Here is a 288,358-nt window from a genome sequence, read left to right as displayed (position 1 = left end):
TGGAAAACCTAAATGCCCCTACTAACAATCTTGTGGTGAGGACAACAAAAAATCTCTAGCGAACAACAAGGCTCTAAAGTTGGGAACGAAGGAAAAAGGGGTTGTTACTTGCAAGGATCTTTGGGAGTTGAAAGACAGGTGCAATGTTGTGGAGGAGGGCTTCACCCTCTTCTCAAAGTTCACCCTTAAGGTGACTTATGCGACTGCCACCACTCTCTAGCTGTTGGTCAATGCGTCAGAGGAGAGCCTAAAGAAGGAGGACTCAAAGCTTCCATATAGCTTCCTTGTTAAAGACTGGGCCAAGGTGCTCCTGCCTAGAAAAAGAAAGAAAAAAGATATCAGTTAGTGGCCTCTTGGTGTCTAGTGTGTCTTGGTACTCTGCTGGTTTTCACTATCCATCCTTTGGTGATGGTTTTATTATTATTTTAAAATGTTGAACTTAGTTCTTGGCTATAGGTGGTACGATGCAATAACCACCTATATGCATTTTGATAAAGTGTTAAACTCTACTGGTTCTAAGGGTAGGATCTCTAGTACTTTTAATTACAATTATTTTGTTACTTATGTTTTTGATGTAAATCTTTAAGGGTGTGTGTGTGGTTGTCTATTGGTTGTTAGTTGGCTTTTTGCTGGTTATGCCACCGATGTTGTAAAAGGGCTAGCCCCCTAGTTTTGGTTTCTTTTATATCAAAAATAATTATTAAAATTTATTTTTAAAAAATAGGTTTAGAATAACAATTACTCATCTTTTATTCACATTTCAGAGGCAACAAAAAATTCATTTTATTGCTAAAATGAAACTAATTGAATAGTATACAAGGATTAGGATTTAATATGATTTACTATTAAATTAATGTATGTATTTATTTTTAATTAAGTCGATAGGCTTTATGTGGGAGCTTTGCTTCCGATTTTTTTTTTTAACGAAAGAGTTGTAAGACATTTTTCTAATAGTTTGTTTTCTAGCTTTTTGGTAGTTTCTTTTCCAGAAGTCTTTACTCTTTTTTTGAATGAAAATTAGCAAAAATCATTTTTAAATAGTTAACTTTTCTTATATATATATATATATATATTGAAAACTAGAAAAAAAATCGAAACTTTCAAATCAAATATCACAATAAATTAAAAATAAAATTTTATAATAGAAAATATAAATACAACTATATGGATATCAAATCCATTATCTTATTATTTTGGCAAATTGTCTAGAATTTTAAGATTTTTTTGAGAGCTAGATTATCAAGCAATAGAGATATATAGGAATTCTTGTAAGCTATTTTTCCCTTTGTTTTTCATTATTTTCTTCTTCTATCTCATTTGCACTTTAATATCAAAGCCAAATGCTAAAGGAAATCACCTTTGACAGATTTCTTCTGGAAGAAAATTAAGTGTAGTAGTGTTGTTTGGAAATCTATGCAAACTGTGAATGGTCCTTGGTTAGATTGTGGGCGTTCTTCATTGATTGCTCTATTTTAATTGTTGATGCTATTGTGAATAGTTTTTCCCTCAAATATGTTATGTATCTATATGCATTTGATTGTTAATTTGAAGTTTTTATTAGACTTTGGTCATTCTCATTACTGAGTTCACAATTTTTCCCTATAAAATATTATGCACATGTATCCATTTCATTGATAATTTGAATTTTTTATTAGATTTGGTTGTTTGATCTTCTGTTCCATAAAAAAATGTGATTTCATTTCGTGATGCTAAAATATTTTGAAATTTAATAACAATTATCAAAGTTATGAATATTATTGAATCCCATTGATTTAGTTAATACAAGAATTTAAATTGGAAGTTTCTAGTTTCAATTTTAGGCATGATGGCTAATTTTAAGATGGATACTTTAAAAAGTATCAATTAAATAGAATCATTATTTTAAGATATTTAAAAAAAAAAAGAAAAAAAAGAAGAAGAAGAAGAATTTAAAGTTGTTTTCAAATAAATAAAATTTACTCTCATATTCTATGTTATGAAATACTTTTTAAATTGATTTTTTTTGCAAGTATATGTTTTGATTAATTTTTTATTTTATTTTAGTTGTTTAATAAAGTCATTATTTTTTAAAATTTGTTTTGTCATTTATACATTTATTTTGATTTTAATCTTTCAATTACTCATACAAATTTTAGTTTTTACATATGAGTTCAATTTTTTTTAGAGATTCATATTATTTTAGAGTTTCTTTTTGATACTTTTAGATTATTTAATTTTTTTTTAAATTTTATTCTTTTAAAATTTTATCTTCTATACAACTAACAAATAAATTTTAATTTAAATATTCTTTTTTTTATATCTATATAAAATCACATCAACATTTCATGACTTGTTTAAATTTATTTAATTATATTTAATGTTTCCTTTTTTATGTTTCACCTTTTTAAAGAAGTTATAAAGTTTAATAATTTTGTAAGAATTTAAGATAGAATATCTTTTTTAAGAGATTCATATTATTTTAGAGTTTCTTTTGGTACTTTTAGTTACATTTTTTTTTAAATTTATTTTTATTATTTCTATATTATAATTGGTAGTTGTTAAAACATATTTATTTAGAAAATTAGATTTAGAAAGTGGAAAATAAAAATAGAGTTTGAAAGTAAAAATAATAGAAAATAAAACTAGATTATAAAGTAAAAAGAGGAAAGAATAATAAAGCTGGTTTCATTTTAATATATTGTCCAATCAAAATAATCTTACTATATATTATTTAAGAATATCTAAAATATTCTAATTTTATCATTTTACAATATTATATTACTTAATATTTTAATATGTTGTTTGTTGTTGTTTTTCTTGTATGCTATTTTATTGTTATTATAAAAAACAATACAAGATTTGATTAAATGATAGTTTTTATATTTTATTTTATTAATTTTAAGTCTATGCATGATTTAAAGATTGTCCCTAAATCTATTATTTTTTATTTGTTAAATTATTATAATTATAATGTAATTTAAATAATATTTTTAGATGATCTTGATTGATGTGTAAAAAGTGTTATATTGGAGTTATGTGGAAAATTAATCAAGAGATGAAAAATTAATTGATGCTTCATTTAACATTATGATTTAAACTATTGTTGTTGTTTATTAGTGAATTTTTGTGATTGGTAAATTTGGTGTTGGTTGACTGTAAAATTATTATCTTTTGTGATGGTGCTTATAGATTTAATGATAATTTAAAGATGTTGACTAAATTTTTTGTTTTTTTTTTGTTTTTTGTTTTTTTTGAATGATAAATCTAAAGAAGTTATTTTAAAGATTGAATGATATTTTTAAAGAAGTCTTGAAGATAAGATAATCTTACTTTCATACCAAAATCGTTCTTATTTTTTAGTAGACCAAATTCAATCACACAACAATTTACAAATCTCAATTGTTTTTAAAAGGTGATGATTCGTTTTGTAACATATTTTGTAAGTTTAAAAGAATTAATTAAATTAAACTACAAATAAGTTTATTTTGAAATTGAATTTGATCAAATTATATAATTAACATATTTATATTTTATCAAATCTATTAAAGAAAATCAAGAAATATCAATTTTGAAAACTGAAATGTGAAATTGTAAAAGTAAAGAAAAACCAAATTCAAATTTATGTCCAATTGAATATCACACATATTTGAACTAATAGATTATCTGAGTTGTAGTTCTAACATGTCACCTATGTTAAATGTTTATTTAGAGAATAATTTCACCATCTTTCACATGTTCTATCTTAGTACTGAATTCTCTCTATAATTGATTATTCGTACAATTATATAGACGTATATCCTTACCCTTTTAATTATATCGGTTCACTTTTAAAGAACTCAACTAAGATCATTAATAATACAATGCAAGAAATTTGGTATTAAAAAAATTAAAATACCAATTTTGTTGATTAAAATTAAATATTTATAAATAGTACTTTTATTATTATTATTAAAAAATCATATAGAGTATTGTAGTTCAATAGATACTTTCACTCTAAAAGATTAATACAAAGATTTTCTTTCTTCTTTTTTAATCTTATAATGAAATAAAATATAGAATGTAGGCTAATCCATAGTACAATGCTAGTTAATTATATATAATTTAATATAAGTATAAAGTTTGATTTAATTCTCTAAAGTTACACTTAATTATTTTAACATTGATTTAACTTCTCTACATAAATATGAAATAAAATATATTAAAATTTAGAAAACCTTATTAATTTTGCTTCATTCTGAGCTTTACTTTCATTTGAATTAAAAAGATTTTCTTTAGGTGAGAGTTAAATTAAGATTTATTATTAGAGTTACTTTTAGTTTTATTCAGTATTTAATTTTATTTGATAAAAGCAAAAGCTAATATTATTTATTTTATATGCAAATTTCATTTATGATTAATATTATTATTAAATTGTACTAAATGAAGATTACAATGTCAATGTTGTTTGGTACTCTTCTTATGATGTTGATGTTTGGAAAAAATACTTTGATATCTTGTGGAAGAATTCTGTTGAGCCTAAAATTAGATGCTTGAGATGGTTAGTCATGCTGGACAAGCTACCTATTAAGAGAGATTTATCTAATTCTGATTTTTGTAATTTATGCAGAGTTCCTGAAATTGGTAGACATATTCTTTTAGATTGTACTTTTGCTAAAGAAATATGGAGAATGTTTGGCATTGTTTATCCTATTGATGTTAATATTCTTCATATTATCACTGGTCATATTAATGGTCTTCCTAAAGATACCAATTTATTTTGGAATATATTGTCATCTAACATTCTCTGGCAGATCTGGAAATGCAGGAATGAGGAAAGATACCAAGGTAAGCCAAGGGACCTTACTGAATTTTTTCGAAAGCTCACTTATTTTAAAATTTCTTTGCAGGTGCAAGCTACTATGCTGATCGAGCGAGACAAGATGAGACGGTTCCTTCATGATGGGCATGCTGCTTTTAAGCATGGATACCAATGGCGTAGAACCTTGGATGATCTGCAAGCTTTTGAGCAAGCTTGCATTGTGCTAAATAGAGAAATCCGTAAGAAAGTGAATGCTAGAAAGGATGATTTATTCAAGCTGATGCAGATTCAAGAACGTAAAAGCGTCGTTTGGATGGAGGGTCCCTTAGGTTGGACTACCTAGGTGGTCAATTACTATAATGTTCTTAGTTAGCTAGTCTTTCTCCTCTTTTTGTTATGTTGTACAACTGAATCTATTCTTCCTTAGTGAGGCTTGGCCTCCTTGTTGATTTTTGTGGTGGTACTTTGGTTGCTTTTTTTGTTCTGAAACTCTTATATCTAATAGAAAAAAGATTACAAATAATTTTTTTTATGTATTTTATTCATTTACAATGACAATTAATAAAACTTATGACAAAAATCGAGATTTAATTTTTTTTATAATAATAATTCTAACTTTTACATGCAAATCATTTATATAAACTTTGCCTTCTATTCCTATAATATTTTGCAGTGCAAATGAGCTATTATTCTAAAATCTACACTACAAAACAAATTTTCATTCTATTTCTTTTTCTTTTTGCATAGAAAATATTAGAATTTTAAAGTATTAAATTTTGATTTAAATACTTGAATTTATTAAGGAACTTTGATTAAATTTATAAAGATGTTTTATATTTAAAACTATATAATGACAACAAACAAAAGGACTTATGGGTGAAATATTTCTCCATTTCAATCTATAATTTTAAAATAGAACAAATTATTTTTTCTATTTATTAAAATAAAAGAAAAAAAAATGAAAAGAAGATAAAAAAAGTAATATATACATAATATAAAAAAATTTCATAAATTCTAAGAGTTGGAATGACACAAAGTTTAAACTATATATATAATTTTTTACTCCAATATTTAAGTTGCTTAGACAATATTACTCTTAGAAAATTTCTTTACTTTGATAGAAAATGAGAAAATATATGCTAAATAGAGTTTGAATTAAAAAGATTTACTTTAAGTGAGAATTAAATTTAGGTTTATTGTTAGAGTTAATATTTATTTTTATTTAAGATTTAATTTTAGTTGTTAAAATCAAATGCTATTACTTTTTTATTTTATGTACAAATCTCCTTTTCAATAATTAATATTATGATTAAATTGTGGTAAATGAAGACTTAAAATAAAAAGTTTATTTTATTTTTTTCATTTAGAATAATAATTACTAAAATTTATTTTAAAAAATTAGGTTTAAAAATATTTTACTCCACTTTTGACTTTTAGATGCAGATCATTTATATAAACTTTACATTCTATTCGTTTAATATTTTGCATGCAAATAAGTTATTATTCTAAAATCTATTTTGTTTATTGTTTTTTAATGGAGGTCATACACAAATAAGTTTTAAAGTATTAAATTTTGAATTTATTTGATGAGGTAACTCTAAATTTACATAAATATTTTATATTTAAAACTATATAATTACAACAAACAAAGGTCTTATGGGTCAAATATTTCTCCATTTTAATCTATAATTTTAAATATTTTTCTTAATTCATTAAAATAAAACATAAAAAACAAAACTTCAATCTATGAAAAGTGATATGTACATAATATTAAAATATTCATAAATCTGAGAGTTAGAATGGCTTATGGTTTAAATTATATAAAGTTTTTATGCTTTGAAATCCAAATTCAAGGAAATTGCTTAGATAATATTGATAGGAAAGTAAATTTCTTTTCTTTGATAGAAAATCCAAAACAGATATGATTAAAAAGAGTAATAATATTCATACAAACAATCAAATTAGATGTGATATTTTAAAAAGAAATATCATATGAGAAAAAATGTCTAGAACTTTAAGATGTAAAAGTGGGCTTTGTAGGTAACAATGAAAGTCTTTTATTCTCAATTTACACTAATTTGGAGTACCTTGAATTCAAACAAATAGAAAAATACAAGATCGTTTTTCTTGCAATTCCATTTCTAATTTAAATAGGTGTAAAATAGATTGTAGAAAACACAAGCAAAGCATTAAGGTATAACAACACAAGGAAATGATGAAGCATTCAAAGGAAAATAAACTAAATTGCATCCACTTACAACCATTTATTTTAAGAATAGAACATCAACTATTACCAACAAATGAAATGATAATCAAGAGAAATTTGTATCTTTCCTTCTTTCAAAAATCTTTCAATAGCTCATTTGTAGAAAGAAAGACACATTTTTAAACAAATGCAAAGTAAAAATAAGAAATTTTTTTAAAGTAATTTTAGAAACAACTAAATTTTCTTATTTTAATATCTTATCTACTACTTATAGTTTTAAAAAATTGTAAAGAAAATATTATATATTTTTCAAAAAAGCACGGTGAAGATTAATCTAAATTCCACAATTTTAGCAGATGTATATGGAAAGAGTGATCTTCATCAAAAAAAAAAAATCTTACAACTTTTCCGACACAAGATGCATTTCAGACACAAAACCTATCGTCTTAATAAAAATACAGAATTTTTTAAAAAAGTTATTTTAGAAACAACAAAATTCATATAAAATTTTGTTATTTTAATATCTTATTCACTACTTACAATTTTTACGAAGTATAAAAAGAATATTATAGTTTTAAAAAAAATGCTGAAATTAATCTAAATTCCACAATTCAAACTAATGGCTTAATAAATAAAATCGTTCAATTAGTACAAAATCAAATTATTATGTAATGCTTCAAGAGTATTTATGCCAGCGATAATGGTTGGTTTCAATTCTAAAATGCACATTTTGTAAGTTTCATGGAGTGACTTAAATTTTTGAGCTTTTCAAGCTTTGCACCCTTATCTTGTTTGTTAGTTAGGAATTAACAATCTTAAAGGTTATTTGGCTTCATGAACTTTATTAAAAACATTTGTTCTGTTCATTTAAAATGTCACGAGAATTTAAAGAATAATTTTAATGAGAAGTGCAAAAATTGCTTACCATTTGAAGAAATTCATGTGTTGATTAAAAAATATCTTAAAGAACTGTATGAAAATGTTTAGGTGAAGAAATAGATGAAATCCATCATATGCCATATAAGAACTAAATATTCTCAACAAATAACTTTTTTTAAGTAGTTAATGTCAATATTATATTAACAAGATTGTCTTCATGAAATTAAGAATTTTGAATTTAAATATTTTTGTAAATGATTAGCTGAAAAAGCATTCTCTTATAATACATTTAAAAAAAAAAAAAAAAAATCAATCATTTTGTACGTTAATAATTTAATTAAATGAACATCTTAACTTTATAAATAAATTCAAATCTTTTGATACATAATATTATCCATTACATATATTACCAATCAAAAAAATTATCCATTACATATACTAATAAATAATAAATGCACACAAATGTTTTTTCAATAAAATTTGCAACTTTCTTTACAAGAAAAACTATAATAAAAAAATAATAGATTTTGCAAAAAGAGGGGTAAAAATTTATTAAGACAGAGAGGAATACAACAAGGAGAGCTCAACAAGGAGCTCGATCCTGAGCAACAAGATCATCAAATTCTTGCACCATCTCAAAGGACAGTTGCCTCCTATCCCTAATATTCCAACCCGGATCATATGACTAGATGCCCATTTGGCTAAACAATCAGCAGTTCTATTCCATTCACAAGGAATATACGTGAACCTAATGAACTGGAAAGAGGAAGAGAAGAAAAGAATCTTCTTAACAACAGTGGCCAGCTGCCAACTAACATCCTCAAGCTCTTGCGAAGAAAGCATGTTTACCACCACCTGGGAATCAGACTTACAAATAATCTTACTCCATCCCCGCAAGCAACACTGTTCCACAACATATAAAATAGCCTAAGCTTCCATGAGATTGTTAGTATAATCACCCTTATGAACTGAGAAGAAAAATTTAACATCCCCAGAACTACAAGCCACTTCGCCAATACCAGCCGGACCAGGATTCCCACGGGAAGAACCATCAATGTTAATTTTCAGAACTCCACAGGGAGGAGGAGTCCAGTGCCCATCCCGGTTAACCCGACCCTTCCTCTGATGGTGAAGCTACCTGGACATAGAAAGAAACCTATGAGCTGCAGCCCCATCCTGCAGATGAAAATTGAGGCGATTATAGATAGCAAGATCAACCGGATCCATACCCCCATCAAGCTCACACTTCACAAGAATAGTTTCCTGAAGAGAATGTGATATTTTCCACCAAAGATGCAAAACACCAAGCCGAACATCTTGGAATATGCGACGATTCCTCTCCAACCAGTTATGCCAAAGCATGAAAGATGGGCCAGCAATCCAAGCAGCATGGAGAAAAGAAGACTTGGAGGGAGCAGTACCCAAGCGGGCCCAGAACTCAGGCAAAGAGGAAGCATGCCGACAAGAGAAACCCCAAGTGCTCCACCAAAGGTGCCATATCTAAGTAGAATAGGAGCAATGGAAGAACAGATGGGAGACAGACTCCTCTCCATTACCACACAAAACACAATAAGAGGGGCCCTGAAATCCACGTTTACAAAGATTATCCCAGGTAAGACAACGGTTGTGAGCCACTAGCCACATGAAAAAATTGCACTTGGACCAAGAAACTTTATGCCAAACTTGCTTCCACCAAGGGACCTCAGCATCCCCAAATAATTGTCTAGTTATCTCCTGATACCCAGCAGAGACATGATATTTACCAGACAAGGTACCGCCCCAAGCCAAAACATCTGGACCAAGCAAAGAAGAACACTCTCTAGAGGCCAGAATTTGAGAAAGCTCCTAACGATCCATGTCTGTACCTCCAGGAGGCCAATCAGAAGAATGCTTCCATCTGTAACCAACAACAAGTCCCAATTGATAAGGAGTCTTGTAATGAGCCACTTTATCCCATCCAGCGGCAAGAAAAGAGTCACAAAGAGGCTAAAGATGAGGGTATATGGATAAAATGGAAGGGAATCCATCCCAAGCATCTGACCAAAACAAAGCCTAAGAACCTCCTTTACATATCCAAAACAGACCCCTCTTTACCAACATCGCACCTGTCTTCAAAGTATGCCAAACCATTGAGCCACGACCTTCAAGAGGAAGTGCATAAATAGAGCAAGGATCAACACCATGAAAATATTTATGAGTGATAATACAAGCCCAAAGTTGATGTTGTCCAGAGCACCATCACCAATAAAGTTTAGCAGCCAAAGCTTGACTACTCAATAGAGCAGATCAAAGACCAAGACCACCCTCCTTTTTAGGCCTACAAACAGTTTCCCAATTAACCAAGCTCCATTTAGTACTACGCAAATTACCACTCCAAAGGAATTGTTGAGAAAGAGCATCAAACTCCTTGAGAAAGTAAATAGGTGCAGCGTGAACCATGCTTCGATAAGTAGGAAGAGCTTGGATAACAGCTTGAAGAAGAGTAACCTGGGCAGCAGTAGAAAGCCATCTATGAGTCCAATGATTTACCTTATCCTGAAGCTTGGTAATCAAATTTTGCTAGAAGAGACGTGGCTGCCTGGAAATAGCAATAGGGATGCCAAGATAAGTCAAAGGAAGTGATCCTATCTGAAACCGTAGGATACCAACAATCCTGTGCTGAATAGAATCAAGAGTGTTAAAAAAGTAAATGGAAGATTTGTGCTCATTAACTTTCTGGCCTGAAGCTGCCAAATAAACGTCCAAAGCATGTCGAAAGGCTTCAACTTCCTTGATCCTAGCAAGACCAACAAGAGCAGAATCATCAACAAATTGAAGATGGGAAAGAGAAGGTAAGCCATTACCCCACCGCCAACCTTGAATAGAATTCTGGGACACCTGATGCTTAATGAATCTGCCCAAGCCTTCAGCCATGATGATGAATAGATATGGGGAGAGAGGGTCACCCTGGCGAAGGCCTCTAGAAGCACCAAATAGTTGAGAAGGTTGACCATTAATAAGAACAGAAAAAGAGGCAGAAGTAACACAACTCATAATCCAACTCACCCAGTCAGAGCTAAATCCAAAAGAAAGAAGAATACTCCTTAGGAAGCTCCATTTAACTCTATCGTAGGCCTTAGCCATATCCAACTTAACAAACATGGCTCTCTCCCTTGAAGTAGCCATAGAGTGAATAGCCTCAGTAGCAATAACCACCCCATCCAAAATTTGTCTGCCAGCAACACAACCACCTTGTTCTTCTGAGATAATAATGGGAAGCCACCTTTTCAATCTCTCAGCAATCAACTTAGTAATAACTTTGTAAACCACATTACATAAGGCAATTGGTCTAAAAAACTCCAATTAATTAGCACCCTCTCTATTAGGAATAAGAGTCAAGAATGTAGAGTTCAAAGCTTGAAGCATCTGCTTGCTAGCATAGGATTCTTTAACCACCTCCAACAAATCATGATTAATGATGTCCCAAAATTCCTGAAAGAATTCATCTGGAAAGCCATCAGGACCAGGAGCCTTCCCCTTAGGCATGCCAAAGACCACCTCCTCCAGCTCTTCCAAAGAAATAGGACGCATGAGATAATCATTCATTTCCTGAGTGATAAGGGAAGGAATACAGGACAAAATAAGATTTTCTTCATTATCAGCAGGAGGAGAGTCCTCAGAGAAGAGGGTAGAAAAGTACCAAATAGCCTCCTGGAACAAAGCTGGCAAGGAATTCAGTTGGATACCTTGAGATTTAACCAAAGAAGAGATAGTGCTCTGATTCCAGCGAGATTGCACTGTTTTATGGAAAAAGGCAGTGTTACGATCACCTTCCTGGAGCTAATCAACTCTAGCCTTTTGCTTCCAAAAAATTTCCTCTCGAAGTTCCCATTCTTCTAGAGCTCTAGAAGCAAGGGATTTAACCTTGCCAAGAGCCTCTGAGAAACCTCGATCTCTAATTTCCCTTGTGATGACATCAAGATCTTCTTGAGCAAGCCTCTTCATAAAGTGAAGGTTCCCAAAGCATTCCCTATTCCATATCTTGAGCTGCCTTTTAACATATTGAAGCCTTTTAGAAAATGAGAACATTGTAGTACCATATGCAGGAGCACCATCTTTCCACAAACAGAAAACACAATCATGAAGAGAGGAGTCCCGAAGCCACATCAACTGGAACTTAAAAGGAGGATGCTTCGGAACATAAGCCCCTATAGCAGAAAATTTGATTGGCCAATGATCTAAACCCCTCCAATCAAGGATTTCTGAAGAGATAGTAAAGGTGCCACTAACCCAGAAGCAAGAAACAAGAAATCTATCCAGACGTTTTGAGATAGCAGCAACACCAGTCCTGCGATTATTCCAGGTATAGAGACCATTAGAAGGCTTAACATCAGAGAGATGCAAAAGAGATATATGTTGCCGAAGAAGAGCAGAAGAAGGCCCCAATCTAGCCAAACCACCATGCTTCTCCTCCATACTTAAAACTGAATTGAAGTCCCCTGCTAACACCCAAGGATGACAAGGATGACAATTTCTAACATATTGAATATGTTCCCAAAGTTCCTCCTTTCCCACAAGATCAACAAGTGCATACACATTAGTAACCATGATTACCTCTCCTGAGTCTAGAGCAGAAGCTACCATAGAGAGAGCTAAGCGAGAAGACATCCAGCCAAGAGGAGAATTTTTTGAGGATCCCAAAATATAGCTAAACCACCCGCACTCCCTGTTGCCCCAACACACTGGCATTGGCCATGAGACCAAATACTAGAGGCATGTTGGACCATAGACTCCACAGAGAGCTTAGTCTCTTGGATACAAAAAACATCAGGGCTATGATCAACCACCAAGTTATGAATAGCCTTTTGTCTAGGGATGCTATTCAACCCCCTTACATTCCATGAGAGAATAATCATCATTGGGTAGAATTGGGAAAATGAGAATCCAAAGGTTTCACTGAACCAGACTCAATCAATATATCTCCTGTGAGTTTAATCTTCTCTTGGTCTGTTTTGTGCCCACTCCTTAGAGGAGGAGTAGAAGAAGCCCGCTTAAAGGGTCGAGACATCAACCCCAAGGGGAGAGGAGATCCCTTGCCCTTACCTGATGGTAGCACATCCTTAACCAAGTCAGCTAAAACAACATCATTATCTTCCAATACTGCAGGAGTCACTAGAGCCTCTTTCACAGGAGCTACAGGGACCTCACAGTTCATTAGGTTCACGTATATTCCTCGTGAATGGAATAGAACTGCTGATTGTTTAGCCAAATGGGCATCTAGTCATGATCCGGGTTGGAATATTAGGGATAGGAGGCAATTGTCCTTTGAGATGGTGCAAGAATTTGATGATCTTGGTGCTTAGGATCGAGCTCCTTGTTGAGCTCTCCTTGTTGTATTCCTTTCTGTCTTAATAAATTTTTACCCCTCTTTTTGCAAAAAAAATCTTTCAATAGCTCATTTGTAGAAAGAAAGACACATTTCTAAACAAATGCAAAGTAAAAATAAGGAATTTTTTAAAGTAATTTTAGAAACAATTAAATTTTCTTATTTTAATATCTTATCTACTACTTATAGTTTTAAAAAATTGTAAAGAGAATATTATATTTTTTTTCAAAAAAGCACGGTGAGGATTAATCTAAATTCCACAATTTTAGCAGACGTATATGAAAAGAGTGACCTTCATCAAAAAAGAATCTTACAACTTTTCCGACACAAGATGCATTTCCGACACAAAACCTATCGTCTTAATAAAAATACAGAATTTTTAAAAAAAATTATTTTAGAAACAACAAAATTCATATAAAATTTTGTTATTTTAATATCTTATTCACTACTTACAATTTTTACAAAGTGTAAAAAGAATATTATATTTTTTAAAAAAATGCTGAGATTAATCTAAATTCCACAATTCAAACTAATGGCTTAATAAATAAAATCTAAATTCCACAATTCAAACTAATGGCTTAATAAATAAAATCGTTCAATTAGTACAAAATCAAATTATTATGTAATGCTTCAAGAGTATTTATGCCAACGATAATGGTTGGTTTCAATTCTAAAATGCACATTTTTTAAGTTTCATGGAGTGACTTAAATTTTTGAGCTTTTCAAGCTTTGCACCCTTATCTTGTTTGTTAGTTAGGAATTAACAATCTTAAAGGGTATTTGGCCTCATGAACTTTATTAAAAACATTTGTTCTGTTCATTTAAAATGTCACAAGAATTTAAAGAATAATTTTAATGAGAGGTGCAAAAATTGCTTACCATTTGAAGAAATTCATGTGTTGATTAAAAAATATCACAAATAACTGTATGAAAATGTTTAGGTAAAGAAATAGATGAAATCCATCATATGCCATATAAGAACTAAATATTCTCAACAAATAACTTTTTTAAAGTAGTTAATGTCAATATTATATTAACAAGATTGTCTTCATGAAATTAAGAATTTTGAATTTAAATATTTTTGTAAATGATTAGCTGAAAAAACATTCTCTTATAATACATTTAAAAATAAAAAAATAAAAAAAATCAATCATTTTATACGTTAATAATTTAATGAAATGAACATCTTAACTTTATAAATAAATTTCATTCTCTTATAATACATTTAAAAATAAAAAAATAAAAAAAATCAATCATTTTATACGTTTAATGAAATGAACATCTTAACTTTATAAATAAATTCAAATCTTTTGATACATAATATTATCCATTAGATATATTACCAATAAAAAAATTATCCATTACATATACTAATAAATAATAAATGCACACAAATGTTTTTTCAATAAAATTTGCAACTTTCTTTACAAGAAAAACTATAATAAAAAAACAATAGATTTAGATTGGCTAAAAGAAGAACAATTATTCACTCCTTAGAAAATAAAAGAAAAAGTTGTAGATGTATAATTGTTATATGATAAAAAAAAAAAAAGTATTCTAAATGTATAATTTTAAAATTATTCTAATCATTTAGTGTAATTAAGTATTTAAAAATGTACTTAAGATCTAAGTATCATAATTTTGAAAATTCTAAAATCAATATGTAAAAATGTACATAATACATATTATTATGAATTTTTATAGAAATAAGTTACAATTTAAAATAAAATTAGATTAAAAAGTTTATAAATGTCTGTGTTTTCAAATTTCTTCATTTTACAAGGGTCATTTTTTTATGAATGTTAATGCAATTGTAGTTTAATTTTAATATCTTTTATATATTCCATAATTATTGTTTTGTCACAATGAAGAAATTTTAATTTGTAATTATATATATTTTTAATCTTTTTATAACTTTCTTAATTCTCCTTAACTCTTCTATGTCGCAATGAAGATATCAAGGGCTTTGCTACTTTAGGGGTTCATTATTGGAAGAATGTTCTATAAAATAATAAATTTCTTATATTGACTTATTTATCACATATGGAAAATAGTAACCCTTCTATACAAACTTATCTCTTATATTAAATCATTTAATTGTGTTTTAAAGCCTATAATAGAATTGGTCTTTTTTGAGGTCTACAAATAGCTTGCAAGCATCAAAACTCTTTGATTTTTGTGAGTCGAGACTTCCTAATTGAATGGGAAAATCTCTATGGTCAGAATTCACTCCCTACTTGAAGACAACCTCTCCAACTTTATGTCAAATAATAACTATTCTCCTCCACAAACCTACCTAACTCCTATATAAAACTAATAACTTATGAGCAACATAACCATTTATTTTATTATGAATAAAGCTTACTACTAATTGAATAAGACAATTGCAAAGCTCACAATCCACTCCTCCTCAGTTTCATTCTTCTTGCCACCCAACTTTATACCCAACTTTATTATTAGTTATATACTTTTGTTGGAAGAAAACCATATTATTGTTGCTTGTTCTTGACACATTTGTCTTACCCTAAAATCTCAATTGTGATTCCATTTGGCCTCTTTAAAATAAAGTACCATGTACTAATGTCTTCGCAAAATTAAAAAAATATATTAAACCACGAAACAAACTCCACATAAAATGTACGTGAAATTCCAAGCGCGGCGCGCAGCGATAGCCACTATCAACGCCTGTTGTCGGGGTGCGAAAGGGATAAGCAAAAACGAACGAATCGTGGCCCAGCAGAAGCCACGGTCCTCTCATGTGACCGTGGGCGAGGCCAAGTTCCCAACTATAATAGCGCCACTTTAGCTGAGAACACGTGTTGCTATCCGACGGCTCCATAAAGCCAAGCAGTACGTTGCACAGCTGTAGAAGGTACCCCGTGGCACCCTTGGAAAGGGGTCATGGGACACGTAGAGGAAAACGATTGGCTGTGATTTTAACCAATCGGTGGTACCTACTTTCACGTGGAAGCAGCACTGGGCTTTATTAAGGCGTTGACACGTACGAAAGTACCAGCCAATGGGAGCTCGTTTTGAAACTGAACGTCGCCATCACTACCGAGCTTGTTTCCTTCCGAATCAGCCACGTGTCCCCGGGTGAGTTTTTGACCAACTAATCCCAAACTTCAGCTTACTTGCTAATCTACCAAGTTCCTTTATTGGCCGTATATACGGTGGGGGCGTATACTTGTACGGCGAATAAGTATAGGGTGTAGTCATATACGGGGAAATTAGAGGAGGCATTATTGAGGGGGAAATGGAAAGAAGAGGTGACACGAGGCAGTTGAAGGTTGGAAGAGAGATGGACAAGTTGAAGGACGCAGGTAACACGTAGCAGGATTGTAAACAGGTGGTGGTCTCTCATGGCCGTAACATCTTTTTATGAGTGGGTCTTGTTTAAATCTTGTTTATTAGCCACCTCTTTTGCCAAAGATTTCAGATTCTTCGCTTTCTTTGAGGGATGATCTGGTTTTTTTTTCCTGCGAGGATTGGTTTGTGAGGGAGGCATTGTTAGGTTTGCGGAGGTTTGAAGGTGAGGAAAATATTTAGGTTTAAAAGCTTTGTTTTTGTTGTGTTTGCAGAGGCTGATGCGTTGTTAGATTTACGGAGGTTTGAAGGTGAGGAGGAGGAGAAATCTTTGAAGCTTTGTTTTTGTGTTTACGGAAGCTATGGTGGTGATTAGGATGCATTGTTAGATTTGCAGAGGGTTGAATGTAGGAAGCTTTCTCTAATTTGAGAGAAAAGAGCTTCTTTTTGAAGGTAAGAAGATAATTTGTGAGAATAGAGCTTTGTTTGTCAGTTTACAGAAGCGCCTTTGCTGATAAATTGGATTCCTAGTTAGATTTGCGTAGCGTTGAAAGTGAGGAGGAGAAGTCTTTAGAGCTTTGTTTATCTGTTTGCGGAAGCGGTGATGCTGAGTAGAATGATGCGTTGTTAGATTTGTAGAGGTTTGAAAGTGAGGGGGAGGAAAAATCTTTAAAGCTTTTGTTTATCTGTTTACGGAAGCTATGATGATGAATAGGATTGATTTAGGAGAGTGCTGCCTTGCCCGATACGGCACGGCGGCGCCGTATTTTGCCTCCAAGACGGATCAGATAATGTCGAGGTACAGGCCGATTGCGCCTAAGCCTGCGGCTCAGAGCGCTGGCGAGGTGGTCGAGAAGGTTCTGCAACAGGCGCCAGGGGAGAGCGGCAAGGTTCGAACCTGTAACAGGAGCCGAAAGAGGACCTTTGATGCGATTAATGGCGGTTTCGCGGTTTCTGCTTCTCCGCGAGGGCAAAAGCGCGCCGCTAGAGCTCGATGTCATGTCTCTGAAGCTCCGGATCATAATAATCCCGCTTCCGTTCCAATTTCTAGCGTCTGTCACAGCCATAGCCACAGTTACAGCCACAGCCATGGCCACTGCCCGCAGTCGGACACGAGCGAGGAAGGAATTTCGACTCTTTGTGAGATTTCCGACTCTGCTGGTACAAATAACGGTGCCGTAAGCTTGAATTTTGGCCTTCGGCCGCTGGCTTACTCGTGTATAAATTTTGAAGCCCTGAAGAACAAAGAAGCGGAGGCTCCTCCGCCGGAGAAGGATGCGGCATTCATGGAGCGCGCGGCGGCGAGCGCTTCGCCGGCTGTGAATCTTCAAGGGTTAATTTCGTCGGAAATGCGCGGCCGTGCCCTAGATCAAGCTCCATTTCCTTCGCACCGTCAAAAGGCGGACTTCGTGACGCTTCCTTTGCTTCCAAACTGCAAAGCTTCGTCCACCACCTCCAGTACCGAAAGCGGCGTCATTCAGTCGCCATTAGAGGACGAGGAGCTCAGCCTTTGCGAAAAGACAACCCTCAGAAGCCGCTGCCCGGACATTTCCGCAGTGGATCAGTTATATTCCGCTTGCTCCGACCCCCTGATTTTGACAGACGATTCATATTCCCGTAGGATCATATGGTACAACCCCGCATACAATCGGCTGCTTTCGCTTTCCGCCTCGGATCTCGGCCTGTTTAAGCCCTTGGCCGCTTTCAACCTCGACGGAAAGTTCTCGACGGGGATCCTGTGGGGTTTGGGAAGCAAATTCTCCAGTCCGGCTCAGCACAGACAGGCAGCAAATTCTAGGGTGATAATGCCGCAGCCTTTGCGGCCTGTCGGATCCAGCGTTGTGGTGGAGTGCATAACGGATACTCATTTGCAGGAAGAAATGAGCATGATGAGCATGGATGAAGTTGAAGAACAGCTCGAATCCAAGACCTCGCCTTGCCTCATTTCGGACTCGCAGAAGACGGTGCGCTGGGCAAATTCTGCCTACAAGCAAATGGTCGGGCAGCCGGAGTGCTCATGGCTGGAGAAGGAGAGCAACAAGGTTGTCAGGATCCAAGGTAAAATTCTGCTCCTTTGCAGCCTGCAATTGCCACAAAGCGTTTCAGCTTTTTCCTGCCGCGTCAAAATTCAGTGGAACAACGCCGGTGACAAGACCTCCATTACAGTTCCATGCGATGTGTTCAGATTCAATGGCAATGGCCATTCCTTAGCATGGCATTTCGATATACAGGCAGCTCTGTGTCTCTGAAAATTCTCTTCTTTCTGCATTTCTATCTTGTTGTAAATAAACAAATCTCTGGCATAAACTTATATTTTTTGGCTGCTCCTGATGGTTGGGGTTTAGCAAAGTGTAATTACAAGCCCGGCCTGGCTCGATTTTGCTTATTTTCCTGTACATCTTTTGCAGATAATGAATTTACAGAGATCGATTATATTGAGAAAGAACTATCTTGATATACTTCTTTTTCCTGTAGAAAAGCTTGCAGATAAATGAACTATGAAATTTGGATTTTGTGTAAGATTTTTTCTCTTCTTGTGTTTGTAAAACCTGTGATTGTTCTTGATTTCTTTGTAAAATCTGTGAGTGTTCTTGAATTTCTGTTTTGAAATCTTCACAATAAATTGGAAATTTTATTTACGGACGTTTAGGCGAGGGGATCGAGGCCCTAGCTCCATTGCATTCTTCCTGATTTGGCGCAAAACATTTGGAATATTTAATGGCTGCAAAAGAGGAAGATTACGGGCAGAAACTTGTTTTTTAATCCTTGATGTACAGATATAGGTGCCAAATGGGGTATTGTGAAGATCCCACGATATCACTGATTTTTTTGTACCAAAAGCATTTTGGCGCACCATTCTATGGCCACGATTAGCCAGCATGATGTATGTACTTTATGTAAGTACTTTATGAGAGAGATTAATTTTAGTACTGTATATAAGTAGTCACCAAATCTAAAAGCATTACTAATTAATATTCCTGCCTTGGCAGGAACTAATAATAGTAATAATATTATATGGTTGCTTTCTTTCCTTGTAACTATGAAAAAGTCCACATTCAGGATGCAGTTAAGGGGAAGGTCAATGAAGGGTTCACAATGCGTGAGAATGGTGAATGGTGCGAACATGATGGAAAAGCTTATTAGGTGTAATAATGAAAAAGCTTATTATGGGTTATAAAGGAAAGCAAAGGGCTTATTATGGGTTATAAGGGAAAGCAAAGGAGATAGGTAGACAATAGATGTGAGCAGGCCTGGAGATTGGTAGACAATAGGCCTGTCATATAAATTTTTTTATGACGGTTGAATCATTTTGGTACCTCTCATTTTACGTTCTTTTTTTTAATATGAATAATTTAATAAATTATTTTTAAATTTTATTAATTTTTCACTATAATTTCTAACATATTAAATATTAAAAAAAACTCAAAAGTACACCATCTAATATTCCAATCTATTAGGAAAAAAACTCAATATTAAAAAAAACTCAAAAGTACACCATCTAATATTCCAATCTATTAGGAAAAAAACTCAATTAAAATTAAAAGTAAACATTTCATTACTATGTTACCATCATTATGAAAATGATTTAGCCACACAAATTTTTTTAGGGATTCCATTCAAAATTTTATTTTAACTGGAATTTTTTTCTTCTCTTGATTAGAAATATTTTACCTATCTTCAATTTCATCATTAAAACTAAACCTTTCCCCAGTTTGATTTGTTTGTTCATTTAAATCTTCTGAAGAAGTTCCAAAAATTTCTTTGAAAGTTTCTTTCAAATTTTTATTGTGAGATTGTTCATCCTGATTTAGTAATGAAATACAAAAAACTTCTGAATCTTTTTTTCCAGGCCACCTTACATTTCTCCAATAGTTGCTTGTTTCCTTCTCTTTGAAGACATTTTTTATATATCTGCAAAAATAAATATAACATTAGTAATTATGTATGAAAATAAGAGTTATGAAAACTACATACAATTTACCTTATGTGATTCAACATAGGAATTTTGAAAACTACATAAATTTATCTTATGTGATTTAATTGATGAAGAAAAATTTTAAAGCTACAAATAAAACATAAATACAATTGTTTGAGAAAAAATAATGTTTTTGGTGATATGATTCTATAGATACAAATTGGAATAAGTATAATTTAGTAACAAAAGAAATCTCATATTTACAACAAAGTTATAATTTTTTCAAATTTGTTTTTAAAACAATAATAAAAAATAAGTACAAGTCAATCATATATAAACAAATCACGGATGTTTCTAAATTAATATAAGAAAATGTTAACACATAGAAGATTTAATTTATAAGATTAAAAATATAAAATCATAAAAATATTAAAGAAACTTGACAACTTTCTAAAATTAATATATTTAATTTTAAAAATGTTAAATCAATATAAATATTAACAAGTTTTTAAAATCGAATGCTTTATAAAAAAATTCTAAAATAATAATAATTACAAATTACAATGAATTAAGCTAAAAATATAGAAATAGATATATATAATTAATAATATAAAATATGTAAACAATTAAATCACAGTATTATTTATTAGTAAGTTGAGTTTCTAAAATTCATATATTTTAGATTCTAAATTACTATTAATATACAAAATATATATTATATATTAATTAAAATATCTTATATTTTATTATGCATATATTACATATATTTTAATATAATGTTATATCTATATTTGTAAGTGAAGTATTATATTATTCTTATAAGGGATTTTGATGGTTTATTAAGAAATCTAATTGTCAAATTTACGGTTTTAAAAAATTTAGCCTGTCAATGTGTATGGTCTTTAAAAAAATTAGCCTATCATATACGGTTAAAATATCAAAAAATGACCAATACGACCATCAATTTCCAGGCCTGGATGTGAGATATAATAAGGGAGGAAAGGAGATTGGTAGACAATAGATGTGAGATTGGTGGCTGATGGGAATGGGAAGGGAAATGAGATTGGTGGACAAAAGATGTGAAATTGGTAGATGATGGAAACATGATGAAAAAGTTCATATAGATGATGGGAGCATGATGAAAAATAAGCTTACTTGGAGGTTGTAAGGGAAAGGAGATTGATGGGAGCATGATGAAAAATAAGCTTAATAAAAGCTTATTTGGAGGTTGTAAGGGAAAGGAGATTGGATCACAAAATAGATGTGATAGGGAAAAGGAGATTGAAAGACAAATAGATGTGAGATTTGGTATATGAAAAAGTTAATTTGCCTTATAGGGTAAGCTCGTAATTGTAGACTAGGCTAAGCTTATATTGTAGAGTAGTTCCATTGTTTTAAGGAGATTGGTGGATGAATGATGGGAGCTTAATGTGAAAGTCTATTTGTAGGTTTTATTTAAAGAAAAAGAAAGGCAAAGCTTTTAATTGTAAACTAGTTCACGTCCTCTTAGGTTACCTTGGGTGTGAGTTTGGGTGTGAGTATGGTAGTGTGAGAGTGGTAGATGGTGATAACATAATGAAAAAAAGAAAAGAAATTGGTTTAGTTGTAAACCAAGGCTAAGCTAGTTCACATTCTCTTTGGTTACCTTGGGTGTGAGTGTGGTAGTGTTAGATGGTGAGAAAATGAAAAAAGCATTTGTAGGTTGCAATTCTTCTTAGTGTGGTAGTGTGAGAGTGTAGTGTGGTAAGTGGTGAGAAAATTAAAAAGCATAATTATTGCTTGCAATTAAGAGGAAGGTTAATCAAAGGTTTAGGTTTCAGTTTTATGTCTTGTATGTGAGTTCAAATGTCTTAGGTTGAGATTTTAGTTGTATATAGGTTCACAATGTCTTAGAACTTAGTAGATGCAAGGGTTAAGCATTTAGTTGTATACAGGTCTCCAAGTATCTTAGAACTTAGTAGATGCAAGGGAAGTATCTTAGAACTTAATAGATGCAAGGGTTAAGCTTTTAGTTGTGTACAGGTCTCCAAGTATCATTGGATTACAAAAATAAATAAATTTATAGCTAAAATGAATTAGTTGAGGTGGCAAGGTTTCACAAAATAACTTGTTTCTTGACTAAAAATCACAATGAGACTTACATTTTGTATCTAATATGAGAATAATTTAAAGATAGAATTACTTGATTAAAAATCACAATGAGACTTACATTTTGTATATAATATGAGAATATTTTAAAGATAGAGAAGCTAAATAGACTAACTAAATGAATTACTTGATTAAAAATCACAATGAGACTATTAGTCCCTTAAATTACTGGGTTCAAACAACATGACAATTTCTTCATTTCTTGCCTATAATTGAATCCTTCAATCCTTAATCTTTTTTGATACAATCATAAGATTTGTAGACTCCAATTTTTTTTGTATATGAATGATGAGAACATGAGATGAAAAGCTTATTTGTTGGTTGCAATTTAAGAAAAGATGAAGCTTTTGCTAAAAATTGGTTTACATTGCATTGGGCAATTGTAGGTGTGAGTGGTATAGAAACAACATATTGGCAAGTTGTGATTAAGGAAAAAGAAAAAGAAATTAGTTGCATGACAAGAACGTCTTAGGTTTGATTTTAATAAATAGGGGCCTTAAAGGGGATTGAGAAGAAATAGGTTTTTTTTTTTAATAGCAATGGGGTGGTTAAAGTTGAATGCCATTTTCATCTTAGAGTGGGCAATTAAGAGCTTCACTTATGTATTAGTTTAATTAATTATTATAAATGTCAAATCATTTTTGAATCATGTTTGTCTAAATGTTGAATTATATTTTGGTACTTTAAATATATTCTTTGATTTTAATTCATTATAATTAAAGTTGAATTATATTTGACATACTCTAATGGTGTTTGAGCTCTTGGTCAACGTAGATCATGCGTTTGACTACAATTAAAATGTTTGAGCTCTTGTCCAATGTAGATCGCGTGTTTGATTATAATTAAAATGTTTGATCTCCTACAATAAATTTTAAGAGAGTTAATTAGCCTACTCTCTTCAAATAAGGTGGCGCTCTATTGAACAACTTAATTAAAAAGTGATGTTTTTGCTTTCTTAATGTAGATCATGCATTTGATTATAATTAAAATGTTTGCCTACTCTCTTCAAATAAGGTGGTGCTCTATTGTACAACTTAATTAGAAAGTGATGTTTTTGGCTTTCTTTTTCAAATAAGATGATTAGATTGTTAATTTTAACAATACATTATTTTTAAATTTATTTAACTATCATAAACTTAATTTTAATTCTTCTATAGTAAACTTTGAAAAACAAACTTATAAATGTACTTGTGTCTTCAAATAAGACAATTAAATTACTAGATGATTAGATTGTTTACTAATTTTTATTGTTAAGTGTGTAATCACAACTTTATGATTAATTTCAACCCCCCATCTATTAATGAACAATTATTCTATTCCTAAAGTTATATGCTTGTATATTTTTAAATCTATTTATGAAAACAAAAATCCCCTTTTTCAATTGGCTAATGACTATTTTGCTAGGGAGAAAATTCAATTTTCTCCAACAAAAATACAAATATTTTCTAACAACTTTATCATGCATTAATTAATTCATTAATTACAACTTTATCTTTTCCACATTTGTCACATGTTCATTAGATTTTAAAAAAAATAATATTGTTATCTTCCACAACAAAAATAATGTCTAATCAATGTTAATTATCACAATTTTTAATTTTGAAAATAGTTTTAAAAAATGTTAATATATTTTAAATTATTTTCAAAATTAGTTTTATATAAGTCAATAATTAAATTATTAAATTTGATTTTTTATTATAATATGCTATTGCTATTAAGAGTTGTATTGCTTTATATATATAAACTTTAGTATATATTAATAAATTAAAAATAAATAAATAAATTTCTAAATTTAACTTATGTAATAAAATTCTAAAAATCTTAAATCTCTTGGTTAAAAATATATTAATTCAAATCTAATGATTTTACAATGCATTACATAAAGTTCTATATTTTTAGACAATGCTAGTCGCCACATTATTCTATAAAACAAAAATTAAAAATATTAATTAAAAAACAAAATTAAAATTGTTAAAATTTATAACTTCTCTTTTCAAAAAAAATATTGTAGGTCTTTAAACATTGTATGTCTTTGACTATCACATCCATATGGTCTAAAGATTAAATGATTTTTTATTCTATTATTAAAATACAATCATTAACTGCAAGGCTCAAGCTCTATTGGTAAATTTTGAGAGAGTTAATTAGCTTACTCTCTTCAAATAAGGAAGTGCTATATTGCACAACTTAATTAGAAAATGATGTTTTTTGCTTTCTTTTTCAAATAATATGATTAGATTATTAATTTTAACAATACATTATTTTTTATATTTATTTAACTATCATAAACTTAATTTTAAATCTTCTATTGTAAATTTTGAAAAACAAACTTATAATTATGCTTGTGTTCAAAGAAGACAATTATATTACTAGATGATTTGATTGCGTACTAATTATTATTAAGTGTCTAATCACTGCATTAATTTCAATTAATTATTATTAACATTTATCTTCTCTTATAAACTTTGATTCAATAAATATTAATTCATATTCTTATTATTTGATTCTATCAAATCTTTTATATTAAATTATTCACTCTAACATGCATCTATGCTCTCTTGGCCCCACTACTACTTTTTGACGAACTAGAGCTAATGGAAATGTTTATTTTTGTAGAAGGCACGTCAACTATTTATGGAAATAGAAGGCACATCAACTATTTATGGAAAATAAATGTTTAACGATTACACATAATTTAATCAATATAATTTATACATTATTTTAGATAAAAGATTTTGAGATAACCGTGTTTCAAATATTTATTGGAATTAGTAAAATATTGTGTTTTTAGATAGTTATTGAAAAAACATGTTGTTTTATATTTACTCAAATCTATCTATTGAATTAAAGGAAATTAATTGATAGTTTTTAGAGTTAGGCTAGACGATCTAATATATGTAGATCTTAATTTATAATTTTTTAATTGAAGATATTTCAAATGACTAAATTTTTTTATACAATAGTGTATTTTAAGTATCTTATTTAAAAAATATAGCATTTCAAGTCTATATGATCAAATATGATTTCTCGCACCTTTTTAACGAAATGGTTCTAAAAAGTGATAAGATCAATAGGTGTGCACTAAGTAATGTTTAATGGTGCAAATGTAACATGAAATTTTTTATTAAAAAAATAGAGGTCTTTTTAAAGGATAACCACTAGGGGAAAACACTCATCAAACATCTAGGCTAACTTTGTAGACTTAGAACTGTTAAATTGTTAGTCAGATTTTGCCAAATTTTTTGGTATATCTCCATAGGTGAGTGAAGTGCTTAAAGATACGGTTTCAACTTTTGGGTATTCGCATATCCCTCTATAGGGATTGTGGAGCACAAAGTGGTCCAAAAGTGTCATTTCAAAATGTTCATTTGATACTCACTATGTTTATACACCAACAATCACTCACTCAAAAATACTAGTACTTGTGGCTAAATGCCCAATTAGTCTTTATGAAATGTCCCAATAATGATGCACATTTGGGCCAATCACCAACCAAAAAAGTTAAAAAAGGATTGACTCTCAGTACACATGTGATTGGTTATTAGTGCATGTGCTTTCATTTTTTGGACTGCAATTGGGGGTATTTATGATAAAAGTAACAACGATTATTGGACCACCTATCGGTAAAGGGTATTTCTTCCTAGTATGACATTTTTAATGCACTACTATACGGTCTATTTTGTCTACCTAATATAACATATATTGGTACCCATATTGCCCATTGGTCCTTCTTCCCTAGTAAAAATTTAAAAAATATTTTGAGAGTTCATTTTATGTTGTTAAAAGTTTTTGTAATCAAAGTTAAATGGATTTGTAAAGATTTGATTTTCTTTAACTAGCTAACAAAAACATATAAGCTTATGATTATCTCTCTTGCGAATGGATAGTCAAAATATATTCTAAATATTTCATAGGAATTGAGAAAAATAAATCAATAATGAGACAAAAAAACTTTGTTTTGGAAATAATAAAGTTGAATATATTTGTGTTTCATTTAATGTCAAATGATCAAAGATTTGATTTTTGTAGTTACTCTGATTGTCAACTATGTGCATATGAATATCCTTTAAATAGTTGCAAACACCCTAACAATGTTGTATTCAAAAAATATTCTAGCATTTTGTTGTGAATGGTAAATTGACAATGAAAATGTAATTTTGTGTTGGAAAATATGTAGTAAATGTATTCACATCCCATTAAATATTTGATATTCTTGGTAACTTCGATTTTTTTTAATAGTTAACGGGTCGAACCCTAGATTATTTATTATTTATTGAGATTAATTATTACTATTATGTGTTAAGCTCGAGTAGATTCAAACCCAAGACCTCTCACATGAGAGGCTCACTATTTACCATTTGTGTTGTAGGCCCTTGCCTTGGCAACTTCCAATTAATATGTATGGACCTATTACTATTTATCAAATAATCATGATAACCCTTGTGAACCAATACAATAGGTAAGCTACTAATTCAAACTAATGATCTAACTTTACTTTCAAGAACATCAACCAAATAACTAATGTAACAAACAAACTTAATTCACCAATCAATCACAACACATGACACATAACACGATCATTGATGGAAAAACCCTACATTAAAACCTTGTGTTTCTTGTTGCTCCTTTCACTTTGCATCTTGTTTTATGCTTTGTTGATCACATATATCTCCTCTATGTTATTTCTGACCCTTATTTCTTATTTCTTCCCATTTGTCCCCCCTTTTGTCAGCAATGACTAACGTAACTCATAACCTTAAAAACACTTCCTTCAAATATTTCTTGGCTCTCCCCATTGATTCCTCTGATAACTTCTTCAAGTATGGCGGTGTTAATAAATTTTCATGTAAATTTGCTAGCAGTTCCTCCATTGAGTCTAAAGTATTCATATCGGGTAGACTAAATAGTATTTTTGCATTCCTAACACTTTTTTGCATTTTCTCCAGTGTAGGGTTTAAGTAGGATTGTAGCTCCAATAATATAGTTATCCTCTTTTCTTCTTCAGATTGCATATTCTTTATCTTCTAAGTAATCATCTTTACCTTTGAGTTAAATTCCAATGTTGAGCTTAAAACTGGATCAAATTGGTCAATAAATGAATCAATTTTATTTTGAGCTATACTCTTGCACTTCTCTAGATCATCGGTAAATTCTGATAGTTTTGATATTTTGAGTATCAATCATCCAACTTCCTTTAGTATGTTGTTTTCTTCATTAACCTATTTTGATAAATTTTGTCTATTGTTTATTGTCTTCAAGAATTTTTACTTTCCTCTCAAAATTATCTTTTGCCATTTTTCTTTGATCACATCAAGTATATCGATCAACTGATCATCCTTCTATCATAAGAAATCTTGAGAATATACTTTCTATTAAGGGGGAAATGTGAACCAAGGAGATACATTGTAAGTTCACCATATAACCACACTTACACAACTCAAAGAGGGAGTCAAGGAAATTGATCCTTTCAATCCAAATTCTAAAAGATTAGATCTAGGAAGATTAGTTCTAGATAAATGAGAAAGGAGCACCAATGCAAGCTAGATCTAGGTGAGTGGGAATAGGTGAAAAGATACAAAAGTCCTTGAAAACCCTTGATTATAATGAGAGCTAGGGAAAAATATGCAAATGAAATAAGTAGATATGGTAAAGTAAAAAAGAAGATAGAGGACCCACATTTTAGATCTAATTGTATGCTTGTTGTGCTATCCAAAACTAATAAACAATGTCAGATCTGGGTCTGAAATGCTAAAATCTACAAAATCCAAAATCGTTGTTGTGATCTTCTATGAAATATGAAAAATCTTGAAATGCTGAAATATGCAAATGAAATAAGTAGATATGATAAACTGACAAGGAAAATAGAGGACACACCTTTTAGATCTGATTTTATGCTTGTTGTGCTACCCAAAACTAATAAACAATGTCAGATCTGGGCCTGAAATGCTAAAATCTACAAAATCCAAAATTGTTCGGTGATCTTCTATGAAATATGAAAAATCTAGAAATGCTGAAATATGAAAATGAATAAGTAGATATGATAAAATGACAAAGAAAATAGAGGACACACCTTTTAGATTTGATTTTATGCTTGTTGTGCTATCCAAAAATGATAACTAATGTTAGATATGGGCCTAATATGCTAAAATATACAAAATCCAAAAATCATTTGGTAATCTAACAAGGACGACTTCTAGCTACAAGGGTGACCTCTATGGCCTTGTTTGAAAAGGGTGGCCTATGCGGCCTTGAAAGAATGTATCAGATGTTGATTTTGATTTCACAATTTTGAAGAAAGCTGAAAAGAGTATTTGAATTTGCATCATGTTCACCAATCTAAGATCTGAAACCTACAATAGAAAAAGGGTTTGTGTTTTTGATGTGGGGTTTTCCTTGGTAAAACCCTAGTTTATGAACTAAACTTGTATTGAAATAATTGAAATGCAAAAATATGAAGTAAAATGTACGAATTTTCCTTACAATAACAAGATCTCTTGAATCGAATGCAATGGCTCTCTTTACCAGTCTACTTGGATCAAGCATGTGGATGAATGGATGTGGAAGATTAAACAAAGGACCTTGAATGAATTGAGGGAGATCTTAAAGATAAACTCCTTAAGTTTCTTGAATGCTTGAATCCTTAATCTTCAATGGAGGAATTTGCTTGAAGGATGCTTGGAAATTTGAATGATTGAGTGATATTACATGGGAGTGTTTGATCTGTGTATGCATGATTCGAGATGGTAGATGAGAAATGGAGCAAAGGGAGGGGTTTAGAAAGGGCTTAGAATTGACTAACTCCCAGATGTTGACCTACCTAGAAATTAACACCCTAGAATAATCTAGACATGTGACTCGAGAAAGGGACCAAAAATGGAACCCAAATAGGGGTACATTGCATCCCTAATCGGCTCAATAAGGGTGCATTGCATCCTTGATTAGGAAGGGACACACTATGCTTTTGTCAACTAGGGCCCATAACCTTTAAGATTGACCCAGGGTCCTGAAATAGATCCTAGATCCCAAAATTCAGGTGCAAAACTTAGGATACAGTCATTTAAGTATGGATAAGATATTATGAGTGATTGGATGAAGGAAGGAGAGGACTTAGGTGGTTAGATTACCTTGATCTTTACACCATGAAAATAGAAGATCTAAAGAGTATCAATTAATTCTTACCCCAATTTCAACTAGGAGAAATGAGAAGAAAAAGGAAGAAAAAAAGAGAGATGTAAGGAGATGGTGATCTCACATTAAATAGGTGATAATCTTTCATTAAATTGGAATAATTTTAATTTAATATGGTATACTATCTAATCGTGTTCTAATAGGTAGATTCTTGTTTACCTTTTATCATTATGATTTTTCATCATACATGTTACTTGTAGAAATATCATTGAATATCTTCTTATGATCCCTTCTCTAGATTCATGCTTGCTTGCATCTTAAAATGGTATCACTTCCATGTTAAGAGTGTTTAGCCCTTCGAGTAAGTGGTTTGGGGTCATGTCAAGTGCCTTGAATAGGACTTTGCATGGATCTAGTTATTTCCCCCTAGTATGCTTCTCTCTCTCTCTCTCTCTCTCTCTCTCTCTCTCTCTCTCTCTCTCTCTCTCTCTCTCTCTCTATTTCTAGCCTATTTCTGATAAATTTCTCTGTGAAATTAAGGACTTTGAATTTTTGGGTCAAGGATGACCTGAAGGGTCAAGGTCAACCTCAAACCTAACCTAGGTCAATAATGACCTCGACCTTGACCTAGGGTAGGGTCGACCTCATCCTTGACCCGAGGTCCAATTTTCAAGTTTTGGGAGTTTCAAGATATTGGACTTCAAAAAGTTTCATTTCCCACTTTTGGGTTGGTTGTTTTGAGTTTCAGAATAGTAGACTCTTAAATTGCATTTAATCTAGGTCCATTTCTAGGGGTTAAGGTTAAATGGGATCTAATGCTCTCGTGTCGGCCTTCTCTAGAAGTATGTGCCCTAGATCTCTATATAAGAAAGCCTTCTTCTCTCATTTTGACATCTACTATCTATAAAGTTTACATACACAATCCATGAACAACTACTTACTAGGAGAAACTACCTACTTTTCATAAGGAGATATTATATCGGATGATCCATTATCAAGCATTCAAGTTTTCCATCGAAGATCAAGGATTGAAGCAGTCAAGCCTTTGAAGGGATTTGGTTCAAACATTCAAGATTTATCATTCAAACCCTATATCTAACCATCATGGTGGTGTGATCTTCCTTCAAGATCCTTTTCTCTTCTTCACGATCAATTCATTCTTCTCTCAACATGGATTCTAAGCATACAATCATGGAGGTATCGATTTACATTTATAGTTTTGATTTACATTGTTGGGTCCAAGATTTCATATCAATATACTTGTTTACATTTCAAATACAATTGCATATCTATTGAGAATCATAGCTTCATTGTTAGATTTACTTCTACTACTTGCTAGCATTCATTGTTAGATTTACTTCTACTACTTGCTAGCATTCTTTATTTCAATTCCATTATTAAGGTTGATTCCAAGTTGGGGTTTGACCAAGGAAAACTCCTCATCCAAAAAAAAACCCTTTTTCTTGCAAATACATGTGTGGAAAAATGAATTAAAGTGCAGAGTTGGATACCCTTTTTTCCGAACTTGTGAGATCCGTGAATAGAAATTTTGTTAGAGTAATGCAATTTAGGGTTGAGGGGTACAATTTTTCCCTAGGGTAAGATTGTGCCCCTTTATTTGGGTCAAGGTCGAGCTACCTTCAAAAGGACAAATTTTTTTTATGGATTTTCTCTATCTGGACATTTCCAGTCAAGAATAAGTTGTAGAATTCCCCAAAATTGTGTATAGACATTAGAAACTAGCATTTTCCAGATTCACCCTATTTTAAGGTTAGTATTTATCTACTATTCATTTCAGATTTCAAGCACATAATTTTCCATAGCAAGATTATAGGATCTCCTCCTTTGTATTCTCCATTGCATGATCCATTTGTGTATTAATCACTTCTTTATGGTTGATCAATTTGGATCATTCCTTTTGAAAATTTGGGTTGAGGATAGGTCCTATTTTCTTCCTATTCATTTTGGTGAACCCGACACGCTTACCCTCTTTTATTTTGTGGAATTGGATGCCCTATTGTGTTTCACAGTGTTAAATCTCATATTTGTTAGGTCTTTTCTTGCATTAAGTTTAGATTTAGTTTATGCTTTTGCATTTTAAAATTAAAAAATACAAAAAAAGATCTATATATTCAATAAAAATACAAAAACATTTCTTGCATTTCATTTACTATGAAGATTATGAAGATGCTTTGGTGTGTGGTTATGTTCCTCATTACCCTTCTTTTAGCATCTCTTTACCATAATTATGATGTTTATGAGAGTATCATTCATTTTATTATGTTCATGATCTTTCATTTTATTCTCGCTTATGCTTTTGTGAATTTAACCGATACTAGTCTTCCTACATTCAAAACTTTCATTAAAGATTCATATGGTAGACTTAGTATTCTTTTGGATTATGTGAAGGATTTGATAGATGATACACCATCTCTTAATCTTCTTAATCTGAATCTTATTATTCCTAATCCGATGCCTAATTCTCCATCTGTTAATCCTTTCTCTTCTCATACTTATGATGGAATTCAAGCTATAGTTCAGGATGCAAATGTGCAAGATTTCTTTGATTTACCTTCTCCTCTAATTCATGATGCTATTAAAGGAAAGGGTGAAGATACTTCTTTCAAACCTATTATTCCAGCTTTTACAACCTTTACTTATGAGTATGATAAACAATCACCTCATGTAGAAGCTTTACATGATATGTACACTACAAGATATAATAGGATAACTAAACAAGGTTATAAAGGTTTAGGGCTTAGAGTTAATGAACATGGTATTAAGTATCCAATTCATATACCCTCTAAATTGGATTTTCATGGTGTTGGTTGTTTGAAATCTCAAGTTAAGGAAGGTGATATTAATCACCATCCTTCTCTTCATGAACTTCTCCCTGCACCTACTTTGGATAACTCTGATATTTGTCAAGAGGTGGCTAAACAAGTGTATGTTGAATTAATGAATTTCAAAAAAGAAATCTTTAAACCTATACTGAAAGATTCCTTATCCAAGTAGAAATATCCTTTTCATTATCATAATACACATGTACTTGCTGATTGTAGACATTTCAAAGTTTATGTTCATGAAAGAGCTACTTTAGCAATTATATCTCACTGTTGTGTAGTTTAACAATTCCTTCATAATTTTGATATAGGAGATTCCCCTCCTTCTGATATAATAATGATCTCTTCTCCTCTTGTCTCTAGACTGAGAGGAAAGAGGTGTATTTTCATCTAGCCTCCTAGGATCCATTAGGCCTTTTATTTGGTTTAATTGATATTCTTTCTTCCTATTTTCTATTATGCTTTGTTCAAGATATCTTTTCTAAGACATTTGTTTTGGAAAGGTATCCATTGTCTTTCTCCTTGGGGAGAAAAGTTCTTCCTTATTTCTTTTTGTCTAGGGAACTACTTTCCATAGGTTAGTGGTACTTATTTATATTGTAATATTATTTCTTCATACTAACAAATGTTTTGACTATGGATAATATTTTTATATAAGAGGTTGTTGTCCTTGGTCATCACATCTTCTCTATGTTGCAAATTATGTTCTTTATAAACTCCTACCCTTGCTTTGGTGTTAGATTTGTTTTCATCATCTGAAAAATTCATTTTCCTCTTCTTTATAGGAGGCTCGGTGATTGAATTTTTGTTTCTATTTGGTTTATCTTTGAAAGATGACATTTTATCTAAAAGTACTCCTCTATGATGGGGGTCTTGTTGATAAAATATCTTTCTTTGAGGATCCTAAATCCATAAGTGACATATCCTTTTCACAATTATCTATGCTCTTGGATGTAGGGATCAATATCCCTCGTTAAGAATATGGTATAGATTATTGTTAAACATGCTATCTCCTTGCCTTGTGAAATAGGTATCCTCTTCCTCTTCCTTATCATATCTAGTAGACAACCACGATAAGGAGGTGGGCATATATAGGGTCTCCCTTGTACTATAGTTTTTAATTTATATGCTAAATCTCAGAAGGTATCACACATAAGTTGCTAAATCCTGAAGAGACACCCATTTTCCAAATGAATCTCTTCTGAGCGGTGTAGGCTCGCGTAGAGATGCATCTCCGGTGCATTAGACACCTACTATTCGCAATCCCAAAGATTCTCTACGTAACATGGTGCATGCAGTGGGCATGTGTACCAGTAGCCCCTCCCTACTATGGGAATGGGCTATGGGGCATGTTACATTTTTTTAAATGCTAAATCCTCTGAAGGTAATGCACATAAGTTGCTAAAACCTAAAGAGATACACATTTTTAAATTTTTAATATGCTAAATATTTCAAAGGTAACACACATAAGTTGCTAAATCCTAAGGAGACACACATTTCATATTCAAAGTGACATAAGAAGGTGGATCTATAGGTATTCCAGAAGCCATCAGAAGACACATTACAATTGCAAGCACAAATTTTGGGTGAACTATCAGGTTTGGCCACTTGTTTGTCTCTCCCTCTCTCTCTTGGTGATTCATGGTAAGGTGGGCATCTTACTGGGTGAGGTAATCACTTTTCTTTCTTTCTTTTTGCTTTCATGTTAGTAGGAATAGATCATGAAGCTATGTTATTTATAGTGTTGCTCTTGTCTTTCTTATGTAATCATTTATGTTTTTATGATATATTTCCAAATATGATATTAGTATGAGAAATATCTCTTAGCAAGGTTTCTTGTGCTAGTTGATTTGGGTTTGTTTAGTACTAACCCTTTTTTTGATTCGATTTTCTTTTTTCTTTTCGCACCCTTGTGCATGTATGTTGAGCTAGAATCCTTAACCTAGGGGCTTGTGCCCTTAGCTAAGTGTTATTTTATCTCATTATGAATCCACTTGGATCTCTTCTTTCTTCTCCTTTACCAAGAGTTTGCATCGAGTCCATACTCTTGCTAAAGTGGCGCTAAATGTATCATATTAAAATGGAAGCACTTCTATGTTAATATTTTTTAGCCCTTAGAGTAAGTGGTTTGGGGTCATGTTAAGAACTTTGAATAGGTCTTTGCATGGATCTGGCTTTTTCCCCCTATTTTTCTTCTCTCTCTCTCTCTCTCTCTCTCTCTCTCTCTCTCTATTTCCAACCTATTTTTGACAACTTTCTCTACGAGACTTTGACTTTTTGGGTCAAGAATGACTTGAAGGGTCAAGGTCAACCTCAACCTTGATCTAGGTCAACGATGACCTCAAACTTGAACTTGGGAAGTGTCAACCTCGTCCGTGACCCCAGGTCTAATTTTTAAGTTCTAGGAGTTTTGGGATATCAGGCTTCAGAAAGTTTCATTTTCCCAGTTCTAGGTCAGGTGTTTTGGGTTTCAAAATAGTAGACTCTTAAATTGCATTTAATCTAGGTTCATTTCAAGGGTTTCAATACTAGTGATTATTACTAGACTTATCTCCTCATGAATGTTTTGCCTTAACCTATTAAAGTAATAGGAAATATTCTCCTTATTAGCTTCTACATGACCTATCCTAGTGAGGACTTGGTAGAACTCCATTTTATATTCTTGGACATATTTTCATGTGTTCTTTAACCCTTGCATCTTCTTAAACAAATCAAGCTCATAGTAGATGGAAATGAAGTATCTCTTTAATTTATCCACCACCCAATCTCATCTTGTTATGTTTTCCTTTCCTCTTTGATTCCTATCCACCCGTATGCCACACAATTTTTGCATGACCCTTAATTTGATATTCACAAACTTAATCTTCTTAGTACCTTCTATATAGTCATACTCGAGTTACTCCTTTATAGCATTGATCCAATCAATCAACTCTTTTAAGTTAAGGTTTCTATAAAATGTGAACACTTTAATTTTTGGTCTTTTTAATTTTTTTTTGGAAATAACCTTCAAAAGTCTATTAGCCTCTAGATTCCCATCCTCTTCTTGAACTTCTTCAACCTATCCCTCTTCTTCATATTCTTCCTCACTTTCATCTCTTGCTTGAATATCAACCCCTCTTCGTAGTTGTTCTTATAAGGATTTCACTTACCTTTGGAGGGATATTCAATCCTCTTCTATAATAATATAGATCATCCATGATGATTCCTTTGTGGAGGGATTTTAGACTTATCTCACGACCCACAACCATAGTTCTAGTGCAAACTGCCTCATAGTCGATGTTTGTCTACACACTCAGGAACTCCTACTTTGATACCACTTGATGAGGGCATGGATTGAGATACAAATGAACACAATAGAAAAGGAAATTTCTATTATCTAAAATGAGAATCTATTATATCCATTACAATCCAAACAAGCCCAACTATATGCCCTATGGGCTACAAAGTTATCAGATTCTAGAGAAAAACCCTTCTCACAACACCTTCTTGTAAAACTTCCCAAAAATTTCATTTCCACCACCATGATGGGCCTTAAATGGCTTATTTTAGTTTTTGAGCCAAGAATAAAATTTACATATTGAACTTTGGCAGTTGGGAACCAAAATAGAGGATTTGAAATTCAAATTAGAAGTAGGTGTAAAAAATAGAAAGTTCTAGAAAAGTGGTCCTACTTTTGAGAAGTGTAACTTTTGATCTAGGAATTTGATTGACAATTTGTTTACATCATCAAAAAGATTGTTAAGTTCTATATAATGATATGGAATTCCTATGAATGCCTTCAATTTTTTAAGGGTGTATGAGGCCATTTAGTACCAAAAATATGATTTCAAATGGTTTTCAAGATGTCTTCAAAGACTTAAAATTGTAATAACTTTCGAACGATAAATTATTCCATGGTTCTTTTTCTAGAGTGCTTAAATTTTTGATTACCACTTTTTCATAAACTCAAACCCTTTAATTCCTCATAATTATGTCCCTCCAATAAAATAGATCATTTTTCATATATTTCCACATTGACTTGAATTTTTGAAAATTGACCCAAAAATGTAGTAGTGGAAATATGAGAATTGGAATCTCTATTTTGTCTAAATGGATATCCATAAATACAAAAATGTCAAACATAGACTGTCACTAGACATATGTTTGGGTGATGTAGGATTTCCCTAACACTATTGGATGCTCATGCATCAATGCCTTACTTTTATAATTTCTCATGGCTTGTACTAGAGAGGACCCCCTTTTTAAAATCTCTTGTGATATTCTCATATCTCTTACATTGACAATGTTTATTGGTGTTTATAGAGAGAGTGTTGTATTATATGAAATCAATTGGCTAGAACCATTTATTTTTTAATGAGACAAGGAAAAATGGATTTTATGGTCACCAAAATATCCATGTATGATAAAATTAAACATAAAATTATATCTAACACTCCTAATTATCTTTCTACATTAGTTTCATGATAAAGAATTTTAGTATGGTGTTATTTTACTTCAACTAATAACCTTTAGATATTAATGGTATATTGGTCCAACATAACATGAAGCAAGATTAGTAATCTGTAAAGTTTTTTGAATGGAGTTTATTCTCATACTTTTTAGAATTAAATGTTCTCTATATGGTAGAATCCATCAAACCACATTTCGTACCATGATGATTTCATGTCCAAGGCCTTTTAAGTAAATCCAATCTTATTTTCTCTCTCTTTATTTTACTTTATTTCCATGTTCTAATATTTTTTGTGGTTTTTGAACTTATCTAACTGAATATAGGGACAACCACCTTAAAAACTCCCTCATTTCTAGTTTGGTGGGTATGAGGTTTTCAATAAAGTGTGAAATTATGATAAGTATTAGCTTTGGTTCATATAAATTTTAGTTATATAGATTTTGGTTCATTGCATTACATGTCATAGTAAGGACCATTAAAATTCTTTCCAAAAGGTTGAGTGTAGACTTTGCAAGATCAACATTGAAATCTAGGTCAAAAGGTTGCAAATTTGGCTTCTACAATATTTGGGACTTTATTTCCTTACAAGAAGAGTGTAGAAAATCCAAACATGAGAGGAAAGATGATTAATTAATTATAATATATATTTTAATTATGTAGTGTGATGGATAAGAGGGAAATTTTAAAGGTTTTGAAAAATGTGAATCCTTTTCATTCACCAATTAGATCAAGGTGCATTGTAAGGGTGAAAAAATGTAAGAAGGTGAATGAGAAGGTGGTAAGGAAACTTTTAGAGGAGACCAAGAGGGAAAAAAATGTTTTTCCACTATAGATATATTCTTTTTTATTCTATGGAAGTAGGTACATACTCATAAAAGACTTCTAATGATTTTTGTGTCTTGTTATCTTTGTGAACAACAATGTTGAAATGGGAAAGAGATGCATCAAGAAATAGGTTGTTAGGGAAAACTATTTGTCTATACATGGTGGAATTAGATAAGATGTGATAGAAAATAAAACATTTTTTTGGAGTTGAGGCTGATCAGGTGATGCAGGAGCATCCTAGGTTCTCTTGTTATCTTGCTCATCTTCATTCATTTTGTCAGTTGTTGTCAAGTTACAATTGTTTTCAAGTTGCAATTTTTGCCAAGATCCGGTATTTTTGATCTCTAGTATTGACCAAGTTCATATGTTGGTAGATCTTTTGTGTTGGCCAAGTTCCTTCATGTGTCAAGTTGGCCTGTGGTTTCTTCTAATATTCGGTTCCTTCTGTGATCGAGTTTTCCTTTGATTGGTTCTTAGTGAGAATTTACTTGTTTATTTAGCTTGTGTTGTGAATTTTATTTAAGGATAATGCATTGGGATATGTGTAGACCTTTATGAGGTCAACCTTCTCTTATGTAAAGATCTAAAGTCTTCTGTAAGCCATCTTGGAAAGTATAAGTAGCAAGTTTAGTTTAGAAGTTAGTGACAACAAAGAGAAAGCATAAGAATTTTAGAAGTTAGCAAGCTAGAATCAGGATATCTGATCACAACTATATCATGTTGGATGCATTTTGATGTATATCTAATCATTTCATTGGTCGTAACCTAAAGGCCTCACATTCGGGCATGTTTTCTGATATTATGATGAATCAATAAAAGGCATTGGTTGTTTCTCTCTCCTTGGTGTTGTTCTCTATGTGTTTCTTCTATTGTGTTTACTTAGTGTGGTGTTCAAATAGTTAGGTGTTCCTTTGGCCATAATTCTTCATCCATCCTTGCGTCAGGTGGTATCAGAGCAAGTTTGTTCATGAGATTGGATTATTTGAATCCCTAGATCTTGGTTGTAGGATGGCAGATCTAAGGATCTGACATATAACTTGTAGAGGGATACGATCTTACATGAACCTATTTGTCAAGATGGTTCGAGGAACAATAAATGTTGATATTGCCATGATGGACATGTTTAGACAAATTGCAACTAGATTAGATGTTGTGGAAATAGCCTAGAGGAGATGACTGCATCTTGATGATGTGAGTCATGATAAAGTAGTAGCACCAAACCCTAATCTTGAGCTTAAAGAAGATCAAGATGAGGAAATATTGCTAAGACTTTTGTCCAAGGCACATTTGAAGCCTCATGTTGAAGTTGTTCCTTATGATGGAAGATTGGATACCAATATTGTGTTGGATAGGATCTCTAGTATTGAAAAGTTCTTTGAGTTTGAAGGTACTTCTGATAATAAGAAGGTGAAAATTGTATTCACTAGGTTGAAAGGTCATGCCTCATTGTGGTGGGATAATTTATAAACTGAGAGACAGAGAAGAGGAAAATAAAAGATCACAACTAGGTTGAAAATGGTGAACAGGGTGAAGAAGAAGTTCCTTCATGTTGATTACCAAGTTAGCTTGTTGAGAAAGATGCAAAATTCAGGACAAAAGGACATTACTGTGAAGAAATACACTGAGGAATTCTACATATTGGACATCAGATCTGGACATATTGATGATGAGGTAGACAAAGTTGCAAGGTACCTAAATGGATTGAGATTTGGAATTCAAGATGAAATATTTTTTGTAAAATTGGACAGTGTGGAAGAAACATATCAATATACCTTAAAAGTGGAGGAGACCTTGATAAAGAAGCTTCATCAAAGACAAAGAGGTAGAGGTAGTAGATTTCATAGAGGCAAAGGTAGATCTTATGGAGATGGTACTAGACCTGATGATGCAAGTAATGAGCGGGTAAACCAATAGGATATCCTAAATATCCCTTATTAGGACCTACTCAAGGCTAGGGTAGTGGTGATTGGTCTTTTCCACACACCAAATTCACCTTCACAATCTTATCCCTATCTTTCAAGTAGCCTGAAGCCTTCAAAAAGGAAACCAAACTTCCCCACACCTCACTCCCTTGCACCCTCTAGGATCTCATACTCTAAGACACCTCTAGGTATCCTTATCCACCCTTTCACCAAGTTTCATATCCCTCTGAAAGGTTTTGGGCTTCTTCCTAACCCAAATCCACGAGTTGCACTAGGAGGCCTAATAGGGGCTCTTTCCCAGTAGCCTTGCTCCATCCAAATAACACCAAACTCCAAGAACATCCAAACAAATCTCCACAAAATTTTTAGAATCCTTCATAACATTAGATGACCTAACTAATTTCAAAACATGAGCTCTGGGTTGCCTCTCTTGACCCATGAACCTTCAAGCCCTAGCTTATAGGCTTTTTAGGCTTACAAACACTATTTGTGTTTCTAAGCTCCCAAACCTAAAACCCACATAAAATTTTCTTCTACCATCACCATTGACATCTCATTGACATCTCTATACCTTTCTATTCACCAAATATCAAGCCTCCATGACCTATTCCCTATCCTTTGCAACAAAATCTCTAGTTGTCAGCATGTCAAGTAGTCTAATTGCTTAACCTCAAATGTTGATAGAATAGCCCAAGTAGGTGGGTGACAATAAAATATGAACCAAGAATTCTATACATTGATAAATAGGTGTTTTCACCATGGGTATTAGGAGAGAGGAACGATTTTCATTCAAACCCTAACTGCAAGATAGGGTAAACAACAAGTCTAAATAAAATAAAATAAAAGACAACTCTATTCTACATGACCATCCCAAGTTATTAAATTAACCAATGAGTTAAAACATGACTTTCTAAAATCTTAACAAAAACTTACTATAATTCTACAAGTAGATTTAGAAAAATATCCACTGACTGTACATGATTTCTCAGTAAAAATACTTGTTATTGAATTCAAATTCTGTACAACACTTTCTCAACCCCTTCATAGGTTCAAGATATTCAATATATAGGTCAAACCACTTGAACTTAAAAATTCCTTCCTTCAAGTTTGACCCAAACAATAAATTGACTATTGGCCTTCCATTTTGCAAGAAAAATAGTAATGGTTGAGTGACAAAAGATAGTAGAGGTTGAGTGATAGCAGAAGATGATAGTGGTAGCCGAATACCAATAGAAATTGAAAATTTTCTTAGTGAGTAAAAGGAAAGTGTTGTAGACGATATACCTAATGGTTTATCGCCAGTAAGAAGTACAATTCATTGTATGGATCCGATTCATGGAGCAAGTTTTCCAAAAAAAGAACCATATAGATTGACAACTACTAAGTATAAAGAACTTAATAAACAAGTGTAGGAGTTTTTATTAAAAGGGTTGATTTGAGAATGCCTGAGTCCATGTGTTGTACCTATTGTATTGGCACCTAAGAAAATGGAGAATGGAGAATGTGTATTGATTCCAAAGGTATTAACAAAATAATAATGAAATATAGGTTTCCCTAGTCGAGGATGGATGACATAGTGGATAGATTGATTAGAGAAAAATACTTTACCAAGATTTATTTGAAGAGTGGCTATCATCATATCAGAATTAGAGAAGGTGATGAACAAAATACTTCTTTCAAAACAAAAGATGGTTTTTATGAATGGTTGGTTATGCCTTTTGGTTTGACTAATGCATTGAGTACTTTCATTAGGTTGATGAATGAAGTTCTAAAGAGATTCTTGTGTAAGTTTGTAATTGTATACTTGGATGATATTTTGATATTCAATAAGACTAAGGAAGAACATATTGATCATATTAGGAAAATTTTGTAGAGGCTAAAAGAGGAGAAGTTGTTGATTAATTTAAAGAAGTGTTCATTTATGAAATACGATATTATGTATTTGGGATTTGTGATTTCATCTGATGGTTTGGAGATGGACCCTGAGAAATATAAGGCAATATTGGAGTGGCCTACACCTGAGAATATGGGATAGGTAAGATTATTTCATGGTGTGGCTAGTTTCTACAGAAAGTTCATTAGAAATTTCAATTTTGTTTGTAATGTTATGACTAAGACTATGAGAGCAGATAAAAAGGATTTCAAGTGGACACATGGAGTTGACAAGAGTTTTGAGACTTTGAAATAAAAGGTTTTTGAGTTACTCATATTAGCTTTTCCTAATTTCAATAAGGCATTTTAAGTTGAGTGTGATGCAAGTGAAAGTGCAATAGGAGTTGTGTTGATTTAAGAAGGTAAACATGTTGTATTTTTAGTGAGAAGTTGAATGACGCTAAGAGGAAATATTTTGTGTATGGTCAAGAATTATATGCTATTTTTCAAGCTTTGAAGAAGTGGAGACAATATATGACTCCTAAAGAGTTTGTGTTGTATACTGATCATAAAGCTTTATAGTACTTGAGAAGTCAACATAAGTTGAATAAAAAACATATGAAGTGGGTTGAATACTTGTAGAGTTTCACATTTGTAATAAAGAATACAAGTGGAGTCACTAATCGACTTGCAAATGCATTGAGAAGAAGATGTTCTTTATTGACCAAGATGAAGATTGAATTTCTCTGCTTTGATGAGATAAAGGAGTTGTATGATATTGATCTTGATTTTTCTGAGGCATGGAGAGAATGAAAAGCACCAAATTTATCGGATCAACCGAGTAAGTATGATGAGTATTTTATCCCAAGAAGGTATATTGTTTAGAGAGATTTAGTTGTGTATACCAAGAAGTTTTATGATAATTAATTTTGTTAAGGAAAAGCATTGTGGTAGATTGGCTAGACACTTTGGAATTGATAAAACATTAAGTTTGCTTAAAGACATGTATTATTGGCCATAGATGCATAAGGATGTTCAAAAATTTGTAACCAACTGTGGAATTTGTAAAGTTGCAAAAGGAGTAATCAGAATACTGGATTGTCTACACCTATTAATGTTCCTAAAAAAGCTTCAAGTGACATTAGTATGGATTTTGTTCTTGGATTACCTAAGACAACAAGAGGGTATGATTCCATATTTGTTGTTGTGCATAGATTGTCTAAGATGACACATTTCATACAATGTAATAAGACATATGATGTAGTGCATGTTGTAGAGCTTTTCTTCAAAGAGGTTGTTAGATTGTATGGATTGTCAAGGAGCATTATCTCTGACCGAGACAAGTTTTTTGATTATTTCTAAAAGACTTTGTGGAAGAGGACGATGAATAGAAAGAAAATAGAAACCCTCAACCCTAATTTCCAAAAGGAATTATCCAAATTGATTAAGCACAAGCTAATGTTCAATGCAAAAGTAGATCAAGTGATAGAGAAAAAGGGTGAAAAGAGGTTCAATTTGGTCTTCTTTCTATTTTGAGGGGAGTATGTGCTTAAATCTTGAAATAGATAAAAGAAAAATACTGACCTTGAATTTGGAAAATGTTGATTTCTGATGTCTGTGTATAGTTTTGGGGAATTTTGCAACCTATTCTGGGCTAGAAATGTCGAGACGAAGAAAACCTTAAATCTGTTATCTTTTTGAAGGGATGTCGACCTTGACCATATTGGAGAGGCACAATCTTACCCTAGGGCACAATTGTACCCCAAAAAGTTGACCTTGACCTACACTACTTTGACAAATTTTTTTGTTTGCGGATCTCACAAGTTCGATGAAAAGGGTATCCAAATATGTTTTCCAATTTGTTGTTCCACATCTGTATTTGCAAGAAAAATGGTTTATTTGTTAGATGGGGGATTTGCCTTAGTCAAACCCCAATCTGGAATCAACCTTAATAATGGAATTGAAATAGAGAATGCTAGCAAGTAGTAGAAGTAAATCTAACAATGCAACTATGATACTCAATAGATATGCAATTGTATTTGAAATGTAATCAAGTATATTGATATGAAAGCTTGAACATAACATTAGCAAATGTAAATCAAAACCTCCATGATTGTATGCTTAGAATCCACCTTGAAAGAAGTACAAATAGATGTTGAAGATGAACAAAGGATTTTGAAGGAAGATTACACCACCATGATGGCTAGATCTAAGGCTTTGAATGATGAATCTTGAATGCTTGAACCAAATCCCTTCAAAGGCTTGAATGCTTTAATCCTTGATCTTCAAGGGAGAACTTAAATTCTTCAATGATAGAATGCTTGATTGATCTTGAAAAGTAGGTAATTTCTCATAGTTAGTGGTCATTTGTGTGTGATAGATCCTTTATGTCAAAGTGAGGGAAGAAGGGTTCCTTATATAGAGACTTGGGGCATAAATTCCTAGAGAAGGTCGACATGGGAGCATTAAATCCCATTATACCTAAACCCCTTGGAATGGACCTAGATTAAATGTAATTTAAGAGTCTACCATTTTGAAACCCGAAACAACCAACCCATAAGTGGGTAAAGAAACTTTCTAAATCCCAAGATCCCAAAACTTTCAAAAATTGAAAATGGGATCTGGGGTCAGGGAAGAGGTCATCCTTAACCTGGGTTAGGATTGAGGTCTTCCTTGACCTACATTAGGGTTGAGGTCGACCATGACCTAGAAGGTCATCCTTGACCTAGAGGCTAAAGTCCTCAGTTTCACAGAGTAGTTTATTAGAAATAGGTTAGAAATAAAGAGAGAAAAACATAATAGGGCGAAAACATCCAAATCTATGCAAAGACCCATTCAAGGCACTTGACATGACCCCATACCACTTACTCAAAGGGCTAAACACTCTTAATATGGAAGTGCTTCCATTTTAAGATGCTATATTAAGCCCCCACTTTAGTAAGAGTATGGATTCAATGCAAACTCTTGCTAAAGGAAGAGAAGAAAGAAGCGGTCCAAGTGGATTCATAAAGAGATAAAAGAACACTTAACTAAGGACATAAGCCCCTAGGCTAAGGATTCTAATTCAACATACATGCACAAAAGTGAAAAAATAAAACCAAAAGAGCAACATAAAAGGGTTAGTACAAACAAACCCAAATCAACTAGCACAAGAAACCTTGCTAAGAAATACTTCCCACACTAATATCAAATTTGGAAAGCTATCATAAGAACATAAGTGATTACATAAGAAAGACAAGAGAAACACTATAAGTAACATAGCTTCATGATCTAGTCCTACTAGCATGAAAGCAAAAAAGAAAGAAAGGAAAAAGTGATTACCTCACCCAGTAAGATGCCCACCTTACCATGAATCACCAAAAGAGAGGGCGAGCCAAACAGGTGGCCAAACTTGATAGTTCACCCATAAAATTTGCTTGAAATTGTAAATATGTCTTCTAATAGCTTCAAGAATATTCATAGATCCACCTTCTTGTATCACTACGAATATGAAATGCATGTCTTCTTAGGATTTAGCAACTTATGTGGGTTACCTTCGAAAGATTTAGCATATTAAAATTTTGAAAAATGCGTATCTCTTCAAGATTTAGAAACTTATGTGTGTTACCTCCCAAGATTTAGCAATGCTTGTCTCTTTAGGATTTAGCAACTTATGTGTGTTACCTTCAGAGGATTTAGCATATATAAGAAAAATTAGAAAAATGCATGTCTCTTCAAGATTTAGCAATTTATGTTTATACCTTCTTACCTTCCAGGATTTAGCATATAAAATTAAAACTATAGTACAAGGGAGACCCTATATATGCCCCCTTCCTTATTGTGGATGTCTACTAGACATGATAAGGAAGAGGAAGAGGATACCTACTTCACAAGGCAAGGAGATAGTCTATTTAACAACAATGTATACTATATTCTTAATGATGGATATTGATCCCTACATCCAAGAACATAGATAATCATGAAAAGGATATGGATCCTCAAAGAAAGAGATCTTATCAATAAGATACCCATCATAGAGGAGTGTTTTTAGATAAAATACCATCTTTCAAAGATAAACCAAGTAGGAACAAAGATTCAATCACCAAGCCCTCTACAAGAAAGAGGAAAATGAATCTTTGGAATGAGGAAAACAACTCTAACACCAAAACAAGGGTAAGAGTTTATAAAGAACTAAATTTGTAACATAAAGAATAGGTGATGACCTAGGACAACAACATCTTATAAAAATAGTATCTAGAGTCAAAACTTCAGTCAATATGAAGAAATAATATTATAATATAAATAAGTACCACTAAGTTAAGGAAAACAATTCCCTAGAAAAAGAGAAAGAAGGAAGAACCTTGTCCTCTAGGAAGGAAGACAAGGGATACCTTTGAAAAATAAATGTCATAGAAAAGATATCTTGAATAGATTCTATGGATGATTACATACATAATACAAAAACCATAGAGAGATAGAATAGAAAGAATATCGATGAAGCTCAAGGCACAAAATATGCTAAAAGCCTAATGGATCCTAAGAGACTAGATGAAAATACACCTCTTTCTCCCAAGTCTAGAGACAAGAGGAAAAGAAATCTATATTATATCAGAAGGAGTGGAATCCCCTATATCAAAATTATGAAGGAATTGTAAAACTGCATGAGAGTGAGATATAATTCCTAAAGCAACTCGTTCACAAACATACAATTTGAAATGTCTACAATCAACAAGTAAGTGCATGTTACAATAATGAAAAGGACATTTGTACTTGAATAAAGCGTCTTTTGGCATAGGTTTAAAGATTTCTTTTTTGGAATTCATTAATTCAACATATAATTGTTTAGCCACCTCTTGACAAATATCAGAGTTATGCAAGGTAGGTGTAGGGCGAAGCTCATGAAGTGGAGGATGATGATTAACATCACCTTCCTTAACTTGAGATTTTGAAAAACTAAAACCATGCAAATCTAGTTTAGAGGGTATATGAACGGGGTACTTACTACCATGCTCATTAACTCCAAGCCCTAAACCTTTATAACCTTGTTTAGTGATCATTGTATATCCTATAGTGTACATATCATGTAAAGCTTCTACAAGAGGTGATTTTTTATCATACTCATGAGTAAAAATTACCTTTATTTGCAAGAAAAATGGTTTGTTTGTTGGATGGGGGGTTTGCCTTAGTCAAACCCCAGTTTGGAATCAACCTTAATTATGAAATTGAAATAGAGAATGCTAGCAAGTAGTAGAAGTAAATCTAACAATGAAGCTATGATACTCGATAGATATACAATTGTATTTGAAATGTAAACAATTATATTGATATGAAAGCTTGAACATAACATGAACAAATGTAAATCAAAACCTCCATAATTGTATGCTTAGAATCCACCTTGAAAGAAGTATGAATAGATCTTGAAGATGAACAAAGGATTTTGAAGGAAGATCACACCACCTTGATGGCTAGATCTAGGGTTTTGAATGATGAATCTTGAATGCTTGAACGAAATCCCTTCAAAGGCTTGAATGCTTTAATACTTGATCTTCAATGGAAAACTTAAATGCTTGAATGATAGAATGCTTGCTTGATCTTGAAAAGTAGGTAGTTGCTCATTGATAGTGGTCACTCATGTGTGATAGATCCTTTATGTCAAAATGAGGGAAGAAGGCTTCCTTATATAGAGATCTAGGGCACAAACTCCTAGAGAAGGCTGACATGGGAGTATTAAATCCCATTTAACCTAAACGCCTAGGAATGGACCTAGATTAAATGTAATTTAAGAGTCTACCACTCTGAAACCTGAAATAGTTGACCCAAAAGTGGGAAGAGAAACTTTTCGGAGCTTGAGATCCTAAAACTTTTAGAAATTGAAAATAGGACCTAGGTTCAGGGATGAGTTCGACCTTGCCCTAGGTTAGGGTTGAGGTCATCCTTGACCTAGGTCAACCTTGACCCAAAGGTTGTCCTTGACCTAGAGGCCAAATTCCCCAGTTTCACAAAGCATTTTATCATAAATAGGTTGGAAATAAAGAGAGAGAAATAGAACAGGGGGAAAACATCCAAATCCATGCAAAGACCCATTCAAGGTGCTTAACATGACCCCAGGGCACTTACTCAGAGGGCTAAATGCTCTTAACATGGAAGCCCTTCCATTTTAACATGATACAGATGGACACTAAGTTGAAGTTTAGTTCCACATTCCATCCACATATATATGGATATAAAGAGGTTGTGAATAGAATCTTGGGTAATTTGTTGAGATGTTTATTTGGAGATAAGCCGAGTAACTAGGATATGGTATTGGCACAAGTTGAGTTTGCATATAATAATTCTGTGAATATGAGTATTAGGAAGACACTTTTTTAGATTGTTACTAGAATGCAACCTAGAGGTATATTATATTTGAGGGATATTGTTGGTGAAGAGAAGACAAGTGTTGAAGGGGAAGTATTTGTTGATGTTATGAAGTCTTTACATGGGGAAGTGAAGTTGAGGTTGGAACAAAGTAATCAAAAGTTTAAGGAAAATGCAGGCAAGTCTAGAAGATACCATGTTTTTGAAGTTGGTGATGAGGTGATGGCTCATTTTAAAAGAGGTAGATTTCCTTTTGGAACATTGGAACATACAATAAGCTGAAAATGAAGAAGCTTGATCCTTGTAGAATCTTGAGAAAATTTGACAGTGGTAATTCTTATGAATTTGAGTTACCTAATGACATTGATATATATCCTATATTCAATGTTGTTGATTTATATGAGTATCATGAATCAAAAGATGAAGTTGTGGAACCATGTGATTATCCTCAGAAGTTGATTGAAGAGATTGATCAAGTATTGGATCAAAGAGTTGGTAAGAGCACAAGAGGACAATATTACTATGAATATTTGGTGAAGTGGAAGAACAAACCATTTCAAGATGTTGCATGGATTTCTCAATCTATGTTTGATTCAACTCGGGTTGTGATGCCTTCATGATTCAAGAGAATCATTTCTTTCAACCTTGGTTATTTGCTGCAAGAGCATCCATGGTTATCTTGATATCATGTTCATCTCTGTTCATTTTATTAGTTGTTGCCGAGTTGCAAATATTGTCGAGTTATAGTTATTTTCAAGTTGCAATTGTTGTTGAGCACCAATTTTGTTGAGCTCAAATATCGATCGAGTTCCTATGTTGGATGAGCTTCTATGTTCTCTGAGTTCCTTCATGTGTCGAGTTGGCTTGGTGGTGTCTTTTGACACTCAATTCCTTCTATGACTAAGTTAGTGAGAGATGACTTGTTTATTTAGTTTGTATTGTGAATTTAATGTAAGGATTGTGCATTGCGATATGTGCATAACATCATGAGGTTAACCTTCTCTAATGTAAACATCTAGAATCTTATGTAAGACATTTTGGAAAGTATAAGTAGTGAGTCTAGTTTTAAAGTTAGTGGTGATGAAGAGAAAGTAGAAGAATTGTAGAATTTAGTGAGCTAGAATCAAGATATTTGATCATGTTGGATACATTTTGATGTATATCTGATCATTGTATTGGTTGTAACCCAAAAGGCCTCACAACCAAGCATGTTTGTTGATATTATGATGAATCAATAAAAGGCATTGGTTGTTTCTCTCGCTCCTTGGTGTTGTTCTTTGTGTTTTGCTTATGTTGTGTTTACTCAACATGGTGTTTGGATAGTTAGTTGTGCCTTTAACCCTAATTCTCCATCCATCCTTACGTCATTAGGAAATTTAAGGTCTTTTGAGACAACATTATTGAAATGTGTAAATGGACCACAATGTTGTAAATCTTCTTTCTTGAAGGGAATGTTTATATCTACCTTGGGGCCCTTGGATTTTTTGTCGTTGCTTTTTACAATGAGAAATACCAAAATAAAGCCTTGTGTGAGTACTAATAGTCTAGGAGGATAAATATATGATGTTGTTGAAACCTTGGTGCTTGGTTTCTAGTTTGTCACTTAATCTTTTGATAAGATACCTTTTGTATAAGATTCTCTAACCTACCATTTCAATTTTTGTTTGAATCTTGTTTAGATGTCATTGGTAATACCTACATAAGTTTCTAGGATTGGATATGAACTCCCTTTACTTTCTTCACACTACATATGCCCATATTCTTGTTAATGTGGACATGAATAAAACTCCTCAATATATTTATGTTTGAAATATATAAATTATAATTGGTTACAACCTATTTATTATAGAGGTATCCCATTTATATTGTAAACCTTCTTTTAGTACCGAAGTTTGAAACTTTGAAAATAAACCCTATGAAATGAATCCCTAAATTGTCCTAGTGTTTTGGTTGGTTTTTATTGTGAGTGATACCCTTGTAAAGCTTAATGTGCAAAAGACGAAGCATCCCCGATCTTGTGTTAAACTTGAACTTTGAACCATCATGTTCAAGTTCAAGTTCGAGGTTCAGAAGTTCCAATGCATGATTCAGGTTGGTTGGTTCCCGGTTCAAGTTAGAGTTCCCAAGTGCAGACTTGACTCAACATGGTACTATTCAAGGTTCAAGGTTCAAAGTTAAGAATTTGAAATACAGATCTTGAAGCACAAGTCTACTAGTGGTTCAATTCTTTTTAGCTTGAATTTGGATTTGGTTTAGTGCGAATAATTTGGGAAGCTGAGTTCTAGATTCCAATCTTGAAACCTAAAGAGGCCTTGCCATAATTTTGGCACTTAAGTGATGATTATCACAAAGAATTATATGGAGATTTATGCCCCATTGTTCTCAATTCGAAGCTTGATATTGTATCAATAAGATGCAACTAACTCATATATAAAAATTATTAATTATATGAAAGCATCTTGAGAATCTATGGAAGTTTTTTCAAAATACATTGTAGTACAAGGTACAGTTAAGAATCTACTTGGAGAACACTATGTTTTCAAAATTGATACGCAAGTGCCAACATTGAATAGTAGTCTAGAGTGAAAGTGTATTGAGCTATAAGAAGTTTAGACTCCACAATCTAGTGGGTCATAACCTCCATTCCTAGATACGAGCTAATTCTACCAAACTATTTTAATAAAATTGGTTGAGTCTAATATAATGGTACTTGATCGTCAATCATGCTTGATGTAGAGAGCACAAAAAAAGTGGATTCCTCAATATCCCTTACACACTACACCAAAAGATGAATCTAGTCTTCCTCTTTCTAAGGATGATTTATAGGGTCTTCAAAGTAAACCCCTAAACAACTCTAACTTATGGCAAGACATCCCAACAACTTGGCTAAGACTTGAAGTTTGATACACCTTTTGGCTTTAGGACCCAAATCCCTCAAATTGTTGTTTTAATGGAAACTCACCCTAAGCCTCTCACTAACTCTCCCTATCATTGGGATGATGTTTTAGGCACTCAAATATGATGTTCCAATAGTTGGTTTGATCCCCAAATTCACACAATGCTCCAAACGCAATTTGGGCTATTAGGACAATTAGGCCTCCCTAATTGGTTTTTCCTATTTAACTTCAAAAACCACCAAAAGACTAACCCAAAAAATCATCTTTTTAGATACCCTTTTTAGTATTACTTATGATTCCAAGAGATCAAGAATTAACTATACTCCATCATCCCCTAACCCTTACCTTGTACACAGACCTAGTAGGCCTAATTAGGCTTAGTTTCCAAAGAAAGTATAGGCAAATGGGTGCATAGGATCAAACTAACTCCTTCGATATGTTTCCCCATACTAATTCACACTATCTACCAGATTTCATGTCCTACTGACATGATTTTCTCCTTCAAATGCTTGATGGCACATTTTCTAGTGTTAAATAAATAGAGATACTTGTCCTAGGGCTAACTAGTAAAAACATCAAAACATAGAATCTAACCTCCAACCTTTAGAATATATTAGAAAATATTCCAAAATTTCTTTCCCCAAATGGCCGTTGAATTCCATTTGTGGAAATGCAAGTTAGGCCCTCATCTTGGTTGCACACCCTAGAAATGAGGGTTTCTAATGTTGCTTGCACAAAAACTAAAATAACTTTAGCTAGAGATGTCACCCAGACTTGAAATAAAATGAAATGGTTTATTAGTTCATCCCCATATCCAAATATGTAAATTTATCTGGTTTTCCAATTTGTACAATTGTAGGAAACAACAAATTTGATGGTAAAACTCTATTTTTATTGCTCTCCAATGTCTCAAATCATCACAAAACTTCATCTCTGACCTATGAGATATCAAATATGCTTAAATAGACCTTCCCTAATAGTCATAATAGACCAAGGCCATTCACAACCAAAATTTGAAAAGTTGCATCAAAATTACAACTTTTCATTTATGCAAAATTGACGACTTTTACACTTTTCCACCTAATTGCTTCTTAAGACATTTTGATCAGTTAGTACAAGTTTGAAATGAATCAATATGAAACTAATAGTTTAATTCTAACCAAATAGATAAGAAATGTTTGAAATCCTATGGTGACTCAAGGAATCCCATGGTTTATAATGCACCAATGAATACCTTAGCCTAAAATTTTGGATTTTCAAATCAAGTAGCCTATTTTCCTAATATTTCTAATCTCCTATGACCTTATGTAAGACCCCACCAAGGGACCCAAAATAAATGACCTAAAGTTTTACTAAGTTTGCCAACAATTTTTTTTTGAAACAAGAAGAATAACATACACATCAAACACATAGTAGCAGAAGCAATAACATACAATCATCTAACACATACATAACAGGTTACATTCCTTAAGGATCCCATGACTTTGAATTACATATAAATCTAATCTAATACTAAGTCTAACAACTACCACATACACAAGAAAGAATAATCAAAAAGTTCAATGTCCATATTATACATTTGTTCTGAATGCCTCATGGCAAATTAATTCGAAATGGTCAATCATCCACTGTACATGTCACAGGGTATGAAAAGCTAAAAGAATATACATATGTAAAAATAGAAATACATCATTCTCCTCGAATCCATGATAAAAAGTATAGTTAAAATAAATGAAACCATCCACCATACATGATACATCCATCCAACATAAAAGATATAAACATCCAACATGAAATATAACTAAGTGCGTGGTTCCTCCCAATTATCAATAGCATCATTAGACCATTGTGGGCCCTAGCCATCCCCCATGCATAACATCCCAAGCTACTAATCATATCGTCGGTATTATAGTAATAGGGATGTCACTCCTAAACATACTACAACATAAGCATAAGGACATCTAACATGCTAATAATCAATATAAATGCATCAATAAATAACATCACCTAATCATGATAAACAAGCATCCCAAGAAGCTCCAACCATGGTGACTACATATGGATCTCAATGTTAAGAGTGAAAAAGCACTACCACCTGACTGTGTGGAACCTAAATGGCCCACTCCCACCGCGTTGAGGAGATAGTCTCAAGTCCCAAGTATGATATCAAATCACATAACACAAATACTCTCTAGGTCCAAGAAATCCTAAAAGTATACTAACTCAAGGGTTCCAACACATAGATCGACATCTCGACCTAGAGGCAAACAAGACACGTAGGAAACCTACTATGTAAGCGGATAAGTTTCATTGCATGAATCATGTAGGAGTTACCTTGGCAGTTAGCTTAGGACTCCAAGGTCCCTAGTGATCCCTATGCAGCCACTAGTATCCTCTTGTACTGACGAGACATAATACAGAATGCAAGGTCGTAAACAAGCGTTCTCTCTACTCCCATCCTAGTCTGTACTAGCACTCGAGGCATGGGCAAGAACATACAATTATCTTATTAGGTTCATTTTAATCTCCATTTAGTGTAATATTTTCACTTATTAAAACAACTTTCAATGAGTTCCCTTGGCAACCACTTAGGGCCCCGTTCCCCATTGCAAGCCACTTCTTGACACTACATGCAGATAACCTACCCTAGGCTCATAAAAGCACAAATCAAAGAATCAACTCAAACCTATATAAGCGAATGAAAATCATCAAAAGATAATCCACAATTATCACATCAGTTCTCCACGAGCAATTGAAAAACATCAAATGATAATCATAATAATCACAATAGTTCTCTACAAGCAACTGAAGGCATCAATGATAAATCATAATATCCAACAGTTCTCAATGAGCAACCGAAAAGTATCCCATAATAAATCACAATACCCCTCGGTTCTCAACGAGCAACCATAAAGTATCCCAAAATAATATTGATCGAAGACTCCAAAATGGTCAAGTCAAACATGTCACAACATGACATCATCAAGAACAAATCATTCAAAACACCTAAATCCTCTCAAAGCGACTGGAAAGTAAATAAAATATAATTGATCGATGACTCAAAAATGGTTAAGTCAGGTATCTCATATACATACACCTCAGCTTCACACAAGAAGATTGGAAAGCAATAACAACAATAAATAAATCACCTCATAGAGCATACTTAATCACATTACCATGGTTGGGTTAAAAAGATCGAGATCAACATCATAACAACACAATCACATAACCCTCGAGCCTCTGGTAACAACCTAATCTGGTCAACATCTAATTAACCCCAAACCCAAAACACAGACAATACACAAATAACATATCAGTTTTACTGTTTGATTTGATTTTGAAAACACAAAGTTAGGTTAAATGTAGGGTTTGAGTTTTTGTTTTAGAATATGATTGAAGGAAAAGATTTTCAATTTACCCTTCTAGTTAACCCATTCATCTCTTCAAAAAAATTACCCTCCCATAATAATTTAAATCAATTTCTAAAAATAATCAGGTGATAATTGTATATATATTTATCCATTGATTTAAGGTAAAATAATTTTGTCAATAATAATCAATGAAATTATCCATAATTTCATTAATTAAAAATTAACTAATTTCAATTGCATTAATGTTTAAATTAAAAAATAATAATAAAACATATATTATTAAATAATAAAGAAGTAATAATAATTTTTTATTAATAAATATTATTAATAAAATAATAATTATCAATAATACTACATCTTATTAATATTCTTAATAACTATTAATTAAATTTCATAATGACCAAATTAATACTTAACTAAAACTTATTATAAAATTGTTAATAATTAATATAAAAACAATTAATAAAACTTTATAATATTAATTTTGTTTTTTGATGAATAGTCATGTTCTATTAAAAAATATACTTAGAATACAATTCAGAAAAAAGCGGCCGGGGGATACAAGATCACCCCGCGAGAGAGTTCAAGCAGCCTAAGCCGGAACTAAACACACGACACCAGCCGGAAAAAGAAAATATTCATCCAAAAAATAAAATAAAATAAACCTATAACATATAACATATTATTTATAATAATAAAACTTTAAACACACACAAATGTTTTAATAGGCCGCCGGCTTAATAGTTCAGCTGTGTGGCCCACTGGCCCCGCACCCCTATCACAGGATACTACGATTATGCAATACATGCACGCGTAAGGTTGCCGATTAAAAAGATAAGTGGGGGGTGAATGAAACCCCTCCCACATAAATAATATTTTATATATTTTTTAATATTAATTTTTTTTTAAAACAACCCCCACCCCCACTTCATAATTTAATATATGTTACTTAGTTTTTTTTTTTAATATAAATTTTATTAGATTGCTTCAACCACCCTCCCATATGTAAACTATTTTTTTTTTTAAAAATTGATATTAATTAAATTAAATTTATTAAATCTTATCAATTATAAAATTTAAATAAACAGATCCTCAATTAAATATAATAATTTATATATACATATTTAAACAAAATAAAACTTAAATCAATTCCCCTCGCAAGCCTAGAAATATGTATTTTAAAATTTAATTTATTTAAATTGTGATAAAATAGTACTCCCATAACCATTACACACACACACACACACACACACACACACATATAAAAGCCTGATAGAAAAATTACGTTTAACCATTCCAATTTTCACTTTAAACTTTTCTTTTAAATCTCAAACCCTCCTTGGTTTTAACTACGTTTTATCCTTTACCTATGAATGGGGTTTCAAATTGATTTTTTTTTTCTTACAATCTTATTATACAGATGAGACACAATACACATATCATAAGATTCAGACAAGAGAGCGAAAGAATCATACAACTAATTCATCCCAACAAACATGAAGAAGACAGGATTATCTAAATAACATAATTTTAATTGAGTGAACAAAACTCAAGAACCTACCTGGTTTTGATGCTAAAATTGCAATGCCCAAAAGATTCGCGAGAGAATTTGCTTCTATCCAAGAACTTCTGTCTAACAATTTTTCCAAAATTTTCCTTCCAAAATTTGCGTCCAAAATCGTCTCCCTAAAAAATGAACCCTTACATTGTGATAAGGAGTTCTCTCCTTAAATCGGGGCACTAATTGTGCATTCACCCGGGAGAACTCCGTGCTAAGACCCGAACTCTAAATTAACTTTTATTAATCTTTCCTTCATCTTTTCATGCACGTTAAATGAATTATTAAATTACTTTATTTAATTTTCCACTTAACTTCGCTTTCAATTATTATATTACTTTTCAATCTCATGCATACTTTAATAAAATATCTTAGTTAAGTTCACATGTTTTATCTTTTTAATTAATTTCTTATATTTTAAATTCATGCACGCATCATGCGAACTTACAACTTTTTAATAAATTAATGTGTTCTCACTTTTAAATTTATTTTAGAAACTTAATTGATAAAATATTTATTAACTTAAATAATAATGCTATTTAGCATTTATTTATAAATGAACTCTAAATATATTATTATTAAATTAAATGAATATTATCACGTTCTAAATTTATTCTTATAACTTTTATCTTCGAATTCAATTCTTTTTATTTAATTAATTTATCAATTAATTATATATTAAAATATCATAATAATTTTTTATTAAATTAAATCATAAATTAATCTTTTAATTAGACTTAATTAATAGAAAATACACCAAAGACTCATAAAGTAAAATACAAAAACCCATCATAGAAAACCACATACAAAATCAAGCTAAAAGGTTATAATCACAAATTAACGTCATTTGACGCATTCAGAGGGTACTTGACTCAGATACTTGTCCTAGTTTTCAATTAGGACAAATGGCTTAAAGGGTTGGGATTTGGACCCAAGAATTTGTCTCCCCTCTCTTACCATTGAGATAATGAGATAGGGTTCGTTCATCCTGGCAATTCAAGGAAGTCGATACCTGGTACCTGCAACTTGCATAAAATTCACACATGTACAAACACAATATATATACTAAGCTAAACAAGCAATGGCAAGACATGGTGCATCATGTAGATCCCATCTAGCAGGTGACTACGAATCCCTTCGTTAACCACATTAGACATGCCATACATAAAGAAAATAAATATACACACCATACACATGCAGTAAGGGGTAAGTATCCATGAGAAAGCACATAATAATCCATTTGACTAATCATCATTAGTAACTGAAAACACTAAATAATCATCATGCATACATGAAATGTAGGGTACCAAGTAATCTCATTATAAAATCAACTGAATGTAAAACAATATCTGATAATCTCTAAGCAATGCTACTAATCATCAAACATGAAATTGGCCTAAAAGAGTTCGAAAATGATAATAGAAATGCAAACTAGGGGCACGCACTACACCTTATAGAGAAGTTTCTCCTATTATTGCTTGGGTGAAATAGACAATACTTCCCTGGTCAAAAGAAACTCAAGTCTCTTGAGTTAGAATTTCTGCAACTTTGTACCCTGGTTTCAAAATATCCTTCTCAATCATCCATATTGCATCTATTGTTGGTTGATCCTTCTACTTGATCAAGTAATCATAGTGTGTGGCTTTCCTAGTCTTCTTGTTTATCCTCTTGGTAAGGATGCATTCAATCTTTGGTGTCTCCTTGGGAACAACTTGCATCGATTGTTCATCAGATTGATTTGTAGCTTGTTGAAATCTAATTGAAAAGATCATTGTTAAGAGAGATTATTGAAAGAAGGAGATTGTTGAAGAAGACTATGTGTTTCAATCATTGTTTTGTCACTGATGTCAATCCTGCTATTTTTTGGTAAGACAACTACTTATAAGATTCAAGTACTATCACTTAGTTGATTGATGAAGATGATTTGATCAATAACAAGTAACAATAGCACCTAGAGAAAAGGTTAATGAAGTATAAGGATCAATTAACATAGTGATGACATGATGTATTGATAATCTACTTAAGGTTGCAAAATGTTGGCTACACTTAGAAAGTTTAGAAGAACAAGTTAAACAAAGTTTGTCTTCCAAGCTTGACCAAGTGGACAATAGGTGTCGAGCAAGGTCATGCAAGCCAAGAAGAAAGTTAGTTGGAGCTGAGTGAAAGAAAATTCTAGTGGATGTTGAGCAAGACAGTTGATGCCAAGTAAAGTTTAGTTGATGTCGAGTTTCAATAAATTTTAGTTGATGCCGAGTGATTTTATAGTTGATGTCGAGCAACCAGTATGTGCCAAGCATCAAAAGATTGATAATGCCAAGCTGGTGCATTATGTTAAAGATCAAAGATTCATTGAATCTAATCTGACAAGTTTGTTTTCTTGAAACTTGTAAACCAGGAGGAAGATAAGGTTGATGAACTGGTGGCATAGAACTTTATGTAAACTATTTTCAGGCGAGTTCTAATGGATTCTAGGAGATATTTTTAAAAAATACAAGATATGGGGTAGATACATTGTATCCTACCTAATCCATCCAACACCCTAAATTGGACGATGAAAAATGAGCAGGAAAATATTCCAATTTCCTATTTATAGGAATGTCTGGTCATGAAGCAAAAATTTGTCATATGCAAGAACCCATGGAGGAGAAGGAGTTAAGGGTTTTGCTTCATCAAGTGACCCAAGAGAAGAGTTTGCAATGGAATGTTAAGCAAGAAAGCTTAAGGAGATGGATGCTTGAAGGATGAACAAGTTATCAGAGTTGCAAAGTATGAAGGCGAAGTAGAATTAAGGACTGAACAAAGATCTAAAATCTGCAAGAAAAGTTGTAATTTATATTAGATCAAAGCTCTACAGTTACTCTTTAACAATTGTATCAGTCTAGGGTAAATCCTTTGGATTAAGGTTGACCTAACAGTCATTTGTAAATCCTTTAATTGGGTGGCATTCCAAGTGAATGGCCTAAAGTCCTCTAACAAGGCTCACTTCTAATAGGGTGTTTGAAATCCCTTAATCGGGTCACATTTAACAATGTCTATTGTAACCTTTAACAGGGTTGCCCTTTCATAGGGCATCACTTCAGAAGAGTGAAAAGGAGTAGCATGTTATTGGTGATTTTTCTCAAATTAGGTTTCCACATAAATCATTCTATCAAATGTGCTAATGAATCTATTGTGTTTCATGCTTTACATTTTTGCAAGTTGATTTGATAGTAACATACAAGTTTTGGTAATTGCTTAGTGGATGCATGCATGGGTATGAATGTTTTACGGGTTCACTAAGTTGTGAAAAGTTTTATTTATACATTTGGACCTTGGATAACTAATTCACCCCCACCCCCCTCTTAGTTATTCTAAAGTATTCTAACACAACTTTCATCACTTCTTCCAAGTCACATTTGTAAGGAAAGATGTCTGGTACATTGAAGAATAGAGATAGACCAATATCAAGAGGCAAGTCTATCTTATAGGCATTATTTCCACACTTGTGTATTATTCTGAAAGGTCCAATCTTCTTCATCACGAGCTTTGTGTATTTCTCCTTTGGAAGTAATTCCTTCTTGAGGTGAATCATCACCATATCTCCAATTTACAGTTGGATTTCTCTCTTCTTCTTACTTTCTTGTTCTTTGTATTTGATTGATGTATGTTTCAAGCTATCTTGCACCTGCTGGTCGATATCTCTCATCACCTCTACAAAGTCCTCTGCTTGTGCACTTTTCTTTTGTATTTCCTTCAAATCTCTGAGTTCAAGAACACCTCTTGGGTGTCTCCCATTGACTATTTGAAATGGGGTCATCCTTTTACTCCTATTAATTGAATCATTATAAGAGAATTTTGCCTATGCCAAAAAGCTATCCCAACTTGTGTCGTGTTTCTTTGTCAAACACCTTAGGAGGTTTCCAAGAGACCTATTTTTTACCTTAATTTTCACATCAGACTGAGGATGGTAGGCTGATGACACACACAAATTTGTGCCAAGCTTCCTCCATGATGTTCTCCAAAAGTGTCCAAGAAACTTTAGATCCCTATCTAATATGATGGATAATGGAAATCCATGTAACCTGAAAACTTCCTTAAAGAATAACCCTGCAATGTATGATGCATCATGTGTTGTCTTACAAGGAATAAGTGAGCCATTTTAGATAATCTATCTACAACCACATAAATACTATTAAAACCAAATTTGGTCCTAGGCAAGCCTAATAAAAAATCCATGCTTATTGAATCCCAAGGTTTATTAGGAATAGGAAGTGGAGTATACAACCTTGCATTTGAAGTGTGACCTTTGGCCTTTTGATGAATTAAGAAACTCTCCACATACTTCCTTACATCTATTTGTAACTTGGGGCAAAAGTAATGTCTCCTTACTTGTTCCAATATTTTTTCTATTGCAAAATCTCCTTCCATGCTCCCACAATGCTTTTCTTTTATGACATTCTTCCTTACTAAACCTTTTATAATGCATAGTTGGCTCCCTTTAAAGAGTATCCCTTCCTGCAACACATATTCTGCAAATTCACTATGATACTTGTCTGATTGTTTAACACACACCTTATAAGCTTCTCCAAATTCTTCATCCTCTTGATACATGTCATTGATGGAATGAATGTCATCTTTGATCAATTTAATTTCTTGCACCATTAGATTCCTCCTGCTCAAGGTATCGACAAACTTGTTTGAGGTCCCCTTCATGTGCTTGATGATGAAGGTATAGGATTGGAGAAATTTTACCCACTAGATATGCCTTCTATTCAATGTCTCCTATATTTTCAAGAAACTCAAAGCATGATTGTCAGTAAAAATGATAAATCTTTAGGCAATAGGTAATGCCTCCAATTTCTTAGAGATTGTACCATGGCACACATCTCAAGATCATAAATAGAGTACTTTTGTTTGGACTCATTAAGTTTTTCAGTGAAGAAGGTAGTAGGTCTCCCTTCTTGACTTAGGACTCCACCAATAGCCCTCTTGCTTGCATCACACTCAACTGTGAAAATTAGGTAGTACTAATATTGGTTGTTGTGCAACTCTAGTCTTGAGATATTCAAAGGCTCTATCTGCTTCATTAGTCCACACAAAATTGCATTTTCTTCCCCCTTTTATGATGTAGGAGAATCTTGGGTGTAAGAGCAATCTTGCATCACTCAACAATATTTTATTTTTCAGTTTTTTCTATTTTAATAAGGACTGGTAGATAGGGTGGTTACCTTTTATAGAACTTGCTATTTTTAGTAAGTTTGTCATATTAGCACAGAATGTTCTCATTTTCTATAGGAAGATTCATTTTCGAGTTATAAGCCTACCATAAAAAACTCATTGCTCAAGCTTAAGCATCGAAGAAGTTATTGCAGATTTTCGGTGGACAAATTTGTAGAAAAATCTTTAGGCTCACTGTTGGAGGCCTTAGAGTGCCCAGATGAGGTCTAAAATCTCGACAAAAGGGTGCTTGCATTGTTTCAAGTTTGTAGATCAGGAGCTAGCATTTCTGAAAAGTGGTTATAATAGCCAATTGGAGCAACAGTTTGAGAGTTATGGCCTTCCAAAGTTGGGCTACCCAAAATATCTAAAATAATTGTCAAAGATGTATTTGGCCTACTCTTCATGTATTGTTAGGGTTTGTTGGCCCTAGGTATTAAGTTTCAATGTCTAGAACCTTCTCGAGTGGCATAAAATTGCCTATTTAAGAAAGGCTCGAACATTGTCTAGGACAACTCTGGTTGGTAGGTCACAGCTTAGTCTTGCAGATTATTGTAATGAAGGCACCCATGCGGGTTAGCATTTTGTACTTGTGAATTCTATAATTTTGTATTTGTTGCATAAATAAGAAGTCCATATTTTGTTCTCACATTTGTTGTTGTTTCTTTGTTTCTGTTTTCACCCTTCATCAAGTGGTATTAGAGTTCTTGAGTGTGTGGACATATCACCAATTGTGAGGTATTTTACACCAAGACCATGGTTGGGTTGAGCATGTGGATAGATCACCAATTGTGGGGTAGTTTGCACTAGGGTTTCAATTGAAGTGCAAAAATGCCTCTACGAAGAGAGTGTGGCAAAAGACTTCTAGGTGTTACAACTGAGGGTTTCCTAGCCCTCCAAAGACAAATGCAAGCATTGGAAGAAAAAATGCACAGAGGAATAAATCTTCCCATAAGAGATGAAAGCGAGGATGAGGACGAAGTAGAAGAAAATGTCGAAGTAGAGGCAATTCTAAACCCAGAAGAAGAGAGGCTTTGAAGGGCCATCTCCAAGATTGGAAAAAGACCTAAGTTTGAGGTTCCTACATTTTCAGGAAATCTTAATCTAGAGGAGCTGATCGATTAGATCAATGAACTAGAGGAGTACATTGAGTATGGAGATATTGAGGATCTTGATAGGGTCAAGTTTACGAAGGCAAAATTGAAGGGACATGCAAAGATTTGGTAGTAGGAGGTTCAGTTAGAGCGAAATAGAAAGGGAAAGGACAAGATCACTAGATGGGAATGGATGGTAGCTAAATTGAAGAAAAAATTCATTCACATGGATTATGAGTTTGATCTATTGAAGAAAATGCAAGGGTTGAAGCAAATAGGAAAATTTGTTCAAGGGTATACCAAAGAGTTATATAGATTTCTCATTAGAATCGGCCACACAGAAGCCGATAAGTAGAAAGTGGCCTGTTATCTTTATGGGTTAAGGCCAAGCATTCAGGACGAGCTGAGTCTAGTTTGAATGAACAGTTTTGAGAAGGCATACCAGTTTTTCCTAAGAGTCGAGGAGAAACTAAGCAAGAAGTTTGATAACAAGAATAGTGGAAGAGGTCATGATGGAAGATTTGGCAGACAATCTTATGGTGGCCATAATGATGATCAGAAGAACAAGGATGAGGCTAGAAGTAGTAGTCAGAACCAAAGGAAAAACAATTCCAATCGTTTCCATGATCAGAACAATAGAGATAAGAGAGGAAGAGGCAGAGGACAATGATTTGGATGAGAAGGCTTCTGTGGGAAATGTTTTCATTGCAAAGAAGAAGGGCATAGAGCATTTGAATGTACCCAATGCCAAGGAAGGATAGATCGAAGAACAAAAGGTCAGGCCAAAGTTACTGAAAGAGGAGAAGTCCTAGATAACAAAAGAGTCTTGTTGAGTGGTGAGAATGAACCTAATCAAAGGAGTTTGTTTCACACAAGGTGTAGATGTGAAGATAAGTGTTGTGATGTGATCATTGATGGTGGAAGTACTAACAATATGGTGTCAGACATTATGGCCACCAAGTTGAATCTGAAGAGATAGAAACACCCACATCCATACCATATTGCTTAGGTGCAAGATGACCACAAGGTCATGGTCAATGAGCAGTTCTCAGTGAAGTTCAAGATTGGAAGCTATCAGGATGAGGTACTATGTGATATCATACTTATGGACATATGTTGTATGTTGTTGGGTAGGCCATGGCAGTTTGACAGACATATTGTACACGATGGGCAAGAAAATATCTACACTCCAACCAAGGATGGAGTGAAACATAAGTTGAAACCATTGAAGGATAAAGAAGAAAATGTATGTAGCACTTTCATGAGGCTCATGAATGAGGTGTTAAAGGAGTTTTTGGGTAAGTTTGTTATTTTTTACTTAGATGATATTTTGATCTTTAGTAAGACATTGGAGGAGCATTTGATCCACATTCACAAGGTGTTTGATAAGTAGAGGGAAGAAAAGTTGCTGATAAACTTGAAGAAGTGCAGTTTTGTAAAGGAGTTGGTGTACCTGAGATTTCTAGTCTTAGTAGAAGGTTTGAAAAAGGACCTAGAGAAAGTGAAGGCTATCCTTAAATGGCCTACTCCAAAGAGTGCGATAGAGGTAAGATCTTTTCATGGACTACCTAATTTTTACAAAAAGTTCATAAGAGGTTTTAGCAGTATTTGTGAACCCTTGACTGAAACAATGATAGGGGATAGGAAAGAGTTTAAGTGGACTGTAGGAGTAGATAAGAGTTTTAATCTGTTGAAATAAAAAGTTACTGAGCAAACTATTTTGGCGCTTCTTGATTTTAACAAGGTGTTTCAAGTAGACTGTGATGCTAGTGGTATTGCAATAGGAGTTGTTATGAGCAAAGAAGGTAGACCTATTGCTTATTTTAGTAAGAAATTGAATGATGCAAAAAGAAAATATTCTATTTATGATCAGGAATTTTATGCTAGTTCAAGGATTGAAGAAGTGGAGACACTATCTTCTTCTTAATGAGTTTGTTTTGTATATTGATCATCAAGCTTTTCAATATTTAAATAGTCAAGGAAAATTGAACCAAAGGCATTTGAAGTGGGTTGAGTTTTTGCAGAGTTATACATTTGTTCTGAAACACAAGAGTGGGAAGTCTAACAAAGTTGCAGATGCTCTTAGTAGAAGACATATTTTGCTGACAGAAATGCAGATAGAGGTGGTCAGATTCAAGGAACTCAGTACTTTGTATCCAGATGATCTTGATTTTGGTGAACCTTGGAAGGCTTGTATAGAACCTATTACACTTGACAAGACAAAGTGGTTGGATTTCATGATATGAGATAGTATGTTGTTCAAAGGAAGCTAGTTGTGCATTCCGAGAAGTTCAATGAGAGAGAATCTCATCAAGGAGAAGCATAGTGGAGGATTGGCTAGACATTTTGGCTGAGATAAAACCATAGCTTTGGTTGCTGAGAATTATTGCTAGCCATAGTTGTAGAAAGATGTGAACAAGTTTGTACATAGTTTCAAAGTATGTCAGATGGTGAAAGGAGTGAAGCAGAATACAGGGTTGTATTAGCCATTACCTGTACCAGAGAAGCTATGGGAGGATGTCAACATGAATTTTTTTCTTGGATTACCAAGGACTTAGCGTGGGTATGATTCAATTTTTGTGGTGGTTGACAGGTTTTCAAAGATGGCATATTTTATTCCTTGTAAGAAGACTAGTGATGTTGTTCATGTAGCAAAGTTGTTTTTCAGAGAAGCGGTGAGATTACATGGTCTTCCAAAGAGTATAGTTTCAGATCGAGATACCAAATTTGTTGGGTATTTCTAGCATATATTATGGAAGAAGTTGAAGACATATTTGAAGTTTAGTTCATCACATCATCCACAGACTGATGGACAGACATAACTTGTGAATCGTAGTTTGGGAAACTTGCTAAGATGTTTGGTTGGAGACAAGCCAAAAGGATGGGATCTGATTTTACCACTGGCAAAATTTTCATATAATAATTCTGTCAACTGGTAAATCACCATTCTAGATTGTATATGGGAGTAGTCCTAGAAATGCCTTTGAATTGAGGTAGTTGGATAAAGGAGAGAGAAGTAGTGCTGAAGCAAAAGAATTTGTTGAACACTTGAAGAACATCCATGAGGAGGTGAGGAAGCACATCATAAAGAAGAATACATAGTATAAGGCTAACGCATATGTGAAAAGGAGGTATAAGGAATTTTAGATTGGAGATGAAGTCATGGTTCATTTGAGGAAGGAGCATTTTCCAGTGGGTACATATAATAAGCTGAAGGTGAAGAAGTTTGGACCGTAGAAGAAAGTAAAAAGGCATGATTCAGGAAATGTGTATGAAGTGGAGTTGCCTGTTGAATTCAATATTTCACCAATATTTAACATTTTAGATTTGACATAGTATTATGAAGAAGGTGATGGAGATGAAGTTTCCGAAGCACATGGAGTATTCCAGCAACTCGTTTGGCTACAAAGGAGATTGAGGAGATACTAGATAGTCGTGTTGGTAAAAGTACCAGGAATAGAGCTTATGAGGAATACCTGGTCAAATGGAAAGGGAGGTCAATAGAGGATTCATCATGGCTAGCAAGGGAGGAGGTTAACTGTCTTGGTTTTCCTTTGAACAACTCAGACGTGGTGGGTCACTTCTCAAATTCCCCCAGGTGCCTAATGCAGGAGCATCTTGGGTGTAAGAGAAATCTTGCATCACTCAAAAATATTTTATTTTCCATCTTTTCTATTTTAATAAGGACTAGTAGACAGGGTGGTTACTATTTATGGGAACTTGCCATTTTTAGTAGGTTTGTCGTATGAGCTCAAAATGTTCTCATTTTCTATAGGAAGGTTCATTTTATTTATAAGCCTACCATAAAAATCTCATTTCTCAAGCTTAAGCATCGAAGAAGTTATTGTAGATTTTTAGTGGAAAAATTTGCAAACAAATCTTTAGGCTTACCATTGGAGGCCTTAGAATACGTGAAATAGAACTTATGAGGAATACCTTGTCAAATGGAAAGGGAGGTTAGTAGAGGATTCATCATGGCTAGCAAGGGAGGAGGTTAACCATCTTGGTTTTCCTTTGAACACCTGAGACGTGATGGGGTCACTTCTCAAAATCTTGCAAGTGTCTAATGCAAGAGCATCCTGGGTGTAAGAGCAATCTTGCATCACTCAAAAATATTTTATTTTCTGTCTTTTCTATTTTAATAAGGACTAGTAGACAAGGTGGTCACTATTTATGAGAACTTGCTATTTTTAGTAGGTTTTTCATATGAGCTCAAAATGTTCTCATTTTCTACAGGAAGGTTCATTTTATTTATAAGCCTACCATAAAAAATCTCATTTCTCAAGCTTAAGCATCAAAGAAGTTATTGCAGATTTTCGGTGGAAAAATTTGCAAAAAAATCTTCAAGCTCACCATTGGAGGCCTTAGAGTACCCATATGAGGTCCAAAAACTCGATGGAAGGGCGCTTGCATTGTTCCAAGCCTATAGATTAGGAGCTGGCATTTAAGAAAAGTGGTTATAATAGCCAATCGGAGCACCAACAAAGAGTTATGGCCTTTTGAAGTTAGGCTACTCGAAATATCTAAAATAATTGTCAAAGATGTACTTGATTGACTCTTTATGTATTGTTAGGGTTTCTTGGCCCTAGGTATTAAGTTTCAATGTCTAGAACCTTCCCAAGTGACATAAAATTACTTATTTAAGAAAGGCCCGAACATTGTCTAAGACAACTTTGGGTGATAGTTCGTACCTTAGTCTTGCAGATTACTACAATGAAGGTGCCCATGTGGGTTAGCATTTTGTACTTGTGAATTATGTAATTCCACATTTGCGGCGTAAATAAGAAGTCCATATTTTGTTCTCGCATTTGTTGTTGTTTCTTTGTTTTTATTTTCACCCTTCATTATTATATGGTGTCAATCATAGGGACACAAACATCACTAAAATTTCTCATAAAATTCCTATAAAAATTGGACATTCCATGAAAACTCTTTACCTCAAAGGCGGTCCTAGGTGTGAGCCAGTTGAGTATGGCCTCCACCTTTTCAAGATCCATCTTAAGGTTGTTGAGAGAGATCACAAAACTCAAGAATACCAATTCAGCCTGCAAAAATACACATTTTTCCAAATTTGTCTTCAAATTCTCCTCATAGAACTTCTTCAAAGCTTGATCCAAATACAACAAGTGTTCATCTTTGCTACTGCTAAAAATCAATATTTAATCTAGATATACGACAACAAACTTGTTAGTAAAAGGCTTCCAAACCTCATTCATCAATCTCATGAACATGCTAGGGGCATTGGAAAGTCCAAATGACATCAATAGCCATTCATAAAGTTCCTCAGTGGTTTTAAATGTTGTTTTCCACTCATCCCCCTCTCTTATCCTTATCTAATGATATCCACTCTTTAGGTCCACCTTTGAGTAGTATTTGGCTCCTCCCAGGCATTCCAACAAGTCTTTAATCCTAGGGATGTGGAATCTGTACCTAATTGTAATTCTTTTCATAACCCTAGAGTCAATGAAAAGCCTCCATGTGCCCTCCTTCTTTGGTGCTAAGACTATGGGGACTGCACAAGGACTAATACTTTTTCTTATGAATCCTTTGGTCAGCAATTCCTCTATCTGTCTTGCTATCTCCTTAGGTTGTTCTTGAGTCATTTTATATGTTTCTTTTTTGGGAAGTGTGGCTCCTATTATGAGGTCTATGCAATGGCTAATCTCCCTATGTTGTGGCAAAGTCTCAGGCCTACTATATGCAACCAATCCCTCATACTAATCCAAAATCTCCTTTACTTCCTTAGGTCCAACATTTTTGCCTTGTAAACTATCCATGCCTTTATTCACTATCTTCATCTTTGGCCTGGCAATTAGTTCAAAGCATGGGGTGTCTTTCCCTTTAATGGTCTGCATAAACTCCTTCTCTCCTACCAACATGACAGTTCCCTTGACTAGTTTTTCATTTACTTCCTTAGGCAGAGGTTTCATGGTGTACTTCACTCCTTTTTTATATGATACACATTGGTTTCTCCCTCATGTCTAGCTTTCACATCATATTTCCAAGGCCTCCCTAATAGGAGATGGCATGCATCCATTTCATAAATATCACAAAGCACTTTGTCTTTGCACTCTCCTAAATTGAATTCTATCCAAACTTGTTCATTCACCAAGGTGTGTTTATCCCTTTTTAACCATGTGGCCCTATAAGGGTATGAATGAGGTATTCTCTGCAACTTCAACTTATCAACCATCTCTATGGAAGCAATATTGCCAATTGAACTAGACCCTACATACCTCTCCATTCACCTTGCATGTTGTTTTGAACAATGTCTTCCTTTGGGGTGGTTCCTTTGCTATAGTTGTCTTCAACGAGGTCCTCTACATCATCAAATGCTCTCCATGCTCTGGGTCTGCTTGTTTGGTCATGGTAGTATGGTAAGAAGTCTCACTACCATACCCATCCTCTTGAGTCAATTGTACCCTCCTTTCTCCTCCTTGCTTGTTTGGACCAAGCTTTATAGGGCACCCAAAAGATTGATGTCCAATTCTGGATTGTTGTTAAAACACTTACTAGTGAAGACACTTGGTCCTCTTCCCCCAAATCTTCCTCCATGGTTTGATCTTCTTCCTCTAAACCCTCCTCTCTAACTAGATTCTCCCCCTTGTTCAGATTTAGTGTTCTCATCTGTTGCCTTGTAGGAAGTCCCATTGCCACTGAACCTCCCTCTTCCTTTTGACTATTGCTCTCTCACCTTCTTTGCTTTTCTTCTACCCTTAGTGTCATTTGATAGCACTTATGCATAGTATCTAGTCCAAACAGACTGATTTATTCTTGAATGCTATATTTCAACCCATTCTGATACCTTTCCAACTTCTTCTCGTCACTTTCATTAATCTTTGGTCTGGGGGTCAACTTGTCGAATTCCTCAGTGTAAGCACTCACATCCAAATTCTTTTCCCTTAGGTTCTGAACCTTTTTTATGTAGGAACACTTCATAGTCCTTAGGCCCAAATTGCCTTTTGATTTCCATTTTCATCCTTTTCCATGTGGAAATAGAATTCTGATGCAGAGCCTCACCTTGGAAAACTTAGGAGGAAATGAATCACTCAACTAAATCTGCATAAAGGGGTTCACACACCTTCAAGATCGATAATTCTACTTAATCCAAATTGGATCTATTTGATTCTCTTAATATAGACTAATATGCAGACATGTGATAGGATCCCATTTAACCTCCTGTAGAAACATTAATTTTCCTACATAAACTTAATGGAAACTGGTTAGACTCCTCTATGGTGCATGAACCCCTTAATGCAAACTTAGTTGAGTGATTCATTTCCTCCTAAATTTTCCAAGGTGAGGTTGTGCGTCATTTTTGGTGTGCTGTAAAAGCATGCTATGATAAATGACATGGTGAAATTTTCTACAGGAACAAACAACAATGAAACAATACTTCAAAATTGTGTGACAGGAAGATATAAAAAAAGATGATTCTATAGAGAGTTGCAGAAACTAGGAAGGAAGTTGATGTCATGTTCTAGTGTGTTTGTTAGTAGGATTAAAATTTATGTGTTTGTAATAAAGTCCTACGATGTGGTGGCATAAATGGAGTAGTGATTCTATAAGCTCTCCAATTACAACCACTTAGGACATAGTTACTTTTATTTTTGATTGAGTAAGTTTTCTTTCTAAGTGTGTGTGCATGTGTTTGAAATAATTAAGCTAGCTAAATAATCAATGACTATAAGAAGCTCCAAATAGCTAGAAGAGTTGGTGACAGATTCTGATTTTTTACGAATCCTTCATGATTTGAAAAATGGCTTTGTTTTCTCATTTTTGTGTTGGTGTTTTATCTTCCCAGTCACTGAGATGGGAAAGTATGAAAAACATATTTTGTAATTGAATAGACGGATTGGACACAATAGAAAGAATAAGAAGAAGAGGAAGAAGCCCCAACCAATGAAGAGGACAGAGTATATGAACATGAGAGGCCATTCATTAGAGCTTTGAAAGATTTGGGAGGAAAATCCACTAAGTTACCCATGTTTATAGGAAAGAAGGATGTTTAATCAGTTTTGGAATGGATTGAAGCTTTAGAGAATTTCTTTGAATGTGAGAAGACTTCACAATCGCAGTAAGTCAAGGTGGCTAAGTCTAGCATGAAGGAAGAAACCCTTACATGGTGGAATTTCCTACAAGAAGGAGTAAAAGCAGACAAGATGAAAATTTTTTCATAGAAGAAGATGGCTTATATGGTGAAAGAGACTTATCTTGCTGAAGACTATGAAGTATGGTTACACCACAAGAGGTAGAATCTCAAACAAAGAGATATGGACATCTGCACTTATATAGAGGAATTCCAAAAATTGAGTCTGAGATCAAAATTTTTAGAACTCAAGAGTGTCAAGGTAGCAAGATACCTAAATGGTTTAAGAATGAACATACAAGAGGAATTGTGGCTATTGAGTCCCAACATAGTAGCTAAATGTTGCCAACTAGATTTGAAAGTGGAAGAGAAGACTAATAGAAGACAAGAGAATAGCAATAGGAGTAGAGGAAGAGGCACATTTAGAGGAAGAAGCCCAAATTTTCAGCCACAACCAGAGACACATAATGAAATAACAAGGTTTGATAATTTTAGAGGAAGTTTTAGAGATAGGAGACCAAATTTCAAAGGAAGAAAACCAAGAAGAACAAATGGAACAATGAGATATTATAGTTGTAACCAAGAAGAATGAATGGGATAATGAGATGTTATAATTGTAACCAAGAAGGTCACATGGCACATAAATATCCAACAAAAACAATCTCTAATATTGATGGAGAAAGGAGAATAAACCTTGCACAAGAGGCTCATTCCAAAACTTATGGTTATCCAGAAAGATGAGAAGCCCTTATGATGGGAAGAACACTTCTGAAGATGCCTATAAAATCAGAACACTGCAGAAAAAATCTACTTGTAAGTCTGGAGGAAAAGTTTGCAAGGTATTGGTAGAGTCTAGTTCCACAAAAAAAATTGTAGCTCTTGAAATGGTGGAGAAGTTAAAATTACCAAGAACACCTCATCTGTATCCTTATAAAGTGTGCTAGCTAAATAAAGGACAATAGACAATTGTGGAAGAACAAGCTTAGGTTGAATTTCGGATTGGAGCATACAATGATAGATTGTTGTTTGACATTGTCAATATGGATGCATGTCACTTACTTTTTGGTAGGCCATGGTAATACAATCTCAAGGCACAACATGATGGAGTAAAGAACACATGAACGATTACAAAGAATGGAAAGGTCATTGGACTAATACCTCTAACCGAACCAAGCCAAGAAGAAGCAAAGCTATTAAAGCTAAGATCATGGTAATGGGTAAGAAATAATTTCTAAAGGAAGTTAAAGGAAAGAAGTGTCCACTCTTTGCATTGATTCCCATACTAAAAGATAAATTAAAGGATAATGTTGAAAATCAAATTGAGGAAGCAAATCCAGATATGAAAAGTTTGAACTTGAAGGTGGAAGTGGTAGAAAAGAAGACATGAAAGGTAGTGGAAGAAGTTAAACCAATTCTAGACAAGTACAATGAAATTATAGTTGATGGAAAGCCAAGAAGTCTCCTACCTATACAAGAAATCAGTCATTGCATTGATCTCATACTAGGTTCAACATTACTTAACAAGGTTGCATACAAGCTAACTCCACAACAGAATGAAGAAATGGAAAGGTAAATTGAAGAATTACTTGAAGCCAGTTTGATTGGAAAGAGTCTAAGCCCATGTGTGGTAGTTGTAGTCCTAGCACCTAAGAAAGAGGGAGCATGGAGGCTTTGCACAGTTTTGAGAGCATTGAACAAAATCACAATAAGGTACAAAATTCCAACATCTTGGATAGAAGATTTACTTGATTGTTTGGTTAAAGCAAGATGCTTTTAAAAAATTGATTTAAAAAGTGGATACAATCAAATAAGAATTAGGCCATGAGATTAATGGAAAACAATGTTCAAAACAAATGTGGGATTATATGAGTGGAAGGTAATGCCATCGGGATTGTCTAATGCTCCTAGTAAATTTATGAGACTCATGAATGAAGTTCTCAAAGATGTTGCAGGAAATTTTGTGATAGTGTATTTAGATGATATTTAGTTTTCAGCAACACAAAGGAGGAGCATTCAATACATCTAGACTTGGTGTTAAGGTGGCTACAAGAAGAAAAGTTGATGATTAATTTGGAGAAATGCACTTTCATGGAAGAAGAGCTAATGTATCTTGGATTCGTAATCTGAAAAGGAACACTCAAGATGGATCAAGATAAGGTAAGTGCAAATCTTTCTTGGCCAGTTCCTAGGACTATTGCAGCAGTTAGAAGCTTTCATGGTTTAGCCACTTTCTACATAAAGTTTATTAGGAATTTTAGCTTGATTTGTGCACCAATTTTGAATACTATAAAAGGAGGACAAAAATGTAAATTTTTTTTGGACAACAGAAGCTAATGAAGCCTTTTAAATTCTTAAGAAGAAAGTAGCTCGACAACCAGTCCTCACATTTCCTAATTTTAGTAAAGTCTTTCAAATAGAATGTGATGCAACCAACATAGCAATAGGTGTACTTAGTCAAGAGGGTAGACTGTTATGTTTCCAGAGATCATTACAAATATAGTTGCATTGACATCCTGGTATATGCTTTTCAAATGACATCAGTCTCCTCTTATATGTATTGCAAATGAAACATGGAGAGACATTTCTCCTCATGAGACATGTCTATCCATTATAATTATAAAATAAAAAATATATATAATATCACACACACACACACACACACACACACACACACACACACACACACACACACACGTCTCATAGGTTTAACTGACTCAAGCTACCAAACATTAACACTTCCTCTTAGCTAGGGAGGATAAACATATGACCATATATTACCTCAATGTAATATATAGATATTGGGAGTACTGGCCTTCTAAATGTCGAGTAGCGAGATATTCACCAAGTATTGTTAGTAATGGCCTTAAGAATGTCAACTCATTTGATATTCACCAAGTACTCTGTGTAATGGCCTCTTGAACATTGATTTGCATAACATTCACCATGTACTCAAAATGTTCATAAGGTATGTGTACATGCATTCTCATAATGCTTACCATATGAACATCCACATGCAAAGTATAATCTATCATGATCTACATAGACATTGTAAGATATCCATCATAACAGATTAAGTTATTGAAAGATCATCACCTTTCAATAACTTCTACAAATACGAGTGATGATCATTTGGAAGTCATCACTTCCTCATGATGTACACAGGGGGTAGGCCCATTAAAACCATGTAGTGACACACATGGACTTTTAGACTTCCTCTCAATATCAATCTTCATAACTACTCATCCAATTTTACCTTTAAAGAGGTTTCAAACTCCCTCTAAGTCTGAAATCAATGTCCCTTTTCCTACAATAGTATTCTTGGAAGAAAAGTTCAAGGAAAATAGCTCTTATAATTCTATAGTATCATTTGGATAAAATATAAATAATATCTAATTGAAATGTATAATTTGAACATATACATATATTCAATTTTCCATATATATACTTTATATCTATATTTTTCAACAGATTATTCCACATACAATAATCTAAGGTAACTACAAAAATAAATAAGGGTAGTACTGAAGATAACAAAATGCTTATCTCATAAGTCATCATCAGTGTCATCCCATGCCTATACATGATTTGTACTAAGCTCTTATTGCTCCTTTTAAGAAGCACCGTAAGTGTCATTTAGTATAATATATATATCTGCCACCCTTTTAATATGATTTTCCTTCCTTTTCATATATTTCAGGATCCTATTATAATGGAGTTCCTTTCACTCATTTTTCTCAAAACTCCCACTCGTCAGCACCATCATGCATATATACTCTACTTACTAACTTCGGACTTAGAAATGTTTTATATACCCTCATGGCATCCATGTCAAATGTTAGTGGTAATGTGTTTCTCATTTTTTGTGAATGGAAGCTTGAATGTTGTGCCAATGCTATTGATAGCATTGTGAGATTTGATTTCTAATTTACTATGAATGCTTGATGCTCGGATCAAACCATGCACAAGGTTTGAGATGAAAGATCTGATCTCTACTCTAGTTGTACCTTTGAAGGTATCCCCATATTGGTAGGTGATAACCATGTTTTGCTACTTTAACGATGATGAACAATCAACATATTTCCCCTCTTATTTCATGTATGCGATGTTTCTTTTATATACTCTTTGAAATATGTATAGAATTTTTCCTATGCAATAAATGGGGTGGCCCAAAATTAGTTCATCCTTTTTTCTACTTGACCTTTAATTTATTATTTCTTCCATCCGATTTGATGCTTTTACTATCCTCTATACTCCATCGCAGAGTCTGGCCCCACTTGCTATACTTGACTGGAGGCACCTTGTCTTGCGTGGATGTCTTACGTGCCAGATGGTTGGTTTGATATGCGCATATTTGGGGTTTTCTTTTGGGGTTCCAAATTGTGAACCCACACCCTGCTACATAATTGTGGACTCACTTCCCTTCATGTAACTATGCATTGGCACACTCGATCTGTATGTTGACTATTGGCTGGCCTAGTTTCACCTACCTACTAGTTTTTCTTTACTCTCAAGCACCAAAAACGTAGATGCTCAATCTGAAGTTATAGTCATTTATGTTGATTATTCCCTAAAACTCATATATAACGATCTTCATGTGAATATTGGTCTTTGCATTCTTCGTTTGTAGCTTGGCTCTGATACAATGTTATGTTTCCAGAGATCACTGCAAATGTAGTTGCATTACCATCTTGGTATATACTTTTCAAATGCATCAATCTCCTCTTATATGTATTGCAAATGACACATGGAGAGACATGTCTCCTCATGAGACATGTCTATCCATTATAGTTATAAAATAACACATACATACATACATACATACACACACACACACACACACACACATATATATACTAGTCTCATAGGTTTAACCAATTGAAGCTACCAAACATTAACATAGACCTATAGCTTTCTTTAGTGAGAAACTCAATGAAGCTAAACAAAAATATTCTTCATATGATTTGGAAATGTATACCCTTGTCCAATCCCTTAAGAAATGGAGAGACTATTTGTTGCCAAAATAATTCATTGCATACACTAAAAACTAGGCCCTAAGTTTCATAAACAGTCAAGAGAAACTAAATCATAGACATATGAAATGGGTGGAGACATTGCAAGCTTTTACTTTTTCGATAAAGCATAAAAAGGGAGTTTCAAATAAGGTTGTTGATGATTTAAGTAGAAGAGCTTTGGCCACATCACAAATTGAGTTGGAAACTACAAGAGTTTCAAATTTGAAAGATATATATGATAATGATGTTAATTTCAAAGAAATTTATCAATCATGTACTAACCTAGATGAGAGGTACAATCATCAATATGCTGGTTTTCTTATTCAAGAACAGTTACTATTCAAAGGAGGACAACTTTGCATACTAAAATGCTAAATGAGAGATAACATCATACAACAGAAACGTGGTGGAGCATTATTTGGTCACTTTGGACTAGATAAGACTCTAGAGTTGGTTCGTAGACATTAATTTTGGCCAAAGTTACAGAAAGATATGAGAAAATTTGTAGAAGAATGCACCATTTGTCATAAAATAAAAGGGAAAAGTACTAATGTTGGATTATAGCATCCCCTACCCATTTCTTGAAGACCGTGGGAAAGCATCAGTGTGGATTTTGTTATGGGATTACCGAAAACCTAAAAAAGGTATGATAGTGTTTTTGTTGTGCTAGACTGGTTTAGTAAAATGGCACATTTCCTACCATGCAAATCTATTAAAGATGCTTCATATATAATAGATCTCTTCTTCAAAGAGATAGTTTGAATTTATGGATTACCATTGAATATTGTATCAGATAGAGATGGAAGATTTGTAGGTCATTTTTGGAGGACCCTTTGAAAGAAACTTGGCACCAACCTATCTTTCTCATTCGCTTATCATCCACAAATAGATGGCCAAATGGAATTTGTTAATAGATCTTTGGGAAACTTGTTAATATGCCTTACAAAACAATATGGAGAAAAATGGGATTCTATACTCACTCAAGCTAAATTCTCATACAATGACACAATGAATAGAAGTACAATAAAATATCCATTTCAAATTGTGTATAGTACACACCCAAGAGAAATTCTTGAGCTTAGAGAACTTCCAAACACTTTTCTTAGTAGTTCACATGGTGAAGAATTTGTTGAAGCTATTAAGGAGGTCCAAGATCAAGTCAAGTTACAGCTACAAAATTCAAATCAAAAGTAAAAAGAATTTTTTGATTATAAAAGAATACAAGTATAGTTCAATGTTGGTGATTTAGTGTGGGCATATCTGAAGAAAGAGAGACTACCTCAAACCAAGCATACTAAATTATTACAAGAAGGTTGGTCCTTGTCAAATCTTAGCAAAGTATGGACACAATGCATACAAGATTCAGTTACCTCTACAAATTGGCATCTCACCCATATTTAATTTTTGTGATCTCACATCATATAAAGGTTAGAAATACAACCAACACAAGAGGATTCCATAACAAAAAAATTGTAGCAAATACCCAAACCAGGATCACCCCAACTAGAGAAGATACTAGATACAAAATAAAGAAGACTCAAAGGAGACAATATACACAGTACTTAGTCAAATGGAAGAATAGACCTGAAATAGAAGCTATTTGGATGGATGAGACACAAATCAACAAGCATGGTTCATCACTACACCTTATCTCAAGTGGACTTGAGATTCGTTCCATAGGGAAGTATTTTGCAGTAGCAAACCAGACAGGTTATGCTACAGTAACTAACATGGTGAAATATGCTACAAGATCAAACAACGAAAACAATACTTCAAAATTGTGTAACAGGAAGATATAACAAAGATGATGCTACAGGAAGTTGCAAAAACTAGGAAGGAAGTTGATGTCAAGTTTTACTATGTTTGTTAGTAGGATTAAATTTTTTGTATTTGCAATAAAGTCCTATGGTGTGGTGGCATAAATAGAGTGGTGATTCTATAAGTTCTCCAATTATAGCTAGTTAGGATAGAGTTAATTTCATTTTTCATTTGAGTCATTTTTCTTTCTAAGTGTGTGTGTGTGTGTGTTTGAAATAATGAAGCCAACTAAATAATTGATGGCTACAGGAAGCTCCAAATAGCTGGAGGAGTTGACGGCAGATTCTAATTTCTAACTGATCCTTCATGATTTGAAAAATAGTTTTTGTTTTCTCATTTTTGTGTTGGTGTTTCATCTTCCTAGACACTAAGATGGGAAAGTATGAAAAGGGAGATTCTGTAACTGAATAGAGGGATTGGGCATGACAGAAAGGATATAAAGAATTTGGAGTTTCCTCTAATTTTTTTGTGAGATTTTCGCGTTGGATGTTTTTACTTTCTATTTTCTTTTCTAAACCAAAAAATTGGTTTCTGAGAGCACGTCAATGACATATTTGTAAGAATAACAAAGTATTAGTTTGGATTTGAACCCAAATTAAGTTTTCTAGTTTTGAAATTTGTGACAGGAAACTTGATTTTCTGAGTTGTTGAATGTAACTTCATGCTATTTTAAGGGTCGTGCCAATACAAGAGAGTCTTTTAGGCTCTCTGTGTTATATTTTCTAGGATTGTAGGGGATTATGTATTATATGTTTATGTTTTCTTGTGTGTTTACTTTTTCAATTGTTTCTGTCTATGTCCATGTGGAAGGAAATTCATGATCACGGTGAATATCTTCATGTATTCACTGATGTGTTGAAATCACATAGTTGATATGTGACAATGGTAAAATTTGGTTCACATAAGGGATTTGCAAATATTGCTAATGTTTGGAAATTTCTTGATCAATGGTTTGTCTGTTAGCGAGCTCCAAAACCACACCTGTAGTAAGGTTGTATAGGTTCAAAAATGGATTAATATGGTCTGATAGTCAATTTTTGATTGGTTCGGTTCCAAATTTTACTTTCAGAGGTGTCTAAAATTGTATATGTATTTCAATTGCAACATAGAGGAGTCTGGTCGATTTCCATTAAGTCTGTGAGGAAAACTAATGTTTCTGCAGGAGGTCGAATTGGCTCTTGTCGTATGTCTGCATATTAGTCAGTATTAAGAGAATAAGATAGATCCAATCTGGGTTAAGTAGAATTATCGATCCTAAAGGTGCATGAAGCCCTTGATGCAGACTTAGTTGAGTGATTCATTTTCTCGTAAGTTTTCCAAGGTGAGGCTCTACATCAGATTCTTCTCCTTGTCTATTCTTTCACTTTGCAAGAAATTCCACCAACTCAAGGTAGGGCCTTTGAGTTTTGACTTGGAAAACTTCACCTTTTGGTTCTATGCCACTTCTTCACATTCAAAATAGATTTCTATGGCCTCTAGCCAATCCATGCATTCTTCTGGATTCATCTTCCCATGAAACATAAGTAGTTCCACTTTGGCCTCTCTCCTTCCTAGTTTTCCAAGGGCTTCAATGAAACTCATGTTCTCTAAGTAACCCATCTTTGTTGGTTCCTCCTCAGGTTCCACCTCTTTTTCTGATTCGTCAACATCTCTACCAATACCTCTCATATCCTCCAACTTCTTGATCTTTTCTTCCATCTTCCTGGTCTTGGTCATGTGCTCCTTCATGATCTTGGCCAACTTAGCATTAGTGACCCTTGAAGGCATCTCCTCCCCAACATCTTCGCTTTCATCTATCATCCTTGTCTTCTCCTAAGACCTTTGCTTCTCTGATACCACCTGATGCATAAAGCACATCAAGAAAAGTGGATTCCTCAATATCCCTTACCCACTACTCCAAAAGAGGACTCTAGTCTTCCTCTTGCTAAGGATGATTTCTAGGGTCTTCAAAGTAAACCCCTAAACAACTCTAACTTACCTGAAGACTTTCCAACAACTTGGCTAAGATTTGAAGTTTGATACACCTTTTGGCTTTAGGACCCAAATCCCTCAAATTGTTGTTTTGATGGAAAATTGCCCCAAGCCTCTCACTAACTCTCCCTATCACTTGGGATGATGTTTTAGGCACTCAAATAGGATGTTCCAATAGTTTTTTTGATTCCCAACTTCACACAATGCTCCAAACCCAATTTGGGCTAGTAGGACAATTAGGCCTCCCTAATTGGTTTTTCCTACTTAACCTCAAAAACCACCAAAAGACTGACCCAAAAAATCACCTTTTCATATACCATTTTTAGTCTTACTTCTAATTCCAAGAGATCAAGACTTGAATCTACTCTAGCATTCCCCAACCCTTACCTTGTACGCAGACCTAATATGCCTAATTAGGCTTGGTTTGCAAAGAAAGTATAGGAAAATGGGTTAATAGGATCTAACTAACCCCTTGGATATGTTCCTAACACTAATTCACACTATCTAACATATTTCATGTCCTATTAACATGATTTGCTCCTTCAAATGCTTGATGTTGCATTTTCTAGTGTCAAATACATAGAGATATTTGACCCAGGACTGACTAGTAAAATTAGAAAACCATAGAATCTGACCTCCAACCTTTGGATTCTATTAGTACACATTCCCAAATTTCTTTCCCCAAATGGCCATTGAAATCCATTGGTGGAAATGCAAGCTAAGCCCTCATCTTGGTTGCACGCCCTAGAAATGAGGGATTCTAATGCTGCTTGCACAAAAACAGAAATAACTTTAGTCAGAGATGTCACCTAGACTTCAAATGAAATGCAATGGTTTACTAGTTCATCCCCCTATCCAACCATGTAAATTGATCTGGTTTTCCAAAGTGTACACAACCATACAATCATAGGAAACAACAAATTTGATGGTGAAACTCTATTTGTATTGCTCTCCAATGTCTCAAATCATCACAAATCTTCATCTCTAATCTGAGAGATGTCAAATATGCATAATTAGGCCTTCTCCAATAGTCATAATAGACCAAGGCCATTTACAATTAAAATTTGAAAATGTTCCATCCAAATTGTAACTTTTCATTTATGCAAAATTGACAACTTTTACACTTTTCCACTTAATTGCTTCTGTAGACATTTTGATCGGTTAGGACAAGTTTGAAATGACTTTATATGACCCTAACACCTTTATTCTAACCAAATAGATAATAAATTTTTGAAATCTTATGGTGAATCAAGGAAACCCATGGTTTATAATGCATTAATGGATACCTTAGCCTTACAATTTTGGATTTTCAAACCAAGTAGCCTATTTCCTAATATTTCTAATCTCCTATGATCTCATAGAGAAGTTTCTCATTTTATTGCTTGGATGCTCTACACCAATGATCATCAAACACAATACATCAAGGAGGCCATTCCATTTCATGATGCTAAGTTTCAATCCTTACAACTAATATCCAAGATAATGAAGGCTAAGGTATTTCAATTTCTACGAAGCCAATCAACATGGTAATTGTGTCCAATCTGGATGTTTGAACAAATCACAGAGCCTTAGAGCCTATTTTCACAATAGTTTTGGTAAAAGAAAAGGTGAATTTTTCGTCTGCACAAATTCAAATGTGAGACCCCAACATCGATGATCATGTAATCATTGGGTTCGACTAGAATTACATAGTACAAGATGCTTGATTGTATCGATAAGCTCAAATCCATGTCACGACACAACAAGAATGCTTGGATGAAATCGGGTCTGTGTAGTTGGTACCATGAAGAAATAAAGTCATCATGTCCAATTAGGCTCATCAATCCATAATATTACGCAGCTTTATTGGCATATAGCACGTAATAGTAACCATGGACAGGCACCAAATATTTGACAAATTGTCAATATAGTATTAAGTGTCCATTGCATGATAATAGATTGGCACATGAAGGTCTTCATTCAAGCAATGAAGCAAGCAAAATGTTCAAATTCTTTCGGTTCCAAAGTCGATGCAAGGGAAATACATCAAGCTATTTAACCAGATGACAATGCATGAGAAATCAAAGGCAAAATACTCAATGGTCAAGAAACCATTGATCTTGAAAGTGTTATTAAGAATGTGTGGGATCAATCCATTATTGTCATTAATCATAGTCCCACAATAGTTGGAGAAATTAAAGAATGTAGATGATAAAGGGAGCATTGAGGATACAGTTGAAGCTCATCATTTTGTTACCATTAAACTCAATAATGACTGTGACAAGGTTTCAATGAAGGTATCCATAGATTCATTGCTCAAATGCCTCCATATTGGATTTGTAAATTAAAAGGAGAACCTGATATACGTCGTTAGGGTAGAAAAATATAACTATTTAACCAAAATATTGATGCCCAATAAGAAAGGCCCACATTCTTAGTCACCGTAAGGCTTAAGTAAATTTCAATAGGCTTCCAACAACTAGTAGAACCTGTATTATGGGAATGAGGGGAATGTGGTGACTCGTGCAATACACATGGATATAACCACTACAGGTGTGTTATCTTTGCATTTGAGGAGAATGGAAACATTCATCTATTGATGACATAAATTTAATAATGTTATAATGTTGTAAAGAATCCAGGGATAAGAGTAAGAGTTACTGGGAAAGACATGAAAAATAAAGGAAAGATTAATTAATTATCAATCTTTCCAAGATTCAATTATAAAACTCAATGTCAGACCTGTGAAACTATTAATGGCTCAATATTGGAGAAGTTAAAGGTTTTTTTCCTTTTTCTAGCAAGTTGTGAGGCTGTAAGGAAAGGAGCATATATTATGTTTGTAACAAATAAATAGCGGGAGATTATTTATTTTTATGCAAAAGTTGATTGTAATCACGGGGACAGAACAAGTGTATGGTTTCTTTTGTTTTGTTTTTAAAATGAAGAGAAGTTTATATTTATCATATCTTGTGTTCTGAATATATCTTTCTTGGATTGATACTGATCATGTGGTCATGTCTTTCATGTTTTGGATGCAGTCCTGTGGTCATTTTTAGTTTGCCAAATAAAATAACGTTTTCTTTCATTTTCTCTACAATGTAAAAGGGGATTGAACAAATGGTCTTGTGGCTATTTGTTGGTCTTTTTTTGTTTATTCTAATGTATAAATCTAGCAACCGCATTCATTTCATGTTTATGAATGAATGTTAGAAAACCTTTGCGTCTTTAGGTTAAAGATATACGTTTTTATTTAATTCATTGCAAATATTTCTATGAGGGGGTTTTACCTCTCAATTCAGAGGAGAGTTATCAATCATTGATAACTTGTCCTACTGTTAGTAGCTTTTTGTTCTTCCATTCGAACGTTTGGAGTCATACTTTTTAATTATTTTCGAAGGACAAATTTGTTTACTAACATATAAGTAGGTTTTTATTTTATACAAACCATGTGAATGCATATTGTGCCAAGATGAAAAATAACAGACAAGAAACTTAAGGGAAGGAGGCAAACCCCATATCTATCTGGTGGAAGTAGAAAGCCCTAAATCACCATATATTGTTAAGGGAATCCTTTTCTCAATATAGTTTGGTTATGGATAAATAGATCCCTTTTAAATTTGGTGGTTTCGATAGGAATAGTAAAAATAAAAAAGATAGCGGTGTTTTTGATATAGCTACTATTTGATTTAACTATGTATTTTTTGAGTTGCACACATTTACCCATGGTTTATGAGTAGTGATTCACAATAAATCATCTCAAGATAATGAATGGAGAAACTATATCTCATTGGATCTACGATATTCTCGTAGGGATAAAGCATTAGTTATTCTAGGGATGTCACACATTTTAGTATTATTGACTAGGCTTAACCTTATAGGAAACTGCATGGTTAAGCATAACTGAGTTAGAATATCAATATTGATGACCTCCTAGGAAGTCATGTTGCTTCATCCCTATGAGCACCACCTAGGTTCAATGAGTGTTAAGTTTTTTATTCATTCTCATGAGATATAGGTTACTGTAAACAACTGCTTATGAAACATAGGTCAAGGAGTTTCATTCAAAACTACATTGTTGAATCCTAATAAAAATATCATAATTTGATTTGTCATTTAAAATACTTCATACTTATCAATTGATGAGATACAAGGGGTCTGTAATTAATGGTTAATAAGGCATAATAGTTATTCAAGGTTTTACAAATGGGGATTCAAATAAGTAGGCTTAATCTTGGAGGCGAATCAATGGTTAATTGTACCTGATTTGGTGCAATACTAGGATGGATGATCTCTTGGGAAGGCCCAATGCTTTTCTCCTATAAGCATCACTTATATGAAGTGAGTTTTTAGTGTTCACTTCAATCTCATGAGAGATGGGTTTTTGTTAACCACTACTCACAAAACATGGGTTAATTAGCTTAACTCAAAAGATACACTATTGAATCTTGATACCAATATTAAAACTTGACTTTGTAACATCCTATAAAAGTTAGCACTCATTATTGGAAGCTTTATTTGGACCCATAATATCATATTTTGGTGATTCAAAATTTTTAATGTTGGTTATGCTTGAACCTAGAAACATGTCCTTTCTCCCCCAAATTATTTTCAACAATATTGGCACCCCCTTTGAATTCCAACCCATTTCCTATAATACAAAACATCAATGGTGTAATGTCCCAAGTAATTGGGGCTCAAATTTTGCCCAAGGTGTGATGCTAGGGTATTAGTGAGAGTTTTGATTTGTGGTAAGTATAGATAATTTCTAAACCCCAAACTAATAGATTAAATTGTTAAAACACTTTATCTTTCCTCATTTTTCATATCATAACTATATTCAAACATTTTCAATCAAGATATCAATATTTCCAAGCAATTGACGCTTTGGATTCAAGATTTGATGGAAAACATCCAAGATCAAGATATCCAAATCTCCAATTCTTCAAGATCTTCCAAGTGATGTCTCTCTTTCTCTCTCGTTTATTGCAAACAATTTTCAAGCTATATGTATTCAATATTTAGGAGTGGCATTCATAGATTTTTGAAATTTTGAGGGAATACTTGATTATACATCACATTACAAGTTCACATATTTGGATCTCAAGCACCTTCATGGGTATGAGCAATTTCTACATCTATTTATGAGGATTTATGTAAGGCATATCTAAAAAAATTGTTTCTACATACTATCCTTTATGCAATTCCTTTCCACGATTATCAAGGTTTATTACTAAATAGGGGTTTGAAAAGAGTAAACACCTTTGGACAACCATTTTTCCATTTTTATGTCTACAGAAATAGGTTATAGAGCTACTTGATCAAGATCATAAGGATCATACACAATTGAAAAGACCCAATAAAATTTAGTTTAAGTTTATAGGTAAAAGATGTCGCTAACATTATATCCTTGGATACATAATAAATTTTAACATATACCCTACATTTTCAGCCCATATTTCACCCACATGTGAGGTCTAAACTCTAGTTTTTGTTCAAGTACTTTTATGCTAACCCTATATATGTATCAACCTATTATTTATAGTTTTCAATAACTTGACTAAATAATCTCCTTCATAAAATTAATACATCATTTTAGTTTCTTTCCTTTTGTTAGATCTAGGACTCCCTTGTCCTAAATTTGGGCTTTCACCCTTTCAAATCCAAGACCAGGCTTGTTGTTTGTACTTCTTTGGTTTTCAAGAAAAAAAAAAAGATTTGTAGTAATGGTCATTAACTCCTCTTTATAGTCATTAAAAATCACTAAATTCATCTCCAAGTTCTTCTTTGATGTCTTTAGCCTTATGTAAGCTACCCATAAGTTCATTTCACTCATTTGATAGCTTGTAGCATTCCTTAATTTTTCTTTTAGATTTTGACTCATGATATCTTCATTTTGATTCCTTTCTTGAAATTTCCTTAGAGAATCTCATTGTCATTAATTCTGTTACATTTTTCAATATTTTGTTTTATTTCTTAAACCTTTCACATTCTTCAGTTTTATCCTTTAATTCTTAATTTATTTGGACATCATCTAAGCTCTCAAATTCCTATTGCAGTTTGTCTTTACATAATTGTCTCCTCCTCTGTCTAGATTTATTAAATTTTCCTTTTAGCAATTCAACATGATTCAACATGATTATTTTCTCTGGCTTCAATTCTCTAACTTCACCTCTAGCGATATCTAGGTTTTCCAAAGCAACAACAAGTTGTTCACCCTGTAATCATATGATTTTGGTCTATTTAACTATGTGCCCCTATTTTGAAATAATTAAATTGAATTAATTTTAGACCTTATCATCCATAAAAATCAACTTTGCATAGTTAAATCAGTCAATAATATTCAAATCCATCGTACCCTAAAGTTTGATCACTAAACTCTATTATTCATTTAATTAAAATAACACCCATCTTTTAATTAAATAAAATTCCCACTTAATCTGCACAGATCAATCGATTTCTAAATTAAAAAAATTAAAGAAAATAAACTCCACTCAAAGTGCACATACCTTCTGTAAACTTCTAAAAAATTGAGAGCACACAAATTAAGAATGGATACATCTCCACTATTGTTTAGTTTTGTATCTTGACCATTCATGTAATTTTCTCAAGTCTATAAATTCAAGCCTCTACCTTAGTTCAAAGGATCCTCACTTTTAGATATTATTATGCTCTCACTTTAGTTTTTTTAGATTTTAGCATATCATCTTTGTTTAATACATTAAGCTTGTTGCATTTCATGTTAGCTTAAATTGCCTAGATTAATTATAATGGTTGAAAATCTAACTCATTTTATAGTGTAGCTTTTAATTCTAGCTTAGATTTTCATTTGCATATTGAAGTTCTTGAGGGTTTTGCATGCCTATTGCATTATTCCTCTTTAAATCTTCCATTCCATAGTGTGCCTTGTGAAGTCTCATTGTTAGATTCTAAGAGGATGGGCACATGGATTTCATGCATTGTGGATAGGAAGCTATAAGCCAACTTTAAGGTTCCACTTTCTATCTATTTAGATTCATTTTAATCTTAGAAATAATAATTTATAGAATTGTTAGTAATTTAAATTAAATAACCATATCTTAGTAATACATACTTTGGTGCCCATTGTAGGGCTAGAACCAATTTCTACCTTCATAGTTTTGAGTTTTTATTTTCTATTTCTGACACACAAGTATGGAGTATCATATGACACAACTTTGGACAACATGCGATGAACTTTGTACATAGTTTATCGCATTCCTTTTGGAGATTTATCATCTACTTCATAGGGTTGTATCATATTTATTTTGGTCTTTTATCACCTATGCATGCTTTATTATATGGCCTTATAAAACTTATCGCACGATAATCTTGTGAAGGATTCTTGCTTTCTATTGTATTGAGCTAAAAATAGAGGTTTTTTTTGCTTCCTAGTTACATCTTTTTTTAGTTTGGAATGGACTACATTGTGTGTGTCTTGAGTGAAGTGACTTGATAGGAGAGTATGCTCTTCTCCTTTTAGAAGAATTAGAAATCCTAACTCTTATCACCTGGCTCATTTTCTTATGTTTGCCTTTAGAGGGTCTACCGCTTGAGAGAAAAAATTCTCAAGAATGAGCCAAGTGAGAAAACATTAATGAAAACAATTACACCTTACTATAATCAACATAATTCCTTGAGACCAAAGTCTTGGAAGACACACGAGCTTTATCTATGTAATCATTGACATGATCAATCCATGGATGTATTGATTATTGTGTAGAGCAACACTGCTCTCAATCTTGCTTGCAAGATTGCACACTTTCAGATGTTGGTAAGGATGAGAGATCTTAATCATGTTTACAAGACTACACAAGGGTTGGTGATGAATGAAATGTTTTACTAGACACTTTTAGATAGTTTTTCCATTTGGTTTACCTCTATAAGAAACATAACTTTGTAGGAGGGAAAATAATTTCTCTTGAACATTACTCAAAATAGGTATCCTCCTGGATTCTTGAAGATAAGCATGAAACTAGCCAATAATGCAAGGTAACCTTTAAACATGTTGTATTTAGTCCTTGAAAATAGAAAAAGTATGCACACCCTCTAGGGAGTGAAACATTTGTGTGAGCTACACAAATACACATATGGAAAAGATTTTGTTTCCTCGGCCATTTTCTTTATAGGGATAAAGTTTGTTTTTTATTTGCTTTTCTATATCCCCTTATCAGTATCATCTTTATTGTGTCTTCAAACATTAGGGTTCTAGTAAAAAAAAAAAGAGGGAAACTGACATATGAGCCTAGATTACATCACATCCATCTTGTCTTCTTATTAGCATTGTATAAATTGGTTGATTACATCCATGGTTTTATAAACTTGCAAACACACTACCTTTAGAAGTGAGTAAACTATTTTTGTCTGGTGTGGGTATTATGAAAACTATCTTCCACTTGCAATATTGTTGTTAAACTATCATAAATTATCCAAAAGATCAAAACAACAAACAAACATGATCCCTTGATCAGAATTATGCAAATTGTACCTCTTCTGATTATTTTATTGCACACACTAGAGAACTTAATCATACAATGCAACAAATCTTACTATTGTATTGCACCTAGTACTGCGCTGTGTCATTTTCTTTTTGGCAATTTATCACACAATACAAAATTTTATCGTACTCATTGATATTTATTGCATCCAGTACATAGTTGCATCGCATGAACCAACTCTCTATCAAAAACATTTCCACATATCCCAAACTATAAAAATGATTTCTAATGACTTGATCTTTTTGGTACTTTCTCATCTAGTTTGTTCTAGCAGGTTTGGAGTCACCTTTTATTGAAAATAAAAATTGATTCTATTGATTATGATTCTTGATTAGTTAGTTGCATCACTTGTCTCCAGTTTACATTCAAATTATTGCATCCCTTACTGATTCACAAGTGTCAAACATTAGGCATTCAAGCCTAATCTTAGACACCTCATAGCAAGGCATCTCACTTTATCTCATCAAATAGACAAGTGTGTACCTTATCTACTAGACAAAGAAGTCAGGAAAATCTAGCTACCTATTAGATTTTGACCCACTCTTCATGCCAATACAAACTAGGAGTTAAAGGATCCAAAGAGGAAAGTCATTAATTGCAGACAGTTTCTCTATTGATGTTGTTGTATCTTGGTTTCTTAATGCCTTAGTTAGATCTCTTTTTGAATCTAATTCCACATCAAAATCAAAGTCATTTTTGTCCTCAAGTTCACTAATGGAAAACAATGCTAATAAAACTATGGATAGCCTTCTTTAAAGGTGTAAGTAGACAAATGCCATCAAAGAGAAGAAGAACTAAATGCCTATGGACAAAAAGAATCTCAACATGCATCCCAACACGTCACAACATGTTGATTCATCTTTTTATAGTGACAAGGAACCCATCAATGAAGATATTCTTTGGTTTCAATAGGATAAGATGACAAAAAAACTTATGAGCATCACTTGAGGAATGAAATATGTAATGTACTTTCATATGTGTGATTGACGTATATGTGTATATTGTTTCCACATTGTTGCTTTCATGTTGTTTAAACTTCAAAAAAAATTAGTCCAGAAAACATTGTAACATGTTTAGGGTTATTTTGCTTAGGTTCCCAAGTGAGGCATTAAAAAAAGATAGGGCATTAAGTTCAATGATAGAGTATATATATGGGCACTTTTTAGATTTATGTGACCTTCTCTCTCAACTTAAAAGTGTGAAAGTTTGCCCAAAGAAATATATAGTCAGACCAAAAAGATTCAAATATTCATTACAAATATCCTATGTTACAAGCCATCCTTAGCACCTTCTACAACTTGGAGTTGTTGGTGGTAGTTTCATCTTAATATTTTTATCTATTATTTAATATTTTGTAAAGTTTTTTTAAGGTCTTTTTAATTTATTTATTTCTTACACCATGATAGGTTACTTAAGCTCAATTCAAATCACACAATTGTGAATGTGCAAAAGATTGTGTAGTTATGAACACCTTTGGAGTGTACAAAGGATATAACAAACAAAAGAGCTCAAAAAGTCAACACAAACATTCTAAATGAGTGTTGGTCTCTCACAAAATATTTTTTAAATTGTATTTCGCCCAATATGTGCATGATTAGGCATGCAAATATAGTTCAACCATGTTTAAATGATATTTATGATAACATTAACACCATGATTTTAAAAAGAAAAAAAAAACATAATAAAACCCAAAGAGCATAAACAAAAAATAGAAGCATTTTACCAAAAACAATGTACAAAAGTTCATTGTTAGAAAAAGATGGCCATGTTCTTGCATCTCCTAACAATTATATTTTTCATAATATGTTATGGCTAAAAATAGTATGTTTATCAGAGACAACGACACAAATATAGCTTGAATGAGATTTCTAATGGCATGTATCCATGATAGACACAAATTATTAAAAAACCCTAGCATTATACAAGCAAGTGTATAGAATTATTGTTGAATGTTGGAATAAGATGACCATACTCTCATATCTCCTAACAATTGTATTTTCCATAATATATTATGACTAAAAATGTTTTATTTGTCAGAGACAATGACACTATATAAAACTAACACGGTTCTTTTTGGGTATGGAATTATGTTCATGGGAATATTCTTAACTATAAATATACAAATTGTAATTTTTTGAATTTGACTATCACATATCTTTAAAAATCATTATGACAATGCTCTTCGAGTTGCTAATTAATGGTGATACTTTTATGGCCAAACCTTTGTTTAGTGCTCTCTAAGTTGTTCATAAAAAGTGATACCTTTATGGCCAAGTCTTTGTTTAATTGCAATATCTTGCAATAAAAATCAATCTCAAAGTATGCATCTTTTTATTTAAGTGTTTTCTTTTTAAGGGGTTATATATTATAGTTTTAATAGTAAATATTATATGTATATTCGATAGGTTGCAAGTTCTTGAACTCAACAAAATTAGAGTATATAAACTTTGATCTCCTTAGTTAAACATAACTAATTAGACAAAAAACAAATTGAGGATTCGATATTTGTGCAAGCCAATAGGCATCGCTTTGTATAAGATGATTAGAGTGAAGTGATGACAAGAAAAATGGAGATAAAACTCCTAATTGTGTTGACTTAAATCTATTGTTTCAAGGCTTGCATAGGTCTTTGTTGGTGAGGCCAATCCAACATGCTTCTCATCATTAAAGACACCTGGTAGAGTGAAGAGATGACAATAAAATTTGAGATGTGACTCCTAAATTTGTTGACCTATATCTGTTGTTGCAGAGCATGCTAAGGCCTTTGTTGTTGAGGCCATTTCTACAAATGACGTGTAGTGAAAGTGGCCCAAAATAGATTGTTGTTCAAATTAAATTGAACAAAATGTTGTGCATCATACTCAATGAAAACATTCAAGAAGCCTATGGGACAACAAATAAACAAAAAAACCAAAGAAGAAGAACAACAACTATGAAAAGTTGCAACAAGCAGATAAGAGTTGGGACCCCTACAATCCCCACTTGAAACATACCAAGCCTAGAACATGTAGGTGTATCACCCAAAGCTCAAGCATGAGTTTGGATAGTTATTTATGAAGATCATTCTCCTTGTAGCAAAAATCCAAGAGACACTGGAATCCACATTCTCAAAGTAAAGGGAAGCAATGTACCCGTACTAGGACCAACAAAACAGAAGATTTTTAGTTTAGTCATTGTTCCTATTTTTCATATATACATATATGGGGCCCCAATGTGGGATTCTCATCTTGTATCCATGTCAAAGTACATGAATTCATAAAATCATTTCCAAATTCAAACTCAAATTATCTTGAATGGAAGCAATACTTTCTTATGTGTTGCCAAATTTTGATCTTCCTCTCAAAGTGTTAATCTGAACATAGTTCATTGCATGTGTGATTGAGTTTTTGTCTACGTTCCCTTCTCATCAAGCATCCACCTGGTTTGTGTTTTGAGATTTTTCGGGTTTTTCATTGCTCTAATTGGTTTGGAAAGTGAATTAAAGAACTATTCAGATACCTTCAAATTTCATGATTTGGGTGACCTACACAAAAGACTCAATTCCCAACCCATTCACCCAATCATCCAAAAACAGGAGAGAAGATTAATTGAAGCTATCGAGTTCCCCATGGTTGTGCAAGCGCCAAAACTAGTGAAGGAATGTATCGAAAGATACAACCTAGAGACAAAACATATATTGTTACCTAATAAGTCGATCCTTCTCTTTGTAAACAAAGAATTGATGCATTCTGCATTCGACATCCTAGTAAAAGAAGAATATTGCGACATCAACTTTTCCACCTCTGCATCGATGTTCAATGAGAAGAAGACTCTAAAGAGAGAGGACATGCAAAGAACTTGGTTTCAAACAACGCGTTCCAAAAAGAGTAAGATGCCAAGGACTTTTTTTGGAACCAATTTGAAGAGAAAAATTGTTGACATCTTGGCATTGTTGCTAAGGTTAAAAGAAAGAGAGATCTTAGATTTCATCAAGCATCATTTCTACTTAGTCCATGCCATTTGTGTTGAGGGATTGCAAATTGAATGGGCTCAAATTAAATGTGAAGAGCTTGCCTCTTAGCTAAATTCGACCAAGGCATTCGAAAAGTTCTATATGTCATCATGTTCGATATATGCCTTAACTGCACATCATCTGTTGCCTAGTCTTCCTAGTATTGAAGACTATGATGAGAACACTAGGGTGTGAATTCTATCCTCACCTATAGTTGCAGAGGAGCTTTGAAAAATATGTAAAGGTTAATGACACCTTTACAATGAGCTTGTGTCAGAAATTGCAAGGGTGCCCTGAGTGAAGGTTTTCACCAGAGGCTATATTGGCAATAAGCCAGTTCGAATGTTGTTTCATTCGATTCCCATCCTTCTCCTACCTAAGGATTGGTGCATTTGATGGTTTCCTAATAAGGTTCCCTAGGTACCCCAAGGACAATGTTGTTCTTATTGAGTTGTGTAGGCAAATACTAGAGGTGAACACCTTGTGTTCCAATGTAAAGAAGATAGTTGGGATTCCCTTTCCAATAGTGGTAGGACCTTACTCTTGTGCTTCTAGATTTGATGCTCGGAATCTAGTTAAAGCCTTTGAGAGCAAAATTAATTTGATTAATTATGAGGTAATAAGGCCCCAGTGTGACCCAATGAATTTTGTAAAGGATCATCTGAAGCTTGGATACGCTCATAGGCATGTCTCGGATATTGACGACTATTGGATCAAATGTCACGATGAATACAAGGCTAGGGAGAGGTATTGGTTCAAGTTAACAATAAATGAAATTAAATTGTATAATGACACTTGATGTTTCCGATCTTGTAGATGATAGCTCCTACGTGCATCCCTCAACCTATGAGCAAGTCGAAAACTCCCATTGTGTCAACTTTGCCTGAAGGTCCTGTTGTCAACACAATGGAAGTTCTGATGCGTGGAATCACCAAAAGGATGGACAAGTGGATAGAATGGATAAGAGCAAGAAAGTAAAGAACTAGAACTGCAAGTTCTACTGGTGGAGTAGCTTCTGGGATAGCCCAATCAATTGCCGCTACATCCACGGTTGTTGCTACAGCAACATTAGTTGGACCAGCACAATCTATTGGTGGAGGAGATCAACCTCTTGAAAAGAATGTTCAAATCAACCCAACATGTGGGGGAGGATCGCTGCCAGACATGAGCAAGGTAGGGGAAAAAGAGAAAGACAAGGAAAGAGAAAAGGTAAAGGCGAAATCAATGGCTAAGCCCTATTCCCTTGTGCCCATCATCAACCTTTGTGGTGATAATAATCCTCTAGATGGTCAAGAACAGGAGGCATCCCAGCAAGGTGATACTCTAGCCCTCTCTGTTACTAAAGCCACTTCTTTCCCTGTTGCCAGCCAAAGCAACATAACCCCTCTAGTTGTTAGGAAGTTGTTTGATCTTACGACTATGCAATCTACACTCAATGTCCTTTCAACCAAGTCTTGGTTGGAAGAGACTATTGATCGAAAAAAGAGGTGTGAGGAGGCTTCTCCATCTAAGGACCCCATCGTGCAACCAACTTCAGCTCAGCCAACATCAAAGAAGGCAAAGAAATAATAGACTATAGTAGCATTGGCCACAGATTCCTCTACTGGTCATGCTAGTAGAAATTGCAAAACCTCAAAAGGAGGTAAATTTTCATGAGCTAACTACTGATGATTTTCGAGTCAAAACGGTTGACATAGGCATCCTAGTGCATGATTATATGGTCAACATTTGGAAATCAACCAATGAAAAGATTGAGGATAAACTTGAAGAATTCAGATCAGAAAAAGAAGTCCTCAAAGCTTCTAATGAGGAATTGATGAACTACATCAGAGTTGCATTAGGAAGCACATCTACAAGCAAATTTGACCCAAGTGTAGAGGAGAACAAGAATTTGCTACTAAAACTACAGCAGGGGAGACAATTTGGTCAAATTGCTCGTGCCTGGATTGATCAAATGAAGGTCCAAGGTCCCCTCTCGTTGAGAACCTTGGAAACCTATTATTAGATACCGACAAATTAAGAAAAGCAGTGTCCAATCATCAAACCTCAATGCACAAAGCATCAGAGAGCCTAATAGAGCAATTGGCCTTATTGAAGGAGGTGATTGATATGAATACTAATGTGGTTGTGACCCACAAAATTCTCAAAACAAGACAAGAACCATTGCTTCATTGGAAGCAATCACTAGAATTCAACGTTGAGAGCTCAGTGAGGTTTGAAAATGAGGTGACGGATGTATATGACTTGGTGCAGAAAGTCATGGACAAAATATTCTAACATCTAAAGGTTATGCATACTGAATCATATGTCACCGATAATGGTCGATAGACATCGAACGAATGAAATCTAAGTTCCTAGCCTTCGTTGAAGAGGCTATTGATCCATTGAGCTTCCAGGTGTCAAAGATCTTGGAACTTCCAGCTGCAGAGTTTCTTCTGAAGCGTACAATGAAGAAGCTCCAATAAAAAATCTCCAAAGTTGAGGAACTGACAGAAATGCATGATTATTGGATTATGAGCTGATAACATCCTCATTCCAAGTGTTCATGAGCTGAAAAGTGTAACCGATGCAATGAAAGCATACAAAGAAAAGGTCATAACTCCAAAGAAACACTGAAGCTCTGACATTGGAATTATACTCTCCCTACAAAATGTGACAAGTGTCACCTCTTCTCTCTCTCCCACCTTTCTAATATTGTAGCCATATTTAGCATTCTCCTCATAAGCTGAAGTTTTGTAACAGATAATAGCGAATCAATTCTATTTTTAGATTGATTCAAAGATGTTCTATGGAGTATTCATGAAATGTAACTAGCCATTTCTAAGAGGGCCTATAAATGTAAGCTCTTGATGAGTAAATAAGATCGGCAAAATTCGGATTTGGAAAAACCCCTATAGCTGGAATACTTTGTGTGACTCTGCATCCTTATTTTAATTATGTCATTCATGTTAGTCTAGTTTTAGTTTTTGCATGTTAGTGGGATGAAATGTGTTGTTAATAAAACTTGGGAGTTGATGAGCTGGGTTTCCTTTCCTCCTCATCAGTGGATGTAAACTTTATTTCCATTATTTACAACATTATCTAATTCCTTCTGCAATTTAACTTCTTAGGCATCTTCATGGCTACATATGAAGTTTGGGATTTGTTAATAAAAGCTACTCAGTACGAAACAAGTTGCCATTGTGAAAACTCAGTAACTAAGCAAATCAAGGCATTGCTAAGTTGATTATCCCTTTTTCTTCATGTGTAATATGCATTGTTAGTTAATCTTGCAGTGTCGCATCTTCCATTTAGTAGATTAAGTAAGCTCCATTTAGATACTAAAGGAACTTAAGGTGACTCAAATGCAATCATAGTTGTTTCAATTCAGGGGTCCTTGATAGAATACCTACACTGACCCATTTTGTTGCTAACAACTTTGTCTTTCACCATATTGGGTAAATTAAGAGTCAAGGCATAAACCAAATCTAAGAAGACAAACTGTTAACCAACATTATGTATAAATAAAAATGAAAATGATGATTGAGTAAACACTTCATTCCAATGATGTACTAGAAGGACACTAGCAAATTAACGAGAAAACCTTTGCACAATAATTATTTGTATCTCATACTAAAATTTTCTCAGCAGCAAACTTTTCGGTGTGACCAAAAGGTCACTTCTTTGATTTAAAAGAAAACTGCTGGATAATTATTTGTTTTCATCGTCAAAAAAATTTCAATGAACAATTAGTATAGTGTGACCAAAATGTCTGTTGCTGCCAAATAAAATGGCAGAGGAAGAATTAAACATGGAATATTTCCTGTGTTTAGTAAAACTTATTTATCTATTACAACGAAATGAAAGAATCAGTGAACAAGCTGACGTCATTTCTCTGCCCATTCAACCGTCGAAAACCATTTATGAGGTAGCCTTCAGATAACGCTATGGGCAGCAAATACAAACAAAATCTCCAATACATTTGATTTCAAAAAAATAAGAATGGGCACATAAAATGGGATTGATTGATCAAAAAGAATGATGCTTAATTCCTAAATTTTATTTCAGGGAACTTCCAAACCCCTCAAGGGACGGAAACAGAATTGAGCTATAACTACACGAGGAAAAATCAACAAAAATCATGATATTGTACAAATGCTTATGTTTGGGAACTATCCATCTGGCACATGCATTCAGGACATCTAGGGTGTCTGTAAATGCTCCTTGCAATTGGACGAACCTGCACCCTTTTACTTTCCCTAACAGTCTTTCTGACTCTTTCTTGAAACTCATTCCATTCTATGGTAGTGTTTTTGGAGAAAATGCCAGCTAATCGTTTCTTGTTGGGTCGTATAGTAGGTAAGCGTCCACCACCGTAATAGGTCCGAAAACCAGACACTAGTGATGAAAGTTGACTGCCCGAGTCTGTCATGGCAAATGCATCAGCAGCAGCACAACCAATGAAGTCAAGTGCTGCCAACTGCACCCACAAAATTTCATATTTGTCACTCTTTTTTCAATGTAACACGGAATTTGTATTTAAATCTTGGAAAAATATGAATTAGACTAAGGCATAATTGTGTAGAGATTGCCAATCCATTAAAATCCAGAATTAAAAAGAGAAATTGAAACCCAACAATTCATATTGTCTAGATAATGCAGTAGAACAAAATAGCTTAGCTACTAGATCTAAAAGTGGTTCTTACAAACCATTGTCAGAAAAACTAGCAGAAGATTATCTAAATGGAATGAATGTCATATATTCATAATAGTTCTAGCACATCCATGAGGCCTAGTTTCCTGTTGGCATGCTAAAACAGCCATATCAATTGTAATAATTGCATGTCCTAGTTAAATATTAGCATAAGAGTGCTATATTGGAGATTAAATGATTTTTCATTATGGATAATATGTGCATATAAACAATGTACCTTGTAGATAAGTTAGGAACCAAAAACTTAACTGGAGCTATTGTCGTAAAATAGGAAGGGATCATGTGCCTATATCATGCATCCTATTAGAGTGCAAGTGAGGATTTTAGAGTACCTCATAGCAATAAATATCAACTATAGTAGAGCAAACAGAACAAGGTAGCACTGACATTTTAGCTGCACCCTTGCTCAACATGGGCAAGGTGGCCTTCATGAATGTATATATTTTTGTTTGATCCTCTGTTGTCTATGGCACATGCATGTAGCTCTTGAATAATATAAGTACGAGGTTTATTCTTTGCCTAAAATCTTACTCCTTTGAATCCTTTGAGCACCCTGGGAAAGCTGCTACTTTGGGGTTGATTTATGATTGATTTTTTACGTGCTACTCCAGCTCTGCAAATACAAAGAGGCTACAATTTTGGGTTTAATTACCAGAAACACATCTAATGCTACAAATGGCTATGTAGGTTTCAAATGTAGAAAATCAATTGTTTATTTTGAATTGTGGGTTTTTAGCTTCAAGGGTGCCACCTTCAGTTTTTGTTTGAGATTCTCTTTATCACACACCACACACAAGTATTATGTTCTTATATTTATTAATGTTTTTTATTTTTGACAAGTAGATTGTGATGCATGCAATCTTGTTATGTATTGTTTCTGTAATTGCATACGTTGCATGTGCATATAAGAGATCATCCACAAAAATTGCAAATATTCTGATGCTCATACATTGTCACGGATATGTTTTCAAAGACAAAATTTGGCTAAGGTGTGAGACATTGTATTCAAGGGATAATATTGACACAGTTTTCAATAATTCATGTAAAGCTCACGATTACTTTTCATGCATATGTTGAATATGTGAGCACTTGACAGATGGGAGGCGCCACCTAAGGATTACCAATACAGTGCCTTGCATTTCACAGATCATTATGCTAGTGTGGCAGCTCCATCCTCTATATTTAGAAATGGAGTTGAATAACACTTGCTGAACGGCATATTTATGGCATGTTAATAATAGCATGAAGGCATAAACAAAACTCACAAACGAGATAAAAGGAAGCTTGCTGTCAAGGGCAGTTGATGCTATCATAGGACATCTCATTGTTTTAGCACAGATTTATAGAGAAAATAATTAAAAATATGCTCCAATGGTTTGACGAGCATGGCTGTAATGCTATATGAAGTGCAAAATACCAAATGTGGTTAGAGAAGGTGCAAAGATTGTAATGCAAAGTATGGTTTTAGAGATAGTGATTACATCGGGAAGAAACGTATGCAAAGCCAGTGCATCACCATAGTCTTTTATTTTTGAGGTATTTTAGCTTACAAACTTTACCCACACACCATAGTTGTGCCAAAGCGGAAACTCTCTTCAGATTCATCCTACTATAATGAGTAAGATAGAATTGCTGGCACAGAAGTCTACATGGAACAATGGTGTTTACTAATCAAATGCATATCAATATTATTGCTTGAGGTGAAGATGGTTCCAACAACAAAAGAATCAATATATGTGCAAAGAGGAGCACTCAACATAGAATGCTAGTTGACTGGACAAAATTAAAGACAGGGTAGTAGCAACACAACCTATTGCTGTTCCCTGACAATTTATTTTAATATGTTCTAGTACTTATGCATCTGGTATAAGGGTTGTAATATGGCTTACAGGAATAATCCCCTGTTTTGAAATTAATGATGGCAGCAGTGAATTTTCGGAGTAAATGCGTACAGAAATTTTAGTTTGCACATTTATTTTTTGGTAGATCCTTACCTGATTGCCAAATTTTATGGATATATAGTTCATGGCAACACAGGCTTAGCCCCTCTCCATTATTATTCATCCATTGTTGGAAAACATATGAATGGGCATGTGTTCACTATCAAAGATCACTTCCTGCAATAAAGGGGAAAACATGCACTGCATATCTGAGCAGTTATGACTGGTGTACCAGAGAGATAGAATGGTGAGTGTTGGCAATAGAAAGCGGAATACTGATGCAGTATAAGGCAACCATGCCTATTATTGAACTTCTTCTTATCAAGTGATATTGTACATTTAGGGTTTTAATAAGATTGAGAGTGCATCTGAGAAACATTTAGCAATAGATGTCACGAAGTGAAAAAATATGGAAAATTGGTTTCAGGGAAAAAGAACTAGTAATGTAATTAATAGTGGAGTGATGGAAAATTGGTCTTGGGGAAAAAAATTTGTAATGTAATGGAGTGATAAGAATAAAAGTATTTTGATTAATTATATTTGTATCCATGGTACCAAAATACCAATAATTATTTAAATATGGACACCATTTAGACTTTGCATGCAAATGAATATCATTTTTGTCAATGATTTACTTATGTTGCTGACTCCAATTTAGTATTTGATTACCGACAGGTTCTTTGGCCAATCATTTATTTCTGTTGCTGCATCCAATTTTTTGAAAGATGACATGATTACCTGATGGGAAAGATAAATATATAACTCATGATTATTGTTTGAGCTTTCAAGCGTCATATGTTGTAGACTGATCACCCCTGCCACCATAGCCTTGATATTGGAGCTGCTCTCATCTTGTCAATAGTTATGCCAATCTTTCAGGATCTCCTATATCATGTGCAGATGCAATATACACATTGACTGTGTGATTTGACCTATGATAGAGACAGAATTTTATTGATTTCCAGAAACAAATTGGATGCAATTTGCCAAGGTCTCTCCTATTAGGCATGGGTTGGTTAAGTGTAGACAGGCTGCAGAGATATTTCCAAAGCATGTATATCATAAGGTACATCCACAATCCACATGGCAGAGAATAATGGTAGATGCAGAAATTTGATTGGTAACTTGCACACTTTTTAATGACATGTTATCTTGTGTACTTGAAGATGCTCCACAAGCTAGCAAGAATAGACAGAGGTTCATAGCAGTGGATTATGGAGATTGTTCCATAGTGCAAGCGGTGTGGATGGTGGGATCACCATACATATTGATTGGATGGGCCACATTTACAACTGTTGTTCTTACACACTTGTAAAACACAAATGGTTACCATATTCTTGGTGGGATGGATCAAGTACTATATAAACAGAGACAGTGTGGTTTACAGGACTTTTTATTCTATTTATTTGATGGACTATCAGGGCTGCAAAGCAGGTATGATAGAAGTTAGAACCGAGAATTTAAGATATATCCAAATGTTGAGATGCCTAATTACAGATTGGTATCCCCGCTTCGTTGAGATTGGTCAATTTTTTTATCTGAGGGGACACCTTAAGCAGGTATAGGGTTGCACCACGTGATTCAGTTTGCAGGTGCATATTCAGAGTACGTGTCGCCTTTCGCATGTCATTTTTGCGGGCTTCAGCTTGTTGGCAAGTGTAATGCATATCAAGGACATAGTGCACAGAGTTGATGCTTTAATACGCTGCACGAGAAATAATTCATACGTGCATTGTTCTTCTCAATTACTTTAATGATGCTTCTAATGTTCTCAAATCTATCTCAAGAGTATATATGCATTGTTGGACTATGTTTTTCTTTCTGTGGTTCGATCTCTTGTGATATTGGCCTTCTACAGAATTCAATCTTATCATATGTGATGTATTTCAATTTTGTCATTAAGCAACATCAGGAGCTGTTTCACATTTCCATCGAAGGTGCTATCGTGACTGTGAATACTATTCATTGCTCTTTATTTCGGAGGCTATGTATTTTATTGAAAGTGAACCAGATTCCTTGCATATATGTCAATATGCCCAGTTTTATAGAAGTCGTGTGCAAGTTTCATCTAGCTACATACATTAAATATGACTTCTAGATATGTGTCATCGGTTTCTTTCATGATCAGTTATGATTATGATTTTGTATTTATTCTCAGATCGGGAGTTGGATGAATCTCTTTGTATCTCTTTCTTAATGTCAAATGGCTTTATATTTATGGTCCACATTGTTTATTTGTTTGCGATGAAGTGGAATTGTTTTCACACATTAACTGCTGACAGTTCATAATAGCATAATGGATGCATCTCCTTGTATTAGCTCATCAATTGCTATTCATGCGACATTTTTAGCATCCATTGCATACACTGTGCCGGTGAGTAAAACAGACTGCGTGATTATTCTGGCAGAACAGTGTAGGGCAGCAGCGTATGAGAAAATTATCAATCTCAGTGACTGTAGAAGGTATTCATATCTAAAAACAGTTGACGGTTCATTATGAAACCGTGTCTCTCCTTGTATTCCTTGGAAAGGGGTATCATCCAAGTTTAGTATTGGCTGGAAAAGCCACGCGTAGTGAGATCATTGTATCGTGATTCTGGTAAAGTATCGCAGGTGACTAGTGCATACTTTGTGTCTAAAGAATGTGATTTTTCTGCTACAGAAAGCACTGCACTTGATGGAGATTTATGTATGATCTGTAAATGATTAATTTGATTATGTAAGTCATTCTCTGTGAGAGACATATCTATGAGATACTTGCAGTTCTGTAGATATCTGTGAGATACTTGCAGTTCTGTATGATCTGCATATGCATGATAAAAGTGATTGAACTGTGAATAAGGCTTATTAATTGTTTTTGTGTCAAGCATTTAATAAAAGATCTATCTTCTGTGGAGCTGGGTTTTGTACCCTCTAGCGGAAGGTTTTCCCACAATAATCTATTTGTGTCATCTGTTATTGTGTTCTGTTCTTTACATTCTTGCATCTTGATTCAAATTGAACACACGGTAGTATGGATACATAATAAAAAGAAAATGTGATATGTTAAATGCTGACACTTGCCAAAGCATCCAACATATGAGAGTGGCATGCTTGCACGGGGCTAGCATAAAGCACTTAGAGACACATGTGTGAAAGCAATATAGCTTGAAAGAGATAGGAGAATGTTATTGTCGAGGAGAAAAAGTCAAAAGCCACAGTGGTGTTACATTATGTTATCTTGGCACCAAGTCTTCACCTGGAGTTGTGCAAGATTTCATATCCAGGTGTTCTGAGGACATAAAACAACTAAGATGGGGTTGGTTGTTTTCTATAAGATCTTATATAGATTGTTATCAAAGTATCATTACAAATTAGTATAGGATTAACATATTAGAAATTAAATTATATGTATACATGGATAACATGTGCACATAAGCAATGTATCTTGTGGATAACTTCAGGAAAAAATGCTTAACTAGATTTAATATTTTAAAATAGGAAGGCGATGTACCTATACAAGCATGTTCCCTATACCTCTTTAAGAGACATTTGGAAAGTGATTTTAGCACCTCACTTTGGATGTAGCAATGTATCTTGTGGATAACTTCAGGAAAAAATGCTTAACTAGATTTAATATTTTAAAATAGGAGGGCGTTATCTATACAAGCATGTTCCCTATACCTCTTCAAGAGACACTTGGAAAGTGATTTTAGCACCTCACTTTGGATGTTGCAAATCCAAAATGCATCCAGCACTATATAAAACTAAAGGAAACTTGATTTTGTGAGCATTTATCTTAGGAGTAACATAAATCAAGAATGAAACTAGTGGCTGGGAAATTGAACATTTGGATCTTACCATGAACCGAGTGATGAATGTGTCTACTTGACTAAAACTAAACATGTATGATATACACAATATACTCATATTTGTACATTTTGTTGCCCGTTATACTTTATTGATTTCTTGACATGTGGAACAGGTGGGTGACATAATAGTTAATACATTGGAATATAAATTGTTGCATAACCTCAATTCATCACAAAAAGAGTTAGCATACAGTTATCTACACAGAAACTCTATTACCTGAGATGAAAAATTTGCAAATGGTCGTATTTCCTCTGACGATAATAGATCTTCTTTAGTGACAAGGTTAGGGTACAGACTAGTCAAAGCAACCATCCTTGATTGTCCTCCATATATATGAGCTCCTGCAAGATAAATGTGTGTTCCACGCTTGAAACCAATTGCAGCAAGCATAAGAACAGCTTCTTCTGGTGTCAAAGGGCATCTACCCATGGATCTCAAAGCTTCAGCAGAAGGTATTCTGCATCAATCAGAAAAGACTGGCTTGTTGTGAATAACAAAACTATAACAAGTAGAAGTGAACCATTCCCTTTCACATTTCAAACTAAGCAAAATCTTATAAATCATGTCAATCCTAAAGGCAATCTTGTCTAACAAATGTAAAAGTACAAGCAATCTCTAACACAAGCCTACAAAACCTTGAACAGGTTCCACTCGCCAGTCCAATACACAAAGATAGAAGAAGACATCTTACTTAATACTCTTCTTGTACATCGTTAGTGTGGGAAAATGAATATCCCTGTATGCTTGTAACTCCTTTCTCTCCATATCTTCCCCTCCAAACTCACACATGGAGTAGGCTGCCATATCAATTTCAAATCTTAGATGCAAAGCCAAATACTTGGTAGAGCTTAAAGATATATCATTCCCATCTTTAACATGTTTATCATGTAAAGATTCCCCCATCAACTGTTGATCTAAAGGGCCCCATCTTTGACTATGTCCGCGCATTCTCTGAACCAATATTGCTCCAGTTTCTTGAATTTTAGGAATGAATTTTAAAGCATGAAAATTGCATCTGCATCGTAATCTCTGCAAGACAACAGAAATGGTTCTTTCAATAACAAAATTTGAAAAAAGAAAAAAAGAAAACATGGACATTGAACAAAAGGAAGAGAAATTATGTAGCAAGGAACAATACTGGGGCTTGACAAAAAGAGCAATAATATGGTTTGACCACCCAAATAATTTACAAATCAATTTTTTGATGTATAAAAAGTATAACTGATAATTTTAATCCATAAAGAAAAATGAAGACAGTTTCCAGCTATAAGAAGCTGTGCACTTTTGAGCTAAAGTGGCAGTTACCTTTTGGTGATTAGAAATTCTCAACCCAATGTTCAAGTAGTGTATTGGAAGATTTGAAAGGTTTGACAAAAAGTATTCTTACGTAGGAATATAAGAAAGCAAGGAACCAGATTGCTGACACATAATGACAACCCACATAAGCCTGGAACTCTTTGAGAAGGCACAGGTAAAATGGACTGAGATTGTTTAATATTATTCACAAAATAATGGTTGAGTAAGATTGCCCTCCAAAAGCATCTAAATCCCAAGATATCGCTGACGATATTATTTTTGTGATAATAGGTTATGCTGACACAACAAAGAGAAAGCTCCAAATACAATTAGGTGAGAAAAAAGAATTGCATTTCCTTTTATCGAAAGGTCATTTGTGCTTTCATAAAAGGTGTGAGAGGATGAGAAGAGTAGCAAAAATGTCTAATATGATATTCACCAATGTTTTGATGCACGCATCATTTGCTATTGGGGTTATGTCAGATTTGTTATGTGCCAAAAAAAATTATGACTTCTAGTATTAGCAGAAATACAAAAATAAAAAAAACTTGTTCTACCATGCTTGATAAGAAAAGTAACAAGAGAACCACATATAACAAACATTTTGAATCAGTTTCCTATATATATATGAGAGATTGCAAATGATTCTGTTTATTTCTATTCAAAAATAGACTAGCTAGTACTTGAAACCAAGGCATCTCAAGTAAAGGTCTGCATGCTATTCCAACTTAGCTCCAGTCATTTCAGTTTGAAATTGCAAGTTGAACCTTCTGTAAAGCTATATACGAAATTCTAAATCCAAATTAAATATGAAACATTCTTCAACGAAAATCCATCATAGGATAGACTGTTACTTCTGGCATATATTAATACATAGAATGATAGAATCTCAAAACACTTTCTCACAATGTGTAGCAAGAAAAGGCTAAAGCTCAGCTTCATACCGAATCTATGAAAGATTTTTTATTTATAAATTTTGATGTAACTCAAGCATCATTACTTACAATAGAACCAAACTTATGGATATACATATTAATAACTGTTAAGTTTTATCAGATTTATTCCAAAACTAGATAAATGAAAAATTTCTGATACCATATCTAAGAAATTATTTTGATTTAAATCTTACTTCACTTTACCTCTCTGAAAATTCAACTAACTACTGACTGTACTTCGTAGTTTATAACTTGATATCACTTTCAATATTAATAGGACTGCCGTGACTGAACAAAATACTTTTAGACTGTCTTTTATGTGTAACGGTGTTTACTTCCTTGCCCAATGTCTGCATATTTATATTGGTGGAATGATTGTGGAGTCATGCCCACAATGGAGCAGGACTCCACGTTCTCAATAATTACCACCATTGTTACCTTGGTTGATATGAACATAAAAATCATTACCATCGATGATTATGCAGACGATACAAACACAAACTCAGTAATTAATCAAATTAATATTTGATAATGATTATGATAATAGATACACACACACACACACACATATATACAGACAGACAGATAGATAGATAGATAGATAGATTTCTTATATTAATTTCTTCAGAATTACATAAGTAATTATACTTAAATCTCTCCATTTGAATATATATTATATATATGTCTTTAAGTAATATATAGATAAACAATCATTCTTCATTATACCTCATATATAATTAATATATATCTTCAATAATTTGCCTTGTGTGATTTTATCCGACAGAAGCTACAAATCATCAACACTCCCTCTTAGCTAGGGAGGATAAAAGTGTATCAATCACAAAGTGAAAGAGATATGACATAAATGTGATATCAGATTAGAAATCATTGTTCACAGATATCTTGTATTTGGAAATATCCACAATAATGATATCAGGCCTACTCATATCAAGTCTCGTGATATTTACCAAGTACTCAGAGTAATGGCCTTAGAATATTAAGTCTCGTGACATTCACCAAGTACTCAAAATGCTCATAAGGTATGTGTACACGTATCACTCATTGATACTTACCATAGGGGCTTTATAATCATGGTTTGTTCATGGATATTAATCCCCCGTGATATATCTATACAATACAATTTATAGATATCTATTTGCAGATATCTATCTCTCAGTTGTCATAGATCTACAAGATACAACCTATCATGATCTACTTAGATATCAGTCATATGATATCCATCATGATAGAAGATTAAGTTTTTGTACCATCACCTTCCAACAACTTCTCAAAATACAAGTGATAGTCATTTAGAAGTCGTCACTTCTTCATGATGTACACATGGTTAAAGGAATCATGAAATAACACTCATCATAAAATGGTAGTATTTTATTAGTACAATAATCAAGGATGTTGAGACTCATTCTTGGTATTTACAACCATACCAAGTTTATCTCTGATGTATTCCACCTTCGTTTTCACAAGATATTTGGTTAAGATGGTTTTTGTCCGGTTTTCTATACTGACATACTTCAGCTCGACTACATTCTTCTCCATCATGTCCCTGATGTAGTGATATGGTATCTTAAAGTGTTTAGACCTGTTATGAAATACTAGGTTCAAGGAGAATTTTATGCAACTTTGGTTGTCACAATGGACGATGGTAGGTTTCAATGATTTCCCAAATAATCCAACTGCAAGTTTTCTCAACTATACTACTTCTCATGCTCCCATAGATACTGCAATATACTATGCTTCTCTGGAGCTCTCTGTCATTGATGATTGCTTTCTATTGAACCGAGATGTCATACTTGATCCTAAACTGAAGCAATATCCTAACATGCTTTTTCAACCGACAAAATTTCCAGCCTAGTCTGAATCAATGTACTCATACATGTTAACATCTACATCTTTGTATCTTATACCATATCTGATCATACGACGGAGATACCATAATATGTGTTCAGTTGCTATTAAGTGTAGTTGCTTTGGTTCACAAATGAATTGACTAAGTGCATTCACTGCATAACAAATATCTTGAGTCTCCCTCTGAATCTCAAGAGAGGAATCCTTTTAAGGATCTTTATCATTTATTTCATTTTCATCTTTGGATCTTTTAACTGCAATATTCCATCTCTGCTTAGTTCAATATGTCTTTGTCCAGGGATGTAAATTCTGTAAGCTTTAGAAGTTTCACTATACCTAACAAGAATTCTCTTCTTCTTCGTAAAAAGCTCTAATTTAGATCTTGTCTTTAGGAATGTGAATGTAAACTGGGCGGCCAAATATTCTTAGGTGACTTATGTTTGGTTTTATTCCAGTGGATGCTTCTTCTAGGTTTTTGTTTTCTAGATGAGAGTGTGGGGATCTATTTTGAATGTATATGGTAGTACTTCAGCACAAAGGTAAGTTTTTAAGATTTGAACATGCATTATGGCTTTAGCAGCTTTAATAATGGTTTTCTTTCATTCTGCAACTTCATTTTGTTGAGGATTGTAAAGAATAGTGAACTCCCCCTCAATTCGAGTATTTCACAAAAAAAATTGAGATATTTTTAAAGTGTATTCCCTCTCATTGCTAGCTCTAGAGTTTTGATCTTCTTCCCTGATATGTTTTCTACAAGAACCTTAAGTTCTTTACACCTTATAAGAATTTCTTCAGATTCTTTACATTTTAGAAAGTAAATCCTAGTCTTCCTAGAGTAGTCATCTACAAAGATAATATGATACAAAAATTCTCCTATGGAGGGAACAAACATAGGTCCACATAAATCAGAATGAACAAGCTCTAGTACAATTTTAGATTTACTTTCACTATTGTGAAAAGTGTTTTTAGGTATTCATCTATAATGCACACCCTTTACATGTCCCTTCATGATCAGTTTTGAGTTTAGGTAGTCCTGTTACCATCCTCTCTAAAGAGGGTAAGCCAAATTTCACTTGCATTAGTTGACTCGTGGATTAATGTTGAAGAGGGAGAAGTACATAGCTCATACAGGCATCCATGCCATATTCCAATAGTATGAGCATTCTTGATATTTGAGTTATTAGGCCAAGCTAATACTTTTCCTTCCATGAAGGTGATTCAATATCCCTTGTCTTCAAGTGCAGAAATGGAAACTAAATTTCTATTGATCCCAGGTACATATAGTACTCCTGTGAGTTCGAGTGAGATGTCTGATTTAAGGTTGATAGTGCAGGTCCCAATTCCCTTTACTGGATAATTTGTATCATCTCCAGTAGTCACTTCACCGTCATAATCTTCTTCTATAGAATCTAGATGTTCTTTGAAACCTGTTATGTGCCGGAAAGCCCCACTGTTTAGTCACCCAAGTGATTAGTCTGTTTGAAACTTAATTCAGTAGGGCGAAGTAGAATACAAGTTTCTCTGAATCCATATCATTGTTAGTTCCTAAGTCACAAGGTCCGCGTTCGAGTTCGAGTTCGACAACTATGAAGTTCGGATAAAGTTCGGCAAGGGAAAAAAAATTTTTAAAAATTCGACAATAGATGCACCTTATATAATTTTCAAAAATATATAAATATATAACGTTGATTCCTAACTCTGGAGGGTTTGCAACATTGTACAAATAATTATAGATTGGGCTTTTTTTTAGTTTTCTTTGCTAATAAAGAAAATTAAAATAAAAGAATAATGCATTTTTATCTTATCTTTACTAATAAACTAAAGCTGTGAATACTACAGAATTAAAAATATTAATAAACTAATATAATAATAAATAAATTAATAATCATAAATAAACATATAAAATATCAATACTTTACTGATAATAAATAAATACATAAATATTCATAAAACATACACAGAATATAAATATTTTTCTATGATAAATATTAAATGCATATAGATACAAATATTTTACAATTCATAAAAAAATAATAAACATAACATTTATTATTATAATCTTATTAAACTTTTAAACCTAAACAAATAAATAAAATTGTTATTCTAGTGGAGACCGTCGGCTGAGATGGTTGTCGCAGATGAAGTGTTTTGGCAAAGCTTACACGCACAGGTCTGTAAGAACAGAGCAAAGCAGATGTAGACGAATGCAGAGTAAAGCAGATGCAAACAAAAATGGAGTGGAAGAACGACAGGAGGCTGGAGCAGGAAAATGTGATCTGACATGAGCTTCAGACACGACCCTCCAATGGTGCCAAACACAATCTTTCGACCCTCCAATGGCGCCAAAAACACAATCTTTCTATCTATGATTTTTTCACCCCAACTGAGCTTCAGATATGCAAATGGAGGGCATTGTTTTAGAAGTTGTTTTTGCCAAGAAATACAAAACCCGCTTCATATGAATATTATAACAAATTTAGACGAATTTTTTCTATTGTTTATGGGTTCGCCGAATTTTGAACCTCAAGCCGAGAATTCGGTGAACCCTGTGACTAAGGTTAATTCCTTACCATCAGAGATATGACCAATTGTCAAGAGTTGATATCTCAATTCCGTTATTCTCATCAAGTATGAGGTGATAGTTTGTCCCTGATTCATCTATGAGAGAGTTGATTCTTAAGAGCAACAAGTCTACTAGTATTATTGATCTCAAACATATCTTCTAGAGCTTTGAACATAGCATATGTTGAGTCTAGTTTTATGATAATAGGCAGTATGTGGTCTTTCACTCCATCTACCAATTATTTCATTGCTTTGGTGTTGTCCTTTTCCCATTGACTCATTTCATTTTTTGCATTAGATTCAAGGACAGCATTTTCCACAATTGTTTCTAACTTATGCTGTTTTAATGTTAGCATCATTCGTAATTTCCAAGCTTCAAAATTTGAAGCACCTTCAAGTCTGTCCTCAAGTCTAATTCTACTCACCAAATTGATGAATGTAAAATTACCTCCAAAATAATATGATAATTTCCAATTTTCCTCAAATAAAAATATCTTATTTTATCTTTTCTCAACTAGGCTTATGATAAAATTTTAAGTTTTATTATAACTGACAAATTTTTGATACTATATCTGACAAATTATTCTGATTTAAATCTTACTTAACTTTATCTCTCTGAAAATTCAACTAAGTACTGACTGTATGTTGTAGTTTATAACTTGATATCACTTTCAATATTAATAAGACTGTCATGGCTGAACAAAACACTTTTAAGGCTATTTTTATGTGTTATGGTGTTTACTTCCTCGCCAGATGTCTGCATATTTATATTAGTGGAATGACTGTGGAGTCATATCCACGAAGGAGCACGACTCCCAAATACATGGAGTCATGATCCTTCGTGGACATGACTCCACATTATCAATAATCACTACCATCGTTACCTTGGTCAATACAAACATAACAATCATTACCAATGATGATAATGCAGATGTTACAAACACAAACTCTGTAACTAATCAAATTATATTTGATAATGATCATAATAGTATATGTGTGTGTCTGTGTTATATATATATATATATATATTTTTTTTTTTTTTTTCTTTTCTTATATCATTTTTATATTAATTTCTTCAGAATTACATAAGTAATTATATTTAAATTTCTCCATTTAAATATATATATCATATATGTATTTAAGTAATATATAAATAAAGAATCATTCTTCATTATACCTCATATATATTTAATATATATCTTCTAATTTGCCTCGTATGGTTTAATCTGACTGAAGCTACAGATTATCAACACTCCCTCTTAGCTAGGGAGGATAAAAGTACATCAATCACAAAGAGAAAGAGATATCACCTCAATGTAATATCAGATTATATGGCAATGTTCACAGATATTTTGTATTTGTAAATATACACCATAATGATATCATCTCATGATATCAAGAGTAATGGCCTACTAATATTAAGTCTCGTGATATTTACCAAGTACTCAGAGTTATGCCCTATGAATATCAAGTCTCGTGATATTCACCAAGTACTGAAAATGCCCATAAGGTATGTGCACACGTAAATTTCTTCTCCAGTTAGCAATTGATTCAGCAGTCCAAACAGCCCACAATCATTAGGGAAATCCAAGCAGCGGGAACAATCTAATAAACACATGGTCCACAAGGATGACACAACTGGTGGATTTACAATTGACAGTTGACACAATCAAGTGATTTCCAATTTATGTTTTATATTTTAAAGAGGCAATTCACAATTTGTCCCTGTTATCTGCCAAATATGGCAGAGTATTATGCCAGGTATGGAAGTAGTTATATGCCAGACGCAGAGAGGTGCTTGTGCCAAGTATGGAAGCTATAGATATAAATTGTATGCCAATACAACCAAAACACTACAGTAATAATTGAAACATACACATCACATAGAGATGGCAAAAAATCTAACTTTATTGATTGTACCAAGGAATTACATTACCAAAATACCAATGTTCCAATATTACCATACCATTGCAATTCCCAATTGACCCTGCATATACCGCTCTTGTTGGTTACGAGAACCAACCGTTGTGACTCTTGGTACATGTGCTTTCCTAACAACTATATTAAATACCTTAACTACTTTATTATGGCCTAGATTATCCCCCCCCCACCCCAAAGAAGTTGTCTTCTAGAGGACTAACAAAACAGTAGACTAATGAGACGGGTAAGAAGACGTCCCTAGAGTAATGGATGCTGAGTTGTGTCAGTTGTTGCCTCGGAAGCTTCACATCTCTTTCTGTCATGAGTAGTTTAATTCGCGCTCCTTGTAAAAGCCTGAGTGCATCCTTCCTGTCTTTTTCTACTGCTGTCAGCTTCTTTGTATGCATGACCCTTTCCTATTCTAGCTTAGTCTCTAGTTTTTCTACTTGCTCTCTGAAAATGATCCGCTCCCCTTCAGTCTTTGTCAGTTCCAAGTTTACTTTCTGTAATTCCATAAAGGTGTATCTAAAACTCTCCTCCATCTGAGATAGAATGGTAATGATGGTAATGAGGGCCCATGTGTTGAATTTTGTGGATTGTCTTTTGCAAATGTAATAACACAGTCATTGTATCGGTGTGTTCTAATTGCAGATTAGAATGTTATATAAATATTTGTAGAAGAGACATGTCTCTTTGATAACTTATAAATTAATCATTAATTAAACAATATTAATATAACATACATACATACATACATATATACATATATAAGTAGATATATATTAGTGTTTGTCTAATTGATGATAAACCAATGACCATAGAGGGATTATCTCTAGGTCAATTCAATCCAACAGAAGCTACAACCTTAACACTCCCTCTTAGCTAGTGAGGATTGTTATAGAACACTTTACGCTCTCAAGCATATAAAGAGGTATCATCTCAATATGATATTCTTGGAATCGCATATTAAAGGATATCAACATATATATCCATCAACTTAGATGTTAGCTTTCAATATTATCTGAAGCATGATTCAACAAGAAATATCAATCATCTGATATTCATCATACTTATATTCTCTTGATATGTTCACTAGCATCATGACCATGACGTGTACCAAAGGAATATGTTATATCCTAGAGGGATATGGGTTATCTGATCTCTAGCACACTTTGGGACAACAACTGAATGCAATCAATCAAATAACAAACATGATCTTAGGCACATCAACTTAATGTAGTCTCCATTGTGACAAGTGCCATGGTCTCTGACACCTTCCAGGACAACAATTTAATGTAGTCTATCATGACAATAAAATAAGAACTCAAGAACAACAAATGTAGTATCATGATCTCTGGCACATTCTGAAACAGCAACTTAATGCAATCTATCATGATAAGTTCGTTATCATGATCTTCATCACATTCTAGGACAACTTAATGTAGTCCATCATGATAACAAGTCAAGCCATTGTTAAGATCGTCACCTTACAATAGCGACCTCACAACACAAACATCAATGAAAGATTGTCACCTCTCATGATGCTTTCCAAAAAAATCATGTGTAAACTCACATGATATCCACCTTGAACCATGTCAGAGGGTAGATCCACCATAGCTTCCCCTATAGGGTGGAACAAGGGCTTTCACCTTAGACTTCTCTCTCACAGAGAAGAATGCATTACAAGGAATTTCACCTCAAAATTCTCCCTCTGAATAAAGATCCTAGGAAGTTAGATCCTCTAGCTACTCCCTTATTCTTCGTCCAAGGATGCCTATGATAAACTATAAGAGGATAAGCCCATCAAAATCATGCAGTCACACACATGTATTTTTAGACTCCCTTTGAATATCAATCTTATGAGCTCCTACATTGCCTTTGAAGAAGTGTAAGACTCCCTCTTAATATAGAATGATACTCATAATCTCAATCATCAAGGATATTCACTTTAGAAGCCTTACTTTGTCCACCTGATCATCAGATAACTAATGAATTCTAGATCGCATTATCTTTGGAGCTATTATTATAAGATTGAGTTTGCACAATATTTGGTAGCATGTGTAAAGTATCAACCTTCCTTTCCTGAAAGAACATCCTTAGACATAAAGGAAAAGATCAAGACAAATAACTCTTGTAGTATGTATAGAATTATAAATAGGAAAGAGACTACAATGAGTAGATAAATGTAAAAAAATAAGAATACTTATATGCGCATGAAGGTTCAAAAATTGCCTTCTTAGATAATTTGAGAATGGAACATCTCCCCTCTAAAGATGGTTCAAGTAAGAATGGAACATTGACAATTATTATGTGAAATCCCCACTCATTCTTATATTGTTTGAACAATTTTGTATTAGCCTTCTTTCTACTTTAATAGATCGCATAACCTTAGTCTATTTGCAATATGGGAAACTTCATCAGATGATCTATATCTCATATGATAATCGATATTTTGAATGATAATCATCATTGCTTGGAAAACAGGCAGATTCGGTTTATTACATCACTACTTCTAAATGCTTGATGATTATATTTCTTACTATGTAGGACTGAGGTATCATGATGTTTTCCTTCATAGATACTTTGGATGCATATTGCAGTATCCAATCAATGGATTTGGATATAGCATATTAATATAGGCATCTCATGATTTTCCCATGATATATGACCACTCCTCTTTGGATATGATGCCACTTTAATGTCCCTTTCCACTCTTCCCAAAAGTTAATTATTTTTCCCTTATAATTTTTTGCCAAACTGTTGTCATGAAAGTGTAATTGCAATCTCAATTTAAAGAATTGATGAAAACTGTCAACTCGTTGTTGCTTTGCTAAGGATATATATGACATACACTTAGCATAAAATAAGTAAAGATATTTTGAAACCATTTCTATCCACAACTATTAATAGCAATTATATTGAACAAAGATTTGCCTTAAAAAGCCAGATACTTTAATGAAATCACTTGCAGCTAGGGTTGTTGCAAATTCATTTCTGACCCCATTATCATATACAATATCATACTCTGTTCATTTGTGTGTGAAGAAAGCCAACTCCGATCATTCAAATTTTGACCCATAAGGATTAGATATTCTGTGTATCTTGACGAGAGGTCGACCTTTAATAATAGCACCAACACAGGAGCCTTACATTATATCTGAAACTAGACGTCTGAGTAACTCACAACATTAACTGAGCCTTGGTAATAAACACCATTTGAAATAGTTTGAACTGCAAAATTTGATACTTGAGCAGGAGTTGTATATTGATACTTTATCTATCCTCAAAAACCCAACAAAGATCTCACTACACTTCATAAACTTGATCTTATAAATATTTGACTTGTTTGCTGACCGTATTGTGCTTAGGTGTAAGTACTCATTGGAAACCTCTGTAGTAATATAAACTCAATGTTTTGATCTCTGTAAGAGATCGTTGATTGATAAGTCACAATGTATATGTATATTCAATCACTGCAAATGGCAAGAAACTATGTATAAATGACTGCAGATAAATCTTGTGATATATTGGTCGAGTTCCACATTGACATTGCAATCAACTGGAGACTGGGAAACATTCGATCTTTCATTTTCACAGATTTTTGGTCTCTATTAATCTGCTATATTACTTTCGTCTTCTATGTCATTATTTCTCAACATATTTGATACTCCCACTTTCTTACCTCCCTTATTCGATAGCTTTATGTTTAATACTCTCTTTCCTTCCACGATGCTTGGCTAGACTATGTCAGCAATGTTGGTTATCGCTCCTTGATGGTCGATATCCATTCGTTGTACATCTTGGATAATGTTTTCCGAACTCCTTTATTACACCACCATTATGGAGTGTGGAGTCCATATTACTATGTACCCCTTTCCTTCTTCCTAAACCGCTTGATCGATGTCCCAATAATCCTCCTCCAATGCTCGATATGAAATCCCGCAAACTATTCTTCACTCTCTGACAAAGGTAATGGGAAACGATTATGTTGGACTACTGTATGACATTGGATATCAACAATGATCTCCAAATAGATGTGTGCGCTACTACGTATGGTGTCTTGGATTACCCATCATCCTTTCCTTCCATTGGTTGCTATTATCACAATATGCATTGCAAAGAATATGGAATATATTTTGCATGTATTGGCCGCTCTTGAGCTACACTGTCGATTATATATTATATTCTAACAATGCTTATTTTATAAGTGAATAATAAAGATTCATTCTGTCATTCAATACTACAATTCTCAAAGTCTCTTTCCATTGTTAATTCCTTTTATAATCAAATAACATAGTTCCTTTATATAATTTAATGCTGAATTTAGGGTTTTGGTGATTTAAAAACAACTGCTAAAATATCTTAGTCGAATATGAATTCTTTAGAATCCCTTTTAAGGTGTCAATCATTGATTCCTTCCAGTAATACCGAACATGAGTATTGCTTCTTCCATTCATTATTGGTGTACTTAATGAATGGTCGCTAGCATAGTTATGGGACTCGGACTCACCTCTGACTCGAAAAGTCAAAATCTGACTCGGCCTCAGACTCGGCAAGGACTCAGAAAATCGAAAAACTCATGAAATTCAAAGATTTTTTCATGCATCATTTAGTCAATTAACATCAAATACACAATAATTGAGATAAATAGAAGCTACTTAACACTCATACACAATTTTGCATAGATCACATAAGTATAACAACGAATTTCTGAAGGAAAAAAGCTAAATAACATAATATAAAGTTAAACATAGTGTCATTGTCAAATGTCTACAATATATGAAATCCATGGAATCAAAAGTTGAAAACATATATCAAAATATCAGCTAGAGTGTAGAAGACTAAGGTTCATAGTAGCCTATGCCCTCCTACGAATACGTCTAAGATAAGTCATGGAAGACTTGGATATTGACAAATATGTTCGTTACAACTTATGTGCGCATTGTAGACAACAACAGGGCTCTCGACTATGTCTATCAATTTGCTTGGTGAAACACAACCTTTAATGGTAAAGTCTTTTAATAACAATTATAGTTGGCTTACAAATTTTTGCCAAGAAAATGATCAAGGACATAGCCGACAATACATATACAAGTAAGTCTAAAAGTTTATAAATTTATGTACAACACTAGAGAGTTCTAAGTTCTAACACATAAGTCTTAAAAATAAAAATAAAACTCATATACATCATTATAGAATTCTAACACAAATATATGTAAATCAGAAAATATTTGTACAACATTACTGAACTCTACAATGCTGAAAGCGACTTCTTAATAATGAAACCCAGATAGTAACCAACATTGGCAATGAGCCTTCAATTTGGGCAGCTATCCTTCATTTTGAGATGCACGCTATTCGACTGTGTAATTTGCTATAACCTAGTTAACGACATTTGAAGATTTAAACATTAAATTTCCTATAATATTCAAGATTTTCAGACATAAATTTGAAGATTTAAGATTTAAGATTCAATCCTTAATAAATTCCTGACATACCACAACATCATTTTCAGAATTAATATACACTGCAAAAAAAAATTTCAGAAGTCCTAGGCTCGGGACTCGGCGAGTCCACGTGGACTCTGCCAGGACTCGGCCGAGTCCGAGTCTAGAGGCCATTTGCCTCGGAAAGGCTGCCTCTGCCTTGGACTCGCAGAGTCCTACTCGGACTCACAGAGTCTCGTAACATTGTTCGCTAGTATTCACCTTGTCCAAGGACACACAACCAAATTGTAAGGTCCTTCTATCTGCAGTTATCTTTTTCCTTAATGCGTCTACAACTGATGCCTAAACCCTTCTTGTTTCCTCCTCTGTATATCTTTTCTTTCCGTTGAATGATAACCAGTAATATAATGGTCCCTCTGTGCTATTCTTCCTGTCTTAGAGAATGCTACGATTCACATCAAAATAATGATATCTTCTTGTGAATATCCTGCTGTCATTTTAACCATAGTTTAAAAAATCTGCGATATATCGCTAAAATCGCAATATAATGCAAGTTGAACATTCAAACGGTTTAAACGCTGCATTAAACGGCAATGATTTTTCCTACAAATCACGGCCGTTTTTTGGACATTTTTTTGTGGTAAATGACAAATTTGGCCAGTTAATATTGTTGACAAAGCAGTCAACGGGAAACAACAAAATATTAGTGCTGAAGCAAATTATAACCCCAACAAATCTGATGTATGTTTTGGCACTGAAGTTTTGGTTTCATGTACACATCATCTGATAACTACACAAAATAAAAGATTTGTTTATGACCTTGTTTTATCGGGCACACACCCAGGCTGATTGATATCTTGTTTTATCGAGCACACACCCAGGCAGGTTAATACCTTGTTTTATCGAGCACACACACAGGCAGGTTAATACCTTGTTTTATCGAGCACACACCCAGGCAGGTTAATACCTTGTTTTATCGAGCACACACGCAGGCAGGTCGATTACAAGCAAAGCAGAACCCGATTATTTTCAAGTTTGGAATCATGTGGAAGACAATCTTAATATTCATTTCTTATGGCTGCAGAGTAAGACAAAACAAAGTATAGTTTTAAGGAACGATTAGAAGCAATCTTTCAAATAGACATCTTAGGAATTTACAGTTCAATGTAAGTATCTTTTAACAAGATTGTAATATAAAGTTTGGGAATATATTTTAGAAATATTAGTCAAATAAATGTAAACATAAATTGTGATTCTTATGTAAATGTGCTTAAATAAAATGGTTTGTAAAATACAAATATATTTATTAATACATTTACTACTATATTTTAGTATCTTTGCAAATTACAGAAATTGTAAATGTATTTATATATGGAAAGTATATGTAAGTGTATCACTAATTTAGTATTTGATAGGTTCATAATTTAGTATTTTAATACTATTGTATAATACTAATTGTATTTAATAAAAAATAAATTAATTATCATTAGTATTTTGATTCATCAAATAAATTTTATGTAGAAGACAAATGTATATACTAATTATATATAAATAAAATACAAATAAAAAACAAACTGATTGATTTAAGATAAAATAAAATACTAAGAATGAATTTAACTCAAAACCTTGATTAATATATGATAAAAATCTCAATTAGTATATGTTCTACAAATTTGGTATTATATTTTTGTGGTTTCTAAGAATTTTTTTAGAAATTATATATTTTCAAATGGATAATAGTGTCGATTTATTGCAGATATTTTCACCGAGTTTTTGCTGATTCCGAGTTTTCCAAAAAATTTGGGCCAGCCGAGATATTGCCGATACCGAGTTTTTAAACTATGAATTTAACTCAAGATTGATGTATGATTGCAGAGATAAGCAAATAATAAGACTATTCTTCCACCAAGCATATGATGACAGTCACAATGATATTCACTGAATCGCTATAATAGTGGGTCAACTTTAATATATTTGGAACTGATATTTTATTCCAACCAAGCCTTCACAAGATGTCATTACGTTGGATATAATGCTTTTGTAACTTGTATCTTTTAAGAACAAAATGCCTGTACTATTATTATCATTGCATCTCATCTTTTCAGTTGTTTGGAACATATGTTAAGGGTTTGAATCAGTTGATGATAATGGCCACAAAAGACAGTGAATCTAATAGATCTGTCATTGGGTAGTCAATAACAATTTTAGAATTTTGGGCAGCTCTAGAAATGATACTCTCATCGGTGGCTCCTCCCCTACTTACAAACACTTCTTACATTTGCAACCTGGCTCTAATACCATGTTGAATTTTGTGGTTCATCTTTTGCAAGTGTAATAACACTGTCACTGTATCGGTGTGTTCCAATTACAGATTAGAATGTTATATATATATATATATATATATATATATATATATATATATATATATATATATATAAAACGAAGAGACATGTCTCTTTCATAATTTATATATTATATATAATAATATATAATATATAAAGAAGTAGATATATATAGTGTTTGTCTAATCGATGATTAACCAATAACCATAGAGGGATTATCTAGGACAATTCAATTCAACAGAAGCTACAACCTTAATAGCATGTGCCTATATGATCTGTGGTCCTTGCCAATCATGAGTCTGCTCTACCATCTCCTCAATACGGCATCCTTGCTCTGTAAATATTCTTTTGAACTCAGTGTGGCATCCTTCATAAAGTGCAGGAGGGATTCACCTACCCAAACTACTGTTGTATGTCATCCTACTTAGCTTCTCTCCTTAATTTGTGTGTGGCCCTAGTCATGGCTTCAATTTCAACCAAGAATTGATGAGTGCATTTCTCAAATTGTGTTGGTCGTGTAGTCACTCCTCCCATGTGCTAACTTTCACCTTTCATTCCTATAGACTCCATTTGTAGGTCCATATTTTGATGTTCACCCAACAGGTTTAGAAAAGTTTCCCCCATTAAGGTTGGGCTGGTAAGGGTATATCCTCTACTCCCAATTGCAACTTGGTGAGTAGGGTGTCTGCCTCTATATCCATGGTGCCAAGGCCTTGTTGTCCCTGTCACCCTTCCGTATCCACAGTAGGCGTAAGTGTTGGAGGAGTGCTCAATTGTGGCGTGGGCGTAGGTGCCAAGGTTGTTGGGCTCGTAGGAACTCCTGTAGGCGCCACCACAATGCAATTGGTTGTGCAATCTCAATTCCCTATGTCGTGATAGTGCATATTGTGTGAGCAGCACCCTTTGTAGTTCTAAGATTCACAACTTTAGTATTTGGGATTCTTTTCACAGTGACTAAGTGGGCCATTGGTGAAATCTAAGAGACCCATACTTTCTCAAGAGCCCTCTCTTTATTAGTCGATAGATGCAAAGCTCCCGAAGGGCCGTAGGGTCGGCCATAGAATTGATAGGCAATCATATGACCCAGCAAGATAGAACTATCGATGCTCCCTAGAAATCTGCCCGCCTACTAAAGATGCTAATCTAGTTTCCCTTGCCTACACAACCTGTTTTCCAGCCATTTAGATATTAGGGGTCGCCTTTGCACTTAGCAAATAGTAGGCCCGCTATTGGCATGATGTTAGTTGCTCCGGCCTATTTTGTAGGGTAGTGATTCTATACTTAACATGCCCACCCTGCAACACAATAGAAGGTGCAAAGCCTATTCTTGTTGATCCCCAATCTGGAAGGATTTGTCTCCCCATGTTGTTGTCACCAACTGTGGATACTTATCTTACTCCACCAACTGTCTGGACTACATTTTGTTCTCTATTGTTTCTACTTTCCGCACAATCTCCCTGGCTTGTCTCCTCACCTATGCGGATGGCTTTTGTACGGGATCCTGCATGCGTATGGGTTGTTGTACAGATGTGTTTTTCCTCCTGCTGTCTCCCACTCATTTGGCTTCCCTTCTCGTATGACCAGACTTCGTACAGCCAGACTCTATATGGCCAGTCTCCGTATGACTGGTCTCCATACAACCACCTTTTGTACCATCAGCCCTGTGTTCTCCAACATCCTCGATCTCTTCTTTAGTGCCGAGAAGTGCTCCTTGCACCACTTCGATATCTTCAGAACTTTCCTCACTTATATTCCTGCTGGTGCAGATTTCTTCTCCTTCATACCGACTAGATTCTTCCTCAGTTGAAGTTCCCTAAGTCTCCTCTTTGCCACTGTCCTCTTCTTCCTGTGTGTTGTACGATTCTTCCTCTTGTGTATTTTGAGTTGCAGCCGATAGGTCTTGTTTGAGACTTTCTTGTGTGGCTCTGAATCTCCTCCTACTGCCATAGTATATAAATGGAGCCTATAGAACATAGCTGGTTTATATGGTTCTACTCTTGGTACATGTGCTTTCCTAACAGCTATATTAAATACCTTAATTACTTTATTATGGCCTACAGTCCTACATCTCCATATACAATAACTTTAACAATGGACATAGTGTGAGCCTTTATTCAAGCCATCAAAACCTTTTGTTATGTGCTCTTTGAAATGGTGCATTGTTTGTCAAGATGAAGATGATTTCAAAGGGTCCCTATGTTGTTTGGAGTCTAATATTATTCATAGGTATCATCTATTGAAATGTGGTGTGAATTGCTTGTAGGCCCAAATAAATTCCTCTACAAAAGCAAACGAAGGGCCATTCTACGACAAAGAAAATCAGGCTAATTATCTCAAGAGTAAATGAGAGATTTTCGAGGTTTAAGTACTTGTCTGATTATAATGTTGTTCAACTTAAAGACGATATTGACAGATTAAGAGAAAACAAAATTATTTTGCAGATTTGATCTTTACCATATGGTGATCACATTAAGTATCAGCCTGTAATGATGGAATCAATGTCCTCAACAACTTCTTAGAACAGTGGCAAAGGGGACCAAAAGAAGATATATTGCTACTCTTGTTCACAAGCAAGGCATTGTACGAAGGATTTATGCAGAAGGTAAAAATATAATATAAGGTACCATTGGATTTCTTCTTTGTCCATAAAGAGAAGCTGTTATGGGATCCAATCATCTCTTGGAGGTCATGGGATGAATTTTTGGTCTGAATTGAGGACATTTAGAACATGAACAGGTTCTCAAGGGCATGATGAACACAAAGATGCAGCAAATATTATCCTCAGCTAGGGATGATGATGATCTTAAGCGCTTTAACATGTGCAGTCTCAATTGGAGAAGCTTATCCACCTTCAAATTGATTCTAACATGTGTGATACCCATCTCAATAAACAAACACACATGCTGCAATGTCCCCATTATGGGATATTTCTAAATTTTTGCCCTAAAATGGCAATTCCAATTTAGAGTGATAACTACGTTATATCATAAATATAAATTTATCTCTAAAAATGGAATTTTATTATGATATTCAATTTGATAACTCTGAGAATAATTTTGAAAAAAAAATCCTTATCTTGATTTTCTGCTGTCATTGCTGATTTCAGGATTTCAGGATTCATTGTAATCTTGACGCAATGTACCCTTTTTGGGGATTACCCTCTATTCTACCCACCAATGGATAAGAATGCTAAAAGCTGCAATATATTTTGATCTCTGATTCTGATCACTATAATGTATGGGTCTTCTCTTATGAGCACTGATGCTTTCAATTTCTTTCCCTGATGGTTCAATGCATCCTTGATGAATAGATCTAACCGTGAGCATATGCTAATTGCTTTAATGCAAGGCCTAGCTTATATCTACTTATATATGTCCACCTCAGATCTGGTCTAAGTTTGACTTCAGTGGCCATAGTTATTGATGAAGATTGCTTTCTCTTATATTATGATGGTCACTGCTTCTTTCTTTCATCATTATTTCTGATTTTGGTTTATCTCTATTATGTCTACTCTTATTCATTGTATAGGTCTGCTATCATCTATTAAACCTGTTTATATTTCTGCTAATGAATTGATAAATATTCCTTGTGCATTTCAAATGAGTTGATTTCTCCTTTATATCTTCAATAGTGAGGAGTCGCATCTCGTCATCATGGCTGCCCTTTGCAATGATGACAAACTTTCACCATTACCACGAATTGGAACAGTCACGTGCTAATCCTAAATAACTCTGATAATATAACTGATCTGGACTGCAGATCATACAGATCTAGCAAAGCATTGATATCCTTAGTAAAGGATTTAACCTATTAAATACCTTATAGTATTAACCTAACCGGTGTACTTGGAGCATTTATTAATGTTCCAATAGCATAGTTATTGTTAGTATATTTACTAACTAAATTGTTCATTCATGAGACGCCAATCTGGGCAACATACTCTTTGGTTTGTGTAGGGCCGACCTAGGAAGAGTCATGTCCTTTCTTAGGACATGTCTCTTGGGTGCCTTATAAATATGAGATAGGAATGTGGATGGACAAACAAGTTCAAAGAAGTCTGTTCCTTTAGCATTCTCTGCCTCATTCAAATTACTTGCAGAATTTTATATATATATATATATATATATATATATATATATATATATATATATATATATATATATATATATAGTTGCAGAATTATACATCATTAGAAGGATACTGCTTATACTGGTTGGTGTTGAGAAGATCATCTTCAGCAAAGACAAGACTTCATATCAGATTTGGTCGTTCAGAATTTGTACAAACTTTACATGGTATCAGAGCTCTGGTAGTCGAACCTAGGCTCTACAAATTGGCAATCAGATTTAAAATATCTAGCAACTCCTTATACCTTCAATGGCAAGCACAATCAGACCCGAAGATAGGTTTGATGGAAAAGGACACTTCGGCGCTTGAAAATTCAGAATTATGATGATTCTTGAAGACAATGATGTAATACAGTTTGTTGATAAAGAATCCAAGCGACCTGATGTTGATCCTCATAAAACTATAAGGATTAAAGGAAACAAGAAAGCCATGCAAATCATATTAGATGGAGTCAAAAATGATATAGTACCTATGCTCATGAAACATTAGAGATCATTTCATATTATTAATGCATTATTAAATGCATATGAGGTTAACAATGCGACTAGAACCCTTGCACTAAAAAGGCAACTAAATCATATATAGATACGGATGGGAGAAACTATGAACTCATACATCCTAAGGGTGGCTAGTCTAAGAGACGAACATGCAAGTATAGGGACCATAATTGAAGACAAGGAACTAACACTTATGGCTATAGATGGGTTACCAAATTCATGGGAAACATTCTGACAAGGAGTAAATGCTAGAGACAATCTTCCAAACTTTAATAGACTTAAAGGAGATTGCCTGCAAGAAGGATCTAGGAAACTTAAGAAAGGAGGAAAATTGAAAATTGAAGACAAAGAACTTCATGTTCTCAACACAAATTCCTATAAAGGTAAGAAGCACTTCAAGAAGAAGGGAAATCAAAGAAATGACAAACCTAAGAAAGATTTATCCAAAATAAAATGTGAAAAATGTGAAAAATCTGGACACTATAGATCTAATTGCCCTGAGAGTACAAAGCAGCAAGTAAATTGTACAAACGATACCAGAAAAGAAGAAAACTATGATCTTGAGAATCGTGTATTGTATTCTGCACTATCAAATGAAGTATCAAGCAAAGCATGGGTAATTGATAGTGGGTCGTCTGGACACATTACAGGATACAAAGAAGTACTAGATTCTATATCAGATGAAGTTGATGGCGAAGTTACCATCCGTGATAATTACTCTCATTCAATCTAAGGAATTGGGAATTGCACCTTGAAACTAATGTCAAGTATTTCTCTACATCTAAAAAGAGTACTCTATGTACCAGGAATAAAGAGGAATATAATCTCTGTTACAACACTTGAAGATGATGGACATAATGTTGCATTCATGGACGGTAAAGTAATGATCTGGTCTAAGAACTCTTCATTAAGAAATCAAAGATGATTGGTCAAATGAAGGGATTCTTGTATGAACTAAATACAAAACCTAGTCAACCTATTCAAGCCTTAATTCATGAAGCTGCTGATATAAACGAAATATGGCACAGAAGGTTAGGACATCTAAATTTCAAAACCTTATCAACTATGGAGAAGATAGTTACCAATTTACCTAAGTTGATTAAAGATCATTCGAGCATATGCAAAGGATGCGCTCTGGGTAAGTGTTACAAGATTCAAGAAGAGTTGGCAGATTAACGGATTTCCGGATGATTGATTGATTAACAGAGGAACAAATGTGTTCCTTATAAAGAATTACAAGGACGTTGTTTCTAAAAGAAACAACGTAGACTAAAGACGGAATTAGAAACAAAACTAGAGACAGGATAGGAAACATTCCTATCTGGACTGAAGAAAAAAGAGACGAGATAGGAAACATTCCTATCTAGACTGAAAGACGGACTACAGACAAGTAGTTGACTATTATAGAAAGTATAAGATATTATCTTAATACCCTCCCTTAATGGTCAACGTACGGATGTCGGAACACTCTGTGATAATTGAGACCCTCCTTGGATCTACAGAATGCTGAAACCAAGAAGCTTTGCCAGAAAAGTGCTATAACAGATTACAAAACTTCGTTTTTGTGGAAAAAACGGTAAAACTCAGAATCTCACGCAACCTTGCGTATTACAGACAACATGAAATGATTTTTGAGGAGAAAATCAACAAACCCAGAATCTCACACAACCTTGCGTATTACAAACAACTTGAAATGATTTTTGAGGAGAAAATCAACAAACCCAGAATCTCACGCAACCTTGCGTATTACAAACAACTTGAAATGATTTTTGAGGAGAAAATCAACAAACCCAGAATCTCACGCAACCTTGCATATTACAGACAACTTGAAATGATTTTTGAGGAGAAAATCAACAAACCCAAAATCTCATAAACAAATTCAGAAGGCAAAAAATGCAGTTTCGCCTTGATCAGGACCCGGAGAAGTCGGACGCTGCGTAACACCCAGAACAAGTTGATCGGTGTTTTGATATTCGAAGATTGCGATGATGCGCTGCTTCCAGGTTCCATAATTGCGACCATTGAATTTGGAATTATGCTCGAGCAGAATATTTGTCACAGATGCCATGGCACATTTTTTAATGAAAATCTGTGAAAATCTGTGAGGCACGTTCTTCGAGGCAAAAATACGAAAGACCCAGAAGAATCAAAGAATGACCCAGAAAGCTCGAAAAACCCAAAAAGAATCTGCTGTCGTTTTTTGGATCTGCTGGCTCAAAAATTGAGGCAGCCAGAAAAAACGGACAACCCAATTGAGTTCTCGAAAAACCCACCAAGAATTTGCAAACAAAATATTTTTTCGACCCCAAAAATTAGGGTTTCGAAAAAAAAGGCCCTAGCTGAAAAAAGCTTGAAAAAACTTCAGATTTCTTGATAAAAAATGGCAAATTTTTCTTCAAGGATCGATGTGCATGGACGAATAGAGCTAGAGTGTGCTGAACAAACACAGGCAGACCCGAGTTCGGGAATTTCTCTAGGCTGAAAACCCTAAGCGGGTTTTAGAGAAATTCAACAGAAAAAATTTTGAAAAAATTTAAACAAATAATTTCACGAAGAAATTATAAATTTTTTCGGAAAAATTCAAGTAATAGCTCTGATACCATGTTACAAGATTCAAGAAGAGTTGGCAGATTAACGGATTTCCGGATGATTGATTGATTAACAAAGGAACAAATGTGTTCCTTATAAAGAATTACAAGGACGTTGTTTCTAAAAGAAACAACGTAGACTGAAGATGGAATTAGAAACAAAACTAGAGGCAGGATAGGAAACATTCCTATCTGGACTGAAGAAAAAAGAGACGAGATAGGAAACATTCCTATCTAGACTGAAAGACGGACTACAGACAAGTAGTTGACTATTATAGAAAGTATAAGATATTATCTTAATAGTAAGAACACCAAAAGTCCATTTCATGATAGCACTAGAAGAACTAACAATGTTTTGGAATTAATCCACTCATATTTATGTGGACCTATGTATGTTCCTTCTCTTGGAGGATTCTGGTACTATATACTTTTTATAGATGACTTCTCTAGGAAAACTTGGATTTACTTCTTAAAATGTAAAAAATCAGAAGAAATCCTTAGGAGATTTAAAGAATTCAAAACCTTAACTGAAAACTTATTAGGATATAAAATTAAAACTCTTAGGACTGATAATGGAGGGGAATATATGTTAGAGTTGTTTAAAGAGTTTTGTAAAGCAGTAGGAATTAAGAGGGAGTATAATGTTCCTTATAACCCATAGCAAAACGGGGTAGCAGAAAGGAAGAATAGAACAATTATAGAAGTAGCAAGAGCTATGATATTTGATCAAAATTTAGAATATTATCTATGGGCAGAAGCCTTTTGTACTACTGTCTAAATTCAAAATAGAAGTCCTCACTCCCACCTTAGAGATAAAACTCCTGAAGAAGTCTTTACTAACGTTAAACCTAATATAAGCCACTTTAAGATTTTTGGGTGCCCAGTATATATACAAGTTCCAAAAGAAAAAAGAACTAAATTAGAACCCTCCAGGAGGAAAGGTATTTTTGTCAGGTATAGTGAAACATCTAAAGCATATAGGATTTTCATATCTGGTCAGCAAAACATTGAATTTAGCAGGGATGTAATATTTGAATAAGATTTAACATTCAAAAGAGCCCTAAGTTCTAAAGTTCCCTCTCCCTTACCTAGTTATGAACAAAATATTGAATCTGAGTTTCAAATGGGGAACATTGAAGAAATTGAAGATGAAATTCAAAATCTTAATCTTGAGGAAAATCAAAATCCAAAGAAAAGACCACTTTGGGCCATTAAGACTGTAGAGAAAGCACAAGACTTCGCTGCACCATCTAGAACCTTCAGAGAAAGCAAAAGACCCAAAAGATTTTCTAGTTATGTAGCAAACATGAGTGATTTATCTAAATCGGAACCAACAAATGTTTCAGATGCTATTAAACATACAGTTTGGAAGGATGCTGTGACGCAAGAATACCAATCCATTATTAAGAATGATGTTTGGGAAATTGTTCCAAGACTCGAAAGAAAATCAATTGTTTCTTTTAAGTGGATATTTAAAATTAAGCATGCTACTAACGGTAGCATTGAAAAATATAAAGCTAGATTCGTAGCCAGAGGTTTCTCTTAGAAGGAGGGAATGATTATGAAGAAACCTTTGCTCTAGTTGCCAGATACACCTTTGTAAGAGCAGTCCTAACTATTGCAGCATCAAAGGGATGGAAAGTACATCAGATGGATGTAAAAAAACCATTTCTGAATGGAAAAATTACAGAAGAGGTATATTTGGAACAACCTGAAGGATTTGAAACTCATAACCCTAAAGTTTTTGTTTGCAGACTCAAGAAACCTCTCTATGGGCTTAAATAGGCTCCAAGGGCATGGTATGAAAGAATTGATAAGTATCTAACCAGTTTAGGATTTTCCAAGAATGAAGCTGATCCAAATCTCTATTATAAAAAGGATAAAGATGATATGATAATATTGATACTATATGTTGATGATTTACTAATAACGGGTGATAATCATCTCATAGATCAATGCAAGAAAGATCTAATCAGAGAATTTGAAATGAAAGATTTAGGACTCCTTCATTACTTCCTAGGATTAGAGTATGGCAGAATTACGACAGCATCATACTTAATCAAGGAAAGTATACATTAGACATCTTTTAGACATTTGGAATGTGGAACTGCAGGCCTATGTCTTCTCCAATGGAGACTAATCTACATAAACTTAAGGAAGCAGCAGCAAAATCACCCTCCATAGATTCTACTCTACAGACAGATGATTGAGTCTCTTATGTACTTGGTAAATACAAGACCTAATGTTTGCTATATTGTTAATGCTTTAAGTCAGTTTATGTGTGAGCAAAAGAAAATTCACCTAGTTGTAGTCAAACTCATTATGAGATACTTACAAGGCACTCTTAAACTTGGGCTCAAGTATGAGAAAGTTGACTTGGACTTACATGGGTACACAAATTTAGATTGGGCTGGAAGTGTTATTGATAGGAAAAGCACTTCAAGATATTGTTTCAGTTTAAGCTCAGTGATGATATCTTGGATATGCAGAAAGCAAACATCAATAGCATAGAGTTCCACAGAAGCTGAATACATTGCTGCAACAATGGCCTCTGGGGAGGCAGTTTGGCTTATAAAGTTACTTGTGGGATTATTTGGTCAACCCATGAATCCTACTAATATTATTCATTGTAATAATCAGAGTTCCATCAAGCTTTCTATGAATCCAGTTTTCCATGATAGATGATAGGTCCAAGCATATTGAAATTCCTTACAGGATAGGGGGAGCCGTAGATGTACTTGCACCATGAACTATGGAGGAGGCTTTGGAAAAAGCTGTCTGACAAGAATTTAAGGTTAAAAAGGATGATTTTATTCAGGACAATAAGAGAAAAACCATCTGGAAACCGGAAGGCATTGAATCTAGACCACCAAGAAAAAAGTTTAGGGACTATAAGAACAACAAGCCTGAGAACAAAAGCAGTGGAAATAAAGACATCAAAGGAAATTATCATGCAAACAAAAGTGACAGGAATAATGAGAAAGGAGGACCACCGGGGGGTTGTTATATTTGCGGAGGGAACCATTATAAGAAGCAATGTCCTAACTTCATTCAGCCACAACGCCCATCTTTGCCACAACAGCAACAGGTTTTTCAACAAAGAATTCACGTAGCCTTGGATAACGAACAGGTGGAATAGCAAATAGGTCCCATTGAAACACTGGGTAAGATTTACAGAAACCCTGTGACTATACTCATTGATACTAGAGCAACAGAATGTTTTATTTCACCTAGACTGTTAAGTAGATTTCCAAAAAGCACTGGTTTAATGGCAAAACCATGGACAGTCGAATATGCAAACCAGTCAAGGGCCAAGGTAGAGCAATGCCTATTTGAAGCTCAAGTTGATTTTACTAACTTCTCTATAGAACTAAATTTATATGTAGCTCCACTAGAATCTTATGACATTATCATTGGAATAAATTGGCTTAGTGAACATAAAGCTAAGGTAGATTGTCTTGCCAAAACCATCAATTGTGTGAATGATAGAGGTAGACCCACAAGCATTTCAGGGATCAAACATGAAATTAGAGCCCAGCAGATATCAGCAATGCAACTTAAGAGATATGGAAGGAAAGGCTATGAAATATTCGCAGTAAGGGTTGAAGATACAAGAGAAACCACTTATGGGGATGATTATATTTATGAAGATGGAGAAATTAAGCAAAAACTAAAAGAATCATTCGAAGAAAAATATCCCTATTTGAAGAACTATCAAGATGTATTTCCTGAGGAACTCCCTGGCTTCCCCCTTCCTGGAAATTTGATTTTACCATAGATTTGATACCAAGAGCAGAACCAGTATCCAAAGCCCCATACAGGATGACCACCACAGAGCTAATGGAATTGCAGATTCAACTGCAGGATATGTTGGATAAGAAGATGATTCGACCTAGTGTCTCACCGTGGGGAGCTCCTGTGTTATTTGTAAGAAAGAAGGATGAAACCATGAGGCCATGTATAGATTACAAAATGCTTAATAAAGTCACCATCAAAAATCAGTACCCATTACCCAAGATAGATGATCTCTTCGATCAAATGAAGGGTGTGACTGTGTTTTCAAAAATTGACTTAAGATCACGATACCATCAAATGTCAATTAAAGAAGAGGACATACACAAAACTGCTTTCAGAACTAGATATGGACATTATGAGTTTATGGTGCTGCTATTTGGATTAACTAATGCCCCCGCGGCCTTCATGAACTTAATGAACAACATATTTCAAGATTGTCTGGACAAATTTGTGTTGGTTTTTATAGATGATATTCTAATATATTCCAAAAATGAAGAACATCAGAGACACTTAGAAATAGTATTACAAAGACTTAGAGAAAATAAATTATATGGAAAATTTATCAAAACGTGCTTTTTATCATAAAGAAATTCAGTACCTAGGGCATATTATTTCAGCGCAGCATATAGCAGTAGATCCAGCTAAGATTAAAGCAATTAAAGAATGGCCCATACCTAGAAACGTATTTGAAGTCAGGCGCTTCATGGGATTAGCCGGATTTTACAGAAAATTTGTCAAGAACATCTCTAGGATAGCCTATACAACCATATCACTTCAAAGGAAGGGAAAGAAATTTTTTTGGGCAGAGAAATGTCAGTCAGCTTTTGAGTTTCTAAAAGAAAAATTGACTACTTCACCTATCTTAAGGGTATCTGATCCGCAAAAACCATTTGTGGTAATTACTAATGGTTCAGGTGAAGGATTAGAGGGTGTATTAATGCAAGAAGAGCAAGTCATTACTTATGAGTCTAGGAAGCTGAAAAATTACAAACAAAATTACGCACCTCATGCTCTGGAATTAGCAGCCATAGTACATGCTTTGCAAATGTGGAGGCATTATCTAATTGGAACCTTTTGAACTTCGATCCAACCATCAAAGTTTAAAATATATTTTCACTCAGCAAAACTGGAATGCTAGACAGAGATGGTTAGAATTTTTAGTAGATTATGAATTTGACATAAGCTACATTAAAGGGAAAGAAAATAAGTTGGCTGATACCTTAAATAGGAGAAGACATATTTCAGCAATGACCAAGGTAAACTTTCAATCGAAGGACCAGATTTTACAACATTTGGAGCATGACGAGTTTTATGCAGAAATCAGCATGGCACTTATTAGAGATCCGCAAGACCCCAAATATTCAGATTTTAACCTAGAAGAAGATGGATTGTTGAGATATCACCATAGAATTTATGTACCCAATCATTCTGAGCTACGAAGATTAATTTTAGGTGAGTATCACTCAGCCCCATATTCAAGACGCCTGGGAGTAACGAAAATGTTATTTGACATAAAACCCTTATACTTTTGGAGGGGAATGAAAAGAGAGATGATTGAGTTTGTAGCAAGTTGTTTAGAGTGTCAGAGAGTGAAAGCACAACATCAATACCCAACAAGATTGTTGCACCCAAATGAGGTACCTGAATAGAAGTGGCAAGTAATATCCATGGACTTTGTACAAGGGTTGCCCATGACTCAGAATCAACATAACACTATTTTGGTCGTAGTTGATAGGTTGACTAAGGTTGCACACTTTATTCTAGGGAATTTATTCGATGGAGCACTTGAGATAGCCCATAAGTTTATAAAAGAGATTTTCAGATTACACGGGATTCTAGAGAAAATTATTTCAAATAGGCATACTAGGATAACTTCCAAATTTTGGCAAACACTGTTTTCAGCCTTGGTTACTAAACTAAATATAAGTTCAGCTTATCATCCTGAAACAGATGGTCAAACAGAGCGAGTGAATCAGGTATTAGAGGACCTTCTAAGGCTTTATTGCATGGATCGACAGTATCAATGGGAAATGTACTTATCTTTGGTCAAATTTGCATATAATAACTCATACCAGTCTTCAATTAAGATGGCTCCTTTTGAGGCCTTGTATGGCTGTAAATGTAGAACCCCAATACGCTGGAATCGATTTGAAGACAAGGTTATTGTTGGACCAGAAATGCTTCAAGAGATGGAAGAGCAAGTACTTCAAATTCGCCAGAGGTTGAAGGAAGCAAATGATTGGCAAAAAAGTTATGCTGATTCTAAAAGAACACCCAGAGAATTCGCAGTAGGGGACAAGGTGTTACTGAGAGTTAAGCCTCAAAAGAGTACTATTAAGTTTGGTAAGAATGCTAAATTGGCTCCCAAAAATGTAGGACCTTTTGAAGTTTTGGAGGTTGTTAACCCAGTGGCCTACATGATTGCTTTACCACCAGTTCTTGCCAGGATGCATAACGTCTTCCATGTGTCTTACCTTAAGAAGTTTGTTAGTCAGCATGAGCACATGATTGATTGGAAATTGTTGCAAGTGCGAGAGCCAGGAGTGGTAGAAGTAAAACCACTCAGAATACTCAAGGTACGTAAGCTGGGCTTATGAAATCGAGAGGTAACTCAATGCAAGGTCCAATGGGACCAGTATTCAGAAGATAATGCCACATGGGAAGATTATCATGATATTTATCAGAAATATCCCTATCTTTTCACAGAAATTCAAAACTGAATATTTCATTTCTTTTATTTGTTAAATACAAATTGATACTATTTCATCATGGACGATGAAAAACCTAAGGGGGTGGGTATGTTACATCCCAATTTTTGCCCTATAAATTTTTTAACTATTTATAGCCATTGAACCCAATTTATTTCTTCATGTGAATTTGTATCAGTTAATTATAGCCGTTATTTTAATATGTTAAGTTATAGTCGTTTCCTTCATGTTCATGTGAAATCGAATCAATTAATTATAGCTGTTGTTTTAATATGTTAAGTTATAGCCGTTTCCTTCATGTTCATATGAAGTTGAGTCAGTTAAATCTAGCCGTTGCGTTAATTTATTTATGATCATGTGAAATGGAGTTAATTCTAGCCGTTGATTATACATGATGAATAAATCAGTTATTATGATGAAATTCCTAACAGTCACTTGACGATTTTATTTAACAAACTATGAAATTTGAATTGATGTCTTGGCGAGAATGTTGTTTAAATGTTCACAGGATGAAGACCGAAGAGAGAGGGGAAGCATTACGAAACGAGGTCATCGAAAGGGGATGGTCATACGGTTCAGTCATCAGGAATGACAGGTTTGAACTAAAGACTGCCCTGGCAAGGTTATTAGAACATGGCAATTTATTTCATAGTGGAACCGCATGAGCTATAAGTAAAAACAATATAAATATTAAAAAATAAACAAAGTTCTTACCTTAAGAAATTATTAAATAATATTATTATTTTAATATTATTTATTCTCTCAATTAAGATCATAGATAAATAATTATAAAGTGGCATCATTACATTAAAATCATTAATCATACCACCTTACAACTACGTACCTATAATCTCAAAAAAGAAGATAAGATAATATAAATTATATAAATTATTTAATTAAACTCTTCATCTCCTTTCTTTCTAGATTTTTCCTCCTTTTCTTTATTTGTTTTTAAACCGATTGAGTAAAGAATTTATATTTGATCTTGTAACCGATGGAAGCCGAATAGACAAGCTCACATCTATATTATAGGAATTTCAAAAGTAACTCAGCACCTTGTTTATTATTTTCAAGCCTTGGCGTTCCTTATTACTTTCAGCCCTGCGAATCATATTATCTTTTTGTTAAAACCTTCAACCAAGTTCCAAAATCAGTCGCAGGGGAAGCAGTGATTAAGGAGTATACGGCTAGGATATTGCTGCCGGTTGGAGAAATCTCTCAAGAACCCGAGCTACACCTTCACAGGGATAAGTCACATAAGCCAACTTTTAGAATCACACAAAAGAACTGATTTCATTCCTTCTCTTTATTTTGGATTTAATTATGCATTCTTTCTTGTAGGTAGACATATAGAATTTTACATACGTCTTGGGAATTATTATGTCTTTTGAATCATCAAACTGTATATATGACCCATCGAATTTCATTACCAATTGGTCTTTTCATTTCCAAATTTGTCTAATCATTTGTAGAATGACTTGATTCTTGTTGTGACCAAAAACCAGAAGCAGATATCCATAGTAATTATTTTCCAATAACAAAATCATTATTAACTGTTGTAGATCAGTCAATCTCTTTAGTCTTAATTGCTATTCAAATCAAATAATTGGATTGATATCTGAATGGACAATCACTCTGAATTTTTCTTGAGGATTTTATTTCTTGGTAGCATTTACTATAAGATTTGGAAATAGTAACCAAAACAGAGATGAGTTACATAAAACAGAGTACCAAGGAATTCACCAGGCTGAGAGCCAAAATAAGGTGAATAAGGTACAATACAAATCAAAAAAGGTTAATTGTTCAGGCACCAAGGAGTCACTGGCCTGATGGCCTGATTATGGTGAGGAGGTGTTGATGAGCCTGTGAAAAAGAAAAGCAAGAAAGAAATCAGTAGCCTATACATTCATACATAAACAAACTAATATATATTAGCTCATGCAAGTTCCACTTCTGAAATAAGTTGTCAAGCTGAGTGGTGAAGATCGGGTTATAAACCCACATTTCGAAATCCTTGGTCAGGGTGGTAAATTAGGCAAACTTGCCAGAACAATTGATCTTTTTGTTGTCCTGACACTTCAGTTAATCCGCCAGATATCTGTTGGGACCTCAACCCACCTGAATACTCTGATGGTTGGATCAATGAACATCCCAAGCTCAACCTCGGGGTAGGGAGGGTTGTTCTATTAAATTAAAACCTGTGGGGATAAGTAAAAAGGTCTGCGGTTGGGAGGTTAAGCCAATGTTAATGCTTCTCCTCTCACCAAAGCCAGAGCTTGGACAATCTATTAAGGAAGCCTCACTCAAATCTGAATGCTCTTATCAAATCTATAAGTTTAGTATTTCTTTTCTAGTTATTAGTCATTTTCTTAAAGATAGATGTTAAGATTAGAACGTAGATATCTCCGTTGATCTTTCATTTCAAATCAGTAGATAGCTTAGAGTTAGACAAGAATTTATTTATCTTCTGAACAAATAATTTACCAGTTAATGTTATCAATGTAATTCTTGATAGATTAGCAATGCAATTTGGAATTATTTTCAGTTTAAACCGTTAATGGAAAAACCCTTGTCATGTGAATATGAAATAGAATTGGTTAGTTTAATAATGAAATTTAGTTAGTATGAAACTGGCTGTTACAATAACCTGTAATGATCCTCCAAAATTGTCTTTCTAAAAGACAATATAATAAATATATATATCATATTTATTATATTATATCAGTGTCAATTTTATGAACTGATACGTTATAATTAAAATATAATGTTTGGAGAATAAATAATAATAGCTAATAATAAACTATTCTTAATTAATGAGTCAGTTCCGTGTATTCCACGAGAATGGCAACTATTCCACGGGAGTGGCAACTAAATACAACTCTTCTAAGCCTATTTGGCGAAGACAAACAGCAGGATGGAAATTGAGTCGTTTTGATCTTCAAGTGAAATGAAATGATTTTACTAACGTCCACAAGACCAAAGGTCTATGGGACCAGAAAAAGGGGATCCACTAAATATCCTGCTGGGATTTTTCCAGGCTGTCCCTTCTTTTGTGGAGTTGCATTAGGAAGGCGGCCACCTTGTGAAGTTTGGGTCCCTCAAAAAGCTCTTGTATACTGTCCACTTGTATCATGTCCATGAATTGGATCTGGATGTCTTCGTATGTTGTACACTCCTTGAAATAGTGTCATTTCATCTCCACCGCGCCCTCGTTACAAAACCTACAAATTCTCTCGTCCCACCTTTCTTTAGGGATCTTCCATTTGCCAGTTCCACACCTCAAGTGATGTGAACCAGACCTCAGTTGAGCTATCAGGATTCTTGCCTTTCCTCTGATGTCGGCTCCTAGGTATTCTTCGTCACCGTGCTCGCAAGTGTGGTTAAATTCGCTGACATAGTAAGCCATTTTTCTACCAATCTGATTTGTCCACATGGCAGTCCAATTTTTTTCTAATACCCACTTTTTTATCTCTATGTTGGTTTCCGGGCACTCTTTATAATCAATGTTCCATTTGTTGAGCCATTTATTATTTTGTTTCTCTCCTTTTGTCAGACCAAGGCTGACCTAGTGGAGAAACACCAAGTTGGATTGTTGGCACACAGTTGGTGCACGTGGAAATTCCCAGATTTTTGAGTGCCGCAGGAGAATAAACGGATATTATACCTTATAGTGGAGAAGATAAACTCTGACGGAAACTGAGGGTAACAGAAGTTCGGTGATGGGTATTCAACATAGGAGAGTTTGTTTTTTTATGGCACCTATTGAAGAATCAAATCCAAACTCTGTTGGAGCACTGAGGAGTAAAAGTATTATCTGCATCTGAAGAAATTGAAGTGCCAATATTCTTTGTCTTATACGGCAAAGTGGAAGTCAGTCATAGAAGGAGATGGGATTTACATCCACGTGAATGGTGTAAATACAGATTGTCCGGCATATGCATAGCACAGGGGCATATTAAATTCATTGTGACTGTATACTGAGTGTTGGAAGACAGTAGAAATCTACACCGAAACTAATCGAACAGAGTCCTAGTTGATTCGAATCAATATCTCTGCAAAGAAGAATCTTGGATGGCAGCATGATCCAGTTGGGATGAGTAGCATCAATATCTCTGTACAGGTGCATTATATTTAAAACTTTGTAAGAGTTTAATGAAGAAATCAAATTGCCAGTAGACAAATGAATATCTCTGCACTTTGCATCCTTCCTATAGTTGCAGTAATTTGGAAAGAAATTGTTTGCCAGTAAGCTAGTTTGACATTGCCAAACAAAGGGAGTGAAATTTTAAATTTGAATCAAATCAATTACTAAATTATTCTCTGCAAACAACAAAGATCATATTGTTTGCCTTCAGCAAAATACTTGGAATTTTACATAACCTTTGCCTTTTGAGGGGGTTTATTCCTTGTTTTATTCTTATTCCTTATTTTCTTTTCCATGAATTCTTCTTTGATTATGCATTCCCTTTTCTCTTCCTTCCTTTTTCCCCTTTCAAATGAAATTCTCATTTCACTTTTTAATATTTTATATCTCGTGTTTGAAGGAGACATAACCTTTTGTTTCATGCCTTTTGACCCATCTTAACTAAATTAAATTATATTATATTTTAACTTCATTATTTTTAATTTTTTATTTAATTTTATCTTGTATTCTCTTATATTTTAATTTTATTATTATGTCATATTTTAAAAAGAGGACATCAGTCCCAAAATTGCTTATCCTTCAAGCAATAATTGATTGATCATGGAATCCCATTCGTAATCTACCTTCCGTTGTGCAGCTTTGATATTATCGCATATCTTTTCTCCCTTATTTTGAATGTCGGAACTTTACAAGTTCTCTCATCTTCCAAAAAAAGAACAAGGCCATCTCGGTGGTGCTTATTATATTTATAAAAACCAATCTTTGCATGATAGTGTGACTAAAAATTATTTCATATCTTTTGGTTCACTCTAGTTATTCGCATATTCTAGATAAAGCAATCAAAAATCAAACCAACCACGAAGCATACACTAGAAAACACAAAGAATACACATGAAAGCACGAGGACACAAAGTAGACACGTGAATATATCCAGACACAACATACACACGTAAACATGGAGCATACACATGAAAATATGCAAACATAATTCACTTGGTCCACAAGAAGTAGGAACTTCCAATGAGGATCAAATCCATCTCTTGGGGTAACCAATCCACAAGAGGCAGGAATGTCCAACCAAAACCAAATCCATCTCTTTGAACAACCAATCCACAAGAGGTAGGAATGTCCAACTAGGATGAGATCCATCTCTTGGAGTAATCAATCCACAGGAGGCAAAAATGTCCATCCAAGATAAGATCCATCTCATGGAGTAATCAATCCACAAGAGGCAAGAACGTTCAACCAAGACCAGATCCATCTCTTGGAGTAATCAATCCACAAGAGGCAGGAACATCCAACATGGACCAGAACCATGTCTTGGAGTAACTAATCCATAAGTGTTAGGAACACCCAACTAAAATCAGATCCATCTCCATGTCCCTGGCAAGACTGTGGCCCAATGGTGGCTCCACTGGGGACGTGGGAATGTCATGGCCCATCTCTAGTGCGTCAGGGAAAAAGGACAAGGATGCGTCACCGTGTTACTATGCTAAGGACCCTTCAATCTCTTAAATAAAAGATATATTATATAAAAATGTCAAATTTTGGAAAGAAAAACAACTCCCAACATGATAACTTCAACACTCCCTCTTAAGCTAGGGAGGTAACTTTCTAGATTTCTGTATTCGCTTCTGGGTGTGATTGTGTATGATGTTAAAAAAACATACACAATCACACCCAGAAGCGAATACAGAATTTTATGGATTGTGGAAATCTGTTACAATTAACTTTCTAGATATTCATGTAAAGAAATCTCTCAAAATGACACTCACAATAGCTACATTCATTTGTGAAGAAAAAAATATATCATGGAGTCACTAAACATGATGTTAACCATAGGTACTCTCATGTCTGAAATAAGCACAAGCTCTCATCACGGATTCACTCAAAGATGATGTTGTCATGGACTCTCTCAACATGACATCCACTATGGCTACTCCCATGAGTGGAAAGGGTAACAAGGACTTTCACCTTAAATTTCTCTGTCTTAGAGAAAAATGCATTATATGGGCTTTCACCTCAAATTTCTCTATCTCAGAGAAAAATGCATTACAAGGGCTTTCATCTTAAATTTCTCCCTCTCAAAGAAAAATGCATTACAAGGGCTTTCACCTCAAAATTCTTCTTCTCTAAGGAAAACGTATTACAAGGGCTTTCACCTCAAATTTCTTCCTCCCACAGAAAAATGCAGTCAAGTTATAGTTGACTCCAACGACAAGCAAGGAGCTTTCAAAGCCACACTGCTTCATGAGCTTGCTGATCCTTTGCAAAGGACTAAATCTCAAGCTATCAACTCATGCCTTGAATTCTCAAAATTTTACTCTCTCAAAATGTTATTTCCTCTGCTTGAAAGAGCTTGTCACAAGTCAATCTAAATAGGTTCTTCTTCGAGAAGATATCTTCAGTTATGTGCCACAAACTCAGCCCTATGACAAAAAGTTGTGCCTTCATTCTTCAACCCGCAACTTCCTCACAAGATGCATCAACCTCTTCCTCCCTTGAATGCAATCTCTCATCATCCTTATGCTCCTCTATCTATCCTAGAAGCATTTTAAAGAGAAACTATAAGTTCATAAAATCAAACTATCCTGAAGAGAAATATACAAATCAATGCTAAAAGCATACATGATTAACTATTCTTGGTATTATTGTATGAGTTATACATGATCATTATTCAAGGTACAAACTTAATAGACTTATCTTTGCATATTTCTCAGTGGTTTTGACACCATCTTCTATTGATTCTTGAATGGCCTTACTGCTCTGTTACCTGTTAACTCCTATGCACAAGACATAGGCATCAAATATCACTCTTTTCCAACGGATGTTATAGAGGCACTGCAAGTTGTCATTTCAAGAAGCCTCCGCTCTTCACCATGCACCTACCAGTGATACACCTTAGAACATTTTAGCAAATAATTCTTCAAGACTGAAGTGTGGAACTTTCATCAAAGGAAAACTCTACAAGAGTGTTCATATGTTATTTTCAGCTACAAATCGACTCTTAACTCTTCTCACGACTTCAGAAAGGGAACCTAACATGAAGCGGCTAATCCGAGAAGGCCTATTAATGAAGGAAATAACCTAGGCAGTCGAATACGATGAAGTCGTTTCAATAAATGACAAACATCATAAACTTTATTGCAGGAAATCCAAAAAGAGATTCATGGCAAAGAACTCCTAAGTCGATTTCTTGTATTCTTCAGAAAATTATACGTCACTGGGCATTCACGCCTCGTATTAAATCTTTGGACAATATAAAATATATAAAAAGTATAGTTCACAACAAAGCTCACGGAAATGATATGAAATAAAAGTATTGATATCTCAAATGTTTGAGCACAAATATTTATTCAAACAACCAAACTGCAAGACTTTATTGTTTCATCACTAATGTTCCAGCCAACAATAGGAAAATCACAGATATATATCAATTGACCTTCAATTTTATATTGGCCATATGTTGCACAGCAAACCTTTCACTCTTAATTGTTTGACCATAAGTGGAACAGTTCAAAATATTAATTTGGTTCCCATATATAATGAAATAATCAAATAAATAAGCCTGTAAAGCCATACTTCAATATCAATCTTTGGACACTATTATAATCACTTTTGTATATGCTGCAAAGCTGCTTCAGGATGCTTGATTGATATAAACCTCGATCAAGCCGCATTAAAGCCAAAATTAATCATATTTTATTACTTGTCAATCTGAAGTTAAATAACAATCACAAATATTGAAAGAGCTGCCAAAGCAAGGACAATGATTCTGATAGAAAAATTAAATCTTAAACAACACAAATACTTTCTTGATGAGACAATTCTGAAATCTTTATAATTTAGTTTTCAAATAAAACTTCACCAAATTTGCAAAATAATTTTAATAGTGAAACCTGTGTTAGCTTCACCTCCCAATAGAGACTGAGAGTTTTCATCCAAATCTCCTGCTCTAAGCGTTTCCATCCTCAGATGCTTCACTCCTTACGGAATTGAATCCCATATAAATTTTCATAAACATCTGAATATGATTGAATAATCCTTATTTGCTACTACCCAACCTCGCTCTCATACTATGTTAACGTTTTGACCAGAAATGATGATAAACAGCAAAAACAAAATAATTTACACTAAGACACAAAAAATTAACTTGGGAAAACCCTTCAACCTGAGGGAGAAAAACCCAGCCACGGAAAAAATCTTTTTATTGATGAATAAGTAGAAGTCTGAAATACAAGATGCCCAAACACCAGGCTCAAACTGAAGTAATATTCAGAACACGAGACATCAATCAGTATCACATATGAATAATATAAAAATGCTTTGACTCTTCCTTGTCTTGCAGCTACAAAGTGAAGACCCTTTGTTGTCATGACCCTTCATTGTCTTGTCCAGTCAAAGTAAGGAGTCTTAGGGACCCTTAGATGTCTTCAATAAAAGATAGATTATATACATATTTCAAATTTAGGAAAGAACACAAGATATCAATTTGTATCACATACGAATTCCTCTGAATGATATATAAAATTGTTTTGACTCTTCATCGTCTTACAGTTACAAAGTGAAGACCCTTCATTGTCTTGACTCTTCAATGTCTTGCCTGTTCAAAGTAAGGAGTCTAAGGACCCTTCGTGTCTTCAATAAAAGATAGATTATATAAATATTTCAAATTTAGGAAAGGAAGATAGCCCCTGATGCTATAACTTCAACTCTTCCTTGATTCCACCTTCCATTTTCTCTTCCTTTCCCCCCTCTTTCAAATGAAATTCTCTTCCCACTTTTTATATCTCATGTTTGAAGTAAACACAATTTTTAGTTTCATGCCTTTTGACCCCTTCCTTAACTGAATTTGATAATGTTATATTTAATTTTATTAGTGTATATTATTTTATTAATGTTAACGTTTATATTTTTACATTTTAATTTTATGACTATTTATTATTAAATCCTAATTCAACAAGGGGACACCACACAAGCTTAGACAAATTCTTACCTTCTCTAAAATCAGAGGAAGTCCTTAGAATAGTAAACCTTTTTGATACGTGCACCTATGAGAGAAGGAACCTATAGATAGAGTAGAAGGCCAAGAGAATTAAGAGTTGAAAAGAGTACCAAAGCCACTGTGAAAAATATTAGGGAAGAAGATGTTGAGCTAACATTGTGACTATCTTCCACGAGACACATCTAGAGAAGCCTAAAAAAATTATACTAGAGCTCCAGAAAGCGAGAATCATTATCAACACATGAAAGTCACATAAAGAATTTTGCCTTGAGGAGACACCCAGCAAACAAAATCCATTCAGGAAGGTTCCCACATAAAGCAGAGCCTCAGATATTTCTCATAGCCTCTCTTATTTAGTAGTTGTTTATGGCATCAGCTTTCCATCTTAGTTGGTCACTGCCCACAATATAAAAGTCCTCAGACCAGAACAGACCTTCTAGGACTTGTGTAGCCTCTGAAAAGATGTTCAATTTATCCTTAAGTTAAATCAATGACTGAATCATGATAAATTCAGACTCAGTGACATGACAGAAATCAAAAAATCCATAGCCATGTTAGGTATCACAGCCTCCTCAGAGACATTCAATTTATCCCAGAGTTCAATTAATGGGCAGCTCCTGATTGAGTCAAATACATCGGTAACTTGTGAAAAATACAATGCTTTACCTATTATAGAGATTGCAGCCTTGCTAACTTAAGGAGAGCAGCTCAGATGATCAAAAAGCCCAAACCACTGTACAAGAAGAAGCAGGAGTGTGCAAGTCCCCACTTTCCAATCACAATTAAAACAGTCCCCACTACACTACTACAAGTGAATGATTTCCACATTTTGAAGTCCTTGGGAAGCGTTGTAGCTGAAATAGTTAATCATGAAATATATAGATATACTATACAAATATCTTGGAATAGAGCATTCTATTTTTAGCTGAGAATACTTAAAAGAAGCACCAGACAACCATAGCAAAAAAGGCCCGATTAAACACTTTCAATTGATAAAATCAGATTCCCCCGCCCAATAAGGTTTGCAAACTTTGTCGCATCTCATCAAGGGAAGCTCCATGAGCATTGAATATGATTTATTTGAAAAACTCAGGATAAAAGAGCCACCGTGCACAGAAGTCAGTAAGGAATAGGACTATAGTTAAAAGTGAAACTGTTTAAGACAACAATAACAAAAGGTTAAGAAATTGGTGATGCTTTATATTCAGAAGCAATCTAGAGTTAGTTCAGTTTGTACCACTTGAAAATTTGGAAGTGCACAATAGAGATTATACAAATCATCAACAGGCTAATCATGTTTTTTGTTTACAGTTCAAATTCTCTAAGAACAATATTTTTTTTAAATATATGACTGCGTCTACAAAACATACATGCTTGTAACTTATTACATACCTGCAATTCGAATGGTATTGGATCAAAGGCCAAGCGGTTACCAAAACCCAGAAAGTGAACTACCCTATTTTGCAGAAGAAGAGGAAGAATATGTGTAAGATAAAAACTTGGTTTTGCCTCCTTCATGATGTCCATGTCAGTTACCTGATCAAACACAGCATCTGTCAGAGCAAATAATCTTATTTTACAAGTTCCAAAATTTAAACAATAGTGAAAGTCAAAAAACAGAATCAGAAAGAGGATATTACAAGGCTACCAATTGCCTCAATGTCCAATGACTGCAACTCCAAGGGAAGCTCTCTCACAATATTTACATCGAACTTGAGGTAATTTATGAAATACTCCTCCTGATATATGTCTCCAAACTGGCTGCATACCAATTCAAGATGAGATACAAAGCTGAAAACTGTTAATTTGGCATTAAACTAATACCATGCAGTCCTGAATATTTACAGTAAAATGGTAAAATACTTGAATAAAATAAGCCAGCAACCAAGCATACAAAACAAATTTCTGGGTTTCAATGGCCCACTATATTAATTAAATTTATGTACTTTTCCATTCTTTACATAGAAAAATTCTATTTGTGCAGAAAATGCCAATAAGTTTTAAAATGTCGATTCACGTCCCTCTGGGCTCATTACCATATTGCATTTTTAATTGAATACCTCACAGATTATATGCATATAAATTCCAACACATGCAATATAAAAATAACTGATATCATAGTTGGAGAGCATGGACTCAGCTATAACTTCGTAGACCCAAACATTTTAATAACTCACAATTTATATATATAAATATTTTAAAATATTCTTCAAAACACACATTACTAAATTTGTTGAGCATGTTACTAATTTCAAGCCTAGACAAATCAAAACTAGAATTTGGTACATACCATAGACCCAAAAACTAGTTAAAGTTTATATGAGTTATAATGCCACTTTCACTAACCATGTCATATGCAGAAATCACTCCAACTACAGAGATTTTTGGCAAGTTGTGCAACAATAACATGTAACGAGGCACATTCAAGCATTATATGCCAATTCCTTGTCACTCCCTCATTGTAATTAAGTTTCATTTGACAGATTCCAATAATTTATAGGGAATCGGGAATGTGCAGTTGTGTACCTCATGGGAGCTGGGGAGAACACCCCAGCAATGAAAATCACATTTTAATTGCAAGGAAGAACAAATAAGTTAAAAGATTTTGGATGGGTTTTTTATACAAAATTCGTGCTTGTTTGCATTTATTCACGAGTTCTGTAGGAAAAACATCACCACAAGTTTTCCAGAAACTTGTTGGTGAGTTTTGGGCAAGTAACTCGCCTAGCATTTTGACTTGGTAGTACTCACAAATCATACAAAAACTCGCCATCTTTTCATCTATGGCTGACATAATAATCTAACTCTACCTATATACAATTATATTAGACACATGAAATGTTGCTTATAAACTTGAATTGACATTTAAGCCTTGTTATTTTATTCTTCTATCCAAACAATATTTTTTAATAACATCTTCAGATAAAAAGGTGAATAAATATCGGTAAAGCATAAGAATAACAAATTCAAATCAAGCCAAACAATGATAAGGCTTTAGGATGAACAATCTAACAGTTTTGATATAAAATTAAGACAAATTTTTAAGTTGAGGTCACATACCAAAAGAGAAATTTCATCAGAGTGTAAACATAAAAGCATTGGAGTTTTTGTCCAATATGAAGATAGGAATGCATAATTTGCTGCTCGACTTTTATCAGTCTTCTTCAAACTACAGATATTTACAAAATAAGTAAATGGCTGTTCTGTGATAAAAGTGATAAACAAAATAAGATAGGACATGAGAGAAATCATCATATAGACAGTGACAAAAGCTTTTCCAAGAAACACTGTTAGATCCAGTGACCACTTTCCCCAACTAAGAGTCCATGCTTCAGTAGCTTGATATGGCAGAAAGCAGTAAATGTAGTGGTTCACACCAAATCTTTGTTCTTCAATCTGGTCTAGTTGGTGGAGACCAGAACCCTTCCTTTTTTATGTGGATATTGTATAGTCTCTCGCTTGTATCAGGTACACATACCTGCATCTAATGAGTCTCTGTAGAGAATGTCCTCTTTGACTACAATACAATGTTGCTGATATTGAAAGGGAGGGCCAAAGACCCTTTATATAGGGAAGCTTTTATAACAAAAGTTCCACCTGCTAATATCTCTCACTTGAAATGAGAAGGTATACAAGCGAAAGGAGCACTATAGTTTGAAAATTGGGTAGTCTAATGACAGTTCAGCATTGAGGGTGTGATGAAAGGTGGTGAGTTGAAAATTCATGGGATGAAAATCATTATTCAGTTAAATTGTTGGCCCACTGGTGTTGGGATCTTGGAGCCAAACGAGGAAGGGGGAGCTTAAATTGAGAGGTCATTTGAGTGGTGAACATCCACTTTGGACCAAGGAACACGTATTGCAGAATTAGAATTTCCGACAAATTCACTCTCAAGGCTGCAAATCGGCTAATGTCTTGGATATATTTCTTGGAAATTGTGGCCTCGGCACTGCTAAGTTACAGTAAATATTTCAAATCAATTTGATTTCGGCTGACTGTTATTGCAAAAATATTATTCTAGGACTTCTTCGCAACAAGAACTAGCAAAAAAAGAAGAAAAAGAATAGGAAAGCAACGTAGAATAAAAAGAACAAGAGAAAGAACAAAAGCAAGAACAAGAACAAGCTGAAAGAAAGAAAGAAAAAAACAAAAGGAGAAGAAGAAAAGAGGAAAAAATAGCATTGAGAACAATGCTTTTGTAAAGAGGGGGTAAATGTTATCTCCCCAACTGTGGAGTGAGTGTTGGGTTATGATACTCAGATTTTGGCTGTTAGAACTCCTATTACAATCTTATTTAGTTATTTAAGTTGACCTAAGGACTATACATTGTTATCTAAGTCAGCCTAGGTGATATCATTGGCACAAGTGTGGTATATTTAGGAGGTATTGGTTAGTTATTATCATCATGTTGAGTAATGTGTTCTTGTTAAAGACTACTGGAGTATATTAGAATATTATAATGTTTCTTTAATGGTCATCTTCGTTAATCTATAGTTTATTAGGTAGTTTCTATTTCCGTTTTTAGTTCACGATTGTTTCTTTTAAAAACATCATCTTTGTAAATCTACTAAGTTACCGGATTCGCTCTTGAAGGGGCAAAATCGAAATTTGATTCACATGAAATCAAATTCGGTCCTGGTTCGATTCAAATTCGCAGTTTTCCTGTTAAATTCCCTGTGGGTCCTTCATTTCGCACCCTGGACGAATTTGATCGAATTTCGAGCAAATTTTGGAGTCCAAAAAAGAACCCGGATGGAATGACAGCGAATTTCGGGCGAATCTGGGCATACAGTGAAAAAGGTGAAAAAACGTTTGACTTTTTAATCATTTAAAAACGCGTTTTACTTTATTCTAGTCGATTTTACCATCTAATATTTACACGAAGCCCTAAAACGACGTCGTCAACCATATTCGGCGTTCAGACTTCTTTATGCCGCGGCTTGTTTTTGGGTTTGTTTTATACGGCGGTGTTCAGACTTCAAATTTTCTTCTCCAACTCCAGCGATAAAAAAAGAGGTAGATCTTTAAAAGAATTTGCACTACTCCGGATCCCTATTAACAACCAATCAATTGTTTTGCACGAATGAAAATAGTAGGATGAGATGAAACCAGGTCAAGCTCTCTCGGCTTTGTTTGATTGTGATTAATTTAGATTTTATTTAATAGGATGTTACTATTAATATGTCGATTTGTGCCTGTAATTGTTATGTGGTGAGAAGATTAGAGAAAAATATTTCCCAACACAACCTTGTATCAATTTTAACTTTTAAGTACTATATTAATCCTGCAAGCATGTGCTGAGCTGGCCTTGGTATCATTCAATAGCAGGTAGATTTAAAGAAAATGTGCTTAATCGTCTAAAGTTAAATTTAAAATTTAAAATGTGTGGGGTATCACTGAGTGGTGAAGTGATCAAATGTCATTAACAAGGTCTGAGTTCAATTCCCATATGGAAACTGCCAAAACAAGCTCCATACATTGCATACAATAATGGCCCAACAAAATCATGTGCCAAACACAGTAGAATGGGACCCTTTCTAAACCCCCAAATATGAGAACTGCAATTCCTTAGTGTCGAATTACCCTTGGCAAAGATAAAATTACAACTCTATAGAAAATTTCAAAATTATATTATGACTATTGAATAACTTCTAACTTCTTATAAATTGTTCCTAGTTTTTAAATTTTCATTGTGAACTTACTGATATCTATTACAGTTTAGTTTGAGTGGATAAATGAGTTTCCCCCATATTTAATTTTTTGTTTTATGTATTGACATATTGTGTAATTTTTAAATTTTTGTGTAGATTCTATCATGGCTGGAAGTGATTCGGTTGGCAATAATCCCCACTTCAAAATCAACAGATGTTCCCCACTTTGGAAACATGTGCAAATGATTCGATCAATGCCGGGTGGAGGAGGTTACGTGTGGATTTGTAGCCATTGCAAGGAGGAATTTAGCAGCTCTTATAGTAGAGTAAAAGCACATTTGTGCTTTATTCCTCAAAAAGGCATCAAATTTTGCACCGGAAAGCCAAGACTAAACGGGATACTACCTAAAACCTTTCTTCCAAATCACATCGTAAACAAATATATTCAAGAGCAGAAGCAAGCAGAGGAAGCTGCTGGGAGGGCAAATGCTTCACATCCGTTGGAAAGTGGTAGGCCTCTAAAGAAAGGGAAAACATCATCTATGTCTTCAACTACCACTCCTAGTGAGCCAGCTGCAGAGGGCCATCCATTCGTGCGTCCTCCTCAACAACAGATTGTAAGTAAAACAATGGCGGGACCCTTGGAATCATCATTCCAAAATGAAGCTAGAGACATTGCTGATCAAGCCATAGCCAGATGTGTTTATGCAAATGGATTGTCATTTAATGTTGTTCGCTCGCCGTATTGGCAATACATGGTGAGGGCCATTAATGTGGCTCCAAGCGGGTTCAAAGGCCCTGGGTATGAGAAGGTACGCACCACTTTATTGGATAATGAGGTGGCCCATGTAGAGAATGCCATGCTGCCCATCAAGGATGCATGGGTCGAAACAGGTGTGACAATAGTATCAGATGGATGGAAAGATGCAAGGAACAGTCCTTTGGTGAATGTTCTTGCAGTGTCTACAAGAGGTGCAATGTTTCTAAAAGCAGTGGATTGTGAAGGAGAGGTAAAGGATGGTCCTTTCATTGCAAACATTCTCATCCAAGCTATCGAACAAGTTGGCCCTTAGAATGTTGTTCAAGTAATAACCGACAATGCGAAGAATTGTAGGGTTGTTGGCTTATTGGTTGAGGAGCGGTATGAACACATTTTTTGGATACCTTGTGCAGTGCACTCACTCAACCTAATGCTGAAAAAAATTGGCACTAAGATTGAGAGGATAAAAAAAATGTATGAAGAGGCACAAGAGATCCAAATGTTTGTCACGAACCACCATATGACACAGGCTATATTCAAACAATTCTCGAAATTGGAGCTCTTGAAGGTAAGTTGAATTGTTTAAAATTTAAACATGTTTTATAAATCTAGCCACTTTAGTAAACTTTCTATGTTTTCAAATTTTTAATCTATTACTATTTTGATTTTAAAATAGGTTGCTGAGACCCGCTTTGCCTCCAACACCATTGTTTTGAGGCGCCTTATCAAGGTTAAAGACACGTTGACTAGAATGGTAACTAGTCCTAATTGGACCATATGGAGGCAATCTAATAGTGATAGAGCAACTGCCATAAGGGGATTGATACTAAATGAATCTTGGTGGAATCGTGCTGAGTACCTTCTGAAGATCACAGAGCCTATATTGAGCATGATCCGATACACTGACATGGATAGGCCTTGCTTGGGTGAGGTATATGATGGCATTGACTCTATGATTGAGGACATTAAAAATATTGTAAATGAGAAAGAGCAAGATCCTGAAGAAAAGTTCTTCAAGGAGCTACAATTAATCATGATAGAGAGATGGAACAAAATGACTACCCCTTTGCATCTACTTGCCTTTGTATTGAGCCCCAGGTTCTATAGCCAATCGGTCCTCAAGGGGAGTACCACTAGAGTTCCCCCATACAGAGATCCTGAAGTTGCTCAAGGGTACAAGGCAGCCCTTCGAAGACTCTTTCCTCAGCACCTACGACCTGCAGTGAGGTCTGAATTTATGAGTTTTGCGAGCATCAATGATTGTGGTATTGAGGCTCTTGAAGACAAGAACAATGCTAATGCTCATAAATGGTGGTACTACCACGGTCAAAAATACCAACACTTGCAGCCCATTGCCATCAAAATTTTATCACAGGTTGGTTTTTTAAATTTTAATCTTAACATTCTAATTACTAGTTTCTTGTTGGTAAATACTAAATATTCAAAACTCTAATCTCTAGTTTATTGTTGGTAAATTTGCAAATCTTGATAGGTTACTAGTTCATCATCATCTGAGAGGAATTGGAGCACATACTCCTTCATCCACTCGATAAAACGCAACCGACTAAACTCCAAGAAAGCAGATAACTTGGTGTTTGTGCATTCAAACTTGAGGCTCACAACTCACAAAGAGAATATGTACAAAAAGGGGGAGGTAAAACAATGAGATGTCGAACCAGAGGCCACAGAGTTGGAAGTCCACTTTGATGCACTTGCGATTGAAGATGGCGATCCTGAGATGCATAGTAGTACTGATGGAGACGATCTTGAGGCTACGGCTAAGACTACGGTTGAGTCTGCTAATGCTAGTGGCACTAATTGTGCTTCTAATCAGCAACTACCTAATGATGATGAATTCTTCAATGATTTTTGATGATACATTGATATTTGTCATTTGATCACATATGAGCCTATGACTGATTATTGATTAAGTGATTAGTAATGTTGATATTGTGGTTTTAAAAACTAAAGTTTTGAACTGAAACATTCATATAGTATTATGGTGGTATATTTTGACATTTTGTCATGCCAATCGAACAAATCATTATTATATGTGGTGGTTGAATTTGCTAAATTGCTTTAGATTAGCATAGTGGTGTATGAACTGGTATGCTGCAACATATTTTTACATATATATTTTTTATTTTATTTTTTAAAAATTCTTGTACGGACGAACCCAAAAAGAACCCGAACCCAGCCCAAAATTTTTTGATCGAATTTCGAACCCGAATGTCGAACCCGCATCCGAACCAGAATCTGAACCGGCAACTTAGTAAATCTATATAAGGAGTTTTATCTCCTTTGTTTAATACAACTACAGAAACATCAATTTACCATAACAAAGTATTAGAGCAAGTCGATGGGATTTCATAAAATTTGGTGGATTTTATAAGAAATATTCGAGCCTCTTTTGATCTAGATGTTTTTCCAGAAATTTGCTTTTCAATTTTTAAAAATAAATATTGTTAGAGATATTTCATGAAACCTTTGTGGTTCGTCTTTGAGGATTTTTGGGAAATCACAAAGATGGTTTAGGGTTTTGATCCTGCAATTTCTTAGTTGCAACAAAAGTCAGCGATTTTTTAGGGTTGCATGTACTTGCATGTTTGTTGCATGTGCTGGTTTACCATGCGAAATCTCATGTTTTCCCACTCTTAAAAATTTCTTATGGGTTTTCATAAATTTTTCCCTTCAAAATTTTTTGATCAATTTACAAATTTTTCCCTTAAAAAATTTTCTGATGGATTTTCATAATTTTTTACCTCGAAAAATTTCTAATTTTGTAATTCGCAAACTTGCGCGGAATTCCTTTGAGGAAAAAGTTATGTAGTGGGTTTTACTGATTTTTTGTAAAAATCAGGAAGCTTTTGTATTCTCAGGTTTTGATTGATTTTTCACCTCAAAACTCATGCTGAGTTTTGATCGATTTTTCACCTCGAAAATAGTGTTCGGTTTTTCTGGTTTTTCTCTTTAAAAAGTATGCCTTTTGGCAATATGTTTTGGGGCATCTTATTCATCTGCAAAGTTTAGAGGGTTTTTTGCAGTGTATTTTCAAGCCCACATATTCTATCTAGGTTTTTCGAGCTCATTTCCGAGTGTCTCTTTAAATTTTTTTGGGTTTTTCGTCAATTTTGTTAAGAAGATTAGCTTCAAGGAAATTGAAGCAAAATTACGTATACATATTCTTATATATATCTGATGATAAATCAATTTATTAATCTGATTATACATATATCTATATTTATATGTGTGTGTGTGTACAGATTTATTTATATTATATATATATATATATATATATATATATATATATATATATATATATATATATATATATATATATATATATATATATATATATATATATATATATATATATATATATATTCATCCTTCTAAATACCGATCAGAGCTATTGATAAAGTGGCCGATCAAGTTGTTTATATATGCGATTATATTCCTTGTATTATGTACACCGATCATGTTTCATATACCATATTAAACAAATATATTATAAATGAAACGGTGTGATTATTAGGTGTATGACTCAATAAAGTCTAAAGCAACTATTATGTAGCATTAGACATCCGATCATGTTTTAAAAGGATATAAATTTATATTTGTATTGAGGTGTGGTTGCGTAGGGTCACAACACTACGTAAACACACAGATATATATATATATATATATATATATATATATATATATATATATATATATATATATATATATATATATATATATATATATATATATATATATATTTATATTTATATATTTATTTATTTATATTTATTGTATGCAATTGTGAATTCTAAAAATATATCAATTACAAGGCATTACATTCTTAGGCATATTCAGATCTGCACACACACACACACACACATGCTTAAATAAATCAGAAGTTGCATATTCAAGAAGATCTGAAATCTTCACATAAGATTTATTATTTCAATACAAGTCTCCACCAATAAACGATCTTAAAAGTTTACATGGTATCAGAGCCTAAATTGGTAGAGAGACCTTCAAATTCAAAATCTTGAAACAAAAATATGTCAAACAATGTGAGAGTAGAGGACAGACTTGAAGGAGCAGCAAACTTCTTCTCATGGAAAATACGAATTATTACAATTCTCGAAGAATTAGAACTAGAATCTTTTATTGAATCAGATATCTCAATGCCTGAAGATGAGACGGAATAAGCCACTTGGAAAAGATGAAAAATAAAGCTAGAAAAATCTTTGTAGATTCCATAAAAGATCATATTCCCCCATCCATCTCAAATCTAAAGAAAGCATTCGAAGTTTTCAAGACAATTAAGGATACATTTGAAATCAACAATTCAAGCAAATTGATTACATTAAAAAATAAACTGATGAATACTAAAATGATAAAAGGAGAATCAATTTCATCCTACTTCGGAAAAATTTCCGAGATAAAAAATCATCTATCTTCTATTGGAAGCGAAGTAGAAGACCAAGAACTATCTATAATAGCACTAAGGGGATTACCCATGCCTTGGGAGGCATTCATCCAAGTTGTCAACAGACCTTCAATACCAATGTTTGATCAACTAAGAATGAGTGCACATCAAAAGAATCAATACTAATCTCTAAAGGGATTATCTCAAATCAAGAGGGATAAAATCAAGCTCTCTTCTCAATATCTAACATCAAAGGAAAAAAGAGGAAATTCAAAGGAATGAAATATGACAAAAGGAAAGAGAATAATAATAACTACAAAAGAAATGACTTCTCCAAAGTTGAGTGTTATAAATGTGAGAAACTTGTACATACCTTTAGAAATTGTCCAGAAAAAGAAAAAATCTTAGCTTCTTTAGCCAAAACAAAGAAGGATGAAAATCTATTATTCTACTCTGCCTTATCAAGTGAAATCAATTCCAACGAAAATGTGTGGATAATAGATAGTGGTGCTTCTCGACATATAATAAAATTCAGAGATAAATTTGAAACATTTGGAAATTATCTTACTGAAGGAGTCACCATTGGAGACAACTCCACCTATCCAATTAAAAGAATTGGGACCTGTTCTATACAACTAAGGACTAGGGTCACACTAAAATTAAAAGATGTTCTCTTTGTACCAGGCATAAAAAGAAATCTAGTTTCAAATTCTAGACTAGCTGATGAAGGGTTTCAAGTCATTTTCAACGAAGACAAAGTTTTATACTGGCCTAAAAACTCTAATCTAAAAAATGCAATCACCATAGGGACTAGAGATGGAATCCTATATAAACTATGCAACATTCAAAAGTAAGCTCTCAACCACGAAGTGACAAATTCTAATGAAGTATGGCATAGAAGACTCGGACATATTGGATTTAGTTCACTTTCAAATGTAGAGAAAATCACCACTGGAACACCGAGCCTCAGTTCAAAACATATAGGCATCTGTAAAGAATGTGCTCTAGGAAAGAACATTAAAAGACCTTTTCCTCCTAGTGAACACAAGTCTAAATTAGTTTTGGAATTAGTTCACTCTGACCTATGTGGACCTATGACAACACGTTCTCTAGGAGGTTACTCTTACTACATAATATTCGTTGATGATTTCTCTAGAAAAACTTGGATCTATTTTTTAAAAGTCAAATAATCAAATGAGATTCTATCAAATTTCAAGAATTCAAAGAGATTGTGGAAAACCAAATTTCAAAAAGAATTAAAACCCTGAGATCAGACAATGGGGGAGAACATACTTTTGAAAATTTCAAAGCTTTTTGCACATCTATTGGGATTAGGAGAGAGTATAAAGTATCTTATGATCCTCAACAAAATGGGGTGGCAGAAAGGAAAAATAGAACCATCGTTGAAGCAGCAAAAGCCATGCTTCATGATCAAAAGCTACACTTCTCTTTTTGGGCAGAGGCTACCAATACTGTAGTATACATTCAAAACAGGTGTTCACACTCAATACTAGAAAACATAACACTGGAAGAAAGTTTTACAGGAACTAAACCTGAGTCATTTTAGAATTTTTGGTTGCCTTGTTTATATTCACATACCTAAAGAAAAAATAACCAAGTTAGAACCATCTAGGAAGAAAGGGATATTTGTTGGATACAGTGAAAACTCTAAAGATTATAGAGTTTATGTACCTGGACAAAGATCACTTGAAGTAAGCAGAGATGTCATATTTGAAAAACACACTACTTTAAAACTATCTACAAGTACAGAAGATGAGCCCATCACAGACTTAGATGAAAATCTACAAACTGAAATTCAAAGAGAGAACATATTAGAAGAAAATGAACCATTACCAAATATAGAGAATAGAGACATCACTAACATCAAGAAAAGGCCATAATGGGCAAGGAAAATGATTGAAGAAAATAATGTTGAGCCAGATGAAATATACAGGGAAAGCAAGAAAACCAGAAACAAATCTAGTTATACTACTTTAGTAATTGAGCTTAATAAACCTGAACCGTCAACTGTTGAAGAAGCCCTAACTTGTCAAGCTTGGAAAGATGCTATGGTTGAGGAATATCAATCCATATTACAAATGATGTTTGGGATATTGTAGCTAGACCTAAAGAAAAATCAGTTGTTTCATTAAAATGGTTATACAAAATCAAATATGCTTCTGACAACAGTATTGAAAAGCATAAAGCAAGGTTAGTTGCTCGAGGGTTCTCCCAGAAGGTAGTTATTGATTATGAGGAAACTTTTGCTCCAGCTGCTCGCTACACTTCCATGAGCACAATTATTGCAATTGCAGAATCCAAAGGCTAGAAGATACATCAAATGGATGTCAAGACCGCGTTCCTAAATGGTGTCATAAATGAAGAAGTATATATTGAACAACCTGAAGGTTTTTCTATAAAAGATGAAGATAAATATGTATGTAAACTCAATAAAGCTCTCTATGGCCTCAAACAAGCACCTCGAGCTTGGTATGAAAGGATAGATATGTTAGTTTGTGGTGACTGATCAAGGAAGTAATATACATACTTCATAATCATTTATTCATTAACTTATGGCTAATTTATTCGTTAATTATTTGGCTATTAATTATTCGTCAATTTATGCCCGACATGATGTAACTAATTTTAACCCTAAAGCAGCAAAAATACTTGTATAAAAGGGCTTAGGGTTAGGGATTGTTTCATAAGGTGTGATGCGAAAATTGGTTCTTGCAGTGGTATTGAGTTGTAAAGGATTACGGATTGTAATCAGGTTGTAATCACTAGATCGTAATAATATTGGACTTGTTGTTTGGTGAGCATAGCCCAGGGATTGGGTGAACCACGTTAAATCTTGGTGTCTTGTATTCTTTTCTATGTGATCTATTATTTTCTGATATTGCTTGCATTTGCATCTAATTGTTATTTCTGTCTGAGATTTTATCCTAACAAGTGGTATCAGAGCTTAGCTGTTTTTTCAGTTATCCTCTGCAAGAAAGTCTCACGGTTGAGTAGGAGTGATGGCAGACGAGGGTAAGCTAAGGGTTGACAAGTTTAATGGGTAGAACTTTCAATTATGGAAGATGCAAATGGAGGACTATATCTATCGAAAGGATTTATGGAAGTCATTGGAAGGAAAACCTGAAAACCAAGGAACTATGACAAATGAGGAATGGGAGATTTTAAACAGAAAGGATATTTAACATTACAAAAGCAAAAACGACAGAAGAGTGGATAGAAACCTAGCGAAATTGTATGAAAAGCCCTCCGCTTCAAATAAGGTATTTCTCATGAAGCGTTTATTTAATATGAAAATGGCAAAAAGTGGATCTGTTGCAGATCACTTTTAAGTTTAATACTATCACTAGTCAGTTATCTTCTGTGGGTATTAATTTTGATGAAGAAATTAGGGCTTTCTTGATTTTGTGTTCTTTGCCTGAAAGTTGGAATGGCTTGGTAATGGCTGTGACTAATTCTATTTCCGGATCTAATACCCTAAAACATGATGATGTGATCAGTGTTATTTTGAATGAGGAAATTCGTAGGAAATCCTTAGGTGAATCTACATCAGGAAGTGCATTGAATGCACAAAGCAGAGGCAAAACGACTAAGAGAGGAAACAATTCTCGAAATCGTGGGAAATCAAGAGGAAAATCAAAGGGGAAGAGGTCTCAATCGAGAGGATCGAACGACTGCTAGTACTATGGGAAACTAGGGCATAAAAAGAAATAATGTTGGACTCGAAAGAAAAATGAAAGAGAAAAGCAAGATGGAGAATGGGAGGCAAATGTGGTGAGTAACAAATCTGAAGAAGATGTTTTGCTTCTTTCTTTAGAAAGTGTTGATGATTCATGGGTTTTAGATTCTGATATTTCATTTCATGCTACATCTCATAGAGGTTATTTCATTGATTATGTCCAAGGGGATTTTGGGCTTGTTTATTTGGGGGATAATGAGCCATGTCAGATTGTTGGAAAAGGAAAAGTTAAGATTAAGTTGCAAAATGGGAATCATTGGCTACTACATGAGGTAAGACATGTTCCAAGGCTGGGTAGATATTTAATTTCAGTAGGGCAACTCGATGATGATGGTTGTGTAGTTACTTTTCATGATAAAAATTGGAAGGTTTCAAAAGGTTCCCTTGTAGTAGCAAAAGGTGTGAAAGTAGGCACTTTATATCTTTGTACAAATCATATTGTTCCTTCTACTTTGATTGTTTTAGAGAAAAATGAATGTTCAGGAACAGTTGTTGCAGTTGAGTAGGGAGAACAAATAGCTGATGTAGATTCTGATATAGCGTTGTGGCACAACAGGCTTGGGCACATAAGTGAGAAAGGTATGAAAGTACTCCATTTAAAGCAAGTTTTACTAGGTCTAAAATGTGTTAATATGGATTTCTGTGAAAGCTGTGTATGGAAGACAAAGGAGAGTGAGTTTTGTGAAGACTGGGAAGGAAAATAAAAGTGGAAAATTAGAGCTTGTGCATACAAATGTATGAGGAACAACTCAAGTATCTTCCCTTGGTGGCTCTCATTATTATGATACATTTATTGATGATGCAACTAAGTATGGGTTTATTTCCTTAGACATAAATTGTACGTATTTCAAACTTTTAAGAAATGGAAATGATTGGTTGAAAATGAGACTAGTAAGAAATTAAAATGTCTCAAATCTAATAATGGTGGTGAGTATTGTAGTCATAAATTTGAAGATTATTTCTCCATTAATGGTATTCGTAAACAGAAAACTGTTCCAAGGACTCCACAGGAAAATGGAGTGATTGTACGCATGAACGGCACTATAATGGAGCATGCAAGGAGGATGAGATTGCATGTTGGGTTGCCCTTATACATGTGAGCGAAGGCTGTCAATACCGTTGTATATTTGATTAATAGAGGTCCCTCTACTCCTTTGTGTTGTGGTATTCCAGAGGAAACATGGATTGGTAAGAAGGTGAGTTATTCTTTTCTCAAAACCTTCGGTTGTGAAGCATTTGCTCATATAGATTCTAAAAATAGAACCAAGCTGGAAGCTAAGTCAAAGAAATGTGTATTTGTTAGATATGACATTAATGAATTTGGTTACATGCTTTGGGATTTTGAAAATCATAAAATTGTAAGAAGCAGGAATGTCATATTCAGTGAGAAAGTGTTGTACAAAGATCCGTTGCAACAACATGAGAAGAAAGAAGATGATTATGTAGTGTTGGATGATACTTCAAAAGCTGATGTTCTAACAATTCCTCATGATCTACAACAACAAATATCACACACCCTAGTGAATGTTAAATGGTCAACCAGGCTAAGTAAACCTCCAGAAAGATTTTCTCCTTGTATTTTATTTTACTTACTGATGCTAGTGAACCTGAATGTTATGATGAAGTTGTGCAAGTGGATACAAAGATTCAGTGGGAGTCTGCAATGAAAGAAGAAATGGACTCTTTGCTGAAAAATAAGACAGAGGATTTATGCAAGTTGTCTTCAGCTTGATGTTAAAACAGCCTTCCTTCATGGTGATTTGGATGAAGAGATATATATGGCACAGCCACAGGGATTTGAGGTCAAAGGTAAGGAGAACTTAGTGTGCACATTGAAGAAAAGTTTATATGGCTTGAAGCAAGCACTTCGGCAATGGTATTTGAAATTTGACAGGTTTATGCATGAGAATAGATACAATAGGTGTCATTCAGATCATTGTATTTACTTTAAGAGGTTGGATGATGACAACTACATTATTTTATGTTTATATGTTGACGATATGCTTGTAGCTGGCTCTAACATGGATCATATTAAGGGGCTGAAATGCCAGTTAGCACATGCATTTGCTATGAAGGATTCGGGGGTAGCAAAACAAATCCTTGGTATGAAGATTTGCAGAGATATGAACAATAGGAAATTGACGCTATCTCAGACTAATTATGTTGAAAAAGTGTTGCAACATTTCTCTATGAAGAATGCCAACGTTGTCAACACAACTTTACCTAGTCATTTGAAGTTGACTAAGGAGATGTGTCCCAACACACAAGAAGAGGAGGATAAGATGTCCAAGGTACCCTATGCTTCAGCTATAGGAAGCTTGATGTATGCTATGATATGTACGGGGCCAGCTATTGCACATGCAGTGGGAGTTGTTAGCAGGTATATGAGTCATCCAGGAATTGAGCATTGGAATGTAGTCAAATGGAGTCTAAGATATTTGAGAGGAACATCCAATAAGTGTTTACACTTTGGGGGCTCTACTACTAATTTACAGGGATATGTTGACTCACATTTGGCAGAGGATATTGATACCAGACGGAGTCCTACAGGTTATGTATTTACTGTCAGTCAGGCAGCAGTGAGTTAGGTTTCTAGGTTACAGAAGGTTAATGTTTTATCCACTACAGAGGCAAAGTATGTTGTTCCTATAGAGGCAGCCAAGGAGACGATATGGCTTCAGTTCTTCTTGGAAGAATTGGGATAATTATTTGTTTACAAATAGTCAAGAGTGTCATTCATCTTGCAAAGAATTCAGCTCTGCATTCGAAGACAAAACACATACAGTTGCGGTACCATTTCATTCGGTCAATTTTGGATGATGGACAATTAAAGTTAGACAAGATACATACAGATGACAATCCAACAGATATGTTTACAAAGGTAGTGACAAGGGAGAAGGTGAATTCCTCTTCAGCTTCGATTGGTCTTCTAGACTGAATAAGAATAAAAGAACAGTCGAGTCCAGGGTGGTTTGATCCAGTGGGAGACCCATGTAGTAGTGGTATTGCTACAAGATCAGTCTCCAAGTGGGAGATTGTTGTCCACTGTAGAGTCTGATCAGTCCCCAAGTGGGAGATTGTTAGTTTGTGGTGACTAATCAGGAAAGTATTGTACATACTTCATAAATTCTTTAGAGTTCGAGGCATCGGGCCAAAAAAAAAAAATTGGGCTACTATTCGCCAATGGCTAATATTCGCCAATTTGGCTATTATTTATTCACCAATTTATGGCCGACATGATGTAACTAATTTTAACCCTAAAGCGGAAAAAATATTTGTATAAAAGGGCTTAGGGTTAGGGATTGTTTCATAAGGTGTGCTACAAAAATTGGTTCTTGTGACAGTATTGAGCTGTAATGGATTATAGATTGTAATCAGGTTGTAATCACTGGATACTCAAATAATGAAGCTGATCCAAACATATACTTCAAAATTTATAATGATGACATGTTAATACTTGTTTTATATGTTGATGATCTAGTGATAACAAGTAATGATCACTTGATTGAAAGATGCAAACAAGATCTCATAGCTGAATTTGAAATGAAAGATTTAGGCCTACTACACTATTTCTTGGGCCTAGAAGTATGTCAAAAGAAAGATCATATTTTTCTCAATCAAGAGAAGTACACTCAGGACATCTTCACTAGATTTGGAATGATGGATAGTAAACCTCCAACGACTTCGATGGAAACTCATCTACACAAACTAAAAGAAGCCGTGAAATCTATTGATCCACTCTTTACAAACAAATCATTGGATCTCTTATGTATCTTGTAAATACTAGGTCTAATAAATGCTATGCCACAAATGTTTTAAGTCATTTTATATGTGAACCAAAAAGGATTCATTTCATGGCTGCAAAACATATTTTGAGATATCTCCGTGGCACTATTCATCTTGGTTTGAAGTAAAAAATGTAGAGATCAAACTTGAAGGATATACTGATTCCGATTGGGCTGGTTGTTCTATAAACCGCAAAAGTACTATAGAATGTTGCTTCAGTCTTGGATCAGCAACGATATCCTGGTTCAATAGAAAACAACCTACAATCACCTTGAGTTCCACCAAAGCTGAGTACATGGCAGCCTCCATGGGAGCACGCTAAGCAGTATGGCTGAGAAAGCTATTATTTGGACTCTTTGGAAAACAACTAAGTCCTATAATAATTCATTGTGATAACCAGAGTTGCATCAAACTTTCTGCAAATCCTGTTTTCCACAATTAATCGAAGCACATCGAGACTCCGTATCATTACATAAGAGACATGGTTGATAGAAATGTTATCAAACTAATTTATATCAGCACAAATGGGCAAAATACTAACATTTTCACCAAGCCTCTTGCAAAGTTGAAAATAGTGTACTTCAGAGATAAACTTAGTATGATAAATTTATAAATGCAATTGTAAATTATTATATTCATGAATAAAATCAGATGTTTGCAGACTTGTGTTATGAAAGGTGACGACCTTTCTTATGTGTAAGATCAATATTGTGAGGTGACAAACTTATTTATAGTTGATCTATCTTCTAACACCAAAAGTGTTTAAGTATGCATTATCATTGTTCTTCGGGCCGGATTTTGCCGAACACCATAATTTTGGTTAAACCATTTTAAAGGTGGTACATAACCTCGCATTTTATATATATATATATATATATATATCCTTTTAAATACCGATCAGAGCTGTTTATAAAGTAACCGATCAAGTTGTTTACACGTGATTATATTCCTTGTCTTATGTACACCAATCATGTTTCATATACCATATTAAATAAATCTGTTATAAATGAAACAGTGTGATTATCAGGTGTAAGACTTAATAAAGTCTAACGCAACTGTTATGCAGCGTTAGACATCCGATCATGTTTTAAAGGATATTAATTTATATTTGTATCGAGGTAAGGTTACGTAGGGTCACAACCCTACATAAACACATCTTAATGCACGCACACAAACACACACACACACATATATTGTATGCATTTATGAATTCTAAAAATATATCAATTATAAGGCATTACATTCTCGGGCATATCAGATCTGCATACACACACACACACACACACACATTCTTAAATAAATTAAAACTTACATATTCAAGATCTGAAATCTTCACATAAGAATTATTATTTCAATACAAGTCTCCACCAATAAACAATCTTAAAAGTTTACAAATATGCCTCGAAGTTCGTGCCATCTCATTTTTTCACACTTTTTCATTAAAAAACATGCAATGGCATCTCTCACTAGTCTTATGCTAGAAAGCAATTAGTGATTCAACAGAAAGAACTACAACACTTGGAATCAAAGAATGATGACGATCTCAGTCATTTGCTCAGTCTCGAAAATTGCTCCAAGAATAAACAAATCCAATGCAACTATTGCCACAAATTTGATCATGCGATCCAAGAATGCAAGACTCACATTGCTTCTGACCAGCGGAAGAAAGGAGGGTCTCAACAACACGCAAACATTGCAAAACATGCAGACCTCTCTGATCGATCCGAGATTGTTTATTACGCATTTTGAGGACATGCAAATTTCTATTTTTTGAAGATAGATTGACCATTAAGGGAGGGTATTACGATATTAGATAGTTTCTATTTAATCTCTCTTCTATCTTTTTGTAATGGTTACTCTATTTGTAATATTTCCATAAAGTCCTTCTGTTCGTTATGGAAACTTTCGTTTTCATTCTTTTTCACTCTACAAGAATGTTTCTATTTCCTCTCTCCTATTCATTATAGAAACATTCTCTTGTATCTTGTATATATAGATCATTCATAATCTTTGTTTAATAACACATTCATTGTTTTACCATAATAGAGTATCCCTCTCAAAGTGGATTCGAAGGTCACCCTCTCAAGCATATTGTTGTAGGTATTTGCAGCATATTTTCTATTACGCTCTTGTCCAAGTTAATTCATAACATAGTAGGTGAGGACACACCCAAGCTAGGTGTTAATGTTTATGGAAAAATACTTAAAGGATCGACTAGTCGCTCCCAATCAACCTCTCCCCTATATGAAAGTCGCTTCTATGCCTAAATTCACTAAGATCCTAGAATAATTGAGGATCCTCAGGTATTTTCAATTTAGTGATGTCTCTTCCTGAGATCTTCCTGGTATTTTTGCTTATTTAACAATTCCAACTTAAGTTGAAGAATGCCATTCATTTATAATTATAACTTAAATAATATAATTAATTGAAATACACTAGATAAGATAATATTGGCTTAGGTCCTACAAACAATATTACTTAATAATCCTTAAGAAATAAGAATATGTAACAACATTGAAATATGCCATGTATTAACGTATATATCAAGATTTTGTGATAACATATAAATCCAAAAGAGCATCAATCCTATTTAAACCAAAGAAGCATTATGATAATTCCAAGACATATTCCATAGTAATCATTCTGAGAATTTGTTGGAAACATTTGCAAACTGCATCCATCCATCTTGAGGTGGAATAATTGAGAAGACCCTGGAGCCCAAGCATTATTTTGCCTCTTCGCCACCAAACATTATAGGATATTGGGTTCACCATGCGTCGGCCCACTTGGGAGGCTAGCCATTCTCCTTGATCAGGCCCAAGAGCACACATTCACATCCAAACCCATGAGCATGGCAGGATTTCTAGATCATCCATCCCAGGGTGGCATGCTGGGTAAATCCCCAAGCGTAGAGGCATAATTGCATTTTGGTCCTCAATACCCCTAGCCCACAAGCATGGCATGATTTCTAGTCCATCCATCTCGAGGTGGTGTGCTTAATATCTCATGAACTTGGAAAGATGGCCATTGTTCCTATTCACGAGCATTTCTATATGCATTTATTAATAAATAGTCACAAAGGAAATGCAATAAAATTACTTGCAAATAATAAGTATTGATTTCTGCAAAGCACATCTATATATCAATTAGTTTATAATCTAATATTATTTTTCAACTTATCTCAAAATAAGATGATTGCTTAAGGCAATATCATCTCTTCTTTATATCTTGATTTCCTTTTTTTTGTTTCTCAAACTCGCTTGCTCGATGATGCCTTCACCGTTAAGTCTTTCCCCCCTCATATCTTCATTTTGAGGGGGAAAGACACACTCAATTACCAATATCGCACCCTTTTCAAGCAGGGCATCCCCTCCTTATTGACTGATGCTTTTGAATGCATTCTTTAATTGTTAATAATTATATTTCCACTATTCAACATTGACAAAGTGCTACCATTTTCCTGAATGTGATCAGCCACCGTTTCACCGTTACTGACTCAATTTAATTTTTTTTTTTAAATCTGAATGAAGTTGGCCTCCTAACATAAGAAGACACTGAATTCTAATTTGGGACATGACATATTTGGATAACTTGAGGATGCTATATATTCCATTATCAATATTGACCCCTCTTTATCTTAACTAATGAGAATTCTTGCTTCTATAAGGTTGGAGGTAGTTGAAGCTTGACTGGTGCTAATACTACATTTGTGAGGACCTATGTTAAGTTGAAATCTAAAGATAGATGCTTCGCAGAGTCTCAAAAAATTTCATTAACCACATCCGTACTTGTATAACATAGTCCTCCTTTACCGACAAGTTCAGATATTTGGGTCTTGAAAAGGTTCCCCTACATCTAAAAATTCAGTGATTTTTATTTGAGAAGCCACATCCTCCACTTGTTCCACAGATGGCATTTCCATTGGTGGGCTGCAGCCATTATCTTTCTAGGGGGGTGAAGATGACCTGACAGCAGCTTAGTTGATGGAGAAACATCCAGGTATAATATGTTCCTTCAAATGTTTGTTTTACTTTGCAAGTAACTACAAGTGTCACAGTCATTGTATTCTTATCATGGAAGTTAATTCATGATGCAAAAGTCCATGGTTGTCAAGCACATCATTTAAGCACACAAAGTTCTAAGCAAGCCTACATCAATGAGGGTAAAAACATTTTCTTTCATGGTTGTTTTGCTTTTTGCATGTCTATGACTGTTAAAATCATCAAATGTTTAACACAAAATTTAATCATAATGAAGTTCATTCTTGCCATAGCCATCATTTCAACACACAGAAATTCATCATTATTTCTACTGTGTGTCAACAATTTTTGAGCATGCAATGTTCAAATTCATATCAGAGCTTATGAAGATGTATTTGACAAGGCCATGTCATAGCTAAGTGTTTTCTCATTAGTATATATAACGTGACTTGTCAAAATCACTAAAAAGAGGCATATTCAATTGCGCACCACAATTTTTTATTTCAAGCCAATTGTTAACATCATACATAAGCTCATTTGTCACAAGGAGGTCCATCTTTAGGACTGCATACTGTCGCACTCATCTTCAGAAGGATCACCTGCACATTTCTTTAAGCAGAACAATGGTGACTTCATCTTACACTGCTACAATGATCCTTAATAAATGTACATACGGCAATGTAACACATTAGTCGCTGGCAACAAGATAGTTTGTCATTATTTAGTATACAGAGATCATTTGCCTCAGATGGAAAGGGATCAATCATTTGGGTTAAAAGAGTTAAATAGTATTTTCAAGAATTCAGGAGATCAAAAAGCATCATACATTGCATATCAACTCAAGAGATACTATATTGAGGAGCTACATTCAAGACTACAATCTGATTCTAATTGTAAGCCCGTGCAGCAAAGACTACTGATGTATTTCAGACCATGAATCAATAAATCATTGTTTTGTATCTTTCTTGTGTGGTTTCACTTGACTGTGTGACTTTTATGTTTGCTTGTTGCGTTGTGTATATGGTTTGATGGTTCTTAATTAAACCCTATTCCACGACATCATGAGTTAGAAGAGCAGGAATTCTCAAGATAAGATAAGATAAATTTATTAATGTCGAACAGGAGCCCACAAAGAGGGTCTAGGGGACTGGGAAAACAAACACCAAGGCAACATTCAACAATGGGAACACCAAATAGTGTCTGGGGAAATAGCAAAACAAGAAAGAACCAACAATGAAACGAGAAGAAGCAAACAAAGTACAACTAAACTCTCATTGTCGAGAAGTAGCCCAGAATAGAAGGACAAGGTCCAAGGCGAGAGTGGGCACTAGGCCAAGACAAGGAAACATTGTTGGTGGGATGTTGCTGCTGAGTATAGCCTCTGCAAGGCCTCAGAGACCTGGTGTGTCCAGACATAGGAGGGTCAAGCAACTGCTTTGTGCCCTGGGCCAAAGACACAAGCGTGACAAAGGAGATCATAAGCTAATTTGAAGGCTATCTCAATGGGAGCATAAGCTGCAAGGCACAGTCCTAAAGCCGCATGGCCTCCTAAAGGTACAGTGCAAGACACTGCTGATTGGTGTATCTAGAAAAAGAGGAAAGAGACCTGCAATCTCTGAACAGCCAGTAAAATCTCACCCTGATCTCATAGTAGTTGGGGCAGCAAACAATAAAGTGTGTCTCATCCTTCCACCTCCCCTAAGGAACAAAGGTTGTGCCATGTCAATCTGATGGTCTGTCTGATATAAAGCCAGTGTGAGCCCACACTGAAAGATCCAAAGGAAATGCAGAGGGTGGGAGTCCAGCGATGAGCAAGCTACTGAGGGCCCATAATAATCCTATCCTAAATATCCATGAACTGCTCAGCATAAAAGGCCATCCTCAGATAGAGTGCTCTAGGGGGGGGATTACTCTATGTCGTAATAATATATTGCATGTAGATGTCGAGCCTGACGTGCTCATTCAGCTCCTGCTGAGACGGAAGGTCAACGGGGGGCATCCAACGAGAATTGGAAGGAGGGAAGATGATCCATATCAATCCCCACTGATCTCAACAGAGCGCAGGTCTGAGCATACCAGCATCGGGCCCTAGCAGTAGGATTAGTACCCCCAATCTCCTCAGAAGAGCAATAGGCCAAATAGGAGTACCTATGGCGATCCTTAGTTGAGTCAACAAAACCCCGAAGCCAATGAAGGAACCAAACTAGATCCAACATAGCCCTGAGCCTGAAAAATGGGCCAAAAACTCGGCCAAAATAATACATTGGGGAGTGGACCAATGGCACCTAACGATGCCTCGAAAGAGCAATATCCTAACTCTCTCAATTGAAGCCCATTCCAACTCCAAGAGAGAGGGCCCTTGCACCATAGAGCTATAAAGCACGGTTAGTCTAAGGAGTCCAAAAGGTACATCTTGGATGTGGTGTACTGAAAATGTTGTCTGAAGGAAAATAGTATCTAATATCATCCAGTACTATGTGTTGGGTATAAGGTATCAAAAGTAATCTCAATGGAAAGATATTATCAAATTTAAGGCATTTGTAATACATCCAAACTGAAGATGCCTCCATGAAGAGTAACCAGAGGCTAATATGCTGTTAATGTGGTTAGAAAAAGAGAGGAAACATTTGAAATGATAGAAAATGTAGAAACTCATTAGGATGTTGTTGAAGAAAATAGATTATAGACTCATAACAATAGACATGATGAAAGTGGCAAACACGATAAAAGAAGAAATATGCAAGCTACCAAATCAAATGGAGAAGGAGAAGAAGAAGAAGATCCATATGAAGTGAAGATGTTGAAAGGTATTAGGATTGTTAACGAACCTAGAAGTAAGATTACCATTTATTTAGGTAATTTGAATCGTACTTTGAATATGTGGATATTTCAAATCTTGAAAGAGTTAAGATCACTAAGAAAAAAATTGAAAGGTTGTGCTACATTATGGTGGAAGGAAGCACAATTAGAAAGAAACAGAAGAAAGAAAGATGGTGTCTAGATTGCATAAGAGTGGGTTTTCTGTGATTTAATAGTTCATCGACATTTTCAAGAGTTTAGAAGGTGGAGAGCATCATATGTTACATATCAGCTCAAGAGATATCATACTAAGGAACCACAAATTCTTATACCTGTATTTCATTGTAATTCAAGATTGAGGTCAAATTCTGATTGTAAGGCCTTGCTAAGGAACCACAGACTCTTATACCTGTATTTCATTGTAATTCAAGATTGAAGTCAAATTCTGATTGTAAGACCTAGCAGGAAAGACTGATTATGCATGTGAGATTGTGAATCTATTCCATTGTGTAAGTTTTGCATATGATTACTGTGTCAGCCGTAGTGTTACATAATGCTTCATTGGACCCTTCATCCATGACTGCAGCATTGGTCCTTTTAGAGCTGGTCCGATGACAGGAAGACATTTGTTTTAAAACTCGTACCATGCTTTTGACCAAAGGCTGCTTCAGAGGAGATCATGGTCTCTTTAAAGGGCTTTCCCTTAAACTGGCCATATAGTTGTTGGTATTGGAGAGGAAAACCTGATCAGGTTAGAGGTTGGATGCTAATTTGTAGGTGCTGAGAGCATAAACAAAATAAGCAATATTACTTGGCCTATGAGAATAGAGTTGTGTTTAACATATTTTTTAAATCGATAATTAACATGACGAGCTGACAACAGTTGAGTATTCAAATTTGACATAAAGACGAAGCAATATTATTTAGACATATATAAAATCTCTAGTAATTAAGTCAAAGATAACATGATTACAGCTTGCACCATTTCATATTTCATTGAAACACTTGCTGTAACTACAGCACAAACTACCTTACTAAAGGCAAGCTAAATGTATGTGACAAACTTAATATGAATATACATAGAATTCTAGATAATTTTACAAGATCTATAATGTCCCCTTTCTATTATAGGATAAAATAAATCAATAATTATTATAAAATTCTAATATAAAAATAAATGCTAATACTCGCATGTTGTGATGGTTAAGTTGTTGTGTTGTTGTCCTTGCCATCAAGATTCAAATCCCACAGGTATGAGGTCCCCCTTTTGTGGCCTCACCAGTGCATAGCTCTAGATCAAAGCATTTACCCCTCTTAAAATAGACATATATATATATATATAGAAGTATATATGTATATAAATATACATATATATATAGTATACACACACACACACACACACATATATATATTTTTTGATGATGTTGGGAATTTAAAAGCTATTTGTAAATCATAGCAAGCCAACCATTAGTCTAGATCTACAAACTAATTCAACAATATATAACTAGAGCTTTCGCATGTCATGGAGTCCTAATTTTCACAAATTAGACTTCCATTCTTGACACTCTCCTTAACCTTCTATTTTCATTTTATTTTTCCTTCAAAAGTTATATAATATCTGCCTTACGATAAGATATGATGTTCTTAACATGAAGACAATGCCAATAAACATTATTCCTAAATTTCTGTTCATAGAACATAGTTTTTGTCATTACTAATATGTTTGACCAGCCTTTTTCATCCATTTTACACATTTTGGACCCTATCTATCCTTTGTCCCCATTATACATATATATGTCACAGCCTGATGGTTAAGGGACCTTATCGTGATTAGCAATAAGAAGTTTTGATCTAGCTGACTTCAGAAGAAACTTTGATCAGCAACCCAAATAGCACAAATTGAATGTAGAGTTATCAAATATTCATGAAAGAGTGGTCTGGCTGGGTATGGTCGGGCTTAAATAAAGATTTGAAAAGCCTTATCGTAGAGACATCACTGAATCAAGACCCAGTACTGACAAGTGGCTTGTCATCCAAAAACACAAGAAATGCATGACATCAATATTTGGACTATTGATAGAGATAGATGTAGAGTTCAATTTGACAGGCCCAATAAGAGTCTTGGCCAAGAAACCAAAGATGTCTGATGCAGCGATGACATGGAGTATGAACAAAGCTCACACAGTCAATAGCAATGACTCCAACGAGAGTGTATGTAGTTGCAGATCATCGGTTCAGATGCAATCCACGATGGAACAAATAAGTGAATTTCAAATCACACTCAGCTAAGACCAAGAAAAGGTCGCATATTGTTGATGCAAGGCCAGACACGTCATGGAAGGAAGCTAAGGAAAAGTGATCTGAGTAAGTTCGAAATGATACAAAGATGGTAAAAGATTCTAACAGGGAATGCTATAGAACCAATTGCATCATTCAATCATTGACTGGAACAAACACCATCGGCAAGGAGGTTCATCACTGGCAACTATTAATAAAGATATGAATTTGGTTTCCACCATTCACCGTGAAGGTAGTAAAAGAAACAAAGCTATCGGGCCCATAGTATTTTTGATGAGAGAAAGACGATACTCATAAAATCGCAGCAGAACACCTGCATATAATAAGTCATGACGGAAACAAACTTATTGTGAGTCTGAAGTATGCTAGGTAAATAGGCGGCAATTATTCTTCTTTCTATGTGACATTGTGTTCGAAGATAAGTTTTTTAATGGAGGTGACCCTGATGACGGTTCCAGATAATATGATCTTTGGTTTTAAAAGAACTATGCAAAACAGATGCCGTCAGGAGTTTTGCTTATGTTGAAAGCGTAGATGAAAGACACAAGTTATATCGCTTGAACTGTTTATATTCATACTGCTTATTAAGGTTATCACATAAGCTATATCGGTAAAGCTGTGATAGTCTTGGTAAAAGAAAATGAAAAGATGTGACTATAATAGCTGAGGTGCAATTTATTTTAGGAAGAGACATAATTTTTGAATTTAAAAGGTCACATCTTTCTATGCTTAAGATATACATTTATGTAAAGACATATTCGGAGAAAGACATTCTAAAAATAAGAAGTATTCAGATATTCACTTGTAAGGAGGAATAAGGAGCTTAAATATGACTTCGTTATATTTTAATAAATCAATAAAAGCCTTTTTATGCTTTTTGCTTATATTGAAGACATGGAGATGTAAACTACAAATGATTCGTCCTTTATAATCATTTATTTTGAATTTTGTATACAATTAAGATATCAGATAAGTGGGCCTAGTCATTTAGCATCTCGAATATGAAAATCGTAGATATAGTGAAATATCGAATTTGTTTATGTATCTATATCTAGTTTGTCTCCCTACGAGAGGAGTTAAAGTTCAATCTGGACTAATTTAAGATTACATATATATTTGATTTGTCGCATCTTGATTGTTTAATTGTTGACAGCATAAGTGCGTCGAATTTTATAAGTTGTACAAGAAAATCTTCATTGTAGTTGACTCTATTGCCTAAATGAGCAAAGGCACTAGTCTTCTTATTATTGATGTCAGAAAATCTATATCTTCCTTCTTACAAGCATCAAATCCATTATTGACAAACATTATACAAAACATTCATTCAATTCAAACACTCAGCATTTAGTTTCATTTTAATTAAGTTCAAGGACTTTGCCAACCAAAGAACTCTTGAAAGCTTAAATTTGCTTTAGAAAAGCTCTGAACCACATATCAGGTTTGAGAAGAAGGTCTGCCCGCCTAGGTTTAGCGAAGCCTAAAGTGTAGGGGAACAAGGTGATTCTTGTTTGTTGGCCAACTAATTGCTGAATCCTATTGGAGAAGTGGCAAGCTCTTCGATTTCCAATTTGCAGTTTTGGGAACCAACAGCGTGAAATGTAAATCATAAAGTAAACAAAGTTATGTCAAATATGTTCACAAAACGCTTGATTCCATTGCTCTCCTATCCTTCAGGAAACTTGTATGGAATGATATTTTCTCTCAGCTATTTAGCACATGCACAAGATGGCATTGAAAAAATGGAGGGTGGCTGACTGATGCAGGATGATGATATCAAGATGATAATGATAGCAAGATGATAGAAAAATCTCGAGAGCTCTCCAAAATCACAAGATAGAAAATTCGCCTTCTCTCATTGCTCGCATTAGCCTCCTTTGCCTTAGTCCCAAATGAGGAGAAGAGATGTTCTTTCACAAAAGTCCTCATGAAAATTAGCGACTAATACTAAGACATACAATATGAATGGCTAAGATTAGAGGGTGGGTAGGATAAACAAGAATAAAGGACATTTAGAGGTTAATACAAATGAAGGTGTGGGATTAATTAAGTGGTGTGTAGAAAATATTAATTTTTGGTAGCACATCTTTTAATGACCATTGATTACTTTATGATGGATAAGGACCAACACAAGATGATGGATAAGGATCATCGACTAAGGACCACAAAAGGCCATAGAAGATAAGGTCCTATTGTTGAGCCTAGAGGAGAGGACATTTGGGATACCTTGTCACGTCTTCCAATAACCCTCATTATGGTTGAGCTTCCATGTAATCATAAGGAATCGTTGTGCAGATGCATATATAGTTTCCTAACCCTAGAATTGGATGCATAATATGAATTATATCTACACTATGATCTAATCTGATTGCAGGTTTCAAAATCAAGTCTATCTCATCTTATTTTTGAGAGACAAGATTATATCTCTAACCATGTTTTCCTATTTGTTTCACTTGAATTTGTGGATTTTGGGCAAAGTATAAGGTGGTCTTAGAAGGGAACATTACAAGATCACCTCATGCTCAATTTATGTACCAAGCAAATCAAAATCTATATCTAAAACTAATGCCAAAAAAAAAATGAAAGCAACCTTCCACCAGCAATTTAGTAATAAATATTTTTTGTTTCATGGTTTTCAACATTTCACAAACTGAAACTGATACTTTCTCTACAAGTCAAAAGAACAGTCCAAACTGGAACAATCCTCAAAAAACTCTTCAACCAAAACATAAGGCTGAACTAAAACAAAGATCAAAAACTCTCTTGAAGTGTCCAGCTTCAATTAAAATAGAAAAATTCTGAAATGTGGAAATGTTGTAAAGAGTGACATTTATTCTTAGTTACTGATGCGGCCTCCTGGAGCCTGGAGGCAGATGCAGATGCGGACAGATTCGGGATGCGTTTGGGAGTGCATTGGATGCTGGCAGTGTGTATTTATTGAGTGCTAACTTCTGTTTACTGACCAAATCGCTACCCAGAACTCTGTCACAGTCCCAGTCACTGCCCAGAATTCAGCTACAGGTCTGGTACGGGCCTCAATCATCTTGTATGACACCCTTAATGGAGTATTTCAGACTTATGTGGAACTGCTGTAGCAGTCCCTAACATAGGTAGCTCCTTCTGTGGCAGTACGACCCTCCAGCAGGTATGTATATAGAGCCTTTGAATGTGTAAAGTCCTACTCCAATCTTGATGGTTCTCACAAAACTCCCAACATTGCCCACATTGATATGGCCAGCTGATAGACAATTTGTAACAGCAGTTAGCACTCAATGAACTCCCAGCAGATAGATATTTATATATTGCCCTATGTGATCAATGTTGGGTGTTTTGTGAGGGACAACAAATAGACAATTATATATATAATGTTTAGCAATATTATGTATACACACACACACACACAGCGGCATCCATACGCATCGGCATCCCTCAAAAAAAAAAAATCACCCTTCCCGCATCCGCTTCCTGCATGCGTTTCCGAGTCCACATCCGAATCGGTAACTTAGCATTTATTTGTCCTAGAATACCAATTTTGAAAGGAAAGTTCTCCACGATGCAAACTACCACCATGACTTCAGGATAAAAATCTAACCGCAGAAATAAACCCAACAACATAGGGAAAGAATTCAAGATAAGGCTCTCTTGATAAATGTCTGGCTTGCATTAATATAGAAATATTCCTATAATTGAAAAGCTTATAAAACGCAGTTTTTGTTGTCCTAAAATAACCATTTTGAAAAGGAACCTCTCCATGATGCAAACTGTTACTATGATTTCATGATTGGAATCCAAGGGTGGAGCTTTAGGGTAAACCAAACCTTCAGGAAGCCCTAGTCTATGGTAGAGAGTAGTGGACTTATTGTGTAGAATGTGTGTTTCTTAGCTACCAATGAACTGTGTAGAACCAAACTACAAGATTTACTAGCTCAAATTAAATTTGAGTTGGTAAAGCTTTTTATGGAGAACTTTATGGTAATTTTCACATCAAAATTTCACATTACACTTCATGATCCCTCATTTATGGATCACGAAGTATGAACTACGATAACCACTAGATAGCTGCTTCCAAAAACTTTACACATATGTACTGTGAAGACCTATCCATTCAAGTTGAAGTTATTTGATGGTTGGTGCATTTGCTGGCATGCATATCCTAGGACCAGCCAACAGTACTCAATCTAGGAGAAATACCCAAAAATTATCAAGCTAGAATATGACAAGTTACATACATCATGTAGTGCTTTTCTCATTCACCTGGTAGATATTAGGTGAGATTACAAACTGCCTTAAATATAGGGTGAGGCAAACTTGGACCTTAATAAAAGGTTAATGATTTAAACACTATGGTAGAGTCGCAGTAAATAATGCATGCACTCTAATCCTAATGATCACACTGAACCTTAACCTTCAGGTGCCCTTATGTAAACACAGCCATAGTCTCTGAATCATGCATTTCTATTAATTGAACCCCTATCTACAAGTTTCAAGTGGCCACTACAATGCATGAAAGAGCCTACAGGAATGAAATCTTGTCTATGACGAGAAATCCCTCCATCCCAACCACACAGTACAAACCCATTGGGTTTACATTCTACACTTCTGAGTGAAGCTATTAATGATTATTTAATCAATGTTTAACCAAATGAGGAGTTTGAAGAGTATAAAATGCATTAGCATTTATACCATCAGCCTCTAAACTGGGGCTAAATAAATATGGATGAATGGGACCATAAATTCTATCATCGAGTATCACAAAAAAATGCTTTTACAACAGATTAAAAAAACAATGTCTATTAGTATTAAACATCTTACAAAACACCAACTCTGTCCTCTCAGTGCCTCTCAAGTTGGGTTGTAATTTTTTACTATTTTAATCAGTGGCTTCGGCCTCTTGCTTATCAAAAAATAATCATCTTACAGAACAAAATAGTGACTTCATCTGTCATACTAGCCTGTAGAGAACATTGCATACACTCTTAACTCTAATCATCACATTGTAACGTAGGGGTAACATTATGGAAACACATAGCTGTCGGCTCGACTATATGCATTAAACGATAACCCTACCTACAAGTTTTGCATGGTCATAAAAAGTGCACAGGTCCTAAAAGGAATGGAATCTTAAGCTATAATGTGAAAATCATGCATCTCAGACACACGGCACAAAGTTGTGAACCCATTGGCATTACCTACACTTCTGACTTAAGTTACTAATATCATCTATTTAATAAAAATTCAGACAAGGATTTCAAAGAGTTTTAAATGAGTCACATTTGTACCACCAGCCTCTGATCTGGTCTGAAATAACTATACATGAATGGGACTACAAATTCTATCATCAAATGCCAGAACCAAAATCATATCTATCACACATCATAAAAGATCAAAATGACAACTTCATCTGTCATACTAGAAATTTATAATATGCGTGCCTGCCGACATAAAAAACAAATATCTCAAAGCTGTAATGAAATGAAAACAAAACAAAAAGCCAAGAAATGTTAAAAAAATTAGAAGATGAACTGTATTCGACAAAATATCAGTATCCACAAAATAGTCATAGAGAAGCCTGTACCTACTGTCTTTCCAAACACTGCTATAAAGGAACTTTGGAAGAACTAAAGTTGCATTCAGCAAGCGAGCAGCAGCAACAGCGTTGCATATCTACAAAACAATAAAACAACCAAGTTACAAAAACTACATTTCAAGCTACTAAAGGAAGCTATCCAAAGAAAAGATTCCAAAACAAATTCATAAAGGCTCTATGTGAATTAAACACACATGGAGAAGAAAAACAAGCTTAATTGCATAAGCTTGACATGAACAATTTAGAAGCTGCAAATTAAAAATTGGTTATACAAATCAAAATACGAGGCTAACAGAAAGGTTTCGTTAAACAAAAATATGCATGATAGGCCTGTAAACATCCCTCTGCCTATGTTCTATTTGGAACAACATCCTGATTCTCAAGATAACTTTGAGGACATGTGCAATGCTCCATAGCTAGAGTTGCAGGAAGCCTGATATATGCCATGGTCAGTACTAAACCAAACATTGCCCAAGAAGTGTTAATTCTTAGTCGATTTATGTCAAATCCTGCTACCCCTTCCCTTCCTCCTTTTCGTTTCCTTTATTATTCATTTGACAAACTGACACAGCCAATTTATCTCACCCCGCCCCATTTAAAAAATTGATACACTCTCTCTATTCTCAGGCATTGGTTATGTTCTTCTATCTGACAACAGATACAGTAGGGCAACCCAAAACATCAGAAGTTAATCAATCCATGTGACTGATCCTAGAAGAATATTTCAACGCGATCCATAATTCAACATTTGTTGCCATTCTTACCTTATGACCACAAGATGCTAAGTTTAAAATGCAAACTCTGGAATGTTTATAATTATAAATATAAATATACCGATCTATAAAAGAAAAATTCACAATTACATAGAATAGATACCAAAACACAGAATACCATACAGAAGATATGGAACATCAGATTGATGACTGCAAAATGAATGCTGGTGAACTGCAGGCAGATTTTCTGGTATCTCAAACCCCTTCTCTGTCCCCTTGAAGATCACTGGATTGCCTTGAGTCAAACTATGATGCTGGCCAGACCTGTACATAACCTTTAAAATGCAACCTGCCTATGATCAGCTCCTATTCATCCATGAAAACCCTCAATAAATGAGAGTAGGGTTGCTGCACCCTCTTCTATGTATTATTACTCATAATGCGGTGCGCTAAGGTTGTGATGCTGTCCCTAGCTGCTTAAGCCGATCAAACATTAACAACTCAGCAAAAAGCACCAAGGATCACTCTAGAAATTCCGTAAAAACCCTGCCAAATCTTCATCCTTACAGTTACCTCTAAATATACTAGTCGCTCAGCCAATAATTATCATATTCGTATAATAGCCCTTGGAAAAGTCTTAACAATGTTGCAAACTTGTCATAAATGCAGGCACTCCAGTATATGATCAACATGGAACTGAAATAAGGTTTGAAACTGCAGGAGTAACAGTCCCTTCATGATGATAATTTATTTGTTTGCAAATCAAATCACCAAGCTGCTGGAAATTTACATAAACTTGCCCAATTTTGCTCCTGTCAAGCCTCTATGTGAGGATGCCCTAGGCAGATATGAGGGTTTCCGTCCTCCTACACCCTAGAAAATCAGCTAAGGGCTTTCATCCTTGAATGCAGATTCAAACACAATGCTTGAAAATGAAAAACGCCATATCAAATCTTCCCTCTGAAATGAAGCTAGGCACCCACTTTATATACCTTTCCAAATAAGGCTATTGGACTTAAATTTCCCTCCAAGCATTTTAAATGCTTCTTTTACTTTCAATTTAAGCATTTAAAAATAATTTTAAATTTAATTATAATAATATTATTAAGTTGCCCCCAAAATAAGAAATAACCAGACCCAACTTAACAAAATATTATTAATTATATCAGTCCGAAAAAGGGAACATGACAGATCCAATGATTGATTTGATATTCATTTCATCATATCACAAAGTTTTATTATTTAGGTCAGAAACTACAAGCTACAAATCAAAAAAATCCCAAATTGAGAAAATTGTAGCTGCTTCAAGTAGAAAGTTAATATTAAAAATGTCCTCGAATAAAAATGTTGCAAATCGCTCAATCATCAATGGAACCACTAGGCTCATCTAGATCCTGCTATGAAAACACCACCCATCATACTTGCACATCTTTCTCAACATCAATCTACTTTGGCTCCTGATCCCCTGCATCCCACTGTATTGTTGGTTGGAACTAGCTTGGGCTCATTTGTCTTGTGATCAATTAAACTTCTTGAACTTATTTGTCTTGCAAGCAATAGATGAAGGCACTGTCCACACTAATAAGGTTTTCCTATCTAAGAGATAAATTATATTTAGAGTGACTACTCTAAGTAGCAAATGAACTACAAAAGGAGCAAATCCCAACTGCACATGGGAATAACAAGAAGAACAACAAGTTGTTTCTCCTATGCCACCGTATATCTACCTTTTCCAAACTCCTGTAGCCATTGACTTCAGTTAATTTGATCCACTTAATGTAAATTATTGTAACTTCCTCCACACTGCACATTTTCTCGAGGGTTTTCTTGAGGCCCTTCTTAAACTCCTCATTGTTAGTGGGAACAACTCCACTAGGTTTTCCCACAACCATTTTGGATTTTCATTACATGTACAGTCAAGTGTAGAGGCATTTTGCTTCTCCTACCTCAATTAATAGGTTGAATATGGTTGTGCTAAAATTGCAAGGTGGGGTCTCTACAAATCACACCCTTCATTTGGCCAAGTATGGCTTCTATATACATATGATAAGCCTTCCGCCTTATAATAGATGTTAATAATTTACACCTAACAAAAATCTTATCATGACAACCACATCTTTCACTCTCTTCCCTTAATCTATCTTGGACACCTCCAACTTAATCCACTCATGTAATGCCCATTTAGTTACAAGAAATCAAGCAACTCAAGCATCCCATCCAATTAAATGGAGTCAGGATACGAACCAACCGAATCAAGCCACTTGTTCCTTGTTTCAATATTTGATGGCATTCACACATTATGATTAATATAAAAACAAGATGCTATATTGACAATCACAATCCATTGATCCAATGATTCATTTGACATTCCTTTCATCAAATCATGAAGTTCAATGGTTCACATTACAAGTTAGAAACTAAGAATCAAAACTAAATCTTGAAATGAGAAATTCATACCTAAATTAGGCAGCTAGCTCTACTATTAAATCATCTTTAATTAGACATGTTTTGAGTTGCTTCTCATTAGTGAAATGTCATATCCCTCTGTTTGAAGCCCATTGGCAATACCCTCATCATGTCCACACCAATTTTATGGAGTCTGTAAGAGACAAAATTACCAAAAGTGTCAATGGGCCCTTGGTCTACTAGTAAAGTTGAATGGTTCTCAATGAGCCCACTGGGTATAAAGTCTTGATGAGTGCAAGGCTTCGACACCTCGGGGCGATTTTGGCGGTGTGGATACCCCTCAGTCCTTGGCTCTTAACCGAAGAGGTTTCAGGCACGAGTGCACCTGTATCGGGTTGCTAAAACATTTATGTGGTGGCCTTTACTGGTTAGTAGCTCACAAGCATTGTACCTCATAGGTCTAAACCCTACACCAAAAAAAATTACAAAAGAGAAATAAAAGTAATCATCTAAAACTCTACTAAATAAAGATTTTATAATAAATAATAATCAGTATATAACATGTAAATAAATATAATAACATAATGATCGATAAATAGATAATAATAATAAATTAGCAAATAAAATAATAATAAATAAAGATAAACATAAATCAATATAATAAATGACAAACAAAAATTATCATTGTTATTAATATAATATAATACAATACATTAACACAATATGCCCGTCAATGGGTTGAGATGGGTGAATCCATTGTCATCGTATGTGGATGAGGTAAGGTGGATGAAACCAAATGAGGGACGGTGGAAATGCAATTTTGATGGGGCATCCAAGGGCAATCATGGACCTTCAATTGTAGGATTCGCCATACGAGATGGGGAGGGAAATGTGGTTAAATGTGGTGGTAAAAGATTGGCAGATGGAACTAATAATGTAGCTGACGCTAAAGCAGCTCTACCAGCAGCCAAAGCTGCAAAGCAATTTGGGGTGCAAAAACTAAATGTAGAAGGTGATTTGCAGATTATACTTAATGCAATTATAAAAGGAGATAAGCAAGCATGGCACCTACAAATTTACATTGACATAATCAATGAGGAGTTGGTCACATAAGACGACTTTAAAAATTCACATATACGAAGGCAAGGGAATAAGGAGGTGGATACTCTATCCAATTGGGCTCTTTCTTTTAGAATTGATGAAATTAAGTTTTAAGACTTTAGAGATTTATCAACCCAAATTAATGAAGAAGGGAATTTAACAAGCCAAATTGAGTAAATTTAAAGAAAAAATAAAATAAAAAGGAAACAGGGCGGTGGGCAGAGTGGCATTGTAGTATGATGAAGTGCAATAAATATGGAGAGAGTTTCGGGAAGACAGGATGGTGGCTGATAAAGTGGGATTTATATGGGATTTATTCCCCAAAATTTACTTAAAGAGATTCATTCCTTGCATCAGAAGGGACTGTTTGGTGAAGGAGCTGTGGCATAATCAGATGGAGACATCTTTCACATTGACAGCCACAAAGCACCAAAACCTATTTATGGGGCCAATGTTGATAGGCTCAATGATCTATTCAAAATTGATGCTCCGAGATTGAGTGAAAGTGTGTTAATTCTGTTGGGAAGTTTCTTTAACCAAATCAAAAGTTGCCATCGCATTAGCACAGGCATTTATTCCATTATATGGCATGGGGGCTGCAGTTGGGGTCATTGGTGGAGGTGGTGAGGCAAGTGATGCAAGAAATTGTGTCAGAGGATTTCTTGGGGGTTTAGAAATGTTGCTGGCTAGACTAATTCCAGGGTTTGAGATGAATTTTGTGAACAACCCTGCACATGCGGAATTGATTGAAGACACAAAGTTTACACCCTTTGTGTGAAGGTTTGAGGCTGGAAGAAGCAGAGAAGGTTTAAGGATCCTAGAGCACGATGAACAGCCTCATTGTGTGTGGTGATAATAAATCAGTTAGACAGGGGGTTGTGGCTCTAGAGCAAGTGGAAAGACTTAATGTTGCTAGGGTTCCAAGAGGGAAAAGGTGTCCAAAGCAAAGGAGAGTTGTTGAGGTCGGAGCGGGTGATGAAAATATGACCGAGAATGTCAAGGTGGAAGAGAGTGAGGAACAAGAGGTTTCAGAGTCCACAGACCATGAAGAAAAAGCGATGGAGGCAAACAGAGAAGCCACATATTGAAGAAGAAAATGTAGCAAAACCCAAATGCTTTTGATGCTCTTTCCTATGCAATTTTTTTAATTTAAAAAGTTTCTTCTGTTGTTAAAATGATTTGGGTACGTAGGTGTGCATGTAATGATGTATCTGTAAATGGTTACTGGGTTTTTAAAAGCCTGTCAATTGTAAAGTGATAGTCTTTGTAATGGCAGAAGGGCTTGATGTTAGCGTGGTTAGGGTTGGGTGGTCAATGGAATGTCTTTGAAGTCTTCTTGCCAACGAAAAAGCATGTCTGTAAGGGTGACTGATACTGTGTTGGGTTTTTAACTTTTTTTTCAGCACTTTGATCAATGATGTACATTTTGCTTTGTAGAATTAATTAAAAAACATAATCTATTGCCAAAAAAAAGAACATTAACACAGTATAATATAATTGTAATATAATCATATATTATTCGAATAATAATATAATATATAAAATTATTTACAAGAATATCTTTTTTAAGCTAATAATATAATATAGAATAATAGTATTTAATAGTAAAAATAAATAAATGAAGAATACAATTCCAAATTAATTTAATGTTGAGTATGATCCAAAGGATGCAACTGTTCAAAATTGAAGGCATATAAGGGGAGAGTTACAAATACATACGCGCAAGCTTAGGACCTCCTCCAGTTTTGTGAGTCCTCTGGTTTGTTGATTCTGAATGGTTTATCCTTCTTTCTTGGATCTGATCTCTTTACCTGCTGGCCACACGGTGGTGGTGCGAGTGTTGTGGACTATGCCATCACCTCTTCTTCTTTCATTCCCTCCATTCACAGTTTCACCATTTCTCGACTCCCCTTTGCTGACCATGCTCTTCATAGCATTGCTATCTGCGTTATCCCATTTGTCGCCTTCTTTTCAGCCCTCCCCCATCTTGGTTGACTCTGTCTACACCCCTACTCGCTTCTGCTACCTCAAGGGCGATGGTGAGCTTTTTCTTTCCATCTTAAGAGACTTCTAACACTAGCTAGTTTCAACGATTTGCATTCAACCTCTGCCATGTTTGACTTGCTTATGCCATTTGGGTGTCCGCTCTTCTTTCTATTCCTCATCGCTCCCCTTCCTCTCTCAGGTCTAAGCGTCAGAATACTTGTCCTATGAATCAATGGTTTGATGCTGATTGTAAAGCTTTCCATCGCTCTGTTCGTTCTGCTTTTGAGACTCACTCTCCTACCTTCGCCCACCTGCGTTTATCCTATCTCTGTTTTCTTCGCCACAAGAAATGTTCCTTTACCTCTTCTCAGTGCAGATCCCTTTGCTCCATGCTTAGTCAAAATCCCCAAATTTTCTAGCGTACCCTTTTTCCTAGATGTTCCCCCCCCCCCCCCACTTGTCCTCCATCCTTGACTTCCACTCTTTGACCTCCCACACCATTATGCACCTCCTTACTACCATCTATTCACCACCTCCAGTATTTCTGAGGCAATTAGTTCCATGAGATGCAGTAAAGTTGCGAACGAGGATGGTTTCCAGGCAAAACTTTTCAAACTTGGTGCTTCGGTCCTTAGATCCTACCTTCCTACACTCTTTAATAAAGTGGTCTGTACTGAGTTTCCTGATTCTTGGTTGTGTCATGTGATTTATCTTGTTCATAAGTCTGGACCTGCTTCAGACCCAGGGAGCTACAAGACTATCATGATCGAGCATACTTTTGCCAAACTTTATGCCACTACTCTGAACACCATGCTATCTAGAGAGCTTGACAAGAGAGAGAGCTTAACAGGAGAGGTTGTAGGGCTAAAGGGCAAGTCGGCTTTCAGGAAAACTATCAGACTATGGATCATATCTTCACGTTGCTGACTATTATTGAGGAGGCTAGGCACCACTCTGAGAATGTCTACTATTGTTTTGTGGATCTCCACAAGGCTTTCGATTTTGTTCCTAGGATGGCCTTATTTTAGAGACTTAGCGAGATTGGGATCTCAGATATGTTGTTGACTACTATTATGAGACTGTACGAGAAGGTGACTGGTAGACTCAGGATCCCAGAGGACTTTTTTGTTCTGATTTAGAGCACCATCGGGGTGAAGCAGGGTTGCCCTCTTTCTCCTACTCTGTTTGGCTTGTATATTGATGAGCTCAAGGATTTCCTTGTAAACTCCTCACAACCTGGTGACAAGTGCTATTTGCATCAGGTTTTGATCTCCATTCTCCTTTTTGCAGATGATGTTGTTCTCTTGGCCTCTTCTTCGCACAATTTACAAAGACTTCTTGATGGTTTGGCTTCTTTTTGTGATCAACGTCAGCTAGTGGTTAATCTGGCTAAGACTCGAGTTATGATCTTTAACTGTTTAAAGATCTTTCATCTTCATTTCTTTTTTCAGGGGCACGAGGTGGAGATCACGTCTTCTTATGTAATAACCCTCCTCAAATCTGCTCTCAAAAATGCTGATGAAAGCTCAAGGAATTTCATCAAACAATTCAAATGCAAGGGACGTATGACTGATATAGTATTTCAGCTGGCTTCAAATGACTTTTTCTTCAATTTGCATCAATGAGAATCTTGTGTTAGAAGACTACAATGGACTGGTTGTAGATGGCTGTAATAATTTCCTTCAATGCTGCCCTTTCTGCTTTGCCTTTTTCGAACTGCTTTTTCAGCCTGCTTTTTCGGTTCTGCTTTTTCGGACCGCTTTTTCGGATTGCTACTATGTTGAATCTCAAGACCATATCTTTCAATGGTGTCAAGATTTCCAACTTGAAGGGGTTTCGTCCTTCAAACTATTGAGACATAATCTACAAAAAAATTTCCAATTTTTTTGATATTTCCAAGCCTGCTTAAAAGAAGCTCTTTCCATTTCTTTTATAGTGTTCTCACAAGAGCTCCGTCCTTCGTTTTCTCAATGTGGGATAATAAAACATAACTCCCTTTATGTAACTTATGTCTCCAATGTGTTATAAAATAAAGGGGACTCTTTTAATTTAAGTATTTCCCACAAACTATAGTCTATGCATTAATAAAGTTAAATATTTAAATTTAACTTTATAAAATAGCTTTATCAATGCATAACAAATCTTATCAATGATAAACAAATCTTCTTGTCGATTTTAAACAATTACCATCGACATACCGCTGCCCCTGGATGTTCGACCATGTCCAAGATGACTTACTATAAATAGTAAGTATGCCCAAAGTTGCCTCAAAACCCCTCAGAAAGACCTGCAACTGAAACTATCTAGGCCAAATGGCCTCTAAGTCCCTTTAATGTCTTGGTTAGCCTACGGGACCATGGGGAAATAGGCTAACGACAACATCATGCTATGAATGCTAAAAAGGGGACATTACAGTCTGCCCTTCCCAAAATTGCTTGTCCTCAAGCAATGGCCGAACAACAACCCAATCAATCCACCTGGATCCCAAATGTAGTCATGATTTATATTAATGTTAGTCAACGTAGGCTCCAGCAACAACCTCTGAAAATTAACTAAGAGGAATCCATAATCAAACTGGCAAATACAACTCACCCAAACTCCAAAGTCAGGCACTCATGAGAAACAAGCTCTCGAAGTATCAGAACCCAAGTAGAGTAGATAACCCAAACTGCCAACATAGTAAATACCATCAACGCATCCCACTGGCCTATGCAGAATATATAATACAACTCTGCAACAATGGTAAATACCCCCCATGAAACTGCACCAAATTCCAAGAATCCACACACTGCACACCTACTACAATCAGCACAACTCTGTAAATCACTGGCCACTGTCTCATAACCATAACTCCCATGCATCGCTGATGGCGAATAGTCATCACATGATAAATAGCAAGAACTAGAACCCAAACCAAATCTGACAGCCATCAAGTCCTCAACACCTGGATCCGATGCAAACTGATGAACATAACTTGTAGTATAATGCTGGTAAAAACAACGAATCCCAGTCAAGGACTCATCCTGTAGTAGTGATACAACCAACTGTGACTAATCATCAACTGAGTCAGAGGATGATATAGCCAAGGGCGCAGAATCAACAACATCACTAGTCTCTGTGCCCCCCAAGTCGAACATACCACAATGCTCAGCTGCAGCGCCCAATTCAGTTGAACCTATCTCCTGTGGAAACGAACCAAACATGCCAATATTAGTGTCGTAGACAGATATATCCTCATCTCCACTACCTCTATCAACCTCGATCATGGACATCCTTGGATCACCAAACACCACAGTCTGTGATTGTACAAAATCTGGTAAAGATTGAAGTCGTTCTAACTCCATGGTCACCTTAGCTAAATGAAATTGTGACTCCTTGAAAGCCAACTATGTACTCTCAAGAAACTCAGAAGTCACCTCGAGCTGCTGAGTAAGCTCACTCACCTCATCTTCCTTGACCAATAATGCATCATATGCTGCACTGCCCCACTCCATAAGATAATCTTTGTCGGCTGCCAACTGCATATAATTCTATTTCAGAATCCGGATAGCCTCCCATAAAGAGTGGATCTCTGTCAAGGAAAGATAACTGCCTCCCTGCTCATCACTAGTAGGAGAACCCCATCCATAAACTGTTAACAACTGTCGAGCAGCATCGAAATGCTCGCAAGCAATAGAAATGTCTCGCTCACCAACTCTCAACTGACTAGACACATGATTGTGCCGACTGGTCGCACTCCTATACTCTATCCCTGGTACACTGTCCAAAGGAGTAACCTTAGAATAGCTATCATCTGTAATACTCAAATCCTGGGACTCTTTTGTAAACTCTGTCATAGCTGAGAGATCATTAACCCATTCCAACAAGAATGGTTGACTGGATATATGAACAATGCCCAACACAGGTGTGTAAAAACTAAATCTAGCATCAATCAAGTTGCTGGCATGGATGAGAACTACACCTAGCAAACTACTAATCAAGTCCATGATGGTGCAACAGATACTACTACCAAGGAATGATAGATATCTCTAGTCAAAACGATCCAAGGTACTAAGATAAGGATCCCAACATCTAATCCATGAACGGAAACTAGCTGGCAATTCAAGCAAACTTCTCACCTGAGTAATGTGAACAATACCAACTGACTTCACGCACCTGTCTACAATCTCTGAATCTGGAGTGTGAATGCTAGACATACTCATATCATCATCAACATGTGACCCGACTGTAAAAGAAAACTGAGTCCCTGGTATACGCGCTAACTCCCGAACTGAACTCACCTCAAGACAAAGCTCGTCCACGTGTCTCTCAAAATCTTGGAGAGCCAACTGAGTACACACCAAGGAATTCCGAGTATCCTCTAGCTCATGAAAAAACCGGTCAACCTCCTTCTCCTCCTCCTTCACTGCATCTAAATAGATCCTTGCAAGATTAAGGATATGATCGCGATCGGAAAGTAGGTGTATGTAACTTAACTTCATTGCCTCCATGCCTTCCTTGATCTGTTGTAAGTCGTCACAAGAAGAACCTGTTGTGACTCCTTTTTGTCTCTCCTGCAGTTGAATCATCCAAATGTGATTCTCAATCAATCCATGTATCCTGTCATGATGAGATAAAGCCGTGACAATATTCTTGTCCCTTGTCTTCAGTTGGCTTGCCAAACCAAGTAAAGAGCTACTAGCCTCTATCTCATATGAAGAAGCATCCAACTGTGCCTGATACTCATTTTTTGCAAAATCTTGAATGCTCACTTTCTGATCAACTGTACTATCCTCAAACATGACAGTATCCTCAACTGCTGTAACTTCATCCAGCCCAACTGTACTGGAATCACTATCTGTCTCAATCGCACAATCTGGTGTCCCTGTGACATCACCTTCTGGCTCATCCTGCACAACGTCTGTAACCCCTTCTACTTGTGAAGATGATGCAGATATACCATTACCTAAAGATGTGCTAATGTCTCCCTGTATCGAATCAGCATGTCTGTTAAACTCCTCATACAAGTTTCTGCCTGTCATAAGGAAGGTACAATCCTTAGGCCTATCAAAACGTTCAATCAATCTCTCCTTAAATTCCACATATGAGGTAATGTGTGCATGACCCATAGTGACCATACCATGATGCCACCACTCATGTGCTAACCATCCAGGTGAATTGCTGCATACTTAATAGCTTCTTCCTCAGGCATAGGGTTCATTTGAAAGTATGTGTCAAGCCTTTGAACCCAAGCTCTTGCTGTAGACTTCCCCGAGCCATCATAATATAGTAACTGAAGTTTCCCTACTTTCTTCCGTAGCTCATAGCTCTGGTTCCTGTCATGTCCACGTGGCATATGCTTCATCCGCACATCTATATACTCCCTAAAGGTAATTGCAGCAGTAAAATCTAGACCTCCGGCTTCCCAATCTCTCCTCAACTGGTCCTGTATATCAGTGATCTGGGGCTCTGGTACGAGCTGCTCTGGAGCTCTAGGAGGAAATGTGGGAATCATGGGCCTCGAACTCACTGTCCTAGCTTGCTGGGGTGCATGACCGAAATTGTTCCCAACTTGTTCACCTCCATTATGTGTCCCATCCTAATTATTCCTATTCTGATTGTTACCATTCTGATTAGTACCATTCTGATTATTTCCTCCACCTATGTTAGCATTCAACCCCATTTGACGAGCCATCATCTACATCATAAGCTCCAATCTCTGACTCTGTTCCTGTGCTCTCTGCTCTGTTGATCGCTGTCCCTGTGCTAAGGTGTCTAATAACTGTAAGAATCTTTCCTTTCCCTGATCTGGACCGCCATTTATTTTGTCAAACATTTTTCTCTCTATTTGGCTAATCCAAATTCCCAATAAGACCTCCACAGGATGGCAGGAAACTGCTCTGATACCACTATAATAACCCCAACAGGTTATAACTTCTTCAAACACCAAAAATCTTTATACTTCAGTTGTTTGACATTTCGTCAAACACTTTGCAAGCAAGCTCTGATACCACTGTAATAACCCTCCTCAAATCTGCTCTCAAAAATGCTGATGAAAGCTCAAGGAATTTCATCAAACAATTCACATGCAAGGGACGTATAATTGATATAGTATTTCAGCTGGCTTCAAATGACTTTTTCTTCAATTTGCATCAATGAGAATCTTGTGCTAGAAGACTACAATGGACTAGTTGTAGATGGCTATAATAATTTCCTTCAATGCTGCCCTTTCTGCTTTGCCTTTTTCGAACTGCTTTTTCGGCTTGCTTTTTCGGTTCTGCTTTTTCGGACCACTTTTTCGAACTACTTTTTCGGATTGCTACTATGTTGAATGTCAAGACCATAGCTTTCAATGGCATCAAGATTTTCAGCTTGAAGGGATTTCGTCCTTCAAACTATTGAGACATAATCTCCAGAAAATTTCCCAATTTTTTTTATATTTCCAAGCCTACTTAAAAGAAGCTCTTTCCATTTCTTTTATAGTGTTCTCACAAGAGCTCCGTCCTTCGTTTTCTCAATGTGGGATAAAACATAACTCCCTTTATGTAACTTATGTCTCCAATGTGTTATAAAATAAAGGGGACTCTTTTAATTTAAATATTTCCCACAAACTATAGTCTATGCATTAATAAAGTTAAATATTTAAATTTAACTTTATAAAATAGCTTTTTCAATGCATAACAAATCTTATCAATGATAAACAAATCTTCTTGTCGATTTTAAACAATTACCATCGACATACCGCTGCCCCTGGATGTTCGACCATGTCCAAGATGACTTACTATAAATAGTAAGTATGCCCAAAATTGCCTCAAAACCCCTCAGAAAGACCTGCAACTGAAACTATCTAGGCCAAATGGCCTCTAAGTCCCTTTAATGTCTTGGTTAGCCTACGGGACCATGGGGAAATAGGCTAACGACAACATCATGCTATGAATGCTAAAAAGGGGACATTACATTTTACATGCATATCGAGGTAAAGTTTTTGGGACCTCGTTTTAGTTTGAGACCTGCTATTCAGTCCAGAATTAGTAAGGGCATGGGTTCTCTGACCATGCTCGAGAGACAATGCTTCAGACATCATTTTCAGGACACTTCGTCCAAGTTGTCCCTCTTGGACTCCTTGGTTAGACTGACCGTTCTCTATGGCTCGATGGTTTGGGGACCTTCTCTTCTTGCTCCTAATTGGGTCTCTATTGAGCATGTTCAAATGTTGCTTTTACAACGTACCATCAGATGTCACGGGCTCGCCCCCCACAGCATTGTCTTGGCCGAGTTTGGAGCTCATCCTTTCAAACTTGCGGCTATTTTTTACTTCATTTGGTTTCTCCATTGGCTTCGAGGCTTTATGGATTCGGAGATCGACCACCTCAGATACTCTCATCTAGCATATTATTCTTCTATTGAGAGTATGAGATCTGAAACTTGCACTAGATCACATTGTTGGTACGTCCATGCCACTTCTTTGTTGGGTTCGATCAGGATTCAAATTGATCGTCTTCCTCCGTACCAGTTCTCGCTAGATGCTCCTGCTCACCTCCTCCCCTCACGTCAAGAGTTGAACGAGTATGTCAAACAGGTTACTGTCTATCAATAGACAGTACATTATCACTACTTAGCGTAATCCTCCTTGTGGATTACGTCCCAAGATGGTCTTCTATGCGGAGCATTTTCTTGAGATTAAAAATGGTATTATTGTGTGTCCTGCTTATCTTTATCCATGCTGGTGTCACGCCTTATTCTTGAGTTGGCTCTCACCATCTTCGGGCCCAGACCGACCACCATATGGATAGAGATGATTGGATCTACAGATTGTGTACTTTAGCAGAGGTTGAGATTGAGACCCACTTCATATTTCGATACCCTATCTACTATGAGATCATAGGGACATTTTACTGTTTATTCAGAGATTGTTTTTCTCTTTCAGCGTTCTTCCGCTATATTGACCAACGGTGTCTTGCACTTTATCTACATGAGGCCTCCCAGCTTTGTGAGCATACCCAGCAGTCAATCACACCTCAAGGACATACCTCTGATCAGCTCATCACCGCCTTTTTCTCCCTCTTGTCTCTACCAATTCTTGAGATTCAGAATGGTATTATTGTGCGTCATGCTTATCTTTATCGACGCTGGTGTCACGCCCTACAATTCACTTTGGGCTCCTTCAGAGTTGGCTCTCACCATCTTCAGGCCGAGACCGACCACCATATGGATAGAGATGATCGAATCTGCAGACTGTGTACTTTAGCGGAGGTTGAGACTGAGACCCACTTCATATTTCGGTACCCTATCTACTATGAGATCATAGGGAGATTTTACTATTTATTCAGAGATTGTTTTTCTCTTTCAGCGTTCTTCAGCCATATTGACCAATGGTGTCTTGCACTTTATCTACGTGAGGCCTCCCAACTTTGTGAGCATACCCTGCAGTTAGTCACACCTTAGGGACATACCTCTTATCAGCTCATCACCGCCTTTTTCTCCCTCTTGTCTCTACCAAGGGGTGTGAAAAGGCCATCCAGTATCACTCCCTCTAGATCGGTCAGACACTGTACCAGTATTTCCAGGCAGCGACACTCCACCATCAGAGATTGTTTTTCTCTTTCAGTGTTCTTCAGCTATATTGACCAATGGTGTCTTGCACTTTATCTACATGAGGCCTCCCAGCTTTGTGAGCATACCTTGTAGTTAGTCACACCTCAGGGACATACCTCTGATCAGCTCATCACTGCCTTTTTCTCCCTCTTGTCTCTACCATGGAGTGTGAAAAGGCCATCCAATATCACTCCCTCCAGAACGGTCAGACACTGTACCAATATTTCCAGGCAGCGACACTCCGCCAGGGTCTCTTGACAATGATCTGAGACTCTGAATCATCCATGGTTATATCCTTCAGTGACTGATTTCTTTGTACCAAGGAAGGATCCTTAGTCCTTACCTTGGTTTTCCTTGATTTGTATCTTGTTTTGTTTCTTCTTGATCACCATTTGGTGCTCCTACTTTGGCTGGCTCTTTTGTTTGTATGCTCAATCCCATAAACCCTTGTGGTTTTTTGTTGGACATTAATATTATTATCTTATCTTAGTAGCAAATAAACTTGAAACTTACAAACATAGAAATCACAAGTCTACAGAAAATAAGAAAGGCCAATATGATCACTACCAACTGATTTATGCTATGCCATAATGTGTATGCCTACCTTTTCCACACTATAGTAGCTACTGAGTACAGTAAAATTGATCCACATAGTGTAAATTATTGCACCTTCCTTCATAGCTATAATGTTCTATTCTTAAGTTTTAGTGTTCAATGCTGGCGGATAACTGAGGTACAAATCTCATCAAACAGTTCTCACATGTGCAATATAATTTCCTCAACTGGATTTAAAACAAAATGCTGGTTTTGAGCTCAGAGTAATTATATCAAATAGTTGTCGTGAACTCAGTTTACGCAAAACCTGATATTGTAATATAACTGCAGGGTACTGGTGAGAATAATATGTAGCAGACCATTCACTGTCATTCCCAATAACCAGGTTCTTATTCAAAAAAATTAAAGATGAGATTAATTGATACAGATACTGCGACCAGGATATCCAATCAATGCATTGATATGCCAACATTCAATTATCACTGAATCATAATAATTTAACACAACTTGTGCACCCGTGAATGTTAATAGCAGATACTGTTATTCATTATTACCCTGAGTCTGCGTCTAGAAGTAATTCTCAAAATGCAAATACCAGTATTGAACCAGTCAGAGTCTGAAGGAAATTGTGTCTTAAGCCTAAATGCAGAGGTTAATATTTCGGTTTTATGATTCTAGAGATAACAATGATTTTGTCAGAGCTTCCATTCAACTGAAATAGAACTGGAATAGAGTTTTAATACAGACCCGATTCTCTAGGAATATGCATTGAATGTTGAAGTGGTTCGAACTGGATTTTTCGACTGTATGCACAGACCCGTCATCCTCTATATTTGACTCAGACTTGATAAAAAGGCTCAGTATCCTGCTTGCCGATGGATTAAAGCACCCTATTCTCAACTACTCCTGCTGTCAAACCAGGTTCTCACGTCAAATGAAGAATCCTCCTTGTTAACCTAGTGGAATGCCTTGCTAAAATCACGTAATACACTGCCCAGGTAGCTCGTCTTCAAATAAATGGACTGTGCACGGGTATTTGACTGGTGTGATTTCTATACTTGCCCAATCACTGCGAGTTAAACCCTGACTTCTTCCAACTACCAAGCCGTCTAGTTATTCAGAACCACGCAATGTGCATTGAGACCTGCGGTGACCACCCAGAATTTGTAATTCAGTAGCTGCCTTGCTGAGATTAAAGACAAGCCGTCCAGAATACTAGCACACATTTAATCCCTGCCTGCTGAACTTGAACTTCTTTTCCCTTACTATGCTCAACATGTTATAAAGATATGGAGTCTTCCCACGTTGGGACTTGTTTGAGAAAAAAAACCAAGTCGTCCCAATCTGCTGACTGATTCCTATGCCCAAGATAACTCCTTACTGTGTAATCTAGAATTCAAACTAGCTGCCGACTCTCCTCAGACCATTAACAAGAAACAGCTGCCAATGTTGACTGTCTGAGAGGAAACCAGATGTATCCAACACCAAAAACAAAATAACAATAAAACTTACTTAATGTCTGAACTGGAAAATCTCTATTTGCCAATTCCTGCCCTCAACCATTCAACTGCATATTAAAGGAAGTATGGGGTAACGTCCAGCTCCTTAGAGTTTTTTTCAGACCTGAGGGTTTTCGTCCTCAAAGGTCACCCAGTCACATTTAAGCAACCAGAACTTAGTGTACTTGTTTTTTCATAGATTTCTTCTTGTGTTAATCCCAATGCAAACTCATAAATATATAGCCTCGGAATGAGGAGAAAGTACCACGTACAAGGAATGTGGGATTAAAAGTCATTTTTGTCCTGTAGTCACTTAAAGCTGTTTATAAAGTAAATAACTTTAAAACATTAAAGTGACTTAGCTCTGTACCTTTTAATAAAGTTCTGGAATAAATTAAATTAAATACCCCATTGTGACTGGAGAGCATCTTGCCTGAATTCGATATTAATCTATCCGGATGTGGAGATAGATTAATTCTGATTAATTCTGTCGCCCAAAACTAAAATTGAGAAGGGGACATGACAACAGCGCACATTTTCTTGAGGATTTTCATAAGGCTCTTTTTGACATCATCATTATATGAACAACTCTACAATCATTTATGATTTTCAGTGCATATGCAGCCATGTGGTATGAGGTATTCTACTTCTCCTGCCTCGATTGGTGATTAACTATGGTTGTGGTAGAATCGTAAGGTGGATATCTCTAACAGATCACAAACTTCATCTTGCTTAGGATGCCCTCTACACACTCATATATCTCTCCAACGTTGGATCTAACAAACTTTGAAACTCTAGTGGTTAAAAAGAGATAAATAATAGATATTATGTAACCCATGTCTAACCAAAATCTATCAGTAACCACCCTATCCTTACACTCTATTCCCTTTATCCATCTTGGACATCACACGCCTAGTCCACTTGTGTCATGAATTTTTAGTGGCAACGAATATTGTGACTCAAGCATACTCTCCAATAATATGAAGTGGGATGCAAACTGAGACTCAATTAGTTTAATGAATTTCTACCTCCATAAAGCCCAAAAGAGGACCAGATATGTGGGGAAGCTAATATCTATTGTAGCAATTTAAACTCAACCAATTTTCTTAATGTATTCAAATTGTGTTGTTCGTCGCATGCACATATAAATGTGATCCAATGAAAGTGCTTGTAGGTACCCTCAACTAATCATCAAATTACTTTGCACCTATTATGATCATTTACATCACATTACAAGGATCGATCTCCTCAATTGTATCCATAAAAATCTAGAACTCCAACTATATGCTCTTACAATTTCATATATAAGGAACAACAATGTTCCATGTGCAAGCTACAGAAAAGGTGGATGATGATGTCAATTTGTATCATTTTTTTTTTCTCTATATCCTTATTTCTAGGAGGCTTTCACCAAGGCATGCCAAGCAAGTTCATCACATTTGGCTCCACTATAAACAAGAGTGAAAACTACAATCCTAGAAAAATATTGTTCCAAATAATTTATTTATTTAAAGGAAGAGATGAGATACATGACAAGTGGAGTAACAACATTGTGATAGCTAGATGGTAATTTGAATTCGATAATCACATTTAAGAAAGGCCCTTACTACCATTGGGTTTCGGATTTTTGTTAAACTCGTGGGCCTTTTATTTTCCCTTTGGGTCCGCTACACTCTGCTCAAAAGAGAAAACTATAAAAAGTGTATAAAACTACCTAGAAATCCTAGAGGAAGTAACACATGATAGAAAGATGTCCACATTTCTACAATTCAATCATCTATGCACTCTTAACTGTGAACATTTTACACAAGTCCCAGCGATTTACCAAATAAATGAAAAAGATATGTAAGGCCGCAATTTAATTCAATAGTAATGTTGCATTTTCAACAACAATCTGTCCCTATCCTCCTCCGCTCCCGCCCCCCCCCCCCCCCCAGGAACATAATGAGAAGGCAATTAAAATTTTAAGCACTCCCAACTTAAGTTTCAATTTGGGTAACTTGGCTGCATTCAGTTGTACACTCTCCCTCAATTCCAGCAACCCTATTTTTGTACTATAAGACAAATATCATCTTGTTTGCTATGATGATTCCATGTTGGATTTACTTATCACTACAATGAAATTTAAATCATGGTTGATTTATATACTAGATGTTAGCAACAGTAAGGTTCTTAAACATGATTTTATGATGATTCTCGTTTGTTTTCAAAATTATAAGTTAATTATTGTCACAGTGACTGGTCATTTGGCTCTTTGTGCTTATCAAAAATACTTGATAGACAGATTCAGAATAGAAACATCATCTGCAAGAGGAGTTTCAGTACAACAGGAAAAGAAGACTTAACAATACACGCAAACTACTTGGAATAAAAAACACAATTGGTGCATTTGTGTGATCAACTGATTGTGTGTAACGAGTCAATTTCAATCTTGTTTTACAGTAATCTTAATTTGCTTTGTATACTTGTTGGAACTAGTTTGCACATAAAAGGATTTTACACATTTCAGATAATCAAGAGTTTAAAGTCAGAAAAAGGCATACAATTTCATGGAGTTGGACTATCTCTGGAAAAAGTAGAAGAAAAAACTAAATCTATATCCTACTTCGTGAGGAGAAAAGAAGAAAAACAACAGTATTCAAGAAAGAGTTTGAACTAAGAAAACACAACCTAAACTTTGAGAAGCTCTAGAGATTTTTCAAGGGGGCAATGATTTTTACACAATTGAAAAATTACACATAAATGTTAATCGGAGCTTTCCAACACTTTTTGTGTTGAAACTACAATTGAAACAATTGTTGTATTGTCATTGATGCCAAATCTACTAATGCAACATGTTGCTATCTTATCTAAATGTCATATCTATTTGATTGATGAAGAGGATTTAAGAGATTGCTCATAACAAAAGCACCTAGAGGAAAGGTTGAGTTATGAAAAGGAAGCTACAATGGACATTTGATTAGTAAGACTATGGCAAGACAAAGTGATCGTTTAAATCATGTTGATGTTCAAGTCTTTACAATACAAGTCAAGATTTATCATTTATGTAAAGCCTGACTGAGCAATGAAGTGAAAGATTAAGGAATGTTGAGTGATGCTAGTGTCAACCAAGCAACAGTAAGTGTCGAGCAAATTCAGTGTGGACCGAGCATCAGTATCGACCGAGTAATAGTGTTGATGCCGAGCTAAGAAGATCTACAGCAACTGAGCAAAACCAGTGTTGACCAAGTGCCAGAACTTAGTATTGGCCGAGTGATAGTATTTTAAATACATATGAAGAATCGTGATTTCCTACCAACTCAATTGATTTCTTGGGATATAGAAATCGTGTTGAAGATTGATGAGTTGGATCATTTAATTCAAGGAAAGGATCAGGTATGATATCTAATGATCAAATTTGATGAGAAGATTCTAGAAAAAGAGGAAGATGGACAGATAGAATGAACATGATGAATTGAAATGCAAACCCCAAGATCTACAGTGATCATGGAAAACAGCAAACCGGAATTATCTATTCAAGGAGGTGCAAAGCCAAATTTTGGAGAGTGTGAGAGAGAGAAGTACACAAGGGTGAATGCACAAGAATAGAGTGTATGAACGAGTGCATGAAGAAGGTGATATATGCGTGAAGTGTGAAGACACAAATCTGTGTGTTTCCAATAAGATGGAACAAAGTTGCTGAGTTTGATAAGTGAATCTAAGCAAGGAGGCTTAAGTTTGATGTGAAGAGAAGGATGATTGCTTGAAGGGTTGTCAAGCGAATGAAGAACAGAGGTGACAAGGGAGGCTTATCAAGGAATCAACACATGAACTGAACTGAGATCTGAAACTAAATGAGTTGTAATCATACAGATCAAACCCTATTGTTTTCTTTCTAATCATTGTAAGTAGTTTGTATAAAAATCTTTTTTTTTTTTTTAAAGAGGGGTAAACGCTTTGACCTGGAGCTATGAACCAGTGAGGCCACAACTAGGGGACCTCATCCCCATTAGATTTGAACCTTGATGGCAAGGATAACAACTCAACAACTTAACCATCACAACATGCCACTATTGGCTTGTATCGAAATCCTTTTAATCAAAGGTTGACCTAACAATTATTGAAGGACTTCATAGTTTGTGTAAATCCTTTAGCAAGGTGACATTCTAATGGAATGTTCTAAAGTCCTCTAACAAGGCCACTCCTAACAGAGTGATTAAATCCTTTAACCAAGTCACATTTAACAATGTGTATTGTAACCTTTAACAGGGTTGGCTCCTAACAGAGCTCACTTCAAAAAAGTGAAAAAGTGGTGACATGTTGCTGGTGGTTTTTCCCAAAATGGATTTCCAGGTTAAATCCTAGTGTCAAACCTATGTTGAATGCTTTATGGTGTTTTGCATTTCAAATATTTACATTTAGCAAGTCTGTTATAATAGGACAGTGAACTACTATTAATTTTGTTTATCAATTTACAATAGAGACCGAATTACAACAGGATAAGCAAAGCAGATTATGTTTAATGTTTGATTGTTCAAATGGTACTTATGGACCTTAAGTACCTAATTCACCCCCCCTCTTAGTTATTCTAAACATTCTAACATTTTGTTGAGATTATTTATATTTGAACAATCAAACAAAAATCGAGCAAAAATCAGAAATAAAAAAGACAGAAATAAAATATTTGATAATTCAGCATTTCAGGATTTAAGTGGTGCAAAATGGGTGGTGGAGAAGAAGTTGAACTTAGAGTGCTATAGATTCCAAAAGAAGATCGTGAAGTTTTACATTAGCCCAATCTTAGATCAGCAAGCTCAATTTTGAGGGAGCAGAGTGCCTTTCTATGACTGAAGAGAAGAACTTTTAATGGATCCAAACTACTCGCAAGTGGGAGGTCAGCATTCAAAAAAGGATCTTCCTTATTTCTCATTGAGAGTGAACCGAATCATTCACAGCCCATTGTGAATGACTGAAGAGAAGAAGTTTGATAATTCAGCATTTCAAGATTAAAGTGGTGCAAAATGGGTGGTGGAGAAGAAGTTGAACTTAGAGTGCTATAGATTCCAAAGGAGATCGTAAAGTTTTATATTAGTCCAATCTTAGATCAGCAAGCTCAATTTTGAGGGAGCAGAGTGCCTTTCTATGACTGAAGAGAAGAACTTTTAATGGATCCAAACTACTCGCAAGTGGGAGGTCAGCATGCAAAAAAGGATCTTCCTTATTTCTCATTGAGAGTGAACCGAATCATTCACAGCCCATTGTGAATGACTGAAGAGAAAGTTGTTGATAATTCAGCATTTCAGGATTTAAGTGGTGCAAAATGGGTGGTGGAGAAGTTGAACTTAGAGTGCTATGGATTCCAGAAGGAGATCGTGAAGTTTTACATTAGCCCAATCTTAGATCAACAAGCTCAATTTTGAGGGAGCAGAGTGCCTGTCTATGACTGAAGAGAAGAACTTTTAATGGATCCAAACTATTTGCAAGGGGGAGGTCAGCGTGCAAAAGGGGATCTTCCTTATTTATATTTGAACAACCAAACAAAAAAAGGAGCAAAAATCAGAAATAAAAAACACTTTTGAGCCACCCATGAAGGTAAAGTTGTTGATAATTCAGCATTTCAGGATTTAAGTGGTGTGAAATGGGTGGTGGAGAAGAAGTTGAACTAAGAGTGCTATAGATTCCAGAAGGAGATCATGAAATTTTACATTAGCCCAATCTTAGATCAGCAAGCTCAATTTTGAGGGAGCAGAGTGCCTTTCTATAACTGAAGAGAAGAACTTTTGATGGATCCAAACTACTCGCAAGTGGGAGTCAGCATGCAAAAAAGGATCTTCCTTGTTTCTCATTGAGAGTGAACCGAATCATTCACAGCCCATTGTGAAAGATAGCCCATGAGGAACAGAACACACAGGTCTTAGCATTGGGTAAGAAAGGTAACCATTAAAAATGATGTTATAGGCCTCAATAGAATTTTCTCGGTCACTAAGCAACCAGGTCAGAACAATTTAGCTTTTACTTGTATGGATCTTGCTTTCAGAGATGTCTGGTTTAGGGATTGATTTCCTAGATCATGCTCTTCAAAAAGCATGTCTCAGCTGTAATTTGTTAGCTTTGACTATGTCAAGTTAAGGTTTTACTTGATGAGCAAACACATACATCAGATTTAGAAAAACTATTAGCTTTTAGGCTACCCATGAAGGGAAAAATTGTTGGTCATTAAGCATTTGAGGATTCAAGTGCTGCATGGTGGGTGGTGGAAAAGAAGTTGAACTGAGTGTTACAAATTCTAGAAGGAGATCGTGAAGTTTAACAGCAACCTGATCTTTGATCAACATGCTCTATTTTAAGTATGATTTAAGGGAAGAACTTTTAATGGATCCAAACTACTCGCAAGTGGGAGGTCGGCATGCAAAAAATGGACCTTCCTTATTTCTAGTGAGAGTGAACTGAATCATTCACAGCCCATTGTGAAAGATAGCCCACGAGGAACAGAACACACAGGTCTTAGAAATGGTAAAGCAGGGTAACTATTAAAGATGATGTTATAGGCCTTGATAGAATTTTCTTGGTCAGTTAGCAACAAGTCAGAAGAGTTTAGCTTTTTCATCGTATGGATTTTTTTTCAGAGGTGTCTGATTTAGGGATTGATTTCCTAGATCATACTAATCAAATAGCATATCTCAGCTGTAATTTTCTAGCTTTGACTATGTCAAGCCAAGGTTTTACTTGATGAGCAAGGGCATACATGGTCTTCAAATAGCATAGATATTCCCCACACTGCTGCTGATAATGCATTTCAACCTATCAGCTCTTCTCAAACATCTCAAAGCATCATTTGCAGTAAGTAATCAACATGGAGACATTAAAATAGTTGATGGAAGCACTTGTAAACACATGGCAATGACTGCAACACAGGAGGTTAGTCTTATGTAATAATCTATACTAGATTATTATGTGTCAGCACTGATTATATTCGAAGTAACCCATATTTCAGACCATAGGAATTTGAACAATTAATTGGCGAGCAATCTGATTTATTTATTCTGAGCAATATCTCTCAAATTGGAGAGTCCCAAACACTAGACAATATATCAAACAGTTGGTGAACTTCTCACAATTTACTGGTAACCTTTTTAGACTGACTGAATACTTGATTCTAGAAACATAACTGTAATAACCTTAACTAGACTTCAGACTCAGCAAACATTATCCTTTAATCATGATTTTGAAGACTGTCATTATGTCAAACAGTTGGAAAATAACCAGTACTTTGTGAAACAATATTACTGTCTCATTTCTTAATATTCATGGAGTTTCTTTTGAGAGCATGCCAAACAAATACCAGTACATTCACTTGAAACATGAACACATGTTCAATATCAACTTGTATTTTTAACCAAATAAATCAATGAACTTAAGCTACAGTCTAAAATGGTTTTCTGTAAGAATTTGGTATAGCTATGATACCATGAAGAATTTGCCTTAGGGCAAAATAACGCCAAGATCAAAAAGCTCAAGACTAGCACAATATGGACCAAATAATGTATGATCATAACAATATGAGAATGAATAACTGATTATCTTTGGATATCAGGTTATTCAATGATAAATAATTGATGAATTGATATAATTGTACACTAGAAGTGCCTGAATATAAAAGCCTCTAGAATGCTTCTAGAATGTCTAGGAGTTAGCAATATGATAAGCCTCACAACAAAGCACATGTCCACCAAGAGTGGATTATCCTCCATTGAGCACAGGAGTTAGTGCGATGATGAGAGGATAAGCTTACATAGGTGTGTCACATAAAATTATGTTGTAGACACCATGTGCTTAATTAGAGTGTGAACAACTGCATTATCTACATGACAACTCAGTTAATTATGCAAACTACAATATTGTAGACACCATGCGCTAAAAAAGAGTTGCTAACTCTTGTGTTGTCAACAAGACAACTCATATGAGTACGCATACTCCTAGATGTCTAACTAATAAATAATAAAATAATGCATTTATCCTAAGTAAACTTAAGTAAAGTGTAAATAATAATTATTTACACTAACAATTTCCGTCTTTTAATATCCTCATACAAGCAAATGAATATAACAGAGTGGTAAGAGAATGGACAGACCCATCTTAGAAGAACACCTTTCAAAGCCTTGATAAACTGACAGCAACCACTCAGCCTCCTGTGAGACTGGATGTTCAACTTGACTGCCAACTGTACTGAACTCTAAACAATGAAGGAATCTGACTCCTGTTTGTGGCTGTGGATGATATCGTGGCAGACTGTTAAGTGGCGACCCTTCACATGAATACCATAAAGGCACTGATGCTCTCTTCAGCTCCCAACTGTGACGTCAATCTTTGCTGCAGCAACTACCAATGCTGCCTTTGTCGTACTGTCCACTGTCCCTCAGTCCTAACAGTTGGGCTCACATGCAGGCAACATATGTATTGTTTTGGCATGAAGAAATACCTGTCAACAATCCTGTATTCCCCTCTAATGGACTGATGTGTCGCTACTGGATGAAATCCAGATGAAGGAATACACTTTGCAAACACTACCTTATCTGACCTAGACATGTCTAATGTCTTGAATGCCGACTCACTCCAGCTAGTGTTCTTGAGAATAATAATACTTTTTTCTGGCCAGTCCCTCTCCTGTTTACCTTATAGTTCAAACCCCTTACCAAGCCTTCAAAATCGGCCTTCCAACTGATAGTAAACTGTACTAAACTAAGTTTACGTCTAGTTGCACATTTTTCCTCAAGGGTTTGCATCCTTAAGAAAATCCAATCACATCTAAGCAACCTTGGAATTTATATTAGATCATATATTTGTTGTTTTAATCCCAATGCAGCTCCACTTTTATAACCTTGATATGAGGAAAGACACAAACAACTAGGCAATGCGGGATTAAAAGCCATTTTCGTATTTTAGTCACTTAAGTGACTTTATAACTTTATAACATTAAAATATTTAAATAAATCACTTAAGTCACTTAAACTTTAATATCTCTTGAAATACTTGTCAAATTGCCATGCCGTCTGAAATAGGAATCTCTCCTCATAATTCCCCATGTGACCAAATACAATTTCTAAAAATAGAAAGGGTCCATCTCTATTACCCGTGACTTACTATACATAGTAAGTATGGCACATGGAGTCTGAATGACATCGAACGAAGGCCAAATCCATCAATCGCTGAATGTTGGGGATGAACCAATCCTCAGAAGACCCTCTAACCATCCACATTAGCCTACGAGGATCCAATATTAGGCTAATCCCTGAAATGTTGATGCTGCCAACCAATGGGGACATTACATCTTAAGAAACCATAAAAGGGTTAAAACTCCAGCAATAGGGAGCAAGATGCTCTTCAATTCATTATGCATCAATCAAATATAAGCTGACATCTGTGCAACAAAAGCCTTCAAGATGTATACACAGCTTGCAAAACCCCACAACACTATCTGCTATCTCCAAACACTGCTCCATAATTGAGAAACCTGCAATGTGAGGATATAGATAGGATAGCAAGGGAGCTAACCCTTGTATGTGATGTATAATGTGTATAATAGACCTCCCAAGTCTCCAAAAGTGCCAAAATGTATTTTCCCACACTTGAAAGTTTAATTAACAAGTTCTAACCCTTTACATTCCATGCCATATTTGAGTCAGCCAAAATCAGTACTTCCTCCAAGAAGTAAATGCAAAAATGTTAAAAACCCATGGTCAACCCCAAATAATTGTTTTCTTGCATGTAGCTAAAGAAGAATGGTAATCAAGCAACAAATTCGAAAAGAAAACACTCCCTCTTTGCAAGGAAGCTGTTCTCCATCAAACTCAGAGTCTCAATATTTCAAACTTCCTTTTTGCCAGAGGCTTTCTCAAAATGTCTATAACCTGCCCATGTAAGGAAACATCATGGAGTACCAGTTCTCATCTGTAAGGAAATGAAAGAACAAATTTATATGCTTGGGTCAATCATCCCATAATGGGATGTGAAGGTGATATATAAAATTCAATACCTCATCATAATCTATGCTAGTCACGAAAGAGGCTCAAGGGTGACACAAATTAGTTTAGTTTCTTACACTTGCTTTTTCTACCCTGTACTAACATATGCTTCAAGGTGCTACGAATAATATAAATCATTGCTTCTCCTTGCAATAAAAAGACTTTTAGGATTTTCTAAATTAGAAAGATCTTGTAACTAACAGAATATATTAGCATGCAATCTCTATGCATAATAAATATGACATAGCTTGCAGAGACTCTGACCCATTCTTCTTGCCAAGAAAATTGACTGAATAATTCAGATGTCGATGCTGTATGGCAAAAGAAGCTAACCCTTCCTTAAAAGAAACCTGAATATAGAGTAGAATGCATTTCTAAACCAGAGAGTTTAGCTATTTCTTTGAAATTTCTGTCAGCTAATATGCTTGAACTAATAATGATCTTGTAACGGCCATCAAGAATTATAAATTAATATGAATTCTAGCAGCTAGAAGAGGCCCTCTACAAGAACTTGACCCCTATTAATAACCTCTTAACAAATTAGAAGTTGCTGAAAGGACTAAGAATGTGAAAAATATATAAGCTATTTGGAATTTGTTTGACTATAATCCAAAATGAAAGTAGAGAAATTATCTTGTAATGATCAATCCAGACTCAATTATTGATTTCATACAAGCTTAAGGTCCTCCAATCATGGGAAAACTGGCATGCCCTCCAAGTCTCCAAGTCCTCAAGATGTTGGGGCTGTCACCTAGACTCGTGAGAACATGTTGTAGAAACTGCAATAATGTATAAGACAGATGAAGTAGAATTGATTGGCAATTCCTACCCAAAGAATGGGGAGCAATGATTTCAGGAAAATAGTGAATGCCTCTTTCAAGGCATGTTTTCAGTAATTGGTTGTACAAACTGGATGTTGCATAAGAATCACTTGGCTTTTGTAGACCTTGATAAGAAATACTAAGCTTGAATCTTTGAAATCAAATATACAATTAAAGATTATAAGAAAAATATGCCCTTCAAAAACAGACAGACCATAGTTACCGTATGTCCCAGTGATAAATCATAATAAGGCAAGCTACATGCACATTTGTAAAGGAAAATTGAAAGAATATGCATAACTATGGTCAAGCTCTTTAAATTTTGTAGCTTATCATCAAGCAATGGAAAAACACTAGCGATTTATTATAAAATATAGTAAAATAAGTTGCTATTTATCATTTGTGTAAACAATATGGGTGAAAGAAGCTGATATTTATACAAAATTATACAATTGTTCAACATTTTACATCAGACCCAGCAAAACTTAATGTTTCTTCGGCCTATCTTCAACATCTTTAGTGCATATTGTACCATTGACCAAGACTCCACTCTTAGATTTTTAAGGATTGTCTACTTCACTGTTTGACGTCTCATTATGATCTGCACAAATACTAGCACTGTTTGTACTGTGATATTGCAATCAGGATTTAACTGTGTGATTTTGAGTCAAAATAATTGACCCATGTTTCATGAGTAGTGATTCAACATGAATCCATCTCTCATGAGAATAAATGGAACACTTAGCACTCATTGGATCTAGGTGATGCTCACAGGGGTGAAGCATACTGTTTGTTTTCAACAATGATAGAACCTACTGTAATTCATTATCTTGAAAAAGTACTAGGCTCGTTATTTATCAAATGAATTAGATCATATACACTAATGCCAACCAAACTTAGAAAATGATCATTTCAAAATATCAATTGGGAGATTCAATGTGTTCCTAAATAAGAGATTCACTAGAGTGTTGATCTTGACAAAGAGGTTCACAATGAGTTGCAGCCAACGTACATGTGTCAAAATCCCAACCATCTTTGCTAAGATCATTAATATTTACTTTCTGAATCATTTGATTCTAAATTTCTAACCATAGTATCATTACTTAAAAATAAGATTGACTCAGAAAACCAACATTATGAATCAAATTTAATTACTTGGGATTGAATGAGGCAAATCGTTGTAATGTTGGTACACACGAAAATAAATGCTGCTTCTGTTAGTCCCAGCCAAATGAAATGAAGAAAAGTAGCTTGTCTATCAGGTGCAGCCCATTTAATTGTATTTTTCGATTTCTAAAAGCAGACAGGATGTCTAGAGCAACAGGCCTGCATTGGGATCAATTAGCGGCATCCCTTGGTCCAAGTGTAACAACCTTGGTAAGTTTTCTGTCATGATACAGAAAATGGTTAATGTACAGAACCCCTGCTAATAGGCAGAAATTAAGGCCTCTGAGGGGATGGACATCACAGTGCATGTCCTTTTTCATAATTTTATCACTAAACAGAGCTCCAAACCTTTTTTATTAAAAAAATCATATTATATGATTTCTCTTTTCTTAATCTGCAAGGGGCAATGTCCCTGCTTCTAAGGGGCATCCCAAGGACAGGACAACAGAAGGATGTTGTGTCCCAGCATCACAAGAAAAGCTCACTATGGAGGGTTGAACACAATGGGGTTCTCGGTGTACGTTTTCTCCATCCCACTGCACCCAGGACCTCCCCATTCCATGAAATAGGTCAAAAACTTCAGAGATGTGTCCCCAAGGTACGATGACAAACACACATTTCAAATATCCATACAACCAAAATGAAAAAATGAAAATGCTCACATCATTTTTTAAGTAAATATGATTGTCAATAAGATAGTAAGCAAATGGAGTATTTACTCTAACTTACACATGTTTCGGACTATTGAAGCATTTATGCATTATAACTCAATGTAAATTTTAGTACTCTGGTACTTCATGCATATTTCCAAAAGTTTAGTCATCAATTATTATGATTTTGTATTGCATAATAGTTCTTATAGAGAGAGATCCACATGCATCAAAATCTAAACAATTCATGTATGTTAGATTGGTGTCACTGTATGCCATTTATCATGTTTTTGATATTCCTGAAAGCAGTTACAGTTTAGGATTCCAACATAAAAAAATTACTGTCTAGAATTTCTGTTAAGTACTTGCATTTCATAAATAATCTATGAAATTTTCCTGAAACCTTGCCATTCATTTTGGTACCAAAGCCTGAATATGTAAAGAGATAAAAAAGTCACCAAAACACACATCATGAATGGTATAAAAAGGTTTGATCAGGAAACAACTCACCGCTACACGTTGCTGATTCAGGCCTCCATTTGCACTGACTAAAATATACCCTGTGCTTTTCCCAGTCGATACATGTTCTACTCAGATAAACATATACATAAACAAGAATAACATCAAAAAATTAAATTCCAAACAGTCCAACTTTAGCAAAGTAAATAAGATAAAAAAATCAAGAATAACATTCCTGAAAGCCCTACTAGTGACCATAGAACCCATATCCTCTAATTTGAATTCAACAAATCACACTGTAAATAACAAGGATATAATATTACCTGTAAGGTTTAAGTTGCTCTCATTCGCACAAGGTTTCCATGCAGAAGCCTGCAAGAAAGGTTCTTCCCACAACTCTTGGGGTTCAGGATCTTGTTCACCCTAGTATTGACACCATTGTAACTTCCAAGTTATTTAGATATCCATGATTGATTTAAGCGAATATGAAATGTAGCACAAGTTAAGCTAACCTCTGCAAGAGCATGGGCTGCTAAAGCTAAAAGTCTATCAAACATAACCCTTGGTGGCCTTTTCCCTTTTGCAAACTTGCTCCATTCTCCCTGCAGAAAAGAATGAATCCAAAATAATTTGAAACATCAGATACCAGCACTGTCTCTAGAATTTACAAGTTTCCCCATGTCAGTCCCTTGTTACAGCTGTTTTATACATGATTTTCTTTAAACGCATCCGGATGTTTGATAAAAATTTACAATGCATCACCTAATTAGTACTTGCCCACACATTGGAAACATTATTATATCTATACAGTTAACAGATATTAGGCAATGTATTGCTACTGAACAACTAGATCAACATCTCCATCTAGTACTTTTAAAGGTTTGTAAATGTTTCCAACCTAAGTTGCTGTTTCAGGTTCAAGTTCAGATACGGGTTCAAAGAACTAGTTTGCCAATATGACAAAATTTTGAAATAGGGTTTGGGTTCATAGTACAAAACCATGTAAAAATTATAACAGTAATAATATATATATATATAGAATGTGTGAGAGAGAGATCCCCAAAAGATTTATAATTATATTATGTTATTAAATAATATCGTTAAATATATTATTTATTAAAATTAAATAATAAAATCCTTAATTTAAAATCAATAAGTATTTTATACTTAATAAGTTAAATTTATTAATGTTGGCATAATTGTTAATAAGTTAAGAAGTTGAAGATGCTGATTGGATGCTGGTATAAGGCTGACATAATCAGGATAATCAGTTATATTGTTGTCATTGATGTCAAACTACTTGACATGTTGTTTTGACTTGTTACCACATATCTATAGGAAGAAAGAGTTGAGCTATAGGATGAGTAAAGGTTTGTAAAAGGTTTAAAGACAGGAATCAAACAGGATAACAGTTGGAGCAAGGCAATGAGAACAGTTGAATGATTTGAATGGTTTGTCAAATCTGTAAAGGAATTTGTTGAGTTGATTGATGGATATGATTTATGAAGATGTATAGAAGATTTGGTCAATGCATGAGTATGGATGGTGGTGATTTAATTAGTTGAAAGATATAAGAACTTATAGGTAAACTGGACAAGCTTATAGGTGAAGAGAAGACTCTTATCGGCAAACAAGCAAGTCTTATCGACGAATAAAGATTAAGAAGTGAATTTGAATTGTTATTGAAGAATGTAAAATGTATTGGACAGCTGGAAGGTAAAGCATAATTCAAGGCATAAGGTGATGACACAAAGCTCGAGGAAACAAGTTCAAGGATGGATTCATTAAGAAGTTTCTACAAGGTCAAAATGGCTTATGGAAAAGATGAAATATGAAGCAAACAAGATGATTAGATGAGGAAGAGTTTATTTGAATCGTTAAATTTAGGTTAGGGTTTTGTGATCAAAGCGTTTCTACCTAAGGAAGAGAAAGAAGGAAGTTTTGTTGGCGTGACAAGAAGAAAGAAGATTAGTATTGTAGTTCACAATATTATTAGTGTGGCTAGATATTGGGGTGAAGAAGAAAAGAGGAAAGTTGCGCTCACACAAGTTATAGAATCAAAGAATGGTATGTTAATTTTAGTGGAACTATGTTAGATCTGATTTCGCAGGATAGTGCAAACTAAAGATCATTTTGTTTTTTGTTACTCTCTAACAATTATGACAGTAAAATCCCTAAACAGGTGGCCCTAACATGTCTATTGTAAGATCCTCTAACCAGGTGCCATTTGTGTCTAAAATCCTCCCACAAGGTTAGTTAGGCCTAAGTCACAAGGTTTGGGTTCAAGTTCAAGTTCAACAACTATGAAGTTCGGATAAAGTTCGGCAAGACAAAAAAATTGAAAAAAAATCGACAATAATTCACCTTATATAATTTTCAAAAATATATAACATTGATTCCTAACTCTGGAGGGTTCGTAACTTTGTACAAATAATTATAGACTAGGATTTTTTTGTAGTTTTCTTTGCTAATAAAGAAAATTAAAATAAAAGAATAATACAGTTTTATCTTATCTTTACTAATAAAATAAAGCTGTGAATACCACAGAATTAAAAATATTAATAAACTACTATAATAATAAATAAATTAATAATCATAAATAAACATATAAAATATCAATATTTTACTGATAATAAATAAATACATAAATATTCATAAAACATACACAGAATATAAATATTTTTCTATGATAAATATTAAATAAATAAAGATACAAATATTTTACAGTTCATTAAAAAAAAATAGACATAACATTTATTATTATAATCTTATTAAACTTTTAAACCTGAACAAATAAATAAAATTGTTACTCTAGTGGAGACTGTCGGCTGCAAATGGTTGTTGCAGATGAAGTGTTTTGGCAAAGTTTACATGCACAGGTCTGTAAAATAGAGCAAAGCAGATGCAAACAAATGTAGAGTAAAGCAAACGCAAAGAAAAATGGAGCGGACGAACAACAAGAGGCTGGAGCAGGAAAATGCAATCTGACATGAGCTTCAAATGCGACCCTCCAACAACGCCAAACACAATCTTTTGACCCCGCATTGGTGCCAAAAACACAATTTTTCTATCTATGATTTTTTCACCCCAACTAAGCTTCAAATACACAAACAAAGGGCATTGTTTTAGAAGTTGTTTTTGCCAAGAAATACAAAACCCGCTTCATACAAATATTATAACGAATTTAGACGAATTTTTTCTATTGTTTATGGGTTCGCCGAATTTCGAACCTCAAGCCGAAAATTCGACGAACCCTGTGACTAAGCTCCTAACAAGTTAAAGACTTTAATAGGTCTCCAAGCAAATCGCTTAACCAGGTAGCATTTAAGAATGCCTTTTTGTAACCCTTAACGGGGTGTATTCCAAAAGAGTACAAATATTTGTGGGCATCGTTCTCACACCAGGGTTTTCACCCCAATCGGGTTTCCACAAGATATATCTGGTGTTATTATTGTCTGGATGTTATTTCATGTGTTGCATGTTAAAAGGAATATCTTATTGGTGAAATTGTATGATTAAAATTAATCAAGACCGTAAGTTTGTTTGGGTTGGAGATTAGTGATTCACCCCCCCAAGTAATCATTCCTATACCTACAATTAAAAATAAATATAAAAGGTAGTTTAATTAATAAATTTAAAACAATATTAAAAGCATCATATTTGTGCCTACCTTCCTTCTAAATCCCTAATTCTCCCATAACATTCATATAAAACTAGGATGTCCACTTCATCCAAATGGGTCCCCAAACCAGTCGTGGTTTGAACTAGTTCGTGGTATTGGTATAGTTCGCCTGAAGGTCCAGTCCACATAGACCTGGTTCTAACTAGCCCACATGCTGGTCAAACTCAAGCAAACCAGATGCAAAATACATGGACCTTGATCGAAGCATAAGCGAATTACGACCTACAGATGGTCAAAGTTAAAGGCCAACACATTGTTTTTGCAAATTTAATAAAGAGTTCTCCTTCACTTTGCTTTTAAACATTTTTCTCTTGGTTGTTGTCATGCTTGGTCCTTTTTCCAGCTCAGGGATAGGAGGATTTATTGAAATTTATCATTTAAGCATAGGTTACATGTTAGGATGTTTGAGATAGGTTTCAACTTCATAGAAGTTCAAATCTAGATTCTAGGTTTGGGGGGTTTTCAAAAAATTCCAGACTCATCAAATTTCAAGATTCGGCATGCCTTTAATAATGTTATCTCCCACAAACTCTCCTGGCTTTTTGAGGTCAAACTGAAGCTAGAACAAGGGTTTTCTAATGATTCTAACTCATTTCCTCCCAAACCACTTGGTTTCAATTCTATATTTCTCATAGACTTAGGTCAACACTTACTCACACCCCAAACAAACATTAGTTTCCAGCAGGCCAATATTGTTCAAACTCACTCTCAAACTCGAAGACATGAAAATTACTACCATCTAAGACTACCTCAAACATGTTTCCCAAAAAAAAGCTATAAAAGGGAAGTGAAGAAGATGAAGAAGCAGATGATAATGAAGAAGAATATCAACAGACTTTTAATCCATTAGTTGAACTTTAAAGAATGATACTTGAACTTGATGTTATGATTTAATTTTAATGTTTTGAACCTTTGATGTTCAACTTGAAGCAAAGTTGCATGGATATGGATACGGATACGGTCTTGGGTATGGATACGGCCATTTTTTAAGATCCTTAATATGGATACGGTTGGATACGACATCAAAAAATATCACATACACATATTTAACACAATTTTCTAAGTTATTAGACGAGTTTTTCATTAGCTCAGAAACAATATGGACATAGAAATGCTACATAAATATTTATAAGTTATTTTTACACTTTACAATATGCAGAAATAGTAGAGTTGCATTAGAAAATAACCCAACAAAACGGGTTGCTGAATAGAACAACATTTTAGTTGTCTTTCTCATTTGGTGCGGGTTTTGTTTATACCATTTTTTAAAACAATTGTATTATTATTTTGTTTACATTAAATTTGGGAGGATTTACACCTAATCTTAAAACACATCAAATTATGTAGTATTTGGCGCAGTTGGAAATCAACTTTTTTTAGGCTGACATGGTGCAATATTCAACATGTATCCGAGGAGTATTGGATACATTTCCAAATTGGATATGGGGATACATGTTCCCAAGGAGGGACAAACGAGTTTCCGGCAACTCTGAATTGAAGTGTATGATGTTATGATGGTATGATCATGATTCAAGATGCTATGATTACAAGTCTATGGTGTTTTTGTTGTTTAAATGTTTTTTTATGATAACTGTATGACATTCTAATCTTAAACTCATGCTTCTAGGCTTCATATATACACACACACATACATACACATGTATAAATGTGTATGTGTGTGTGTGTGTGTGTATATATATATATAATTTTAACATGTTTTGTACAAGCAAACCCAAATAAACCCAAACCCCTTTTCAAAAAAAGTGTTACCAGCGAAACAGTCCTCTCTACCCGAACATGTAACCGAACCTGACCCACCATCCTAGATATAAAATCATACTATATATATATATATATATATATATATATATATATATATATATATATATATATATATAAAATATTGTAATGTTATCAAAAGCATTTATAACTTTGGCAATAAATAAAGTCGGGAATGATGAACAACGATTGCCCAGTGCGAGAGAAGTGAGGCGATTGCCCAATGCTCGGTCATTATTTGGGTAGTTCCTGGTTGCAGTTTCACATGAGGAACTCGGTGGTGAAGGAATTTGGATTTGGGTACTGCATCGGTTTGGTTCGAGGTTTGACACTTTTTGTGATGTTTGCCCAATGCTTGTGAAAAATGCTCTTTCTGTGAATGCCTATGGAAAATACTCATGTCAACATGTTCAGTCTCTTGCATTGGGCAATCGCCTCACTTCCCAATGCAAGAGAAGTGAACATGTTGACATGAGTATTTTCCATAGGCATTCACAGAAAGAGCATTTTTCACAAGCATTGGGCAAACATCACAAAAAGTGTCAAACCTCGAACCAAACCGATGCAGTACCCAAATCCAAATTCCTTCACCACCAAGTTCCTCACGTGAAACTGCAACCAGGAACTACTGAAATAATGACCGAGCATCACCTTCTTTCAACCAAGCACCACAAGCATCATTGAGTTCCTTCAGTCATCAAGTTCCTCGAGTGAAACTGCAACCAAGAACTACCTCGATAATGACCAAGCATCACCTCCTTTCAACCAAGTCCACCAACTCTAAGGTCAAAAACAACTCCAGGAAACATGATTGCCAACTACCCAAAGATGCTCCTGCATCAAACCCGATCCTTGTCTTCATTTGCTTTTGTAAAGATTTTAGTTTCTATTTTAGAAATCAAAGATAGGTTTGCATGCTTTAGAGCATTTTCTAATACCCTTCTTGTTTGAATTTTACTATCTTTATCAACACTAACTAGATCCTCTAGATGATTTCTTCTAACAATTGTGATGGTGTTTTTGTCTCCTTCCATTCAGTTACCTCGTAAGCTACTCCCTCTTGTTCCTCTTCCTTGTACCTTTCTTCCTTTGGGTAATAAACTTCATGTGTTATTTCCTTTTAATACCTTCCCTCATTCAGTCTTAAATTTGCACTTTCAACAATTTTCTGCAATCTTTTCTTATGGCAAGTGTAGGCCGTGCTTCTTGAAAATTAACAAAGGCGAATACCCTTGTCAAATTCAGTGTCAAACTTTCCCAAATCATCTCTCCTTATATAGCATTGACCCCCAAACACTTTGAAGTACTTAACCATTGCAGGTTCGCCCTCCCTTTGTCCATAAGGTGTTTTACTATTACTGACTCTAATTTATCCTCAATTCAAAATATAGATTGTTGTATGAACCACCTCTCTCCAAATGATGTATGATGACTTGGACTCGTTCAACATGGATATTGCCATTTCTTAAATTGTTCCATTCTTTCTTTCAACAGCTCCATTTTGTTTTGGAGTCCTTGCAGCTGAAAGAAGTCTAATTATTCTATGAAGTTCACAAATTCTTCAAATTCATTTAAAGGGAACTCACCTCTATCAAATCTTAAGCACTTTATCTTCAACGCAGTTTTGTTTTCAACTAAGGTTTTGAATGCCTTAAACTTCTTGAATGCTTCAAACTTTTCTTTTAAAAAGATAACCCATGTCATCCTAGAATTATCATAAATTGGCAATATAAAATAGCTCTCATCTTGCAAACTTTTCGTTCTTGTTTGCTCAACAAGTTATGTTTTCCATTTTGGCATTGCTTGCCGATATTTTTGAAGGTTTTGCAATCTTCAGCATATCCCTCACAGCTTTCTTAGTGCTAATTTTACTAGATTGTCAAAGTTTATATGACCCAACCTTTTAGGCTGCACAGCCCTCGTCTTCTTGCTCCATGTAGCACTTTTCGCCTTTGATTTCACTAAGAATGTAAGGATTGTTAACAGTTCTGCTTGCATTTGTGACAAATTGCCTTGTACTTTCTTTATATATTTCACAGCCATCATCATGAAATGTGTGTCCTTGGTCACACATTTGATTCGCACTTGCAAGAGTATGCTTCAACCTTCCAACATATAATAGATTCCAATTTTTGGTTTTTCATTGTTAAGATTAAGAGTGTCTTTTCTTATTCTCCTCTATGTAGCCTTCTCCCCAAATTTCACTATCACTTCATTTTCCTTTATCAATGTGAGGAATTTTCTTATCACCTTTCATATGATTAGAGCATTCACTATCACTATACCACTAATTTCCCTCATTTTAAGCATGAAAGGTTGTTTACACTAGCATGGACCTCCTTATCCTTTTCTTGCTCCTACATCTTTCTACATACTTTCCTCCTTTGCTTGGCCATAGTTTCTATTGGATTTAGCCCAAAAATTAGATAAATAAGAATAAAGAAAAGAACTAAAACAGATACAATAAACACTAGAAATACCCTGGGAAAACCCTTCTAGAATGAAGGGAAAAACCTAGCCACAAAACAAAATATCACTTTATTGATCATAAATGTTCAAGAGTACAATGCCTTTCACTTGAAGCGATATATATAACACAAGAGCAACTCTTCACAGTACAACTGAAGATCTCTTCAAATTCCCAAGAAGTGACACTTTATTTTCAAATACAACTCTTTGTATTCCCATGCCTCAATGCATGTTTTATGACACATGTCTTAATATTTAATATTACAATTTATCATAAATGTTCTTTTCAGCTAAAGGTGACCATGACGGTATTAAGCTCCTGAGATAAAAATCTCTATTGCAACTACAATTTCCAAAACTCCCCCTTAGTGAGAAAGAGATCTTTAGTTGAATAGTCACACAAGGTTGCAACCAAAATGTCAATGATAAAATCTAATCACATAGATCCTATAAAATTCATGGAATCACTCAACATTAAAACCCTGCAAGAAGCACAACCATCTTTCATCACAGACTCTCTTCACATGATGTTATCATGGAATCTCTCAATATGGCACTAAGAGAACAATTTACTCATTGTCTCATTGTTAATAATCGTGGAATCAACATGATAGAACTATAACAATTACTCATAATCATGGAATCACTCAACATGATAGAACTGTACCAATTACTCATAATCATGGAATCACTCAACATGAAAAACTACAAGATCACAATCAACTTTCATCATAAACTCACTCAACGTGATGTTGTCATGGAACCTCTCAACATGACAAGCCAATAAGGATCACAACCAGCATTTTTTCACGGACTCTTTCAACGTGATACAATCATGGACTCTCTCAACATGACTTCCAACTCCCATCACGGAATTTCTCAAAATGATGACATCGTGGACTCTCTCTACATGATATTCACTATGAATCTCTCATAAGTGAAAGTCCTTACAACTTATTATTAATTTCAGATGAATAATAACACATAAAGTCACGGCTGAATCTCTTTTCCAACAAGACATCCAAATCTATAGTACAAAACATTAACATGTATAAGATTGGGAGGGATTCCATAAATACTCCCTCTTAACAACTATCACAAGAAGATGGTTGATGAAGCCTCCCTCTGAAGCTATAACATCTCCCTCTTAATTAAAGCAACATCCTCATCTCATTGCTTCTTATTGCATCCTACAACCGAGAGAGATATTAATAGCTCATAAAATCAACTATGCTAGAACATACACTATTCCCAACTTGATATAACAAGAATTCAAGATAGAATATTTATCTCTTTCCATGCGACATCCAAAAAAGGGCTAACAACTGAAACCAGAATAACCTGCTTTACACAGAAGGAAAATGCATATTGCTGAAACAATCAGCCAAGATTGTCACTATCTATCACTGCACAACAATCATACACCCAGTTATTAATCATGATGCTTGAAGCAAACACGTCAAATAACAGATGTCTTGATATTTGTAGGAAACAATGTGGTTATTGTTCTAGATAGGATAAAGTATTACCACCTTACACTAGAATAAGCACCACCTGTATCACTCTACCAATGCTAAATAACACCAAGACAAATCATCACAAATGTGGTCCAAACCACACTACATGATGTATGTAAACAATCAACAGATTTTGAGGCCTAGGTGATTAAAATAAATGTTTGCCAAAAGAGAGCAGACAATATGAAGTGTTATCAGTTACGAAGATAGAAGAAGAGTTTTATTTCTTTTATCTCTTTGACTAAAAAGAATTTCAAGTTAAAACATTGAAGCCTTTATTGCTGACTATCAAACTATCAAAATTGTTACCTGAATATAGAAACCCAAAAAAAATGTCAACTATTTCCTTATATCGCAGCAATATATTCTCACCCAAAAGGTCTCAAATCCATAAGCCTTGGCACATTTTCCTCCACAAAAATATCACAAAACAACTCTCCAAAAGAAAGGAATAAAAGAAAAACTCTTTGCAAGGTATACAATGAGATAAAAAAAGACTATTCTTGATAAATACTTCTGTAAATCCATAATGTCCCCTTTTTAGCATTCATAGCATGATGTTGTCGTTAGCCTATTTCCCCACGGTCCCATAGGCTAACCAGGACATTAAAGGGACTTAGAGGCCATTTGGCCTAGATAGTTTCAGTTGCAGGTCTTTTTGAGGAGTTTTGAGGCAACTTTGGGCATACTTACTATTTATAGTAAGTCATCTTAGACATGGTCGGACATCCAATGGCAGCGGTATGTCGATGGTAATTGTTTAAAATCGACAAGAAGACTTCTTTATCATTGATAAGATTTGTTATGCATTGATAAAGCTATTTTATAAAGTTAAATTTAAATATTTAACTTTATTAATGCATAGACTATAGTTTGTGGGAAATGTTTAAATTAAAAGAGTCCCCTTTATTTTATAACACATTGGAGACATAAGTTACATAAAGGGAGTTATGTTTTATCCCACATTGAGAAAACGAAGGATTGAGCTCTTGTGAGAACACTATAAAAGAAATAGAAGAGCTTCTTTTTAGTATGCTTGGATGAAGATTAATGTTATGTTGCTGGATATTTGATTATCGGGCTTGGAGGACGGAATCCCTCTTTGCTAGCATTCTCTTCGCAGTTGAAAGACACAATTAGGAGGATTAACGGTGTTTCCAAACACACTGGGTTTCATTTAGTGTTTTGCTACAGTACAGATGAATAGTGTTTTGCTACAGTGCGCATGAATAGTGTTTTGCTATAGTGCGGATGAATAGTGTCTTGCTACAATGTGCGTGAATAGTGGTTGCTACAGTGCGCATGAATAGTGAATTTGCTACAGTGCGTGAACAGTATTTGCAACAAGTTTGTTGTTTATTCTTGCTGATTTGGGGGTTTGGAAGGCTGCCAACTACATCTGCAAAAATACTACAGCAACTAATTTCAAGTTTCTTCTGTCAAATTTTTATACTTTTGCATTGTAGTTGTTGAATACGAGACTGATATTGATCGCAGCATGTTAAACAATTGTATGAGCACATTACATGGCAAAAATTAATATTTAATTTGCAAATAAGAAGTTTCAGATTTTCCTATATCTTGTAGTATGTGTGCCAAGTGTTTGACAAAAATGCTATGTTGAGTTATTAAGCAAATTAATTGATATCATAAAGTAGCTTGCAAGTTTCTTTATTTGGGAAAAATAGGGGAGGATACTACACTGGTATCAGAGTTATAAGTCCTGCCATCCTGTGGGGGTCTTATAGGGAATTTGGAACAGCCGAATAGAGGGGAAAGTGTTTGACAAAATGTCAAAACATTAAAATCAGAGCATTTATGTTTGAGCATGCGACAGGGGCCTTATAATTTCCGCAATACCAGAGCAAGACAAAATAGGATTTCAGACCTGTAGAGCGAACAGTCTAGTTCATCCGTGCAGGTGGACATAGAATCCAGTCATATAGACACAGAGGAGGTATTCTTTGATCAAGACAGCAATATGGGTGACCGAGATGACAGGAATACAGGATTAGGCAGAGGCATGAATGCCAGTCCAGATCAGGGAGAGGAAAGATTCTTACAGTTATTAGACACCTTGGCACAGGGACAGCGATTAGCAGAGCACAGGAACAGAGTCAAAGATTGGAGCTTATGATGCAGATGATGGCTCGTCAAATGGGGTTGAATGCTAATGTGGGTGGAGGAAAAAATCATAATGGTAATAATCAGGATGGGACAAATAATGGAGGCGAACAAGTTGGGAACAATTTCGGTCATGCACCCCAGCAAACTAGGACAGTGAGTTCGAGGCCCATGATTCCCATATTTCCTCCTAGAGCTCCAAAGCAGCCTGTACCAGAGCCCCAGATCACTGATATATAGGACCAGTTGAGGAGAGATTGGGAAGCCAGAGGTCCAGATTTTACTGCTGCAATTACCTTTAGGGAGTATATGGATGTGCGGATGAAGCATATGCCACGTGGACATGACAGGAATCAGAGCTATGAGCTACGGAAGAAAGTAGGGAAACTTCAGTTACCATATTATGATGGCTCAGGGAAGTCTACAGGGTTCAAAAGCTTGACACATACTTTCAATTGAACCCTATGCCTGAGGAAGAAGCTATTAAGTATGTAGCAATTCACCTGGATGGGCTAGCACACGGGTGGTGGCATCATGGTATGGTCACTATGGGTCATGCACACATTACCTCATATGTGGAGTTTACGGAGAGACTGATTGAACATTTTGACAGGAAGGATCCAGAACTCCATTTCAAGGAGTTAGCTCAGCTTAAACAGTGGAGATCATTGGAAACATACATTTCAGAGTTTCAGAAACTTGCAGTATTAGTAACAGATGTATCTGAACGGAGGATATTGGTTCTATTTATGGATGGGTTAGCTGATCCGTTGAGGGGGTGGATTAAAGCTATCAACCCTCCCACTTTGCAGGAAGCCGTTAAGAAAGCTCGTGACATGGATTCCTCTTCAACTTCTAAAAATAAATTTCAGGCAAAGAGTTTCCCTTCGAGGAAAGATAAGGACATGAAACCTTTCCATAGAGAGGCTCAGCCACCTAAGGAGGAAAGTAAGAGGTTGGACAATGAGACACTTAATGATCTTAGGAAGAAGAAGCTTTGTTTTCATTGCAGAGAGCCTTGGGATTTGTCACATAAGTGTCCATTGAAAGCAAAAGCTAAGCAGATGGAGTACTTTTCAGCCGAAGAGTCAGTGGATGGAGATTCAGAGCAGTCATCAGAATCAGATGGAGATGATGATAATTCTTCACATGAGGAAGCACGCAGTGATAGCACGATAGCTCAGCTGTCTAGTATACAGAAGGCCATCACTTTCAGAGTTAGGGGAACTTTGGATGGACAAAGATTTGTGGCACTCATTGATACAGGGGCAACACATAACTTCATTGATGAGAAGTTTGTCTCACGCAGAGGGCTACATACAGAGGAGCACAGGGGATTTAAGGTGATGGTTGCCGATGGCTTCAAAATCAATTGTACCAAGAAGATCTTCAGCTTGCAGCTTCGTTTGGGAGATTATGACATGACAGGAGATTTCTTTGTGGTCAACATTGGTGATCAGGATATGGTGCTTGGGATGAACTAGATGAAGTCTCTGGAAGAGTTCACATTTAACCTCCAGAAAATGGAAATGCGGTTTGAGGCAAATGGTAAGAATATAGTGCTCAGAGAGTTGTCAGATGGGAGACTTCGAGTGGTGTCACTCAAGCGGATGCAGAGTTTCTTTAGACATGATCAGGTACAGTGGGCAGTAGAGTTTAGCGCAATGCCTGAGATGACAGAGCAGCATGAACAAAAGTATCCACCTAATGTACAGGAACTAATAACCAAACATACTAAGGTGTTTGGTGAGATACCTCCAGGGAGACCCCCGGATAGGGGAATCGAGCATGTTATTGAGTTAGAGGAAGGGGCTAAGCCAGTCATCATCACACCCTACCGCCATCCAAAGAGATATAAGGATGAAATAGAAAAGGCAATCAAGGAATTGATTGACATGGGGCACATACGGCCAAGTAAGAGTCCTTTCGCTTCTTCAGTGGTATTGGTGAAGAAGAAGGATGGTACAATGAGGATGTGCATTGATTATAGGGAACTAAACAAGAAGACAATCAAGAACCGATACCCTATCCCGCGCATCGATGAGCTTATTGATAAATTGCACGATGCATGCTACTTCTCTAAGATTGATTTGAGATCCGGCTACCACCAGATACGGGTTAGAGAGGTGGATGTGGAGAAGACAGTTTTTAGATGCCACTACGGACATTTTGAGTTCTTAGTCATGCCCTTTGGGTTGACTAATGCCCCCGCCACTTTCCAGTCCTGTATGAATAGAGTATTCAAAGATCAGTTGAGGAAGTTTGTGTTGATTTTTTTTGATGATATACTGATATACAGCCGTACTTGGGACGAACATTTGAAGCATATTGATGCAGTGCTCAGCATTCTAAAGAGGGAGTCATTATATGCCAAGATGAGTAAATGGGAGTTCGGGATGACAGAGTTGCTCTATCTAGGGCATATTATTAGTGCAAGAAGTGTTCGGGTTGACCCAGACAAGATCAGGGCCATTCTGGATTGACCACCGCCGAGGAACACTTCACAACTCAAGGGATTTCTTGGGCTTTGCGGGTTCTACCACAGATTTGTGAAGGGATTTTCACAGATAGCAACACCACTTACAGATTTGACACGGAGAGACAGTTTCAAGTGGTCAGAGAGGGCTCAGGATTGTTTTGACAGGTTCAAGAAGCTAATGAGTACATGTCCTGTTTTAGCCATTCCAGATTTCACCAGGCCTTTCGAGCTGCAGTGTGATGCCTCGGGAGAGGGCGTAGGAGTTGTCCTCATGCAGAACAAACATCCCATCGCATATGAGAGCAGGAAATTCCGAGGTGTTGAGAGAACTTACAGCATCTATGACAAAGAAATGCTAGCAATCATGCACACGCTAGGTAAGTTCAGGCAATACTTAGCAAGGAGCCGATTCACTGTAAAAACAGATCATAACAATTTGAAACATTTCCTTGGACAGAAGGATCTTAATGACAGGCAATAGAAATGGGTGAGTAAGTTACAGGCCTATGATTTTGACATAGTCTATGTCAAAGGGAAGAAAAATATTGTCGCAGATGCTTTATCCAGAAGGCCTCATTTGCTTGTTGTTGGGATAGTCATGGATGATTGGAGAGAGTTGATCTTGGCAGAGTATGCCAAGGATAGTTGGGCATCTAGTGTTATTGAAGGAGCTATTCAGGATAGTCAATACACAATTGTAAATGATTTGATCATTTACAAGGGAAGGATTTATTTGGTACTTGGGTCTGCCATGAAGCAAAAGATCTTGAGAGCATTTCATGATTCACCATTAGCAAGACATCCAGAATTTTTTAAGACATATTGGCAGGTGAGAGAGCGCTTCACTTGGAAGGGGCTTAAGTCAGAAGTGCTACAATTCATTAGGGAGTGCCCAGCGTGTCAGCAAAACAAACAGGAACATTCCTTTCCAGGCGGTTTACTACAGCCCATACCTATATCGGAGAAGAAGTGGGATAGTATTTCCATGGATCTTATCACAGGCCTTCCAAAGGCACAAGGTCGAGATTGTATTTTTGTTGTGGTAGACAGATTGACGAAATTTGCACATTTCTTTGCGATTTCGTCCACATATTCAGTAGTACAAACAGCAAGGCTATTCTTTCGAGAGGTATTTAGATTACATGGCATGCCACGGAGCATAGTCAGCGACAGGGATAGTAGGTTTATGAGCCACTTTTGGCAGGAGTTGTTCAGATTGTGTGGAATAGAGCTAACTCCGAGTACCAATTACCACCCCCAAACTGATGGGTAAACAGAGATAGTGAATAAATGGGTTGAGAGGTACCTTCGAAACTACATTGCAGGAGAGCAGAAGGCTTGGGTGAAGTGGCTACATCTAGGGGAGTACTACTATAATACCTCTTTCCATATGTCTATTCAAATGTCCCCTTTCATGGCACTGTATGAGTATAATGCTCCTAATTTTTTGGAATTGTTATTTGGGGACAGTAGGGTGCCTAAGGCCAAGGAAATTTTGCAGGAGTGTCAGGACATTATGCAATCCTTGAAGGAAAATTTGCAAAAGGCACAAAATCAGCAGAAGCAATATGCTGCTCAGCACAGGGTTGAGAGGTCTTTCGAGGTAGGAGACATGGTGTACCTCATGTTATAGCCGTATAGACAGTCCTCTCTCAAGAAGAGTGGAGCAGAGAAATTGAAACCACGCTACTATGGACCATTCAAAGTAATTAGGAGAGTGGGCGAAGTAGCTTATGAGTTGAAGTTGCCTGCAGACAGTGAAGTGCATAATGTGTTCCATGTGTCACGCCTTAAGAAGGCATTGGGCCACAATGCGGTGCCTTCAGTAGTATTGCCACCTCTTGATGATGAGGGAAAGCTTATCTTGGTTCCCGAGGCTATACTTGACTCCAAGGAGAGGGTGCTTCGCAGGCAGATCATCAACGAGTACTTGGTCAAGTGGAGGAATCTACCAGTGGAGGATGCTACTTGGGAAAATGAGCAGATATTACAGCATCCAGAGTTGAGATTGCTTGAGGACAAGCAATTTTGGGAAGGGCGAACTGTAATGTCCCCTTTTTAGCATTCATAGCATGATGTTGTCATTAGCCTATTTCCCCCACAGTCCCGTAGGCTAACCAGGACATTAAAGGGACTTAGAGGCCATTTGGCCTAGATAGTTTCAGTTGCAAGTCTTTCTAAGGGGTTTTGAGGCAACTTTGGGCATGGACATGGTCGGACATCCAATGGCAGCGGTATGTCGATGGTAATTATTTAAAATCGACAAAAAGACTTGTTTATCATTGATAATATTTGTTATGCATTGATAAAGCTATTTTATAAAGTTAAATTTAAATATTTAACTTTATTAATGCATAGACTATAGTTTGTGGAAAATATTTAAATTAAAAGAGTCCCCTTTATTTTATAACACATTGGAGACATAAGTTACATAAAGTGAGTTATGTTTTATCCCACATTGAGAAAACGAAGGATTGAGCTCTTGTGAGAACACTATCTTCTTTTTAGTATGCTTGGATGAAGATTAATGTTATGTTGCTAGATATCTAATTATCGGGCTTGGAGGACGGAATCCCTCTTTGCTAGCATTCTCTTCGCTGTTGAAAGACACAGTCAAGAGGATTAACGGTGTTTCCAAATACACTTGGTTTCATTTAGTGTTTTGCTACAGTACGGATGAATAGTGTTTTGCTACAGCGCGCGTGAATAGTGTTTTGCTACAGTGCGGATGAATAGTGTTTTGCTACAGTGCGCGTGAATAGTGATTGCTACAGTGTGCATGAATAGTGAATTTGCTACTGTGCATGAATAGTATTTGCAACAAGTTTATTGTTTATTCTTGCTGATTTGGGGGTTTGGAAGGCTGCCAACTACATCTGCAAAAATACTACAGCAACTAATTCCAAGTTTCTTCTGTCAAATTTTTATAATTTTGCATTGTAGTTGTTGAATATGAGATTGATATTGGTCGCAGCATGTTAAACAATTGTATGAGCACATTTACATGGAAAAAATTATTTTTTAATCAGCAAATAAGAAGTTTCAGATTTTCCTATATATTGTAGTATGTGTGCCAAGTGTTTGACAAAAATGCTATGTTGAGTTATTAAGAAAATTAATTGATATCATAAAGTAGCTTGTAAGTTTCTTTATTTGGGAAAAATAGGGGAGGATACTACAAAATCTCAAAATGGTCTTCACTCAAGACATGCACTATTTTTCAAATCATCACACTAGAAACTCTAATTGAACTGTTTGGAGTCTCCAACTGCACACAAACGCTATTGAAAGGAGTCTATGAGAAACCATTGACATCGTTTGCAACGGGGAGGTGATCAACTATGCCACAAGCCCTCCTGCTTCACTAGCCAAGTCATTAATCAGAGCCTCAGATATTCAGTCAATTACCAGATCATATGAGAACTCTCTACGTAATCTTTAATGAAATTCGTTACTCTGACCTTTCTGAAATATATTGTTTCAAGATTGCCCTATGACCATGCACTGCATGGCACACCGGCCATCCGAATGCCAAAAGATACATGCTAATCACCAGAAATTTCAACTTTTCCATCAACTAATATCAGCGCATTGGTGATTGTTGATCAAACACAACTGCTTGACCCCTGAATCTGCGAACTACTCCACCTGCTTATGCGCAGAGTCCCATGGGTGGCCTGGGCCAAAATGAGAGCCAGGTGCTTCAAACCGTTATAGATCCACCAACCTATCCTTCCGCTGCAAAATTTCCAATGCTTCACCAATCACCATTGCTACCAGGCACTCACTTTTAATTCCCTCCATGCATATGAGCACCATATGCCAACTAACAAAAAAATAATGATTAACGACAAAAAAAAAAGTAAATAAATTAGAAGAATCACCAAGGACTCTTTGTCCTCCTTGACAATACATAGTGGCGTTACATATATTGTCATTATGAAAAAAAACACAAGAAACAAATTTCACATACTAAAATGTGTGTTGATATACAAAATAGGGAGCCACTGAATCTAAAAGAAAATTATAAAGGAAGATAGGAATCTACCATGAGAAGATCTATGCAAACTTCAAGAGCGGTAAAATCACAATTATGGCTATCAAATTCCAATACTCACAGATAGCCTAGAACACTTATGAATAATTGTATCACAAAACCAAACTAGAGGGAAAAGAAATCTTATCTGTTATTAAATCTGGCTTTGGAACCATGTTGGATTTAGCGCAGAAATTAGATAAATAACAATAAAGAAAAGAACTAAAACAAATACTAAAAATATGTTGGGAAAACCCTTCTAGAATGAAGAGAAAAACCTAGCCACACAACAAAATATCACTTTAATATTGATCATAAATGTTCAAGTGTACAATGCCTTACACTTGAAGCAATATATATAACATGAGAGATTCGTCACATTACAATTGAAGGTCTCTTCAAACATGACTCTGTATTTTCAAAAACAAGTCTTCGCATTTCCATGCCTCAACGCATGTTGTATGACATGTCTTAATATTTAATATTACAACTTATCCTAAATGTCCTTTTTAGCTGAAGGTGACCATTAACGACATTCATGCCCAGAGATAAAGATCTCTATCACAGCTACAATCTCCAATAGTATCCTCCTTCAATCTAGGTGGTTCTACAAAACCAGTTCCACAAAAGTGCAATTTATGTCCAAAATTGTTGCAAGTATACCATACAACATAATAATACATAGAAGGAGCAAATGATTATAGTTCCTATTTGAAAACTCATAGGGACTTCTCTTCTTGTTCCAACCAAAATCTGTGCATGTCCTATTATTGCTTTATGACCAAAAAGTTTACACTGGAAGCAATACCAAAAGAATGAATGTTGAAACTTGGTCACATGCACTTACCTTGAAGGAAACGACTTCATAAATTTGTCTTTGTTACCTTTTGGAGGAGTGTTTGATTTCTGCGGAACATGATTCTCCTCCTTGCTACTTTCATTTTATAGGACTTTTGAGAGCACTTGTATAGCTTTTGGTCCCTCCTAAGGTGGCTCTTTGGAGACTTGATCTTCCTTTCTTCATAAACAAGTCCTAATGTTATGAATGGTCTTCTATTTCCATTAATGGTATCATCTAAAATATTAGAACTCTTATCAAACATGAGGGGTTTGTTCAACTTAAAGGTTGTCTTCTGGTTCCCTCCTAAAGGAAACAATTTTGAACTAGCCGCTCACAATTTTCATCCTTTATCTTCAATTGGACTCTAACCTTTTCTCCAATCCTTTTTGCTTCTGCAATTTGAATTTTTCGATCAATGATCATTCTTTTGGACTTGTCAATAGTTTGTGATAACTTTGTCTTAGATTCATTGTCCTCTTGAAGTTACTACTTTTGTTTCTGGTTCTTCTTTATGATCTTAATTTCACTTAGGACTATTATTAGTTCTTCTTCCAAATCCCCTTGCCCCATATTCTTCAGCATTCTCTTCTCCTTCTAATTCCTCTTCTTTTTCATCTTTATCTTTGGCTCCTATTGTCATGGACAGAATCTCTTTTCTATTGCTAATGGACAATTGTTCTTCCACTGAACTACTTTCCCCTTTTGAATATATTCTTGCATCTGTGAAAGCTCTTGATGATGTTTTTTAATCTTTCTTCGCATTATGTTCTTTCTCATCGTCACTACTTTTATTTTCAATAACTTTTAGCAACAAAATGTCTTATTTTTCCACATTTAAAGCAATTAAAACATAACTTGATACATTTTGGATCCTTTCTTCAACTTCCTTGCAAAAGAGCTTCCTCTTCTTCTGATTCATCATCGGAGCTACTGCTTGATTCAGGCTCCTTATTCATTTTCTTTGAGTCTTTAAAGGTTTCCTCTTGCTTGGATGGTTTCTCCTTTTTGATCCCCATTCCATATGCAGTAAGGATGCCATAGAATACAAAAGTTTTTTCACAGTGACTTAGTTGTATGTCCAAGCCAAGAGGCTAATTGGGACATTTGAAAGGGTGAAAGTCCCAATAAATTATTTTCCTCTAGGTTTCAAAATCAGAGATTTTACTACTAAATAGTTAATAATTGTACTTAATTGAGCCATCTGTCATCGCAATTTTGACATTTAATTTGTGCCAATGAGGCATTCATCAAAATGTACCCTTATAGGTAAAGTCAAGACATGTCTGTGAAAAAATTATAAATTCCTTAAAGAGTTTAACTTTATATCCTTTAAGTTTGGTCTCCATAAAAGCATTTTGCAAAATGATCACGGTTCTTTGATTTACAATCTGCTTCATCAAAGGCCCAAGATTGACCAAGAGGAGTTTCCAAACTAACAATTCTCAAAGTTCCTTTTACAGTTTTCAACCAAGCTGGTATATATCCCCATACTGCCACTTTCAAATTTCAACCCAAATAATACAAGTGCAAGCCACAAGTTATTGGATTTCAGTTTGTAATGGTAATATTGGCGAAGAACATTGCATTAAAATAATATCTCCTAAGTTATTCTATTTCCATTTAATAAACACTTCTTGATATTGTAAATATCCTGTATAATAGTTTCCTTATATTATTTGTATGTTTCTGTTTAGAAACATCTCGATTGCAAAATCAACAAGTAGAAGTCATTCTTTGTTAATAAGCATCCAATTATTTTACCAGCTACCTCTTGTAAAATGGTATCAGAGTGGGTCAATGGGATTTCATAAAATTTGGCAAATTGTTTTAGAAAAAATTGAGTCTCATTTGATCTGGAATTTATTTTTTTGATTTATTTAAAATAAAAATCATCAGAGGTATTTTATGAAATTTTTGTGGTACATCTTCGAAGATTGTTGCAGTGAGTTACAACTTCATCACAGGTCCCACTTTAAATCATTGGGCTGCAGCAAAGTGCATCCTGCAATATGTCAAGGGAACTCCTGATTTTGGTCTCCTCTATGGATGAACCAAAGCTACCCCAACGTATCGGTTACATAGACTCAAACTGGGGAGGCTTAGTTGATGACATAAAGTCTACTCCTGGGTATATCTTCAGTTTCGGCAGAGGTGCTCTTACCTGGACAAGTAAGAAGTAACAGGTCATATCTCTTTCCTCAGCAGAAGCTGAATATAGGCGGACCATAAAAGCAGGTTGTGAGGTTTTTTGGCTTCGTAGGATGCTTTCCGGCATCCATATGCCTCAGGCAAGCCCTTCACCCATGTTTCACTACAATCAAGGGCTCCTCAAACTTGCCAAAAATCCAATCTTCCATAAGCGCACTAAGCACATTGTCATTCATTGTCGTTTTATCCATCAGCTGGTAGATGGATCCTTGGATTTGCAATTTGTTCCTATTGCTGACCAAACTGTAGATATTCTCACCAAGTCCCTAATTCTAGAGAAGTGTGTCAAATTCAGGGCAGCTTGGTGTCGTTGATAAGTTGACCATTAAGGGAGGGTATTAAAATAACATCTCTTAAAGTTATTCTATTTCTATTTTAATGGACGCTTCTAGATATTGTAAATATCATGTAGAATAGTTTCTTTCTATTATTTGTATGTTTCTTTTTAGAAACATCTCAATGGTAAACTCTATAAGAACAATTTGTTCTTTGTTAGTAATAATCCAATTATTTTACCAATTACCTCTAGTAATACATTGGGCAGAGGAAACACAAAAGCAACAAAAGGAAACAGCCACCAACTCAAATCATGACATGATAAAGACCAAAATTTAAACATGAACCCAAGGGCAAAAACCAGCATTAAAAACTCTGGGACTCTGGGAGTTTAACACACCTAGATCCATTCAGACAAAGCAGATGACTCACATTATTATCCTTGATTTAGTTTAAGCAAATGAAAAAGGTAAGTTTAACGAGCCTGTACAAACTCAAATACTGGAATAGGATATAAAAGTGCCCAGATATAACAAAAGGGCACAATAAGCCCTATATGATATTACACAAATTGAAATGGATTCAACGGTTTTCAAGAAACACAGTGTATTAGCAAGAGGCTCAAAAGTTGAATCATAACCATATGGCGACCAAGAATGGAGAAGAAAGATTATATTACAACAATTATTGAAATGTAGAATTATTCCTTTTAGGGATGATAGTGAAATCCAAGAGATCGTATGAGCGGCCATGCTAATAGGCTGAGGATCTTCACCAGCTTTGTGGCATTTTGAAAAACTTAGATTTGATATACAAGGCCTTGAGTAAAATGGTATCAATATACACCCTCTATATCAGCATGGGAGAACCAAAGTGGGTATTGGAAACTATTAAGAAATGAAATGGCAACTACTTATAAAACCCGAACAGATAAGCTGCTAACTATAAACTTTCCTCTGCTTGAGCATATTCGAAGATAGATTTTAGACTATGTGTGTCTTCGAAGAGCTCTCCAAGTCTCAAGCCAATTGAGCCCTAGAAAATCCAGCGACTCTACTCGGAAGACTCGCCCTTCAATCACAGAACATTCAAGAATTAAATTGAAGGAACTTACCGATAGTAAACTGCCCCGATATCCCTCACTTCGACATCGAATTTGTTTGGAGGACGCACACAAGAATCAATATCACACATGGAGGACTCGCTCTTTCTCATTTTGATTAGTTGTATTGAGTTTTAGGCTGGTTTAATTTTCGGTCTCGTGGTATTGTAATGTCAAGCATCAAAGCTCGGTGACATAAATAAGCTCTTGGGCACCATTAAAACATTCAGTTAAAAAAATTATTAAAATGGAGGAAATGCCTTCTGAAATCAAAAAGAATCCCCAAGCATCATGAGAAAGAAACCTACCTGAAACCACTTGGATTTGTTTGGAATATGGTCCTCCTGGTGAAAATTAACATCCTCCTGTTGCAAACGGGACAGCACCCACCAATCTAACAAAAAGAAGAGAGCCAGCAATCCAAGCGCAATGGAGATCCCTCTCACACGCCTCCTCTTCTGTCTTCTCCCCTGCCAAATTCCCTTCGCTTGGAACACGAAATTCCTCCATCCCAACTTATTACTATGCTTTGGAGACGCCGCGGCGGCGTTTGACAACCTGCTGCCTGTTTTTACAAAGGGCAAACTTCCATTGCCATCTCTAAAGGGAGAATAAGATGAAGAGGGAGAAAGAGATGGGCTTCTGGGAGAGCTTTGCCGGCTTCTGGGCGTGGAATTCGATCTCTTCACCCGCGAGGTGCTCCATACCTCCAAATGCTCTGGCGATTCGTGATTGTACTCAGAACCCATTTTGCATCTGCATCATCAATCACCAATTCTCATTCACCTCGGAAGCCGAGGTAAGCGCGAATAAAATTTCCCAATTTCCTTTGCCCCACTTCTTAAGCGACCGATAAATATTATGATATACATGAATCTGTTGGCTGCACTTCTCAACCGCACAGTAGGTTGAGGTTGGAGGGGAAGCTGGCGTATAATTTAAAATATGTTGCGTCTCGTGCTAGGAAAGCCTGAAACGCCCGCCTTCCGTTACAACAACAATGGCCATGCTAACAAACTCTTTGATGTTCCATGCTAACAATAATACTTGTGAAAGCCGATCTGCAGGCAATATAGACGTTTCCTGACCTGCAATGGGCACGTGAGATTTGAAGGCTACTAACAACTTATTATTGGTGTATATTAAAATTTGATATTGATATTTTGCTTTTGCTTAATAAATAATAATTTTACAATAACTAGTGCTTGTACCAATAAGATGCAATGGTTATTGATAGGAAGATATAGTTTGTTTAATATTTTTGAGAGTAGAAAAATGAACATTGTTTTTACTTCAAATAAGTATTTTTGAAAAGTAATTTGGAGGATTATAGATGGTGGAAAAAGAAACAAAATATACAAGAATGGAACATATTATTTAAGTTGACAACTCTTGTAAAAGTGCTTTTGCAATACAAAAATATCTTTAAAATGTATGGAAATAACTATCTTCAAGCCGTGTAAAATCAAAGTGGCAAAAGTATTAGAAAGATAAATAAGCTCTCAATTTTTGAGATTGTTTATAGAAATTGAATCAATGATTAATATGGAAAATTTTATAAGAAAAATGGCAAAGAGATTATCAAACATTTAATGTCTTAAGAAATTGGTTTTAGCAAGTTGTGTTCCTTGATTTGTTAGAGAAAGAACTATTGTAATCAAGCTTCCTCTTTTTCCTTGAAATTGTGTATGAGTTGGTTTGCATATGGAATATCTCTCAAAGGAGAACATTGGTTGAATGCGAAACTTGTTCAATTATTTATATCTAGGCACGGTTGTGAATGTCAACCCCTACCTTTCCATTTTACCAATGTCGATTATTGCTTTTTGTAATGTAAGTGCTTGAGATTTATGTATAGTTATAGACCATGCCATTGCAAGTGATATTTGCCTTCAACTACGTAATGATACATGGATTAATGGTAAAATTTTGGGGTCATCTAGGAACCCTGTTGCAATTATAAACCTTATTACAACATACATTCGAACATCGAGTGGTTTAGAACTAGAGCTATACACAATGTCAATTACTTTACCAATAGCTCCATTTACAAGGCTTGATTATGTCCATGTGTTCCTCATGAGCATGATGTGTTGGTCTTTGCAAAGTAGTACTTTTTTTCTTCAAGTTATTTGTAACCAGATGCACTGCATCCATTTTTCTCTTGGTCCTTGTTGCCATAATTATCGCAATCAGATAGTTCAACAATTTCAATATTCTTCTAATGTGTAGATTGATTAAACCATTGGTAGAAAATAGGTGCATTGAGTTATCGGATTCTTTATTTTCAGTTGATGCAACTTGTGAGTCCATTCACATCATCAACAGTTATCAATCTTCTTGTCTTGGTTTTGCATTTCATATATTATGTAACACTTGACAAAATTGTGTCTGGTTGTACTTTCCCCTTACTTCAAAGCATATTTTGTAAGGTGACAACTATCATGAACTACTCCTATTTTTAATAGTAGATATGGCACTATGAATCTCATTGCATCAACAAAGATGTATCTTATACTATTTAGTTATTTCTGGAATGTTGTCAAAGTTTGTCTTTGTAATGGTTGTGTTTCTTTAATAAGAATCTTAAGCACTGAATGTATAGTCGATGCATGTATGTTTAATGTTACAACTATTGTAGGAGCTAGTGTGAACTACTAATGTTTTTGGTGTAAAGTCTTAATCTTGAGTGTATTTCTTATGCAAGCAATTAAGTAGGATTTTCTTGTACTCGTTATTCCTTAAATGATCATGTGAAGTGGTTTGGTGGAGGGACATTTGTTGTGGATATTATTACTATTGGTGTTATCTTATTTTTGTGACAATGTATAGCTTGGAGTATCAAGTTAGACAACATATTTTCTCCTTGTGCACATTTTTTTCCATTTATGAATTGCATTGCAATTTCATGTAAATGGTGTGATATTGCAAATCCCATACGTTGGTGTGATCAAACTCATGCCTACCAAACATATCAAGCTTTCTTAGATAATATTATTTTAGGACCCCATTTGTGAAAACATTTCTCATTTATTCAACTCTACTATTTACCCCGTGTTGGTGTCATTATTGTTCTCTTCTTCTGAGATTGCTTCATTTTGGGTGATGCAATTGATGTGTCATACATAATAGCTAGTTGCATTCATTTTCCTCCAAATAGCAATTGTTAAATCCTATTTTGTCCTTTATGTGATAAAAATGTTTATATAAGAGTAACTCGCTTTTTTAAAAAAATGCAAAGTGATATGAGTCCTCCTTTGGGATTTTGTAGAACTTTGGGTAAACATTGACAATTGTTTTTATTTGTCTCACTTTCCATTATCATTAATCACATTTCACAGAAAGGGTGTAAGACCTTACAAATTCAAGTAGTGTCATTGTCTCTAGCTTTAGAGTATGTCTAGTGTATCTAGGTAACTAAGTAGATTGTACTTGGCTACATTGTTATCTTTGTTTTTCTAGAACTCTTTCTATCCAACATTCAAAGAAATGAAAAGATAATTGTGAAAAATAAGAGGTAACTTTTGGAGAATGCGACATGTTTTGTACCCCTATATCACGTTATGCAACAATTTATATCATGGATTTATTATATGCTAGTAGAGCTAATAAGTCTATGTATTGGACCACCAATCTTCTTGTTAACATATTAATGTAAGTCTTAGGTTTTTTCTTCCCAATCCATCATCTGAGTTTGTGATGCACGTCGACTCATTTTCCCTACATTATTTAATATTTTTATTTATTAAATAAATTGAATTTTTAATAAATAATGCATATATTTTTGCTTGTGTATATTTAAATTTCTCATCTACTTTAAATGTATGTTAAAATTGTCATTTTATAGAAATAAAAATAAATTTAAGAAATCATATATTTTGATTAATATTTTTGAAATTAAAATAAACAAATATATGTGTATTATTTATTACATAATATTACTTATTTGATACATCTCACTTACTCCAATTTTATTTATAAAATTCCCTTATAATTATATAAGTTTTTAAAACATCACTTAACTACTGGCATTTGCACCTAAAAGAGGTGCAATGATTATGTTGATAGTAAGATATATCTTGTTTAATACACTATGAAGTTAAAGAGAGGGAACACCACATGTATTCCCCTTCTCCTTTTGCTTGTACTTTTCTTCTTCATTTATTTCTCTTTCTCCTTTGATTCCTCATTATTCTCTTTCTGCTTTTCTCCTTGCCCTTTTTTTGGCTTCTTGTTTTGTGTCATCTTCTTCATCCTCTCCTTAAATCTCTCTTTCTCCTCCTCCTCTTCCTCCTCCTATTTCATTTTTTTCATTGTGTGTTTTTTTTTATATCCTTCTCCTTTATCACTTTCTCATTTCATATCTTCTCTTTGTTTGTTGTGTTCTCCTCTTCTTTCTTCTTCTCCTTCGTTTATTTCCCCTTCTTCTCCTCCTCCTTCTCCTTGCATCCTACTCCTTCTCCTTGCTCCCTTTTTTGCTTCTTATTTTGTGTCTCCTCATCCTCATCCTCCTTCTAAATATTATAACCAATAAGATAATATTGAAATGTTATAAACATGTTGTGTTAAAAAATAATGATATTTTGGCATAGCACAAATAGCTAATTATGGAAACCTCTTGTGCATCTTTGCAAGTCTGAGAGATGAATCGATGTTAGGGGCATCGCCATGAGTAGTGTGGAGCTTGACAAAAATGAGAGCATATGGATTACTCTAGATGTGCAACAACCCATGAATGACACAGATAATAATTTAATGGATGGAATGAACAAATTCAACAAGACACAAATAGATCTCATGGGATCTACAGTAATCCAAGTTTTGAATGGGTATGGAGATTTTTGGCAAGTTACTTGGCACAAATCGAGAGAGTACTTCCCCCTCATAATGTGGAGGTTGTCTCCTCAAGATGTAACCATTGAGCATCCTATTATGATGAGCTCATGTCCTTATCATTGCGAAAGTGGGAATCATCGATGGCAAGCTAAGTTAGAAATAATGTCATGTTTAACAAACCCATTTAAGTCCAATGACACTCAAATATTTCTTGTAATGTTGATAGTTATAAAACAAAACAAAACCATCATAGTTGGATCATTCTTGATCATGTAATCCATAAAGTACAATGTGATTAGGAAGTACATTGTTGTTAGGAATAGTAACATAACCATTCAATCTAACCCATGATCTAATGCATTATATAATGTACAATAGATCTATATGTTGATTTGTTACATTATATCTTAGATTATGATTTTATTAGTTTCCAAACTACTATTACTCCACAACCCATTGGTCAAAGAATGCAATCTAGTAATTTTATCTTATTCAAACAAATTTTACAATCTTCCAAATATATTAAAATTTAAAAAAATAGTATTTTTTATTATTAGGGTGTCACAAACCTAAAATTGCTACTAGATTGCCTTATTCCCCAAAAGTTATCCTCCTTTTTTTCCCTACTTTATCTCTCCCTTCTCATTTTCCTCCTTTTTATATATGATGCAGGAGCATCCTTGGGTTGTTGGCAATCTTGCATCACCCAAAAATATATTTTCTATTTTCTATTTTACAGTTTCTTGTTTGCTAGTTTGTATTGGCAAACTCTTGTTTGTTATTTCTGGATTTGGTGCTTTTGGCTTCATGTTGGGGACACATCATGGATCATTACCCTAAGTGCACATAATCTTATATGACTGTTAGCAAAAGTTGTGCTTCATCTTCTTGAGTGTTGTTTTCCTTTGGTTCTCTTCTAGTGAAATCTGGTATTTAAATTGGCATGATTCTATATTTAAGAGTTAGTTTGTGCGCTCTTGGATCTTGGTAATATAATGTATTAGGTATTTGGTCAGTAACTCATTGGGTTAGCCTTATATTTAATATAATGCACATTTCCCATTATTGGAGATTGTGAACTCTTAGCTAACTTGCATGTCCCAATGGTGATATATGTAATGTCCTTGAGTCTTAGGAGGGGGAAGTAAGGTTACTTAGGAAGAAGAAGTTGGAGCTTGGATGGTGAACTTTGGTCTATAATCTGGAATTGTACATTGGTCGTAACCAAAAAGGCCTTACATCCTAGCATATAGTCTAGTGAACATTGGATGTAATTGAACCTTCATTGTTTATTAAGTGGTTTCTTACAATTATATCTTGTTTTCTCTCATTTTGTTGTATTTGTTGGGGCATTCATCATCTCCTTTGGGAACTCACCTAGTCTTGTACTACATTGAAGATTGATATTGTTGGTGATTTGTCAAAAGAGTGGATCTTATAGATCTAATATTAGTTAAGCTTGAAGAGCTTGTGGAGACTTGAAATCCTTGATTGTGAGGTGGAAGATTGAAGTTTTGGCTCATAATTGCAAAGGACTTGTTTAAGTTTTGTTTGGAATTTTGTTATAGATATGTTGACCCTTGTTGGTGGATAGATCACCAAAGTTTGAGGCAACACCTTGCTATTGTCAAAATGTCGCCTAGAAGAATGAACCCTAGCAGGTTGGAGAATATGTTCGAAGAATTCAAGACTGAGATGAGGAATGAGATCTAAAATGTCTTCTTTGGATTGAGAAGAAATCATGAAGCTGGAGAAGAATATGTTGAAGCTACTAAAAATCTTAAAGTGCCTAAAGTAGAGATCCCTATAGAAGCGGAAAGATTGTTGAAAGCTATGGCACAAATGGGTAAGAGTCATAGAATGGAAGTTCGAAATTATTCTAGTTCTTTGGATCTCAAGGAATTGATAATTTGGATTAATGAAGTTCGAAATTATTCTAGTTCTTTGGATCTCAAGGAATTGATAATTTGGATTACTTTGAGGTTGAAAGTATTGTAGATCTGCAAAGAGTTAGGTTAGCACAAACTAAGTTGAAAGGTCATGTTGCCTTATGGTGGAAAGAATTACAGAAGGATAGAGAAGACAATGATGAACCTAAGATTAGTAGATGGAAACCCATGGTTTATGGATTGAAGGTTGAATTCATCCCTAAAGACTATGAACTTGAATTGTTTTAGAAATTGCAAAAATTGAAGAAGAAAGATTTGATTATGAAAGCTTGTCCTAAGGAATTTTACAAGATACAAATCAGATCTAGACATTGTGAATCTTCGAAGGAAAATGTTTCAAGGTATGTTAATGTTTTGAAATTCAATGTTCATTATGAATTGAGTTGTTGAAACTTAGTTCAATTGAAGATGCTTATCATTATGCATTAAAAGTTGAAGAAAAGTTAGGAAGAAGGCAAGATAAGAAAGTTACTAAAGTTGATAAGAGTAAGCAACTTGTTTTTGAAAAGAAGTTTATTTTTACAGGTACTTGTTTTAAATGTGGTAAGGATGGTCATCGAGCTTTTGAATGTCCTAATGTGAAATTTGACAAAACCAAACTTGGTAGTATAGGAAGAACAAAAAGTTGATTTGGCTTCACCAAAAGATAGAGAATATATTTTGATGAGAAGAATCATGTTGGCCAAACATGAAGTTTAACTAGTGCAAAGAAGGAACTCGATTAAAATTATTTGTAAGTCTAGAGGTAAATATTGTAAAGTTATTATGGATGAAGGAAGTAGTGATAGTATTGTTTCTGAAGAGATGTTTAGGAAACTTGATTTGCAAATATTGAAACAACCTACTCCTTATGGTATTAGTTGGTTTTAATATGATCATTCGATGTAGGTCAGAGATCAATGTCTTGTTAATTTTAGTATTGGTCCTTTTGAGGATAGAGTCTTGTGTGATGTAGTAGACATGAGTGCTTGTCATGTTTCACTTGGAAGACCTTGGCAATTTGACAAAGGAGCCATACATGACTGTAGAAAGAATATTGTTATAGTTGAAAAGGATGTTAAGAAATTTGTTTTACTTCCTTTGAAGGATAAAGAAGCTATCAAAGCAAAGAACCTAAGTGTTTTTAAGAATTATAGTTTGAAGATAACAAAACATGTGATTGAGGTTGGTGTTGATAATAGACAAACTAACTTGAAGTTAGTTGATCCTTTGATGAAGAATAGAGGTAAAAGAAAGAAATTTCCTAATCATATGAAGACATGTAGTGTTGAGATAATGGGTGTTGTACACACTGCATAATATTGTTATATTGTATTGTTTTATTTTATTATGTAATGTTGCACCTAAGAGGACCTAGATACATGCACATGGAGAGATTCCTATGGGATAGATTTGATGAGTTGTAGTATAACACTACGATAATATTTGATGTAATTATTTAATATCGGGGAAAATATTAAATGTCCAATATTAAATATGGTGTCAATGGGTTAGGTAGCACATGGTTTATGTAACACCACTTAGTGGTTTTGTGGGACTCACTACTATATAAGCAACCACAAGGGTAGTTGTAGAGACATGATAAAAGGACAAAAAGGGAGAAACGACAAGAGTTGAGCAAGACAAAGTTGACAGGTTACCCAAGGGAGCATTTGTGAAGATTGAAAGCATGGCATGGGATGTGTGGATCTTGTTCACATGGATTGTTTAGTTGTGGCTATGGCTTTAAAGGCTTCCATGGTTGTATTGCAATGATGTTTTTTTCTTAATAATACATGGTTTTTTCCCTTAATGAGGATTTCCTAGGGTTTATCTTGTGTTACATTTTTGTGGGTATGTTATTTATTCTCTTGCATGTGGATTTAATTGCATATTTATTTCAAATCTACTATGGGTTATGTGGGGACAATTATATTTTTTGTTGCAAGTTTCCATACAAGTGGTATTAGAGCTAGGTTTTATTGTTGGAACCCTAGATTGAATCCATGGGAATGCATAAGAGTATAAAATAAATGACAAGATATATGGAGTTTAATAGGTTGTTTATTGCAGATCTGAGGGTTTTGGATTTGTTGTTATGATGGGATGTTGGTAGATTTTGGGTATGAGAAATTGTTGGTCAAAAGGGTCTTTTGGATGTTTCATTTAAATGAGATTTTTAAGGGGTGGCTTGCAGTAATGACCTCTTAGGAAAAAATCAGCCTCACCATCGGACCCGAGTTAGTTTTTTCATAATTTTTGATATATAATATCCCCTAGTTTGGCCATGTGAAGAGAGAATGCAAAGGTTTTTTAGTTTTATCTCTTGACTGCCGTCAAATTTAATCCTGTCAAAATTTTGTCACAAAAAAAAAGTGAAAATGGTAAAAAGATAGCCTTGGTAAAACGACCATAACTTTCACTCAAGATATGGGATTTTGGACTTCTTATAGTCGTTGGAAAGTTAATTTAGAGAACTACAAGTTGGTGTAGGTTTGATTCTAGGATTTTGATATTTTGTCATGTTTTAAGAGCCCAAAAGTTAGATGTTATTTATTTTGAGCACTGATTTTGGCATAACTTGGGCATACAGAGTCAAATTTTGGACTTCGAGTAGTCCACAGAAAGCTCATGGAAAGTTATATATATTAGTTCAGATCTACTGTAGGTTTGGCCTAATTTATTTAGTGATATATTGATCTGAATGGTTTATGATGTATATTGACTATAGGAACATTATGAGTTGATGACATTGTGTATTTTGGAGATTTGGATTTGATGTCACTATATTCTCGGTTCATATTTTAGATTGGTCTCATGATAATATGTTTATTAGTGTTTGATTTGGATATGTATGATGACTTGTTGGGTCTACAAGTTGTGCAGTGTTGCAAGTGGTCTATACTTATGGGTTGCATTTATGACTTGGATATGAGTTGTCTTTTCCCATTAATCTTTCATTGTTGATGCATATTCATATTGGTGGCTTGGATTTGAGTTGTCTATGCCCTGAGTCACATGATTTGTTGATTTTTCTTCATGTAGAAGGGATGAGATTTTGTTACCAGGTACAGTCATAGTGGAGGATTATGCCTGACTATTTTATGTTGACAAGTTGGACACTTTGAGAGTTAGTTGTTCGGTTCATGGATGTGATCATGGTGTCATGGATTTTGGTATAATATGATTGGACATATAGGTACATCCTTAGTGTTTATTTAGTTTGGATTTCTGATTTGGTTACAATGGTATATATCTTTTTGGTTGAGGATCATGGTTATTTGGTTTGTTTTGAGGATCTCATGATGTGCACTTTGAGTTCTTTGATGGTTTGATGCTTTGGTTGATTCTCATGGTTAGAGGATGGTTTTTCATCATGATGTCATAGATAGCTTGGATACACAAAGTAGTGAGAGCTTGTGACAGTGATGAGGTGGCAGTGCAGGATTAATTCTTGGTTTGGTTTGTATCTTCTTGGTTTGGAGATCTTGGTTTCACTTGGTACTAACACTTTGGTTGTGTGAGTGTAGACCTAGGGGATCTTCACATAGGAGATGGATGTTATGAAGCCATGGGTGACTCGGTACCATAGTTGAGTGAGAGTTGTTGACGTTGATATATTTATTGAGTGTTTTTAGATGTTGGAGGTTTGTCTCAAATCTTGTTGTTGTAGAAGCGTCTTTGAAATTTGCATGGTGAAATTGGTTCTTCATGGTGTATGGAGATGGTTTTCTTCATGGTTTGTGGACATGGTTGCATCTAGAGGACTCATGAAGTTCTTGGTAAAGATGTGATTTATGCTTTCATTTGACATGTTATTCTTGGTATTAGGATGGTTTTATTATTATGTCATGGTATACTCTTGATACACATTTAGAGTTTTGACATGTTACAGTATGTCATATGGAGCACGTTATCTCTTTGGTTGAGATGGTTTAGATCATGTTGTCATGTTTATATTCTTAAGGCTATGGTTGGAAATTTGACATTGATCTTGGTTTATTTTCTTGGTATTGAGTACATTGATCATTCGCTAGATACTTCATGATATTGTTATGTTGCATTTGGAGTTGGCATGGATTGATTGGTTACAAGTGCTCATTGATACTTAGAGACGATGCTGATGTTGATTTCTCTTAGATTAGAGATATATTTGTTCGGATGATTGATGGTTTCAGCAAGAAGTCTGAGGGGCATTCACCTAGTATGGACTTGAGAGGAGATCGTTCTTAGATAAGTCTTGGTTGGAGACTTGGATATTTTGATGAGCATTCTCATTCCCCACTCTTGGTTTACTCGGTGGTTTTCTACTAGAGAGGTATAGCCCATTATTTCTCTCAAGTGCATTATGTTTATGCTTGTCTTTCATTGATATGGATATTGAGCTATGGTACATGAGTTAGTTCTTGACGGTTCATTTGAGATATGGTTTAGCATTGGTTATTTCCATGTGCATATATTTTTATGTTGGTTCAATTTGGGAGATGGTTTTATATTGGGCATATTCCTTGGATTGGAAATGGTTTATGACTTTGAACTTCTTGTGAGAGGCTAATATTCATGATTAGTTATATGGTATGAGTTGGGTGTTATTGTGGCTTCTTGGTTGGGGTTATATGGAGTAGATCATACTTGGCACGGTTTACATCTAGAGGTGTGTGTAGGACATGGTACGGGTTATGATTTGCATGGTTTCTCTTGGTCTTAGTTATCTTCTTGGATATTTGGTTTCACTTACATTAGATGTGAGATTGGTTGGAGATTGTGATCACTAGTTTGTATTCATGTATATCATGTGAGAGATGACATGATTATTCCTTTATCTCTTTCCTTTTTTGGTTGTGGAGAACTTGGGAGAGAATTGGAGACTTGTTATGAGATTTGTTCTTGTAGGTTATTGTTTTATGTATTGTGGATGTCCTTAATACTACATGGATTTACTTCTTTGAGATGTTGCAAGTGAATTGGTTATAGATTTGACACTATCTTTTGCAGTGAGAGCTTCTTGGTATATATGTGGCAGGTATTGCTCTTGAGGCTTGTGATTATAGGTTACAGGTTGGATATGTTGATGGTGTGAGATTCACTTGGTATACCTTTGGAGATATGGATAGTTCGATGGGTTGGCACTTGTTGTGGGTGATATTTTAGCTATGGAGTTTTGACAACTACGGATACATGTGATTACCTTTAGATCAAGTGTTTGTGCTTGACATTTTAGTTGGTATAAGATTTTATGATCTTCTAATGTGACAGGTTGGGTGGCTTTCTCTTTGGATCACTTCTATGTATGTCTGATAACAGTGGCACAATACGAGGTGGCATCATTCATGTTCAAGATGTCAAACACTTTGATTTTGTTGCGAGTACCAGGATGGATCACATGGTGTACTTTGATCCATGATGGTGGATGTGTTAGGAGGGATTGTTTCTTTGTTCATTTATGTGGCTACGGATTGATCTTATGCAATGTATACAACAAGTGAGAGATTGTTGAGATAATAGGTGTTGTATACATTGCATAATATTGTTATATTGTATTATTTAATTTTTTAATGTAATGTTGCACCAAGGAGGACCTAGATGGACATGCAACATGGAGAGATTTCCATCAGATAGATTTGATGAGTTGTATTATAACATTGTGATAATATTTGATGAAATTATTTAATATTGGGGAAAATATTAAATGTGGGGTCAATGGGTTAAGTAGCACATGATTTTAGCACATGGTTTATGTAATACCACCTAGTGGTTTTGTGGGACTTGCTAATATATAAGCAACCACAAGGGTAGTTGTAGAGACATGACAAAAAGACAAAAAGGAAAAAATAACAAGAGTTGAGCAAGACAAGGCTTGAAAGGTTAGTCAAGGGAGCATTTGTGAAGGTTGAAAGCATGGCATGGGATGTGTGAATTGATGCTTGTTCACATGGATTGCTTAGTTGTGGCTATGGCTTTGAAGGCTTCCATGGTTGTATTGCAATGGTGTTTTTGCTTAATAATACTTGGTGATGGATCATTTTGGAGTCTAGGTTTTTTTTCGTCAATAAGGGTTTCCCAGGGTATATCTTGTGTCACATTTTTGTGGGTATGTTATCTATTATCTTACATGTGGATTTAATTGCATATGTATTTCAGATCTATTATGGGTTATGTGGAAATAGTTATATTTTTTATTGAAAGTTTTCTTACATGCAGCGGGTATGATTCATTCGATCATGGTAGTTGCAGTAGCATTAAAAGATCTGAGATTACTGATGACATGGTAGCAGCAGTACATTTGGACAAACTTTTGTGATGATTGATGAAGAGGATTTGTGGATTAAGAATGAGAATGAGATTTACGTTTTGAACTCCTTAAGATGTTCATAAGTCCTTATGGAACATCTCTTCGTCACCTTGGGTGTTTAATGTAGGAGCATCCTTGGTCTATTGGCAATCTTGCATCACCAAAAAATATATTTGTTGTTTTCTATTTTACAGTTTCTTGTATGTTGGTTTATATTGGAAAAATCTTGTTTGTTGCTTCCAAATTCGACACTCTTGGTTTCATGTTGGGGACATATCATGGATCATTACCCTAAGTGCACATAATCCCATGTGACAATTAGCAGAAGTTATGCTTCATCTTCTTCGGTGTTGTTTTCCTTTAGTTCTCTTCTAGCGATGTCTAGTATTTAATTTGGTGTGGTTCCTATTATTAGAGATTGTGAACTCTTACCTGACCTGCATGTCCTAATGACTATAAATGTAATGTCCTTGAATCTTAGAAGGTGGTGGCAAGTAAGCTTACTCGAGAAGAAGAAGTTAGAGCTTAGATATAAAACTTTGGTCTATAATCTAGAATTGTTCATTAGTCATCATCGGGAAGGCCTTACAACCTAGCATATAGTCTAGTGAACATTGAATCTTTGTTGTTAATTAATTGGTTTCTTACAACTATACTTGGGTAAAAGCATAGATCTATGTCACCTTTTAGGACTCTAAACCTATTTTGGTCAAATCTCATTTCTCAATCAAACCACTTTTTTTTTTTCAAAAACTTAAAATACCCTTTTATAAATCTCAATGTCAATGTCATCATTATACAAATTTCATAATGTTTTGATTAGTTATAATATGTTATAGTTTCAAAATATTATAAGTAGATATTTTAACATTTGAGAAGATGCTCCCTCAAAAAATGAAAAAATAGTAAATCATATAAAAAAATTTAAAATTTATATTTATTCCCAGTGGAGAGAGTCATCTTCAATAATATGTAAATTCTTTTCAAAAAAGTGTAGATTTGATAGGGAATTTTTTACGAGAGGTAAAAATTGTTGGTTTCTGATAAGGCAAAACTCAGTTACTTATAACAAAGAAACTATACATCAAAAACCAATATTTTTTTTTGGTTCCCTGGCCATACATGTCATCTATAACATATTTTCAAATTAGAGTAAAAAAATGATGATTGGCATATACTTGTTTGACAGGAACTACACCCCATATATTTTGTAGTAAAAAACAGACTTCAAAATCTAAAAAAATGAATAAATTATTATTTAAAATTATTTTTAAAATGAATAAATATTTACTCAATTTAAAAAAAAATTATAGGCATCTAATTTCACACGTTTCATCAGTTTACATCATGTTCAAATTCTAAACACAAATACCATTTTTATGTCATTAAAATTAAACAATTTACATTCTGGGATCCTTTTACTTTATAAAAGGTGACATAGATTTGTGCTTTTACCCACCTTGTTAGCTTTTGATGTGTTGTATTTTTTGGGGGCTTAGTCATCTCCTTTGGGGACTTGCCTAGCCTTGTACTACATCATTATCCACCACCACCATCATCATCTTCCTATTCTTCCTCCTCCTCCTCCTCTTCCTCTTCTTTTGTATTCTTCTTCCTTTTCTTCCTCCTCCCCCTCCTTGTCCTTATCATCCATCTCTTTCTCATCCTTGTCCTCCTCCCTCTTCCTTCCTCCTCCTCCTCCTCCTCTTGTTCTTCTTCTTTGCCTTCCTCATTTCATATTTCTTCTTGTTCCTCGTCATCCTCTCCTCAAACTTCATCTTCATCTCCTCCTCCTCTTCATCCTCTTCCAAGAAGTTTTTCTTAACCAAAAAAAATTGTATGTAAATGTAAAACAAAAATCTCTTTACCTCAAAGTAATGTATCAATATAATAATAGAAAAATATCAGTACAACAATTATATAGACAAAAGTTATGGATCTGTAAAAGTACATTAAAAATAGATTAATTTAATATAGTTATTTAATAACATGAACTTAAGAGGTTTAATGTTTTAGTCATTTGTTTAATTTTTTGAAATTTTGTCAAAGGGTTCTTGGTCCACTGGTGAAGTTGAATGGCTCATACAAAATCCACCAGGGATCAAGTCTTGCTGAGTGTAAGGCCCCCAACATCAAAAAGGGATGAGATTGGGATCATGCCCACGAATTTGGTATAATGAACACTCTGTAGTCCTTGGTTCTTAACCAAAGAGGCCAACCATAAGGCTAAACCTTCAACAAAAAATAAAAATTGAAAACTATTTTTAATATATTAATTTTAAAAACAATAATATATCTACAATACATTTTAGAATTAGTATCTGATTATTTTAATCAAATTTAAATAATAAGTTTAGAAAACTACACTTGAGAAGTGTAGACCTCCAACATATTCATTGAATCGGATAATTATTTGTTAATATTAATTTTAAAATGTTAATAATTTTAAAAAAATTATACAACTATACATAGTTTGCAATGATTATTTCATCTCATTTCTAAATACTAATATACCAATCAAATGGAAAACATATATACATCACTCTCAACTTGAAATTGAAAAATAAATAAATAAATAAATAAAATCCTATTTCAAATTGATCAAAACATTCTCAATTTGTTTAAGACACATTAATTAAAAATGCAATTATCTCTGCTAGCTGTGGAGCAAGAATTTATTGTCTGTCCAACTACTTGGAGTTTATCCCATCCCCGTGAACTTTCATGGATTTATATGAGATATTATTGAATGATAGCTTATTGTACTATTATCGCCATTTAGTTGCATGAAATATATTATAAAATATATAATGATGGGTTTCTACAATATTTAAAATTAGATATTTGGAATTTGGTTAATTATTTATTGTTATACCGAGACACAAATAAATATCTATCTATTGAGATCTGACTGAAAGATCATTATTGAAGAGAAATTATTGAAAGAGGGAGATTGTTGAAGAAGACTATGTGTTTGAATCATTGTTTTGTCACTAATGTCAAACCTGCCATTTGTTGGTAAGACAATTATTTACAAGATTCAAGTACTATCACTTAGTTGATTGATGAAGAGGATTTGATCAATAAGAGGTAACAAAAGCACCTAGAGGAAAGGTTAAGTTATGATTATGTAATGAAGTACAAGGATTAGTTAAGACAGTGATGACATGATGTATTGATAATCTACTTAAGGCTACAAATGTTGGCTACACTATGAAAGTTTAGAAGAACAAGGTACACAAAGTTTGTCTGCCAAGCTTGATCGAGTATATAGTAGGGGTCGAGCAAAGATAGTGCAAGCTAAGCAAAAAGTCAACTAGAGTCAAGTAAAAGCAAATTCTAGTGGATGCTAAGAAAAATAGTTGATGTTGAGCAAAGTTTGGTTGATGTTGAGCATCAGTATACTTTAGTTGATGCCAAGTGAATTCACAATGGAAGCCAAGCAATGCAGTATGTGTCGAGCATCAGAAGGTTGATAATGTCAAGCTACTAAATTATTTTAAAGATCAAAGATTCATTGAATTTGAGCTGACAAGTTTGTTTTCTTGAATTTTGTGAACCAGGTGGAAGATAAGGATGATGAGCTAGTGACACAGAATTTGAGGTAAACCATTTTTTAGGCAAATTCAAATGGATTCTAGGAGGAGCTTCTAGAAGAGATACAAGATATGGGGTAGATACATTGTATCCTACCTAATCCATCCAAACCCTAATTTGGATGATGAAAATGAGTGAGAAAATAACCTAATTTCTTATTTATAGGAATGTTTGGTCATGAAGCAAAAGTTGTCATGTGCAAGAACCTAAGGAAGAGAAGGAGTTAAGTGTTTTGCTTCATCAAGTGACCTAAGAGAAGAATCTACAATGGCATGTTAAGCAAGAAGGTTGAAGGAGATGAATGCTTGAAGGGTAAACAAACTAACTGGGTTTCAAAGTATGAAGGCCAATCATAATTGAGGGCTAAACATAGATCTGTAATCTGCAAGAGAAGTTGTAAGTTGTATCAGATCAAAGCTCTAATATTACTCTCTAACAATTGTATCAATCTAGGATGAATCCTTTGGAGTAAGGTTGACCTAACAGTCATTTGTAAATTCTTTAACTGGTGTTATTCCAAGTGAATGGCCTAAAAGCCTTTAACAAGGCTCATTTCTAACAGGGTGATTGAAATCCCTTAACGAGGTCACATTTAATAGTGTGTATTGTATCCTTTAATAGGGTGTGTATTGTAACCTTTAACAGGGTTCACCTTTCACAAGGCATCACTTTAGAAGAGTGAAAAGGAGTAGCATGTTACTGGTGGCTTTTCCCAAATTGGGTTTCCATGTAAATCATTGTGTGAAGTGTGTTGATGAATCTGTTATGTTTCATGCTTTACATTTCTGCATGTTGATTTGAGAGTAAATTGCAAGTTTTAGTGATTATATAATCTTATGGATGCATGCATTGATATGAATGGGTTCACTAAGCTACAAAAAGTTTCATTTATTCATCTAGACCTTGGATAACTGATCCCCCGCCCACCCCTGTCTCAGTTATTCTAAAGTATTCCAACACTATCATGTAGGAAAGTTGTCAAGCTCAAAATGTTACATAGTTGAATTACGAAAAAATATGACTTAAATGTATGACATAATTACAATGTCTAGGCTATGTTACAGTGGATTAATGGAACATTTTCAGAAGATAGCTCATGAATAGAAAGAATGTTAGATTGTGGTGATTGATCAGGAAAGTACTGTACATACTTCATAAATTCTTTGGGCCTTATTTTATCAGGATTTTGGGCCGACATGTAGTTATTAATTATAATCCTAAAGTGGTAAAAATACTTCTATAAAAGAGCTTAGGGTTAGGGATTGTTTCATAGTTGTGATGCAAAATTGGTTCTTGTAGCGGTATTGAGCTGTAAGGAGTTACATATTGTAATTAGGTTATAATCACTGGATCATAATAATATCAAACTTGTTGTTCGGTGGACGTAGCCCAGGGATTGGGTGAACCATGTTAAATCTTGGTGTCTTGTGTTCTTTTCTGTGTGATCTATTATTTTATGTTATTGGTTATATTTGCATGTAATTGTTATTTATGTTCGTGGTTTAATCCTAACAAAGAAATACACCATCAATCTCAATGTTGATTTTTTTTTAAAGTTCTAATTGAAAACTACCTAAATATTTTATAGTTTCTTGTGGTTTGCAAGAAAATATCCCAAAAAATAAATGAATTGTTGTAAATTTTGTAGTTGATATTTATAATCAAATCAATCATTGTATAATTTATGTATGGAATACCTAATCGCTTGAAACTTTAAAATCATTGTAAAAAACCTACACTCATGCAAAGCTAATAAAATAGATTCCTGTTGATTCAAGTTTATCCATCACACAAGATTTTTTCTGTGTTGCACTATATACTATAAGATCACAATTTCATCTTATGAAGTAAAGTACCCAAATGATGTCCTCATGCCGTTTCAAATTCAAAATTTAATACTTTGAAATGCAACACTTTGAAATTTAATTATTATCAATTAACTTAGGATTTGAATAGCTAAAATCTTGTAATTTTGTACAAACATGAGATAGTTTGTAATCAAAAACTTTATATCAAACCTTATGCCCAAATTGTTTATGTCCTCTTTTTACATAAAAATGACATGATAAAAACTACAAGCAAATTACAATGCCAAATTAGATACTCATAGAAGGATACTAACACACTGAACATTAGAGTTGATATTTCACTAGTACATGACAAGTCCAATGATGCATTACTGAGCGAGTTCTATTTTGTTTGTTATTGTCTAATGCAATTTCTAGGTATGTTTTGTGGATCATGGCAGAAATCAAAGAGTCATTCTTGGTGGTAAGTGTTATCCCTCTCCTCAATGAGTTGTTTTAGTAGGTGTAGTTTACAAGCCACCACTGAGGATTCTTGACCCTCTTGTTTCATATCTTCATTATTGATGAGTAAACCCCTAAAGAACCAAACAAACAAAGGAAAAATGAACATAATTTTAGCATTCTCAAGGAAGACAATAGTTTTAAAACCTATTAAAAAAAAATCCATTCTGAAGGGAAACCCAAAAAAATCAAACATAAACTTGACCTTTTCCATGGAACTAAACGAAAAAACCAAAAAACTACAAATGAGACTTTGCATTGGAAACCAAAATTCACATGACAATGAAATGAACCCAGTTGTATCAATCTCCTAGATCATAAAATAGAGATTACCCTTAACCTATCTTGATATATGTTATTAGGAGAACTAAACTCTAAGATTACAAAAGCATTGTTCGTAACTACTCTGAACAATAACTTCTGGAGTAGTTTTAAGAATGCCTTGAAAAATTTGACTTAAAGTACAATAAAAATTGCAACATTATTAAGAAGGCACAAATGCATTAAATTTAAAGTATGCTTATGAAGAATCCAACAGTTTTAAGAATCCCCAATGCACTAAATTCATAATGCACATAAAAATTAAAGAATGCAACCCTGAATTCTTTGAATATGCACACAAATGTTACAATTATTTATCCATTTGAAGACTAAGGCATCATCACCATTCAACCCAACCCCATTATATAATAAATCTTTATTCCCTAAGACAAGTGACTGGTAGTGTATCCAAGAGAAGTAGGGCATCCAACATCCTTTGCAATGGGTAGGTTGGAACTGCTCTAGTTGGGTTGCAACACTCATGATGATTTGAACTGGCAACATAGAAACTACCTCATGGCCTCTGTAATTTGTGAATCTATATTAACAATAAACTGGGACCAAAATTACCTATAAATGCACACTCTAATAGAGGCACACTCAGACTTTACAAATTGCACCTAGCATGAACACTAGGATTGTCTCTCACATCTACCTTTTTGGGAGACTACTCATTTGTATTTGTATTCTTATCCACACTGCCTACCCACAATGTGGTTAACACCTCTATAAGTGTCATATTTCATCATAATTCAAGTGATATTACACTACACTCTTAACTACCCAATGACTTTTCATTTGACAATTTTTCACCGTCTTTTCAATTTTCTTGGTGAGACATTACATTTTCTAGCTAAAGTATCATGTATAATATCCTATTGGCTAATAAATAATATTATTTCTTTCTTTCTTTCTTTCTTTTTATATATTTCTATATTATACATGTGAATCAATGAATGAATTAAATATTTTAAATAATGTCCACAAGGTTGAAGTAGCATATGGAATCACCTAGAAGAAAACACACACCTTAGAAATGGGGTTTAAGAACTTTGGGTCTTTTAATAATGCTTCTTTAAGCCTTCTCTTTGACAATGAATGTTGATTGCTAAGTTTGTTGTCCTCTCTAACTATGCTTCCTCAAAAAGAGTGCCTAAATTGCCTTCTTCTAGAATATCCTCCTAGCTAGAGCGGATGTCATTGTATGTTGCGCATTCCATGATAAGATGTCACTCAGCCTCCACCACTTATATGCTACAAAAAAGCCATATTCACTCCTTCCACTCTTCCTTTGGTATCACCCATCTACCTTTTTCACACCTCAAATGATGAGAGCTCATCGTAAGTAGTGTTATGAGCATTTTAGCTCTCCATTTGATATTTTCTCATACGTATGCTTTCTCCTCATGGTGGATTAAATTCTTTGATATAATAGTTTTTTGTGCCTATTTTATTTTGACCATATGAGATGGATTAAATTCTTTGATATAATAGTTTTTTGTGCCTGTTTTATTTTGACCATATGGGCATTCCATGATAAGATGTCACTCAGCCTCCACCACTTATATGCTACAAAAAAACCATATTCACTCCTTCCACTCTTCCTTTGGTATCACCCATCTACCTTTTTCACACCTCAAATGAGGAGAGCTCATCGTGAGTAGTGCTATGAGCATTTTAGCTCTCCATTTGATATTTTCTCATACGTATGCTTTCTCCTCGTGGTGGATTAAATTCTTTGATATAATAGTTTTTGTGCCTATTTTATTTTGACCATATGAGACGCCTGAGTTTTTCCTTCTCGATTTTTTTATTCCACCATTGTTATCTAGACATTCATGAATACTAACATTCCATTCTATATTTTGCTTCATCTACATATTTTTTCTTATGTCAAGCCTTTCCTCTAAGATCAATTTAGGTGAACATTAATTTTATATACTTTGAGTTTTCTTTAAATAATATATTAACCAAACCATTATTGAGGCCTCTAAAGGGAATATTCTTGTTTATGCCAATAGGATCTCATAGGAAACTATAGCTTTAATTTTGAAACTATTGATAATTAAATACTTTTAGCTTCTTTTTATGTGTCTCCATCTGTGATCTGAGATGTTTTTGCCCCAAATCTCACATCCATAAAGGATCACTAAGATAACCAACAATCTAAAGAGCCTCTTTTTGGTTTTCCAATCCCATCATTCTACATTCCTATATCTATTTTTAAAATAGTATAGTGCTTTCCATGCTCTCTAAATTATTTTTTCTCTACATATTTCCCAACTGAGTATGTTGTGGAAATTTATTCCGAGATACTTCTGCTCATTCACAATCTCTAAAGGACTATGATAAAAAAGGAAAGCATTTTGTTGCTTCTTATTTCTTTTCAAAAATAAAATCATCATTGTGGTTTTTCTATGTTCACCTGCATCTCGACCATGTGAAAAAATAATGAAAGGACTTCTAAGGGTCATAAATTTTGACTCAGATGTGAGTTTTTGTTGAAATTTTTAGGGTGGTTTCATTAGGAGGAGTTAAGTTGTTTTCTAGTTCAACTCTACTCTATTGGTGGCTAGAAAAAAATACTTTTTGAGAGGCAAAAAATCTATTAGACCCCTAAAATTAGCTTTTTCATATTTATTTTTTAAAGTTTTGTTTCTTTTAATAACTTTGAATGGGTGTTTCAAAATGTAAACATTAGCCAACAATTTTACTTGTTTTTAGCAAGAGGCAGAATCCATTGATTCATCATCATAAAGATTACAACCCAACTCGAGTAGCACTAAGAGGACAAAGTTGGGTAGAAGGCCTCTAGTATTTCCATGAAATACAAACAAAAAAACATTCCAAAACAATAATCATAAATCTTTCTCAACTATTCTCCTATGTTTGTTATTGCCCTTCTTTCAATTTGATTTGAAACAATGCAAAAACAATGACCAAAAAGCTTTCCTATGCTACTAGTTAGATTGTCAATGAAGAAACAAAAAATGACTTATTATATGAACACTTATAACCATTTTCATTAGCATTTCAGATAGGCAAGCCAAATGGAAAAGTGATATAAAAAAAGTTTTCATAATTCAAATTTTTCTTAAAAGGAAAATAAGAACATTTTTTTGTAGATAAAAGTTTGCATAATCATTAAGCTTTCAGTGTTAAGTACATATGCTAGTGACAATTTTAATCTACTAGCATAAATGATAGGGAGGGAGGCTCCTCCTTTGCTTGGCTATCCTCACTTTCAGCTGCAATGGGTTCTAGACATTCCATACTAACTTCAGTCTCATTTCCCAAGCTCCTATTCTATCCTCTATGACATATCTATCAATCCAATTTTGAAATCTTTGTACATGCATGAAGTTTAGGAGAAAAATAATATTTTAGTAAATAATTAGGAGTCACTCCATAATCCTAGTCAAATCAAAGGAAGAGATAATTTTATATAACTTGCCTATCATGTTGGGGAAAAACATAATGACTAGATCTACAGATTAATAAATCATGTATGATGTTTGCTAGTACTTTTTCTATATTTTTTAAGGACTCTAGTTTAAACAAGTGCTTGCATAATGTATTAATACTAAAACAAGCCATTACTACAAACATTGATATTATATCACTACTAACCCAATACCAATTTGTGTTGGTGATGAATTCCTTACCAAGATTTTGAATACTGAACAAACCACTAAATAGTGAGTATTGAGAGGAACCTCTCTAAGATGTCTACCCAAGATGGGCTAATCAAATGCCGCTTGTAAAGGTGGTCCTTAGAGTTTTGTGATTGTCGTCATCTTGAGAGCCCTACAAATACTATTATTGTGGCTCCTATTTAAGGATTAGGAAGAAAGCTTCCCTTGGGTGTGTTTTAACAATACATATTATATGACTAACAAATGACTCTTTGTCTCAAATAATGGCTATCGACCTTTCAACTCCTAAACCATTGATATCAACCTTTTAGAACCCACGATATGTCATTTTAAGAAATGAATAGACAAATTTATGATCATATATCCTCGCATCCCATAAGGTCTAAAAACTTGCATAGTCTCATTAAGATTGGAGTCTTAGAAATGGAAGAAAAAGACAACTATTCTAAAGAGACCACAAGTATATTGAATGTTAAACATTGCATTAATTTTTTGATCTAATACTGCAGAATGAACATTACAAAGTAACTTGTGATAGATAAACACAAAAACTGGTGCAAAATGAGAAGACACACAAAATGCTAATAAGGATGTCAAACATGTATTAATAATATGTATCTGAGAAGATTCCTATAGAAGTATCCATCTAGATAGTCCTTATCATTCTATACTTTGTTGAAAATATTAAACTATCTACCAAATACTTTATACTATCCAATAACCCATATACATTGCTACAACTATCATAGAAGTGTTTAACTATATAATTCCATAGATAATAATTTCAAACTTACCAAAAATTGGGCTTACCCCAAATACTATCCTAAAAGCCCTAATCATTACTAAAAACTGAAGAGCGAAAGACACTATGAAACCTATCCTTAAGAAGATGTAGGAACCTTTCCTTTTGGGTCCTTCTTCCTTGAGCTCAGGCCTGCTCCATTGTCCTTCATTTTCTATTTAACCCTCATCCAGCCTAGAGCTTCTTCTTCCTCCATTTCCTCTACTTTTTTATCTAACTCCAGAATATTAACATTTGCATACTCCATTATCTCTTCATATCCCTCAATCCCTTCCTCTTTTAAGTACTTCGCAAACCATTTGGGTTCATCAGGCTGCTTGACATGAAATAGTCCCAAGAGGAAATCGAGACTCCACATCCTTACCTCACCTTATCTCTAAAGGCATCCCAATCCTCAACCCATAGTATAGAGTATTTCTATACAGGTTTTCCACCTACTTCTAGTTTGTCATAATTTCTTGATTTTGGTGTCATGAGATTATTTTTAATATTACGTAGAACTATCTCCATATTAACTAGATACTTCTTGAAGAACAAACTGCAACACAAATTCTTAGCTATCTCCCTATCCTATTCAAAAAATATTGTCAAAGCAAGGACCCTAGTGTAACATCTAAATCCACCCTAGTTCTATCTACATTTTCTAAATATTCTTCTCCTATAAATCTCATCACAACATCCAATGCTAGAGAATGTGGGAAACACAATATGCCCCTCAATCTCTCCTTTGTAATAAGATTAGTTACCTTTATTTTCCTCTTCACACCCTTGAAGCACATAATACCATCCATTATCAAACTCTCAAATGCCTTGTAATTTGGGAATGGCTTCTTAATAGAGACTAGAGAGATTATGCAACTATGATTACAACATGAACTAGCATATGTGACATTGAATCAATAATTAAATACTCAGAAGGCTAACTATGCATGGTACAAGTACTCCCCCAACTCATAAATTAAAATTCATTGTAATCATGATACATACTTATCATTTAAAGTTTGGGGAAGGCAAAAAAATAGGAATTAGTAAACAATTGGACACTTATATCTTGGGGAGTAGATTATGCAATCTCAATCCAAAATTGACTTTAGCAAATTCATACTTGCCTCTAAATGTATTGATGTGGCCCTGACTTCATAGATTTTCTTCTCGATTACAGAGAGAAGAATTATTGATCTCACTATATATTCTCAAAGTTTAGAATAATAATAATAATGATTTAGAAGTAGTAATAGACCAATAGAGAAGTCTAAAAAATTATGATTGTTTTTTAAATGTCTATTGACTAGTTAATTTGAGATAAAGTGTCAAAATTAAAGATTTATATTTGAATAACTAATGCATAAGGGTGCTCTCTTGGACTATAATCTTCACATATCATAAAAAGTTTAGTCATTAATAGGTATTCATTACTTTGTTGTTGCTTGTAGCTAGGGGTTTGGGTTTTTAGGGGGCTCCCTCGTAACTCTATATAGCTAAGTCTTTAACTATGAATATGGTGTTTATCAAGTGTCACATAGCATCTCATTAAATTAAGGACATAAAATTGGTAGAAGACAATTTTTGCGTACCCTTAAACAGATTTTAAATTAAACGAATTAGAATGTTTTTAATTACAATTTTGTGCATTATGTTTAAGTGGATGAAAAAAGATAGAATAATGATAGTCAAGCTCATCTCATAATAGAATTTTTAGTCTTTCTTTAGAAGATATAAACTTCATAGGTCCATCTTCTTACAAATCGCATTGTGCATCAATTGATTAAAGATGGATGAAATAAAACACAAAACAAAAGAGAACATAAGACATTGAAATTCCAAAAAGAGAAAGTTTAAAGGTACAAACATTGTTCTAGTGTTATATAGTTCATAGTAACAAGATTTAGAAGAAACAAGTGTTGTAATAGACAAGGTTAATCTATTTTCAAATAGTTATCAAAAGGTGAAAAAATTATCAAGACTACATTTAAGATACAATGCATTGGGTATTTATATGGCAATATTCAACATTAAAAACTTAGAAATCTTGAAAAATACGTTTCAATCTCTGCATTTACATATAGTTACTATTTTTACTAAGTTTTCCATTTGAGGATGAATTTTCCCTATTCTTTTCATAAAGTTTAATTGAGCTAGATAAGCATGCCAGTAAATTTTTGTTGCAAGATCATATCTAGTTTTACAAATATCGAAGTTTATGTTTTCAAAAATCGTTGATAAAAATGTTTTGAATTTAATTTGGAAGGATTTATAAACTCTTAAATTTTCCTAAAGAGTAGATAATTTGTATATCAATTTTAAAAGTGATATTCATCAATCAAACATTTAGTTCGAAATATATGGTCTCATGTATTGTCTCAAAAAGTAAGTCTTCTTTAAGACCTTTTAGCCCTCCTTTGTATGGCCCTTCTCATTGAGATCTTGCATTGTATATAATTGCATACATCATTTAAATCAAGATCATTTCTTTTCTTTTAATCTTACTCAAGCTTCTATGTTGGCTCTAATTCATATGCATGATTCATCTATATCTCCTCATTCAATTTTGCTCTCTCATTGTTGTAAAATTCGAGGTAGGATTTAAATTAAAACATCCTCCTTTTATTTTCCCTCTCTAACTTGTGAAATAGTCAAGGTAGGACCTAATCACTATGCATCCACCTCTATTTCCCCTATAATCACAAAAAACATTGTTCCCGTGGACCCTATCTTAGCACTTTCAAGGTTCAAATGCCTTTTATATTGAAATGTATATTTAATTTACTCATCCACTTTATACTTTATTGTTGTACACTTCTAAAATTTATTAAGTATTGTTAATATTTAATATAAACAAAAATAAGCTAATAACTTTTAACCATAAATTGAATTATTTCTAATAACTTTTAATCATTTATATATAATTATTTATTTATATTATCTTAAACTAATATAAGAAAATTATTTTTTGAAAAAAAAAAATTTACTCTACTAAAAATCAAATCTTTTATGGAATCACTTTTACACCTTAAAGTAGGTTTTTCATTAAGTAGTTTATGAAGTTGATAGTCCTACATAGCTATTAATTTTACCTTAATGTTAGAAATTTAAAAAGTTGAGAACACATAAAAGAGAAAAAAAAGGAATTAATGAAAACCAAGCATGACAACATAAAAGAGATTACATACTTCACTACCTAAAGAATCCCTCGTTGAAGATTCGTTCATCTGTTGTTGTAAATTCTAAATATTTTTCGTGTTGATTATTGATCTCGTGGATTATTTTTAAGAAATCAAAATTATTAGTACAATTAAATGTACAACAAATGAAAAATTATTTAAATTTTATTTTTTATTAGATGAATAATTAATTACAATAGAGTAGAAAAAATTAGATATTATCATAGATGCAAATATAAAGTTGATTTTTTAAGGAGCAATATAAATATTAAAATGATTAAGATTGTAAGTAGTTTTTTTTAAAATAAAAAGACATTCAAATTCTTGTATGGTGTCATGTTTCATTGTACACTCTTTGTTAGAAAAATATAAGCCAACTACTCACAATGAAAGCGGTGACCATAATATGTGGGTAGCAACTAAATCTTAAACTAAAATGTAGCACATAAAAGGAAAGTTCAAAAAAGCTTGAAAAAAACTAAAATGTAGAACATACAAGGAAAGCTGAAAAAAAGTTTGGAAAAAAACTAAGTGTCCCCCTTGGTAAGATGGTGCATTTTAGTTTAGTGTTTAAACGTTGCCATAATATGTCAATGATGCTTTTAATAAATACATGTCAACTTCCACATTTCAAATACTAACTTAAATTGTTAGCACAACCGAAGACAAATCAATCAATATTTTATTAATGTCCTCAATGTTGAGTCAACAAACATCATGTAATATGAAGTACATGTACCCCATGATAAAGCTCTAAGCACAATATAATCATCAAGTAAATTATAGTCTAATTTATTTGGGCACACACTTTTTTTGATTTACACTAACGATGGACAACCAATTCACTGGTGTATTTGTGTCCTTACCTAAATGGATGGAAAAGAAAAGAAAGAAAATAAAAGAAAAATTAGCTTTCATGAAACTAAACATAGTTTACGGAACAATCTGTCACTTTCGGCAAATCAAGTCATTTCCTATACAAAATGACAATGAGGGCGGTGGGCTTATCAATGTTCTCCTTGCTGAAAAGGTTATGTTAGGAGAAAGAAGTTAGAAAATCCATGAATTTGACCCTATCATCCTTAAAAACACCATAATCAAACAACAAAATAATGTTCAATTTCCATATTTTAAAGTTGCAAAAGGTACAAACAATCCCCTCCCAAAAAATTATATTTGGTATAATTGAATGGTCGACTTAAGGCCTTGAGACATAACTCTTGTCGTAAAACATCTTGGAGGTCTCATGGATGATCAAGGAAAATCGTTTTTACACTATACTGCGAGGTATATGCGTCAACTATAATTTTGTAAGCATGTTTATGTTATAAAGGTAGGTAGAAACTCCATAACATGGTTACATGCCACATTTTAACCACCCATTTCCACCATGTCTCTTGCCTCATTTATTTGTACTTGTACTTACCATTCTCAAACCCTCCTTTTCTTGCCATAGATCTTTTGTTTGAACTATTGTGAGAATTTAGTCTTTACATTAGTTCTTATGACTACAATTGCCACCATTGCTCTAGAGTCTAAAACTTTCTTTTCACTCTACCCAGTTATTGTCAATATCATCTTTATTCCAATTGCTTTGAAAAATGATGGGAAAAAGAGTATATTTCAATTTTTTAAGTGAATTGAAATAGTGTTCTCTTAGAGAACTCAAATAAAAAATAACATAAGATGCTTATAACTGCAAATATTGCCTTGAGTAGTACCTTTGTCTTCATAGTTTCAATACTTTACACATGTTTTGACTTATTTTTTGTCTGCATAATTCCAAAATATTATAAATATATTCTAAGTCAGTCTTACATCCTTTGAAAAGACTCACAAAAAAACCTCTTTCATTTGATATACAATTCAAACCCATTTTTACTATTTACATTTATTTCAACATGCAATTTTACAAATAAATGTGATCAAATGACCTATATCTTATTAGCATATCAATTATATTGCTTGGTCAACAATGCTTCTAATTTGTAGTGATTGACATTTATTTGAAAGTAAAGGATGTATTGATTTTTTCTAAGCAATCATGCATGGTATGGATCATTCATTATAGTTATATATTTCATGGTTGTATTTGTCGATATGCTTAAAGCTTATATAACTTGAGAAGAGCCCGAATAATGCTTTAAATAATGAGTATAATAGATAATGTTTAAAGATCAATATATTCATTGACTTACCTATCAATGAAATTATTAACTATTTATATCAAAATGAATATTCAAACACTTTACTCAAAATTATACTTTACAACCATTGTTATGATTGCACCTCAAAGTGTAAGTGATGAAAAAAATGAGTTTAATGAAAAAACTCCACTTGTTGTCCGGATCTCTCAATTTATTTACTTGTATATTATTACAAATGTTGATCCTTATGAATTGACAACAATGAATAGTGTAAAGAAACTATTTAATCTTCCTATCTTTCTAAATTTTTGTGTAATTATTTCAAATTATTTCTGGAAATGTAAATAAAATTAGGCCAGGTCTAGTTTAATCTAATCATTTTTTTATAGAACAATATTCCATAAATATCTTTAGTTAGCTCCTTATTGAGGACCTATCATGGATCCTATACATAAGCTTGCATAAACTAATTCGTTTATTTGCTAGAGCTATCATTTTTATGTGCTCCTAGTGTATTCTTTTTGCGGTAGCTCGAGTAACATGCAATTTTGGATTCAACGAGGTTCTGTGTGGTACTAAGGATTTCTCTGTCCTTGGGGTTTGCTTCTTGGATCATGTTTGGACCTATATTTTTCCTCATGCAATTTCATCTTCTTGTTTGTAAGGTTGTTGAATTCTCCTTTGAGGTAGGACCTATATTTTGTAATAATTCACCTAACAAGACAACTCGTGGCCTTATTGGCTATATATTTGGAGATATTGAGTTAGGATAGGTAGAATGAAGTTAGTAGAAGGAAAATATTAAGATTTGACTTTTTAAGCCCAAGCTTCTAAGCTCACATGTTGTATTTTGGATGTTTATGGCTACAACCAGGTCGGGCTTGACATGTTAATGAAATATTTTCTCACATATTTGCATTGGAATTCTTTATATTTTCTTTTGGTTTCTCCTATAATTGGCTTCTGTGTGTAACTCTCAGCAAGGGTAGCTTAGGACTCCCTTCTTTGAGCTTCCTAGCCTTGTGTTAGGTGGTATTAGAGCATGATTTCTTTCCTTGTAAAGTTTGGAATTGTGGAGAACCTTGTTATGGATTGGTTATAGGGTGACAAACTGAGTTTCTGACCTATAACTTGCAAAAGGTTATGATTATGGCAGGAACTATTGGAAAAATGGTTTGAGTTAGAGGAAATGCAGATAATACTATTATGGACATGTTGAGACAAATTGCAACTAAACTTGAAGTTATTGAAATAGTTTAGAGAAGAGGAGTACATCTTGATGATGTTAGTGATGAAGAAGAAGTTACACCCAATCCCAAACCTAAGGTTGAATAAGATTTTAAAAAAGGATCTTGGAGCCTTGAGTAGAGATAATTCCATACCTATATTCTATCTTTTTATCTAGATTGATTGTGTACATTTTTCTTTTTTTAGACCTACTTTTGAACTATCTTGCTTCAGTAGAAAGTTGGATATTGATACCTTCTTGGATTGGATCTCTAAGATTGAAATATTCTTTGATTATGAAAGAATTCTTGAATATAGAAAGGTGAGAATAACAACTACAAAGTTGAGAGGTCATGCTTCTCTTTGGTAGGAACACTTGTAGACTGATAGACAAATAAGAGGAAAGAAAAATATCAAGACTTGAGGTAAAGATGGTTGGTAAGTCGAAAAATAAATTCTTTCTTGTTGATTATCAAGTTAATTTGTTGAGAAGAATGCAAATTTTGAGATAGAAAGACATGATTGTGAAAGATTAAAATGAGGAATTCTGTAAGTTGGACATTAGATATGGACATGTTGATGATGATGTTGAGAAAGTCGCTAGATATTGTTGAGCTGTCATTTTTCACAATGCTTAACGGCAGGAATCCTTTTGAACTCCTCTCTTGAAAAGCTGATCTAGGATAAAGTCCAAGGTTCCAAACAATCTTGCGACCTATTAGAATCTGCTCAGTTGAAGATAAATATGAATGTTCAAGAGGAGGCCTTTGCTGGTTCTAAACAATTGGGATAAGATTTTGAATCTTCTTACTATCTCAAAAGAATAACCACACAAAAAATAAATATATTTTTGTAATTTTTCTATTTTTATGATGAATGTAATCTAACAATGCAACTATATGAATTCCTAATTTAACCAAGGGGTTAGTGAAGCAAATAATGAAGATACGATAATAAGAAATTTAAGAAAATAACATGAAAAGTAAAATCCTAATAGACATAAGCCACGAAAACATGTCTATGAGTTAAGCCTTTGAAAAGATTAGTATGTAACCAATGAAAATAGGAGCAACGCTTTCTTAATTCCACCAATGTAATAATTGATGGGAATTCAATAACCATAAGATGTTTCACTTTTCATCAAATCACAAGGCCATGAAAAGTGTACTCATGCGAGATGAAAATCTATGCAGGAACAATATGGTGATCTCATCTTAAACTAAGTACATTAGCAGAATTTGTAGACCCGTAACAAACACCAAAATTAAAAGATCGCACAACCAGAAAAATGCAATAAAACTATTGGCTCAATTACATTCCATGAACATAAATCCACAAATCTAGCACACTTAGGCAAGAATCACTACACTCCAAATGCGAGCTCTAACAACATATATTATTGCATCAAAATAATGGTGGCCTTGAATACATATTACATTCCTGAATTTATAAGAAATCTTCTCCTCAATTTGTGTTGAGAGTGAGAGATATCTTTATGCAAACATATCCTTCTAAACTAATAAAACAAATATACTTATGTACAAACTGACTTTCTAACTAGTGCTTAGTAGGACTCCATCCATATTTATATCATTAGTTGGATGCATGAGCCTTTACATTTCTTAAAACAAAGAAATAATGAGAAAATAATAAGAAGAAAGCTCTTAGATGATGTAGTAGTCTCTGGAGGTGCCAAAAATAGAAGCTCCATCTTCACTAGGTGTCTATAGAAGTTAAACTGTTGTTAGAATGTGTTTCTAATGCATGGAAAGCTCTAAATTTAGAAGTAGAAGTTAATTACTGGTGCACCTCTGAATTCTTCAAAAAAATTTGGAACACCACTGAAAAAGTCCACCTGCTCACTTGGCGCATCTACGCACCTCAAAAGCAGGTTCCAAAAATGCAAAATTTTACCAAGTGTCAAAACTGAAATTCTGGCTTCTGGGTTTTGTTCCCCTTTATACCAGAGGTATGTTTGGGTATTTGACCTTAAATTTCTCAATGATCTCAAAGACTAGAGCTACATTTGGAAAATCTAAGGCCTCGTACTTGTCCTTCACTTTCTTCCCGTAGTTGCCCACCTTGATGCAAGTCTCTACAAAATATCTAAGTTTTACATCTAAATATAATAATGCTTCTTCCATTATGAATGCTTGCCTAATGTCATCATCACTGGAAGCCTCTTTAAAATTCTTTTGAAACTTCTCAACTACTACCTCTACCTTTATCAATTTATCCCTTGCATCATCCTCAAAAATGTCTAAACATGCATCACTATAATGTTTCTCTGCCTCCAAAATTTGCTCTTGGGTTTGATCTTTGAGCTTATGAATATCTACATGTAATGTCTCCATTACTTAATTTCCATCCAAAATCTTCTCTATCCAATCATCAATCTTATCTAACTCCTCTGTTGTATATACTGCTATTAACATCTGATACCTGTGGCCCTTGATTGACTATAGTGCTTGCAAGTCCTTGCCCCAGGTATATTTTTCATCCATCAAACCAAAATCTTGAGTCAAAATGACCTCTAGCCTACCTGCATTATCCTACATATAGTGTAGCAACTTCAAATTCCTCTGTATAATCTATACACCTTTCTCCTCAAAACTCTCTCTCCATTGTTGACAAGCTCTCAAAAATGGATCTAACTGCACTTTTTCCTTATCCCTTTTTTCCAACGTCGCATTCAAAGTTTCCTTAAGATGTTCAGTACCTAGGGGACCAACAACTTTGCTCAAATATCCTTTTACGATCTCATTCTATCTCCAAAGTGTTATTAATTCTGCCCCATCCTATTCTAAGTGCTTAAACACTTGTTTAATTCTCGTTGTCACCATCAACTTAGTAGTGTCCAACGTAGGTTTCCCAAGCATGACCTCCCTAATATGATAATCTCTTGGAGTCAATTCGTCAACATATGTATACAAAGGAGGGATAGCAACATATGCAAACAAGTCCTAGTTTTGATCACTCATAATGAAGGCTAATGCATGTGCATCCTTTGGCGGTGACTCGGGTTTTCAATCAATTCCATCCTATCCTCTTCCTCAGTAGTGAATTGCTGCCTCCTGTTTCTTATCACCTTCTTTCTCAACCATCTTGGAACATGCTCTATCAGGGATTTTCCTTTTGGAGATGAAGGAGTTTGCTTTGCTATGATCTTCCCCTTATCAGTCCTCTCCGAAGTCTTCTCCTTTTGTGAGAGATCTGTACTGGGAGTCTCTGTATTCGTAGAGTCCATAGTTCTCACCTTTATGTCTTGGGAAGTTTGCTGAGTATACTCACTTATTTGTCCTTCCTCTGACACTTCATTGGTGGATACTTGTTGTGGTTCTTCCTCTTGTTATACTTGAACTTGTTCTTCTTTATTTTTTGGAGGAAGTGGAGTGGCTGACCCTTTATCTACACAAAATGTAACCCGATTTGGTGATGGTGGAGCTATTTTAAGTCATTGTATCTGAGGTTGCAATTGATTCCAATCCTCCTGTTGAGGTTGGTTAGTTGAAGTATCTCTTATTTTGTCTCCCACCAATTTAGTGCCGACGGGCATAAAATCAAAATTTGACATCTTGAAGACATCAATCCCCTCAACATCCTGCTCACCTATCCATTATTGAATTTCATCCTTGAAGGTTGTAGACTAAATAGGTTGCTCAAGAATGGATGGCAGTGTAATTGTGGAGCTTGTTCTCCATTTTGATTTTGTGGCTCTAGTAAGATGGGTCCTCTGGTTCAAAGGAAGGTTATTCTCTTCATCTTCATCATCCTCTTCTTCCTCTCCTTCATCTAGGATAACTTTTGGGACTGATGGAAAGGGAATAACTCTCCTAATGACTTTTTGTCTCCTCTTGACTAGAGTCTTGATCTTTCTTCTCTTAGGAGCAGATGGGGAGGCTTGTACCTCTTGTTGTAGTGGAGACACCTCTTGTACTTATGTTTCAACTTCTCCTTACTCTTGGTCAATTGGCGACACTTGAAGATTGTCTTGGGTCTATATAGCTTCAATATTTTTTGACCCTTGTACGTTTTCTACCTCAGGCTATGGTGGTGCATGAGTGGCTCCCTCTTCTAGCTTAGCTTTTTTGGGAGAAGTCATTTTCCTCTTACCTTTACCCTTTTGAGCCCTATAATATCCAACTTCTCTATCAAGTTGGTGCACTAATTTTGGCCTCACAAAGGACTAAGCTATAAATGTGGGAACTGTGACCTTAGCTCCTCAGCCTCTTGTTGGGTGATATTGAGCATGATAGACTACCACTTGAGGAATTAGATCCAACTTGAAAGGTCTTTTGCTCCAATCCTTTTTTAGTTTGATAACGTTTCTAGCCCTGTGATTAATGTTTGAGTTTTCTTCTTTATCAATCTCAACATTCATAATTGGTTGATCACCATTCTTGTCCCTATTGAATAGTGGATCCAAGACATCCTTAGTATCTTGTTGAACAAACTTTAAAGGAACCTTAATCTTCAAAGCATTGGTTGCTAGATAGAGAGTCATCCTACAATAATCCCTTATTAAGATATTGTAGTCATCCACTACATACATCCAATGGTCCTTAATTGCATCTTCATGCTAAAATGTCTTACCAGCCAGATACTGCAACCTTCCAATGTTATCAAAATAGGGCCAAGGAGAATTATATTCATCCAGAAGATATTGATCCCACTCAGACTCCAAAGATGGAATATCCTATTTCTGAACAACAATGAATGGTCCTATACTAATGGGCCACACCCAGGTTATTTCATGTTGCTTCCTTACTCTATCGTAGGCAGACAAGAGTTGTCGAGTGATCTCTAGTAGTATAATTCTATCGCTTGGATACCTAGGGAGCTTCTTAGGATTTATAGTTATACTTGTTGCCATCAAATAGGTGAATGCTCGATACTGAATGTAGTAGGCTCCAACCTCTAATATCTTTGTAGTTGCCTCGTCTGACATCCTCTTATCATAATCTCATTCAATGAACTTGATTATTGAAAATATAAAAACATCATTCACTATCCTATATCCCTTGCTATGTGATGGAAGCTTCTTCTTTACCAATTGGGGATATACTATATATGGCCATGTGTTTACATCTTGCATACTACCCTTTTTAAACAATCCCAGATAATTTATTGCCCTTGCAACTTACAAGTATACCAAGTAGGATGTCATGTAAAACTTATAGTTATTCTTAACCACCACTAGTTGCTCACCCAAGTTCTCACTAAGAATGGAAGCCAAATCAAGTGGCACCTCTGTTGTTTTGATAGTTTCAATAAAATGCACCATCCATATATTTAGGTGTCCCGATGCTGGCAATCCCATGATTCTACTCAACAGTATGATAAAATATCCAATATCTTCCTTCATGTAACCTTTGGTCATGTCCACTTTGCCTACTTTACATTGTAGAGGAGTTTTCTCAATGAGGTATGACGACTGGATGATTTGAGAAGCTTCCTCTACACGTTCCTTGTACCATCTTTCTACTTGATGATAGGTCAATCTAAGGAACCGATATGCTCTTGGAAGATGGAACACCTTCTCTATGTTCTTGGGTCAAAGATCCAGGATGATCTCTCCAATTATGCAATTTATGACCCTTTCTTAAAAAACATAGTTCTCAACAAGTGTCATGATAAGCTCTAAGGATTGTATTGATGTTGGGTGTGATGTTGCACTAACAAGTCTTGATCAGATTAGAGTGGGTATCATAGGGAATCTCTCTATAGGTTTGTTGCACAATACCAAGAATGCACTCAAATCTGTATGATGCAATTCGGTGTCCCAGATCTTCGAATAATCATCTTGAAAGCATGACTTCGTTGAAACACCTTGAAATTTGAACACCACGAGTTTTGGGACCATATTTTAAGCAAGGGAGGATGATGAAGAAGCCATTGAATCTACATAAAAATAATGTCCATTAGTTTGAAGTTGAAGAAGAATCAATCAAATCCAACCCTAATACTGACACAAACAAAACCCAAAAACCCTAAGTTGCTTGTAAACATCTAGAAAACCTAATTTTACTCCTTATATGTTAAAAAGGGCACACCTGGCACACCTTAGAGGTGTGCGAGGTGCACCTTCTTCCTTTGGAAAACCCTATATATGAGGGTGCACACCAACACACCTCATGGGGTGTGCTTGGTGTGCATCTCATATATCATTTTCAATGCACTTAGGCTTATAAAGGTGTGCAGTTGTACACCTTTATTTAGGCACTTTTTAGTTTTTAAGTTTTAAATGTTTTGCAAAAGGTGCATAGTTGTGCACCTAAATAGGTAAGCAGCTATGCACCTTTTTTGGGTGTCTAACATGTTTTTTCTTTATGTGAGTGCAGGAGGAGTGAAGGAGATGCGTGCTTCAGCAGGTACAATGGTGCAATATGGGAGTTAGAGGAGGGAGAAAGACAAGTGAGGAGGCAAGGGGGGGTCTCCAGGTTATATAGACCTGGGAACCCAATGCACTCCTTGCTGTTGTGCAGTTACACAGCTGCATTATTGTGCATCAGTATAGGGTGATGCCTCTTTTAGTGGTTTGGCGCCAAGTGCAATAGTGCACCTTTGTTTTGCAAAAAATGACATCTCCCCCCAGAATTTTGATTTTTGAAATTTGGGTTTTTGAACGGGGACCCAGGTTTGACTAGAAACACTAGATAAAAACCTTAAAGAGACTCAAACCTTGGACTAGGGATTTGGAAAGCCAAAAAATAAAGTAGGGGGTCCCCATTGCTAGGCGAAATGGGGCGTGTATTGTAAAACCACAACAAATATTTAAATGGTTTAAGAACTTCTATCCAATATGAGATTAGCTTGTAAAGATGGAAATTGTTGAATAAGCATACTTGTATGCCCTTAGAGTTGGAGAAAATTTGACAAAGAAATGTGAGAAAAGACAAAGAGAAAGAGGTTGAAGATTTCATAGGAGCAGAGGTGGATCTTGTGGAGAAAGTAGCAGATCTAGTAGAACACTTCATGATAGAGGTAAATCTGAATGGAAAGATGATAATGCTAACATAAGATGTAACTACACTAGAGGTGATTCTTCTTCTTATCCTAGGAATAAAAAAAATGGAAAGAGGAAAGATAGGTCTTGGTTGAAAGGAACTTGTTTTAAATGTGGAGAATAAGGACATAGAGCTTTTGAATGTACATTTTCTGGAAAGAAGATAGTAAGTGGTAGCAGAAATGCTTTGATTCAAGAGGAAGCTATTCATCCTTTGAATGAACCTGAGAAAGGTGATAACTTGTTGATGAGAAAAACTTAGTGGAATGAATAGTTGGATAATGAACTTATTTTGAGGAAAGCCATCAAAAATTCATTCTTTCATATGACCACCAAATGTGTGCCTTCCGCTAGAAAGACAATATTCCAAGACATAAGTCTAAAGCTATACAGTTTGGTTTTTTCTAGAGAGCTAAAACTTGGCTCAAGGTAACTCAAAATAGTATTTCATGAGTAGTCTTTAGGCAAGCTAATGGGCCTAAAAAAGATTCCCATTATGTATTTCTTATAAAATGTTATCCAACCACTAATTTGGCTTAAGTGAACACATACACAAACACAATAAAAAGTTTTAAAATGACCATAGATTAGGTCAAAGATCATCGTGAACCATCTATTTCTTGATTAAAACAAAAAATTATAGCTTAGAAAAGGGAATTGAGACTTCTAGAGTTCATATTATTTATCCAGGTGAAACAAGAAAACTTAAAAACTTGATGACCCCAAAGCACAATTTGCATTATAAGACATTCCTTATAAGATAAAATTGTTGAAAACAATTGGTCAATTGTGTACTGTCTTTGATATTACAGAAAATGTCATATCTTTACTAATCAATGTATGTTAAGCTCACTTAGGCAATGAAGATAGTTTTTTGTGTCTGTCGAGCATTCCAATGTTTGACAAGTTCAAAAGACAGTGCCTACCGAGTTCACTCGGGCATCGAAGAAAAGTTTGTAGAAGTTGAGTATTAACCATGATCACTCAAGTAACAAAGGAAAGTTTAATGGAACCAGTGTTAATCGAGCTCACTTAGTTACCAAAGGAAGTTAGTGAAGATACAATGTTAACCAAGTTCACTTGGTTAACACAGGAAAATCATTTATGAGTTAGTATCTACCAAGCAGGGTTGGCTAACAAAGGATTTTCTTGTTTTTGGAAAATTGAGTTTAATTGATTTGTTTGTTGGTTCCAGCCAACTAAGGAGATGAATATTAATTATTCTAAGATGTATTCAAGCTGACTTGACAATGTGAAAGATATAACTATAAGGTCAAGTGGAGGATTGAATGTGAGAGTATATGGAAGAATAGAATATGCTAAGAGGAAGTGAATTAGAAGGATAAGCAAAATATCCTTGTGGAGATGCAAATATACATTTGATTAGAAAATGATCAAGTAAAAAGCCAGAATTCAGATCTAAAATCAACAATTCAGTTGCATTAGAAATCAAGTTATCTCATTGTTACTCTAACCATTGGAGCAGTGATCTAATTCTCTTAATAGAGTTGACTTAACAACTATTTGTAAATCCTCTCACAAGGTGGCATTTCTAGATTGAAGTGTCTAAAGACCTCTAACAAGGCCACTCCTAATAGGGTGATTAAATTCTATAATAGGGTCACATCTAACAGTGTGTTTTGTAACCTTTAACAGGGTTGGCTCCTTATAAGGCTCACTTCAGAAGAGTAAAAATCAGTAACTAGCTGCAATTGGTGGTTTTTCCCAAATTGGGTTTTCACATTAAATCTTGGTGTCACTTGTGTTCATGTTATTTCTTATATGTGTATGCAACTAAGTTAATTAAGGTTAATCACAAATAATATCTTAAGATTTTCATGTTAAGCATTTTCCAAGTTATAATTTTTATTTCAGTGGTTACCAAGTTACAACATATTATAAGTATTAACCAAGTGCCTTTGTGTTTGTTCAACAATAGTATTTTTTAGTGAAGTTTATGTTATGTGTTGACATATAAGGGATTTGAGATTTATTTTAGTGGTAATTGATTCACCCCTCCCCTCTTAGTTACTCTTGTTATATTTCTAACAATTGGTATTAGAGCTCTTGGTGCTTGTAGAGAAGGTTTCAAGGACCTAAGCTAAAGATCAGGATGTCTTACAAAAGAGAGATTCTCAAGCTGAACAAAGATAATTTCTAGGCATGGAAAAAACTTATGAAGTTACACTTGGCAACCATCAGTGATTCAAGTTTGAAATATTTGGAAAATGCTTACAAGGCTCTTACTAGAAAATTGACTATGGAGGAGATTGTTGAAAAGAAAAATCATAACATTATAATGATTAACATAACATCAACTCTTAACTATGTTGAATTTGATTAGGTCAAAGGATGTGCTACTGTTCATGACATGTGGACCAAGCTAAAGGATATCTATGGAGGTGATGATAATGTGAAAAGAGCCAAAGCATAAATCTTGAGAGGTCAGTTTTATCAAATGAAGATGAGAGAGGATGAAAACATCACAAAATATGTTGAGAGAATCAAAGCTAGTGTCAGTGCAATCAAAGCCTTTGGAGTGATAATTGAAGATGTAACAATGGTAAGCAAGGTACTCAGAACCCTTCTTCCTATCTATGCAATCAGAGTGTTTGCTATTCAAGAGATGAGATGTGATCCAAATAACAAGATAACTTTGGATGCTCTAGTTGGAAGATTGACAACATTTGAGCTAGATAACTATGATAATTATACTCCTAGTTCTAGCAATATTGAGTCTACATTTTAAGCCAAGGTATCACTCAAGAAGAAAGCTAAAAATTCTAAAAGAAAACAATCTGAAAGTGAAGAGGAAGACATTTCTGACAGTGATCTTGAGCCCATTGAAGCATTGCTTGTAAGAAGGTATCCCAAAGTTAAAGGTAAGTATAAAGGTAAAATTCCTTTGATATACTTTTCATTTGAAAAAGTTGGTCACATTGTTGCAAGGTGTCCAAATAGAGAAGACAAAGATGAAAAGAAGCACAACAAGTACAAAGGCAAGAAGGATTTCAAGAACTTCAAGGACTACAAAGATAAAGGTAAGAAATCTTGTTTTATGGCTAAAGATTCAGATATTAGTGATGATGATGAGATGGTCTATATTGTTGTAAAAGATGAATTTGATGATTAAGAAGATAAAATGACACTTATCTCTCATCTTAGCAAAAATGATACATGGATTATTGATAGTGATTGCTCACATCATATGACTGGTGATAAAATAAAGTTTGAATATTTGGAACATTATGATAGTGGAAGTGTAAGATTTAGAAACAATGAACCATGTTGCATAAAGGGAAAAGGTTGTATCTCACCAACCAATGAACTTAAATATGATCATGCTTATTGAGTTAAAGGACTAAAGCATAATCTACTAAGTGTGGCACAATTGAATAACATTGGGTTCGAGGTAGAATTCATGAATGGGAAGGCCAAGTTGCTAGATGGAAAAGAAAATCTAGTTGGGTTTGGTAACCAAACAAAAGGTAAGTTATTCTACCTAGATCTTAGTGAAAGTTCATGTTTCATTGGTCAAGTAGAAGAAAGTTGGTTATGGCATAAAAGGTTGTGTCATGTAAACTTTGATAATCTGATCAAGATAAGAAAAAACAAAAGAGTGAGAGGTATTCCTAGTTTGAGGAAACCTAATATGGGCCTATGCAAAAATTGTCAAATTGGTAGATGGACAAGATGAGTTTCAAAAGAAAGAACTATCATTTTGAAGAAGTTTTGGAGCTGGTTCATACTGACTTATGTGGACCTATTGGAATTGAATGCTATAGTGAAGATAAGTACTTTATTCTTTTTGTTGATGATTATTTTAGAATGATGACTGTAATGTATCTAAAAGATAAGTCTGAACCTTTTCAAAAGTTTAAGTGGTATCTAGCAAGAGTAGAGAAGGAAATAGGAAAGAAGCTAAAGTGTTTGAGATCAGATAGAGGAGGTGAATTTATTTCTAACAAGTTCAATGAACTATGCACTAAAAAAGGAATCAAAAGACAAGTATCTACCCTTGGTACACCATAACGGAATGGTATAGTTGAGAGAAGGAACAAATCCATCATGGATTGTGCAAGAACTTTGATGATAGAAAAGAATGTTGCAATCAAATACTGGAAGGAAGCAATCAGTACTATAGTGCATAACTTGAACAAAGTATAGCTGAAGAAAGGCTCGACTAAAACTCCTTATGAACTATGGTATGACTACAAACCAAATGTAAGTTACTTGAAAGTGTTTGGTAGTAAACATTATATTCTGAAAGAGACTAGGAAATGTAAATTAGATGACAAAGGTGATGAAGGCATATTCCTAGTATACTCCAATAGAAGTAAGGTTTATAAATGTTTGAATTTTTCTACTCATAAGAGCATAGAAAGTGCACATGTGAGAATTGATGAGTTTGTAGAAAAGAGTAAAGAAGAGAGCAACAAAGAACCTAAGGATTACAAAAGGTTTATTTACTTTGAACTTGATACATTTCCAAATCTAATTGGAAGTTAGGAGACTTCACCTCTCAAGTCCCCAAAATCTCTAGAAGCACCCAAGTTGCATACAGTGCAACTCGAGTCATAGTCTGAAGAACTCGAATTGCAGTCACAGGCTACTGAGTTGTAGCCAGAGAAAATTGAGTCTAAAGGACCCCAGTCACAAAGAATGGGACTCGAGCTTAATACATAAGATCATGGCGAAGCTAATAGAACAAGTTCTAAATCCAAAGTACCTTTGTTGGAAAGATATGTTAGAAGACACCATGCACCTGTTCAAATCATTGGAGACAAGTTAGATGGTACAATGACAAGGAACAAATTGAAAGGTACACATTTGCTTACTGAATTTGAACCTAGATCAGTTAAAGATGCTTTGGATAATGAAAGCTAGATTGAAGCAATGAATGAAGAGATAGAACATATATAAAGGAATAGGACTTTGACTCTATTTCCTAGACCCAAGGATAAAAATTTAATTTGCACAACGTGGGTTTTCAGAAATAAGTTGAATGAAGATGGAGAAGTTTCCAGAAACAAAGCAAGGTTAGTATGCAAAGGTTATTCTCAAGAAGAAGGTATTGACTATAGTGAAACTTTTGCTCTTGTTGCAAGATTAGAAGGTGTTAGGACTTTATTTGCTTATGCTACACATACATGATTTAAAGTTTATGAAATGGATATGAAATTTGTATTCTTGAATGGAATTCTTGAAGAGGAAGTTTACATAAAACAACCAAAAGGTTTTGTAGATCCTAGCAAAAGGGATATGGTTTATAAATTGCACAAAGCATTGTATGGTCTCAAGCAAGCTCCAAGAGCTTGGTATGAAAGACTTCATAACTACTTGATAAAGATTGGTTTTCAAAGGACAAATGATAATAACAACCTATATATTAAAGAAGGACTAGACAAGAAGATTGTGTTGGCAGAAATCTTTGTGGATGACACATTGTTTACTAGAAATGATGACCTGTGCAAAGCTTTTTCAGAAGAAATGAATAAAGAATTTGAGATGTCCATGTTTGGAGAGATAAAATTCTTTGTTGGATTATAGATTCAACAAAAGAAAGATGGTATCTACATTACTCAATCTAAATATATTAAAGAGATACTAAAGAAATTTGGAATGGAGGATTCAAGATAAGTTGGAACACTTATGTCTACTCAACATAATCTTTCCAAGAATGATGATTCCAAGGAAGTAGATCAGATCACATACAGATCAATGATTGGTAAGCTACAATATGTAGTGCGTACAAGGCTTGATATTGCATTGGCAGTTGGTATGGTGGCAAGATTTTCAACAAATCATAAAGAAAATCATATGATGGCTACCAAGAGAATCACTAGGTATCTGAAGGGTATTGAAGACTATGGTCTTTGGTACAAGAAATGAGGCACTTTAGATTTGAAAGACTTTACAAATACTGATTGGGCAGAAAATGTTGATGACAGGAAGAGCCCCAGTAGTGGAGCAATCTTTCTTGGTAAAAGACTAGTGTCTTCGACAAGAAAGAAGCAGAATTGTATTTCTCAGTCTACAACAAAATAAGAGTATGTTGTAGTTACAACAACAGTTAATTGTTCCAATGTTGTTTGGTTCAAGCAATTGTTGGCAGGTAGGAAGGCAGTGATCAAGAATCTGGTGGTTATTCTATGTGATAACACCAGTGCAATTAATATATCAAAGAATCATGTGATTCATACCAAGACTAAGCACAATGCTATAAAATATCATTTTTTTAGAGAATTGGTGCAAGATAAAGAGGTAGGATTGGAATATGCGAATACTAAAGAACAAATTGTAGACATATTCACTAAGTCATTACCTATGGATGTATTTTTGTATCTAAGATGTAAGTTAGGGGTTATTCCCCTATATGAAGCTCACTAAATGAAGTTTAGTGATGCATCAACCAAAGCATGTTGAAGATCAGTAAGTTGATGTAGTAATGAAAGGGCAGATTACATATGAACCAGTACATGAGGTACATTGATATTCACTAATTATTGTCTTTGGAATAAGATGTCAAAGAGGAAGAGTTTGCTATCATATCATATAAATTTTATAAAGAGGGAGAGTTCTATGATGAGGGAGAATTTGTAGAGATGTCAAAGAAGAAGAACTTGGTTTGATATCAAAGAAGGGGAGTTTGTTATCAGAAGAAGATGTTGAAGATAGAGTTTGCTAACAAATAGGAGAAACTAAAGGTAGAGGGAGTTCATACTGATAGAGGAAGTTGTCATGGATGAGAATCATAATGAAACTAAGGATATTTTCCTTATTTTATTTTGCTCTAAAAATTTCATTGTATTATGACATGTTGTGTTGCCATCAATGCCAAAGAGGGAGACTGTTGAAAATAATTGGTCAATTGTGTATTATCTTTGATGTTACACAAAATATCATATCTTTACCAGCCAGTGTATGTAGAGTTCACTCGGGCAATGAAGACAATTTTCTATGTCTATCGAGCATTCCAGTGTTTGCCAAGTTTAGAAGACAGTGTCTACCAACTTCACTCGAGCGTCGAAGATAAGTTTGCATAAGTTGAGTGTTAATTGAGATCACTCAAATAACAAAGGAAAGTTGGATGGAACCAGTGTTAACTGAGCTTAGTCAGTTACCAAAGGAAGTTAGCGAAGATGCAATGTTAACCAAGTGCACTTGGTTAACATAGGAAAATCATTTCTGAGTTAGCATCTATTGAGCAGGGTTAGCTAACGAAGGATTTTTTTTGTTTTGGCATATTGAGTTTAATTGATTTGTTTGTTGGTTCTAGCCGACTGAGGAGATGAATATTAATTATTCTAAGATGTATTCAATCTGACTTGACAATGTAAAAGATATAAGTATAAGGTTAAGTGGAGGATTGAATGTGAGAGTATATGGAAGAATAGAAGATGCTAAGAGGAAGAAAATTAGAAAGATAAGTAGAATATCCTTGTGGAGCTACAAAAATACATTTGATTAGAAAAGGATCAAGTATTCAAGCCAGAATTGAGATATGAAATCAACAATTCAGTTGCATCAAAAATCAGGTTATCTTATTGTTACTCTCTAACCATTGTTGCAATGATCTAATTATCTTAACAGAGTTGACTTAACATCTATTTGTAAATCCTCTAACAAGGTGGCATTTGTAGATTGAAGTGTCTAAAGACCTCTAACAAGATCACTCCTTACAGGGTGATGAAATCCTCTAATAGGGTCACACCTAATAGTGTGTTTTGTAACCTTTAACAGTGTTAGCTCCTAACAAGGCTCACTTCGGATGAGTGAAAATCAATAACTAGTTGCAATTGATGATTTTTCCCAAATTGGGTTTCTACGTTAAATATTGGTGTCACTTGTGTTCATGCTATTTCTTTCATGTGTATGCAACTAAGTTAATTAAGATTAATCGTAGACAATATCTTAAGATTTTCCTGCTAAGCATTTGTCAAGTTACAGTTTTTATTTCAATGGTACCGAGTTATAATATATTATCAATATTAACCGAGTGCCTGTGTGTTTGCTGAGAAACAATATTTTTTAGTGAATTTTATGTTCTGTGTTGACATCTAAGGGATATGGTATTTATTTTAGTGGTAACTAATTCACCCCTCCCCTCTCAGTTACTCCTCTTATATTTCCAACAAAAATTGGCCACTTAAAAGGACTCCAACAAAAAAGAAGCTACAGATTTCCTCAAAATGTGTTTGACAAAGATTTTCACTATCTTTTCACTTATAATACATATCATCCTAATTAAAGTTACAATTGTAGATCTTACAATCCTATAGAAAATACATTTGAACTCGACAATTTAACACATTAATTAGGCTTCCTAAAAAAGGCTTCTAGGCTAGGACCTCCCATGCCCTTAATTGGGTCGAAATGACATTAGACAATAAAATTAGCTCAGGGGATAAACAAAAAAATGAACATTCACTAAAAAGTCTTAAATCAACATATTATATCTATAATTTCTAGCAGTTTTGATAAACAACTTTACTTTGATAGTCTACATAGTATAGAATGAAGATAGCTGTGTAGGTAGCAAATATTACGTAGTTGTTAAAATATTTAAATATCTAGTAATAATGTTAATAATAAAATAATAATGAAAATGTATGTAATCTAAGCTATGCATCTCATTAACTATTGCCTATTGTTGAATGAAATGGTTCCCGTGAGTGGAAAATACCTCATAAAATATTTAACAATTTCACAAATGTGAAAAATATCCCTTGATGATTGTTAATACCTTTACAAAAAGGAAGGTGTCCCTCAAATTAAAAGATATGAACATATACAACCACATACACTTATCCAACTAGCTTGACTTCACAAATCTATATAAAAAAAGGATGACATCCCACAAAGTTGAAGGCATGATCATCTACAACCACAACCACTCATCCAACCAACTTGACAATTATAAATATGTATCACACCCATTTCACATATCTAATATTCATCATAGATCAAATAAAAAACATTAATATCATCAAATAACTATTCCTATGACCATTTAACATTACATTTGTTACAAGGATTAGCTTTTCCAATAGCCAAAAGGAAACAAAACATAAATAGATATGATCACCTCAAATTGGTGATATATTTATCCTCTCGGCACACAAGCGACAATAAAGGAGTAGAACATAGATATGACCCATCCCTGCAATGCATACAATTTCCTAGATCCACAAAAAATGGATATGGAAGATATTATAAAAATGTACCACCTTAAAGCTGACTAGCAACAAGATATATGCTTACAAAAATGCCTTCAATAAAATCATAGTAAAGAAATCATGTGGACGAGAAGCATCAGAGTGCAAGAGAATCTTTGTAGTGTTGTATCCTCATTAATTTGTAGCATCCTCGTTTGATATGTAACATCATATGCGAAGAATACCCACAAAATATTTGCATGCTCAATGACATACTTTGTCAAACATCAAAAAAAATTTCATAAGTAATTACATACACCTAAATAATAGTTACAGTTAGCAATGGAACATCAACATCAACCAAAAGTAAAAGATATGTTTTTAACATTTAATCACCCAAGCAGTGATTATTTCATTAGATATGTTTTTAACATTTAATCACCCAAGCAATGATTATTTCATTAGATATGTTTTTAACATTTAATCACCCAAGCAGTGATTATTTCATTAGTAGATATTAGCTTTCCACAATCCATAACAATTATGTTATTTACTGTATCAATTTTATTTGCATCAACTCTTTCATAAATACAAATTTATTTTCATTATGATGATGGATCATTGACATAGTGAAACTCAGAGACACACAACCAAAGTGATATAATTTCAAATTAAAACACCTAAATACAAAAAAAATGTTTAGACTCATAATGAGCAATAGAGTTCAAAGAACCCAATCTCCCTCTATAAAAAAAACCTAGATAATATTAAAGGTGCAGACAAAAGGAATTTGGAATAAACCATAGTGAAACATTCTCATCAACAAGGATCAAGCATGATAATAATATGCTCTATACAAATGGGATAGTATTTTCTCTTCCCTTAGAAAAAATCTAGGGTTTCCTCCTCCCTCAAAAAAATAGGGTTCAACAATTAGGAAAACCTTTTTCATTATTTTGAGAATAGGGCTTTAAAAATCATTTTTTGTTTCTTGAGGCTCATTATGGTATCAACCCTATGTTTCCATGTGGTTTCTTAATCCTATTTTGTGCTTAAAAATAAGCATAAAATTATTCCCAATCAATTTTTTAATTAGCGCAAAAGGAAACTTAGGAATCTTCTCATATTATTGTGGTGAAGCTAAAGTTTAACATTGAAAATAGACAGTTGAAAAAAGGAGGGGCAATGCATATTGAAAAAAAGCCAAGTATCTTTACAATTTTTCTTTTCATTGTTAAGTTATATTTCCCTCCAAACTTATGTGCATATATTATTATAAATAAATAAAAGCATAACTACAACAAAACAAGCAAAAATGATAATTTCATGGGGACACCTACTCAATAAAATATTCCTTAAAATGTGGAGGAGTTGCTACTAGCCAAATTAAGCTTAGCAACCGGATGGGGACCTCCTCTAAAATGGGCATAAAAATTTATAAACTAGGTTAACAAATGTCATCAATAATAATATGTATATCCAATATTTAAATAGATATTATGTTATTATTATGTAAATAATGGAGAGTTATCATTTTACTTTCTTTTTTTTTATACACTTTTCCCTATAATGCACAAGTTGTGTTATATAAATAATGGAGAGTTATTATTTTAGTTTTTTTAATAGATATAATTGTATATTTTTTCTAAAATGCATGAGTTGTAGGGGAAATGACATAGTGGATATAGTTAACTTTGAGTACTTAGTTGACTTATCAAACGTTGTCAAAACTTCCCATTTAAAAAAAAAAATTATGTGGGTAATAGAGTTAGTTGCTTAAACCAAAAGTTATAGTTTCCCACCAATTACAATCCATTTTGTAGAGGACATTATGTGCATATAGGTTTAAAAGTAACCCCAAAAAAGTGTTGACTAGTAATAGGCACTAATAACCTCAATAGTGGTTCACATTATATGCATTAATGAATTGAAAAAATACTAATTTCAAAATTCTAAAGTACCTCTTTACAAGTGTTTAAGTGTATGGGCCCATTTACATGTTTCATATTTGCATTAGGAATGGGGGGTGACTTAATTCCCCATGGCCCCATGTTAAATAACCCTAGGCCATGTCAAGGTTACTTTTTTGACACGTGTATGACATTTTGAAACCCTAAAATGGAATGTTTTCCCTCTTCTCTCACCATTTTGCATCAACTTAGCTTTGCAACTTCAAACCTCTATCTATTTACAATCATTTATGTTCTCCTCTGTAACTTTGAACCTCTATCTATCTACAATAATTTTGGGTCTCCTTTGCAACCTCTAGGCAATGTTGTATCCTTCAAGCATGCTTCCTTTCTTGTATGTACACTGATGGAATTGACTTAATTTGTCTTCCATTTTGTTAAATGACAGTTATTTTGTAAATTTTGTCAAGGGTTTTGGTTTGTTATTAATTTATTATAGGTACGTGTAAAGAGTTACAATAAAATGATGTATTCTACTTATGTGTTCCTACAATCTGGTATGTTTTGTCATCATTTGTTGAAATTTGTTCCATCACCTTTAAATGTTAATTATTTTTCAAATATTGAGGTGGGTTTCAATTTGTTTTTTAATGGTTATATGTATAAATAAAGGTGCATATATGACATGTCATAATACACTCCCCCCAATCTATAGGAAGCATGTGTTCACATATGCCCAACTAGAGGGCGACTATAGTGCATCCATAGATGGTGTTACTTTTTTCAAGTCTATTTTGTTTTTTATTTGCACTAGACCTTGACACATTCTAGTTTTGCCATGGATGATGCCATGTCAAGGCATTAGAAATCAACATTACAATTATTTAGTAAATGCATCTAAAGTAATGAATACACAAAAAAATTCATGCTTGTACCTAGTGTAACATCTGACATTTCTTTCACTTTGTAGCCCTATATTTGAAACTAGAATTGTGAGAGCCCTCAAGGTTTCTTATATTTAAAACCATGTGAATCATTATTCCTTTCTATTATTTTAGTTTTTGTTTGATTGATTTGTATTCCTATATCTCCACAGTCCTTAAAAAAATGTGGAGGACGTATTTAACAATATCTATAAAAAACTACTATATGATTGTGAGAAAGAGATATATGGGGGAAAGGATTAACTAATTGCCCATCCTAATTTTGGGGGTCCACATGGATCACCAGGTGGACCATCAAACCTTTATTTTTAATTTTTAATTTCCTTCACTTAGTTGGTAATCCCAAATCAAAAATTTTGGCACTAAGTTAATCCATTACCACCTCAACAAGTCAATTTATGGAAAAATGTAAGAAATGGTCCAAACAAAAGTAAGACCCATATGTATGAACTTGATCTTGTTTAGTGGTGCATTGATGTGGCACCACATGAGTGGCTACTTTTTGAAAAGTTTTTGTCTTTTTTTAATATAAGCATTAATTAGACATTTTTAGTGCACCACTATAGGTTTATTTTGTTCACCTACCAACTCATTAGCTATAACACAATTTGGACCCTAGTTATTTGTTGGCTTTTCTCCTATTATTAATGTGTTCTCAATGTTTGATAAGGAAACAATATTAAATGTTCAAGTGATGAAATAAAAGTCCCATTTATATAAAATCTATGAAATATCCAAATTCAAAGGTTTTTAGTTGGCCATTAGAATGCATGTACCATATTTACAAATTTAGAGTAAGGAATAACCTCTTGATTCCTATGGAGCTAAAAGTGAAGAAGGTTGTCCAAGATTCTACCAAATTGGTCCCCAACACACTACTCATTTACACCTTTTTTACCTTTTATAAAAAAATCTAGTGTTGACCTCTTCTTATCCTATCACTCCTTGGTCATCTTAAATCTTTAGTCACAAGAAATTAATATGATACAATTTTTGTGAGATGTATGTATTCCACTACCACTACTACATCATTGCAACCCATAACCAAAAAGCATAAGGCTAATATCCAATGGAGCCTACTTTCTCAAATAAACCAAATAAACATTAACTTTTAGAAACACTAAATGATACCCTTCCATTAGCCTCATGGGTTCAATAAAAAATATAGCAGCCCTAATTACTAGGTTATATGGGGAGAAGCATTATTCTCATTTTAAAGAACCTTTAGTTTTTTTATCAAGGTCACATATGTTCCTAAGACCTTGTACAATAAGTTCAAATATTCTCATAAGGAAATTGGTACCATTTAACTCATGTAGACCTATAAGAAGTTGGTTGGGTCCAACATGGTCAAACTACTCAAATTGTGTTCAAAATAAGTGTAAATGAATGCAAATTACCTATTTTCTCATGTATTGTGAGTAGGCATAAAGTTTTGAGTTAGTAGGAAAAAAGTCGCAAAAGTGACATTGATAACTTTTTGCAACTTTCTACTGCAAAACTTTAGCTTTTAAATTTCAATGGTCGTCCAATCAAAAATCATATGGGGACCATTAGGGAAGAGCTAATTCATGTTTATAAGGCCTCTTATGGTTGAGACACGTTGTTGTTAACTTTTGAAGAAGTTGAATACAATTTTTTCTCTATTTTCCTACTTCAAAGATGGGAAAGTCTAGTTTGATATGTAATCCATTTGAATATTTTTCATTGAAGTTTAGAGTAGTTGCCACCATTTTTATTAAGATCGGTTTGAAATGCTTACAAGTTGGGGTTTGAATATTAACTTCTTGTAAGATTGCATTCAATCTTGGGAAAAATCTAAATCCTCGTGCAATTATAGTACTTAGGGTCCCTTTGGAGATGTATCTAGTTACTAACCAAGAGATGGAGTTGGGAGAGAGTACCCTAGGTCTGGTGTTTGGTATGTGACATGTTTTTTTATTTTTTGACTGTGAATGCAAAACTGGAATCTAGATAAATATGAGGGACATTGTCCCCATAAGTTGTCTTTGTTATAACTCAGTTTGGAATTCATTTCATACAATTTCCCACATTTATATATATTAAGATAGTTGGATTCGATAACTTCCCCTAGAAGTTTCCCAAGTACCTAGATGATAGAATTATGTTGATAGAGCTTTGCTACTAGATTCTACAGGAGAACTCTTTATGTGTAGATATACGAAAGGTAGGTATCACTTTCTTGATCACAATTGGGGGTTATTCTTGTGCTTCATGTTCCAATCCAAAAGATATGTTGAAAGCCTTAAATGAAAGGTACAATATGGACTCATATGAATTAATAGGATCAAAATTTGATCATATTGACTATATCAAGAATAACCTAAATTTGGGCTCAAGCTTAAGGCATGTCCCTACATTAGAAGACTATTGGGATAATTGTGTAAATGAGTTTGATAGTAGCGAAAGGTTCTACTCTAGACTAACTTTACAACAAATCAAAATGTATAGAGTAAATATTAATGTCAAGGGCATCAAAGATGATGGTTTGCATATGTAACCCTCTACCTATTTAAAAGAGATTGAAGGTTCCCTCATAGATTCTTCCCCACCTATAGAGCCCATGATAGAGACCTTGGATGAGCTAATGGTTGTCATTATGAAGCAAACTGATAGGTGGGTAGAGTGGACAAGATCAAGAGGGAAAAGGTTCTCCCATGACCACCAATCCAATGTAAGCCTCCTCCACTAGTTTTGTTGCTACAACATCCACTACATCAGGGCCTTGCTAGATTGTTGGTGGAGGAGACCAACCTCCAGAGAAGAACATTCCAATTCAAGCTACTTGTAGAGGAGGTCCCGCCCTAAGTGTAGGGTCATCTAAGGAAGCAAAGAAGGATAAAGAGAAGGAAGCAAAGAAGGACAAAAAAATAACATAGGAAGCGAGGGAAGGAAAAGAGAAAAATGTGGAAGTGGTCAATCTAAACAAACCTGATAGGAACCAATCCTATGATAGGATGGATGAAGGCCTTCAACCATAGTAGACACCACAAGGCTAGGAAGATCAAGGTAATATTCCTACTACTGCGACTTCCTCTAAAACAATTATTTTTCCATTTTCTTCTAATGAGGTCATTAAAAGCATATACACAACCAACCAGAGATAATGAAGTAGATGGTTGGGTGCCATGACTAATGGTTTAACAGATGCATGATCATGTATCTTTTAACGGAGTCATAATGTAACTTTTGGCATCAATCAAGATTGGGTTGCCAAATGTAAACCAAGTCGAATCTCCCAAAATTGAGATACATGCTTTTAGGCCCCGGTAGTATGATCATTTTAAACCCTACAATCTACCTATAACCCTCATGAGCTTCGAGATATCACCCTCTAAAAAATATTTTCCAATTTGGCTTGGTGTACCTTAAGAACACTTTGGTCTAGTGTGATTTGGAACATTTGAAATACATTTTGGTCAAAACAACACTGTCACTTATTTTTACTTGACAAACAAAAGCCAACAGGGTAGACAATTGGGTGCCACAATGATCGATTTGAAAGATGTGCAATTATGAAACTTTCAATTGAGCAACAATGCAACTTTTGGCATCAACTAAGATGGGTCACCAAATGAAAATTAAGGGGAATTTATCAAAACTAAGATTCATGTTTGTAGGCATTGCTAAGGTGATATTTTTGCACCCAATAGTCCATTGATACCCCTCATGAGATCTAAGATATTACCCTCTAAAAATAACTGCCTAATTAGGCTTAGTGCGCCTTAGGAACACTTTGGTATAGTGTGTTATAGAATGTTAGAGCTGTTCCATGGGTGGGATAAGGTCATTGCTAGAATTGAACCAACCAAATAAAGCTAATGGTACAGACAATTTGGGTTCATGATGAACAATTTGAAAGATGCATGATTATGTAGCTTTTAACTAAGTAACAAAGCAACTTTTGGCATCACCCATATCGGGTTGCCAAATTAAAACCAAGTGGAATCTCCCAAAATCGAGATACATGCTTGTAAGCCTTGCTAATATTGTCCTTTTACACTTGACAATTTTATTGGGATTGTTAAAGTAAATATTATTATTGTAGTTAATATATCTTTTGTAACATATCATCTATTATTATTAAAAATATTAGAATGTATAATTATAATGATAATATTTAATAAAACCTATTTTAAAAAATTTTAAATAATAGTTATGTTAATACTTTATTAGTTAATTCTAATTTTGTGTTTAAAGTTAAGATGACTCCCAAAGTTTTACAACATATACTTGACAAGTTGCTTCTTATAACTAATGTTTCACGTCAATATGCTTTTGCCAAGCTCTTGAAAAAAATAAAAACAAGAGTTGTGTTGCAATTGGAGTCCCACCCAATGCTATAAAAAGAAGCAAGAACATGAGCCCAAGAGTTTTGAGATTCAAGTCACCAATATTATTTAGAATTTTGTAATTATGAAATACTATTCCTAAACAATAAACACTTCATATTGAGAAAAAAACAGTTTCTTCTTCTATACTATAGTTGTGAATGGGTTAAAGTTTGTCTCAAATAACCGTGAATAATGCAACTATGAATAATTTTTGAAACCAAATACACAAAATATGTTTGAGAAATCTATGTTGCAAAATACATGAAATATGGTTGAGGAATCTAGTAGAGAATTAAATTGAAGGAATTTTGGAGTATTTAGTCAAGAAGCCTCAAAGTAAAGGCTTTAAATGCCTACAAGCATAAATACATATGACATTTTAAGGTCCACAAATGACAATCAAGTGCAATATGATTACCAGACCATATAGATTAATAGGTTAAATCTTTATAAATTCGTAAATATGATAGTTTTATTAATAATATATTGTCAAGGGAATATACTATTTTATTTAATAATGTAAGTATGCATTATTTTCATAAATATTTATTATAAATATATTTTTATTGTTATTTTTATCAGTAAAAGGTAAGTGCCCTATTTTATTATTTTAAAGAATATTTAGATATTTAGATTTTTGCCCCATTTAAAGTATGAATGTTGGGAGAAAAAGAACATGGAAGAAAACCCTTGGTGTAGCCAGGGACCTAAGTCTTGTTTCGGGAAATAACTTGCCCTAAAAATCTAGTGTCTTGAAGAAGGTATTCCTTCTTTTACATAAAATAAATTTTATAATATTAAGCCCTTACCAAGGTTATTAGGATAATTTCTTAATGTACATAAGCATGAAAATTTTAAGAATACAATTGTTCCTCATATAAGAGACCTAAGAAGGCATTCCTTCTTTTACAATTCCTTTGTCCAAATATGTCATATGGTTGAGATAACACTTGATATAAACTTATGCATTCCACATCTAAAATCTTGTTGTTGCAAACGAATTCATCACTACAACAAAATAGAAGCAATCTACTACTACATGTTAGAAAGGTAATCACTAAAATTAGATCAATAAAAGAAGAAAATATTTGGTATTATTCCACAATGAGATCAACCATCTTAAAGATCTCATCTTAATGCTCTAGTATAAACTTCCTCAAAGAAATATAAGAAATAAAAGACCACATTCACTTCTGAACAACTAAGCTTAAATGCATGTAATATTCTAATTTTTCTAATTCTAACAAATGGATCTTACTAGCTACAATACTTCAGCCAAAATTTTCAATAGAAGTAGCTATTAAAACATACAAAGAGTGGGAAAATTATATACAAATCTATATAAACCAAGTTCAATGATTTCACAAAAAATAAGCAAAATACTAAATGAAACTAAGTCAGTAAGATCCTAGATAAGAATGGTGCTAAAAAAATTCCCTAGGGATCTAGGAACCAACTTTCCAAAAAAAAAGACCAAGAAAGATAAAGATTTAAACTTCATAGCCTCCTGAATTTCCTCCTCGAGGTCTAAAACACCTTTCTGAAGAGACCTTTTCTCTTCGATACCTTTTTCCACAACACATTCCTCCAGCTAGTCCTCATCAACATCAACCAGGGTACTATAGACTTAATATTTATGTCATAAACTTCCTTGTTAGCCCAAAAAATTACAAGATCCCTTGAGAAGATAATGGGATAGGTAGGGACTTTCTCCTCCTGAATATAGAGAAATCCATAATTATCATCCAAATAAATGATCAAATCATCCTTGATATTAATAAGGACTCTATCCAAATCACCCAATAATTCATCAATGAATACATCCCTACATAAACTAACAATAAGATCCCTATAATTGTAGATACGTATGGAAATTGCAATACATATCACCGTAATATCTATATTGGCCCTAAATATATTTGCACAATTAAAAATTTGATTGCCAAGGTTGCAAAGCACCACTTTGTAGATAACTCTATTATTGACAGGGATAATTTGGTAGATGCAGTCCATAGTAATAGGATTATCAAATTCCATTTGCCTATTATGAAAGCTAAGTTTGATCGAGGTATCCATCATGTTTGGGATAAAAAAGAGAAAATTGCTATCAAATATATAGAACTATTTCTTAAGATAAATGGTAAGCTACATGTTATTCAAAAGTATTAATTACTTGAAATGATTAGAGTGAAAATGACCTATTTAGAGAATCAAGGACATCTTGAGCATGGGGATAATAAACTTATGGAATAAAATCTTACCAAACCTCTACAAAATCCATTATAATTAAGAGGTTGACAAAGATTTATTCAAATAAAATATATTTAAAGGAGGGCAAGTCATGATGTCAAATTAAGAAGTTAACTAACACAAGCAATCATTAGATGATCAATTTTAATGATAAATGGTTCATCAATATCATCTACTCCTTTATTAGCTAATTTGTTCGCTATCCCATCTCCTTCTTTATATTTATGGCTCATGACTACTTCCTTGAAACATTTAGAGATTTCAATAGCCTTTAAAAGTAAAGATTCCAATTTAAAGTTGAGTATAGTTTGGTTGATTATGTAAGGGTTTTCCTTAGTCAAAACCCATTTTGGTGGTTTCCACCTCCATAGATAGTTGTTATGTCAATGGTAATGTGTTTAATTCTCGCATATGAGCTTTGAATGTGTGATGCCAAGATCTAAATCCCTAAATCCAAACCCTAGTGTAAATTTTTGTACTTGAATGAGGATGAAGAAATAATGCATAGATTTGAGGATAACCTAGAAAGAATACCAAGACGCCAAGGCTACAATACTCTAATCCATACTCATAATCCTTATTTTCTACTCCATGATTGAATCTTGAATGCTTGAATGATAGAATGGAAGGATAAGAATGAAGTGTACTTGTGCTTGTGCTTTCTTTCTTGATTGCTTAGTCATGCTTGCATATGCTTACTTGATTCCAAATGAATCAATTGAGTGTTTTTATAAAGGATTCCAGATTAACTTTTTCCTATAGGCTAACTAGGCTCAAAAACAAAGTTTTCGATCAAACCTAGAGGAAGGGACCAATGTTGGAGACCCAAAATTGAACTCATGAAAGGACACATTGTATCCCTTATTGGTCTAGTAGGGATTTATTATATCCCCAATTGGGTAGGGATGCACTATGTCCTAGCTAACCAGGTGTAATAGTTCCTAGGGTAGCCTCAAGATCCCATAGCAGGTCTTAGAACTCAAAAATTAGGTATAGATTATGAGGAAATCTCATTTTAGTGTAGAAAAGGAGTTGAATTGATTGAAAGAAGGGGAAGAGGATGACTTGAGTAAATAGATCCTATTGGGACTCAAAATTGAAGCCCTGATTTTGAGTACCATTGAAAAATAAGCCCTATAAGTGCTTTTTGATACATTGTACCTGACTATCCTTTCGAGGCCTAAGAGGTGTTTAATGTTTCTAACACCTTTAATTTAGTACATTTATGTATTCCATGAAGATAAATTACAATTTTGAGTCATTCCGTGAAATTTTGTTTTGAGCAATGTCGAAATCTGCATTTTTGCCTAAGTGTTAAACAATGACACAAGGTTGTATTTGCAATTGAATATCTTGCACCCAACAATTTTTCATGACTTTCCACTTTGTGAGTGTTTAATATCCATACCAAAGAACCTATTTTTCATATTTTAAGTTGTTTCAATATGTTTTGACTAGATTTTGAATACATCAAAGTCGGTCATTTATTATTGTCATGCTGATGCAAATTGTTCAAAATTCTTAGAGGCCTTTTTTGACTTGTTATAACTTTTACCCAATTGATCAAAATGATAAATTTCCTTTTGAATTGCATTCTAGTGGTTAGAGGCTTACTATGTTTCAATTTTGAGCTTATGATGAATTCATTTGATCAGTTTTCAGATGTGATTCCAAATATAATTTATGATGTTTTACTGGTGTCAGTAAATGTAGATTGGTTGGTACCTATGTTTATGATGTCATAAATCAAGATCTATGATAGTTGAGATCAAATGGATTATGCCATGGTGTTCTACTCTGAAAATAATTCAAGTGTGCCAGTTTGTAAACCTTGACGAATTCGTCTGCACACTTTCCTAGGTCCATTCTATTTGCGAAAACCGCTTTTCTACTGATGTTCATTGCCTGAAAATTCTGAGTAGCCCACTTTGACTGCTTGCCATTTTCATCTTACTATTTGTCATGAGCCCAAATCCCAAATTTATACTATCCTCATGACAGTGAACCAATACCCTAGTTTTTATCTCCCCAATTGTCAGTTTGCCCTATTTTCAAAGCCAAATCCGAATGCATTTTATGGTTTTCTGACATATTTTCTTACAGGTAGTTTTGAGAGGGCAAGTTTGATGGCCAATATCTTTTGACTGAGAATTTTTCATGAGATGAGATTTGGTAGGGTGCAAGAATGCAGAATAGAGAATCAGTAGTTTTGATTTTAGAGCCTAGTCATCTATTTGAATCAATTTTTAAAGCCAGCTGACAGACCCTATTAGCAGAAAATCACAGTTTGCAGATAAGATGTGAAATGAGTCTTAATGATCAATTAATTCTTGAAATTAATTATAGTGAGTACTAGTTGTTCAATGGATCAATCTGAAGGATCAAGTGTTTGAAAATGATTTTTTTTAGCCGGACCCACTTTGGGGCCAGACTGATTTCACCAGATTGATAAGATGAAAAGTAAATCTCTCAATAATGGATTCAAAAAAAAAAAAGGAGGTTTCTTTCAGTGGATTCTCCTCTTATAAGAGCATATGGATCCATTCTCTTCAATTCCAATATAGAGCTAGCAATTGAATGGAAAGGGTAATGTTGGAATTGGAAATGGAGGAATTGCTAAAGTGGGCTATGGAAATCAACACTATCATCCACACTATTCCTACAAGTATGTGAGGCCAAGTGCAACAAAAATTCTTAAGGGAGCTTTAAGTTCTTCTAGAGGTGCTCAAAACCATATAAGACCTCCAATCTCTGGTGGCACTATGTGGGGACCCAACAAAAGTGCAGATACAATAGGGAGAGGTGATTGGATACCTAGTGGGGGTAGGGGATCTATGTAGAGGTCTTCTTTACTTGGGTTTGGTATGCCTACTTGGAGTGGTTTCCTTGGGGTACTTGGTTTTTAGAACACATTTGAGTTTACTCTAACTCCTAGCAAGACAATATTTGAAATTGACATTGATAGCTATGAGGAGAAGCCATGGAAACTACCTGGGATTGATGTTGCAAATTACTTCAACTTTAACTGTGACGAAGATGGTTGGAAAAAATATTGTAGATAATTGGAACAACTTCGATTAGAGAGAAGAATGCAAAGAAAAATTCATGTTTATGAAAGTGGAAGGTCAGAACAGGAGTATGATCCAAATTTGTTTCCTAAGCTCGCAACTGTTGTTGGTCTACTTGAGGCATTTGGAGAAAATGCTCAAAATAGGGAATCTAAACTTGGATCATCTATACTTGGTTGTGGAAGGGGTACGAGATGTGGAAGAGTAGCAATTCCAACAGGTAGAGCTATACAGGTTGAAGGTGGAGGTTATGAAAGATGACCTTCAATAGATTTTAGGCGGCCACGAATTCATGATTCTAATGTTGTTATAGAGATTGTCTTATAGGATGCGTCAATGGATGATATGACTGACCCTTCAAGAGTGCTTGAAGGTTGCAATGATGCAAGAAATGCAAAAGAGGACACCCTTACGTATTGCCAAATACCCAATTGCACTTGATGAGATTTCCTGAGACTTTGAAATATCTTCTCCACATACAGCGGGGTTGGTAGGCATCTTTGGACTTGGCGGTCTAGAAAGACCACTCTAGAAAAATAATTTTTTAATAGGAAGCATGCAACTACAAAATATAGTGCATCATCTTTTCTTATGAAGTGAGAGAATCATATGCCAATTGTGAACTACACTCCTTGCAAATCCAGCTTTTTAAAGATCTCTTCCAGAAGGATCCAATATTTAGCAATATAGATGAAGGAATGGCACAACTAAAGTATCAGCTTGGAGGGGCAAGGGGTTGGTGGTTCTTGATAGTCTTAGATGATATCGATAAGGAGGAGTAGTCAGATGCCCTCTTACCTCAATTCTAAGGTACGCTGAGCTCTAGTGGCCTGGTCACTATTACAACCTATGACCAAAGTGTGTTAACAACTACAAATGTTAGTACTCATTACAAGATGAAACCATTGGATAGGAATCATGCTAAAAATATCTTCTATAGCCATGCTTTTAGCATGCAGAGTCACCCGCGCAGAACAGAGGAGATTAAATCAGTGGGCACGGTGGATGTACAAAGTGTTTTGTCCCACATTCATTGGGAGTTAGCATTTTGAAGCCTTTTTATGCCCCAATGTGCAATAATTTTAGTTTCTAATAAGACATGGCCTTTTGTAAGCTGTGAAGCTGCATGGTGGAGCTATCATGGCTAGGTGGACAATGAAGTCAAAGCAATTTTGACTTAAGGAGACTCGCTAGAGAAGTTGTTGGATTCCAGTGGTCGCCATGTTACCATTAGAAAATGGGAGAATTCACTGGTAGAGACATGGAAACCTCCTGGAAAACATAAAAATTGATAGAAGTCATGGGACACGACAGTAATCAAGATGACCAATTGTGTTTCGACATGTGGCATTATTTGAGCGATTAAGGGAGGTATAAGGAGATGTATTTTAATAATGACTTTTTTATTTCCAGTTTTGGGCTTCAATCTCCACGTTAAAAAAATTTCTTTTAAATGATTAATTTTCTATAGTTCAAACTATAGAGATATTAAAAAAAATCAAATTCATTCATTTAAACTGTCCATTTTATAGCCTTGGGCCAGCTTTTCAAATGGTTGCTAGAGGGGCAAGATTGAACCAAAATATGGACTCCAATATACCATTGGAATTGACAAGAGATGAGCTATCCATTTTTGGAGCTAGTTTTTACGTTGGTCTTAAGGGATAGTTGCTATAGAGAGTTTTGTATTTCAGTGGGATTTTCAGTTGCAGGCAATGATTTCATCAGTGCAGTTATAGAATTCAGTTATGATATGCTTGATATGCTTGGTTGGCTCAGTATGTTCAAAATTTGATACATAATGATGTATTTTACCTCTAGTTTTTCACAATTTGCATGCTTTTTGATGGAACTTTTCAGAGATTTTTGTCTTTTGCAATTAGTTATGTTTTTCCATCAAGTGCTAAAGATATTTTATGCTTTTGGGAGGCAGAATGAGTGAGGATTTGATTTACCAATTGTTGGGAGAGAATAGAGAGAGGTTTTTAAATTCTTGGGGATGTTTTCCAAGTGGACACATGGCAATTGTAGAGTAGATCTGAGAATTCATTCCTTCTATATCCTTTTTTCTCTCATTCATTGTAAAGGTTGGCAATTTTCTCTGTAAGACTAGTATGGTTCCATTTTTTACTATGAGACTAGGCTGTTGTTGGTTTTACTTCCTATCTATTGAGTAGAGCTCTAGCTGTGAAGGCCACATGTCCATTCTTGTGCAGATTTCTAGTTTCATTTCATGTCTTGTTTCTTTGAGATGATGAAGATTGATGATAGATCATGTGACATATTGAGTTTCATTTAGTGTTACTAGTTAATGTATTCAGTCTTTTCAAGGATAAATACAAAAGGGGATTTACAATGAATTATTTGTATTCTCTTATCCTGTCTCCTAATTCTTCATATGTTGTTAACTTTGTGATTGAATGAATAAGGTTCATTTAATTTAAGACAGCTTAGATGAGTTGTGTGTCAGATTTGTTGTTGATTTTAGTTCAAGGAGTTAGGTAAATGCTTTAATTATTTGATAGGTTTTATGGGTGTATGGAGGGGATGCTAGTAAGAATGGAGTTTGGGGATTTCAGTTGATAGACTTAATTGTAAGGTAATCAAGTTAGGTCATCCTGCTGGTAATGACTTTATGTTGTAATGGATAAGGCACTGATCACTAAATTAGATGCAAGTTAAGATGAAGGTCATTTGCACGAATCTTTTTAATCAAATCAATTCAATT

The 288,358-nt window shown here is 34.5% G+C and overlaps 2 protein-coding genes across 4 annotated transcripts; one reads left to right on the top strand and one right to left on the bottom strand.

Annotated features, from left to right (window-relative positions):
- The first annotated feature begins 16,459 nt into the window (after nucleotides 1-16,459).
- On the top strand, nucleotides 16,460-19,053 carry LOC149540027 (uncharacterized). Of its 3 annotated transcripts, none has more exons than XM_089801212.1 (2): nucleotides 16,460-16,550; nucleotides 16,809-19,053. In XM_089801212.1, exon 2 carries the CDS (start codon nucleotides 17,235-17,237, stop codon nucleotides 18,780-18,782), a length of 1,548 nt encoding a protein of 515 aa, XP_089657338.1. In that variant the 5' UTR covers nucleotides 16,460-16,550; nucleotides 16,809-17,234; the 3' UTR covers nucleotides 18,783-19,053. The 3 variants fall into 3 exon arrangements, with proteins under 3 accessions (XP_089657338.1, XP_089657336.1, XP_089657337.1); XM_089801210.1 differs by having other exon boundaries at nucleotides 16,494-16,576; XM_089801211.1 differs by having other exon boundaries at nucleotides 16,543-16,612.
- Nucleotides 19,054-95,145: 76,092 nt separating this feature from the next.
- On the bottom strand, nucleotides 95,146-227,708 carry LOC149540026 (O-fucosyltransferase 2-like). Its single transcript, XM_089801209.1, has 10 exons — nucleotides 226,972-227,708; nucleotides 204,663-204,752; nucleotides 204,474-204,573; nucleotides 204,202-204,278; nucleotides 174,207-174,295; nucleotides 142,824-142,944; nucleotides 142,576-142,719; nucleotides 102,642-102,979; nucleotides 102,167-102,407; nucleotides 95,146-95,924 (listed from the first exon to the last, which is right to left on the bottom strand). Exons 1-10 carry the CDS (start codon nucleotides 227,410-227,412, stop codon nucleotides 95,604-95,606), a joined length of 1,962 nt encoding a protein of 653 aa, XP_089657335.1. The 5' UTR covers nucleotides 227,413-227,708; the 3' UTR covers nucleotides 95,146-95,603.
- Between the last annotated feature and the right edge of the window lie 60,650 nt (nucleotides 227,709-288,358).

This window comes from Cupressus sempervirens, chromosome 9 (genome assembly GCF_028749045.1).
Source record: "Cupressus sempervirens isolate cs-2001-9-10 chromosome 9, ASM2874904v1, whole genome shotgun sequence".
NCBI classification, from domain to species: Eukaryota; Viridiplantae; Streptophyta; class Pinopsida; order Cupressales; family Cupressaceae; genus Cupressus; species Cupressus sempervirens.
This window is presented reverse-complemented; position numbering and strand designations above follow the sequence as displayed.

Bases quoted from the DNA above. Each gene is read 5' to 3' on its own strand.
- LOC149540027 (XM_089801212.1), top strand. From the start codon at position 17,235: ATGATGATGAATAGGATTGATTTAGGAGAGTGCTGCCTTGCCCGATAC.
- LOC149540026 (XM_089801209.1), bottom strand. From the start codon at position 227,412: ATGGGTTCTGAGTACAATCACGAATCGCCAGAGCATTTGGAGGTATGG. The intron at 204,574-204,662 runs GTTAGCTTAACT...TGTCAATACTAG, and splicing joins CAGCCCATGCTCTTGCAGAG to GGTGAACAAGATCCTGAACC. The intron at 95,925-102,166 runs GTAATAGAGTTT...TTGTGGGTGCAG, and splicing joins TTGCAAATTTTTCATCTCAG to TTGGCAGCACTTGACTTCAT.